General features: G+C 39.4%; 127 protein-coding genes and 2 non-coding genes across 129 annotated transcripts in view, besides 6 other annotated features; 63 read left to right on the top strand and 66 right to left on the bottom strand.

Annotated features, from left to right (window-relative positions):
- BEWA_001450 (hypothetical protein) overlaps nucleotides 1-655 on the top strand; it is a gene marked incomplete at both ends in the record, with an annotated part of 2,439 nt that extends 1,784 nt beyond the window's left edge. The window contains one exon of the mRNA XM_004830347.1: nucleotides 1-655. This exon is cut by the window's left edge and continues 1,784 nt beyond it. Within this exon, the coding sequence (XP_004830404.1) occupies nucleotides 1-655 (655 nt within the window).
- A 110-nt stretch (nucleotides 656-765) lies between these two features.
- BEWA_001440 (DEAD/DEAH box helicase domain-containing protein) lies at nucleotides 766-6,462 on the bottom strand (the record flags this gene model as incomplete). The annotated part of the gene is made up of 1 exon (XM_004830346.1): nucleotides 766-6,462. Exon 1 carries the CDS (start codon nucleotides 6,400-6,402, stop codon nucleotides 766-768), a length of 5,637 nt encoding a protein of 1,878 aa, XP_004830403.1. The 5' UTR covers nucleotides 6,403-6,462.
- A 567-nt stretch (nucleotides 6,463-7,029) lies between these two features.
- On the top strand, nucleotides 7,030-8,117 carry BEWA_001430 (histone-like transcription factor CBF/NF-Y and archaeal histone domain-containing protein; the record flags this gene model as incomplete). Its single annotated transcript, XM_004830345.1, has 5 exons — nucleotides 7,030-7,243; nucleotides 7,282-7,364; nucleotides 7,401-7,514; nucleotides 7,548-7,652; nucleotides 7,686-8,117. The coding sequence occupies exons 1-5, from the start codon at nucleotides 7,180-7,182 to the stop codon at nucleotides 8,115-8,117; spliced, it is 798 nt and encodes a 265-aa protein (XP_004830402.1). The 5' UTR covers nucleotides 7,030-7,179.
- A 26-nt stretch (nucleotides 8,118-8,143) lies between these two features.
- BEWA_001420 (hypothetical protein) lies at nucleotides 8,144-8,865 on the bottom strand. The gene is made up of 4 exons (XM_004830344.1): nucleotides 8,591-8,865; nucleotides 8,466-8,552; nucleotides 8,236-8,431; nucleotides 8,144-8,199 (listed from the first exon to the last, which is right to left on the bottom strand). The coding sequence occupies exons 1-4, from the start codon at nucleotides 8,806-8,808 to the stop codon at nucleotides 8,170-8,172; spliced, it is 531 nt and encodes a 176-aa protein (XP_004830401.1). The 5' UTR covers nucleotides 8,809-8,865; the 3' UTR covers nucleotides 8,144-8,169.
- Nucleotides 8,866-9,303: 438 nt separating this feature from the next.
- BEWA_001410 (protein kinase domain-containing protein) lies at nucleotides 9,304-10,908 on the top strand (the record flags this gene model as incomplete). The annotated part of the gene is made up of 1 exon (XM_004830343.1): nucleotides 9,304-10,908. One exon carries the CDS (start codon nucleotides 9,304-9,306, stop codon nucleotides 10,906-10,908), a length of 1,605 nt encoding a protein of 534 aa, XP_004830400.1.
- An 8-nt stretch (nucleotides 10,909-10,916) lies between these two features.
- Nucleotides 10,917-12,817, bottom strand: BEWA_001400 (hypothetical protein; the record flags this gene model as incomplete). The annotated part of the gene is made up of 4 exons (XM_004830342.1): nucleotides 10,917-12,205; nucleotides 12,238-12,363; nucleotides 12,399-12,528; nucleotides 12,563-12,817. The coding sequence occupies 4 exons, from the start codon at nucleotides 12,815-12,817 to the stop codon at nucleotides 10,917-10,919; spliced, it is 1,800 nt and encodes a 599-aa protein (XP_004830399.1).
- A 758-nt stretch (nucleotides 12,818-13,575) lies between these two features.
- On the top strand, nucleotides 13,576-14,367 carry BEWA_001390 (hypothetical protein). Its single transcript, XM_004830341.1, has 3 exons — nucleotides 13,576-13,717; nucleotides 13,757-14,048; nucleotides 14,083-14,367. Exons 1-2 carry the CDS (start codon nucleotides 13,625-13,627, stop codon nucleotides 13,985-13,987), a joined length of 324 nt encoding a protein of 107 aa, XP_004830398.1. The 5' UTR covers nucleotides 13,576-13,624; the 3' UTR covers nucleotides 13,988-14,048; nucleotides 14,083-14,367.
- A 47-nt stretch (nucleotides 14,368-14,414) lies between these two features.
- On the bottom strand, nucleotides 14,415-16,585 carry BEWA_001380 (pentatricopeptide repeat domain-containing protein; the record flags this gene model as incomplete). The annotated part of the gene is made up of 4 exons (XM_004830340.1): nucleotides 14,415-14,775; nucleotides 14,810-15,159; nucleotides 15,194-16,419; nucleotides 16,489-16,585. 4 exons carry the CDS (start codon nucleotides 16,583-16,585, stop codon nucleotides 14,415-14,417), a joined length of 2,034 nt encoding a protein of 677 aa, XP_004830397.1.
- A 2,215-nt stretch (nucleotides 16,586-18,800) lies between these two features.
- On the bottom strand, nucleotides 18,801-19,220 carry BEWA_001370 (signal peptide-containing protein; the record flags this gene model as incomplete). The annotated part of the gene is made up of 1 exon (XM_004830339.1): nucleotides 18,801-19,220. The coding sequence occupies one exon, from the start codon at nucleotides 19,218-19,220 to the stop codon at nucleotides 18,801-18,803; it is 420 nt and encodes a 139-aa protein (XP_004830396.1).
- An 8,411-nt stretch (nucleotides 19,221-27,631) lies between these two features.
- On the top strand, nucleotides 27,632-28,051 carry BEWA_001360 (signal peptide-containing protein; the record flags this gene model as incomplete). The annotated part of the gene is made up of 1 exon (XM_004830338.1): nucleotides 27,632-28,051. One exon carries the CDS (start codon nucleotides 27,632-27,634, stop codon nucleotides 28,049-28,051), a length of 420 nt encoding a protein of 139 aa, XP_004830395.1.
- A 954-nt stretch (nucleotides 28,052-29,005) lies between these two features.
- Nucleotides 29,006-29,739, bottom strand: BEWA_001350 (iron-dependent superoxide dismutase, putative; the record flags this gene model as incomplete). The annotated part of the gene is made up of 4 exons (XM_004830337.1): nucleotides 29,006-29,136; nucleotides 29,172-29,483; nucleotides 29,597-29,687; nucleotides 29,725-29,739. 4 exons carry the CDS (start codon nucleotides 29,737-29,739, stop codon nucleotides 29,006-29,008), a joined length of 549 nt encoding a protein of 182 aa, XP_004830394.1.
- A 514-nt stretch (nucleotides 29,740-30,253) lies between these two features.
- Nucleotides 30,254-31,233, bottom strand: BEWA_001340 (Fe/Mn superoxide dismutase, putative; the record flags this gene model as incomplete). The annotated part of the gene is made up of 5 exons (XM_004830336.1): nucleotides 30,254-30,378; nucleotides 30,414-30,521; nucleotides 30,577-30,946; nucleotides 30,989-31,125; nucleotides 31,185-31,233. 5 exons carry the CDS (start codon nucleotides 31,231-31,233, stop codon nucleotides 30,254-30,256), a joined length of 789 nt encoding a protein of 262 aa, XP_004830393.1.
- Nucleotides 31,234-31,523: 290 nt separating this feature from the next.
- BEWA_001330 (tRNA modification GTPase, putative) lies at nucleotides 31,524-33,376 on the top strand (the record flags this gene model as incomplete). Its single annotated transcript, XM_004830335.1, has 7 exons — nucleotides 31,524-31,796; nucleotides 31,832-31,961; nucleotides 31,998-32,094; nucleotides 32,128-32,197; nucleotides 32,231-32,296; nucleotides 32,330-33,249; nucleotides 33,283-33,376. The coding sequence occupies 7 exons, from the start codon at nucleotides 31,524-31,526 to the stop codon at nucleotides 33,374-33,376; spliced, it is 1,650 nt and encodes a 549-aa protein (XP_004830392.1).
- Nucleotides 33,377-33,610: 234 nt separating this feature from the next.
- Nucleotides 33,611-33,631: a sequence feature (AT_rich).
- Nucleotides 33,632-33,839: 208 nt separating this feature from the next.
- Nucleotides 33,840-35,769, top strand: BEWA_001320 (signal peptide-containing protein; the record flags this gene model as incomplete). Its single annotated transcript, XM_004830334.1, has 2 exons — nucleotides 33,840-35,715; nucleotides 35,759-35,769. The coding sequence occupies 2 exons, from the start codon at nucleotides 33,840-33,842 to the stop codon at nucleotides 35,767-35,769; spliced, it is 1,887 nt and encodes a 628-aa protein (XP_004830391.1).
- A 138-nt stretch (nucleotides 35,770-35,907) lies between these two features.
- BEWA_001310 (helicase family member protein) lies at nucleotides 35,908-38,541 on the bottom strand (the record flags this gene model as incomplete). The annotated part of the gene is made up of 2 exons (XM_004830333.1): nucleotides 35,908-38,436; nucleotides 38,497-38,541. 2 exons carry the CDS (start codon nucleotides 38,539-38,541, stop codon nucleotides 35,908-35,910), a joined length of 2,574 nt encoding a protein of 857 aa, XP_004830390.1.
- Nucleotides 38,542-38,692: 151 nt separating this feature from the next.
- Nucleotides 38,693-40,517, top strand: BEWA_001300 (26S protease regulatory subunit, putative; the record flags this gene model as incomplete). Its single annotated transcript, XM_004830332.1, has 6 exons — nucleotides 38,693-38,811; nucleotides 38,926-39,116; nucleotides 39,181-39,313; nucleotides 39,347-39,476; nucleotides 39,847-40,393; nucleotides 40,430-40,517. The coding sequence occupies exons 1-6, from the start codon at nucleotides 38,710-38,712 to the stop codon at nucleotides 40,515-40,517; spliced, it is 1,191 nt and encodes a 396-aa protein (XP_004830389.1). The 5' UTR covers nucleotides 38,693-38,709.
- An 82-nt stretch (nucleotides 40,518-40,599) lies between these two features.
- On the top strand, nucleotides 40,600-41,486 carry BEWA_001290 (60S ribosomal protein L7, putative; the record flags this gene model as incomplete). The annotated part of the gene is made up of 5 exons (XM_004830331.1): nucleotides 40,600-40,710; nucleotides 40,753-40,841; nucleotides 40,910-41,024; nucleotides 41,059-41,198; nucleotides 41,231-41,486. 5 exons carry the CDS (start codon nucleotides 40,600-40,602, stop codon nucleotides 41,484-41,486), a joined length of 711 nt encoding a protein of 236 aa, XP_004830388.1.
- A 73-nt stretch (nucleotides 41,487-41,559) lies between these two features.
- Nucleotides 41,560-43,246, bottom strand: BEWA_001280 (adenylosuccinate synthetase, putative; the record flags this gene model as incomplete). Its single annotated transcript, XM_004830330.1, has 5 exons — nucleotides 41,560-41,604; nucleotides 41,639-41,826; nucleotides 41,891-42,832; nucleotides 42,871-42,967; nucleotides 43,166-43,246. The coding sequence occupies 5 exons, from the start codon at nucleotides 43,244-43,246 to the stop codon at nucleotides 41,560-41,562; spliced, it is 1,353 nt and encodes a 450-aa protein (XP_004830387.1).
- A 126-nt stretch (nucleotides 43,247-43,372) lies between these two features.
- On the top strand, nucleotides 43,373-44,469 carry BEWA_001270 (hypothetical protein; the record flags this gene model as incomplete). The annotated part of the gene is made up of 6 exons (XM_004830329.1): nucleotides 43,373-43,424; nucleotides 43,472-43,580; nucleotides 43,650-43,716; nucleotides 43,802-43,993; nucleotides 44,061-44,247; nucleotides 44,360-44,469. The coding sequence occupies 6 exons, from the start codon at nucleotides 43,373-43,375 to the stop codon at nucleotides 44,467-44,469; spliced, it is 717 nt and encodes a 238-aa protein (XP_004830386.1).
- Nucleotides 44,470-44,800: 331 nt separating this feature from the next.
- Nucleotides 44,801-45,180, top strand: BEWA_001260 (hypothetical protein; the record flags this gene model as incomplete). The annotated part of the gene is made up of 2 exons (XM_004830328.1): nucleotides 44,801-44,859; nucleotides 44,985-45,180. The coding sequence occupies 2 exons, from the start codon at nucleotides 44,801-44,803 to the stop codon at nucleotides 45,178-45,180; spliced, it is 255 nt and encodes an 84-aa protein (XP_004830385.1).
- A 319-nt stretch (nucleotides 45,181-45,499) lies between these two features.
- BEWA_001250 (hypothetical protein) lies at nucleotides 45,500-47,965 on the top strand (the record flags this gene model as incomplete). Its single annotated transcript, XM_004830327.1, has 3 exons — nucleotides 45,500-46,574; nucleotides 46,873-47,766; nucleotides 47,799-47,965. 3 exons carry the CDS (start codon nucleotides 45,500-45,502, stop codon nucleotides 47,963-47,965), a joined length of 2,136 nt encoding a protein of 711 aa, XP_004830384.1.
- Nucleotides 47,966-48,375: 410 nt separating this feature from the next.
- BEWA_001240 (hypothetical protein) lies at nucleotides 48,376-48,921 on the top strand (the record flags this gene model as incomplete). Its single annotated transcript, XM_004830326.1, has 1 exon — nucleotides 48,376-48,921. The coding sequence occupies one exon, from the start codon at nucleotides 48,376-48,378 to the stop codon at nucleotides 48,919-48,921; it is 546 nt and encodes a 181-aa protein (XP_004830383.1).
- Nucleotides 48,922-49,341: 420 nt separating this feature from the next.
- Nucleotides 49,342-49,923, top strand: BEWA_001230 (signal peptide-containing protein; the record flags this gene model as incomplete). The annotated part of the gene is made up of 1 exon (XM_004830325.1): nucleotides 49,342-49,923. One exon carries the CDS (start codon nucleotides 49,342-49,344, stop codon nucleotides 49,921-49,923), a length of 582 nt encoding a protein of 193 aa, XP_004830382.1.
- An 889-nt stretch (nucleotides 49,924-50,812) lies between these two features.
- On the top strand, nucleotides 50,813-51,765 carry BEWA_001220 (thioredoxin peroxidase 1, putative). The gene is made up of 3 exons (XM_004830324.1): nucleotides 50,813-50,923; nucleotides 51,163-51,515; nucleotides 51,584-51,765. The coding sequence occupies exons 1-3, from the start codon at nucleotides 50,827-50,829 to the stop codon at nucleotides 51,728-51,730; spliced, it is 597 nt and encodes a 198-aa protein (XP_004830381.1). The 5' UTR covers nucleotides 50,813-50,826; the 3' UTR covers nucleotides 51,731-51,765.
- A 1,184-nt stretch (nucleotides 51,766-52,949) lies between these two features.
- Nucleotides 52,950-54,585, top strand: BEWA_001210 (hypothetical protein; the record flags this gene model as incomplete). Its single annotated transcript, XM_004830323.1, has 7 exons — nucleotides 52,950-53,291; nucleotides 53,328-53,504; nucleotides 53,657-53,734; nucleotides 53,768-53,963; nucleotides 53,999-54,165; nucleotides 54,228-54,453; nucleotides 54,488-54,585. The coding sequence occupies 7 exons, from the start codon at nucleotides 52,950-52,952 to the stop codon at nucleotides 54,583-54,585; spliced, it is 1,284 nt and encodes a 427-aa protein (XP_004830380.1).
- A 378-nt stretch (nucleotides 54,586-54,963) lies between these two features.
- On the top strand, nucleotides 54,964-55,860 carry BEWA_001200 (hypothetical protein; the record flags this gene model as incomplete). The annotated part of the gene is made up of 1 exon (XM_004830322.1): nucleotides 54,964-55,860. One exon carries the CDS (start codon nucleotides 54,964-54,966, stop codon nucleotides 55,858-55,860), a length of 897 nt encoding a protein of 298 aa, XP_004830379.1.
- A 23-nt stretch (nucleotides 55,861-55,883) lies between these two features.
- On the bottom strand, nucleotides 55,884-57,460 carry BEWA_001190 (hypothetical protein; the record flags this gene model as incomplete). The annotated part of the gene is made up of 6 exons (XM_004830321.1): nucleotides 55,884-56,395; nucleotides 56,430-56,920; nucleotides 57,046-57,160; nucleotides 57,195-57,258; nucleotides 57,367-57,404; nucleotides 57,445-57,460. 6 exons carry the CDS (start codon nucleotides 57,458-57,460, stop codon nucleotides 55,884-55,886), a joined length of 1,236 nt encoding a protein of 411 aa, XP_004830378.1.
- Nucleotides 57,461-57,519: 59 nt separating this feature from the next.
- BEWA_001180 (hypothetical protein) lies at nucleotides 57,520-58,461 on the bottom strand (the record flags this gene model as incomplete). Its single annotated transcript, XM_004830320.1, has 6 exons — nucleotides 58,214-58,461; nucleotides 58,150-58,178; nucleotides 58,004-58,110; nucleotides 57,839-57,968; nucleotides 57,622-57,798; nucleotides 57,520-57,582 (listed from the first exon to the last, which is right to left on the bottom strand). The coding sequence occupies exons 2-6, from the start codon at nucleotides 58,153-58,155 to the stop codon at nucleotides 57,520-57,522; spliced, it is 483 nt and encodes a 160-aa protein (XP_004830377.1). The 5' UTR covers nucleotides 58,156-58,178; nucleotides 58,214-58,461.
- A 1,905-nt stretch (nucleotides 58,462-60,366) lies between these two features.
- Nucleotides 60,367-60,840, bottom strand: BEWA_001170 (signal peptide-containing protein; the record flags this gene model as incomplete). The annotated part of the gene is made up of 1 exon (XM_004830319.1): nucleotides 60,367-60,840. The coding sequence occupies one exon, from the start codon at nucleotides 60,838-60,840 to the stop codon at nucleotides 60,367-60,369; it is 474 nt and encodes a 157-aa protein (XP_004830376.1).
- Nucleotides 60,841-61,848: 1,008 nt separating this feature from the next.
- Nucleotides 61,849-62,673, bottom strand: BEWA_001160 (hypothetical protein; the record flags this gene model as incomplete). Its single annotated transcript, XM_004830318.1, has 1 exon — nucleotides 61,849-62,673. The coding sequence occupies one exon, from the start codon at nucleotides 62,671-62,673 to the stop codon at nucleotides 61,849-61,851; it is 825 nt and encodes a 274-aa protein (XP_004830375.1).
- Nucleotides 62,674-62,767: 94 nt separating this feature from the next.
- On the bottom strand, nucleotides 62,768-63,325 carry BEWA_001150 (hypothetical protein; the record flags this gene model as incomplete). Its single annotated transcript, XM_004830317.1, has 1 exon — nucleotides 62,768-63,325. One exon carries the CDS (start codon nucleotides 63,323-63,325, stop codon nucleotides 62,768-62,770), a length of 558 nt encoding a protein of 185 aa, XP_004830374.1.
- Nucleotides 63,326-63,698: 373 nt separating this feature from the next.
- On the top strand, nucleotides 63,699-68,270 carry BEWA_001140 (ABC transporter, ATP-binding protein domain-containing protein; the record flags this gene model as incomplete). The annotated part of the gene is made up of 1 exon (XM_004830316.1): nucleotides 63,699-68,270. The coding sequence occupies one exon, from the start codon at nucleotides 63,699-63,701 to the stop codon at nucleotides 68,268-68,270; it is 4,572 nt and encodes a 1,523-aa protein (XP_004830373.1).
- A 321-nt stretch (nucleotides 68,271-68,591) lies between these two features.
- On the bottom strand, nucleotides 68,592-69,554 carry BEWA_001130 (haloacid dehalogenase-like hydrolase family member protein; the record flags this gene model as incomplete). Its single annotated transcript, XM_004830315.1, has 1 exon — nucleotides 68,592-69,554. The coding sequence occupies one exon, from the start codon at nucleotides 69,552-69,554 to the stop codon at nucleotides 68,592-68,594; it is 963 nt and encodes a 320-aa protein (XP_004830372.1).
- A 347-nt stretch (nucleotides 69,555-69,901) lies between these two features.
- Nucleotides 69,902-72,374, bottom strand: BEWA_001120 (T-cell immunomodulatory protein precursor, putative; the record flags this gene model as incomplete). Its single annotated transcript, XM_004830314.1, has 5 exons — nucleotides 69,902-70,073; nucleotides 70,111-70,251; nucleotides 70,287-70,576; nucleotides 70,637-71,890; nucleotides 72,213-72,374. The coding sequence occupies 5 exons, from the start codon at nucleotides 72,372-72,374 to the stop codon at nucleotides 69,902-69,904; spliced, it is 2,019 nt and encodes a 672-aa protein (XP_004830371.1).
- Nucleotides 72,375-73,942: 1,568 nt separating this feature from the next.
- BEWA_001110 (signal peptide-containing protein) lies at nucleotides 73,943-74,749 on the top strand (the record flags this gene model as incomplete). The annotated part of the gene is made up of 1 exon (XM_004830313.1): nucleotides 73,943-74,749. One exon carries the CDS (start codon nucleotides 73,943-73,945, stop codon nucleotides 74,747-74,749), a length of 807 nt encoding a protein of 268 aa, XP_004830370.1.
- Nucleotides 74,750-75,096: 347 nt separating this feature from the next.
- BEWA_001100 (hypothetical protein) lies at nucleotides 75,097-76,278 on the top strand (the record flags this gene model as incomplete). The annotated part of the gene is made up of 1 exon (XM_004830312.1): nucleotides 75,097-76,278. The coding sequence occupies one exon, from the start codon at nucleotides 75,097-75,099 to the stop codon at nucleotides 76,276-76,278; it is 1,182 nt and encodes a 393-aa protein (XP_004830369.1).
- A 193-nt stretch (nucleotides 76,279-76,471) lies between these two features.
- Nucleotides 76,472-77,986, bottom strand: BEWA_001090 (cysteine protease). Its single transcript, XM_004830311.1, has one exon. The coding sequence runs from the start codon at nucleotides 77,822-77,824 to the stop codon at nucleotides 76,499-76,501; it is 1,326 nt and encodes a 441-aa protein (XP_004830368.1). The 5' UTR covers nucleotides 77,825-77,986; the 3' UTR covers nucleotides 76,472-76,498.
- Nucleotides 77,987-78,735: 749 nt separating this feature from the next.
- BEWA_001080 (hypothetical protein) lies at nucleotides 78,736-79,583 on the bottom strand (the record flags this gene model as incomplete). The annotated part of the gene is made up of 6 exons (XM_004830310.1): nucleotides 78,736-78,783; nucleotides 78,827-78,920; nucleotides 78,956-79,089; nucleotides 79,125-79,211; nucleotides 79,281-79,361; nucleotides 79,461-79,583. The coding sequence occupies 6 exons, from the start codon at nucleotides 79,581-79,583 to the stop codon at nucleotides 78,736-78,738; spliced, it is 567 nt and encodes a 188-aa protein (XP_004830367.1).
- A 114-nt stretch (nucleotides 79,584-79,697) lies between these two features.
- On the top strand, nucleotides 79,698-84,038 carry BEWA_001070 (hypothetical protein; the record flags this gene model as incomplete). The annotated part of the gene is made up of 4 exons (XM_004830309.1): nucleotides 79,698-80,051; nucleotides 83,487-83,608; nucleotides 83,643-83,870; nucleotides 83,931-84,038. The coding sequence occupies exons 1-4, from the start codon at nucleotides 79,775-79,777 to the stop codon at nucleotides 84,036-84,038; spliced, it is 735 nt and encodes a 244-aa protein (XP_004830366.1). The 5' UTR covers nucleotides 79,698-79,774.
- Nucleotides 84,039-84,339: 301 nt separating this feature from the next.
- Nucleotides 84,340-85,038, top strand: BEWA_001060 (hypothetical protein; the record flags this gene model as incomplete). The annotated part of the gene is made up of 6 exons (XM_004830308.1): nucleotides 84,340-84,357; nucleotides 84,393-84,462; nucleotides 84,529-84,656; nucleotides 84,696-84,789; nucleotides 84,847-84,917; nucleotides 84,952-85,038. The coding sequence occupies 6 exons, from the start codon at nucleotides 84,340-84,342 to the stop codon at nucleotides 85,036-85,038; spliced, it is 468 nt and encodes a 155-aa protein (XP_004830365.1).
- Nucleotides 85,039-85,167: 129 nt separating this feature from the next.
- Nucleotides 85,168-85,755, top strand: BEWA_001050 (hypothetical protein; the record flags this gene model as incomplete). The annotated part of the gene is made up of 3 exons (XM_004830307.1): nucleotides 85,168-85,434; nucleotides 85,473-85,538; nucleotides 85,573-85,755. 3 exons carry the CDS (start codon nucleotides 85,168-85,170, stop codon nucleotides 85,753-85,755), a joined length of 516 nt encoding a protein of 171 aa, XP_004830364.1.
- Nucleotides 85,756-85,757: 2 nt separating this feature from the next.
- BEWA_001040 (cell cycle regulator protein, putative) lies at nucleotides 85,758-86,994 on the top strand (the record flags this gene model as incomplete). The annotated part of the gene is made up of 6 exons (XM_004830306.1): nucleotides 85,758-85,838; nucleotides 85,934-86,013; nucleotides 86,053-86,150; nucleotides 86,591-86,724; nucleotides 86,758-86,825; nucleotides 86,860-86,994. The coding sequence occupies 6 exons, from the start codon at nucleotides 85,758-85,760 to the stop codon at nucleotides 86,942-86,944; spliced, it is 546 nt and encodes a 181-aa protein (XP_004830363.1). The 3' UTR covers nucleotides 86,945-86,994.
- Nucleotides 86,995-87,206: 212 nt separating this feature from the next.
- On the bottom strand, nucleotides 87,207-88,448 carry BEWA_001030 (hypothetical protein; the record flags this gene model as incomplete). Its single annotated transcript, XM_004830305.1, has 1 exon — nucleotides 87,207-88,448. The coding sequence occupies one exon, from the start codon at nucleotides 88,446-88,448 to the stop codon at nucleotides 87,207-87,209; it is 1,242 nt and encodes a 413-aa protein (XP_004830362.1).
- A 1,557-nt stretch (nucleotides 88,449-90,005) lies between these two features.
- On the bottom strand, nucleotides 90,006-91,127 carry BEWA_001020 (hypothetical protein; the record flags this gene model as incomplete). Its single annotated transcript, XM_004830304.1, has 1 exon — nucleotides 90,006-91,127. One exon carries the CDS (start codon nucleotides 91,125-91,127, stop codon nucleotides 90,006-90,008), a length of 1,122 nt encoding a protein of 373 aa, XP_004830361.1.
- A 161-nt stretch (nucleotides 91,128-91,288) lies between these two features.
- Nucleotides 91,289-92,257, bottom strand: BEWA_001010 (signal peptide-containing protein; the record flags this gene model as incomplete). The annotated part of the gene is made up of 1 exon (XM_004830303.1): nucleotides 91,289-92,257. One exon carries the CDS (start codon nucleotides 92,255-92,257, stop codon nucleotides 91,289-91,291), a length of 969 nt encoding a protein of 322 aa, XP_004830360.1.
- Nucleotides 92,258-92,380: 123 nt separating this feature from the next.
- BEWA_001000 (hypothetical protein) lies at nucleotides 92,381-93,130 on the bottom strand (the record flags this gene model as incomplete). The annotated part of the gene is made up of 1 exon (XM_004830302.1): nucleotides 92,381-93,130. One exon carries the CDS (start codon nucleotides 93,128-93,130, stop codon nucleotides 92,381-92,383), a length of 750 nt encoding a protein of 249 aa, XP_004830359.1.
- A 122-nt stretch (nucleotides 93,131-93,252) lies between these two features.
- On the bottom strand, nucleotides 93,253-96,687 carry BEWA_000990 (hypothetical protein; the record flags this gene model as incomplete). Its single annotated transcript, XM_004830301.1, has 4 exons — nucleotides 93,253-93,505; nucleotides 93,607-96,054; nucleotides 96,135-96,219; nucleotides 96,387-96,687. The coding sequence occupies 4 exons, from the start codon at nucleotides 96,685-96,687 to the stop codon at nucleotides 93,253-93,255; spliced, it is 3,087 nt and encodes a 1,028-aa protein (XP_004830358.1).
- Nucleotides 96,688-97,102: 415 nt separating this feature from the next.
- BEWA_000980 lies at nucleotides 97,103-97,175 on the bottom strand. The gene has a single exon. It is a non-coding gene; the product is annotated as a tRNA-Arg (tRNA).
- Nucleotides 97,176-97,431: 256 nt separating this feature from the next.
- On the top strand, nucleotides 97,432-97,504 carry BEWA_000970. Its single transcript has one exon. It is a non-coding gene; the product is annotated as a tRNA-Arg (tRNA).
- Nucleotides 97,505-97,825: 321 nt separating this feature from the next.
- On the top strand, nucleotides 97,826-98,288 carry BEWA_000960 (hypothetical protein; the record flags this gene model as incomplete). The annotated part of the gene is made up of 2 exons (XM_004830300.1): nucleotides 97,826-97,931; nucleotides 98,080-98,288. The coding sequence occupies 2 exons, from the start codon at nucleotides 97,826-97,828 to the stop codon at nucleotides 98,286-98,288; spliced, it is 315 nt and encodes a 104-aa protein (XP_004830357.1).
- Nucleotides 98,289-99,478: 1,190 nt separating this feature from the next.
- On the top strand, nucleotides 99,479-101,086 carry BEWA_000950 (phosphatidate cytidylyltransferase, putative; the record flags this gene model as incomplete). The annotated part of the gene is made up of 1 exon (XM_004830299.1): nucleotides 99,479-101,086. The coding sequence occupies one exon, from the start codon at nucleotides 99,479-99,481 to the stop codon at nucleotides 101,084-101,086; it is 1,608 nt and encodes a 535-aa protein (XP_004830356.1).
- Nucleotides 101,087-101,269: 183 nt separating this feature from the next.
- BEWA_000940 (hypothetical protein) lies at nucleotides 101,270-102,203 on the bottom strand (the record flags this gene model as incomplete). The annotated part of the gene is made up of 3 exons (XM_004830298.1): nucleotides 101,270-101,611; nucleotides 101,645-101,726; nucleotides 102,001-102,203. The coding sequence occupies 3 exons, from the start codon at nucleotides 102,201-102,203 to the stop codon at nucleotides 101,270-101,272; spliced, it is 627 nt and encodes a 208-aa protein (XP_004830355.1).
- Nucleotides 102,204-102,582: 379 nt separating this feature from the next.
- BEWA_000930 (hypothetical protein) lies at nucleotides 102,583-104,811 on the bottom strand (the record flags this gene model as incomplete). The annotated part of the gene is made up of 1 exon (XM_004830297.1): nucleotides 102,583-104,811. The coding sequence occupies one exon, from the start codon at nucleotides 104,809-104,811 to the stop codon at nucleotides 102,583-102,585; it is 2,229 nt and encodes a 742-aa protein (XP_004830354.1).
- Nucleotides 104,812-106,299: 1,488 nt separating this feature from the next.
- Nucleotides 106,300-108,253, top strand: BEWA_000920 (ferredoxin, putative; the record flags this gene model as incomplete). Its single annotated transcript, XM_004830296.1, has 3 exons — nucleotides 106,300-106,516; nucleotides 106,622-106,732; nucleotides 108,066-108,253. The coding sequence occupies 3 exons, from the start codon at nucleotides 106,300-106,302 to the stop codon at nucleotides 108,251-108,253; spliced, it is 516 nt and encodes a 171-aa protein (XP_004830353.1).
- A 218-nt stretch (nucleotides 108,254-108,471) lies between these two features.
- On the bottom strand, nucleotides 108,472-109,254 carry BEWA_000910 (signal peptide-containing protein; the record flags this gene model as incomplete). Its single annotated transcript, XM_004830295.1, has 1 exon — nucleotides 108,472-109,254. One exon carries the CDS (start codon nucleotides 109,252-109,254, stop codon nucleotides 108,472-108,474), a length of 783 nt encoding a protein of 260 aa, XP_004830352.1.
- A 318-nt stretch (nucleotides 109,255-109,572) lies between these two features.
- Nucleotides 109,573-110,409, bottom strand: BEWA_000900 (signal peptide-containing protein; the record flags this gene model as incomplete). The annotated part of the gene is made up of 1 exon (XM_004830294.1): nucleotides 109,573-110,409. One exon carries the CDS (start codon nucleotides 110,407-110,409, stop codon nucleotides 109,573-109,575), a length of 837 nt encoding a protein of 278 aa, XP_004830351.1.
- A 143-nt stretch (nucleotides 110,410-110,552) lies between these two features.
- On the bottom strand, nucleotides 110,553-111,344 carry BEWA_000890 (signal peptide-containing protein; the record flags this gene model as incomplete). Its single annotated transcript, XM_004830293.1, has 1 exon — nucleotides 110,553-111,344. One exon carries the CDS (start codon nucleotides 111,342-111,344, stop codon nucleotides 110,553-110,555), a length of 792 nt encoding a protein of 263 aa, XP_004830350.1.
- Nucleotides 111,345-112,137: 793 nt separating this feature from the next.
- Nucleotides 112,138-113,736, bottom strand: BEWA_000880 (hypothetical protein; the record flags this gene model as incomplete). The annotated part of the gene is made up of 3 exons (XM_004830292.1): nucleotides 113,262-113,736; nucleotides 112,846-113,128; nucleotides 112,138-112,739 (listed from the first exon to the last, which is right to left on the bottom strand). Exons 1-3 carry the CDS (start codon nucleotides 113,520-113,522, stop codon nucleotides 112,138-112,140), a joined length of 1,146 nt encoding a protein of 381 aa, XP_004830349.1. The 5' UTR covers nucleotides 113,523-113,736.
- Nucleotides 113,737-113,879: 143 nt separating this feature from the next.
- On the bottom strand, nucleotides 113,880-114,719 carry BEWA_000870 (40S ribosomal protein S15, putative). The gene is made up of 3 exons (XM_004830291.1): nucleotides 114,653-114,719; nucleotides 114,283-114,430; nucleotides 113,880-114,206 (listed from the first exon to the last, which is right to left on the bottom strand). Exons 1-3 carry the CDS (start codon nucleotides 114,653-114,655, stop codon nucleotides 113,911-113,913), a joined length of 447 nt encoding a protein of 148 aa, XP_004830348.1. The 5' UTR covers nucleotides 114,656-114,719; the 3' UTR covers nucleotides 113,880-113,910.
- A 554-nt stretch (nucleotides 114,720-115,273) lies between these two features.
- On the top strand, nucleotides 115,274-116,046 carry BEWA_000860 (uncharacterized protein; the record flags this gene model as incomplete). The annotated part of the gene is made up of 3 exons (XM_004830290.1): nucleotides 115,274-115,379; nucleotides 115,594-115,682; nucleotides 115,717-116,046. 3 exons carry the CDS (start codon nucleotides 115,274-115,276, stop codon nucleotides 116,044-116,046), a joined length of 525 nt encoding a protein of 174 aa, XP_004830347.1.
- Nucleotides 116,047-116,084: 38 nt separating this feature from the next.
- Nucleotides 116,085-117,386, bottom strand: BEWA_000850 (signal peptide-containing protein; the record flags this gene model as incomplete). The annotated part of the gene is made up of 1 exon (XM_004830289.1): nucleotides 116,085-117,386. The coding sequence occupies one exon, from the start codon at nucleotides 117,384-117,386 to the stop codon at nucleotides 116,085-116,087; it is 1,302 nt and encodes a 433-aa protein (XP_004830346.1).
- A 651-nt stretch (nucleotides 117,387-118,037) lies between these two features.
- On the top strand, nucleotides 118,038-118,727 carry BEWA_000840 (hypothetical protein; the record flags this gene model as incomplete). Its single annotated transcript, XM_004830288.1, has 3 exons — nucleotides 118,038-118,185; nucleotides 118,287-118,498; nucleotides 118,534-118,727. The coding sequence occupies 3 exons, from the start codon at nucleotides 118,038-118,040 to the stop codon at nucleotides 118,618-118,620; spliced, it is 447 nt and encodes a 148-aa protein (XP_004830345.1). The 3' UTR covers nucleotides 118,621-118,727.
- A 131-nt stretch (nucleotides 118,728-118,858) lies between these two features.
- BEWA_000830 (uncharacterized protein) lies at nucleotides 118,859-119,469 on the top strand (the record flags this gene model as incomplete). The annotated part of the gene is made up of 1 exon (XM_004830287.1): nucleotides 118,859-119,469. The coding sequence occupies exon 1, from the start codon at nucleotides 118,927-118,929 to the stop codon at nucleotides 119,467-119,469; it is 543 nt and encodes a 180-aa protein (XP_004830344.1). The 5' UTR covers nucleotides 118,859-118,926.
- A 47-nt stretch (nucleotides 119,470-119,516) lies between these two features.
- BEWA_000820 (hypothetical protein) lies at nucleotides 119,517-121,253 on the bottom strand (the record flags this gene model as incomplete). Its single annotated transcript, XM_004830286.1, has 1 exon — nucleotides 119,517-121,253. The coding sequence occupies one exon, from the start codon at nucleotides 121,251-121,253 to the stop codon at nucleotides 119,517-119,519; it is 1,737 nt and encodes a 578-aa protein (XP_004830343.1).
- A 1,101-nt stretch (nucleotides 121,254-122,354) lies between these two features.
- BEWA_000810 (signal peptide-containing protein) lies at nucleotides 122,355-123,216 on the top strand (the record flags this gene model as incomplete). The annotated part of the gene is made up of 2 exons (XM_004830285.1): nucleotides 122,355-122,583; nucleotides 122,618-123,216. 2 exons carry the CDS (start codon nucleotides 122,355-122,357, stop codon nucleotides 123,214-123,216), a joined length of 828 nt encoding a protein of 275 aa, XP_004830342.1.
- Nucleotides 123,217-123,462: 246 nt separating this feature from the next.
- On the top strand, nucleotides 123,463-124,614 carry BEWA_000800 (signal peptide-containing protein; the record flags this gene model as incomplete). The annotated part of the gene is made up of 1 exon (XM_004830284.1): nucleotides 123,463-124,614. One exon carries the CDS (start codon nucleotides 123,463-123,465, stop codon nucleotides 124,612-124,614), a length of 1,152 nt encoding a protein of 383 aa, XP_004830341.1.
- Nucleotides 124,615-125,038: 424 nt separating this feature from the next.
- Nucleotides 125,039-125,611, top strand: BEWA_000790 (hypothetical protein; the record flags this gene model as incomplete). Its single annotated transcript, XM_004830283.1, has 1 exon — nucleotides 125,039-125,611. The coding sequence occupies one exon, from the start codon at nucleotides 125,039-125,041 to the stop codon at nucleotides 125,609-125,611; it is 573 nt and encodes a 190-aa protein (XP_004830340.1).
- Nucleotides 125,612-125,653: 42 nt separating this feature from the next.
- BEWA_000780 (hypothetical protein) lies at nucleotides 125,654-127,547 on the bottom strand (the record flags this gene model as incomplete). The annotated part of the gene is made up of 1 exon (XM_004830282.1): nucleotides 125,654-127,547. The coding sequence occupies exon 1, from the start codon at nucleotides 127,478-127,480 to the stop codon at nucleotides 125,654-125,656; it is 1,827 nt and encodes a 608-aa protein (XP_004830339.1). The 5' UTR covers nucleotides 127,481-127,547.
- Nucleotides 127,548-127,875: 328 nt separating this feature from the next.
- On the bottom strand, nucleotides 127,876-129,009 carry BEWA_000770 (hypothetical protein; the record flags this gene model as incomplete). Its single annotated transcript, XM_004830281.1, has 2 exons — nucleotides 127,876-128,959; nucleotides 128,990-129,009. The coding sequence occupies 2 exons, from the start codon at nucleotides 129,007-129,009 to the stop codon at nucleotides 127,876-127,878; spliced, it is 1,104 nt and encodes a 367-aa protein (XP_004830338.1).
- Nucleotides 129,010-129,255: 246 nt separating this feature from the next.
- Nucleotides 129,256-130,950, bottom strand: BEWA_000760 (hypothetical protein; the record flags this gene model as incomplete). The annotated part of the gene is made up of 1 exon (XM_004830280.1): nucleotides 129,256-130,950. The coding sequence occupies one exon, from the start codon at nucleotides 130,948-130,950 to the stop codon at nucleotides 129,256-129,258; it is 1,695 nt and encodes a 564-aa protein (XP_004830337.1).
- Nucleotides 130,951-131,420: 470 nt separating this feature from the next.
- On the top strand, nucleotides 131,421-132,289 carry BEWA_000750 (uncharacterized protein). The gene has a single exon (XM_004830279.1). The coding sequence runs from the start codon at nucleotides 131,660-131,662 to the stop codon at nucleotides 131,888-131,890; it is 231 nt and encodes a 76-aa protein (XP_004830336.1). The 5' UTR covers nucleotides 131,421-131,659; the 3' UTR covers nucleotides 131,891-132,289.
- Nucleotides 132,290-132,333: 44 nt separating this feature from the next.
- Nucleotides 132,334-133,845, bottom strand: BEWA_000740 (hypothetical protein; the record flags this gene model as incomplete). The annotated part of the gene is made up of 1 exon (XM_004830278.1): nucleotides 132,334-133,845. One exon carries the CDS (start codon nucleotides 133,843-133,845, stop codon nucleotides 132,334-132,336), a length of 1,512 nt encoding a protein of 503 aa, XP_004830335.1.
- Nucleotides 133,846-134,198: 353 nt separating this feature from the next.
- On the bottom strand, nucleotides 134,199-135,088 carry BEWA_000730 (hypothetical protein; the record flags this gene model as incomplete). Its single annotated transcript, XM_004830277.1, has 1 exon — nucleotides 134,199-135,088. Exon 1 carries the CDS (start codon nucleotides 134,766-134,768, stop codon nucleotides 134,199-134,201), a length of 570 nt encoding a protein of 189 aa, XP_004830334.1. The 5' UTR covers nucleotides 134,769-135,088.
- A 2,896-nt stretch (nucleotides 135,089-137,984) lies between these two features.
- BEWA_000720 (DNA replication licensing factor MCM4, putative) lies at nucleotides 137,985-140,279 on the top strand (the record flags this gene model as incomplete). Its single annotated transcript, XM_004830276.1, has 1 exon — nucleotides 137,985-140,279. The coding sequence occupies one exon, from the start codon at nucleotides 137,985-137,987 to the stop codon at nucleotides 140,277-140,279; it is 2,295 nt and encodes a 764-aa protein (XP_004830333.1).
- A 452-nt stretch (nucleotides 140,280-140,731) lies between these two features.
- On the top strand, nucleotides 140,732-141,520 carry BEWA_000710 (hypothetical protein; the record flags this gene model as incomplete). Its single annotated transcript, XM_004830275.1, has 1 exon — nucleotides 140,732-141,520. The coding sequence occupies one exon, from the start codon at nucleotides 140,732-140,734 to the stop codon at nucleotides 141,518-141,520; it is 789 nt and encodes a 262-aa protein (XP_004830332.1).
- A 350-nt stretch (nucleotides 141,521-141,870) lies between these two features.
- Nucleotides 141,871-141,901: a sequence feature (AT_rich).
- Nucleotides 141,902-142,289: 388 nt separating this feature from the next.
- On the top strand, nucleotides 142,290-147,596 carry BEWA_000700 (hypothetical protein; the record flags this gene model as incomplete). The annotated part of the gene is made up of 1 exon (XM_004830274.1): nucleotides 142,290-147,596. One exon carries the CDS (start codon nucleotides 142,290-142,292, stop codon nucleotides 147,594-147,596), a length of 5,307 nt encoding a protein of 1,768 aa, XP_004830331.1.
- Nucleotides 147,597-148,132: 536 nt separating this feature from the next.
- BEWA_000690 (reverse transcriptase domain-containing protein) lies at nucleotides 148,133-152,077 on the bottom strand (the record flags this gene model as incomplete). The annotated part of the gene is made up of 1 exon (XM_004830273.1): nucleotides 148,133-152,077. The coding sequence occupies one exon, from the start codon at nucleotides 152,075-152,077 to the stop codon at nucleotides 148,133-148,135; it is 3,945 nt and encodes a 1,314-aa protein (XP_004830330.1).
- Nucleotides 152,078-153,204: 1,127 nt separating this feature from the next.
- On the top strand, nucleotides 153,205-154,696 carry BEWA_000680 (haloacid dehalogenase-like hydrolase family member protein; the record flags this gene model as incomplete). The annotated part of the gene is made up of 2 exons (XM_004830272.1): nucleotides 153,205-153,619; nucleotides 154,017-154,696. Exons 1-2 carry the CDS (start codon nucleotides 153,457-153,459, stop codon nucleotides 154,694-154,696), a joined length of 843 nt encoding a protein of 280 aa, XP_004830329.1. The 5' UTR covers nucleotides 153,205-153,456.
- Nucleotides 154,697-154,857: 161 nt separating this feature from the next.
- Nucleotides 154,858-155,802, bottom strand: BEWA_000670 (signal peptide-containing protein; the record flags this gene model as incomplete). Its single annotated transcript, XM_004830271.1, has 1 exon — nucleotides 154,858-155,802. One exon carries the CDS (start codon nucleotides 155,800-155,802, stop codon nucleotides 154,858-154,860), a length of 945 nt encoding a protein of 314 aa, XP_004830328.1.
- Nucleotides 155,803-156,326: 524 nt separating this feature from the next.
- On the bottom strand, nucleotides 156,327-159,539 carry BEWA_000660 (hypothetical protein; the record flags this gene model as incomplete). The annotated part of the gene is made up of 2 exons (XM_004830270.1): nucleotides 156,327-157,942; nucleotides 158,180-159,539. 2 exons carry the CDS (start codon nucleotides 159,537-159,539, stop codon nucleotides 156,327-156,329), a joined length of 2,976 nt encoding a protein of 991 aa, XP_004830327.1.
- Nucleotides 159,540-160,470: 931 nt separating this feature from the next.
- BEWA_000650 (hypothetical protein) lies at nucleotides 160,471-160,912 on the bottom strand (the record flags this gene model as incomplete). Its single annotated transcript, XM_004830269.1, has 2 exons — nucleotides 160,471-160,680; nucleotides 160,814-160,912. 2 exons carry the CDS (start codon nucleotides 160,910-160,912, stop codon nucleotides 160,471-160,473), a joined length of 309 nt encoding a protein of 102 aa, XP_004830326.1.
- A 196-nt stretch (nucleotides 160,913-161,108) lies between these two features.
- On the bottom strand, nucleotides 161,109-162,186 carry BEWA_000640 (signal peptide-containing protein). The gene has a single exon (XM_004830268.1). It carries the CDS (start codon nucleotides 162,155-162,157, stop codon nucleotides 161,513-161,515), a length of 645 nt encoding a protein of 214 aa, XP_004830325.1. The 5' UTR covers nucleotides 162,158-162,186; the 3' UTR covers nucleotides 161,109-161,512.
- A 254-nt stretch (nucleotides 162,187-162,440) lies between these two features.
- On the bottom strand, nucleotides 162,441-162,996 carry BEWA_000630 (ubiquitin carboxyl-terminal hydrolase, putative; the record flags this gene model as incomplete). The annotated part of the gene is made up of 2 exons (XM_004830267.1): nucleotides 162,441-162,658; nucleotides 162,729-162,996. The coding sequence occupies 2 exons, from the start codon at nucleotides 162,994-162,996 to the stop codon at nucleotides 162,441-162,443; spliced, it is 486 nt and encodes a 161-aa protein (XP_004830324.1).
- A 265-nt stretch (nucleotides 162,997-163,261) lies between these two features.
- Nucleotides 163,262-163,710, bottom strand: BEWA_000620 (hypothetical protein; the record flags this gene model as incomplete). The annotated part of the gene is made up of 3 exons (XM_004830266.1): nucleotides 163,262-163,291; nucleotides 163,335-163,405; nucleotides 163,449-163,710. 3 exons carry the CDS (start codon nucleotides 163,708-163,710, stop codon nucleotides 163,262-163,264), a joined length of 363 nt encoding a protein of 120 aa, XP_004830323.1.
- Nucleotides 163,711-163,908: 198 nt separating this feature from the next.
- BEWA_000610 (hypothetical protein) lies at nucleotides 163,909-165,038 on the bottom strand (the record flags this gene model as incomplete). The annotated part of the gene is made up of 2 exons (XM_004830265.1): nucleotides 163,909-164,219; nucleotides 164,255-165,038. The coding sequence occupies 2 exons, from the start codon at nucleotides 165,036-165,038 to the stop codon at nucleotides 163,909-163,911; spliced, it is 1,095 nt and encodes a 364-aa protein (XP_004830322.1).
- An 896-nt stretch (nucleotides 165,039-165,934) lies between these two features.
- Nucleotides 165,935-167,426, bottom strand: BEWA_000600 (ubiquitin carboxyl-terminal hydrolase, putative; the record flags this gene model as incomplete). The annotated part of the gene is made up of 5 exons (XM_004830264.1): nucleotides 165,935-166,243; nucleotides 166,307-166,459; nucleotides 166,526-166,662; nucleotides 166,697-167,173; nucleotides 167,315-167,426. The coding sequence occupies 5 exons, from the start codon at nucleotides 167,424-167,426 to the stop codon at nucleotides 165,935-165,937; spliced, it is 1,188 nt and encodes a 395-aa protein (XP_004830321.1).
- A 999-nt stretch (nucleotides 167,427-168,425) lies between these two features.
- BEWA_000590 (papain cysteine protease family protein) lies at nucleotides 168,426-169,844 on the bottom strand (the record flags this gene model as incomplete). The annotated part of the gene is made up of 1 exon (XM_004830263.1): nucleotides 168,426-169,844. One exon carries the CDS (start codon nucleotides 169,842-169,844, stop codon nucleotides 168,426-168,428), a length of 1,419 nt encoding a protein of 472 aa, XP_004830320.1.
- Nucleotides 169,845-170,506: 662 nt separating this feature from the next.
- Nucleotides 170,507-171,478, top strand: BEWA_000580 (signal peptide-containing protein; the record flags this gene model as incomplete). Its single annotated transcript, XM_004830262.1, has 1 exon — nucleotides 170,507-171,478. Exon 1 carries the CDS (start codon nucleotides 170,747-170,749, stop codon nucleotides 171,476-171,478), a length of 732 nt encoding a protein of 243 aa, XP_004830319.1. The 5' UTR covers nucleotides 170,507-170,746.
- A 607-nt stretch (nucleotides 171,479-172,085) lies between these two features.
- On the bottom strand, nucleotides 172,086-173,240 carry BEWA_000570 (hypothetical protein). The gene has a single exon (XM_004830261.1). The coding sequence runs from the start codon at nucleotides 172,932-172,934 to the stop codon at nucleotides 172,110-172,112; it is 825 nt and encodes a 274-aa protein (XP_004830318.1). The 5' UTR covers nucleotides 172,935-173,240; the 3' UTR covers nucleotides 172,086-172,109.
- Nucleotides 173,241-173,499: 259 nt separating this feature from the next.
- On the bottom strand, nucleotides 173,500-175,530 carry BEWA_000560 (signal peptide-containing protein; the record flags this gene model as incomplete). Its single annotated transcript, XM_004830260.1, has 1 exon — nucleotides 173,500-175,530. One exon carries the CDS (start codon nucleotides 175,528-175,530, stop codon nucleotides 173,500-173,502), a length of 2,031 nt encoding a protein of 676 aa, XP_004830317.1.
- Nucleotides 175,531-176,028: 498 nt separating this feature from the next.
- BEWA_000550 (hypothetical protein) lies at nucleotides 176,029-176,383 on the bottom strand (the record flags this gene model as incomplete). Its single annotated transcript, XM_004830259.1, has 2 exons — nucleotides 176,029-176,171; nucleotides 176,203-176,383. 2 exons carry the CDS (start codon nucleotides 176,381-176,383, stop codon nucleotides 176,029-176,031), a joined length of 324 nt encoding a protein of 107 aa, XP_004830316.1.
- Nucleotides 176,384-178,187: 1,804 nt separating this feature from the next.
- Nucleotides 178,188-180,369, top strand: BEWA_000540 (hypothetical protein; the record flags this gene model as incomplete). Its single annotated transcript, XM_004830258.1, has 1 exon — nucleotides 178,188-180,369. The coding sequence occupies one exon, from the start codon at nucleotides 178,188-178,190 to the stop codon at nucleotides 179,562-179,564; it is 1,377 nt and encodes a 458-aa protein (XP_004830315.1). The 3' UTR covers nucleotides 179,565-180,369.
- Nucleotides 180,370-180,842: 473 nt separating this feature from the next.
- BEWA_000530 (hypothetical protein) lies at nucleotides 180,843-181,700 on the top strand (the record flags this gene model as incomplete). Its single annotated transcript, XM_004830257.1, has 1 exon — nucleotides 180,843-181,700. The coding sequence occupies one exon, from the start codon at nucleotides 180,843-180,845 to the stop codon at nucleotides 181,698-181,700; it is 858 nt and encodes a 285-aa protein (XP_004830314.1).
- A 216-nt stretch (nucleotides 181,701-181,916) lies between these two features.
- BEWA_000520 (hypothetical protein) lies at nucleotides 181,917-182,222 on the bottom strand (the record flags this gene model as incomplete). The annotated part of the gene is made up of 1 exon (XM_004830256.1): nucleotides 181,917-182,222. The coding sequence occupies one exon, from the start codon at nucleotides 182,220-182,222 to the stop codon at nucleotides 181,917-181,919; it is 306 nt and encodes a 101-aa protein (XP_004830313.1).
- A 1,481-nt stretch (nucleotides 182,223-183,703) lies between these two features.
- BEWA_000510 (signal peptide-containing protein) lies at nucleotides 183,704-185,318 on the bottom strand (the record flags this gene model as incomplete). Its single annotated transcript, XM_004830255.1, has 2 exons — nucleotides 183,704-184,950; nucleotides 185,087-185,318. 2 exons carry the CDS (start codon nucleotides 185,316-185,318, stop codon nucleotides 183,704-183,706), a joined length of 1,479 nt encoding a protein of 492 aa, XP_004830312.1.
- Nucleotides 185,319-185,956: 638 nt separating this feature from the next.
- Nucleotides 185,957-186,730, bottom strand: BEWA_000500 (signal peptide-containing protein; the record flags this gene model as incomplete). The annotated part of the gene is made up of 1 exon (XM_004830254.1): nucleotides 185,957-186,730. One exon carries the CDS (start codon nucleotides 186,728-186,730, stop codon nucleotides 185,957-185,959), a length of 774 nt encoding a protein of 257 aa, XP_004830311.1.
- Nucleotides 186,731-188,998: 2,268 nt separating this feature from the next.
- Nucleotides 188,999-194,323, top strand: BEWA_000490 (hypothetical protein; the record flags this gene model as incomplete). Its single annotated transcript, XM_004830253.1, has 8 exons — nucleotides 188,999-190,939; nucleotides 191,314-191,543; nucleotides 191,602-191,795; nucleotides 191,830-191,894; nucleotides 193,307-193,689; nucleotides 193,744-193,967; nucleotides 194,027-194,170; nucleotides 194,205-194,323. The coding sequence occupies 8 exons, from the start codon at nucleotides 188,999-189,001 to the stop codon at nucleotides 194,321-194,323; spliced, it is 3,300 nt and encodes a 1,099-aa protein (XP_004830310.1).
- Nucleotides 190,091-190,143: a sequence feature (CT-rich).
- A 230-nt stretch (nucleotides 194,324-194,553) lies between the features above and the next one.
- BEWA_000480 (signal peptide-containing protein) lies at nucleotides 194,554-195,396 on the top strand (the record flags this gene model as incomplete). Its single annotated transcript, XM_004830252.1, has 1 exon — nucleotides 194,554-195,396. The coding sequence occupies one exon, from the start codon at nucleotides 194,554-194,556 to the stop codon at nucleotides 195,394-195,396; it is 843 nt and encodes a 280-aa protein (XP_004830309.1).
- A 591-nt stretch (nucleotides 195,397-195,987) lies between these two features.
- BEWA_000470 (hypothetical protein) lies at nucleotides 195,988-196,260 on the top strand (the record flags this gene model as incomplete). Its single annotated transcript, XM_004830251.1, has 1 exon — nucleotides 195,988-196,260. The coding sequence occupies one exon, from the start codon at nucleotides 195,988-195,990 to the stop codon at nucleotides 196,258-196,260; it is 273 nt and encodes a 90-aa protein (XP_004830308.1).
- A 350-nt stretch (nucleotides 196,261-196,610) lies between these two features.
- BEWA_000460 (hypothetical protein) lies at nucleotides 196,611-197,580 on the top strand (the record flags this gene model as incomplete). Its single annotated transcript, XM_004830250.1, has 3 exons — nucleotides 196,611-196,913; nucleotides 197,111-197,155; nucleotides 197,257-197,580. The coding sequence occupies exons 1-3, from the start codon at nucleotides 196,785-196,787 to the stop codon at nucleotides 197,578-197,580; spliced, it is 498 nt and encodes a 165-aa protein (XP_004830307.1). The 5' UTR covers nucleotides 196,611-196,784.
- Nucleotides 197,581-197,803: 223 nt separating this feature from the next.
- BEWA_000450 (hypothetical protein) lies at nucleotides 197,804-198,466 on the top strand (the record flags this gene model as incomplete). The annotated part of the gene is made up of 1 exon (XM_004830249.1): nucleotides 197,804-198,466. One exon carries the CDS (start codon nucleotides 197,804-197,806, stop codon nucleotides 198,464-198,466), a length of 663 nt encoding a protein of 220 aa, XP_004830306.1.
- Nucleotides 198,467-198,564: 98 nt separating this feature from the next.
- Nucleotides 198,565-199,530, top strand: BEWA_000440 (hypothetical protein; the record flags this gene model as incomplete). The annotated part of the gene is made up of 1 exon (XM_004830248.1): nucleotides 198,565-199,530. The coding sequence occupies one exon, from the start codon at nucleotides 198,565-198,567 to the stop codon at nucleotides 199,528-199,530; it is 966 nt and encodes a 321-aa protein (XP_004830305.1).
- Nucleotides 199,531-199,917: 387 nt separating this feature from the next.
- On the bottom strand, nucleotides 199,918-202,176 carry BEWA_000430 (hypothetical protein; the record flags this gene model as incomplete). The annotated part of the gene is made up of 1 exon (XM_004830247.1): nucleotides 199,918-202,176. The coding sequence occupies one exon, from the start codon at nucleotides 202,174-202,176 to the stop codon at nucleotides 199,918-199,920; it is 2,259 nt and encodes a 752-aa protein (XP_004830304.1).
- Nucleotides 202,177-203,052: 876 nt separating this feature from the next.
- BEWA_000420 (hypothetical protein) lies at nucleotides 203,053-207,389 on the top strand. Its single transcript, XM_004830246.1, has 7 exons — nucleotides 203,053-203,284; nucleotides 203,814-204,061; nucleotides 204,200-204,342; nucleotides 204,476-204,568; nucleotides 204,673-204,857; nucleotides 207,159-207,213; nucleotides 207,249-207,389. Exons 2-7 carry the CDS (start codon nucleotides 203,834-203,836, stop codon nucleotides 207,376-207,378), a joined length of 834 nt encoding a protein of 277 aa, XP_004830303.1. The 5' UTR covers nucleotides 203,053-203,284; nucleotides 203,814-203,833; the 3' UTR covers nucleotides 207,379-207,389.
- A 1,058-nt stretch (nucleotides 207,390-208,447) lies between these two features.
- Nucleotides 208,448-210,025, top strand: BEWA_000410 (hypothetical protein; the record flags this gene model as incomplete). The annotated part of the gene is made up of 1 exon (XM_004830245.1): nucleotides 208,448-210,025. The coding sequence occupies one exon, from the start codon at nucleotides 208,448-208,450 to the stop codon at nucleotides 210,023-210,025; it is 1,578 nt and encodes a 525-aa protein (XP_004830302.1).
- Nucleotides 210,026-210,830: 805 nt separating this feature from the next.
- BEWA_000400 (hypothetical protein) lies at nucleotides 210,831-211,749 on the top strand (the record flags this gene model as incomplete). Its single annotated transcript, XM_004830244.1, has 1 exon — nucleotides 210,831-211,749. The coding sequence occupies exon 1, from the start codon at nucleotides 210,895-210,897 to the stop codon at nucleotides 211,747-211,749; it is 855 nt and encodes a 284-aa protein (XP_004830301.1). The 5' UTR covers nucleotides 210,831-210,894.
- A 97-nt stretch (nucleotides 211,750-211,846) lies between these two features.
- BEWA_000390 (cholinephosphate cytidylyltransferase, putative) lies at nucleotides 211,847-213,718 on the bottom strand (the record flags this gene model as incomplete). Its single annotated transcript, XM_004830243.1, has 3 exons — nucleotides 211,847-212,981; nucleotides 213,015-213,450; nucleotides 213,676-213,718. 3 exons carry the CDS (start codon nucleotides 213,716-213,718, stop codon nucleotides 211,847-211,849), a joined length of 1,614 nt encoding a protein of 537 aa, XP_004830300.1.
- A 1,029-nt stretch (nucleotides 213,719-214,747) lies between these two features.
- BEWA_000380 (hypothetical protein) lies at nucleotides 214,748-218,540 on the bottom strand (the record flags this gene model as incomplete). The annotated part of the gene is made up of 5 exons (XM_004830242.1): nucleotides 214,748-215,272; nucleotides 215,607-215,756; nucleotides 215,798-216,341; nucleotides 217,986-218,293; nucleotides 218,460-218,540. The coding sequence occupies 5 exons, from the start codon at nucleotides 218,538-218,540 to the stop codon at nucleotides 214,748-214,750; spliced, it is 1,608 nt and encodes a 535-aa protein (XP_004830299.1).
- Nucleotides 218,541-218,939: 399 nt separating this feature from the next.
- BEWA_000370 (soluble nsf attachment protein SNAP, putative) lies at nucleotides 218,940-220,387 on the bottom strand (the record flags this gene model as incomplete). Its single annotated transcript, XM_004830241.1, has 4 exons — nucleotides 218,940-219,245; nucleotides 219,322-219,605; nucleotides 220,002-220,124; nucleotides 220,249-220,387. The coding sequence occupies 4 exons, from the start codon at nucleotides 220,385-220,387 to the stop codon at nucleotides 218,940-218,942; spliced, it is 852 nt and encodes a 283-aa protein (XP_004830298.1).
- Nucleotides 220,388-220,849: 462 nt separating this feature from the next.
- BEWA_000360 (CDP-diacylglycerol-inositol 3-phosphatidyltransferase, putative) lies at nucleotides 220,850-222,191 on the bottom strand. Its single transcript, XM_004830240.1, has 7 exons — nucleotides 222,117-222,191; nucleotides 221,835-221,969; nucleotides 221,703-221,801; nucleotides 221,613-221,667; nucleotides 221,499-221,578; nucleotides 221,322-221,464; nucleotides 220,850-221,287 (listed from the first exon to the last, which is right to left on the bottom strand). The coding sequence occupies exons 1-7, from the start codon at nucleotides 222,160-222,162 to the stop codon at nucleotides 221,180-221,182; spliced, it is 666 nt and encodes a 221-aa protein (XP_004830297.1). The 5' UTR covers nucleotides 222,163-222,191; the 3' UTR covers nucleotides 220,850-221,179.
- Nucleotides 222,192-222,643: 452 nt separating this feature from the next.
- Nucleotides 222,644-223,642, top strand: BEWA_000350 (tRNA methyltransferase complex GCD14 subunit containing protein; the record flags this gene model as incomplete). The annotated part of the gene is made up of 3 exons (XM_004830239.1): nucleotides 222,644-223,300; nucleotides 223,334-223,418; nucleotides 223,452-223,642. The coding sequence occupies 3 exons, from the start codon at nucleotides 222,644-222,646 to the stop codon at nucleotides 223,640-223,642; spliced, it is 933 nt and encodes a 310-aa protein (XP_004830296.1).
- Nucleotides 223,643-223,728: 86 nt separating this feature from the next.
- Nucleotides 223,729-225,450, bottom strand: BEWA_000340 (signal peptide-containing protein; the record flags this gene model as incomplete). Its single annotated transcript, XM_004830238.1, has 1 exon — nucleotides 223,729-225,450. The coding sequence occupies one exon, from the start codon at nucleotides 225,448-225,450 to the stop codon at nucleotides 223,729-223,731; it is 1,722 nt and encodes a 573-aa protein (XP_004830295.1).
- A 1,072-nt stretch (nucleotides 225,451-226,522) lies between these two features.
- Nucleotides 226,523-228,203, bottom strand: BEWA_000330 (hypothetical protein; the record flags this gene model as incomplete). The annotated part of the gene is made up of 2 exons (XM_004830237.1): nucleotides 227,142-228,203; nucleotides 226,523-227,107 (listed from the first exon to the last, which is right to left on the bottom strand). The coding sequence occupies exons 1-2, from the start codon at nucleotides 228,096-228,098 to the stop codon at nucleotides 226,523-226,525; spliced, it is 1,542 nt and encodes a 513-aa protein (XP_004830294.1). The 5' UTR covers nucleotides 228,099-228,203.
- Nucleotides 228,204-228,585: 382 nt separating this feature from the next.
- BEWA_000320 (protein kinase domain-containing protein) lies at nucleotides 228,586-229,862 on the bottom strand (the record flags this gene model as incomplete). Its single annotated transcript, XM_004830236.1, has 8 exons — nucleotides 228,586-228,724; nucleotides 228,769-228,822; nucleotides 228,873-228,915; nucleotides 228,950-228,968; nucleotides 229,003-229,127; nucleotides 229,159-229,204; nucleotides 229,237-229,768; nucleotides 229,825-229,862. The coding sequence occupies 8 exons, from the start codon at nucleotides 229,860-229,862 to the stop codon at nucleotides 228,586-228,588; spliced, it is 996 nt and encodes a 331-aa protein (XP_004830293.1).
- Nucleotides 229,863-230,307: 445 nt separating this feature from the next.
- On the top strand, nucleotides 230,308-230,662 carry BEWA_000310 (signal peptide-containing protein; the record flags this gene model as incomplete). The annotated part of the gene is made up of 4 exons (XM_004830235.1): nucleotides 230,308-230,409; nucleotides 230,450-230,468; nucleotides 230,509-230,558; nucleotides 230,600-230,662. 4 exons carry the CDS (start codon nucleotides 230,308-230,310, stop codon nucleotides 230,660-230,662), a joined length of 234 nt encoding a protein of 77 aa, XP_004830292.1.
- An 18-nt stretch (nucleotides 230,663-230,680) lies between these two features.
- On the bottom strand, nucleotides 230,681-231,620 carry BEWA_000300 (ADP-ribosylation factor, putative). The gene is made up of 5 exons (XM_004830234.1): nucleotides 231,317-231,620; nucleotides 231,115-231,282; nucleotides 230,940-231,080; nucleotides 230,837-230,907; nucleotides 230,681-230,802 (listed from the first exon to the last, which is right to left on the bottom strand). Exons 1-5 carry the CDS (start codon nucleotides 231,563-231,565, stop codon nucleotides 230,682-230,684), a joined length of 750 nt encoding a protein of 249 aa, XP_004830291.1. The 5' UTR covers nucleotides 231,566-231,620; the 3' UTR covers nucleotide 230,681.
- A 59-nt stretch (nucleotides 231,621-231,679) lies between these two features.
- Nucleotides 231,680-232,738, top strand: BEWA_000290 (hypothetical protein). Its single transcript, XM_004830233.1, has 7 exons — nucleotides 231,680-231,896; nucleotides 231,932-232,038; nucleotides 232,075-232,136; nucleotides 232,173-232,283; nucleotides 232,329-232,386; nucleotides 232,421-232,555; nucleotides 232,589-232,738. Exons 1-7 carry the CDS (start codon nucleotides 231,848-231,850, stop codon nucleotides 232,676-232,678), a joined length of 612 nt encoding a protein of 203 aa, XP_004830290.1. The 5' UTR covers nucleotides 231,680-231,847; the 3' UTR covers nucleotides 232,679-232,738.
- A 7-nt stretch (nucleotides 232,739-232,745) lies between these two features.
- On the top strand, nucleotides 232,746-233,674 carry BEWA_000280 (signal peptide-containing protein; the record flags this gene model as incomplete). The annotated part of the gene is made up of 5 exons (XM_004830232.1): nucleotides 232,746-232,982; nucleotides 233,022-233,132; nucleotides 233,277-233,365; nucleotides 233,401-233,456; nucleotides 233,496-233,674. The coding sequence occupies 5 exons, from the start codon at nucleotides 232,746-232,748 to the stop codon at nucleotides 233,672-233,674; spliced, it is 672 nt and encodes a 223-aa protein (XP_004830289.1).
- A 54-nt stretch (nucleotides 233,675-233,728) lies between these two features.
- BEWA_000260 (DNA primase small subunit, putative) lies at nucleotides 233,729-235,205 on the top strand (the record flags this gene model as incomplete). The annotated part of the gene is made up of 6 exons (XM_004830231.1): nucleotides 233,729-233,963; nucleotides 234,024-234,071; nucleotides 234,111-234,199; nucleotides 234,232-234,304; nucleotides 234,339-235,097; nucleotides 235,132-235,205. The coding sequence occupies 6 exons, from the start codon at nucleotides 233,729-233,731 to the stop codon at nucleotides 235,203-235,205; spliced, it is 1,278 nt and encodes a 425-aa protein (XP_004830288.1).
- A 373-nt stretch (nucleotides 235,206-235,578) lies between these two features.
- BEWA_000250 (CTP synthase, putative) lies at nucleotides 235,579-237,381 on the top strand (the record flags this gene model as incomplete). The annotated part of the gene is made up of 4 exons (XM_004830230.1): nucleotides 235,579-235,749; nucleotides 235,785-235,949; nucleotides 235,983-236,453; nucleotides 236,488-237,381. The coding sequence occupies 4 exons, from the start codon at nucleotides 235,579-235,581 to the stop codon at nucleotides 237,379-237,381; spliced, it is 1,701 nt and encodes a 566-aa protein (XP_004830287.1).
- Nucleotides 237,382-237,484: 103 nt separating this feature from the next.
- On the top strand, nucleotides 237,485-238,460 carry BEWA_000240 (subunit of proteaseome activator complex, putative). The gene is made up of 7 exons (XM_004830229.1): nucleotides 237,485-237,665; nucleotides 237,704-237,820; nucleotides 237,860-237,946; nucleotides 237,980-238,140; nucleotides 238,175-238,229; nucleotides 238,263-238,361; nucleotides 238,394-238,460. Exons 1-7 carry the CDS (start codon nucleotides 237,504-237,506, stop codon nucleotides 238,451-238,453), a joined length of 741 nt encoding a protein of 246 aa, XP_004830286.1. The 5' UTR covers nucleotides 237,485-237,503; the 3' UTR covers nucleotides 238,454-238,460.
- A 415-nt stretch (nucleotides 238,461-238,875) lies between these two features.
- BEWA_000230 (hypothetical protein) lies at nucleotides 238,876-240,187 on the top strand (the record flags this gene model as incomplete). The annotated part of the gene is made up of 1 exon (XM_004830228.1): nucleotides 238,876-240,187. The coding sequence occupies exon 1, from the start codon at nucleotides 238,907-238,909 to the stop codon at nucleotides 240,185-240,187; it is 1,281 nt and encodes a 426-aa protein (XP_004830285.1). The 5' UTR covers nucleotides 238,876-238,906.
- Nucleotides 239,172-239,304: a sequence feature (CT-rich).
- A 373-nt stretch (nucleotides 240,188-240,560) lies between the features above and the next one.
- Nucleotides 240,561-246,551, bottom strand: BEWA_000220 (hypothetical protein; the record flags this gene model as incomplete). Its single annotated transcript, XM_004830227.1, has 1 exon — nucleotides 240,561-246,551. The coding sequence occupies one exon, from the start codon at nucleotides 246,549-246,551 to the stop codon at nucleotides 240,561-240,563; it is 5,991 nt and encodes a 1,996-aa protein (XP_004830284.1).
- Nucleotides 246,552-247,211: 660 nt separating this feature from the next.
- Nucleotides 247,212-247,704, bottom strand: BEWA_000210 (uncharacterized protein; the record flags this gene model as incomplete). Its single annotated transcript, XM_004830226.1, has 1 exon — nucleotides 247,212-247,704. Exon 1 carries the CDS (start codon nucleotides 247,509-247,511, stop codon nucleotides 247,212-247,214), a length of 300 nt encoding a protein of 99 aa, XP_004830283.1. The 5' UTR covers nucleotides 247,512-247,704.
- A 187-nt stretch (nucleotides 247,705-247,891) lies between these two features.
- On the top strand, nucleotides 247,892-249,223 carry BEWA_000200 (short-chain dehydrogenase/reductase, putative; the record flags this gene model as incomplete). Its single annotated transcript, XM_004830225.1, has 5 exons — nucleotides 247,892-248,237; nucleotides 248,273-248,408; nucleotides 248,445-248,843; nucleotides 248,878-249,039; nucleotides 249,073-249,223. 5 exons carry the CDS (start codon nucleotides 247,892-247,894, stop codon nucleotides 249,221-249,223), a joined length of 1,194 nt encoding a protein of 397 aa, XP_004830282.1.
- A 291-nt stretch (nucleotides 249,224-249,514) lies between these two features.
- On the top strand, nucleotides 249,515-250,258 carry BEWA_000190 (signal peptide-containing protein; the record flags this gene model as incomplete). Its single annotated transcript, XM_004830224.1, has 1 exon — nucleotides 249,515-250,258. The coding sequence occupies one exon, from the start codon at nucleotides 249,515-249,517 to the stop codon at nucleotides 250,256-250,258; it is 744 nt and encodes a 247-aa protein (XP_004830281.1).
- A 158-nt stretch (nucleotides 250,259-250,416) lies between these two features.
- Nucleotides 250,417-250,458: a sequence feature (AT_rich).
- A 115-nt stretch (nucleotides 250,459-250,573) lies between these two features.
- On the bottom strand, nucleotides 250,574-251,688 carry BEWA_000180 (hypothetical protein; the record flags this gene model as incomplete). The annotated part of the gene is made up of 1 exon (XM_004830223.1): nucleotides 250,574-251,688. The coding sequence occupies exon 1, from the start codon at nucleotides 251,396-251,398 to the stop codon at nucleotides 250,574-250,576; it is 825 nt and encodes a 274-aa protein (XP_004830280.1). The 5' UTR covers nucleotides 251,399-251,688.
- Nucleotides 251,689-252,932: 1,244 nt separating this feature from the next.
- Nucleotides 252,933-253,513, top strand: BEWA_000170 (signal peptide-containing protein). The gene has a single exon (XM_004830222.1). The coding sequence runs from the start codon at nucleotides 252,943-252,945 to the stop codon at nucleotides 253,405-253,407; it is 465 nt and encodes a 154-aa protein (XP_004830279.1). The 5' UTR covers nucleotides 252,933-252,942; the 3' UTR covers nucleotides 253,408-253,513.
- Nucleotides 253,514-255,047: 1,534 nt separating this feature from the next.
- On the top strand, nucleotides 255,048-256,496 carry BEWA_000160 (hypothetical protein; the record flags this gene model as incomplete). The annotated part of the gene is made up of 1 exon (XM_004830221.1): nucleotides 255,048-256,496. The coding sequence occupies one exon, from the start codon at nucleotides 255,048-255,050 to the stop codon at nucleotides 256,494-256,496; it is 1,449 nt and encodes a 482-aa protein (XP_004830278.1).
- Nucleotides 256,497-261,346: 4,850 nt separating this feature from the next.
- Nucleotides 261,347-261,715: part of a microsatellite that runs on past the window's edge.

Raw genomic sequence — 261,715 nt, 5'->3', positions numbered from 1 at the left:
TACACGTTTGGTAGACTTGAAACTTTCTCTTGGAAATTTTGAAACCCTATTGGATAGGGTAAATGAGTGGCAGGTTCAAATGCAAAGCGAAATGAGTCACATGGTCAGAGTTTGGGGCGTAGACCAGTTTTCTATCGTAGTAAAGAGAGGAAACGACAAATTTCACCTACCTGGTCACTTTGGTGGTACTTTTGGAAGATTTGATATTCACATTGTAACGTTTAATGTCTATGAATTCAATCGCAACTTCAAGTCAAAAGTATGTAGTATAGACAAATGCAAGCCTGCCAGTGGCAGATGTAAGGGGGTATATTTTGCTCACAAATTGAGCATATTCCAGAGGGCCTTCAATAAATATGCACTACTAACTTGCTACAGTACCTTTGGATGTACATGTACCTCTGCATATTATGATGGCAAATCCCTCCTGTTATGGATTCCACATTTCAAGAGTAAGGATTCATACAAACTCACATCTTATGGAGATTCAGACTACTTGAAAGTGGGTATGTACAATATAAAGAATCTACGAGAAAGTATTAAAAACATATTTAACATTCACGTCTTGACTATCGTATTTGTGATTAGCCAGATATTCTGGATATACCAGTTGTCTCGCATAAATAGGTTACTTTACGAGAGACGAACATCTTAGGATAATCGTGTGTTCGAAATCATGTACAAACAATGTCGGAGACGACAAAACCAATTTTAAAACTATAGATCCTTCCAAGGATGAAATCTTTAACCTATAAATTCATCATTTTACATTATATAAACGTACCCAAAGTACGCAGTTCCACTCTTGAAGAATCGCTTAAACCCATAAATAAAGTTTGAGTGTTCGTTTGCCAAAACAAGATAGTGAATGCTGTCTTCGTCAGAATCTAAAAGATCCACAGAAACAACTAGTTCAAGATCGGACGTATCCTCGATATCGTAAACAAAACACGAATATTTGAGTGATATCACTCTCTTTCTAACAACCCTTTTCTCTCCAAGCTTCAGGGAAAGGAGTTTAAAATTCACTGAATTAGTATCAAATGCCAAATTCAAGTTTCTAGGGTCTAATCCACAAGACAGACACTTGTACAAAAACAAGATGTATTGAACATTTTTAAAGTTGCGATAAGCAGCAAAGATATCGACAAGCGTTTGGATAACGCGAGGTGTTTGGTCTAAAACCGATTTAGTATCATTATTATAGTCAAAAATTGGCATCCCTAGGTTGAATAAACGAGCTTGAAACAACAAGAATGTTTTTGCATGTGGATTTGAAGCTTCGGACTCTTTGATAGGGAAGATTGCACGCTCAGACAACTGCATGTTGTAGATATCTTCATTGTGTCTCACAGGAACCTGACTAAATTCTTTGGCATCTGCAAGTATCCTCATCAAGGTAAAAAAGGAAAGGTTACTTCTCCCCTTTGCCTGAGATGCAGCCCTGGAAAACTCGAAAATTGTTGAACACGAAATATAATAATGAGAAGCAAGAAATCCGCAGAGTGTTGGAACGAAAATGGCTTCATCCATCTGTTGGATATTCTCTTTCCCATAGTCCAAACTAATACACCCTAATTTAACCAACTCATTCACAGTATTTACTACTGCAAAGTTTGATACGTCCTCAATGTTAGGTTCCTTTGAAAAATTTGCAAGCGGATTGAAAATGGTTTCCGCAGATGTAGTTGGTATATTGAGATAATAATGCATGTTAGTTTGCAGTCTCTTGTAAAAGAATGTACGAGAAAGATAGCTTATAGCCCCTTTTTTATTTACAATCGTTCCAGAAGCGACCTCAGAATTTATACAATCCAAAATACGTTCATGGAAAAACGATTCTGTAGGAAACGGTGAGAACATAAATGCCTTGTAAAATCCAACCTTTCTGGTTTCTGTATAAATATACGCAAAACATTCATTATCATAGACACTCCTTCCCGCTCTTCCAACCATTTGCATAATATCAGTCACTGAGTAATCCACATATTTGTTAACTCTTCCGTCATAAAATTCTGTTCCTTTTACAATGACAATTTTTGCTGGTAAATTTACACCCCAAGCAAGTGTTGATGTTGCTACAAGAACCTTTATTACTCCACTTAAAAATAACCGTTCAACTAGTTCTCTGTCAGCCTTTGAAAGGCCGGCATGATGTATTCCAATTCCGTACGCCACAAACGTTCTCAAATACTCATCATCAATATTTGTTAAGTCTTCCTGATAAATATCCGTATCAGAAACACCTGCATTAGCCCATGTCTGAGAGTTTAGCTGGAGTAAACCAACAAAATCTTGTGCTGTCATTCTAGTTTGCCTTCTTGATGATACAAACACCAGAACAGATGCCTGAGGATCATGTCTAGAAATAGCATCAAAAGCGGGTTTGTTCATAGAGTTCATCCTAGGGCAATATGGCTTTATTGGAAATCCATCAATAAAAAGGCTACATTTTACTGGACGTACAGCGGGTGAAAAATTGAAAATTTTTGACGGTTTTACAGATAGCCATTCTGCAACTTGGTCGGAATTTGAAAGTGCCGTAGATAGACAGACCAATCTAGTGTTATCAGACATGTAACTTAGGCGAGTAACAATAGATTCTAACACTGCACCTCTTGATTCGCCTAACAGATGAACCTCATCTATAATTATTAAACCTACACTTCTAACAAATGCCCTCTTTTTCCAGTGTCTTGAAACACCATCCCATTTTTCGGGCGTTGTTATTATTATGTCAGAATTTATAACTTCCGTAGTTTGTGATTTGGAATCACCAGTAAACTCAATTACACGTTTTCCAAATTTAGAATGCCAATCACGGTACCTTTCATAGGCTAAAGCCTTTAAAGGGGCAATATAAACAGCCTTTTTACCGGGACTTGTATCAAAAAGGCGCAGCATAGCCAATTCAGCAACAAGAGTCTTTCCTGATCCAGTAGGAGCACCGACAAGTATGTTGTCATCAGACATAAAACAGTGAGGAAATATTTGTGTTTGAAGCGGGTTAAAGTGTGAAAATTTGTAAATTGGGGCATACTTTCCAAGAACAGAAGTAGGAAGCGGTATGAGGTCCATAATCTCTGTATACCCTTCACTAGATGCTAAGTTTTCGTGTAGACGTAGCTGTTCTTCAAATACCAAACCAAGCCAGTTCTCAGAGAATATACGTACGGTGAGAAAATCATCTACACGATGTACTGGAATATAAAATTCTAGGACTTCCAAAGAAGATTGTGTAAATGATATTGTAGATTGTGAGATTATTCTTGACCTGGAACAAATCCAGACATGAAAAGTTTCTACATTTCCATTCCATCTTTTACTCCATTCAATGGATATAGATAAGGATATAGAAACTTTGGATATCCTGCTTGTAATTGGCTGATTGTACAACTTTATTTTCGGGTAGGGTATGTGACTAATTAGTCTCTTTATGGTACCTGCTTCTCCCTTTGATCTAGCTATATTTGAAATTTCCTCTAGTGTCATCTCTACAAGCTCTTCCAGCGAAAACTTTCCATAAAACCTCCGTGCAGTATTTTCTGAAAGCAAATATCTTTTTTGAGATTCGTCAACGCCAAATTTTGGAGTCTTTCCAAGTTGAATATTTTGCAAATGTGTGAAATGAGCCAGAACATTATTTGGTCTTGTTTTAACGTTCCAACATTTCCTTTCAAACATTAGTATCCAATTATGGATAATATTTCCGATAGGTGGCCCAGAAACGGTTTCACAAGCAGAAATCTCAAAATAAGCTCTCAAGAGTCTTCCTACATTTTGGATTAGAAAATTCAAATCACTCAACAAACTAGGAGTTTTTATATTTGCTCCACTTATATATGCCTGTATCAAGATACAAACTTTGCTCTTTATGTGATCTATTCCACTCTTTGGTCTAAAAATACAACAACTATTCATTAAAGAGGTTAGTTCGTCACATTCCTCATTTCTAAACAAAAGCGTCTCAAATTCTCTACATTGACACAAAACTTCAAGAATGTACTCTTCGTTGATATAATCGGTAGATATGTTATGAGAGCGATCAGCAAGCATTCCATCCTCGTAGTAAAGTAGTGGATTTATAGAAGCTGCAAAATTATGTGTGGTCTCATAATCTACATAATACCTAGCTGCTATCCTTCCCAAATCAGTGGGAACAAATTCTAGGGTTGTTTTACAAAGTCTAAGGAGCCTGGACTTATCCAAATTTTTAACGGCATCCCTGATAATACTTTGCTCAAACTTCAAAATAGAGTTCTCGTCCTCAGACGTAATTCCATAAACTAATGGATTCTTGAACATTCTTACATAAAGATATGTGTATTGGAGCCATAGTATTGCTTCACACTCATTTTTTATGGTTCCAATTGCGATTTCTGCATTTAGTGCATTTTCCAAGTGTCTATGTAACTTAGATTCTATAGGGACTCTCTCCGTTTGCATCTTCATGTAATTGTAGAGATTTTTATGTTCCGTAATTAGAATTCCAAGTCCACTTGTATCAAATTGTGGTCTTCCAGCTCTTCCCATTATCTGTGTCAATTCAAGATTGTTTATATTTCTATCTACACCTGCACCTCCTATGAATGTACCCTTTATTATGACGCAATGGGCCGGAAGATTCACACCCCAAGCAAGTGTTGACGTTGATACCAAAACCTTTATAAATCCAGATTTAAACATTTCTTCGACCAAAGTTCGATCTGATTTAACCAATCCTGCGTGGTGAATCGAAATTGAATATTCAGAAAGATTTCTCAAACTCTGGATCCTCTTGTTCAATTGACCCACATATTTTTTATATAGTCCTTCATCTGGAGAAAATAGGAAAGAATTTGATATTTGTGCCATCTCAATTAGTTTTAGAGCAGTAGATAATGTTTCATTTCTTGAATGAACAAATATTATGCATTGTTTCTCAGATTCTAGCGTTTTAACGACATGATCAAAACATAGATCCAACATTACAGTTTGTACGTCATGTTGTTTTACTCCATAAAACACTTGTTCCAGTGGAACATAACGATATTCTCTTCCAAAATAATATGTATGTTCAGAAGAAACACGCAAAAATAAAGCAATATCTTCCCAATTTGGGAGAGTGGCAGATATTCCAACTACTCTTTTACGCACTTGAGTTGATTCTATAAGTCTGAAGAATCTCGCGACAATAGTTTCAATGACAGGTCCTCTATCATCATTTAGAAGGTGAATTTCGTCAATGATTAAGCAGCTTACTCTTGACATGAATGATTCGTCTGATTGTGTTCCAGTTGAGAATGAATTTCTAGTAACAACATCAAATTTTTCAGGGGTTGTAATCATAATATCAATATCTTCAAGTTCATGTTTGGCTAGTTGTACGTCTCCGGTTACCTCAACAACTGACAACCCGAATTTAGATAGAGATTTGGAGTACTTTTCTGTGATTTCAGATGCAAGAGCCTTCATTGGAACCATGTAAATGACTTTTCCACACTTTTTATTCTCTTCAAAAAATTGTTTATAGTTTTGTAATATACATAAAAGTGCTATATTAGTTTTTCCGCATCCGGTTGGAGCGGAAACCAACAGGTTTTGAGATGTATTGAATGCAGAATTAAATACTCTGGACTGTATCAAATTTAGCCTTTCTATACCCGAAAACGCTTCTTGTACCCACTCTGGGAGAGTGCAAATGTCAATTAACTCCTTATCCTCGGCACAGATAATGTTTTCTGGAGGAGGAACAGTAAGTTTTTCATAGAGTTCATGATCTTCTCTAACCAGATTCAATACCGTTCTTTGTGTAAAGTTGAGTGGATGCGATAGTTTAACGTCAGATTTTAGGTCCAATCCAACCAAGAATAGCAGGTCCTGTGGAGGTATCTTCGGTAGAATGTGTTCAAGTTTACCCTTTTGCCTTTCTAGGTCTTTGCCAGTTTGCCGTAGTAGAATCTTGTCCAGTCGTTCATAATTTGTTGCATCCAGTTTATTTGTTTTGACCTTTTGGACGACCTTTCTAAGCATTACATCCCATTGTTTTACCAAACTTTGACGAAAACTTAGCAGTTTTGAGATAAAGTAGACATGGGCATAACCCAAAGTATCACAGAGAATGGAAGCAGTTCTGTCCACATTGTCATCACCTAGAAGAAGGAGAATCTGACCCACAATTTTGGCAGGCGTTAAATGCTCGTTAGTCTCGCAGATTCTCTGGCAGTTGCGCAGGCACCAAGTGAATGTGCCAACATCATTGCTATCCACAAAGGCCGCTTCAGCATCTTCATGCGAGCTATTTTCAGACTCAATAGACCCTTTTTTAGAGGCTGCGTTCTGTTTTATCTGAAACTTTAGGAGATACCCATCCCATGGAATCCTTAAATCGTAAGCACTGGTTATATAATCCGTGTTACCCATCTATTTACTATAACCAGTATATTAGCCACGACGTTGGTAATTTTACTCTAAACTCGAAATGTGTGGGCGGATTCGTTTACTTGAACCAAAGTGGTGGCAAAAGTCTCAGAGTTTGGACCATATGATACCCTTGTTGATTTATTTGAACACTTACACGTTAAACTATCAAATGTAGAGAATCTAGACATGCAAGTATCCTAAGAGGGACACATTAACATCTCCATGGAGGAGGATTGGAATTTTCAATTTTCTGCAATATGTAGATATTTAGTAATTGTATATTATATAAAACGTTTTTAACTTTTCAGGAAACGCCTATTCCGGGGTGACCTTATTCTTGAGGACTTGCATTGCACCTCAGCGTAAATTCACAGAATTAGCAAAACGTATAGATGGAAAATACTAAAAGTGTTTGGAAAAGGTGAAATGAAATGCAGGAAGAGGGACGAGTAACCCAGACGGGAGTGAGGGACACGAATTACGCCGACACATTTTACCATTTACCAAATTTTTTATGATTTTAATGCTATTTATAAATTTATAAATCATGTGACGTATCTGTAGACCTATCAGCCGCGTTTAAATCCTGACATGTCGTGCCACAGATTTACACAACTACACATCACCACTTTAAACTACCTTTGAGTTTTAATAATTTTGTCACCTGTGCAATGAAACAGTTGTTTACGTCATTTTACCGATAGGTCGCGCTTAATTACATGCTCTTTGTGCGGTTCCGTTCCAAAAGCTCATCTGCACAGAATAACCCTAAGAAGAATGTCTGAAAGCAGCATAAGCGAACCAAGGGACGACATTTATGACTATAAGTCGACCTATATGAGTAAGTTCATGTGGATTCCAGCATAAACGCATACACAGACGATGAGGTTGACCAAAATAGAAACGCCCAGCTACCCGTAGCAAGGGTCAAAAAAATCATGAAGGAAGGTGAGCACAGCGGAGTAAGTTTGCTAACATATACTTGTAAACTCACTTAGATGATATCCGCTGATGCCCCTGTGATACTTGCCAAGGCATGCGAAATGCTTATTAAGGAACTGACCTTACAGTCATGGACATGTACCCTTCTCACAAGGAGATGCACACTCCAGGTTCGTCTCTAACTCCCTCCAATACTTGCCCAGAAACAAGATATAACATCGGCTATATTTAAAAGTAACATATATAACTTCCTCTATGATGTCCTAACTCCAGAGGAACTTCGACCAAAGATGGAATCGCAACTTTTGGTACGTTTACGGGAATTTAAATTGCAAATTTAGGCAACACAACGAACTCAAGGGATCCACATAAACCCTAGGGTAAATTGCCAAAGGAACGGTCGTTTATCTATTCCTCCTGGCATTCAACTAATTCACGAAAGATTACAAAAACGGAGTATAAAGCAGATTCACCCGTATAGACTCCCACAACTCGGACCCGTCGCACCCATTCAGGGATACATGCCTACACAATACGAGGGCCTACCAATTGCTCAAAATCCAACCTACATACCCACCATGAACCCAAACCGACCCATTCCAATGCAACCACCAATGATGATACACAGGAGTCAACCCATTAGGAATCCCGGACAAGTTATTAAAACACACGTCACTCCATACCAAACGCACTATGTCAACACACCGCGGTTCAACGGGTATCACGATGAAAGGTTTGATAACCAATACTTTATACCAAACAATTTCAACTAACTTGTGAATACACTTGTCATATATTTGTACAAGGACATTTACAATTTATCAATTACTCAGAGGATCCATAGTAACCCAGTTCCTATATAACAATGTAAAGAAACTAAAAGAAACATACCACATAGCGCTTCTCAACATTCTTGTGGAGAGTATTTTCATACTCAGGACAGTCAATAAAATACCTTGGTGCACTGAAAATGAATGGAAATCTTCCATAATGTTTCTCGCGCTTTGGACGATACTTGTATGGATCTTCTTGACCGTAATCATGCTCGTTATCAACCAAAGAAGCTGTAAACTTCTGGGAATAGTTCCTAAAGAGAATATATTCGCATCAGAGCACCAAACCTCAGAGTATGGTTATAGAATGGGATAGCATGAGCGTGCAACGATAACCTATCTGGCAGAAGTTGTGATGTATTCCTTCCACGGATTCTGAAGAGGTTAATATCGGGATGAAGCGAGAAACTTACGCAATACTTGGATTTCCCATAAGCTCATGTGCGACAACTGCTACAGTTACTCCAGTAGTCACATAGCTCAGGAAATAGTATACATATTGAGTAGAATCATTAAACCATGCCCTATATGTTCTTCTGAAGAAAAAATCTTGTAGCCTTTTGTCAGTAAAGGAATCTGTTGTGTTCTTGCAGAAGTGACGGAGATGATGCACGTTTTTAAAAACCGCCATCAGGTCCAACTAAAAGATTAATTCAACAGATGTGAAATTTGAGCATTTACAAAGTCTAAATGTCCAATGCATCGTGTGAACTCGTGCTACTCCGTGTGGTGGGAGACCTATAACTCGAGTATAGCGTTTGCCAATCGATATTAAATCAAATCGGCATTTACAGACGAAAAATAATTTGTGAGAAAAAGGTTCACAAGTGAGTCATAAGTAGCGAGTGGATTTTGGCGTTCGTTGGTTTGTCTCGTTTCCGGCGGTTCACCCCTAATCGTTACAATTACCATACCTGTATATCCATTGCAAGTATGTAGCCTTGTAGCTATAATTGCTCCAGATCGTGTGTATGATCCGCCAGCTCCCGGTCATTGACTTTTTTACCCTATACTTTTGACTATTCAGTAAGAGGTTAATTAATTATGTCGCATATTCATACGAACTTTTCATGGGAATCCTGTTTTTCATAGATTTGGAGTAGGCACTCCGCCCTAGTAAGATATAATGAACGCGTTTGCGAGTATATTGGCCAAGAAACTTGCTTCCGGCGGCATATGTGTGACTGAAAATGCTATATACTGGAAGCCTGCAAAAGTCGTACTCTCAGAGTCCAAGGATGAAGGTACACATCGCAATTCTCAGGTCTACACAAATTTGGAGCTCTGTAAACCACCAAATGGACTATTCATCCAAAGGATAACGATAGGAAGAGCGATAAACCAGTACTTTATTCAAAGAAAGATAGCACAAACAAACAATGCCACTATTTGGCTGTGCTACGATATACTAGACAAAAAATGTTTGTGTATGAAAATGTACCATATAACAGCTTGCAAGCGAGAAAGAGCTGTAAGATTTTACAGGGACGATACTCAAGTCATCACATTTTTTGATAAACTCATTGATGAAATTTTGCTCCATTCCTACCTACAGGAATGCAAAGGTGTAGCAAAGATCAAAGAAGTCATTTTTAATGATGACGATGATCTTATATACTTTATAATGTCGTACTACCCCTCACAACTCATGCATTACGATCCACTCTTACAAAGTTACTCTGGTCCATGCTTTGATGATTCAACTCAGGAGCCATGCAGACGTCTTTATAAGGAAAGTTTCGCGAAAAAAATAGTAAAACAACTAGCAGAAACTTTGGAATTTTTTCATTCAAATGGGATTATACACAAAGATATTAAACCTGAAAATATTTTAATGAAATACAAAGATCCTAGCATGTTTGAAACTATACCCATCGATGATGAGGATAGTGACAGTTTAAGTGTATATAGTGATGAAGTCTTCGAGTTTAAACTGTCAACTCAAGAGATTTTGGATTTGCAAAGCAGCCTTGAAGAAGACGTTTCTGATAGTATGGATATCGTGAACTTTAAAGACTACTTACCAGATTCGGAGTTTCCCTATCATCCTAACATTACATCAGATTTTTACTGGTGCGTATGGGAAGATGCCAGATTAGTTGTAGATTTTTCAAGTACAATCTCTGACTTTGTTGCTAATTCAACTTCGTTTGGGATAGGGCGTAACTCTATCTTATATGCAGAGGAAATATTAAAAGAATGTTCACTTTCTCACTTCCCTCTCTATGATTATTTAGTAAAAAATAGTGACAAGATACAGTATAAAGTAAATTCCAGTTTTTTAAAATGTACACAAATTTCAGGATCAAAATTTTCAAATGATACAGAAGAACAAAGTGACCAAGAACAACTCTGTGTAATTACAGACTTTGGGGTTGCATGTCTTGCTGAAGTGGAGGACGAACAACTCGTTATCTTTGATTCCGAGGGAAGCTTGGCGTTCACCAGTCCTGAGAGTCTGAAATATATTGAAGGATCAATACCAGGAAGAGAAAGAGACGTTTTCTCATTAGGAGTCACTCTATACTGTATGATATATGGCAAACTCCCATATTATGGCAATGGCGGAATTCAAATGCTTATGAGCATGCTTGAAACACCCCTTTCATTTCATACATTTAGACAAATATCGCAAGAATTAAAATCGCTAATATCTGGAATGTTACAAATTAATCACAAAAATAGACTCTCACTAAGAGAAGTTCTAGAACATCCATGGATAAATAGTTGACGTATAAACTACTTTTTAAAATCTTTAAATTCCAGATGTGGAGAATGCTCAAAATCTGGTCCTGGTTGTCTAGTTTTCTTTTCAATCTTTCCAACAATAGGCTTTGATAGCATTGTCACCAAAGTTATAACGTTTTTCAAATCCTTGTAACCGGCTGTGGCGGCCATTGCATCCAAAATATATAGACCTACATCCTCAAAAGTACGATTATTTTTATTTGCAGAGTTTAGCCAAATTTGTTTCAAATTCCTCCCAACTTTTTGCGCTAAATCCATTCTTTCTTCTCTACTAATGGATTTTATATCCTCAGGTATTTTGTCTATGCCGTAATACAAGATAGATGTATCAACCGAACGTTTTTCAAGCTCACGTTTTAGGGAATGGCTTAGATAATTTGCTACAGAAAAGAATTCCGTTCTAACTTGTCTATATATGCGCGCTGGAACATTTAGAACTCTCCTTGAAATCAAGTCTCTCAAAACATCCCAAAGAATCATCTCCTCCGGTAATAGCTCCACTTCTTCCCTTACCCTCATGAAAACATTCCTTGCAGACTTTACCGGCATAGTCTTGTGCCCAGATTCAAGGTGCCTTTTAATCAACCCGGACACGTATGGGACGGTAGCTAATATTTTCAATGCAGAAGCTTGTGATTCATGTGTTGATTTAGTGTACAAACTCGCTGCATCCCTCAGTAATTTATCTGATTCGATCTCTTCCTCCAATTTAGATACGAATGAGTGCGCAGCCTTAGAGAAAAATTGATTCTTCAAACAGAATGAAGTTATTAGCTGACGTTCACTTGGATAGCCTGCCATAACTGCTATATTCTTAACAATTTGTAGCGCAAACTTCGGATAGAGTGCAGCTGCCATTAGTACCAATTTTGACTTTGACTCTTTATTCAAATAACGAAATACTTCTTTATGAACCAATTTTGATGGTGACCATGGTGTAGAAATTTTTTTCGATGAATAAAGAAATGGTTCATCAGAATAAGGATAACCTTGGCTATCAAATGATATTCTCTCTGGGTAGGTTTGTTTTAACGGATCATCTGACCCGCAAAAGTCTATTTGGTTGCAGGTCATAGTGGCAGCAGCGGCTATAGCTTTATCTCTCAGCAACTTTGATACGAATTTATTGCGGATTTCCGTAGGTATACCCAACCTTATATACCTCAACAGAAACATTAGTGTGTAACGCAATAATTTATGTCCAAGCAGTGAATAAACTTGGAATTTAATTCTCCTCAAACATAACACATCAGCCCTAATTGACTTTCCGGTCTCAAATTCTGAAAATCATGAATTCACAAAACAAGCTTACCATTTGGCTTCAGTATATTAATACCAAAAAGTCCAGTGATCGCTCCAACTTCTCTAACTAGGATACGAGGAGTGATTTTCATGTAGAATCCTAGCCTTTTGTAAATTTCAACAAATGGCTCACGAGCTAAATTGCATTTTAGATTTGTAAATATGCCTTACCGTAGTTGTGTAATACGTAACGATGAAGTAACTGATTATAAACACCTTCAGGAGTCTGTTCTATGACCTTTGGTCCTTTTTGTTTTTCGAATTCTCTTTCTTCCTGTAACTTCTTGAGGAATTCCTTGCGCTAAAAGTGGTTGTTTAGTATGTATCAAGGGTACCTTTTTCGGAATGTTTGGATTAGATGGCCAAAACCAATCGTAGATTGTTTGTCCTATTGGTCCCAAATCTACTCCATACTTCTCCAATAGATCATTTTTAACCTTTTCTTTAGGTTTGTCTTTCTCTCCAACTTTACGTTTTTTATGTCTTTTAAGAGCTTTCCTTGCTTTCAACTTCGCAACTATTTTCGATCTATTTGCGATTTTCTTCTTGTTACCCCTGGAGTAAGACTGAACTTTCCTAGATGTAACCATGTTAACACCGAGCTTTGATGGTTTATCCCCGGCAAAAATCGGTGATTGGAGAAAGTTTAGGGTTTGGCCCTTCAAGGGCACTGTTAAGTGACTGCAATCTCCATTTTTATGAGTTAACAAAGAGGCATGTATCAAGATTCTCAAGAGAAACAACAAAACAGTCAATGTCATTGGACATTACGGTGGATTCGTCTTTAATATCATAGCTACATTGGTATAACGGCTCAAGTTGCCATAAAATACAAATATAAATACATATTTAAGATTATGTATGCATAATCTCATGTAACATGAAAGTTATTTGGAATGTGTTTTGGTAAGAGGCGAGAGTGACAGCACACCAAAAGAGGCGACCTATGGGTCACACTTCTCGGTACAACGACATTATAATCTTATATCCATCTATGAATATCTGAAGATTCCTAAAAGTGAGGAGAAACCGGAATTATATTGGACGAGAACCAGAGGAGAGCGAAATCGATCACTACCTGCTACTACGGACAATAAATAGATGGAAATGATGTATTACGCAGAAAGGATATCTTATCAATTAGTGAAATCAGTGGCGAATTAGCTGGGACGACTCCTAGCTTGGAGCAGCGAGAGCGCTGAACGGCCAATTCATATGGACAAATCTGAAGAGGATTAAATTAAGCGGAAAATAAACTGGCAGACGCCAAAAGTAGCACAAAACGTGAACTGGTACTCTGCAAGTTCCCCATAGGGTCAGCAAGGAACTACGATTGGCCGGATACCTCGGTATTATAATTGTATTATACGAAAAACATCCTATTTAGCTACACAAGGATGGAAATCGACAGATCTAAAGTCACCAGTCCAAAGGATCTGCAGTACTGGAAGTCGTATGACAATTATACCTTGGATAACCCTCACGTAGGGGTATGTTATCGTAATCACTCATAAATCATCACATTATAGGATCCACGCTCACTTCAAATGACCCAGAGATTGTACTGCTTTATCAGATATACCATGTTCTGCAGGTGTTGCAGAGAGCTTGGTGAAGACGACCCTCGCTGCAAGTACCAGTACTACAGAGCTGAAGTCGCCTGTACACAGGATTTCCTAGATCTTGTTAACCAGCACAGAGAAGCAGGGACATGTGGTATGGACTTGTTGCCAGGTGATAGGATCGTTGGTACGCGTTAGCCATGGCACTCAAGACCAATCACTCGAAATTCAAGTTTGCCAGGCTCGAGTCTTTTGAATGGTAAGATCAGAGGACGACTAATATGCGTCTTTAGGAACATTGTCTCACAGGAAACTCAGGATGAAATCTGTGAAATACTAGGGAATATTATAGAATCAAAAGACTCAAGCAAAGGGCTAATTTTTGGAATCAATGAAACTAACAAAGCTATAGAGAATGGCGATAGTATCTCTGCAATCATACTCTTCAAGGGAAATGTGCCCACAACAATGATACAACACTTTCCGATAATATGTAAAAGAAGGGGGATTTCATACGTTAGCATTCTTAAAAACGTATGTTCCACCTTAAAAATAAAATCTCCAAGTTGTATAGCCATAAAAAACGATTCTAGCAATGTTTTTAATAGGCTACACGCCCTAATATCTAAATGATGCGATTTGTATTCAGTGAATGTTCGTCAACATATGTCTGTAACATATTCTTTTCCCTTGTCTTTTCATCAAATACGAGTTGTCTCTGCAGAGTCACCAAGTTGTTTATCATTAGATGAATTTGTGTAATTTTTTTTCCACTCTCGTACAACTTCCTCATTAGAGCAGGAGTTGGAAACACTTTTGCACAGTACATCTCATTGAGTATTTCAAGAGTCTTTTTCGCAGATTTCGATAAAATTGCCATTTCTAGAGCCATGCACAAAAGACTCTTCCCTGGTTGAATTTCTACTTTGGCTTCAGTCCACAAAGTAAAGAACCTCCCTGGGTCCTTCTGCTTCGATCCGAGCATTCTGTACAATCTGTATTATGGATTTATACACAAACCTTAGTAGGATAAAGTATGTCATATAGTCAGGTTTAGCATTAAATCTTGAAAAATGCCCAAGTACGTCCAATGCATAATCATAGTAGTTTCCATTTTCATAAACCAAAATTATTGCATTAAGCAACCTTGTGGTTACCTTCATATTATTGGAAGACATCGTATGAACGATTTCCCATACTTTGCGAATGCTATTGATCTTCTCATTCTCCGTCATATTATCTCGGCCAATTTGTTTTGCGAATGTCTTTATGAGCAGTATATACATTTCTTCGTCAACTTTAATCCCTAAATTCTTAGCCTCAAAGAATACCTCTTTTGCTTTTCGTATGTTTCCGCATGTTGCACATGCCTAGAATAAATATTTGACAACTGTTATAAATTACCTGTAACAAATAATATATGATCTGTGGAGGGATCTGATATTCTTCTGCTTTCATCTGATTAAAAAGAGAAAAACACTTTTGGAAATAATCTCTTCTATTTGATAAACAGTGGATTAGTTCTCCATACGTATAGCAGGTAGGATATTTTTTAAGCTGTAACATTTCATCATAAAGCGTCAAAGCCTTTTCAGCCTCCCGCGTAGATACACATCCTTTTATCATTATTGTGAACAAAACCTCATCAGGCTCTATCAATCTCCAAGTTCTCATATAGTTATACAATCTCCAAGCGTTTGAAATGTACCCTTTTGAAATTAGTCCATCGATTAGCACAGAAAATATTACCAAGTCTGCTTTAATTCCTTCCTTTTCCATTTTTCTGTAAAGGGAAAATGCACTAGATACATCGCCAGATGACATGTGCGTTTTTATCAGGAGCGTATAGGTTCTTAAATCAGGTGGTAATGCATCAGATCTTAAGCAAAGGAATAAGTATCTGGCAGTTTTTGGATCCTTAGATTTCACACATCCTATTAAAGCATTGTTATATGTCTCCGTAGAAAGGGGTATATTACGTTCCTTTAGCTCGGATAATATATTCAGACAGTCTTTCAATTCCCCATTTGTAGCACGTTCCTTTATAAGAAGATTGAAATATTCAAGCTCAGATAGCCCCTTTTCCAAAAGCGATCGGACACTTTCATTGCGATATTGTGCAAGATGCGAATATCTCCCACTCATTAAATCACCTTTTACATTCCCGTTTTCATCCTTTGTAACATCTGAGACATCCTCAGACGATACATCATTATCAGAGGAATGAATAGTAGCAATATAATTCAGTTGGTATTTTGGCTTTAATGAATTTTTTTTAGTTGTATTATGCGACACATCTTTGGTATTTTCGTGAATACTTGGTTCAGAGCTTCCGTTATCTGATTTACAGTGAGATATAGTATCATCCTGCCCATGACTTCCTAGAGGATCTAAATCTATATCTTGGCGGATCTCATTAGTATCATCGTTTTTTGGAGGTATTTTGAACTCAAATGCGTTGTTTTGGTGGCTTTTGAGTCTAGCTAGTTTGGAAGAATCCCAGGGCTTTGTGTTAGTTTCCCTGTGAGATACCTTTTCGAGCGCACCGAATATGGAAGTTATGAACGGTCTCTGTGATATAGTTTTATTGGTACTATCATCCGATACACTGTCTTTTTCACAACTTTCAGCTAAAAAGAAATTGTGTGTTCATAAACGATAATTGCAAATAATTTTTACACATACGGTCATTTACATACCTGTAATTGTATCATTCTCTCTACTTCCAGATATAATATTCGTGAATGAAGCTGGAACTACTCTAGTTGGACGTTTGCGCAAAGAAGGTATCCTCATTCCTACCATAAAGCTCTAAATCGAGATTTGCCATACCCATTAGCAAAAATTTCGAGGATTGTTATATAAATATGTAAAAATCATCATTTCCCATTCTTTTACTAAATAAAAACGGCCGTCTCCGGGAATAGAGCCCCGAGTGGGACGACTGCGGAAGAATTAATCTGTAAACCCACACAGAATATGTAAATGTGTATTTTAGAGCAATTTAATTCCATTAAAATTAGTGAATAAAAGTATGTGCTATGATAAAGTCACGAATCTCGATTTATTGCACGGTTGGCACTTCGGTTTTAATATGGAAATGTGTATCTTAAAAGAAGTTACTAGTACAATTCTTGTAAATTCGTAAGAGAATGAGGGATTCGTAACAAATGAAACTGGTCTCTCCTATCATATACCGGAGATAAACTGCATTGATGATCCAGTGAGTACTCCTGATAAGGAACGAGCTGAGGAAGAAGAGCCATGGGGAGGTACACATTTCTCTTCCTAATCCTCCACACACTTTTTTTTATTCTTCCTGGATGTAATGAGCCAAATACTCGCCAGCATTAAGAACCTACCTAAGATCTATGGGTCAGTATGGTAGAAATTATGGTCTCTGTGGACCACAGACAATAGTCTGGATTCCTCCGCCTACAAGACAGAATACACTAAGTTCGTGAGTTGTACAGTGTAATCAGGATTCTAATTGCTCATCTTTCGTCGAGTAACGTCTATGGCACATGCTCTCCATCCGAGTCATCCATTGAGAATGTACAATATGGCCAAAAACATTTTAACCGTAAAGCCTTTTTAATGCCGCAAAATATTCATCGTCAGATGTCTCTACCCATCTACGGCCTTTTCTTTCCAGGGTTATGTACTTGATTAAACCTTCGTGTCTTGTATGGAGGATTGCAACTGCGCGGCTACCCCTTGAGTGGAGCTCGGCCATAAAACACGGCTTGCCTGCTCCAAGTGTAAATACTTCCTTCTCTCCATCCACAACCTTGTCTATGAGATTGCCAGGTTTTGCGGCAAAGAAGAGAACCGGTACGCCCTTCTTCTCTTTCCTTGTTACTTTCTGACTATCGGTATCCTTAGAAGATGAAATGTCCAAGGTGAACCTTTTTGCGGGATCACTGGTAACCTTAAATGTGTCTGGGTAACTTCTGACTTGGAATTACAAGTGTTCTGGGGGGTTGCATGCAGGTTCACAGGGCCATAGACTCGTCCCTGAAACATACCATGGAATCTAGGCGCCATCTCTGAGACTATGGATTCATTTAATCTCATTTATCTTGTCATCCCTGACTGATACATGTACTAGTAGTACCTTTTGTCCATTCGCTTTCCGTAATTATACCATATTCGCTACCTACTCGATCCTCCGCTTCTTTCCATCATGGAATCACCTTACCGCATATGGTTCACTGGTCATCCTGGTGCTCCATAGAAGGGAGACTACTGGCTCACCAGTAGGCTTCTGGAGCACTAGTGTACAGAACAACAGGAGTAGGATCATGAGTCAACAAAGGAGCGTCTTAAGGAATGATCATAGATTATTTATCCTTGCAGATCCTACAATCTCTTCAGGAGTCCAAGTAGTATTACATTCCTCTTCTCTGTCATCCGTCCATGAATGAATAATGGGTTATGAATGTCATCAGAATAAGGAGTATAGACATGTAAAGAAGACTACCATTAATTGAGCATGCACACTCCAATGGAATATAAAGAAGATACCGAATTATAGAACTGCAGTATTGATAGATATCCATATAAATTCCTACGGAACATCCACTGTGGACTCCCTAAGACAACAAATTACCTACCCCGCACGTACCGGATTGTTATTAGATCCTACACCCTTGTGGACACTACAGTTTCCTGTAGGTTTGGGGATAATCAGAACAGGCCTTTATAAATAAGATTTTCGACTGTATTTCGACTGACTCCCTAAGAAGAGAGGTTTTGTGCTAATGCTGCCTTTTATCACCATGATGTAAAGAGTGCTCCAGAGGGAAGTATCCATAAGTAGCTATTGAACAGCTTGAGATGAAAATAGGATTATGAGACCCCTGGTAAAGCTCTTCCACAGAAAGCTGATCACACCATTCTCGGGATTCTTTAGCTTCTTATCATAATCATTCTTCTCTACGGATCTCCATCCATAAGCAGTCTGTTCAAAGTACTTATCATCAGCATTTCTAAGAGAAATTAAAAGTACTTATGACTTTCCCTTGGATGACAATGTTGCAGATAGGAACTTTTGATAATCTTCATCTTTCTTCCATAGTTCCTTATCACCATCTACAACAGAGGTTACTTTGGAAGCACCCGTTGGATAATACTCCTTCTTCTCCACTTCATTCCTACTAGCTCTGAGAATATCCACCTTTGTCATATCAGGATGAGCAAGATCTATAGCATCATCACCTTGTCCAGCCGACTGAGTAACAGGAGTCGCTGGTTTAGCAGCTTGTCCTTGTTGAGTAGGTGGAGTACTAATATTCTCCGTAGAGACTTCATTAGAACCTCCTTGTTCTGCTTGATCAGTAACTTCGTCATCTCTAGTACCTCCTCCAAGACACCCTGCACTGCACAATCTTACTAAACATGCTGTCCATAGTATTGCAAGGATCCTCATTCTGCAATACCAATACCAGGAAGAATGAGTAACAATGCATGGGGTAATGAGTTATAGTTCTTCCTTCCATTCTCTTCTTAGGCGGCCTAATTTCCTCTACTGAGTTTCCCAAGTATCTTTGTCACTGGAATAAAATGTGGTCATTCTGTGGAGCCTTCAGTTGTTGATGATGTCTGATAGAGATCCGCACAGAAGACTCTTCCTAGGAATGGTCAGTAGCTAAAGGCTCCTCTTAAGCTTCCTCCTACACTGTAATGAGTGGCTTAGTCAAAGACGGGAATAACACAAATCTACTCTACTTTTCGCATAACAACTGACATCTTGTTCGTCATAGCCAAGGAATCTCACGGTTTATGTACTATTAAAAGGGTTCTATGTACAAATTCACACGGTCTTCCTGGAGCTACTTATGGACTTGTCTAATCGGTAATCTTCCTGGATGACATAATTGTCTACTAGGCTGTCTATCATGTTGGCGGTTTCCACATATATGCTCCCTTCTTGAGGGAGATTCTACATTCAAATTAGACTGTCATATGGTCATTCTGCATACATGGATGGTTTATCCATGGAAACACTGGTACTACTCTCCAGGAGTCCAAGTAGTAGAACATTCTTCCTTACCTTCAGTATTTAAGCTGGTGCTTTCCAAGGTGTCTGCATAATGCTACTATTAGATTATGCTACAGACTCTTCTGGCATGATGCTCTCAGAGATACTAAGAATAACACTACCCCCTACCGGGCATGATAGTCCACCGAAGGTGGAATGGAGGCTCTCCATTAGAGTCCATTAAAGAGTCCCCGAAGGGTACCAGGAATGGTCAGTACACCTCACTCTGTTCGCCTAGGCTCCCATACTCCGTATACTCGCCATACCCCTACGGGGAGAATACTCATTCAGACCCTTCACTGACGGATAATCAATGAGTAGAAAAAGCGGAGTGAAACGACATTATTATGAGTCTCTTTGGAGGACTTGAAAGTTGAGAAATCGGGCTAAAGTGTGTACAGCTAGCTGAATGAATGCGAACTACGGAGTAGTGAGCATAGTGAAATGTCCCGAAGAATGAGGGACTGAGCGACTAACAGGATCTCTTCCTCACTCCGTAGGAGTGTCTCTATTCCTAGACTCCCCTCCGGTCAGCATGCATGCATGTTAGTGTCTCTGAGTAGAGAAGAGGTGGTGACTATACGCAGTATAGGAGCCTGAGTGGTCACATACTCTCACTCTAGTAGTCTCTTATGGAGACTCTCAGTAGTCATTCTGGAGGTTGTCTGCAGAATAGATGATAGTGAGAATCTTTCTTAGTACTGAGTCATTCATGCATGTTAGTGTCTCCTAGTCTCCATAGATAGCATCTCTAGAAGACTCTCATGAAGAGACTTCCCCGACAGGGGAATAATGATGCTCAGGAAGAGTCTACCACCGAAGGTGGAATAGAGAATCTCCCTACCGGGGAAGATGTTCCATAGAGTCTTCTAGAGAGACTAATGAAGATCTACACTCTATCGAGTGAAAACAGTACCCCATGGGTACCACTAGAGACACTAACACTCCTACGGAGTGAGGAAGAGTCTATGGAGTGAGGAAGAGACTACTAGTAGGAAGAGCTCCTGTTAGTCGCTCAGGCTCACTCTGTTCGCCAGGTCGCCATCTGGGGATAATTACCCCCCGATCCACCGAGTGGTAGTTATCCGGGCCAAGTCAAGTAAATGTTGGGTTTTGGAGACTTTTAGCAGTCTCCCGACTATGAGAAATTTCTGATTTTCAAGGCGTTAAATCCCAAAAACCATGTGTTTCTTTTTGCAATTTGTGACTGTGGGGATCGGCATTTTAAAGGCTAAAAAAATGAAAATTCCCAAACTGATTCAAAATTCTTAACAGGTGACAGATAGACAGGACTATTCTTCACTCCGTAGGAGTGTTAGTCTTCTTCGGAGACTCTTTATTCCCCTTCAGGGGAGGTGGTGTAGTAGTCTTCCCACCCCGTAGGGGAGTGTCTCTATTCCCCGTTAGGGGGAGTACTACCATTCTCCTAGGAGTACCTACCCCACATGCATGCAGTATTCCTACCCCGTAGGGAGATTCTCTAGTACTCCTCCGGAGACTCTTGGGGGGTGAGTATCTTCTGCCCTGTTGGGCAGTGTCTCCCTTCTAGGTACCTCATAGAGACTCTTCCTTTCCCGGTAGGGGAGATTCTCTATTCCACCTTCGGGGGAGTAGTCTTCACTAGTGGTGATAACCACTTCGTGGTACCATTCTTATGAGTCTCTTATGCGACCATAGGGAGCATGAATGCTAACCGAAGGGGAGACTATAGACATTCTCCTACCCCTTCGGGGGGTGAGTGTCTCCCTTCTAGGGATCATTCTTCCCACCCCTTCGGGGAAGTCTCTTCATGAGTATCATCATCAGTACCCATTCCTCACTCAGCAGTATCATCATCCATGGCCATGAGTTGACCACCATGTAGTCACAAGTATGGTAAGTAGTGCCTCATCAGTGTTACCGAAGGGAACATAATGCACATGCACTACAGGGTACCTTACACTCCATAGAGAGTCTTAGTACCCATTCTGGTATCCAGTGACTACACATCATTCTGCATAGTACCTCTCTATTCCATAGAGAATTTTCTATCCATGGTCTCCATACTGAGCATCCATACAGAGTAGTATCTAGAGACACTATGATCACCATGCATGGTCAACCTAGTATCCCTGTTAGAGAGTCAGTATCTTCCATGAGATTCTCTATCAGTACTCCTTCGGAGTTAGTACCCCTTCGGTCATGAGTGTCCTCATCCATGGCCTGCATACTATGACTACACATCATTCTGCATAGTACCTCTCTATTCCATAGAGAATTTTCTATCCATGATCTCCATACTGAGCATTCCTCACTCCATGGGGAGTCTATAGACACTATACATGGTACTCACATGCATGGTCAACCTAGTATTCAGTGAGTGCAGGGTCATTGTAACCACGTAGTGGTCAGTGGTATGGTCAACTGAACATGATGGGTGGCACACTATGCATGATCCACCATCTCCATAGTATGACTACACATGCATTAGTGCATGACCCAGTATGTATAATGGGTACTCATTCTGCATTACATGAGTAGTAAACACTCACTTTGTATAGGCATCTTACAGACTCCACAATGGTCCATTGAGTGATGAGTATACTCCATAAGTCTCCATTAGGTACTCATGGTTACCACAGTCACTGGAGTGAACAGATTCCTAGTCTCCATTCCATGAGAATCTTATGGTCACTATGGTCCACAAACATGGAGTTACTCCCTATGGAGTAAGTCTCCACTCCCCGTTAGGGATCATTCTTCACTCGATAGAGTGTAGACTTTTTATTAGTATCTCTGAGAGTATCATGCCCGGTAGGGGGAGTGTCTTCTGCCCTGTCGGGGTACTGACTACCATTCATGCCCCGTTAGGGGATACTCTACATTCTGTACATGATACATGCACTCCAGTGAGTGGACTACTCATACTACCAGATGCCCATACCACATACCATACTGGGAGCTGAATGGTCACCTAGCTCATCTATTACTTCGTTCACATTCTATACATGCTCTACCACTCTCCTACTGTCTCCATGTTAATACTCACCAGTACCATGACTGAATGTTGTACAGTGGTCAGGTAACAGACACCCCTCCAGGCATCACTCACAAAGTAGTCATGCCATGTCACCAATTCCAGACTTGTGAACACCCTGGTAGATGGTCTCTCATCTCCATACTACATAGTCACCTCACCATGCATACTTACAACCCATCCAGTCATAGTACTGACATTAAAAACTACACCCTAGCCTAGGTATAATACAGATATACTCACCCTCACTATGTGGTTACCACACCACTACACCGTAGGTGACATGTTCAATATGGATGACAGTCTGTATGAATGTTCAATATCCCCTGCAAGGGGACTACTCATTATGGTCACCATGCAATATCAGATACCAACACATCCAAAACTCATACAATACATACTTACAAAAGATGTAATGGTATGGTGTATTATCAGTTATGTTACAATAGTAGATACCATGTCACTACTATAATAGTGGGTGTATCAGAAATGTAACATTGTGAACACTAGTAATACGAGTTCCTCATCTTGTGGTCACCAATAGTTATACTACCATACTAATGAATAATTGTAGAATCATGGTACTAACATATTGTTACTATATAGTGAGATGAGATGTATCCATGGTAACGGATATGTAATAGGTTACTAGTCCAGATTAGTGATGTCACACATTTGACAATACGGTGAATGGTACCATATTTCTACATACTAGTTACTCAGTATACACCATACCATTACATCTTTTGTAAGTGTGTATTGTATGAGTTTTGGATATGTGTTGGTATCTGGTATTGCATGGTGACCATAATGAGTAGTCCCCTTGCAGGGGATATTGAACATTCATACAGACTGTCATCCATATTGAACATGTCACCTACGGTGTAGTGGTGTGGTAACCACATAGTGAGGGTGAGTATATCTGTATTATACCTAGGCTAGGGTGTAGTTTTTAATGTCAGTACTATGACTGGATGGGTTGTAAGTATGCATGGTGAGGTGACTATGTAGTATGGAGATGAGAGACCATCTACCAGGGTGTTCACAAGTCTGGAATTGGTGACATGGCATGACTACTTTGTGAGTGATGCCTGGAGGGGTGTCTGTTACCTGACCACTGTACAACATTCAGTCATGGTACTGGTGAGTATTAACATGGAGACAGTAGGAGAGTGGTAGAGCATGTATAGAATGTGAACGAAGTAATAGATGAGCTAGGTGACCATTCAGCTCCCAGTATGGTATGTGGTATGGGCATCTGGTAGTATGAGTAGTCCACTCACTGGAGTGCATGTATCATGTACAGAATGTAGAGTATCCCCTAACGGGGCATGAATGGTAGTCAGTACCCCGACAGGGCAGAAGACACTCCCCCTACCGGGCATGATACTCTCAGAGATACTAATAAAAAGTCTACACTCTATCGAGTGAAGAATGATCCCTAACGGGGAGTGGAGACTTACTCCATAGGGAGTAACTCCATGTTTGTGGACCATAGTGACCATAAGATTCTCATGGAATGGAGACTAGGAATCTGTTCACTCCAGTGACTGTGGTAACCATGAGTACCTAATGGAGACTTATGGAGTATACTCATCACTCAATGGACCATTGTGGAGTCTGTAAGATGCCTATACAAAGTGAGTGTTTACTACTCATGTAATGCAGAATGAGTACCCATTATACATACTGGGTCATGCACTAATGCATGTGTAGTCATACTATGGAGATGGTGGATCATGCATAGTGTGCCACCCATCATGTTCAGTTGACCATACCACTGACCACTACGTGGTTACAATGACCCTGCACTCACTGAATACTAGGTTGACCATGCATGTGAGTACCATGTATAGTGTCTATAGACTCCCCATGGAGTGAGGAATGCTCAGTATGGAGATCATGGATAGAAAATTCTCTATGGAATAGAGAGGTACTATGCAGAATGATGTGTAGTCATAGTATGCAGGCCATGGATGAGGACACTCATGACCGAAGGGGTACTAACTCCGAAGGAGTACTGATAGAGAATCTCATGGAAGATACTGACTCTCTAACAGGGATACTAGGTTGACCATGCATGGTGATCATAGTGTCTCTAGATACTACTCTGTATGGATGCTCAGTATGGAGACCATGGATAGAAAATTCTCTATGGAATAGAGAGGTACTATGCAGAATGATGTGTAGTCACTGGATACCAGAATGGGTACTAAGACTCTCTATGGAGTGTAAGGTACCCTGTAGTGCATGTGCATTATGTTCCCTTCGGTAACACTGATGAGGCACTACTTACCATACTTGTGACTACATGGTGGTCAACTCATGGCCATGGATGATGATACTGCTGAGTGAGGAATGGGTACTGATGATGATACTCATGAAGAGACTTCCCCGAAGGGGTGGGAAGAATGATCCCTAGAAGGGAGACACTCACCCCCCGAAGGGGTAGGAGAATGTCTATAGTCTCCCCTTCGGTTAGCATTCATGCTCCCTATGGTCGCATAAGAGACTCATAAGAATGGTACCACGAAGTGGTTATCACCACTAGTGAAGACTACTCCCCCGAAGGTGGAATAGAGAATCTCCCCTACCGGGAAAGGAAGAGTCTCTATGAGGTACCTAGAAGGGAGACACTGCCCAACAGGGCAGAAGATACTCACCCCCCAAGAGTCTCCGGAGGAGTACTAGAGAATCTCCCTACGGGGTAGGAATACTGCATGCATGTGGGGTAGGTACTCCTAGGAGAATGGTAGTACTCCCCCTAACGGGGAATAGAGACACTCCCCTACGGGGTGGGAAGACTACTACACCACCTCCCCTGAAGGGGAATAAAGAGTCTCCGAAGAAGACTAACACTCCTACGGAGTGAAGAATAGTCCTGTCTATCTGTCACCTGTTAAGAATTTTGAATCAGTTTGGGAATTTTCATTTTTTTAGCCTTTAAAATGCCGATCCCCACAGTCACAAATTGCAAAAAGAAACACATGGTTTTTGGGATTTAACGCCTTGAAAATCAGAAATTTCTCATAGTCGGGAGACTGCTAAAAGTCTCCAAAACCCAACATTTACTTGACTTGGCCCGGATAACTACCACTCGGTGGATCGGGGGGTAATTATCCCCAGATGGCGACCTGGCGAACAGAGTGAGCCTGAGCGACTAACAGGAGCTCTTCCTACTAGTAGTCTCTTCCTCACTCCATAGACTCTTCCTCACTCCGTAGGAGTGTTAGTGTCTCTAGTGGTACCCATGGGGTACTGTTTTCACTCGATAGAGTGTAGATCTTCATTAGTCTCTCTAGAAGACTCTATGGAACATCTTCCCCGGTAGGGAGATTCTCTATTCCACCTTCGGTGGTAGACTCTTCCTGAGCATCATTATTCCCCTGTCGGGGAAGTCTCTTCATGAGAGTCTTCTAGAGATGCTATCTATGGAGACTAGGAGACACTAACATGCATGAATGACTCAGTACTAAGAAAGATTCTCACTATCATCTATTCTGCAGACAACCTCCAGAATGACTACTGAGAGTCTCCATAAGAGACTACTAGAGTGAGAGTATGTGACCACTCAGGCTCCTATACTGCGTATAGTCACCACCTCTTCTCTACTCAGAGACACTAACATGCATGCATGCTGACCGGAGGGGAGTCTAGGAATAGAGACACTCCTACGGAGTGAGGAAGAGATCCTGTTAGTCGCTCAGTCCCTCATTCTTCGGGACATTTCACTATGCTCACTACTCCGTAGTTCGCATTCATTCAGCTAGCTGTACACACTTTAGCCCGATTTCTCAACTTTCAAGTCCTCCAAAGAGACTCATAATAATGTCGTTTCACTCCGCTTTTTCTACTCATTGATTATCCGTCAGTGAAGGGTCTGAATGAGTATTCTCCCCGTAGGGGTATGGCGAGTATACGGAGTATGGGAGCCTAGGCGAACAGAGTGAGGTGTACTGACCATTCCTGGTACCCTTCGGGGACTCTTTAATGGACTCTAATGGAGAGCCTCCATTCCACCTTCGGTGGACTATCATGCCCGGTAGGGGGTAGTGTTATTCTTAGTATCTCTGAGAGCATCATGCCAGAAGAGTCTGTAGCATAATCTAATAGTAGCATTATGCAGACACCTTGGAAAGCACCAGCTTAAATACTGAAGGTAAGGAAGAATGTTCTACTACTTGGACTCCTGGAGAGTAGTACCAGTGTTTCCATGGATAAACCATCCATGTATGCAGAATGACCATATGACAGTCTAATTTGAATGTAGAATCTCCCTCAAGAAGGGAGCATATATGTGGAAACCGCCAACATGATAGACAGCCTAGTAGACAATTATGTCATCCAGGAAGATTACCGATTAGACAAGTCCATAAGTAGCTCCAGGAAGACCGTGTGAATTTGTACATAGAACCCTTTTAATAGTACATAAACCGTGAGATTCCTTGGCTATGACGAACAAGATGTCAGTTGTTATGCGAAAAGTAGAGTAGATTTGTGTTATTCCCGTCTTTGACTAAGCCACTCATTACAGTGTAGGAGGAAGCTTAAGAGGAGCCTTTAGCTACTGACCATTCCTAGGAAGAGTCTTCTGTGCGGATCTCTATCAGACATCATCAACAACTGAAGGCTCCACAGAATGACCACATTTTATTCCAGTGACAAAGATACTTGGGAAACTCAGTAGAGGAAATTAGGCCGCCTAAGAAGAGAATGGAAGGAAGAACTATAACTCATTACCCCATGCATTGTTACTCATTCTTCCTGGTATTGGTATTGCAGAATGAGGATCCTTGCAATACTATGGACAGCATGTTTAGTAAGATTGTGCAGTGCAGGGTGTCTTGGAGGAGGTACTAGAGATGACGAAGTTACTGATCAAGCAGAACAAGGAGGTTCTAATGAAGTCTCTACGGAGAATATTAGTACTCCACCTACTCAACAAGGACAAGCTGCTAAACCAGCGACTCCTGTTACTCAGTCGGCTGGACAAGGTGATGATGCTATAGATCTTGCTCATCCTGATATGACAAAGGTGGATATTCTCAGAGCTAGTAGGAATGAAGTGGAGAAGAAGGAGTATTATCCAACGGGTGCTTCCAAAGTAACCTCTGTTGTAGATGGTGATAAGGAACTATGGAAGAAAGATGAAGATTATCAAAAGTTCCTATCTGCAACATTGTCATCCAAGGGAAAGTCATAAGTACTTTTAATTTCTCTTAGAAATGCTGATGATAAGTACTTTGAACAGACTGCTTATGGATGGAGATCCGTAGAGAAGAATGATTATGATAAGAAGCTAAAGAATCCCGAGAATGGTGTGATCAGCTTTCTGTGGAAGAGCTTTACCAGGGGTCTCATAATCCTATTTTCATCTCAAGCTGTTCAATAGCTACTTATGGATACTTCCCTCTGGAGCACTCTTTACATCATGGTGATAAAAGGCAGCATTAGCACAAAACCTCTCTTCTTAGGGAGTCAGTCGAAATACAGTCGAAAATCTTATTTATAAAGGCCTGTTCTGATTATCCCCCAAACCTACGGAAAATCCGTAGGAGTCAAGAAGGGTGTAGGATCTAATAACAATCCGGTACGTACGGGGTAGGTAATTTGTTGTCTTAGGGAGTCCACAGTGGATGTTCCGTAGGAATTTATATGGATATCTATCAATACTGCAGTTCTATAATTCGGTATCTTCTTTATATTCCATTGGAGTGTGCATGCTCAATTAATGGTAGTCTTCTTTACATGTCTATACTCCTTATTCTGATGACATTCATAACCCATTATTCATTCATGGACGGATGACAGAGAAGAGGAATGTAATACTACTTGGACTCCTGAAGAGATTGTAGGATCTGCAAGGATAAATAATCTATGATCATTCCTTAAGACGCTCCTTTGTTGACTCATGATCCTACTCCTGTTGTTCTGTACACTAGTGCTCCAGAAGCCTACTGGTGAGCCAGTAGTCTCCCTTCTATGGAGCACCAGGATGACCAGTGAACCATATGCGGTAAGGTGATTCCATGATGGAAAGAAGCGGAGGATCGAGTAGGTACTAACAACGACAAGGAAGTATTATAACATAGGTAAGCTGTAAAAAATGTAGAGTATATAATATGTACAAGGTATTTAAAGTATTCGTATGGGTCACTCAAAATGTTTGTTCCCTAGAATTATTAATCAACGTTTCTACACGTTTCCAGTTGACTTTTTTCAGCCACCCGTTGACATAGGCTTTACGGTCATTCCTATAATCTATGTAGTACGCGTGTTCCCAAACATCTGCATCCGCTAAAAAAGTCTAGAGTAAAACAAACCTATAACCAATACCGGGTGTACATTTAATAGTCGAATGGGATTTTCTGCATCTTGCGTAGCAATTAACCTTAGAGGAGGATTTTTAGATTCTTCATAGAGTAACCAAATCCATCCGCTACCAAAGTGTTGTGTAACCATTTTTGTTAGCTCTTGAGTAAAATTTGAATATGATCCAAATGACTCTGTTATCATAGATTCGACAAAATTTGTAAGTTCTCCACCATACGGTGTAAGTCCATTCCAGTAAAAGTCATGATTCCACACTTGAGCTGCCATGTTATACACTTGTCCATTAGAAGTCTTAATTAACTCTAAAAAGTAGTGGATAACAGAAATGACTCATACCATCTAAAGACATTTTAGCTATTGAAACGTCCTTTTTTGAAAGTTCTATATAAGGAGTATTAAAGGGATAGTTTTCTACCGTTAAGTTTCTTGACATAACCTGCATGATGCTTAAGGTAGTGAAAAGAAAGTGTTTCCTCAGAAATTTCCGGGGATAATGACCAAAGATCCTGCACATTGTTAAATTTAAACAAATATATATCTAACGTATGGCAACTCCATTAACTCAAATGGCCCTTCTTGATTAATATCAGCTGCCTTTGGTGCACCAATTTCTGAGACATGTTTTCCACTTTTTATCAGGTAAAACTTTTGGGATACTAATGAGTCGTTAAATCTTAAAATATAAACTTACTACCAGTGATATTAATATAGGCATATAACGTGGGAATCAAAAGTACGACGGATATACATATAGACTTCATTCTTCTTGGATGTAATTTGGAATAGCAAATACCATTTGACAGCTCTCCAACTAAATTATGAATCTTTTGTGTAGAAATTTACAAACCTTGATAATTGATACAATTATATAAATCCAATGACTAGTTTCAATATCGTCAGGGATAGCTGATTAAGATAAAATTAAAAGATAGAAAGATACCTGCAATCATAAGAGCCTTGTTTTTATTATGGAGATTAGAATCAATAACACTCTAAAAGTACGTTAATTTTGCATAATAGACAAACTTGACACAAAAGATTCAGTGTATGAATTTTTAAGAACGCCTTTATGCTACTTTCGTCGTGAATAAGTTCTTGGTCTACAAAGTTTAGTATTACAAACATTTCTTAAACCTGGTAGAGAGGAAAATATATGAAGTCCGTGAAAAATAGTTTCTAGATCAGCAATATTTCCAACTACAAAACGTCGACATGTTTATACAAGGTCTTACATGATCTCAATTTAAGCGTGCTGGAATAAAAAACACTTCCATCAACAGAAACTGCGTCGTTTTGAGTATACCTATTACGTATTACTTGGAATTCTACTAAATCATTTCCTAAAAAAATCATATATGCTTGAATTAGAAAGGGGTTATTTCCGTGACTTCCTACCTATCTTGTAGACAGATTCCAAAAAATACGTAATACTTTGGAGTTTAGATAAACCAATATTCCAGCTACACGGCGGTATTACGGGTATTACGGAGTTTCTGTTGATATCTTCGTTTATTGGATTTACTGGTACGTCGAGTGTGATGACGATTGTAGGATATATAGGATCGGTAAACTTCACCGAAAGAAAGCCACCTCTATATCTTGGGGATTTTAGACTGGGTAAAACATACTTTATAAGTTTGATGGTTATATGTTCGCTTCTAGTCGCAGAATTCAAGGCGTCATAAAGGGAAGTTATATCTACTTCTAAGACAATGACGTTATTAGTCTGACTTTCTAGCACGAATGGGCATTGAAATAGTTCTGTCTGTATTATTATTGTGTGATATAGCAGCTATATGATACATACTGAATCGATTTCCAGATAAGAGTCGATAAGCCCGTTTGTCTTTATTATAATAGAGATTCTATCATGTGTCAACTTTAGATACGGTAGTGAAGTACTAGATAGTTCCTTGCATAACTTATTCAAACATAATAAACACTCTGAATGAGAATTTAATGGTGAAATGGATATATTGAGGGAAGGATAGGGAAAAACATACCAACAAAGTGCTGAAGACCATGAATATTTAGGTTTGCGGAAAATTTCATAACTAAAGCACAAAATATTGCAAGTATAAGAGCGATACACCTGATGGTGGCGTGGAATCCTGGTAATGAAGGGCTGATTGTTTATTTCCCCGGACATCAAGAGAAGTTTCCGCTTATATACGGCATTTGCTATAGTGTAGAAATTTTTAACAGGAGGAAATCTTATTTCTTACAGCAAAAACTTGGACACATTGATGACCAGCATTTCTGTCTCATAAGACTCCGGCACGGTGGCCATAACTGTCATCGCAATGGTGAAAGCAACTCAATAGGCCATACTTATGAAACTTATGTCTACACATTGCGTAGAAAGGTGGTGGATAATAGCACTTGCATTCTTCCTTGCTAGGGTCACATGTTTTAGTCTAAATTCTTCACAAAAATCTCCGTTTCTCACACAATTAAGGAGAACACACGGAAGACATCCCGTTAATGCATTGCAACAAGATCATACAATTTATGGACTTGGTACTTGCATCCCAAAGGGAGGATGTGGAATAGCGGTTGTAAGAATATCCGGTCCGGATAGCTTGAGAGTTTTGAAACTTTTAACAACAAAAGACGTTTGTTTTAAGAATTATAGTACATAAATAAACAGGATATATCGTTGCATCTCAATAAATGGACTCCAAGAGAAGCAAAACTTTGTACATTATATTCTGTTGTGGACAAGAGTACAATTGATAACGCTATAACAATATACTTTCCATCACCAAACTCGTATACAGGTACAAAATAATTACGTTACTTACAAATATTCGCAGGGGACGATGTTGTGGAAATACACACGCATGGAAGTAAAGGTGTAATATCAGAGTTATTTTCAAATTTAATTCACATATCAAAGTCTCACAATTTGAAGTAAGTACATATCATCTGAAAATAACTGTACAGAATAAGACAAGCAGAAAAGGGTGAATTTACTAGAAGAGCCTTTTATTCCGGAAAGCTTGATTTGACACAGGTTAGATTTTAGGTATAGCAACATAATTTATAGGTCGAAGGATTAAGAGACTTAATTGCTTCTGATTCCCATTATAAAAAGAGGGATGCGTTCCTTAAGGTACTTTATTGTTTGCCATTATATCACTCATAGTATTCCGGCTCGCTTGGAACAATTTACAAGGAATGGACAAACACACTTATTGGAATACTTGCTAGATTGGAGGCAAGAATAGATTTTGACGAGGATAGTGCAAATGACCTTAATCTACCTGAATATGAATCCGAATTAATAAAAAAAGAACTGACCATATTACTTGGAAACATAAACAAACGTTTGAATGATAAAAGAGGGGAAATTATAGATAGAGGAATTAAATTAATTTTATTGGGATCGCCTAATGCAGGAAAAAGTAGTTTTATGAATACATTATGTTCTAGAGATGTAAGTATAGTTTCAGATGTCCCAGGAACAACTAGAGACATTATCGAAACAAATTATAACTGTAACGAATTCCAGTTTAAAGTTTTGGATACAGCAGGCATTCGTATAATATCGCAGAGCCTACCTAATGATCATGATTTAATAGAGAAAATTGGAATTAAAAAGACATTGGATAAGCTAAATGAAAGCAATGTTATAATATTTTTCTTTGATCCTTCAAGAGCTGATGAATCGAAGCATGCTCTGAAAATATTTAGAGAACACTTGGATTTCACACCAATTATAATAGTTTGTATCAGTAAGGAGGATTTGATAAGCAGAGAGCAGCTTGAGTTGTGCATAAATGATATTAGAATGGAATTAAAAACTTTATCGTTCAAGTCAAATGTTTGCCTATTACCTGTTTGCAATCTAGAAAGGGAAAGTGTAGAAAAGGTGTTGGATGAAGTCTATTCTACAATTCACAACAGTCTTAAAGATAATAATTCGGTTGATCTTGATATGGATCCAGTTATAAATAATGAAAGGCATAAATCACATCTGAACAGCATAGTTTATTCAATAAATTCTACGCTATCAATGCTCAATAAAGGGGAAGTAAACCTAGAAATAATCTCAGAATATTTGAGGTATGTTCAGAACCTTTTACTTTAAACTTTCAGGGAATGTATAAATCAGCTAGAGTTTATAGTTGGCAAAAGAACAAATGAGGATGTACTAGATTCAATCTTCAAGACATTTTGTATAGGAAAGTAGCTAATATTGATTTATAAAAATACAAATCCAATCTGATAGTGGTTGTATCAAAGAGGAAATGGAAAATGAACTCGAGATCTCTCATGGTCAAGTAATCAGGATTATGAGACAGATGCTAGGTCGAAGAAACGCCACTCTTTAGAAGGCCTGAAGATCCCTCAAAATCTGCGAAGGTAATCTAGAATAACCTACACTTAGGGCAGTGTAATTTAGTTCAGTTTTTGTATCCGCCTCTTTAATAAATTATAAATAATACACCTAATTAAGCAAAATAATAGTTGCCAAACAGCTAAATAGCTGCTTAAATGTGTCAAAACATCGTTTAACCACTTAAGCTAGTAGTACGCTATTTGACTCTTATGTTACATATTTCACATTACTAGCCTATAGATTCTGCATGCAAAATATTATAATTCTGAGCCATTCATTAATTAACTGCTAGATATGTATTAAAAATAGAGAAATGAAGTTTTTAATAGTTTTTATTTTCTTAGGAGCTTCTCTCGCGGAGATAAAGAGATCAATAACACTTGACATTGATAATGTGACAAATTGGGTGTTGAAATCGCCCATGAAAAGAGAAGGCGATATTGTTGGTTTAATTTATAAAGCGTACGGTAATACTATAATAGAAAAAGTAACTGAAAACGGAAATATAATCTGGAAGTCAAGCGAAACTGAAGAGGAAATTAATGAAATTTACCGGTATCAAAACGATGAACATGACCTTTTATCTATTAGAATGGTCTCCTCCCCGCGAGAAAATGTGGAATTATGTTATATTAAGAGGGAAGACAAGTGGATTAGCATAGATATTCGTGAATATTATGTAAAACTTTTATCCTTACAAGTGAAATCACCGATGGAAAAAGTTTTGGATATTGCCAAAGATGATGATGTCGCATTTTCCAAGTATTTTGCTGTGACAGAACCAAAATTTGTGAAATATAAACCAATAAATGGCTATTTTTGTACCATGATTGTTGATGACAACGCAGTAATATGGAGATCTGACATGGGAAACACTCTTGTAAAAGCAAATTTGTTTCCAAACAACAGCGAATTATATTTGGATATCACTATCTCAAACTTTCAGACAGAAACTATGATATATTACACAAGGTTACATGGAAAATGGATAAAAATAGATGAAAAACTCTACAGGAGAATGACAAAGGCTCCGAGTAGATATAGGGAAAAGGAGATTTCAACGTTCCTACTTCCTACTGCGAGAGATAAACTGATAAATTTGGATGTAGTTAGAGATATGTATCAAGGAAAAGCTGACACAAAGTTCATATATGATTTAGCTCTTCCATCCACTGTTTTTTATCCACTTGAAAATACATTTATAACCCAAGTTTCGGACAATGGAACTTGTGTTTGGAAACAAAAAAATAACGAAAGATGTCTTAAGGTTATATCTATATCCATGAGGATTATTCCACATCTGATTTACATTAGGACAAAAAACATTGATGACGATGAAATTAGCTATTTTTATTGTAAAAGAAGGAATGTATGGTACAGCATAGACATTGATACGTTTCGCCAAATACGTCTGAATGAATTAGAAGGATGGCCAAAGTACGTTGTTTTGGATGTATCATCCCTTGATCCATCCAGTGTAATGTTAGCACAGAACCAGGGAAGAGCCAAACCTATCGATCCAAATTTGTATTATCTCATGATTTACGATACAACTCCTCAAATAAATGAACTCAAAGATAGCGATAAAGACAAAGACGATGAAGAGGAAACCGGAGAGCAAGGACCAAAATCTGAAGGAGCTAGGAAAGGCGACAATGATAATGGTGATAAAGAAGACGAAGAAGATGGAGAGGAAGATAAACCTAGTGAAGATAAAGGCAAACAGAGTCATGATAATGATTTAAAATACGAAATGATCAAAACAGGGAATAAAACTGAATTCTACACAAGAGCAAATTACCTTGTAAACAAAATTGTGGATGGAAAAGAAACTATTTGGGAATCTGGAATTGAAAACTCAATTTGCCATTTTCTTGAGTTAATTTCTGATAAACTACTTCATGTTGTGATTGAAGATGCTAATAGTGTAACAAACAAGTACTTTGTCAAGGAGGATAATGGATGGGAAGAGACTTCGGATCCTATAGAGTTTCTGCAAGTTGGATCAAACCACGCGACAGATCTTTTTGAATACCCCAATGGAATTTACGAACCAAAAATAAATACAAAAATGGTTTCCGCATCAAATGAAAATGATACTGAGAACCAACCTAAGTTGAAACAAGATAAAATTTTAGTAAATGACGAGGATGATAGACCAGAAGCAACAAACAATTACGAATATCCAGGTAAATCAATGAATGGTAGTCATTTAGAAGCAGCAAAAACCAGAGGCAATGTAAAATCTAGAGTAAAATATGTAAAAAGGGGAAAAACAAATAGGCAACTGCAATCTGAAAAACCAGGGAAAGAACGGAGCCTTTACCAACGTATTCTAGATAAAATATGGTCGTCCGACTTTAAAATGTTTTGTCTAAATGTTATATACCTTGTACCACTGACGGTTTTGGTTTACTAGTGCGATCATTTTCATTATTAAGAACAAACTCTGATTTTAGCTTCCAGTAGTTTGGTCCTCCTTCAACCTTTACAAGGTTACATATGCGTTTAAGTAGCAATTTAAAGATTGAAGATTGCGATTCGGGAATTATCGGTCCAAAATGTTGAATAACTTCTCCGGTTTGAGCAGATTGATTTTTGCGATGTTTAAAGTAGTCTAAAATATCTTGTGCGATTTCATCTTCCCCTTGCGACGAAAGTGTGAGTTTTCTTTTCATGTTTTTCAAATTGTTGAGAATATGATGAGAATTTTGGCTAAATCTTCCTAAAACTGGAGCTGCAGCCATTCCGCTCTTTCCAGTCCAGGTTGGTATGGAAATATCATATGCCCTGCGTTCATTTAAAGACTTTTTTAACAGCCTAATGGCGTTATCTGCTATCCTTGAAGATGTATCCTCGATTTTTGAAAGTTTTGTGTTTTCAATTTCGTCGTGTTTGATGATGCCTTCGACATTGTGATGCTCAAATATTGATTGAAGAAGCGGATTGTCGGCAGACTCCTTCACATCCTCATAATTTTGAAACATGTCCTTGGAATTATTAAGTTGTCTCAGTTCCAATTCGAACTCTCTGTTTTTGAGCAACCTGTTAACTTTTGATAAATATTTTCTGGAGAGTCCATCTTTAGAAGGAGGCTCTGGTGGAATCTGCAAAAGGTCAGACGAGGGAAGGAACCTAAAATTTACAACCCGTGGATCGGATAAAATGCGCTCTGATAAGTAATACTTGTAAATTTGCCTATGATATATTTTTTCCTCTACTGTATGTGCGGTTATTAGTCTATATATTAGAACATCCTTTGTTTGTCCAATTCGGTAACAACGTTCTCTAGCCTGCGAATCAGTCATTGGATTCCAATCCGGATCATAAATAAGAATTCTGTCAGCAAAAGTAAGATTGAGACCAACCCCCCCGACACGTGTTGTCAAAAGAAGGATAAACTTTTCACCACAATTTTCAAAGTCACTCAATACCTTCTCCCTTTTTTTGAGCGATACCGTACCATCCATGCGACAGATCCTTTCGGCCGTATACCTGCTCTCTAATGCAGCTTGGATTATATTTAGCATTTGTATAGTTTGAGAAAATAGGAGCATCTTGTGTCCTTCTGACTCCCATTTTGACACTATTTCTAGAGTTACAGACAATTTTCCGGATCTCTCCGCCTTTCCAAAATCTTTTGGCCTCTCGGAAAGAACTAGATCCGGGTGATTACATATTTTTCTCAATATGGAAAGTAACATTAAGTATCGATTTTTATATCTCCTATATAGTTCTTCGTTTCGCTGTTTACTGGATAGCTCATCAATTGATAGGGTCCTTAACATCCTAACGTAAATATAATGTTGTGTAGCGGTTAAATTGCAGAGGAGAACATGTTCACTCTTTTTTGGAAGATTTATAGATTTTATAAAGTTTGACTTTACATTTCTTTGTATAAAAGGTACAATTAATGACCTAAGTCTGATAGCACAGTTATATGCGACTGACGAATTTGATTTATCCTGTGACTGTGTAATTGGATCCACAAATTGTTCAATGAATAATGGAAGCGTACCCAAGTGCCCTGGAGCTACAAAATCCAACAGAGACCAGAATTCTACAAGATTATTCTGAATAGGGGATCCACTCATCAATAACCTATGAGGGGTTCCCAGTGTTTTTACAGCAAGCGTTATTGCAGAATCAGGGTTCCTTATTTTTTGTCCCTCATCTAGCACTACATAGGACCAATCGCACATGTTAAAATACTCGATGTTTATTCTGAGGGTGTCGTAACTTGTGATGACTATAGTATGTCTGTCTATCTTCTTATCATTTATCAATCCATGGCTCGTATGAAATACCCTAAACTCAATATCTGGAACCCATCTTGATATTTCTTCCTTCCATTGGTTGATTAGAGTTATAGTACATACTACTAGAATTCGCATGGGTTCTTTTCCATGACTTGAAAAGGTCAAAGCACTGAACAAAGACAAGACCGTAACTGTCTTTCCTAATCCCATATCATCTGCTAAGATACCTCCATGGTTGCGTTTGTGCAGACCAACTAGCCATTTTAAACCCTTTTTCTGATGATCGTACAATTTATTGTACTTGTCCAGAGGGATATAAATATCATCCGCTAATTCAACTGCATCGATATTTGCAATTTTTACTATATTTTCTATGGTTGAAAGATGTGTATTCGCTGATTCATCATCAGAATCATCGTCAGAGAGCTCTAAAACTTCATCACCCACTTGTATCTTTGATTTTCCGAGCAGTTTATACTCTTGGCTGTCACCTATACTCTCTCCAAGTGCAAGCGTCCGGTTAGAGTCCACGATCTTTTGGAGTTTCGAATAAAATTTTTCGTATCTTCTGTCATTCTGGTCAATTTTCCGCTTGAGCTTGTTGAGTATGAGTTGGATACAGTATGATTCTTCGAACTGGCGGCATGTTTTCTGAATGGTTTAAATGTTTATGCATTTAAGTAGTGATAGGCAATGGATATATGGTCTTACCTGTTCGAGAGTCTCCGAGTCAATCTCTCGCACATTTAAGTTCATCTAGCAGTCTTACCACTTTCCATTATAGAGTGGTTTATTACCGTTTGTATTTCTTGTCGTAGATCCACAGATGGTCGTTGGTATGAACGGTAACTGGCTACGCCCGTCTGGCCCGGGCCACACATGAAGTGCGAATTGCAGAAGTTTGCTCAGAACCAATTTTAGAAAATGGCCACCAAAATAGAGTTGCCTAAAACAGTTTTGGAGAACGAGAATTTGTTCTCCAAACTCAAAAATTTGGAAAAACAAATAAAGCTCTCCGATATTCAGGTATTTTCCCTCCCATACACACCCCTTTCTATACATATATCTCCTTTTCTATGCAATAATCACAAATTAATGCTCATATATGAAATTTACGCCTAGTTGTTAATACACATTTAGGAGGACTACATAAAAGAAGAGTACAAGAACCTACAGCTGGAGCTTATTAGAGCTAGAAACGAGATAAAGAGAATACAAAGTGTGCCCCTTCTGATTGGACAATTTTTGGACATTATCGATAAGAATTATGGCATCGTCTCATCCACCGCCGGGTCAAACTATTACGTGCGCATTCTTTCAACAATAAATAGGTTTGTCCAGTGTTTGTTAGTCTATCCCCTTAATACTATGTTCGGTCTTAATGATAATTCCCAGGGAACTCTTGACCCCAAACACGAGTGTAGCACTTCATAGACACAGCCATAGCGTTGTAGATTTGCTGCCTCCAGAGGCAGATTCATCTATTCAAATGTTAACTGTCGCAGAGAAACCAAATGTTACATACTCGGTACGTTTCCCCCTCTGCAATACAATTTCCCAGGATATTGGTGGTATGGACTCACAAAAGCAAGAGATTAGAGAAGCTGTTGAATTACCACTTACATGTCCAGAGCTCTATAAACAAATTGGAATCGATCCACCCGTTGGAGTTTTACTCTATGGACCTCCAGGTGAGTATATGGTCATCAATGTAATGGAGAAACCATCGTACAAATTTCTAAAGGGGAGCGTTACTGGTAGTATAGCTAAATAGGGTGATCACTTTGACACCTTGGTCTTGTTACCTACTCGTTCCTCCACATTATGTCTAGTCTAGACTCTTGGTGGTACATTTGACTCACTGGTCATCTTGGTACTGTACAAGAGGGAGACTACTGGCTCAGCATGGTACCCTTGAATCAGTAGTGTACATAAGAAAAAGAGTAGGATCATGGGTCAACAAGGGAGTGTCTTAAGGATCAGTCACACACTCATGTCTATCCCCTTTAGTTATGTTTCATGCCAAATTGCCCTCCCTTCTTATATACACAAACAATATAGGAACTGGAAAGACTATGCTTGCGAAGGCTGTTGCACATCATACTAATTGTACATTTATCAAATTTGTTGGTTCAGAATTTGTCCAAAAGTATCTGGGAGAGGGCCCTAGAATGGTTCGTGATATTTTTAGATTGGCCCGTGAAAATGCTCCTGCAATATTGTTTATCGACGAAGTTGATGCAATTGCAACAAAAAGATTTGATGCACAAACTGGTGCAGATAGAGAAGTTCAACGTATATTGTTGGAATTATTGAACCAAATGGACGGTTTCACACAAAATGTGGATGTAAAAGTTATCATGGCGACAAACAGACCAGATACTTTGGATCCAGCTCTTTTGCGTCCAGGGAGATTGGATAGGAAAATTGAATTCCCGTTGCCAGATCGGAGGGAAAGGAGACTAATTTTCCAGACAATCACCAGTAAAATGAATGTCGCTGATGATGTAGACTTGGAAGTCATTGTTTCAAGACCGGAGAAGATTTCTTCTGCGGATATTGCTGCGATTTGCCTGGAAGCTGGTCTTCAGGCTATTCGTAATAATAGGTACGTTGCTGTTCACGCGTTATACGACTTTTACAGATATGTTGTTACTACAAAGGACTTTGAACAAGGATGGGATCGACACGTTCGCAAACATGAACTTGACTATCACTTTTACGGGATTTAATGACAGGGTGTATAGCAATTAACCCCTCTAACACTAATTACCTCACAAATTAACATATTTCTCCTTGTACATTTTATATAAAATGAAGGGTCTTGATGGAGAGATCAAGAAGAAGGAGACGATCTTGAAAGGTCACAGAATAGACCTCAAGAGGAGATCCGAGTTGGCAAAGGAAATTAGCAAAATAAAATCGGTAAATAGCACCAATTTATACGCATTTACACCTTTTATTTAGGAAAATAGAGCGAATCGCATTAAAAATCCAATAGTATCGCTAAATAAAATCTTCAAAAAGTCCAAACAGCGCCTTTTGGACATTAAAAGGTATTTTTTACCTTCTTTGCTAAGATTATACATCAAAATTAATCTCAAATCAACTGAAACACCTTTAGGACCAAGTCCCTTGAAAAGAAGGAGAGATTATTCCCGGCAGAAAAGTATGGACTCCTCTTTGTGGTCCGTAACTTCCGCGAAGTTGAGTCAAACGTCTCTAGAGATGCTCTACAAGTTTGTTTCCGTCCTCTTTTGCATACGTATATAGGAGCTTGGCCTGCTAACAATGAATACCGGAAGGTTCTTTAGCAACTCTGTGGAAAACTTGAAGCTTCTGGATAAGGTATTGCCCTTTATCTACTATGGGAAGCCTTCACTTAAACATGTCACCGATATATTACACAAAAGGTGAGAACTCATTCTTCATTATACCTTTCCAGGGGTACCGTCTACGCTCAAGGAAACAAGACTAATCTTATAAGTAGCAACGTAGTTGTTGAAGACAATTTCGGCAAATTTGGTCTTTATAGTATCGGAGAACTCATTGACGCAATTTACAATGGCTCAGAGGGCCATGATGATATGTTGAGAATTTTGGGACCAATAAAACTCTCAAAGTCCGACCGACTGGAACAGTTCGTCTTCCATCCCATTTATCCATATAAAACATTTACACACCTTCATGCAAATATATAGACACTTTGAGAATAATAAAGAGTACGGAAACATCGGCGAAAAAATTAATAGTAAACTACAAAAGGCGACATAATCATGTCCTAACTATTGTCTTTTTTGTATCCTTGCCAACACCAATCTGTGATTAATATTTACATGACACATAAACTTACCCATTGGATCCAAACACCCAAATCATTCTCTATGAATTCAACATAGGCTTTAGCCTCTGCAGGAAGATCTTCAAACTTTGTAATTTCAGACAAGTCGGTTCTCCAACCAGGGAATTCCTTGTAAACTGGCTCGTATTGAGAAAATTGGAATGATGTTGCGGGGAAGGAACCGCGGGGCAAAATAGCTCCTAAATTAAGATGAATCGTGCACCACCATGGAGTAAATTGAATGCATAGATACGTAAAACATACCTGTTTTGGAGTGTTTGTAATCGACGCACACTTTAATGGTATCGAATATGCTCATAATATCCAATTTTGTAAGATTAATCACGTTAAATCCGTTTGTAAGTTGTGCATACCGAACACTAACCAAGTCTAACCATCCACAGCGTCTTTTACGACCGCTTGTAACTCCAACTTCCATACCAGTTGTCTGTAACTTATCATAAACTTCTCCAAACAACTCGGTTGGAAATGGTCCAGACCCTATTCTTGTTTGGTAAGCCTTCAAAACTCCGATTCTGAATACTGGAATAGAAGGTGAGATTCCGAGGCCATTGTAAATACCGCTGGTTGTTGTATTGCTGGACGTAACATACGGATATGTACCCAAAGACAAATCCAGCAATACGCCATTAGCTCCCTCGAAAAATACCTTCTGTCCATTTTCCACGGCCTTAGTTATGAGGAAGCTGGTATCAACAATACAATGTTCGATCTTCTTGAACATCTCTTTGTGTCTGGCCAACTCCTTTTCAGCAAGCTGATCAGGATTATTGGTAGTGCAGCTGTGCATTAAACGGTGAACCAGTTCGCTAAATGTTTCCCAATGGAGCATTTCTCCAATCATGATACCAGTACGAAGGCTCTTTGTCGAGTACGAGGGACCAATTCCCTTTTTGGTTGTACCAATTTCTCCATATTTTTTTGAGAGGTCACTTTCTTGCTTACAATCGATTTCCGCATGTATGTTAAAGATTAAATGGGCCCTTTCTGAGATGTAAAGTCTGTCTAGGAGACTAATTCCATTTTGTGCAAGGATGTCAACTTCCTTGAGTAGATTCTCAATGTTGATGACAACGCCATTACCAAGGACGATTTTGGTATTTTCGTGCATCGAACCACAAGGGAGCAAGTGTAGCTTGTATTGAACCCCGTTAAGTACCACATCATGCCCGGAATTGTGTCCACCTGTTGTCAATGAGTTTGCTCAACACACTTGGACCTACCATTGTATCTGGCCAATACATCGGCTTCTTTGGATAGATCTGATACGACCTTTCCTTTGCCTTCATCTCCCCATTGCATACCAGAAACAAGGAGAACCTAAACGTTTATCGTCAATGGAATCCTAGGGGTCTCAAAACATGAAATAGACATGCATAACGATTCGAAATCAATCACAACTGGACTCAAAATTTGCATTTTTATGGCATTAAAGACGATGGATTGTAGAATCTACGCGAAATACGCCACCAGATACCGTTCACGCGTTACGACAAGTATAAACAAATTTTCCCTTACCTTGTGGGTTGATTTATCGTAAACGTCCTTCTTCACCATTGGAGTGAGGAAAACAAGAGTATAATCTGAACTTTTCGGCATATCGGGTATAGCGCAAATGTCTAACTCCACTACAAGTAGAGTTATCGGCACATTTCGTGGATATGCATTGATAATATACAATAGATATGCCACGCTTCATCCAAAATTGGTGATAATACTCTCATTATGGGCGATAAGAGCGCCAATACCCTTGAAGAAGATTCTAGCTCAGATACGGGTTTGTGTTTACCAAATCTACACATTATGTTCATGTAAAACCTTCAGATCGAATAGTTAGGAATGAGATCAGCTGCTACAGCAGATCCTGCAAAGATCTGCTCAATAGAAACGAACTTTTGCCCTGTACAAAATGTAGAAAGTGCTATCACGCCAAGTAAGTATTGTCTATATGTTCAGCTACACTCTTGTACCTAACGAGACTCTGCTATACAAAGATTTACAGGTGCTGTGATCCACCAATAAGCTATTTAAATGCAGCCAGATATCAGTGGTTTTGTAACCGTTGCAAGGTTCGTCTTATCCTACACTTTTATGATACGTCTGCAATGACAATGTTGCAGTAAAACATACGATAACCTTTAAAATGCTCTACAGATTTGTGCGGGATGTGACGACAATTCTAGCAAACGTGACCATACAATGCTAATTTGCGACGCCTGTGACAGGTCATTTCACATGGAGTGTACAAAGGAAAAGTACTCTGAAGTTCCCAAAGGTGCATGGTTTTGTGATGACTGTTCCATCTGTCAAATATGTGACATTAAACTCACTGAAAGGGAGTCCAATGTAAGTTTTAGTTCATTAAGCAGCACTAGCATCCATGCATAAATACTGGTTTATGATAACGATACAGAATCCTACAAACTACTCTCTTGAGGGAAATAAGTTGTGTACAGTATGCCTCTTCAAAAAGGGTCTAGCGCAAGGATTTACCCTGACCCAAAACGATGGTGAAGACTGTTGTTGTGTCTGCTCAAAATCCACGAGTATGGCCGCAACCGCAGGAGATAGTAGAGTTACCTGTGCAAGGTGTAAACAGGGTAAGTTGTCTGCATCTTGAATCTTCTTAGATAATATTAATGGTATTCTTGCTTCCTTTGGAATATTTCTCTAAGTTCCTCTACCAGTTACATGTTAACAGTCTACATGTAGGAGCCCATACACGATGCTCACAGCGCCAAATCAGGAAACCTGTTTTGCACATTTACGAAATAGCAACTTGGATATGCAGCAACTGCGCCAAAATACACACAAAGACATGACACACTATTTAATCGTATACCCTGAATGGATGCGGGATCAACAATCTCCACTTTATAGACAATCCCTGGTAGTTTAAATTACACATTGAAGCTTGTTTGTTTTCCGTATTCTCTAATTTATAGAAATAATTGCTCTGGTCACCAGTCTGATTATACTCGCGATCGTATATAGACACCTGTATACCAGCAAGAATTCCCAATAACACAATCCCATCGGATAAAGCTTAGATACACTCTAAAATTAAAATAAAAGTGTTCTTGATCCCTTCCCAGTGCCCCCTTTGGATTCCGACTGAGAGGCCCGTCCACAGTATATAAATTGTCTTGTACAATGGGACAAGTTGACGGATTCTCAAACTTTGACAATGTTGGCACTAGCCAGTCCAAAAGGTTTGTCGTTATTGCCTCCATAGTCCTTTTAATCTCACGGATCGTTATTCATGAACTATTTCCCATCTATATCCTATACTTTATACGATACTTCCGTAAATTCATACTCTATATTGCATATTTAGGCGTAGAAGAAAGAGAAACTGGGATACTCCAGATGAATCTGCCACTCTTGGAGAATTAAAGGCCAAGAGCGCCGAGGAAGAACAAAAAAGAAGACAAAAGAGATTATATATCGGAAATCTACCACATGGTAAGCTCAAAAGTTGTATCATAGGATGGAAGTCCATTGTTGTTGCACGATTTAAGGGAATATGCTGATAATCGTAGCTACATGGTAAACGGATGAATTTTGAGTATTCAATACACTTTTTAATGTATTTGTGGAAACAATGTTGCTGCTTGAGGCTTAGTATCGGACAGTCATAGTATCGAGATACATTGCTACAGTTGTCATTAATCGCTCAGGATTATGTTGATAGTTACCCATCTTGTTCTGTGGATAGTCTTTCTGATGGTGTGCTACTTGTGAGGGAGGATTAATGGATGGAGAGAATGCTGTCTAAAATAGCAGTGCTTAATGGAGGATGAGCGAGAATCTGAGAACTAACAACTTGGTCCTCTTAGGATGTAATGCAGAATGGCTCTACCCACTGTTACTATTAACATAAAGGAAAGTCCTGATGATGAACCAGGGCCTATTACATACTATGGAGGTCCTCTCGATGAAAATAAAGTTAAGTTGACTAAGGCCGAGTTTCCTCTTAACTCTGGCCTCTGGAAGTTCACACATGTAGCATCTACTAGGATTCTTTTCACTGTAGAAAAAGTACAGTCTGGAAGTACCAATGTGCCTGATATAACTGATATAAAACCAAAAAATGGTGAGCCCGTAAAGTCCTATTCTGTCTGGTACTGGAAGTATGACCAATCAATGAATAACCCTTTATTCATAGAGATTTACAATAAAGATGATACGTATGATTATCGTGAAACTAAGGGAGGTGGCTCTTGGAATCCACATGATAGTGGTTCTCAATCTACTCGACGGCTAGAAGGTAGATCCCTTGAGCAGAAACTTGACAACCTCAATTGTAAACATTACAAGTTGGTAAATATCGATCTAACTCGTAATAGATACAGAACGGGAAATAAATATTGTTGTGACAAGCATGATACTGGTAAAAAAAGGGTCACAGTTAAGGGAGATAAAATTAGAGTTAGTCTTCCTGGAGCCAAAGAGATTCCCTATTTCAAGCATCATATTGGTGGTGAATCTGAACTAGCCGGGATTAAGTATAACGAGGATGGTCAGTCTAGTGGTAGGAGGAATATAACGTTAAGTGACCATCCATTTCCAATTAAAGGCCCACTCACCGTTTACGTCTTCTACTGTAATGGGAGTGATCCAAAACTGATATACGTCAAAGAAGGAAGCCCTGTTGTTAACAAGTGGTTCAAGAAAGGCAATACTGGTGGTTACACATGGACAGAGACCTTGGAAGGACTCCGAAATACAATGCCAGATAATATTAAAGGTTGTGGTGACGGTAACTTTGACCAACTTGTGAAGGAACTAAAAGACTTTGGATGTGGCTATTCAACATGTCCTCAACAACAACCGCCTCCGCCGCCTCTCCTCTACCTGGCGGTGCTGGTTCTGTTACACCTGGCTCTCTTACTGGATCTACAAACGCTTTGCTGGAGACCCTTGGGTTAGACAGATTTAATGGTTGTCTATGGATTCTCCAGTAGGGAGACTAGAGAGTCTATACTGAGTGGTTGTTCTAATGGAGTAATACCATGGATGGATACTGGAGAATTTTAAAAACCATACGTTACTGAAAGCATTGTATTTGTTTTTGGTGTATTTTTGGATTCTCATTCTACTTTGTTACATTTGAGATACTCGCCCGTTTACCGAAAATTTACCATGTATCCGATTTTAAGCATTAAAAAGGCACAGACTTCATTCATCTGATTATACATGCATTAACACATACATATATTCAGGTATAAGACTTCAAGATGTTGTTGATTTTTTCAACGGGGCCTTAATGACAATGTCGACTTCGATAGATATAAATGGCCCAATGCCTGTGATGAAAACTGAGATATTTAATCAGGAGCAAGGTTATTGCTTTCTTGAGTTTACTACCGCAGAGTATGCGGATTTGTGTTATAAACTAGATGGTATACAGTGTAATGGGTATTCTCTAAAACTTAGGAGACCAATAGATTTTTCATCTTCGATGTCTAGTGAGGATACTAAAATTTTTGTGCAAAATATCCCAGAATCATTCAGTGAGGAGGATATACGAAAGCTTCTAGAAGCACATGGAAAACTTAAAACATGCAACCTTGTTATAGACCCGTTTACACGTTTAAATAAGGGATATGGATTTTTTGAATATGAATCGTCGAGTTCTGCTAAGGAAGCTGTGATACATTTGAACGGACATGTAATACAGAATAATGTGTTGAGTGTAAAGCACGCTGCGTTCTCATCATTTGCTGCTGGTGGTAAACCGGCAGACTGTAGAGCTTCTAGTATTATAACTTCAGTTTCACACTGTGTCTTCTCAAATCCTCTTTTGGGGCTCCAAATGCAAAATGGAAGAAAGAAGGGATCAGAACCATCAAGAGTAGTACAACTTCTTAACGTAGTATATCCGGAAGATATTCTGGATGATAAGAATTATCGAGAAATGCTAAAGGAGATAAAGGAAGAGGCGCAAAAATATGGACCATTGGAGGAAATTTATATACCAAGAATACACAAAAGGGAGGAACCTGCCTCTATTGAAGATGTTAAGACGGAAGGGAATGATAAAGTGGCTGTAAAATCAGAGGAAACATCGGTCAAGACCGATGTAAGACAACAAACTATCGAAGATAGAAACAAAGGTAAGGGAAAACACAGATATTATATTATACAGAGTATCAACTGGGTGTTGGAAAGGTCTTTCTGAAGTATTCTAACGAAACTGCCGGCAGAAAGGCACAGTATATGCTCAATGGACGCATATTTGACAAAAATAGAGTTGTATGTGCCGCGTTCTTTCCATGCGATCTCTATCAACAAGGCAAATATACACTCCTGTGAGCTGTGTGATACATTTTGAGAGGAAGAATTTAATCTTGTTCATAAGGTGAAACGTATTCCTCTCAGATTTAAGGCTTTGAATATCGTATTTTATTCTGTACATGATAGGATACATCTCCTATTCATCTTTAGATTGGATAAATATCGTAGCTGTTATTAGGTCACATAATTTACATAAGACGGTATAAGATGCCAAGAATTCCGAGTACAAAAAAGTACAGACGTGGCAATCTCTGGATCCATTTCTGGTATCTTCACACAAGAATAGAGATAAAGGAAGAGTTTATCTCAAGGGGATTCTTTTTTTACTGGTAATTTCTCTTTATCCCCAAAAGTCTCTAGGAGACCGGTACTCACCAACACTTAGCTCATCAATATACAAAGTCGTAAAGGATAGATTCTGGAGATAAATGAAGATCCTGGCAAATTTACTGAATATAGTAAGGGTATACTTTGGGTATGAAACTCCTATGGAGAAAATACCAGTTGAGGTCGACATCAAGAGAATTGATCCTAACAAGTTTTTGGTAGAAGATCTTCATATGAATGGATTTCATTTCAAAAAGTACAGCATAGGGGAATCAGAAAATCTATGTACGGTGCTAGATGATGGATATGAAGTATGGTATAGCGACCAAACAGACTCCTCAGTTACATCATTCATTGTCAGGGATGACCTGGAGATGATAATATTGTTGACTTCAAAAGATGTCATTTGCATGAGAAAGTCCAATTTTTGCTGGAAAAGGCTCGAAAATGAGGGATTGAACTTTAGGATTAATGCTGAAAGTCTGGCAAAAGTCGTTAACAAAGAAAGACCAAACTTTCGTAGAACCCGTGGGTTCCGCTTGAGTAATTCAAAGTTCATGGATGATGAGATGTCATGCTTTACTAATGGATTCTCCTTCCCTACACTAACATTTTGTCTGTCCATCCTGTACCAGACGCTCTTTTAGGACGTCACACTTTGACCGGAGGAACTGTTCCACATGTTATCACCAAATTGTGAGTACCTGCCGTTCACCTTTCAAGGGTCATCATCTTTACTGGGTTCGGGAATGCCAGGCCTAATAAAGTTGCTAAATTGGCAAATTTAAAGGTTGTAAATATCTGTGTTATGGTAAATATACATATCAATATGGGTACTATACCAAATAAAATTGTGAATATAATGTGGGACACACAGCTTGATAAGACCGAGACATGTCTCCTAGATGGCCCACATGATTTATACAAACAGAAAATCACCAAGTGCATCATTCCAGTACCATGTAGCAACTATTTGATCATATATAAACCTAGATTTACGACTAAATTGATTGATTTGGATCCGGTAATGTCCCTATAGCATTAGTAGAATATTTTAAACCCGCAAGATGTCAGATAATGAAATGATTATCGCTGTTTTATATATCTTGCTTACTATCGCTTCATGCTATCTGGGAGACCCGAAACCCATAGATGTTGACATTAGGAAGATTGACAAATCTCTGTTCAATATGCAGGTTTTGGAGATGAATGGAATTTCTTACACTAGGTATCTTTCAACACCTGGAAACATTGTAATAAAGCTGATGGACGGTGACCAACTTATTTGGGATGGTAAAACCTTAGAAAATGCAGCTTCAATGTTTTCGGTAGATAACTTAAATGCAAATACGGTCGTTATAACAACACACGGTGAGGTTGAAACAATTTATAATAAAACACCAAACGGCTGGGAAAAGGGCATATCAAAAGACGGAGGCTTCAAAGTGGAAGTGCTGAAGCATTCTGTGGATGTACCGGATAATTCTGCGAATTCCATAAAACCGAACAATCAAACATCAAATCAGAATTCGCATCCAACTATACAGGTTCATTCAGAAATTTTAAACAAAATGACTGAAAGTTCTTCGGAAGTGGCCCTAACTGCAATCTCCTACGTGATTGCTATCATAACGATCTACAGTTGGTAGTCCGGAATTTATCACTACTCGGTAATAATTCATATTTTCGTGTGTGCTATTTATTTAAAAATTTCCATTTATACTCACAAATGGTAGACATAAAGGCTAAGTTTGTTCTAGAAATAATTCGTAACTCTCAAAGTCACTAGGCAGATTAGTCACTCGATGAAGATAATAAATGCATGCACACCTGTAACAGCCAAAATTATGGCCAATTGCTCGAGGCAATAGAGAATAAACATGTGACCCTCTTATAGCTGACAAAAGACCGAGACTGTCGGACGTAAAGACAAAAATTGTCTACTCGACCAAATGGTCGGATCAATGGTCATATCCATGAATGGACAATATGAGTAGGTATGGAAATGGGAATTTTGTCGGAGAAAAACAAGAGGATTGAGAGATTAGCAATCGCTTCTGGGAGTTTGGCAGGGGTCCCTAGCTCATCAAAAGTCTGGATTCCTTACACATACAGGACAATGCGAGCACATTCCCATCCTTGTGTATAGCCATACTTTCTGAAACTGTGTGCATGTCTAGGGTCACTACGGGCACAGACCGGGCATGTGCAGCCTACACCCATGAGTAGATTCCACTAGTTCAGCGAGTACATTTAGGTGTCATATGCATTTAACAAAATTTTCAATGCACATGTGGTCGTTTTCCAGCATATATGCCAGAAAATGAGCGGAGTTTGCTGTAACCAGGAATCCATCGATTAGCAAGCTCACCCTATTGATACACCGACAGATTCTGCATTAATTCACAGAAAAACGCGACACACAGGGCAACAAGCCCGGGAGCCTCCGCATATTCGCAGGAATCTCGCCGCCGCACGCTTGTGGTGTATGTGGTGTGGGTGGCGCCTACCAAGTGAGTTATACACTAAAAGGTTTTTGTGAAAAGCTAAAGATGAGTTTGCGCGTTGGTTTACCAGCCCCTTTGTTCAAATGCGAGGCAGTCATGCCAGATGGCTCCTTCAAGGAAATTTCGCTCTCTGACTACCTCGGTAAGTTTCCAGTTCACCTGCAGGTTTGCCACCGGCAGATCGGTAATCAACCAGGAAATGAAGGAATGGGGATTTGATGCGCCACTAGAATGGCAGAGATTTGGCGGAAACCAGAGAAGGGCTAAGGATGGATATTTCGCGAGTGTCGCGTCCTTCCAGATCGCACCCACTCTCTACGTCCCATTAAGCATCACTCCTGGCTGGAAATGACTTTTAGCATCCCATACATCATTCCTTAGGCAAGAAGTACGTCTGTCTCTTCTTCTACCCATTGGACTTTACATTTGTCTGCCCTACTGAGATTGTAGCCTTCAACGACGCCGTTGCTCAGTTTGAAGCCCGCAATGTTCAGATTTTGGGATGCTCTGTCGACTCCAAGTTCGCTCATTTGGCATGGAGAAACACCCCAAGGGACAAGGCCGGAATTGGAAACGTCAAGTTCCCAATTCTCTCCGACATCACCAAGGAGCTCTCCACCCTCTATGACGTACTCATGCCAGAAGCCGGAATCTCACTTAGAGGATTGTTCTTGATCGATAAGAAGGGCGTCCTTCAGCATTCACTTGTCAACAACTTGCCACTCGGAAGAAATGTAAGTTTTGCATGCTAATCCACTAGTCCTGGAATCTGCTACCATACGGCAAACTCATAATAATTCAGGTAAACGAGGTCTTGAGGCTTGTAGATGCTCTCCAAAACTTTGAAACCAAGGGAGAGGTTTGCCCAGCAAACTGGAAATTGGGTGAGAAGAGCATGCCACCCACCACCGAAGGGGTCATTGCCCACCTCACCACGAAACTGGCATAGAATTAGTTTCAAAGTTTGAATTTATAACTGGTTTGTATGCATTTTTCTAGTTAGTGCAATTAGTATGGTTTTGGCGATTATGCAAATCGACTTGGATACCAAGATGTGAAGGATACATCGTCCGGGATTACTGCATGAATAGTCCGTTATAAATCCAATGGAATGAGCTCTTCCTGATACTCGTCTAAGGGAGTATAGGAATGAGCGCGGACTCACTCCTCCGCTTCTTTCCATCATGGAATCACCTTACCGCATCTGACTCACTTGTTATCTTTATACTATGGAGGAGGGAAGAGCTTGATTCAAAATGGCACAATTGAAACAGTGATAGTCAGAGGAGAATGAGTAGGATCACGGGTAACCTTAAATGTGTCTGGGTAACTTCTGAATTGGAATTACAAGTGTTCTGGAGGGTTGCATGCAGGTTCACAGGGCCATAGACTCGTCCCTGAAACATACCATGGGAGTCTAGGCGCCATCTCTGAGACTATGGATTCTTTTAATCTCATTCATCTTGTCATCCCTGACTGATACATGTACTAGTAGTACCTTTTGTCCATTCGCTTTCCGTAATTATACCATATTCGCTACCTACTCGATCCTCCACATTAATGCTAGTCTAGACTCTTGGTAGTACATTAGACTCGATGGTGGTCTCTACGCTGTACAAGAGGGAGGAGCTTAACTCATAATGGTACCCTTGAATCAGGAGTGTGCAGAGGAACAAGAGTAGGATCATGAGTCAACAAAAGAGTGTCTATTTTCCTAAACAAATGATAGACATTCATATTACCCAAAATTATAAACTTTAGGCATAAATAACCTCTAACTTGTACTCCCTCTCCAAAAACGAGAGTTTCTTCAGTTTTGTGGTAGAATCACAAATGTGTACAAGTGGACAGTTACTATCAAATTCTATAATATGGTAAAATTCAGGGAGTAATGACTCACTGTCTTCCACATGTCCAGAATATGGAATAATGGCTTAAAGGAATAGCTCCATGAAGAGCGTGTCTATGGCAGCAAACCTTCCTTGGTAACATCGAGAGCTTTAAACACATTTCTATCATCTTGATAAATGAAAAGACGAATGTGTGCCCTAAATTTTTCATTCCTATCCAAAAGTAGACGGAAGCCAACTCGCCCCCATAGGAGGTTGAATAACTCTTCTCTTTCGGAACTTACTCAGAATCATGGCATAGGTGTTCGTAGTATCGCAATGGAAGATAGCGGTAGTGCCGTTTCCAAGTCTCCAAAGAGAGGACTGGAAGTCTTCCACAAACAAAAGTTTGTATTCTCGCTAATAAACTTGGCGGTGTTTGTAGAAAACTTTAATCTCCAGTTCCTGTTCTCATCAATGAGGGGTCTGGAGGTATCGCTGGGATTCTCGCCGGAGATGCTGTCCAGGTTCACCATGGTGGAGGAACTATCCGCAGTCGCATTCATCCCGGTTTGGGGGCTTTTATGCGATTTATTTGAGATGAAATACATACTTATGCTGGCAATATTCCTCTCTGGTCTGCTGTCAATGGTGCTGAGTACCATCTCAAATTTTGGACTGGTAAGTCTCTTGTATAACATCATCACAAGTCCACAGATGTTGGCAGTGCGTGTAATAAACGGAGCCACAATTGGAAGTGTTACTCCTTCCACTCAGATATATGTGGTCAGGATGATGAATGTTGGCCTTGGAATCGCATTTGGGATCTTATACTCTGTAGCATCTGTAGCTAGGCTAGTGTGTTCACTTATTGTAACTAAATTATCCCCAAAGGTATTCTCTGGGATCTACGGCTGGAGAATATGTGCACGCGCATATGGAATCTCCTGCATCCTTCTATCACCATTACTCGTTAATGCCAAACTTCAATCGGAAGGAATCCAAGGACACTTCTGGAGGAAATACTTCCACTAAATTATCTGTAGACAGTTTGTTATCATACATCTCGGATAATCTCCGTGAATCTTTCTCGACTAAAACATCAAAACTCGTTCTCTTTTTTGGTAAGTTGTTCACTTTTAGACAAATTTCTCTAGTGCTACTTCACCGACGGACCATTCATTTCCCTTTCCTTTCTAACGTTATACTTTCAACACACGGGATTGTCTGATTTTAAGGCAGGATTATTCACTGGTCTAGTAATTATAGGTTCCGCAATTGGTGGCGCTCTTGGAGGCGTTGCTACAGAATACTGCCACAGGAAATCACCAAATTATGGAAGGATACTCTTCGGTAGGAATCTGCTCTTTATTCACACTATTCTCTAGGGATCATTTGCACGGTTTTGAGACTATTTGCAATTTCTATGGTTCTCTTCCTAGTTTTGGATGACTATGGAAAAAGTGCTGAGCCGTTGCTGACAACTTTTCTATTCATAACTGGAACAACACTTTTCACCATTTACTATGTGGATCGCGGAGGTTACAATGCCAGAGTATCAGAGCGCCGCCATTTCAGTTGTAAGTCTACAAGGCATATTATACCACTTTTCTACAGAGTAGATGCATTGCTGGAATTGGGAGTGGTCTGACCTTCTCAACCTTAATGGGAGCTATACCGGAGCGAATTTACGGCTACAGACCGATAAGGATCAACTTGGCGGATGCCCCTGTGGAACATGTAAGAAGGAATGCAATCGCACTGAGAAATGCACTCTTTATTGTCAATGTTGGCACACTCTTGGTCTCCCTTTTTCTCTACGTATTAATATGCTTCTCGTTCGGTAAGTCCACCTTTCGGCAATATCACCGTAACAGGCTCTGACGCAGCGTATATTCGAGAGCGAGTAAAGCTAGAAAGCACTGAAATTAACACGGTTAAAAAGTCTGATGAAAGGAATGAATGTCGAGTCTAGGATCACACCCTCTGCGGCCGATTGGCTGCTAGCCACAGGCAAACATTCCACAAGATGTTCCAGTGGAACTCTTTTGTCTCCTCACATGGTGAGATTTGTTTTAAAAAGCCTACAATTTATGCTTCATGGGGTTAGGTACCTGGAATGTTCATTCACTCAATTGTCTTCTTCACTCTGGTATCTTGTGGAAGAGATTTTCCACAAAGTCCTTCCATCATGAGAATAACATCTGGTACACCATGAATCTCTGAATAGCGTTCTACTGAGCATTCATTGATTGTACCCCGTCCTTCTACATCTACGGTTCCTGAAAAAACTGGAATCGTCTCTAACATACACTAGGAATAAGGTATATAGAGATTCTTTCATCTACCCAGCATGACTACTGAAACTGAAGCCAAAGGTGAAATTGAGAAGAACATCAAGGATGTCACAAAGATACTGGAAGAGATAGTTGAGCTTATAAATAAGCTGTCAGGTGATGAAAGTGGCAAAGAACAAAAAAGGGGGAGAAGGAAAAGGAGTACTAGTCCTAAGGATACCTCTGTAGTATACACTTTCAAAACTCTAGAAAATGTTACAAACACAGTTTCGGCTCTGCTTGTTGTATTGTTTATACACTATATCTGTGGTACTGTAGACTCCGATGGAGTTAAAGTTGTTAATGCTATATCGTATGGATTAAGATCCATGGTTGAGATGGTTATAGAGCAACTTGAAACTGTGAAGCACAAAATAACGGCAGCATACGCAATTAAGGAAGCTGCTAGTATGAGTGCATATTGGGTATCATTTATTGATGAAGAATCAGGAAATGCAATCAAGAAGGCAGCGGAAAAAGTCTTCGGTGAAACGATAGTTAAGACGGTTAGAACTGCTTTAACGGATGTTATTGTCAAATCCGCAGGTGTTACACAAGTAACAGCCGAATATACTATAGAGTCTATCAAAAAAATTATTGAAAGTACCGTGCCTGGTACACAATTCTTTGATACCGTCAGACAAACTGTAGCAATTCTGGATGCCATGTCAAGAACTAGACCATTAGTAAGCCAAGAGTGCAACATATTGCTAAAAGTAATAGACGAAACAGTAGGAAGACTATACAAATCAGCAGAAAACATTATAGTGCTGACAATAATAGTATATGAGTCGAAGACTAAAGGAACTGGAATGAGACTACACTTGCATAGACACTATCATCGCCATTCGCATAGGCATGAACACAAACGGACATACCCTCTAACTTTCAAGTTGCCATTCCTTTCAAGATAATTGTTATATCAAGTATACGATATCTAATGTATTAAACTATCCATGAGCTTTCTCATCTTCTTTGCCTCCTTTTTCCTCTTTTTGTTCAATATCCCAAGCTTGCTCTCTGGAGGCTTCTCTCTCGTATATTTAAACTCCTTTTCGTGAACCTCCCTTTGCGCCTTTTTGAACTCCACGAGGTGTAATCCGTCCACGTTTGGTAATGCAAAATACTGAAGGTGGCCCTTGGAAAGGGATTCGAAAAAACAAATTGCAGCTGCATTCAAATCAGGAGAACCAATTCTAAGTTTTCCCCTCATAATAGCAAAGTTTGAAAGAAATATCATACAATGATCAACCCCTTGGGGTTCCATATCCACGTCCTGCGATTGGCCAGAGCTGGAGCTGGCTTGTCGATTTAAAACTCGCGATACATATTCATTATTCTGAATATGTCTAAAAAGCCTCGAAAATGTATCAATAGGATCACTAATCCCACCCTTGCTGATTTCATTATATATCGTTATACGATTTCCAGTGTCATTGTAAATAATACCTGTTGCATAATAATCGGAAATAGTATTACCTACCTGGAGTATCATAAACCTGAATATACTTGTCAATCTGGTTGCAGTGTGTCTTTTTTGTCGATCCAAACTCTGCAGATATTGTATTCAGTCTCTTGTGACCCTTTACATTTCTATGAGATTTCAAAAGCAACAAGCTATTTATTAAACTAGACTTTCCGACATTTGGATATCCTACAACGCAAACAACAATATTCTGTCGAGAGTCGTCACATCTGGAATAGTTTGAGAGTATGTCGTACAAATTTGTGACTCCAATGAGATGAGATGAGCTCTTTAGAATATACTCTGGAATATCCTGCGTGTTTCCAACATTGAAAAAATTAAAACGTCCATAGTTTGCCAGTCTAGTCTTTACAATGAGAGTAGGATAAAATGCCCTAAAGTACTCGAGCCACTCAAGGCATACGTTTTTTGGAACCAGGTCGGCCTTGTTTAGAAGGAATATAATTTTCTTATCAAGTTGCTTTGCAAGTTCCTCAACTTTTGGCTGTCTATAGCTCTGGGGATCGCGAATATCAAGCACGAAGATAACCACGTTGCTTTTCTCCACCAAGTTGTAGACTTCATACTTGTCCTGGCTCCCTAAGACCGCATGGAGAGCGGAAGGAAAACGTACCCATTTTTAGCCTTTTTATTCTTCTCCACAATCTCCTTGCTCCTCTTCAAGTTCTCAAGGATGTCCTTTTTGAATATGCAGTTTGGAATCTCTGGAATCTTCCTCTTTGGAACAACTGAGACGCTGTTATGGGCACTATGGAAACTTACTGTGTTCACCCTTCTTGGCCAGTTTGCGAATCTTTTTCTTGTGCGCCGATACCATGCGCTGGATCTGTAAAGGTAGTCAGAAATGCTCATGTATCAGAGTTCTTCGCTGGAGCGAGCAATTTAGCCATATTTGGACCAAAATTCAGTGCAAATAGTGAGTGAGGAGACTTACATTGTACTTTCTCGAGAGTTCCTGCCTTTTGGATGTCTCTGTAGCGTTAAATGTCACAAATTCAGACTAGAAACGTACTCTTTAGCTTTACCATTATAAAAATCTTTAAATTAACTCATGAATAGGATGGTAGTAAAATTTAGGCAACTAGGATTATAGTGACGCGGGGATCACGTCACCGGCAAAGTAAATTTTATTGTAGTCGTCAGGTTGTATCTGTAGCTTGTGAGTGTTATGGGTTATGCAAAATCTTACCGATCCGTTGATAAAACACTGCCTAGTCTTGATTTTTATGGTCCTCGGCGTTATTCCCTTGACGTTTAGCAGAATTACATTCCCTCGCTTCTTGGTCCTCTTTTCTGGCGTCCAACACTGAGTTGCCTTGAAGGAATCCCCGAGGAGACTTAGAGATACGTTACTTCCATGGTCAACCTAATGGAATGGATGCAAATGTGCAAGGAATGGACATTACCTCTTGTATGAGCTTCTGCAGAGAGTCAGAGTCCCTCTTTGTGGCGATTCCAGAGCACTCAAAGTCTTCGTTAAGGGCCACCTGAGCTCCAAGCGATTCGAACGCTCTCTTGTGTAGCACCGCGTAACTCCTGTAAAAGTTCTCGTTGCGTTACTAAAGGCATACCCAGGTGAAGATTTCAGAGGAGCTGCAGATAAAATGTCAAAATCGCTGCAAATCTTCAGTCCGCTCCCTGTGAATTGAAAAGCGTCAAACTGTCCCTTCTTGCATTCCTGACGTCCATATATTAAGATGTAGTCTGAGAATCCAACCTCCATGGCCGCTCCAACGTCGCCTTGCCCTGCGACATTCATCATCTACACACAGTCAACGTACCGGTCGTTCCCTTGCAGTTTATCGAGGCATCTACACATATCGTGTCTTATGGATCCATAATTTTCATAGAATACAAATTGTCTGTGAGCACGAGTGCCCAGTTTGTGCACTAATCGCAAATCTTACCCTTGACGATCAACAGGTCGGAATCCTGCACGTCCTTCAGAAAATCACAGCACACATTGAGCGATAAAATGGCGAATATCACAAAGTAAGTGACCATGTATCACGACATCAACGGAAACTGCAAATGTGTAGATCCATTCAGGAAGAGAATGGAGGGGGAATACCACGCCATTCTCCAACCTGAGATTTGGGGGTTTTACAAGACTACAGACTCGTAGACTAGTAGATGGCATCTTAAGAGATCTTTTGGGCCGCAGAAGGATTGAGAATAATCGTGGTTTATTCGTTAGACGAGGTAAACTGGAAACATCTCTTGCATTATTCCTCTGTAGTAGAGACACTTCAGGCCCTATGGACAATATTATGAAGAGCTAGCTACCTGAAGAACATTTACTCGGGAGAATGCCGTAGGAACAACTATAATGGAGTGAGTACTCTTCTCTAAAGGGCCTTGTCTGGTACTATTAAAAGGGGACTTAAGGGCAAACAAAGCATCCTAGCAGATTTCCATCAGATCAAACACGTTTGTTACACAAGTGATTTGAAAACTAGACGAATTTAGTGGACTATTTTCTCCCTTTACTTGCAACATTACTTTATTCTTGCTCTATAAAATGTCATGCATTAGTACGTAAATCTTGGTAATCTGGTGGCAATACACTCTCCCATTGTTTTATTAGCTTTACTCGTTATAAAATATTCACAAACAACTTTGTTACTTTGGAAAAAGAGTGGCAACTGTACTAAGCAAGAGTCAAATATTTTCCAGTGTTCAGGGAATTTGTCATTTTTATTAGATTAATAGAGATTAAAAGTAAATAAAAATGCCATTTTAAATGTACTTTAGTATAGAGAGACTATCGGGATCCACTTTATCTAAAAATCTGCAAATGTCACAGTGTCTCTGTAGTACATATTAAACCCATGTATCCCAGTCCATGAGTTTTATACAAGATTTTGATACAAATACTATCCATATCCATCATTTCCTCGATTATGATGCAACGCATGCAGGTGTAACACAATCGGTCCACGGACATATTGTGTAATAGACCCCATCATAAGACAAAACAAATCGATTGTGACGATATTACAAACATTTTAGTACCCACACTTTAATAGTATAAGAATTGTGAGTGACTGAAACGTTTTTTCGAAGATTATGCAGCCTGTAGTTTCATCTTTCAACGTTTGAAAAACTTGTGCATGCAACTTCCTTTTTGTTGATACATTGACGGAAACTATCAGAGTGGTGCCATGTCTATGATAATGTAGCGGATAAGGTTATTGTCTTGAAAACTCGGCCATATTTTTCAAAGGAATACAAAGTTGAACCAAAAGTTGAGCCATTGCAGGAATCTAAATTTATGCATTCTATTATGAATCAACTAGTTAAAATGTCCCGGGTGTAGGTTATTCTACATTACCCTAGTAGATATTCAGCTTCTTACTCTGCAGATTTTGGGAACCTTTAGACCTACCAGCGATTATGAATCTAAAATATCACACACGTATCCGTGGCGAGTTACAAAGTTATTCCATGGATTTAGGTCAGAGATTGTCATTCTCATGAAAGGCACTGTACAAACACCTTAATTATGCGCAAACTAGAGCAAACCCTATCCATTAAAGCGTCTAAACTTGTGAATTAAAGCTCTGTAAGGACAAAAGTAATACAACTTTCACTGAATTGAGGGGAGTATAAAGATCATAATAAAGCAACTATTCAGGTTTTAAAGAATAATAATTTAATATATAGGGGTTCCTAGTGCATTCCACTTAGGGTTACACGAGAGGCTTTTCTAGCATCAACATTTATACATGTCTAACAAAATCTTCGTAGGTACATTTTGAGCGATTTAAAAGATCATAAAAGCCGATTATGGATATTCTATAGATGTATATAGTCTAAAATATTATTTTACAGGCACAAATGTGATGTAAGTTTTAAGTTGAATATGATACAAGGCTCTCAAGTCTACATGACGAAGTATGCATGTTTTAATGTCCTTTTCAGGGTTATTTATTCAAACATGTTCTAAGTCGCTTATATTATCCGGAAATTTTGACGTTGGAGCTGTGGAATCTACAAGATGCTTCCATCTATTTTCAAATTCTTCTTTATTAAAGGACTTCCATTTGCCCTCTACCTTTTCAAATGCTCCATATCTAACATTCCCATTAGATATACGTAATAATAGTAGCGAAAAGCCGTTTTGTTTGGAGATTGAATATGCCATCACGCACTTGTCGTTTCCTTCAGCCGTCCATATCGTTTCCTGTCCATCCCTAACCTCATCTATACAATTTCCTGTGTTTGGATAATATGACACATCATCATATTCTCCAAAAGCCCCCTTTAAAACGTCGATTCTGTCTCCATACGGAGCAGAGAGGTCCAAAGTAAAACATGACTCTGGAGGTTTTACACTCGTAGTATCGCTTCCATAGCTACATGTAGTGGATAAACAGAAAATGTAGAGTGTATATACCAAAAACATAATGGTATAGACTGGTCAGAGATACCGAGAAGAATCGCTAAATGTATGGGGTCAAGGAATGAATAAAATCTCAAGTTTAAAGGCGGCTTAGCTCATTATTATGGCCTAAATCCTTTTATTTTTTTATCCTTTACCAGGATGTTTGGCTACTCTTTCAGAAAAGCAACGCAGTTCCGAGATGTGCGGGTAGAATGATTGCCACGTCTCTTTGCTTTATTCACTCGGCCACTATCCTACATACTACTACCTTGCGGCAATACCGCAGGATTTTGGATATCGATTCATTGGCATGAAGGCTTGGAGATGTGTACTTCCCAGAACGAGTTACGGGATCACCCTGGTATAGACATGTCAACCCTGAACTTGTAACATAACCTGGAAGTTTGAGGCTATGCCTCAGTGTTATGGAGAATACGGCCTAGTTTTCACGGCCAGAAGAGGAAACGGGTGCGTTTACCGTCGTTAAAACCCATGGAACCACGTCTACCCGTCAGTTGTTAAAGACGTTTTCACCACTTTCCAAGGGTTACATGCGTTATAATTCCACCACATAAACGCTATTTGGACAAGAAAGACAAATCACAAGGATGTCTCCAAATGCGTTGAATAGTGGAACTCTTGTATTTCATTTACATTACCACAGCCGTACAAGATGAACAAACTAAAATCAAGGAACTGCAGGGGATGATCCTTACTGCCTGTAACTCTGTTCTGTTGGATGTACAAATGCTGGCTAGTACTTTCACGTTTATGGAGGCCAAAGCAGGATGTCAAGCATTGAGCAGTGGTGTCTAAACTTAGGAGGTATTAAGAGTCACTGGACCCAAAAAGTCATGCATGCAGATATCATGGGAATCTTAAGAATATATATAGTCCTTTAAACATTGAGATCTCACAGATTTACTATGATAGTGTTGATTTAAAATTTTATGAAAAATGTGAATGACCTGAAGATGGTCCAGGGGAGGTCTGTTTGCCTACCTCCTTTAAATCCATGGTGTATACGGATTATAATGACCCTTTAAACTGCATTAGTAGAGCATTTACAGTTTCGATTGATAAATCGCCCTTGTTGTTGCTGAGAATGTACTCTCTGGAATTTTTGTGATTGAGTATGAATCTTTCAGTAATGTTAGAGAATAGAGACATTAAAAAGCATAAGATGTAATCAAGAGAGAGTGCAATATCGTTAATGATATTGTCAAGCTTAATGATATCATCTCCTATAATCTTTGTTCCGTCTGCCCTCGTCTGAGTGTTGTAGTACTCAATGAGGGAAAATGAACCATTCAAACCCCTTCCAGTAAAGATTCCCCCAATAAAGCCATTTACGGACGCCAATGTCAGGAGGAAGAATGAAGAGTTGGTGAATTCAAATTCGCAGGTCCAAATGTTCCAGACAATAAATGAGGCAATGGAAATAGACGAAAACCCCAAAATATAAAGATTGATATCCCTCGACAACACAAATGAAAGATGAGACTGAGAAGGAGTCTTTTCAGATGGGTCAATAGTTTCATCAAAATTGCTGGCATAATTCACACCTATAAAGTCAAAGAACATGAAAGAAAGTGAGATGACAAGCTTCTCTCTGTTAGACAAATCTATAAGGAACGGTATGAGACAGGGGTGGAAGAACACCCTCAGGACAGTTCCAACAGTCTGTATAACAAGGCGAGGTGAATAATACGGCACAACCACTATGACCTTGCCTAACAGTTGTACCTTTTTTTCGCTTCCGTTACTACTATCGCCAGCATCAGCACTGTTACCACTCTCCTGCCCATTCTTCTTTTCCTCCTTTTCAATCTCTTTGACACGCTCGTCATACATTATGTACAGGTAGGTAACCCATAGTGCAGTGAAAAATGCTATGGTTATCTTTATTGCATAACATAGGATTGCGCACAATCTCATCTGAGGTGTGCTACTGGTGCCTATAATATGCTCCATGATTAGCTGGAACAGTCCCATGGAGATCGACCCAAATGGGTAGCCGGAATATAGAGTTGAGGCTGCAGAGTTTAGGAATAGCTTTGATATCACTAATATGCTTGGAGAGAATTGGCGCCTCGAGAATCCCAGCTACTCCACAAAGAATGATAAAGATCGTTTTAGCAGTTTGTCCGTTCCCAAAATATATGACTGGGACAAATAGAACCAGAATAGGCATGAGCAGCCAGAAGTAAATTACCAAGGCGGTGAAGCTCATCTTAAGGCACATGAGGGATGTTATGGTGGAGATAGAACCAGTGATAATATATGACAAGTAACACTTGTTTGCGATGTTTTCGCAGTGGAAGACACTTTCGAGAAGCAAAGTAACACCAGAGATGGGTGCCATGCAGTAGGCAATGAACATGAAGACATACTTGTGGGTGTCATGTATACCCTTCCTAAAATCCTCATTCTCATCCTCCCCCTTTTCTTTTGCCTTCTTTGATTTGGCTATTGCCATACGGAGTTTCGAAGAGGAGACCCACATTGTGCCCGGGGAAGGACGGCGTTTAGTCACCTTCTCACTGTTCATATGTCTTCTATCTCTTTTTTTCCATCAACCGAGTAATTTTACACATGGGAGCTCCTCGTTGCTAAAACGTAAGGTTTGAGACTGAGCCCGTCAAAACCTCCCCATGAAGAAGATACCAAGAATGAACATCCTTCATTGTTCCTGATATGTTTCGGCTTTAAAACCGCAGATTCTTGGTTTTCCTTGACCGTTTGTAGTTTAAATCTGTCTACTAGACAGTAAAGGCTAGACAGAGCGAGGAGATTACCTTTGACTTCTCTAACCAGAATTATTCTTCCGAGCATGTAGACAAGGTATAGACATTCGTATAAGAGATTATGCTTTGAGAATGATGGTAGATAAAGGGGATAAGATCCCGGAAGTGTATGATCATCACTTTTGGGAGAGTGAGGTGGAGGTGGTAAGGAAAAAGACACTGACACATGATGGGAAGAAGTTTCGCTACTTTGATGACAATGGTGTCTTCAACTTTGTCTTTATGCTATGGATGTTCAAGTGGGTTAAGGAAACGTCAAAGAGGTATCTAGATCCTTATATGCTCCACCCACTTCCACTGGCTGACCAGATTCTCAAATGGCAGCCTATTCTTTCTAAGCATATTAGTGATGGTATCGCAAGTCTGGAGGCATATGAAGCTCTCAGTGAAGATGAGAAGAAGAAAGCCAAGAAGCCTGTGAGATACATTCTGTTCAGGGCTGTAATGTTGACCTACTGGAAGAGACTCCTTGCTATACTAGTTGGTGTGGTAGTGGTTAATGCAATTGGTATGAGTGTAGCTATTTTCCTGCACAAGTTGCTTAGATTTTTATCAGAGGAAGATTTTAAATTTGTGACGTTTTTATCCTTGACTATTTTGATCATTATATTAGAGCAGATAAAGATGATCGGTATGAGTCATCTTGACTACTGTTTGGAGAGAGTTTCTTTTCTTATGGATTCTTGTCTGCGCGTTACTATATTTCAACACGGTTTATGCTACAGAAGGAGTCCATTTGGAAACTTCCAGTCCAAGGAAGGAACTTGCAAGAGCATCATTCATAGTTGCTCTGGAGAGGATGTATGCGCGGATAATCCATTGCTGTGCCCAGCGAGGAGATACAAGAATAGTGATGTTACTCCTAAAATATACGCTTTAACTCTGAACGATCCATTCTACATTCCCTTCTTTGTGGAATTCATTACGGGTATGATTGACTTTTTGACTGCGTTCGTCTACGGCATGATTCTCATGCACAGCCAATTCAATGTAAAGTCTCTGACCATTCTACTGGTCTCCCTTTCCTTTGTTGTATGCATGGTTGTTGTGGAGATTACAAATGGTTTCCTCATGAGGTACTACTTGGGTATCAGGGATCACAAAATTGCAAGGGCCAATGAGGTCATTGTCTCTTCATTGAAGCTGGTTGAGACAATGTCACTGGATGACATCGGTCATAATATGATAACTGAGACTAGAAACGACGAGCTAGTGTTGGTATTCATCCGTTTCTTTTTATCACTCGTCAACAAGGTTTTCATGACATCTATCATGTGTGTGAACATTATCATCTTGGTCACTGACTTTGTCGGACAAGTCGAGGATGCTACCAACGTTGAGAGCATTGATCCTTCGGGACTCTTGGCATCCATCTTTGTTATTATGAAGATCATTGGCCCATTGTATTTGGTGCCTGTGAAATTGAGATTGTTAACATGTGCTTTAAATTCGTTTTTGAGGGTAGAAGCCTTCTTCAGAACTTGTTCTCCAAACTTTTATCTTCCTGATAACAGGTTTACTGGGGATATTCCTCTGCCAGAGGCGCTACCTGATGAGGATAAGACACTGCCAAAGGGCCTAGTTGTGATGTTAAAGAAGGCCTCCTTTGCCTGGGTCAATAGCAGGAAGGATCTCCTAGACAATACTGGTACTACTTGTCTTAGGAACCTTGACTTTGTCCTCAATACTGGTGACCTTGCCATCGTTACCGGTGCTAAAGGTTCTGGAAAGACCAACTTTGTCAAGGCCATTCTTGGTGACATGACTTTGGTAGAAGGATCAATGGCTGTATTGCCTCTCTCTACCAACATGCCAATATTCTATGCCTCTCAGGATGTATGGCTTCAAAAGGGTACCATCAGGGCTAACATTACCTTTGGCCACAGATTTGATGAGGATATCTACAAGACAGTTCTGAAGGCTATTGAACTTGAACATGACATTTCCACTTGGGAAGGAGGTGACATGCGTAAGATCTCTGAACATGGCTACTCCCTCAGTGGAGGTCAGAGAGTCAGAGTTGGACTTGCTCGTGCCATCTACGCTTACCTCATATTCAACAAGGCAAATAGAGAGGACAGTAATGCCAAGTGTTCCTTCCTTGTAGTATTGGATGACTCATTTACTGGTCTAGATCCATTTGTAGCCAAGACAATCTTCAAGAACTTGTTTGAAAAGGGAAGAGGTCTACTCTCTGGTGGTGATGTTGCCACAGTTCTGACAATTTCCAAGCGTATTTTGGAAGCTTGTGTATCATCAGAGTCGCCAGAATCATATCCAGATGCCCCAATATACACATTGAGGAATGAGACTCTTGTGCATGAGAACATGCTCAGATCATTCATGAAAAACAAGACTGAAGATGTTCGATATCCGGTGACTTCAATAGATAAAATGGAACTTCAGTCTGTACCATTTGATGTTCTTAGGAGGTGTAGTTCGGATGACTATACTAGGTTTGGACGCAAAAGGTCTACGGAATTTAGATACTCTGATTCTCCCACAGTTCAACATTTGTATGATAAGAACAAGACTAAAAATTATAAAAGTGACATCATTAGACAATTTAAGGTTTACTTCAGTGCTGCCAGTTGGCCGGTATTTTTGTTCCTCTTCCTTACTTTAATATTTGCAACTTTGGATAACACCAAGTTTATTATTGCTTCAAAGGTTTCGGATTCCGTTGTTGATTACACTAAAAAACACGGTGCTGTGGATACAACATCGTTTTCGGATATCAAAAACTATTCTGTTAAGGCTCTCAGACGGATCGTGATTATCTCGGTATCTGTTATGGTTGGAGCTATCTTGCGTATACTTTCAATGACAAAGGCTTCTGTTAATGTTTCACGCAGGGTTCATGAGTATTGTATCAATTCGGTCTTTGTGAACAGTTCTACGGTTCTAAAGATCAAGAAGTCGTTGGGCAGTGTCATTACTTTTCTCTATATGGATACGTTCTTCATTGACAACCTACTGAGCTACTTCATTCACGATGTTTCTCTCTTGTTAATTGAATCTAGTGTTCATCTTATTACCTTGTTCTTCATGGTACCGTGGTCTACTCCACCTGCCCTCATTCTTTGCTTTATTATTTTCCGGTACATTGTATGTCACTATGTAAAGTCGTGCAGGAATCTTTATTTTTCTCGTTTAGAGACATACGCTCAGATTGATTCTACAATTGAGTCGGCCATATCTGGTGCACAAATTTACCGTAGTTTCAAAAAGGAATGGGAATTGATACACGCAATGACTGAACATGCTGATTACAACATTAGATGCAGCTACGTTAGCAAATCTGCTATGACTTGGAGTTCTATTGCCTCTAGATGTTTGTTCTCATCATTAGCTTTGTTCATTCTTGTCCTCCCTCTTGTTAGATCAAGATTGTTTGATATAGAGGTAAAGATTGGTTATTACAGTATGGCCTATTCCATATTTCTTAATCTAAACACAACATTTATAACATTTCTAAGACTTCATTGCTCCTTGGAATTTTACATGGGTTCGTTTAGAAGGTTCGAGAACTTTGTCCTTCCAAACACCAAGATTAAGTTTGACAAAAGGAGGAACATTCACCAGACCGATGTTATTGTTGACCATTCTGCATCAACTGGAGATGGTAAGCTATCCAGCGATAACATCAAAAGCACCCTTCGTAGAAGACGTCATAACGAGTATGCTGAGAGAAGAGCTGCTAGATGTACTAGTCTCAAGATGCTCTTCTTTAAGCACCAGGTTAATTTGTTTGACGTGTCCAAGTATGCAGTTCCAGGTACTACTAGGATAAAGTTGGATAATGTGAGCGTGCACGTTGTCTCCAGGGATTCCAATGAGAAGCATGCCATTCTCAAGAATGTTACATGCTCAGCTGATACCTCGGACATTATTGGAGTCATTGGTAGAACTGGCGCAGGAAAGTCTACCTTATTGTCAGTACTTCAAAATTTGGCAAGGAATAGAGAAGGTTCTGTATTCTTAGATGGCTGTGATTTGAATGATATGCCAAAGAATGTGACTAGACAGATCATCGGAGTACTTCCTCAACTGCCCTTCGTATTCAGAGGTTGGACTGTTCGCAGATTCATTGACCCTAGAATGCTATTTGAAGATGCTGATATTGAAATGGCCCTGGAAAATTGTGGCTTGCTCAAGTTTGTTGAGAACCTCTCAGGTGGCAAGGGTCTTGATACCATCATTATACCTGACCATTACCATAAGGATCTACCAGATTATCTCAAGAGAGCTTATTATGGACCTACCCTGAAACCTGACGATTCTTCCGCAGACAGTGTCAACGTTGACCATGGTATGGTCCTTTCAAACTCACAGCTACGCACACTTTCAGTAGCAAGACTAGTGCTCTACAGAGAATTCTTCAAGGTTCTCTTGGTTGATGAGCCACCGGAAGATGAACTTGGAGTAACAAAGGAGGGTGTTCACCTTTATGGACTTGCCAAGACACACTTCCAACACTGTACAACATTTATTGCAGCCCACGATGTTGACGTTTTGCGTCTCTGCACTTCAGTTTGGGTCTTCCACAAAGGTTCTCTCATCAAGACCTGCAGGACAGAGGATGTTATAGACAGCGGGTCACTCTCCAAGATTATAGAGGACTGTATCACTACACACGCTTAATGCAGCATGCCGGTTTTTAGACTTTAAAAAGCCACTGTTTTGTCACATTGGCACTAAAATTGAATATAATTGACTCTATGATTTCTTGTACGCAGATGAGAATAATAGTCAGCCTCCCAAAGGGTAACTACTCCATCCATAACATTGCTGAACAGCAGTCCCTTGGGGAATAACTCTACATAGACGGTTGACAACGGGACAAGAGAGGGAACTGGCAAGACGCTGATAGTGACTAGTCTCCTAAATTATTGCGCAGTCCACCTCTTAACTGCCTAAACATGCATGGTAAAACTGCATTAATTAGTCAATATGGTAGAGAACCTATAAATCGTATGTGAGTTTGAGGGCCTTTGCAACTGCTCCTTGGTCACAGGTCTCCTCTAACACCCATTTTGCGTGCTTCTTAACTTCATCTGGTGAGTTGCCAACTGCAAATGAGACATTACAAAACTCCATAGCTTCTGTATCATTATCTCCATCACCAATAAATCCATAGTCTTCTGGTTTTCCTCCAGAATGCTTGATTAAAGTGGAAAATGCAGACCCTTTGGTAATCCCTGGAGGAGACAAAGCAATGCCATCTACTCCAACATATTTCTCAACATAGTCCACACCCCTCTCAAGACCAGGAATATCAAAGGTCCTTGATTGAATGAAAACTTCAGCCACACCAATATCTAGGATCGTGCCAATTACTTCTAGCCTTGGAAATATTACATTCAGTGAGTCAAAAATGTTTTGGAACTCCTGGTCAAGTTCAGCGAGAGAATAAAATGCATCTTTTGTGCAAAAGAGGCATTTATCCTTGAGATTTTCAGCCACCAAACGTTCCGTGATCGCTTCTAAGACTGTATTTGAAAATGGCTTGGAATAAATGAGATTTCCGTCTTTATCGTAAACTATTGAGCCGTCATTGTATACACCAGGGTAACCATTATAACCTGTCTTTGTCTTGAACTCTTCTCCTACAACGTTCATTGCTGATGTAAGAGATCTTCCAGTGCAAAAGAATGGCGTATAACCCTTCTTCCTCACCTCTGCGAAAGCCTCGATGTTCTTCTCAAAACTTTCCTTATTATTAGTGTGTAATGTCCCGTCAATGTCAATTCCAAAGTACTTTGGTGGACTCTCTGGCTTTACAAACTGGGAAATATCTCTGGGAGAGGTGGGCTCCGAGAAAGAGGAATATGTAGAACTATTCCTTCTCAGTCTTCCATCATCGCCATTCCCAGTTGAGGCAAATCTGAGGGCGAGGATAATATACAAGACTGATAAAAGCCTCATTGTGTGGGATTTGCGGCAATAATCCACATTAAATCTGAGATCTATACAGCTTAAATGCATGGGGTGAGAACAAATTAACTACGGGGTTTCTTCCATGTGCAAGACTTATTTTCTATTCCTTACAGTTATACATTGCTCTACAACCTGTATGTTCTAGTAGCTTCTTCCGGGTTTCCTGAAAGACCTTACCTGTGCCTTGCATGAGTAACTGGATAAATGTCCAGCCCGAAAAGTAGTTGACTCACGATAGAGAAAGATTCCAAAATTCAGAGTACCGCTACTCACATAATAAGCACAACCACCAGATAAAAGATTCAGATAACATAACAAGATAGATTAGCATCAAATCAATTAATGATAAACTTTTGTCTAAAACCCTTTGCTTGTTCAGAATCCTCTCGCTTTTCCTTTAGGTCAAAAATGAGAATCATGAGTCCAAACACTACCAGGCATGTTAGAGTTGCGATTAATATGGTATAAATTTTTTTGGATGGACTCAAGCTCAATTTGAGTATCCAACTGTAGTATAACGTTATTATTACATGTAAAAACATACTCGTTCGGCTTGGGCAGTGGAAATGGTATCGTCATTACACTGCAGTTTGGGATGATTGAGATCCACATGTTACTATAGGCTTTACTAGAAGTTGGCATGCCCAGATAGAATTCTTCAACATAATTATTTGTTTCTCCCAATCTATTGCAAATTTATTAGGAGATAAATGCACTTACCCAAAAATATTGAATGGAGGTAATAGAGGTGAATGCGCCGACTGTGAACGCAGTGTAGTGATCTTTGGTGATTTATTTCCATCAAAATCGATAACAGTTATTTTGTATGTCGGACCATGTGCATTAAATCCGGATGAAAATGTATTTTCCAATAGCTTAGATTCATCCAGTACGAAATTCCTAGTCATGACCTTCATAAACAATCCAATCTGTTCATTAACCAGCGAATAAAAACGACAAGTTATCATTCCATTCGCATCATTTAAAAACACAAGCAAATTTATAATACCCTGGATGATATGTATAAGTGAAAAGGGATATAGAATATGAAGTAGATTATAGATACTTACATTCTCAAAAAGGTCTAGCGTCACGGCTCTATCGATTCGTTCCCCTTGATCCCTTGGGACGAATATTTTAATTGGTTGTGAAAATTTTGGTGTATCACCCTCTAGAAACAAGTTCTTGTAAACAAGCACAACATCCGATTCACTAGTTGCTTCGTACAGTGATGAAAAACTCTTTCCTGGGTCATAAAGGTTAACGATCAAATCTGGATATCCATTGTTATTAAAATCTCCAACAGAAACTCTAAACATTCCTACAGAACCCATGGTTTTCGCAATGGAAAGAGAATAGTCATTTGTGAAAACCATGTCCGAATGTATGCACAAATTTGAAGCATGTCTGCACTTGTTAGGTTGCCCATTTTGCCATAACTTGGAACAAAATGGGATTTGACCATTGTATATTACATTAATCTCACATTCAGTATATAATAAGATGTCCTCGGACGGAGAAATTGGAAGATTCTGCGCCTTTTTGCAGTGAGGAATTAAAACATCTAGAGTTCCATCTCCGTTTAAATCATGGAATGAAATTTGTCCATAATTCTTTGGAACAGAAATACTATCCTTATACTTTTTATACACCAGGGTTCCATCTGCATAACTTGTCAAGTAAATGTCCAAAAAAACGGAATTATTTCTCATTACATGAAGCACCAAGTCAGCTCTGCAATCCCCATTCATATCTACAAATGCACTGCTATGTGGATTCACAATTTTCCCATCTATCTGATCAAAGTTAACATATGGAATGTTTTCTAATGTATATGGAATATATCTGCTCTTTGTCCTAAGCCATACAAATATTTGGTCCTGATTTTCGGAATCACTCTGTACCAAAATGTCTACCATTCCATCACCATTTATATCAGCCAGTAGTGGATGTATCGTGGTATAGCCGTAGACATTCGAATTTGTAATTGGAGGCTTTGATGTACTAGTATGCATCTTTGTGATGGGATTTACCGGCGAATTTTGTGCAGACTTTGTTCCATCTACACCAGTTGGAAAGTCTATTTCTTCTCTAGAGTCCCATTGTACCGATAATTGCCCACTTTCTTGATCTTGATATAACCCTAGAAGATAGTAGATACCTTCCTCCTTTTCCATAGTCAACAAAATATCCAACACATTGTCTGCATTGAGATCTGTAGCTACGGAGCCAACACATTTTCCAGTAACTGTTATATTTTGGTGTACGACAGCGTTTTTGTTAACATCGGTATGAACGTATACTGTACTCTTGTATCCCTCCCCCTAAATATTAACGTTGAGTCAAGTATAGTGTACAATATGCATACGAATATTAGCAAATGGAGCCAGAGTTACGCGTGTTCTAGACATATCTCAGCTGTATCACTGGTGGCTTTTACACAGTACAAGTTTTCAGAGTCTAATATCCATATAACCGTCTAAATTACCACTCTATCCCGTCAAATTTCCGCTTAGATAGAAAGCATATCATACCGTTTCTTTGGCAAATTCCGTGGACTATATGGCCTATTATAGTTCAACCCTAGTGGATTCATGTCTAGAGTCGCGCAACTCCGGTTCCCTTTGCGCATCAAGCATAACTTACATTGGCAAAAACGTGTACAGTGATGAAATCGATCCCTCCGTCATCGTCATAATCTCCAAAATCTGAGATAATCCCGCGCGATGTAAACTTTTGAGATAAAAGTTTGTATTCGTAGCACAAACAGCAAGTTTGTAGCAATAGCAGGATGTATGTGTACCACATGGTGGAGATCAAACCGATTTTTTACTCATTTGCCCTTAAATGGACGTATTTATTCCCCAATCTGTACCTTTTCTCTTGATACGCTTTTATTTATAGGCCTTTGGCATAACTTTGAAACGTCTTGGCTTATGCGCCATAAACGAATGGATTTCCCTAAAAGCACATGCCGTAGCTTCACGGCAGCTGAAATTTTCAAAATGAGAAAATTCCACGCAAAACAACGAAAATTCTTTGTATGGCAACAAAAATGAAAAATGTGTTGGCTACCTTGTGGGAAGCGCAGTGTGGTGAGTACTCGTCTCTCAGGGACCAGTTGCCAAGATTCACGGAGGCAATTGTAAGAATTGGTTTTGTATAGCTGGAAGGGAGGGGCTGGCTCCAGGATGAAGCATGTGGATCCGAGGGACGATGTGACTCCAAATGGACAAATTCCATAAAATGTGTAAGTAAGTGAACAGCCAACATACCATGAATTTAGAATGCATATGATGTAAAATAAGGCCATGGCAAATGAAGTACGTTTAGAATCCACTAGGGTTGAACTATCACCGATCATGCAGTCCATAAAAGTAGCTACAATAGGTCAGGACCCGAGGAGTTATAGGAAACAGAACGAACTGTTACGGGGGAGGAAATCTCGGCTGATGGAGCGAGGATAGGAGACTACTCATGGATCTCAGAGTTTTGAATAAGCACACTATCTCTGAATATGGAGGATGACTAATGTACTAACGTTAAAGATAGAAAACCGATTAAAATCTGGATTATGCAAGGGTGATAGGGACAGTTTTTGTGTGAAATAAGAGCATTTACTCTAGATGGTAAAATACAAGGTGGAGGCCAGATAGAAGCTGGAAGGTCCATAGAAAATGTTAGGGAGGTAGCAGTATATTTTTAGAATGGCGATGACGGTGTACCTATCCTACTTGGTATTATCACTACTAATGCTATAACTACCTATTATGCCAAGAGTAAGGAAGGTGGCAAAGATTGGAATCTTACCCTCATCACTCTTACATCTTAACTCAAATATGAGGATCTCTAAAGGAACTAGATGACCTTAACTGTTACAACAACAAAGCGGTTACCATGGATCTATTTCGTTATAAACTCGGAAAATGAGAATATAAGAACTACCAAAATGTTTACTCTACGGGATTAATTAAAGGGTGAACTAGTAATTGGTACAGTGCATTATGGAGAATATATTATATACCATGACACTGAGGGCTAATTAAAGAAAATTTAAGTAAGATGCAAGTCTATAGATGGAGTAATACCTTCACTATATCGCCTTTCAATCACTGTAAGCATGCTGAAATTGTGATGAATTATTCTCTCAATTTTACAATAGCGGACTGTTAACACTGTAGCCGCATTAGTATATGTGAGGATGACAATGTGTTTGTGTAAACTAAAGTATAGAAACGCGCAACGACTAGGGAATTATATTTGCATAAAAAATATGTTGTTATAGCAGCAGATGCACAGGAATTTATAAAATTATTCCCCATATCTAGTTGTCAATCTCTAGTATACCACCGCTATACATTCTACCACAAACAACAATGAATGCACTTCTGAGAGTACCCCTTCTGCTCACTATCTTCTTGTCTACAAAGAGTGCCCTAGGAGACTATGGAAATCTACACTCCGAAACTGAGGAGATTAGGTCAATTATAGTCATTGATAACGATTTCGAGGATGCGGAAGATGTCGAAGAGGACCCACAAAGGATTCCAATCACCCTTGACATAGCTATGGAGGTGCCTGCTATAATTACGGCAACAAACTTTTCTGGCGCATTTTATTATGAGATTGACCAAGACTACCATGAAGATTACAAAATTGGTGATGTAATGGATGACTGGGAAGTGATTTCTGAGGACAACGACCTAATTGTGGAGAGATTTGTATACTTTTGCAGAGAAGATGATGGGAGAAAGGTTGTTAGAATCACTGATTATTGCATAGAGGACAACGGGGAAATTATCTCTAAGGTTAACGAGCTTGTAAAGGAACCAGGATCTCATTATCTACCACTGACGAGATACCATATAGAAATCGACATAATCTCCAATGACCTTCCCAACGAGATTGAACGCATTACAGATCCGTCTGGAGAGACGGTATTCAGGGTAAGGCCACAATCGATCAACACTGCCTACATTGGCTTGGTGAGATATGGCGACCTCCCGGTAGACGAACTGCTGAGAGATTGTATTATTGAGAAGATTGTCATCCTGGATACAAGTGGCATGAATCCAAAGATTTGTGTTTTGTCACTCTTAAGAGAAAATAACTGGATCAGCTCAGAATACTCCTTTATAACAGATGAGAATGGAGGAAGAATAGTTTACGAAGATGATGAATAGGAACTTTATTAGAATGCAGAATACCTGTATAAAACACCAGGAATGATTTTAAAACGTAGTTTACATACTCGTCTATATATTTATATTACCAAAGACGAAGTTTAAAAACATGAATTATTTGAAAATTGAATGATTAAAAATGGGATTAACATGAAAAAAACATTTTTGTTACTCTTACAAATCATTTGGTATTAAGATTATTCTTTGATAACTCTTGGTTGCAGCAGCCTGCATCTAAGACATCTTCTACATAATAGATCTATAAACCCAACCAGACAATTCACATAGCCTATAGCGATTAATATCACGAAATATATTGTATAACGAAATAAACACTACTTGAAACCATGAATACCATCATACTCGGACTGACATTTTTCACTATTTTTTCAAGGTATACCTTAGCGACACGCGGAGGACAATATGACCCGTCTAGGGATGGAGAATATAGTGGCTATAGGTCAACTAATTTATCACAAAATTCTGCTCCAAAAGATCAGTTCGCTGAGCTCCAGACTAAGTTAAAACAGAACGCTATGGACGCAATAAATGCTATTGTGAAGAGAAATAAGCTAATGAAAGAGGTAATAACGCTCAAAAATAATGCATATGGAGCTGAGGCACACCTTAGAACATCCTCAGAAAGGGGACAAGAACAACTGAATACCTTAGAGGGGCAAATTTCCAGATTAATAAAGACTGAAACTTCAAAACTTACCAAGATATACCTTGATTCCAACTCTATGATACTGAAAATAAATAGAGTATTGGTTGGGGAATACAGTGATGATGCCATTCTAGCCAAAGTACAAGAGGCAAAGGAGATGTTGGAGAGGAATAAACCGGCACTTGAGGAACTCGAGAAAGACTATGAGGATAAGGTTATCAAGTTTGAGTGTATCCGAACGGTAGCAGGTAGAATGACTCAGTTTGAATCTTATTATATGGACAATTATAGATTGTTAGGTGGTCCCACTGAAAGTTTTGTAAATCCACAAATAACACAATCCTCTTCAAAGGCGGAAATAATTTTAATTGCTGATACCTTTGGAGCAAAACTTTCGGATATCATGAGTCAAATCATCAAAAACAAAGAAGGAGCGCAATCCTTAATTTACTTGGCAAATGAGATGGTTGAGGAGTCTTCACCCCTTATTTCCCCAATACCAAAGTCTGAAGGAACTCAAGTTATGCATGGAGCATACGATATCATGGAAAATAGAAAAAATACTATGGAAGAAGTTTTACATAGTATCAATGAACTAACAGAATCTGCACAACTGGATGCTGCCGGATCAAATAGCGGAATTGAAAGGTGTATAGTGGCCCTAGCAAATTTTAAAAATGATAAAATTCCCAGTGATTATGTACGAAATATTTGTGAAAACGCTTTTAGGAATGTAAAATTGGCTTTGACCATTATTAAAGATAAGAAAACTTTACTGGAATCAGACTATGAGAGGATGAATAGGTACTTTAGGGATATCAAATTTTTCTCTAACATGATAGATATTCGCATTGGCGTTTGAAATACTAACATCAATGGAATAATATGAAAATGTAGCAAACCATAGCTGTAACGAGTCATTAATGACGAACGCTGGTTTCCACGAGAGGGAAAAGTATATTACGTACCACCTATGACCTCCACCCTGAAACGCACCGAGTCAAAGCTACTTGTTGACTATGAAATTCGCATTAATTTATACGCTAATGTATATTCATACATATATAACTTATAGCAGACGGCTATAGCTTTTTGCTGTGGCACTTCAACGCGGGTGTGAAGCCAAATTCAAGAATGTCGCACTTGTCGGAACCTTCATCAGTACGCTCAAACCTGAAGAAACCGTTCTCTCCCCAGTCTGTTCCCCAGGAGTTTTTGACGATCCAGAAACGCTTGCCAGTTGCCTCATCATGGCCTTCGCCGACCAACAAAACAGCATGGTTGAGCTCTGGAGCACATTCTCCAGTGAATATACCACCCTTGTATGCTGTAAATTCCTTTGAAGCTGCAATAGCTACGATTGTTGGAGAAACAACAAGTGACTTGTTGAGGATATCCAAGCCAGTGTTGGCAAAGAAGCTATGAATAAAGACCTTGTCAGATGATGACACTACGCATTCTTCATTAGCGGCATGGTATGGAAGATCCTTTGAGTGTGAAATACCCTTGGCCTTGATGTATTCCAAAGCCTTGTTGGGGAGACCGCCCTCACAACCATTACTGTTTTCTTCGCAGTTGACCAACTCTTGTTCACTCAAGTCAAGGGCCTGACCTTTTTTGATCAAGTACAAACTTTCAACAGATCCAACAGCGGCAAAAGCCCAGCAGGAACCACAGTTGCCTTGGTCCTTGACAGGGGTGACACCATTAAGCTTTCTCCAATCCAGATCTTCACCATCAACGGAGTCTTCAACACCTAGACCCTTGGCAATTCTGACCTTATCCAAATGTTCTGGAGAAGTGAATTCCTCGGATGCTGATACTTCAAGACTCTTCTTGAGCTCCTCAACGGATAGGGCAGGGAATCTGAGATTGAATTCCTCATCAGTCATATCACTGAATTTGTTGATACCCTTCTCGTAAGACTCTTCGCCAGTCTGGGCCTTTACGGCGTTGTAGTTGTTACGGAAGGCCAAGAAACGAACACGGCGCTCATCGGCATCAGCGTGCTCGCGGGAGTAGAACTTGTTGAATTCGTCGAATTCCATCAAAGCTTCAAGCTCGGAAACATGATCAGCGCTAATGTAGCCGTTGCTGAACAAGTCAGTCAACTCCTCGACATGAGAAGCACGTTCTTTGGGCTCGGTGAGAACAAATTTTTCATCCAAGAATTGAGTGAGATTTTCCTTGAACGCAACAACGGCCCTGTGGCGAGCGACAAAGATGCCAGTAAGGGTAGAAGCCAATACAAGCAAGAGGAATGAAGCGGCGGAGAGAAAGATCACGTTGCGTCTCTTGGCAAAAAAACGACGGAAGAAGGAGGTCTGTTCCTCGGCAACTTCTACGTCATCGTCAATGCGATTGTCCATCAACCTCTCACTGGGATTAGCAGAAATAACGGCCACCATCTTGATCTTTAAAAAACGGGAGTATCAGACGATGCTATATAAATCCTTTATAAGACGTAATGATCTTCTATCGATGTGATAGACAGAAGGTATCTGAAAAATTAAAGAAAATTAGCGTTAAGCTGTGGTCCTGGACCTTTTAGTCTAATTTCAACTGACCGGATTTATGAGGAAGGTCACCACACATGGGCGGAAGAAATGGGTCCGCCCATAAGTAGATCCCAAACGAGAGATTTATGCATTCCTTTGACTTTAAACTTGCAGGAATACCACGTGTGACTTTGGAATGACTGGTGATAAGGTCATTCAAAAGGCCCATGTGTGAATTAAACCCAACAGACACACACACAAGCCCATAGACTATCCTAAGCCATGAAGAGGTCATTTATTCCTGGAAGTGATCCTGTTGTCCCAGTGAGGCGTTCCGAGGGAGCTGGAGCATTTTGTAGAGCGCTCTTCAGTGGCTATTCAATGACCCACTTATTCCTCTAGAGGTTCTTCTGCCCATATTTCTCAATGTCATTGTAATGATATGGTTGAATAAATACGGGAATAACCGTTGTATGGTCTTAGGAACTAATGCTAGAGGTTTTTCTAGTATCCAAAAGAGTGGTGCGGCCGCGGACGAGTTATGGCCTACAAGATCCCTTAGACAGCGTCTAGACGAGATTTTCATCCAAGGCTTTGGTAAAATTCCGTCCAAAGGCATGTAAATGTTACTGCATCAAACGACCATACATTGTCTAGACGTGGTTCCGGGGCTTTGTTATGGTCTTGTCAGTACAAGGCTCCCACCGACTAGCTACAATCCAGATAACGTATACTTTGGCTTCTTCAGGGAGTCTTGTAGTAATGATGACAGTAATGTCTATTTATGAACGCACAAATCCAAACGTTAGCCGATACTGTATTCATTTGTCTAATCTCTTGAGCATCTTTTCTTCACCCTTTAGCAGAATCTGCAAGGTTTGTGAATCATCAGTATGGATGCACAAAGCGAACCTGTCGGATGAACCTGTTTATTCTAGCAAATATCCCAGTCCCTCTATAATGCGATTCAATCTCTTCTTGCTTTACATTTGGTGGCATTGTAGAACTGCATGAAGGTGTATTGATAGAGGGATAAAGTACCTGCAATCCCGGTTTTCAGCCCATGCACGCAAATTTTGGTACGTTGTGGCTCCACAAATGTGTCTGTGAGTGACCATATTGTAGTAAAACGGGAGACCCCCGCACTTTGTCCTCTTGTCTAATTTCAGGAATAGCTGAATAGTGTATGAGGAAAATGAGCAAGACAAACCCTGTAGTGATCCTCATTTGAAACGTAAAACTTGTCAATGTGCACTTTGCAGTCCTTGACCACCTTGTCAATTACAACGTCCATGTCCTACATTTCAATGAGCAATAGAATTCACAGCTATACCATACAAAGCGCATTCATGGGACAGCAACTTACCTTGCAAAAGTCGCAATCCTCGCTGTGGAAGGCCAAGAGGTGAGGATACTTGTGGTTTCTGCCCAGGAATCCCAAGCCATTCTACACATTTGCGTTACTTGGGTGAATGAGCAAGTGGATGGTGGAAGGCCGGCAAATGCTCAAGAACATGACATGTAGAGAAGCAGGTGAGCAACAAACCTCGTTTGGGTACTTGTACTGAAAAGCTAGCGGAGCACGAGAGTATAAGCTGCTGGAATCCCGGACTGTTAGACATTTTACGAAAGCTGCGAGAGAAACAAAAACTATGAACTTTCCATACATGTTCCTATTCTCTCAAGACCCAAAACTCCGAATTTTTTGGCTCTGAGGTCCGTCTTTTGGTCGAGTGTGTAGTGGGCGCCACCACCGAACCAAACGGAGGGAATTTTCCTCGCCACAAGTTGAATTTTCAGCGAAATGACTAATAGAAGATAAATTTGGCCGTTTTGGCGAGATTCAGGACAAAAGTCGAAATGTGTGACATCGTTTGGCCAACCATTGCTATTTTGTCCCTAATTTCCACAAGATGCGCAAATTCCATAAAGATTCCAAAACTTCACACACTAAAAGGAATAGACAATGGGATATATACCACAAATGGGCTAGAATATGTACCAGTGTTCAGGGTCGTTGCTAACAATGGCTCGAATTTGACTTTAAATTTCAAGAATGAACCGAATGTCCTCTTTTTCTTGGATCCGAAGGATGCAATCGATCTCATGACTGAACTATCGCAAAGTTTTCCAAACGGTAAGTTGTATAAGCAGATGAATGGTGAACTGGGTGAATCTAAAAAAGAGCAGGATTTCTCACTGTGCAAGTACGACTGTAAGGAGTACTGAAACAGGTGACCTACCGACGTCCAAGACTAGGGAGTATATCACTGTGGAATGGGCGACCAGCGGGAGCTTAAAGAAGAGTGATAGAGACTCTATTAGCGAAGTGACTAGTACACAACGTATAGGAGCCTGTGTTGATAGCTGTTCATCTCGTTCTGTGGATAGTCTCTCTGACAGTGAGCTACTTGTGAGGAAGGATGAATGGAAAGTGAATACTGAAAAAAGATACTACTATAACATTATTTAAGAGATATAAAGTGGGATACTATAGAGTAACATGAATGCCTCCAAGCATAGATATCAAGTACAAATGCCCACAGAAACATAAGAAAGAAATTAGGGGTAAAAGTGAAAGAAAATGCGGATGTTCTAGGGATGTAACTCAATTTCTTGGAACAATTAGAAGTAAGTACAGTGAATATAAAGAATGTAAACACTATTCATCGGTATTCTCTATTTTAAATCTTAAATATGGTGAACAAGAGCTTAAAGATGAGAGTGAAAAGAAACTTACCACTAAACACTCTGGGATAAAAGAGGTATACAATTACTACAGTAAAACTTATGAAAATGATGAATATATAAAAAAACCGCTTATACTCAGACTCAAAGGACGTGATGGAGAGCACTGGTATGAAAACAAGGGAGATCCTGAAAATACTAAATGGAAGATTATCCCAGGTGGAGATAAAAACTTTTACAGTGGGTATACCCCAACTGAAGAACTTACTGAGAAGCTCATTAAACTCACCTGTGATCTGCGCAATCTCCACCACATAAACATTCGTGCAATACAAGATTATAATTGTGCATGCAATGAGACAAAAGTTACCGCTGTCAGGGAGAACGATGATGGATATGTTGAAGGATATAACAAGTACAGGCATGATTACAGCCAGGGTGATAAGTCAATTAGGTACAGAGATGTTGTTCTTAAATGGAGAGATCATGTAGATGATGAGTATGATGAACATCTTTCACTCAATGTCAATCAACAAACTCCTAATCTTTCTGTCTACTACTGGGACCAAGACCAGAGTCGTAAGAAGCCTCTTATTATTGGAGTAGCCGCTTTGGGTGCTACAGTTCATTACGGAAATGATAGGAGTGTAAGTACCAACGACAGTAACAAGAAATGGACTATGATAGAACCTAAAGACGAAATTGAACTCAAAGACCAAGAACTCGTAAAGGCGCTCCATAAACAAAAGTGTAAACTTTTTAGCCCGGTGATCATAGATGTCACCGAGACGAAGGAGTATAAAAACCCATACTGTGAAAAGGACGTGGGAAATAATTGTACAAATGAAATAACGGTCGAAAATTACGACAGTTCTAAACTTAACCTTAAGAACTACATAGTCAAAGTACACACCTATAACGAGAAAGGAGATAAAACTAAGACTTTTACCGTAACTGGTTTCAAAAATGGTCTCCATATTCAGGGGTTAACTCCTCCAATATGGAACGTTAAAGAGGCGATAGTCTTCCTTAAAAAGTGTGATTATAAGCCTCTTCTAGTCTATGTTGGCAGTAATGGTGAAGATGGAAATAGTAATACTCACAAATGGTACCAGAGAAAGAATAGTGGTAAGTGGGAAGAGGAAACTAAACTAGGAAGTGACCCTCCAGATAAGGTTGATAGTCTCGAGGATATTCTCAAGAGCACTAAGAAGGAACTAGAGCTTAACTGTCCAGAAGACATTAAGGAGTTAGAAGAGAAAGAACAGGCAAGAGAAAAGAAACTAACAGCATCTCCAGCGCTTGTAGTACAACCTCCACCACCGCCTCCTGTTCCTGTACAAAAAGCCCCTCAAGCGGATGACCCTTGTAGCGAAATTGGAATAGCAGACCTTGGTGAAAAACTATCGGAAGCAGTCAGTCATTTTACTAAACTTGGATCTATTGTAGCTGGCATAGCTGGACCTGTTGCCTTCGATGGAGCTATTAAACTGGCTGAGGATATTTTTACTACTGTCGCCCCTGAAGCCAGTAGTGAATGTTTTCAACAAACTCCTAAACCCGTTAAACAAGCACAAACACAACTACATTCCGAAGCAAGACCCGATGAAGTACAAGAACTAGATCCATCTGAAGACCAAGAAGCTGAAGGTCAGGATGAAGATGCTAGAGCTAAAGATGGTAAAGTTGGTGAAAAGGATAGAGATGATAATAAAATCTCCTAAACTTGAAACTCTTGCCTCTGAATCTTCTAATAGTAATGTTCCAGCAGCTGACTTATCTGACCAGGTTCCTGATACAGAGTCTGAGACTAAGATTCTTCTACAAGGAACTTCTGTGGAGGAAATGGCTGAGGACGCTATAGATGGCGAAAGAGGTAGTGATCCTAGGAGTGCTTTAAGACCAGGATCTGGTAGTGGAGATGATCAGAGTAATCTTATTCGACATACCGGTAGAGATAATGAAACTCCTACTGGAGGACCTGGTGCTACTAGTAAAGATGGTAAAGCTAGTGGTGATGAAGCTGAAGCTAAAGGTCATCTTCCTCAACCTGATGGTGAAGCTAGAGTCGATCAACATAGTAGTGGCGATAGTGATGCTCATCTTGGAAATCAACCTGAAAGTGGTAAAGGACTAGGCTCTGATGGTAGTCGAGCTAATAGTGAAGTTTCTAGAGCTCTTGGAGATACTGATTCTGCTAATGATATTTCTGGTGCTAGTGTTACTAGTCAATCTACTGGTAAAGATACTACTGAAGATACCTATTCTGCTCAACCTGTAACTCCTCAACAAAAACATGCTGGTAACTCATCTGACCAGGCTAATCCTACTCAAGATCAACCTCTTACTGATGGAGGTAGTGATAGTGAAGCTATAGTAGACTCTAAAGTTGAAACTGGTCATGCTGGTCCTCAAGGATCTCCTTCTCTTTCTCCTGCTGATACTCAAACTCAAGTTAAAGAAGCTCTTAAACAAGCTCGATCAGCCTCTCTTGGTCCTGGCCCTTCTCAAGGCCCTCTAGACTCTTCTGGCTCTGACAATTATACTAACATTATTAAGACTATCTCTATCAGTGTCTCTTCTGTTCTTGGTACTTCTGCCTTGGCTTGTTTTGCAGGATGGAAACTTTATAATCGCTATAGTGGATATCCTTTGGTACGTAACTTGCTATTAAGAAGTACTTCCATGGATATATACCTCTGATTTAGGCTTGCTTCTTCACTAAAAATTAAATATTGGATACTGGTATAGTAACATAAGATTGACTCTAAAATTCCATAGCTAAGGAACATTTAGCTTCAATATCACCGCTTCACCACTGTGATATCCATATTTGGCCCAGTTTCCACTCTTTTACATTCACCAGATTTACACTCATATTTAGGAAATGCCATTACAAAATTAAGGCTATGTGTATCGGATATGAGAGAATGGTTTGATTCAGTGGACCCTTCTAGGAAACACATCAAGGGTGCAAAATGCAAACTAGTACCATCTTCTCGCCAGGTTAGCACATTACAAATGTAAAACCCTTTTACAGCTTTTAAAGACGTATGACTACATGCATCCGGCAGATGCAAATTTCGTCCCTCTCTTTTACTCAACATCCATTGTTTGTGGTAACAGAGGTGGAGAGTCTAAACCGGACATTCTCGTATTTTTCGATTTTAACGACTTGATATCGCAAATAAACACTCTAAAGTCTCCAATAGAAAGGGAATATGCGCTTAGTAACATAAAGGTAACCTCACTTGTAGACCTTGTACTGGTAAGTAGTTGCCATTTTCACCTCTTGGATGTGATAATACAACAATTCAAAATGCTCTAGGACAATAAATTGGGAAACGTCACTCTGGTTCCAAGTAGAAAAAGCCTCGAATTTTGCAAAAGTGAGAGGTATTCGGATACAAAGTCATCGACATTTCTCGACGATTAATCGTTTGTCTGTCAGTTATCTGGTAGATATCGAGCTGCGCTCACTCTAAATCGCCTAGTATTCACTCTGGGTCACGGGTACCTCCTTAGTCAGACTGGGAGCTTGTCGCTATATACCCTCAGCAGGGCAACTCTATCCACATCTGCTCTCATACATCATAGTTACTACCCTCATAGAGGCGTCCTAAGTCATACACTTTATCGTTTCCGCGAGTAGGAGTGACCTCTGCCTACACACTACAAGTGACGTCGTCGTCCACGCACACCAGTTGGCATTAGAGTCTGCAAAGTGGCAACTTGAGATGACCAGAGCTAGAAAGGTGCGTTTCTTGATCCAAAAACATCTGAATTGCAGAGGTTAAGGACTGCGGAGCCCGCAAACGTGGCGGCGGTCTCAAAGTATCAATTTGACTGCACGGGATTCGGTGAGTGTCTAAATAATCGTACACACGAACATTTTGTCTATTAATCTCTGTAAACAAAACCCATAGACTGCATAAACGACGTTAAATACGAGACTGATGTCGCTATCTTGGACAAGGTCGGCATTCCCAGGCCTCCACAGGCCGTAAAGTTGGATGTCGGAAGGAATATGGACACTGCATCCTTGACAACTGCGGTTTGTTCATCGTTAGTGCCTCTAAATGGCCATTCTTAGGTGCTATCCCAGTACGCTGAACTCTTGCGGAGCTCAATAGAGAATTGCAAGGATGAAAAGTTCCTCAAACGCAAGTCAATGTTTACGAAACTCGGTGAGTTGCTTGTCTTGTCTGTGCCTACTCGTAATTCCCCTCACATTGCATGTGCAGTAAACTCAATGAACGCCAGGGTAAAGTGTTTATTCCGCTGGAAGTACTTTGACAAGAAGATACTGAGGAACGTTGGTTTAAATGTGTTGAATAAAGTCTGTGCAGGTTGAAGTTGTTCCCTATGGAGTCGCTAGCGAACTCAAAAGGGTAGGTCCTTCATTCTCCATACGTCGTGGGATAACAACTGTCTAGAACAAGAAATATCTCGAGGTTTACAATAGTCTTTGGAGGGAGCACTGCGATACAATGACTCGGTACGTTTGAGGGTAGCCAATGCAAAAGTACAGTCTGCTGGGAGAGTGGAACGAGGCCAGTCGCATAATGGATGTTCACAAGGTGGACGAGGCTGATGAAAATTGTGAAGTCTCTGCAATTGTTCAGAAGCTAAACGAGATTGTGGCATCGATAGAAGAGAATTCCTCGGTCCCCAAAGATGCCCAGGAGCCTCAAGAACCAGTCGAGGCAACAAAGGAGCTGCTCCTCAAAACTCTTGCCAGCGCTCCCGCTGGAGACGACGCCAAAGTGAATGAGATCAAGGCTCAAATTGAGAGTTTTCAGGATGAGAAAATCAACAAGTTGCAGTTACATGTGAGTTTTGTCTGATACCCCGTAAGAGCCATTTTCAGGTTAACTCAGCGATTAAAAAGTATGAAGATATCCTAAACACGCTGGCGCTCTACAACAGTCGCCTGGTAGGTCCCCTGGTCCCAATGCAGAACCATTCAGGTCAAGGCTTCCAACTTGATTTCCGAGCAGGTCTTCAAGAGGACAACACCCAAGGACTACATTAAACTCATACAGGTGTGTAGCACGTTTATACCCCTTGCAAGGGGACACATGATGTCTAAAGCACGAGTTTATGCTCTTGTAGGAAATGCCTCTGGAGAACACAACAGGCTCAGTTTATAAAAATGGTTCGAAAGTTTTCACCTGAGGACATTATATCGCAAAACTTGGTAAAATCCTCTGTGCAGAGGAATCTTAAGCTTAATGTACGACTTTTTGTGTTTATGATGGAGAATTTGTGTGTGACCTGCTCCACCTCCGATATCGTCAATAAATTGGCATCCAACACACACTTTTACAGATTGTGAAGCAATATCCCATTTTAAAGGACACTATTGACGCGATTTTTCCAAAAAAGAGCCAAGTTTACACTGCGAAATGGTGAGTTTATCTATAGACGCTGGGTATAAAACGTTACAGCCAAGAGCACATTACTTTGATCATTGTCTGTGGTGAAATTGTCTTTTTCCAGCAGAGGGATGGGCCCTGGATCCCCTCACTTCGACTAATACACAAGTGTAAGTTTGATGCACAGTAGGCAGTCGAACAAGTGGATGGCCGAATGCGCGGCATTGGACGACCGTCAGGGAGTCCAGAGGGCTCCCGAATGTCCGTAGCAAATCAGAGGACTGGTGAACTACTAGCGAAGCTAGGAGGATAAGTCCCGAGAAACGAGGGACCAGTGACCACCAGGGAAGACTAGAATGAGCATGAGCAGTCATCCCTAGACACTGCCACTGATGCTCAATTAGCCATACCGACTCTATTCCCAGTAATGGAGGCCATTGGGGTTCCAGAACATGTTTAAGAATCTCTGAATGGTATAGGACTGCTTCCCTTGCTTTTGAACGTGCAACCTTGGATGGCATGGGCCAGTTTCGCATTCCTTTGGTTCTCTCTTCGAGACTTTTAGCCATCCACATTCATTCTATAAACTCTACTCATCATCGACTTACAGATCCACCATTGCTTCCAAAAATGCAAATCGATAGTGGCGCCATTAAATTCATCTTGAGGGGTTCAAATATTATGTGCCCTGGACTGACATCTCCAGATGGATACATGGACGAAGTGGAGGCAAATACAGTTGTGGTATGTCCTTTAACCATGTTAAATACTCTACAGCAAATCACTGCCAATGGAAGGGTCCATGCATGCGCTATTGGTATAACTGCAATGTCTACTCAGGAAATGTAAGTTTTTTCACCATTCAACATTCCTACCCAGACGAGACAAGAATAGGGACGTTGGAGTCGAGACGCTTCACCATCTAAACGACGGCATATGGCACTATGACGCCAGTAAATTGTAGACAATAACCAAGTAACATAAATCTAGTACAAGTTAAAATGTGTGATACTGCATTGGTATATTTACAATTCAAACAAAGAGTGTATATGTACAGTTTCTATTTTCGGGTATTTTCCCGTATAACATTACAAATTATGGGCCATCAACATTTCATGTCCAAAACCAGATGGATTTCCAGAATCCATAGTGCTGCTAAAACCTTCCTAGAGATTCTCCCCGGTATACTCCATTATTCCTCAATATCCATCCATGGCAGTACTCCATTAGATCTGTCTAATCCAACGGTCAGACTGTTTATAACGTTTATAAAGTTTCCATCCTACAAGATAGACTGTGCCAAAGGTCAAACCAACTCCAGTTGAAACCCCAATTAAAGTCCAAGTAGAATCATCACGAGAGAGCTGAGAAGTTCCAAGAGAATCGGCTTCAAGTTTTTCAGTACTGAATTCAGTAGGAGTTTCTTCAGGTTGATCAGATTCAGAAACTTTAGGCCCAGGACACTTTTGATAGCTGTTATATCCAGAAATCTTGTTTAGTACCTCCACAAGTTGATTATATTTGTCACAGTCTATAATGCTTTCTGGACCTTTATCGGGGAGACCAGGAACTTTTTCCCACTGTTCATCTCCATTACTATCACTATTATCAGGTTTTTTGAACCAACCATTAACTTGCTTTTTTCCAGTACCATTGATATATATCAATTTTGGATAATTCCCTGTGCAGTAGAAAAAATAAAGAGTCAGCGGGCTATCTATGGGAAAGTCATGGTCTTTTAGTTTAATTCTCTTTCTTTGATTACCATTTTCGTAGTACTTTATCTTTGTAAGTCTACTACTTCCATCGTAAATCTCATGTTTGAAGTAAGGGATATGAATTGAGTCGTGACCACCTTCTCCACAGGAAACTTCTTGTTTTGTCACAGTAACCTTAGCCTCATTCTTACTATTATGGTAACCGCAACAGTACTTCTGTCCATTGCGATGATTTTCAGAATGAGTCTCGGTAAGATTTATGGTAACTGCATTGTTATGTTCACAGGTAAGGTCATCAAGTTCCTTCTCAAGAAGTTCACCGGTGAGATGTTGATTAGAAAAGAAAAAACTGATGGTGGGGGAATACCATTTAAGAGTGTCACTACCCCTGGCATAATACTTAATTTTATTCTTAGGTCTGCTACCAGCAGTGGCCCCTATCAGGAGGGCCTTTGTTGGCTTCTGGCCAGTTTTGTCATACCTCCAATAATAGGCAAAAACTGATGTTACTTTGGGAACACCTTTAAGCTCAGAAACATCAACCTTTTTACCATTATCATCTTTGATCTCCTTTACTGTAAAACTTCCTCCAGTAGGAACCGCATAGGTGTATTTGTAGAAATTAGATCCTTGTGGCTCTTCAGATCTTTTGGCTTTAATGCCTCTACCTCTATATGCATGATATTCATCATCAGTTGGTTTCTCTTTAAGATCAATGATTATTCCTAGTGAAGAGGCTGTTGCACCCATCCATTATAGGAGCAGACGTTATGTTACCAGTGTATCAATGCGACCATATGACTGAGTAATCTCCTATCTACTCCTCTTCATTCCATTAATCCTCTCTAACAACTAGCACACCATCAGAGAGAGTGTGTCAGCGGTGCAACAAGAATGTTCATCTCCTAGACTCTTTGTATGTCAAGATAGCAACTAGTGTCTTATACAAATAGGAATATTTGCATAAGAGAGCATAACGGGAATGGAATCCAGGAATGCAGAAATAGATGGGGTTAGGATCGTTTTTAGCCAGAATTGAGACCTCAACATTCACCGGTCTAATCGATCAGTTAGTGTAGATTGACGATCACAATGGTTCACAGGTAGTCTCTGTTTTAGGATGAGCAGGTATAGCATATGGAAGAAGTTGGAAAGATGCCGAAACGCCTACCTTACAAATTGACTCTGTTGTTCGTCTTATTCCTTATATTTAGCATTTAAACCAGTGCTTCTTATGGCGTCTGTATGTTGCTACTCTTAAATCATCCTGTCTATAGTATTATGTGCAGATAGGCAACCGACCACAGTCTCTCCGTTAGGACCTCCAAGGGAATACTGCGTACTGGGTATCCTTAAGGGTGTCTTATATCCTTTCCATAAGATGTACATATGTCCTTATAGTCTCTCTCTACTGTTAATTCCACTACTAGGATAAGTGGCTACACCTATCTGAAGGAACTGCCACAGTCCACCAGGTGAATGAGGGAGCTCTATCTCTACATCATACAATTTACAGAGCTACTAATGGAGTTACTCATAAGCTTATCCTATGCTATCCTTCCACTGAAATAGTCCAACAACTCCTCTATCAGAATTAGTGACTCGATGCCCAGACTATTGCTGATTCTCCTCTTATCCATCAGATTACCGTCTTCATACTTCTTCTCCAACTACCATTATACTAACATTACCATTTACTACATTCTCTATCCTTATAAAACTGTGTTAGTACCTCTATACCAGCCATCCTGACCATACCTCTAGAAGTGTGTAGACACTCCCCGTCCATTTCTACAATATTCCCATGCCTACAACATCCTACTCAATTATTTATACTGACTGAAGATTATGAATGGAAAACCGGTGGATGTAAGAAGAAATTTCCTCTGGTTGAGAAAATAATGGAAGTAAGTGGTGATAATTATCCCGACTTGCGACATCACCTATTCATTCTTCATAGACTACACACTAAACACTTTCAGATAACAATGCTCATTACACATTAAATCAGTACATGGAAATGTAGAAAAATTCTAAAGTTTTTAAACGAGTTGAGGCAAAAGCTGTAAAATGTCAACTAGTAAACATAATGCAACTACTACGCATGTTTGCATACTAATAACATAGCATTTGCTATAATGTAAACTTTCTTCCCTTAAATCGTCATTCCTGTGGTCCTGGAGCGTTTTGGCAAATCCAAAGTCTACAACTCTTCAAGGAACCTAGGCTCGGTGGTTCAAAAGAATATAGTCACGAAAGCTCCTGAGCGAAATGTACAAGACCCGTTCATGAAGTCGCCATGGTAACTTAACTCCACTGGATGCAACTGACAAGTGGTAGTAAAAATACCCAAAAAAGCTCACTTTTGTGGCAACTACTGATTATAGGTCCAGAACTTTGCTTATTCTTCCTCTTCTCCTCCGTAACATTTCCTTGGAAAATGTCACCGACGTCTTCAACTTGTACGTTAATGCGCTTTGGAGCCTCTTTTTCATCTTCCACATGTATTTCTCCGGGAGTATTGCACTCAAATAACTCGGCGATGATCCGCATGTATTCGTCATTTTCTATCCTTTTCCACTTTTTCACTTCGCAACCATCCGTGGGAGAAGAAGAAACATCCATTCTAAAGTATTCACGGCTAAGAAAGTTGGAGTCTTCTGCTACAAGGTCCACTAGAACTGCCTCTCCGTCCTTTTCGTAAACGTTTAGAAACGTGCAAATCTGATCATCATAGGTCGAATTCCAAATGATCTCCCTCCCATCAACCACGTTGTAAACGCTATACTTTACACGTGGATAGTAATTTATCGTTACTAGACCTGTTCCCACAGGGTTAGCCAGGGGCGTTTTGGACCTTTTTCCATTTTCGCATTCCTCTATTACGGATGTGTCCACCTCCCTTTTATCAACTAGACAAATCTTTTCCATTTCAAGGCCCCTGGAAATGTCCAAAGTGACCTCTTCAGGTTCCATGGACAAGATTGTGGCGTAGAATGTCTGAGAATATTCTTCCTCATTCAAGGGCTCCCACTCGTTCTTGACCTTCATAAAGTAGTAGATTTTGTATGCGCCATCTATAGCTTCTTGGTCTCCAATCTGTGTTCCGTGGTCATTCGTGGAGGGCTGTGTTACACTAGGTAAAGTATAAACGGTAATAAAAATTGGCCGTATCTTTTTAGAGTCCAGATCAATCTTGCTGACTAATTCATCAGGGTTCGTCTCCCATATGAGAAAGCTGCCATCTATAACCGCAGTTACTCTGCACTTTGGCCTGGGAGTGTAGGAGTATTTTTGAAAAAACTTGTAATCTATAAACCGAAGGTATAACGACTTTTCATCTACGGGTGCATTTATGTTGAATATGACGGTACGATAATCCTTTGCGGTGGAACCGTACCAGAGTATTATTATATAAATGATGTTCATTTTGCAATCTTAGGTCATCGCCTACCTCGTCATTATAGCCTGGAAATATTCCAAAAGTCAAAACATTAGGGTGAGTTCAAAATCACAGTGTACATAATGGCTCAAAAGTACACAGACTCAGGATGACAGAAATTAGGCCTGGGTATTTATGGATTATACTATCATTTAATGCAGAGAATCGATAACATTGTGAGAAAAATAAATGTAGGCTGTCTGAATCCAGAGGTTTTTGAGCCATCTTCATTCCCATTTTTAGCGTTATACATTTCTGCATTTCCATTATTGGCATTTAATGAAACCTTACCTCTAAACTCTTTCTTGATTAGTTCAATAAAATCTTCCTCTGTGATTGCGCCGTATTTGCCATCCTCTTGAAGCCTATACTCGTACTTCAGAATGTTCACATCTTCTATGCGTAAAACAACGGGCATGCAGGACTGTAAATGGAAAATCTTTACCGAGGTACAAATCTCAGTTCCCTCGTGTTCCCAAATTGGCACTTGACCATGGTACACTTTTATAACATTTACTGCAGGGCTTAAATGGTAGAAATCTACGGGTATTGTGAAGACATCATCTTTATTCTGGTGAGAAGAGGAATTAACTCCTTCAGTTGACCTATAAGTTAGTTCTACAGAAATATCCTTCTCCTGTTTGTGAACAGAGACAAGAGCTTCCATTTTGACCTTTGCGATGTTGCTATCAAGGGCAAGGATATTCAGGGTGTAATCCGATGGATTCTTGAAAATCTCTGAAACATCGTATTGACCATCAACCATTTCCCACTTATCTAGAGCCTTGACAAAGTTAAGGGTGTATGCTCCTGCACGACCAACTACAAGAATCTGAAAAAAATTTGGAGTAACGTATTTTGAGTCGAAATAAAAATCACTAATTGTATCCCCTTCAGAGCTCTGCCATATTATCACACCTTCATCTATCACTCTCATAATAACGTAGTTACTATGCGTAGTGTAGCTTATAGTGTAATATCTTCCATTCTTGACATTCTCATAGATTCCGAATACATTTGGATCAACTGGCCTACCAACGTCTATGGTTTGAATACTTTCGCATAACCCATGGGAGACTATGAAGTATATTAAAACGGTTAATTGTGCCCTTGACATCTTTAGAAGAAAAATTAAAAGCCCTGTAAACTCACAATATTTAACTAAAGGAAGGCTAGCGTATCTCGGAATCGCACGTACACCTGTAAATAATTAACATGTAGTTTAAGATTAAAACTTGGGTCAAATTTCCAAAAAACTGGGAAACCAGTACAACGTGTTTGCATTGGATAAGATAATACAACTATCCACCTCGTTCTGCATGTTTAAATCGATCCACGCTACTTGTTGTTGGATGAAGAAATTTAAAATAGTAAACGATCTTTCTCTGGTCCAATTTAGTTCACTGGATACATCTTGAATTGAAATTCCCCTTTTCACTTTTGAAGCAAAATCTAGTACCTTTATATGGTCTGTGTTCATGTTAATGGATGAAGTAACGACAAATGTCTCGCCACCTATAGAGAGAATTCTCGCAGAAGACTCTCCAAATATTTTTGACATTTCAACTGCACGCTTTATATCTTGTGTATTTATATTGTATTTTACAGAAAGAATAGAGAGAATAGTGTTGATTCTACATAACCCTCCATTTACAAATCTTGTGTTGATGGAAATCTCCAAGATCTTCATCAGAAGCTCTGTATAGAAGGATGAAAGTCCTAATATTTTACTCCAATAACCATTATTACTACACAGAGGATCTACATCCAGAAGGCTACACATTTCCAAAAACTTGAGCCTAAACTCTGGGTCTTGGTTAATGTTTTTCTTGTGTTTCTTTATGAAAGTTTTTAAGGATTCTTGCAAATCATTGCAAACATTTGCCAATGAATCTAGCTTCTCTTCCAGAATTCTTCCAGAAACCTTTTCAATTCGATCCCTATCACGATTTCTGTTGAGAACCCTAGAATAGCCAACTCCTCTTTTCATTTTTATAATCGTGAGATGTAGATGTTTAATCAAGGCTTCATTCAAAAGAGGTTAGTGAAGTTATAAATGTTGGAAATTAGATGGATATACCCTATAGTTTTCCTATGAATAATATAGCAGTGTTACGCTCGTATATTCATGGAAAATCTTTCCCTTAACAACTCTCTCTTCTTTTCCAAATCCCTTTCTAGTTTATCTTTGGCAGCCTTTTTTGGATCATCCACTTTAAAGTGATTATTTTGTGATCTAAAACTGCAAGAAATTGGTAGATTTGCAACAACTCTCTCTAGTGCGATAAAAATTGGTCGTTCTCCCGGTAGAAATGGACTCAACTGTGGCAATCTGATTATCGGATATCCTATATATTCGTGTTTACTGTATATTTGTCTATATATCTAGAATATGCATGAAGAGGCTAAATGATGTTGTTAAGCGAGTGTAGGAGTTCTTTGGATATAATTGTGACTGAAATAAACCTAGGGATTTTATGGTCCATATACATTATCCTGATTAACATTTTATCAATTGTAGTACTTCTTAACAGCAAGTTACGTACCAAAGGGTCTCCTTTATAGCGATTATAAAGTTTCCATCCCGCGAAACAAGCCAAGGCAGAAGTACCGAGAACCCCCGTAGTTACGGAGATGGTAGTCTCAATAATATCTTGATTAGAGTTTGGAGGAGAGAGCGGAAGAGTTACAGGAGGAGAAAGGTCTAAGGCTTTATGAGCAGAAATATGAGCTTCACCTGCTCCACCAAATTTAGCAGCACTAGCACCAGTAAAAGGTTGAGCCTCAGCAGGTGGAGCAGGTTCAGATGAGACATTAGATTGAGGAGTATCCTCAGATTTAGTTTCTTGAGTAACTTCAGTCTGATAATCACCAGCATCTTGACCAGCAAGTTTTTCAGCACGAGTATCTTCACCACCTTCAGCGTGAATATCAGTAGATCCAGGTTTACCAGAAGCAGCTTCTTCAGCTTGATGAGCTTCAGGAAGTACAGATACGTCGATAGGAACTGTAACTTCAGGAGCAGCCTCATATGTTTCAACATCAGAGCCATATCCACGTATGTCTTTCATAGTGTTGTGATATTCCTTAACGAAATTTCCATACATAGTGTGTTTCATAGTGTTACCATGTTCCTCAAATACCATCCTCGAATAAGTTGCTGAGGGAGCATCAGGAATAACTTCAAAAGCAGTAGAGTCTTCAGCTTTAGCTTCAGTAGATGTTGGAAGTGGTGGAGGAGCTTCTTGGTCTTCTGGCCCTGGTACTCCACCACCATTTTCATCGGAATCTGCTCGTGATTGTAGTTGTTTATACTCTTGATGTCCAGAATCTCTACTATCTTTACCAGATCCAAGTTGAGCCACAGAAGTAGGAATAAGATCCTTAACCAGTTCAAGAGCTACGGTTGTACCATACAGTCCAGCTACACTAGCTACAACAGATGTACCTAGTACAGGAGCTATATCATCCCCAAGAGCTTTAAATAGCTCTCCAATAGTGCATTCTTTAGCTTTGAGTGCAGCTATTTCTTTATTTCGTTTTTCCTCTGCTTCTTTTTCCTTTATTGCTTTCTCTTGCTCCTCCAGCTCTCTTTTGATATCTTCTGGACACTTAAGTTCAAGATCACCCCTAATCCTATTCAGAGTTGTTACAAGAAGATTACCATCCTCAAAAGCTTTATCCGGGGGATTAGTTCCTAGTCCATTCTCCACTTTCCACTCAATACCACCCTTATCCCCCTTAGTCCTACTGTACCACTTATGAGTCGCTCCATCCTCATTATTACTGCTAACATAGATCAGAAGAGGAGTTTCGGTAGTATTATCACTAAGATTTTTCTCACACTTGGGAAAGAAAACGATTACCTCTTTAACATCCCATATTGGAGGTTTTTTCTCGTCCAGCCTATCTCCATTTTTGAAACCAGTGATGGTTAACAGCTCTCTAGTATTGTGAATATGTCGGTAAGCAGAATACTCATCCGGTATCTTATACTTATTGTACGGTTCCACATTTATGCGGCCATTACACCTATCGTTTAGGCATTTTCCGTGCTTTATTTTACAATATGAGTTAGGATAGCCTGCTTGCTCAGAGATGTTTATATCTACAGGTTTGTATACTACGCATCTTTGTTGATGGAGCATCTCTGCAGATACAGGTCCTGCTTCCTCTATCATAGTCCACTTACTATTACCTTTTTCGCCGTTATTACTAACAGGAACTGTAGTATCAAAACCTTTAACATATACCTCCATGAATAGAGGTTTTGTATGTTCTGTGTCCTTTTCCCAGTAATGGACGAATAGTTGACGAATTTTGTCACTATCAAGTGGAATTTCCTCATCCTCAACCCCTTCATCTTTCAACTTAAGAAGAGTATTTCCATACTTAATGGAGTTTGCGTTAGTAGTATATTCATGTTTGTACTTGGTATATCCTTCAACATTACTGTTCTCTTTAGTAACTGTAACGCTGTAATTGCTACAGACAGAACAAGAGTGGTAAGTAGCAAGTTTCTCATCCCTGGAAATATCAACGTAGTGAAGATTGTGGAGTTCGCACGTGAGATCATTTAGCTTCTTAGTAAACTTACTTCCACCTTTCCATGGGTAATGAGTAGGAAAGTCATCTTCACTTTGGATCAGTTTCCATCTAGTATTTGGTTTTCCTTTATACCATTCATTTTCATCTTGTTCATTTTTATCTGCATCCGCATTGGAATACCAGTGATTCTCACCGCCTTCATCTTGGATTTTAAGTATAAGAGGTTTCCTTATGATGTCATTATTACTGTCGTATGTTTTGTGATAGTATGTAGATAGCTCTTTTATATTGTGTTTTTTTGCAAGGTTGATGGACCCATCGTTTGCATCAGTGAGATCATGGTTATCGTATGTTAGGCTAAGGATTCTAAATATACCATCCCTTTTATGTTCACATGCTTTGTAATCAGTCTTCTCATCATTGACATATACCTTTCTCAATGATACCCGCAAATCATGCTTGGCACAGGTTCCTTTGTATCTATACCCTTCCCTCTTTTCTTATTCCTAGGTTGGCATTTGTGCTTGATATCTATGCCAGCTTATATGCCTCAAATTAGGTTATAGTACATCCTCCATTAGTCTTCAGACAATCATTCATCCTCCCTCACTGTCTTACAGTATGGACACACTAATGACTCTTATGGACTACATTACTACGCTTTCATACTTCCCTGTTCATATACTACACATTCTTACCTGCTGGAACTCGTGCTACGTAATGATCAATTTTACCTTTTCCTTGACCCATTTTAACACCGTCTGGCTTCTTGGTGACGGGGTATGTAGCATGTACATCTACAATCCTTTCGCACCTCTTCTTGAGTACTCTTCTAAGCGCCAAACGTACCTTTTCCAGAGCCTCAGCCTTTATACGTCTGGGCGTCAGTGTGACCAGGCATTTCCCAAGTCTGATATCCGGTTTAGTCAAGGGCACAATCCTACCCTTGGGAGCCTTGTGATTAACCGGTAGAGGGGGTTTGAAGAATACTGGTGGCATGAGCGGAGCTGCAACTAGAGAAATAGACCGAATTTGTCCTTATACGGACAGAGTCTGCTTCATCGTACGACTGTCCTTATCTATTGCGTTTTCCGACGATATTTATGTCCACAAGAGGCTTTCTTGGTAAAACCTTTTGTTCATGTGTCGCTTAGGGACGCATCTTCCAGGTCCCATCCACAAATGTGCCTCTATTATCGATTTTCCTGGTAAAGCATAAATTTAGAATCACAATAAACGCCTTTTGGATTCACATTTGCAGTATAAAACAAATGGCAGGCGGCGAATGGGTACTTGGGTGTTTGCACCGACTGATGGGCTTAGAAGTATTATGTAGCTACGTTATGGTCAGCTTCTAGACGTAAGATGTAGGGATAACGTAAAAGGGTCCCCCCAAAAGACACTGGAAAAAGAGTAACGACGACGGGACTCGAACCCGCAATCTTCGGTTCCGTAGACCGACGCCATATCCATTAGGCCACGCCGTCTCGGGGCGCCCCTCTAATTTACATTACAAATTCCAATATTTGTCCATATTCTGTTGTTTATTTCTATACTCTCCTTTTAATGGCTCTAAAATACGTAAATTTGTCTACACTTAGTTATATAGGCTCATTTCGTGATATAATAAAATTTTCTCTTGTAACCTTTATACTTAATTTGCTTAAATAATAAACGCAATAAAATAGGAATCTAAAAGCTAAATATTAGAGGATGACCACAAAAATTGCCCCTCTCGGACGAGGCGGTGTGGCCTAATGGATAAGGCGTCGGTCTTCGGAACCGAAGATTGCGGGTTCGAGTCCCGTCGTCGCTATTGGACGAGGAGTGTTCTATTGCGGATTCTGGTTACACTTTCTTGATATATACATTATTTAACGCTATAGTCTAGGCGTGATCCTAAGGGTAACCTTGTATAGAGCAAACTCCAAGCAGAACTGACGATTTATTTGCGACAAGAGTCTTTAATGCGTAACTCGCCACAGGTGTTTTAATGGGTGAATTAGTGTCTATAGTTGTAAAATAGTAGATAAAACGCACTTTACTAGGAGCAAAAGACTCCACTCTTCCGGGTGCTGTTCCTAATGGGTCACAAATCTGCTACATGCTCCGCATTGGAGGCATCGTGTTCATTTAAATGGATGATAGATGGTTTGATACTATTGTAACCTATCGGATTAACGGGAAATTGTATCGAAATAAGGATGCAGGACGACCATGGACGCTTTACAGCTTCACGAGAGGTTTAGTATATACAATTTTATAACGGTAAAAGGGAATGTATGGAATGGGAGCAAATTCCGAATATTTGAGAGTGAGTCTGAGATGGTAAAAAACGTGGTACTGGTGGCTTACAAGAATGTACTCCGAGGACTAGTAAACAAGGACTAGCACGTGCTGATGACAAGGATGAAGCATCTAGTGATGATGAAAACTCATCTGCAGCAAAAGGTGCTGATGATCCTGGTCCTTCTGGACCTCAGGGACCTGGTCAAGGTGGTGAAAGAGGAAAGTATGATAGAGAAGGAGATCAAGAAAGATCTGTTGTTGGTGATGCTGATGATAGTGCTAAATCTGATGAACAAGCTCCCGCTCAATAACCTCGAGGTAAAGAAAATTCTGAAAACTCTGTTTCACCTCCTGAACAAAAGGCTGCTAAAGATGCTATTGTTGATCTATCTTCTCAACAACTTCCTTCCAGCTCATCTAACCTAGATAATACTACTCAAGGTGGAGATGCTCATACTGGAGTTGGTGGAGCAGGATCTGCCAATGGCACTAGTCAACCTGGTAGAGAAGCTACTGGTCAACGATTTGGATATACTCCTGGAGAATCAGAATCCCAACCCCTTTAACAATCCAATTTACACTCCGTTTGCACAAATATCGGTAATCTCCAGTATTTCTTGATGCACAACTGAACCGGCACATCTCATCATTTGGTACCACCCACTACCAGTCCTAATTTTCACATTAACTTGTCAGATCCTCACAAATCTCCCTGGTATAACTTCAAAGGCACTCAATATCCCGCATTTAGCTTCACCCAGCCAGAGCCAGAAATTCCACGCTGAGCGAGGAATTTTCCTCGCTAGACATTCTTCCATGTACCCTTCATATAAATAGGCTCCTAGAGACCTATAGAGGTCTGTAACTCGCATATGGTCTCCATTGACGACGCTATCCTTCCTCATCATCACCAGTTGCTCTCCAGCGCCCTTCCAAGCCGCTATTTTCTACATTGGAGAGTTCCCTATGGTTGCTTCTAAATGCTCAAATTTTGTCAATTAAATGCGCTTACCAAAAGGTCAATTCTGTCCGGTAGGTCGAGTTGGTCTTGCTCCTTTGGAAAGCGATGGGGTTGAGTGAATGGACTGTACTTTGCCATTTTCTACTCTCGTTCTCCTTCCATTCGTATGATTTGCCCGTACGCTCCTGATTAGTATTCACATAAATGTGACGTGAGTGTATAGTGCATGGATTCTGCTCGAAAACGTCTGGTCTAAAGATTCCGCGGCTAAAGACACGAATTCGCAATTACCTTTTGTTATTATGGAGTTCAAGTGGGTATTAATCATCTAGGCTTCGTTTACGCTGAGATACAGTCGGTTATGATTTCGCCAGTGCCTATTATGGCTCATTACTCTCCCTACTAACCGGGCCCCTTTGTTCTTCGCTAGGCTCTTGGTCCAAGGTTGACAACTCTCCATTGACTCTTGCCCCGGGCTTGTTTGCTAGCTAGCATGATACATCTCACTGTAAAGGTACAGGATTCTCATTTGCGTTGGATATGCTAGTTGCTACAAACTTGACTAGGCTCCTTGGGAGTCTTCTGAGACCCCTTGGAAAGTTTTTATCTGGCGACTTTCTGGTACGCCTGGCGTATACTTTTCTGCTATGCTTAGTATTTATATTTGTTGTAGCCCTAGGACACATGTACTGTGCAATCGGAGTACTCGGACTCATAACAATCGCCTACTACGAACTAAATGCTCTCCACGATCGGCTCTTTACCTTCGCCCAAATGTCGGATGATGAAGCCCTGGGGAGTGACTTTAATCCCTCGGCCAGCCCGGAACACAGAAGCACCCGTGCAGTGCTTAGGGAGGCTGTAGAGTTCCGTCTTGACAATGGAAACCTAGTCATAGAAAAGGGAAATTGTGCGAATTCCTTCTCTAGAGTGTCTACGGTCTACGAGAGCACCCCTAGAAGCGTCACAAAAGAGATTCCAAACGTACACATGGACAATTTTGGAGATGTCTGCTACAAGAGAGAACACAGTTCAAATGGCTCTGAATATCTACAAGACAAGTATGATGAAGTTAGAGATGGGAATTTCCACAGAGTAAGTGCTCAGACACACGAAAAGAGTTTTAACGTTTATGAAAAGGATGTCCATGCACCTCACAAGGTGGGCAGGGTAAAAGGGAAGACCATTTACTTCTTCTCAAAGACGCATGATGTGCTATCCTTCATATCTTTGGAGACTTATTTTTTAATTGTAACCTTCCTGGGAATATGTGTACCGTGGGTAATACCCAGGATGATCGACACAAACCAGTTTATTCGTAGTTTATGTAAATTATCGCTAAAGTATCACTACTTGGCCACCTTTATATTTGCGCTCATGGGAATTATAAAGTTTATTCTATCAATTGAAAAGGGAAAGTATAAACAACATTTCTTGAAGCTCGCATTTATTATCATATCTCTTCTTTATGTAGTCTCCCAACCCCTAATGATCATATCGAACATATATTTTGGAATGATTTGGCTTATGCTTCCGCATTGTCTCATTGTATTAAACGATTGTTTTGCTTACCTATTTGGAAGGATATTGGGGAAAAAACCACTCATTGTAATATCTCCAAATAAAACCGTGGAGGGATTTCTTTATTCTTCTTTCTTCACCATCATAGTTGCTATGCTGGTAACCCCTTACATTTTAAAAATCAAGCCCCTATTGTGCAGTGCAAACAAGTTCACATTCGTCCCATTCATGTATCTACGCACAGGATGTAGAGTCCCTTATGCTTATGGAACTTTCACTTTCCCGACTATTAGAGGATACACACTCACTGTGGATAAAATGTACATTCACGTTTTCATATTGAGTCTGTTTGCCTCCTTGTTTGCGCCATTCGGGGGGTTCCTCGCTTCAGGCTTTAAAAGGGCATTAAAGATCAAGGACTTTAGCGATTTCATACCTGGACATGGAGGAATTCTTGATAGATTTGACTGTCACATTCTCATGGGATCATTCACATATCTTTATCTCAAGACATTTGTTAGAAAGACCTACCCAAACGTTGAAGATGTTTTCAAAATGGTAATAAAACTTCAAAGATCCGATCAAGTAGCAGTTTTGGACAAGATTAATGAACTTTTAGAAACATAAGGGTTTTTAATCCACATAATATACGTGCTTCAACTGCATGTACACAATCAAATTCTCTCACACATCAACATTCAATACACTACTGACAAATTAAAGTGGCTAGATTAAAATTTTTCTTGTAGACGTGATATTTATGGCTGCCATGGTTCGAGTAATACCATTGGTCTAGCCTTGTGAATTTTCTTAAACCTTGGCACTTTCCAGGAATCCCTCAAGTACCCTTACAGAAACTCTAGACGAAACATTGTCGATCCCAGAGTAAATTTTTAACAACTTTTTAATAACAGAAGGGTACAATTTGTATATTACATAGTCAGGGTCGAACTCTGGTCCCTCAAAAGTGGTCATAAATATCTCTGACCCTTCCCTAGCATCCAAACGCACGTGTTCTCTGTAAACGTCCTTAAAATGGTCTTTATAAACGTAAGCCAAACCCCAAAGTGCTCTTACATTATCCTGATCGAAGGATAGTGCAAGAGAAAAGTACTTTGCGGACATGAAAATATCATTAATCGACGAATGAATCTGTTTTCAAGTATAAATAGATATCTTCCAAACCTCTGCAATAGTTATGATATTGTATAGTCTCTTTAGCTTGTTAAAAAGACACTCCTCAAAGCAGTAAATGGCGTATTCGTACCTGCACAATTATTACATGTGTTTAAACTGTAAATGTATATTAGATAAGCAATAGTATGAAGTATCCATAAGAATGGTGAGATGACTAGTTGTGTTAAAGGACCCTTGATACATTGTTGATATAATATCTAGAATCCAGACTCTGTTCTACTGCGAACATATAGTACAGACTAGCCAGACATCCGTAACCATTTCCATAGGTTTACTTCATATTACAGTCCCAAATTAAAGAGGAATAACCCAGTAATAAATGACAAGTAGAATACATGGCATACCTGTGTTGTTGCAAATAAACTTCCCCTAGCTCATGCCAAGTTTCAAAGTCGGTGACGTATTCACCAAGGTGTTTATTCAGCATATCAACATATTGCAATACTGTCCCTTGATGCTTGAAAAAGTTCAATATGGACTTTCTTGTTTTTAAATCATGAGTTTGCGTGCTTAATATTGATATACCCTCGATAATGTACTCATTCATATCTAAAGGGCTGCTATATTTCAAGAATTCTATTACCTAGTGGACCTTGTTCCAAAGATAATATACGCCTCATCTTAAGGCGTCTAAATCTACGGCCATCGCCAACGTGTTTTTCCAGTAAATTGAATGCTTTCTAAATTAATGATGCGTGATTGTGTATTTCTTAGAGTATATTTCCAAGTGAGAGGAATATAGTGATGCAGCTAGACGACCACATTTAGGACGTGACCGGTGGAAGCGTGTCGACCGTTTTAATATACTTTATAACAGTTCAAAGCATCAATAGTTTACTGCTTTAAAGAACTGATTTGCCCTTTGGCAAATACTGCATTGCGACTATAGAGACAACGTGATTCTGCCTCATAATAATAAAGAAATCCTATGTTGATGTTCTCATCTCGGCAAGTTTCTCATCAAACTGACTTTCGGTGATAAACCTCCAATCCTCGCCTACCTTAACATGGTAAAAGTATTGAGGGCTATTGTCTACCCTAAGACAGATAGAGAGCATATGTGTATCCCCCTTCTTATATGTGATACATGAAATACAATCAACGTCAAATCCCTTAAGGCGACTCCCAAATGAAAGACAGTGTTTGAAAGGGTAATTTCTGGCCTTCCATATTTGTTTTGCACCGTTCTGAATTGAAATGGCAATGTATCCCGGTTTTGGAAAATAATATCTTGTTGTAACTCCAAGTATCTCAGCTTCAAAGATGCTACATTCATTAGTACTCTCACGAGATGCTAAATCAATAGTAAAGTGGCCAAATATCTGTGAATCCACGTCAAGTGGTGGCAAGCTCATCCAATCACCCGAAAATGGTTCCCATTTATCATTTTTATATACAAAGTATCTCTCACTTAATCCCTTTGAACTATCTGTAGCTAAAAGAACAAGTAGTGGTTTTCCGTCCTTTAAGTAAACCTGGATGTATCCGAACTTGTTCCATTCATCAGCAGTCCAAATATCATTCTTTCCGTCCACTAGTTTTGTGATTGTAACCCCCTTGTTTGGGACAATCATTCTCTTGTGAATATAGTTTTGATAATAGTAGAACGACTTGCAAGACGTATTATTTGCGGTAGAAATATCGAGAATTGATTGGGGAGAATGAGAAAGAGGGGAAATGATAGTGGATGGTTGATAATGCGTTACATCTCCTAATTTGCTATAAAACTCTTCCATGAGAATATACTTCCATGCTCTACCTACTTTCTCAAAGCAGGGGAATGAAAAGGTGTCATCATCCTTTATAAGTATTCTTAATACCGTTAAATCATCTCTGGAATATATTTCACATATAAAACATAATTCACTTCCTCCGTACTTCCAAATCTCTTCACAACCGTCCATAATATTGCCGAATCCATAACCTTTGTTAGGCATAAATAAGCGATTAGAGATACCATTGTAGTCAAAACTTGTCACTTTGAAAGTAAAAGTTCCTTTGAAGGATGAAATGTCTAAGGAGACCTTTGCTGGTGTTAAACTGCTTTCACTCAGCTTGCCGATATTTCGACCACTCATAGGTGCATGATGCCAACCCTTCTTTTCGGAGAAAAAACGAAAATAGCAAAATCCAGGCACAGTACTCAAAAATGCAAAATGATGAAATAGGTCATTATTTTTCTTATACTTTAGGTAATTCGTATAGAACAAACCATCCTGATCCTGTGCCTTGACAATTGCCATTTCCGGTTCATCATTATTCATTAATGTTATGCAAAACACGCACCGCTCACCTTCTTTGCCTTTCCATACAATTTCCTGGGTATGTTTCACAGTTTTAATAGAAGTAGTGTGTTCCATGATGAATATCCGAGATTTAACCCCTCCAATATTTGTTACAAATGAAGTGCAAACGGAATCATCAGGGTTTGCTAAATTTATAGTATCTGCATGTGAAAGGACCGACACAGTTTTAGAAGATGCGTGTCCTGATTTGCCAAATAATAGAGTATGAGGTAGAGGCCTTGTGAGAAGTTGTGGCTGATCTAAAGGTGTAATTGGTTGAGGCATATCAGAATCATTCGCTTTACTTGGGAAAAAAACTGCGGTAGAAGTTTTAGGTTTTGGATACTCTATTTCTAAATGTCCAATTTCTCCCAGCTTCAACTGGCCGGAAAACTCTTTTTCTGTAATCTCTTTCCATGCTCCTCCAATGTATTCATAGTACTTATAATCTACCTTCCCATAGAGATATGTGCAAACACTAAGGATTGTAGCCTGACCCTTACTGAAAGATTCTGCGTATAGGCATCTCTCACCTTCATAGGTAGTCCATACAGGAATTTTATTGTTCACAATATACTCAACTCTGAAACTGCTCTTCACATAATATCCCTTGTACTTGATTTTTCTGATATCTTCTTCATATATCGTCACTAGGTTACCATCTGGACTGGATAAATCGAGAGAAAATGCACCGTTCAATGGAAAAGAGTGTCCATATTTAACTCCAGATTGTCTCTTATAAATCTCATCAAAGAGTTCAACTGGTATACTTTCTCCATCTGCTCTTTTATCCCCTACATATCTGCTATCATCCCTGCAATGGCAGAAACCTAGTAACAGAGCAATGTAAAGTGCAGGAGAAACTCTCATCACATCCTATAGTCCCATGAGAACTAAGCACCTGTTTCTTTGTTTACATCATCTCTAAATTCTTTACCGCTACCGAGAGTCCCAGTTAGATAGACGCTTCAAACGGAGTCATGCAAACCCCATTGAGCTAAGACGAATATAGATATATGACAAGAACGCAGCAATTTATAAATCGCAAAAATACGTGAGATAGCTTCTTCCAACGCTTTTGGCCTATATTTTTTGTCCACCTTCCCAGAGGAGGGAGAATCTACTGTATAATTGATGCGTGTACCTAAAATTTTGTTTTCCGTCTATTGCTTTGTTTTTGAAATTTCCATGTAAACATGACATTATGTTATAGACATCTCACATATGTCTCCCATATCTCTTTATGGTTATATATTTCCAAGGTGTAATTCTTTTCCTTCTTATTGTAATCGCAACGGCACCCTTGCATCAAACGCCATTATGCTCTAGTTTAATGCTTAAACTTCAAAAGTGGACCCATTCCATGTCACACATTAGGAATAGAGTCCAAGGGAAGAACATGTTCCATGTTGTATCTTTCACTTTACGCCGCCCATAATGGCAGAAGCCCACCTGGTTTCGTAATTTTGTTGAATGTGAGAGTGCGTAGAATGTTGAAATATCCGCAGAAACAGAGATAAAACATCTCCCTGTTGTTGCTCCATGAGTACTCCATAGTAAGGAATAGCAATATTCTGGGACATTTCCATTCTGTCAGTTTCTACCAGTTAAATGGTCAATCATCTGTATTCAGTTTTTAGTGATTAATGTGTTCTTCATCCACTCATTTTTCATTCCATGAAAATCCCCAGGGTTGCAATGTTGCCTCATTCATATCCGTAGAATCTTATATCTGTCTGACCCATTGTACACCTTCCTTATAGTCACATGTCCTACTGCTATTGGTCGTCTATCTTCCAGTCTGTGGATGCCAGTTGGACACTAGTTTTATTCTCACACTAGACATACTCTCTAAACATACCTCAGCCCATTCCTTCTGACCATACTCTAGGCTCGCTATGGCGATGTATTCGCAGAGTTCCAGCCCTAAAGTATTTGTTTATGTGCCTCTGGAGAGGTTGAGTCAAGAAAATTTCCTGTGTCTGGTACACATCTTCTTCCCTGTAGATCCATAGATAAAACTCACTGTCATCTATCGGAATATCGGACTTAATCAGCTCTATCGAATGTCTAAGTACATCTTCATACTTTCCTTCATTCTCGGCAAGCCTCAGGTTAGCGCAGAGCGCAATCACCTCATCCATTTCACTCCTGTGTGAATTTCTACGGTCTCGTCAATATGTTCGACCGAATGTATAAACTGAAGCCAAGACCCAATGTGGCTAAATGTTGCGGAATCTGCGGCTCCCCTCCCAGCTACTGCCACTTCCAGTCCAAAACATGGCCCAGTAAGACAACGTGGTCTTTGAGATGAATTTTACGGAGATTTAGAGGAGGAACGAGACTTGTGAAGAGAAAATGAACTCTTTGAGGAAAATTCTCACCTTGGCGGTCATTTTGGCAGGAAAATTCGTCTCTACACTATCGCAACGCCAAGGCCAAAATTTTGGTTTTATTGTTCTCCATTATAGGAACGGAAGAATAGGAGACGAATGGTCGCATAGAGGGAAAGCTTTGAATCGGCTGTTTTACTCGGTCAAACTCGTGCTTCCAGATGGTATCTTTGAGAATTCACGTTTTTATATCTTCTTTAACCATGTAAAGTCTATTTTGTGGACAACTTACCTAACTCCACCGTATTTGTGACTCCATGTTCCATTCACGGCTGACGATGTTGTAGGAGAAAAGGTGATTGAGAGCGGACCGGACGAGTACATTCTAGAAGCTGCCGAAAATCAAGGTCTAGATCTTCCATACAGCTGCAGAGGAGGCAGCTGCTCTACATGTGCAGGTTTGTTGAATGTATGTGAATGAAGCGTAGCGGAATGAATGCGAGCTACGGAATAGTGATGCGAATTTATCTGCATATCATGAGTTGTCTATTCCACAACCGTTTGGCACGGACAATTTGTTGGCTCATTTAGAAACCAAAGAATGTATCAGCGACCATGGATAACACTATGAAACCTTAAGGATGTGAGCTACTTACACATGCATCTTGAAATGGCAAAGAATACTGGAACACTAAACTCTCGAGTAGAGAATGGAGGTGTCTCTTCACCTTATAGCCAATGATGATGCGGTATAGGATGCAGTATAATGTAGTATAAAATGGGTGTGGTATCTCATAATGTAGGATGGTCGTTGTGTCGATAAGATGCAAGGATCGGCTCAAGAAAGCGGCCTTCTTTTTTGCTGGACTGGGACACCTGCAGCCTATGTTACTGGTAGCTACTAACTCTGACTACTTGCTTGAAAGGTTCCTTCTAGAGAAGTGTTGTTCCAGTGAGTATGTCTCAAGGATGATTACTTCACTCATCTTCATAGAGATTGTGGCAACTGTTCCCATGGGTAGTTTTGGAGTGTTATTAGGGTTATATAAATTTATACCTGAGGAGAAGGAGGAAGACTTTAGAGGATACTTGACTTGTGTCATTCAATTTATCATCTTCTTTGGATACACGCAGATACTCAAAGCTTTTGTCAGGGGTGGAGAGAACCTAGCATATACGGTACTAGACGGATGTGAATCGCAATTTGATCTTGAAGGATCCAAGGTTAATGTAGTTTCAAAGGTCATGGCTCCCTTCCTCATTTACTTCAGGAGGTCTAAGCCTACCACTTCTGATAAGATAGTAAGCTAGGAGAATGTCACCTGCTATTACTAAGGCTGATGAACAAGTTGATAACCCATCTACTGTTACTTGTTCCCGTTCCTCTTGTAGTGCTAGGTGCATGGTTAATCCATGAAGGATCTAAAACTTCTGCTAAAGCTCCTCTTTGGAAAGCTCTTGGTGGTATTGCTCTTGCAACAGGAGCTGGAATTCTCGCTGTATTTGGATGGAAACTCTACAAACGTTATTATAGAGACCCTCTTGTACGCCTTATCTAATGATACTAATGAGAGGTCTATGGAGATACTGTCCACTAGGGATCCCTTGGTACGTAACTTTCTATTAAGAAGTACTACCATTGATTAATACTAGGGGATGGAGTATGTCAGAGAGAATCTTACTCCTTCTTAGGCTCCGGTTGGCCGCCCATTCGCTACTCTCATAGTCGCTCAAGCTCTATACAGGCACTTGCATGCTTTTTATTCCATTACAATACAACACACTAAACAGCAACTCTTGTCGAGGGAGAAATAGATAATGACGAACAAAGCTACCTTACTGACGAACAGCAGAAAAAGGGTTATTGTTTGCTTTGTACAGCATATGCTAAAAGTGATTGTACAATTCACACTCATAAGGAGGACCGATTACACAAAGAAGAAGAATCTACAAAAGAGGGGGAACATACTTCGTCTTGATGATAAAAATAGTCTATATTGGCCTTTGGAATGGGCCTCTTTCTAAAAGATATAACAATCTTATCTATTTGTTTGTATATACATTCTAAGGATAATGCTTCAGGATGCAGTCATCTGGAACAGTTCCAATGTATCATGTATACTAACACCTGCTTAGGTACATATGATTTTAATCTTGGAAATTTTAAATGGATACCGTCTTGTTTTAAAGCAATATATCATGTCTTCGCCTCAAGCCTCTTTTTTGATGGAGAATTCCATGGTGAACCCCTGGAAATGATTGGAAGTGGCATATCAGGCTCATCTGTAGAAGATATATAATCTCTGTAGTCTCCAACATCTTGACGTATTTTTTGAGTATTTGCATTATCCTCGACTGGTTCGAATATGGAAGTCGCAAAAAGACCAGGAAGACTCTTTAGTTTACCCTTGTGTTTGGGTTCCCCCTTCTTTTCTAGCTTTGGTAACTCAGATATTTCATCAAGAGTCTTTAGGATAAACATTACACGCTCTAAAGCCCCTGAAATTATCTCCTCTTGAGTCTTTGCCGATGGGAATTCATCTTCTATGTCCTCTGATATTGGTACTCTTGTATTGGAAGATGGAGTTTCTCCCATGGGTTCTTTTATAGTGGAAGTCGATCTATCAGATAGCTCAAGGCTCCTCTTGTAAGCCAGACGAAGATAGTGTTTATAGTTTTCAAGAGTGTTTGTTGCAGATTGTAAAGCTACTCGAGCATTCTTTAGACCTATGTGTGCCCTGAAAACTTCACAATTAAAGAGTCTACGGATATCATCTAACACATCGACACTTTTGTTGTATCTTATTCTAGCGCTATTTAAATCATGGCTAACTTCAGCAGAAACTTTTTGGGTATTACTAGCAGATATTGAGGAACAATTCGCCTCCTTAACAGGCTCTCCGGACTCATCATTATCAGACCATCCGCCATCTGCAGGTTTAAAAGCTAAAAGTAGACAAAATATCCCCGTAAATCTCATCTTATTTGGATGGATGACTATTCGTTCATTCTACGCTAGAATACATCTGGGGTAAAAGAACGGACAATGTTGTATTTAAATGCACAATGCAATGTATGGTGGTATTTTTAGGATTTAAATGATTGTCTTCTGCACCTTTGTTTTTATCACAGCACTACACTATTCTAACAAAAGTGTATCTGCATGCATATTGTGACATCCAGATCTCTCACATAAATGTTGAGCACAACTTTTGAATTTCAGGGATATAATCGTACCAATTATACCTATTATTGAGGTAAATCCGGTATCAACTGTATCTATAAATAACATAAATTCCTACAGAAACAAATTCAAATATTTCTTGTTACTGTGAGAAATAGACCATCCCGAAGTCCCTGAGAATTCATATCTACCTTTAATCTCTGTATTATCCACATATCTTGACAGGATGATAATCCTTGGCCTTCTCACTCCTCCCTCCCAGGTGACTTGTCTGCTCATTAGTCCATCAGTCCTGCTCTCTACAATGCGTCCGTTATACTTGACTACACCAATTGTGAAATGATCTTGCATGTCTTCCTGAACAGTAAATTTCATGGGAATGGTCTCCAAATTTTCTGGTATACCCATAGGAGCTCTTCCATTGGCCACATCCTCATCGTGCTTTTGCCAATTAACCAGAAGTTCGGCATTTATCATTTGGTTGTGGTTGAAATCTAAGATGTCCAAATCCAGATGAACCCTCTGAATTTGCACATAGTGTAAATTAGTTGGAAATCTCAGAAATTCTAAAACATTAACTACTGGCCTGGTAGGACCACCCGCATATTTTGTAAGTACCTTCACATACTTGGTACCGTCTTCTCTAGGCACAACTAGAACGGATCTAGTTATAGAGTTTGGATCTCCAGGGATAATCAGCTCTGGTCCATCGAACACGTTACCGATAGCATGCTGACATCTATTTCCTACCCTTGCAGAATAATAAATACCTCTGGGGAATTCTGTGGATGGGAAGTTCCGAATATAATACCCAGGCTTCGCAGAAATGTCTACATTAAGCAGAATCTTGTTTCCGGTTGGAGTTGCGTTGGTTCCTTGAAAAAGGGGTTGCAGTAGAATGAGCGATAGGATTGTGGTGAGCAGAAGCTGTACTTTCAAAAGTACATTCATTGTTGTTTGTGGTAGAATGTATAGCGGTGGTATACTAGAGATTGACAACCAGATCTCTGGAATAAATTAATAGATATTCGTGTACTTGTGAAGGTGCATGCACCCTTCTGGTAAATCTAAGAGGGTTTGTACATTACATGACCTTATGATATATCATTTTCCTCATGTTCTATTTCTCTGCCATTCTGATACTGCGTCTGCGCGAGAGCTTCTGTCTCCCTATCAAATTGATCCAATCTACTAAAAAACAAATCCCTCGGAATGGAAGTCCATAGGCCATTTATTTTCTCAAAATACAAGGTATCATAGGTAACAGGAGCCTTTATGAAACAATGGAGAAATCGTGGGTCATGGACGTCTCCGTGGATTACAACGTATTCGCACTTATTCTCATCAGATGTCCACAATACTTGATTACCATCCACAACACTCTTGACATGGTATTTATTAAATGGAGTATATATGAATGATGGAGCTCCGAATGGGCAGTAGTCTTGAATATGGCACATATCAGTTCGGCCAGGATCGCTGATATCAAATCTGCGTTCAGTCTGCATTTTCATATACAATCGAAGATACAATTGCTCATCGATAATAACCCATAATCCATTGATAAACTGGTAGTAAACGATTCTGCTTTGACGATTTCTTGAAATATCAGCATATGCCAGTGTATACTTTCCATATTGTTTGTTGACCTTGAAACGGTGGCATATTTCACCCTTTTTTGTTGCCTCCCATATCGTTTGATATCCATCAACAATGCTCCCAATGACAACCCTCAAGTATGGAAAGTAGAGGCTTTGTTTAAAACCGTCTCCATTGTACTTGATCTCTACAATCTTGTTTGGATTAACAGGAGAAGAGATGTCAAGTACCACAATATCTCCACATGTAACAAGAGTAAGAAATATAAAAGATGCCAAAAAGAACATGTTTACGTTTTAAAATTCTGATGTTAAAAGTTTAACAGACTTTTAGGAATAGAAATGTTCTCCAGAATTCGATCTTCTATTTGACCCATCTCAATTATATTTGCCCTTCAGAGCATTCTTTACCTTTTTCTTTAACGATTCGAATGGTTGCAAAAGGCATATGTCACAAGCTTCCTTTTAGAAAACTACAAGTTCTCCAGAGGAAATGGATTTGTTTATACGGAATTCAAAGTTCCCTATAATCCAAAGTCAAACTACAAAAATATAATGCAGTCCACTTATTCTAGACTAGAGATGGATAAATTTAAAGAATGTGGAGACACTGGAATTTGGAGTGTCTACCTGATGTTGCCTTGTAAATTATTCAGTGGGGACCCTCTTCATGTTACTTGCATGCGGTAGTTGGAATACTCTCAAATCTCTACACCCAAGATTAACAATTAGAAACTCATTCACAAACAATGCGGAATTATATGGGAAATTTATATCATACATGCTGGGATGTTCAACTTTCTTCCAGATTTTATTCTCATCTTAATACAATAGCAAGAAACTCCAATTAATGAACTAATGTGTCGCTGTTTCTCCAAGTATATCTAATATTTACAAGAGTAAGTCTGTTTCCTCCCTCCAGTTTGGATCCTCTCTAAAGAAATCCAGTAGTAAACAGGTATTTGAGTGACCTTGTGAATGGAATAAATACAATTCCAAGGTACCCGAAAGTTTATATTCTGGAGTTTAAAGTACCTCCGACAATGTATGCTATTTATATTCAGCTAATCCTTGAGGGTTGTTATGAGTTGGAATAATATGTGGCAGGATATCCAGGAGTAAAAGTTTCAGTAGTATTACCAAGAGTAGGAAGAGCATCTTTAGGTCCAGTATCTCGACTAGGTAGACTAGTAGTACCAGAGTCTAGTTCTTTAGCACTATCACCATGTTTACCAGGAACACTAGGTTCACCATCATCTCCTTTATCACCAGGTGGACTAGGAGGTCCTCCAGCTCCTCTAGGTCCATAGGGACCATTAGCAACTTGTCTTTCAGGTGAGCCTTTTTCATTCTCTTTCTTTTCCTCTTCTCCAGTCTCAGCTTCTTCCTTACGTTCCTCAGTCGCTTTATGTTTTGGTCTTTGTTCTTCAGCATCTTCATCAGTACGTAATAATCGTTCTGATTGTTCCAGACCGGCCGTCTCTTGAGTACATTCTTGCAAGTTATTTCTACCGAGCTTAAGTACTTTTGCAAGATCGGTCCGCTGAGAGCAGGTGAGTTGTTCATTTTCTATCTTATCCTTATTAATACCCTGGAGTTGACTGGAGACATTTTCCCATTGTTTATTGTCATTATTACCAGTACTGGAAGGCTTCTGAAACCAACAAGTAACAGATTTATCCCCTGTAGATTCTACATATATAAGCTCCGGTTCCTTACTCTTATCAGTAAAATGTGTAAATGTCTACCGAGCCATTCATGGGAAAACCAAGGTTATTAGACCATATACGTTTTCTATTCTTTTCATCATTACTAGCATCATCTTTATAAGACGTAATTCCCGCTACTTTTCCGTTGGAAATGGAGTACTTGGTGTACTTAGTTTTTTGCTTACCACCTTCTATCTCAACTTCCTTGACAGAGACCCTCTTCTCATTTTTATGTTCACTGCAACAATCCTGTCCTCCGTCAATATGATTCTGAGAGTTACTCATTGTAAGATTGATGGTGACTGCGTTGTTGCTATAACAGTTAAGTTCGTCCAGAGTTTGCTCAAGTTTATCACCATCTATCTAGATGCTGTTCAATCCACTGATTACCACCACTATTCTTATAATATTTCGTTCCTGATCCACTATATGACACTTCAACTAGGAGAACCTTAGTAGGATTTCCACTCCAGTAATAGGCAGAAACTGAAGTTACCTTTTTATCGTCTGGAAGAGGTATCTCTATATGTTTGCCACTATCATCCCAGATCGCCTTTAGTATAAAGTTTCCTCCATGACTATCATTCTTATTCTCATTTTCGTAGGTGTATTTATAAAAGTTAGATCCTTGGGGTTCTTCAAATCGTTTGACGGTAATTTTCCTACTTCCGGTGGAAGCATCTGTATAAGTTTTTCCATTCCTGTTATTTTCATCTGGCTTATGTTTGAGTTCAATGATTACTCCATCACTCGTCATTGTCACTAGAATTCTCAGAACAAGTCCTCAGACGTGGACAGTAGTCTATTCTTACCTGTCTAATCCCATCCAATGATACTCTCAGTTTCCTTTGGGATATATCCCTTCTCCAGTACTCATCCTCCATGTTCAGAGAGCATGCTCCTTCAAAACTCTGAGATACATGAGTATCTCAATGCGACCAAAGGGAGCACATTCTCTTACCTACTCCCTAGAAAACCATACATTCATCCTCCCTCACAACTGGCTTTGCTACCATAGGGAACATTCTGCAATCCATTCAATATCCTAAAAATGAGACTAGAACAAACCAATGGCACAAACTTGGACCAAATAATAAATCACATAGTATAAAATAGACAGTCAGCAACTTATCTATATCAAGCTTCTACTTGAGTGGAATAAATCTGGAAGAATGTGTGGCTCCAATACCCGGCTTGCCATGTCTTACAGGCTTGTAGGTAATGGAGAATTCACCCAAATAATAACCGATCATTTCGGGCTTAATTTCAACGTTGATGAACTGCTTGCCATTGTAGACGCCAACAATGGAACCAATCATTTCTGGAATAATGATGAGATCCCTCAAGTGGGTCTTGACTGGCTCTGGCTTTTGACCATATGGAAGATCCTTCTTGGCTGCTCTGAGCTTCTTCAACAAGGTCAAGGACTCTCTCTTGACACCTAAATGGAACGTTAGTACAAGGCATTGGATGGTGTATAGAGGAATGAATGGGTAGCTGTAAAGCACAACACTTACCTCTGGCGAACCTCCTTCTCTTCCTGGAAGGCAAGAGCTCGACGAGTTGGTCAATGGGCATTTCCAAGAGCTTCTCGAGCTCAAAGCCGCGGTACTTGAAGGTCCTAAAGGTCCTCTTTTTGGTGATTTGAACGCCTAGATCGTCCGCCTGTAAATTCATGTCTTCCTGCGTACTGTGGGCTGCATAAACGGCCACGTGCTCCGCTTCAACTCTGTCAGGTGACTCTTGAAACAAAAGTCTGCCAATGACAGCTCTGGTCATTTCAGGGGTGCAAAATTAGCGCAGATCTACGCCCATACACCAACTGGTGTGGCCGTACACTGACCGGATGAAAAGTGGCTGTGGCCTTCATTCCCACGGTGGACTTACCATTTTAAAATATCCTTTTGAGCTCGACGTAAATTTTAAAACTTTAAAAGTGGAAAGGAAACGCCTTGACGTCTTTCCCCATCTCACCTCCCCATTGAGCCGCGATGGGCGAAGTGCCAGCGCACTGGGCACAGACAACCGAATGTTGTTGTTGTCGTAAGGGTGATGCTATTCTCTATTGGATCAAACACATCCTTTCGACGGCGGAATGGCAACCGTCCAACTGAAGGCGAAGCCCAAGGGAGGAAAAGTGGACTGAGTCCAGGGAATTTTCCACGAACTGTTCTTCTCGTCTCTAGAGATAACCGACTCCCATACTGGCCTATGGTTGACCATTCGCTATGCTCACATAGTCTCTAGAGACTCCCTACGGTCGTCTGGTCCTCCTTACAGTCGTACTGAGCACTGCTTCACAGCTATACGCCCATTCTGGCCGAATGCGTGCACCAATCTACGGCAGGTCGATGGTTGCGGACCAGGATCCCCAGACGTCGCCTCAGCGTCTCTAGGCCCAGGGTCATTATCGGGTGCTTGATCGACACACTGTCTCAGTTGTCGTTTTGTACTCTCCCTTGTATTTTAGTTTTTTGTCTCTAGATTTTTTTCCTGTACCATACCACAATGTCTGTAACAATGTTTGTCTCGCTTTTCTTCTTTTTGCTCCAAAACGGGTGTATAGCTGTGAAGCCAGATTTGTCCAAAGCTTGCCACGCAAAGTCACGCGAATGTAAGTTGTTCGTCTCTCTTTTGTAAATGAGGATGGTGACCAACGGGAATCTGCGTGTCTCGGGGTTTCGTGCTTTTGTCAATAGACATGCGCAGTTAGGAATCCTCTTCCTGACGGTTGCTCATCCTCTCTCTGTCTTACGCCATCGGCAGCATCATGCTCACTACTCTGTAGTTTACATTATGCTACGCATTACTGACATCGCATTCTGTAGATTCTCTCGACAACGTCCAAGGCTGTTGTTGTTCTGGTACATTTGTAAATAGCACCAACATCACAGTTGGCTTTTGGACCACTTCATCGGTGAGTTGCTTCCAATTCCATCAGCCATCAACAGATCTCCTCGTACCTATTCACTTTGGCTTTGCTCTTCTTGGCGTCCCTAGTCAGCCCGTGCATAAAAAATATGAGAGAGCAATTCCGTAATAGAATGCTCAAAAAATACGTTGGAGGCCCATTCGTGTCACACCTACTCCTCTTCATGATTGCGCTATTCACCTATATACTAGATTTTATGATAATGCTCATCATCATGGGATTCAATGTCGGAGTATTCATATCAATCACCGCCGGATATGCTGCAGGCTACGTACTCTCCTCACCCACCATATGCAAACATAATATGCTCCAAAGCGATATTGAATATGCACACACGGAATGTCACTAGATTGTTAATGTAGTACTGTTCATGTCTCTACATTGTGTTTATATACAAAGTGTAGTTAACAATATTGCAGTAATGACGAGCATGCTCACATTGTCAAACCCATTCTTTTCTTTTTCATCTTCTTGAACGTCTGGTTCTGGATCTACATTAGTATCCTGATCATCATCTACCATATCCTTGTGACGTCGTATGCGTCTAGCTCTTGTTCTCCCAAAGACGTTTGTTTCACCATATTCCTCCTCTTTTACAATACGCTCCATTGTCATTATGATATCATCCATCTCTTCAACTTTCCTTGCAACATCCCGGAGGTAGTCTTCTGGAGTAGTTGACATTTCGTTTTTACATCGTTCTTTCATATCCTCGCTAAAAAACTCACGTCCTTGATTCCAATTTATGGTGTTGATGCAGTTGTTAATGGTATCAATATTCCTACCAACATCCTTTTCCTTGTCTTCAATTAAGCGTACGGCAGGTACACCAATGTCGTCGATCCGGCGTTTATTTTCCATCAGATCCCGGTGTGCATTTTCTACACCTCTTGAGCCTCTCACATATCTTTTAGATTCATCACAAAGTTCTCTCGCCCGTTTCATTCTCTGGTAGACATCTTCCTTGGCGGTGTTTAGGTGAATCATAAACTTTTTCAAGTTTGTCTGAATTTCCGTTAGATTTTCCAAAGTTTTCGAATTTTGCGCCTTAGATGAATCGGACTCAGAGTCTCCATCCTCTGACTCTGGCTTCACTTCATTAATGGGAGGATCTTTTTTATCATCACCCGAGTCCCAAAAAAGTCTTTTTGCGCTTCTAAACAAAAAGTGGAGCTTAATAATCTTTCCCATCCTGGAAATCTCCCCAAATCTAGAATCCCAGACTGCACGTTTCTCATCGATTTCTCTAAGTACTGCGCCATCGTCCTGCAATAGTTGCTCAGCCTCCGCTATCTTTTCCGCAATGACATCCTCAGCTGCTGGATTCATCAAGAGTTCATCAATATCGCTAAGCATTTGAGTGGAACTATTTCCAATTGATGTTAATTTTGGATAAGCATCTCTGAGTGCGTCGTTAATCTCCCTCTCGATCCTCGTCATTTTTGAAACTTCCCGGCGAAACGACTTTGTGGAACCAATAATGAGCTCTTTGATCATAGAGATTAATCTTGTCATCTTCCCAGTCAACTCCCTACCATCATTTGTGATTTTGGAAACCTGATCTATGTTTTCTTCCAACTGTTCCTTGAGTTCAACGAGCTTATCTCTTGTTGAAGATTCTGGATCCACAGCATGTGTCAGTGCCAGCAGACCAATGACCAGCATAACCGGTACCCTTTGATACTCCATCTTCTCCTAATTACCCTCTAGACTCTCTCCCCTCTATAAATCTGCAAAGCTTTAAAAACAGTGATCGTTGACAAGTGTGTTGATAGTAAAATTAATCATGAAGGAACCTTAGGAACAAAATGTCACATTTAGTGCTCCAAACTCTTCATGTCACGTCAATGCACGTGTCATTTTCAGGTGATTGCTGGAGCCGTCAACTCATGACGTCGTATAAAAAATCAAACCATTGATGATAGTCCATGGAGCACATGGTTTAATGACTATTTTTGAGGTGCCATAGAATAAATGGAGGCCAAATGACCCATTATTCTACTCTTTAGAGGTCCGTTATTCTTGCTATGTCACCAAGGAAATTTCTCCATCTCGCTCATTCTTCTAGGTACCTCTCCCTTATAGACCATTCGAGGTACCCCTGTCTCCCACCGGCTTCATCTTTGACAAAGTCGTCTATTCCCGGGCTAATTGTCTTTTAAAGGTCTACTTTGGCTAGTTTAACCGTTTTTATGTCTACTGTACTATTTAAACAAGTTTAATCCGCGGAATCCTGGCCTTTGTTGGAGAATCACGCAGGCTCCTGGTAGCTCCCAATACAAGGTTCCCAAAACAAGTCTAAATTCACAATTTATCGCATATAACACCATTCATCGCATCATGGAGGATGTTGAGCATAGAATAGGCGATTTAAACTGGAAAAACTGCGGAAAGATCGACCAGTTAGAGGCCATTAACGAATTTGGAAGCGATCGTCTCCTAAAGATCGAAATTGAGGCTGCAATCGCAGAAATAATAAAACCTAAAGGTTTGGCCATTTGTTTCCCTGGGTTTTGTATCCCAAAATTCTCTCTAGTTACAACTGCTCACAAATTCTATTTTTTCGCCAATTTATACACAAATCTACAGATGTTTTAAAGGCTCTAGAAGGAGTAGAGACTGATTCTGACGAGGTTCCTATCGAGATCAACCATTTGAAGCTCCTATGCAACTTCGTCACTCCAAAGGCTGACACGTTTGCTCTCGGGAAACTCCCAAATGAGACTCTAGACATTACTGGACAGTTTCTTGGTACACTTTACGTTTCAAGGGACCGCAGAGTGCCGTCCACTAAGGCTGAAGTATGTCATACGTCGACATTTATCTCATTCTTTAGGATACAACGTGGCAAAGTATGCCCAGTTTTAAGGAGTTTAGGAGGGTAACTCCTGTTGGCGCTTCAGCCTCTAGAAATAAGGGGTAATGAATGAATGCGTAAAGCGAGAGCAATGAATGAGCACCGTCGTCGGACGGAATGGACGACTAGTAGACAGGAAGGAAGATAGGCGGAGCAACTGAGGTTTTATATGAGCTTTCCGCATTAGTTTGAAGATATAAGTCCATGCCAATACGATGGATATTTTAAAGAACTGCAAAGGCGACGTTAATCAGGTCCGGTCTGTCGGAGGAAGTGTGCACGAGGGTGCAAACACGTTGTCTCACCTTCTGAAACACCAGAGGTTGTCTAAGACTATGTAACCCCTCAGTTCTGGTGTGTATAGGTTCAAAAATGACAGACGAACGTACAAGGCTCCTCGGGCCTTCAAATGAGGCTGTCAAGCGCAGAGGATATGCGCTCTCATCACTCATATTTACAGTACCACTCATCAACGTCTACATTCTCTACAAACTAGACCCGCAACTGTATCAACTGAGGCTGGTTTCAGTCATATACTCACTATTCTGTGTCTCTATCGCTATCTTGGGTGTCTATGGAGTAATCACCAAAAGTTCACAGGCACTCAAAACTTCAATCGTACTTCTCATTATCGAAAACGCTCTCTCAATCATTGTTGCACTTGTAGTGCTTTACATGTACTATAAAGGAATCAAGGCATTGCGAAATGAAGACATTCTACTCTCGAGTTATCTCAAGAAAATACACAATGCACTTGTTTTCTCACTATCGCTATACGTTATTTCAAGGTGTTTTGTCTTTATACCAGCTGCTCATATAATCGAGCTGGAAGCAAGATGTGAAGCAGCCCAAAAAACTGTCCAGGAACAGGATGAAGAAAAGTTTACTATTGATGTTAAGGATAATGAATTTTGAATATTACACATTAAATAGAGGATTATGCAAATGTAACAAAATAGCCCCTAGGTTGCTTGTCTCAAATTACGTCTATAAACAAGCTCAGATAGTCGGTTTCCAAAAAGGCGTTTCGACCCAAGTAATCGATCTGAAATTCCAATCAAACCACCAACAATCACAAATCCAGCAACGCCGGAACATAGTCCAATTAATCTTGATTTGTTGGAAAGTTTTGTATTATCCTCAAAGTACAAGGCTTCCCGTGGCGCATTATCACTGTCGAATGAGGGTTTCTCTATCGTTTCATCCGAAGGGTTTGGATATTCGTCGCTTCCATACTTTTCACTTTCATCGTCAGAATCTGTGTTGGTCTTAAGTAGATCTTGTTCTACATTCTGGTTGGGATGTCCTGCTGAAGATGATGTATGGGAGTTAGTGATACTGCAAAGTTTTACAATCTCTTCCATCTCCTCTAGGATTTTGATGATTTCAGGATCATTTTTTATATCATTACAATTTTCTGCCCTTCTCCATTTACCGTCAACATTTGCCATTTTAAACCACAAGGTCTTTTTGGATTCATATTTTATGCGTATAAGAAATGGAACCTTTGATCCACCAAAAGTTGTATAAAATACAGTAATATTATCCATGGTATTGATTGGAAAAGATATACTGTCTAGGGTTAGGGATATGTGACCACTTTTTATCCTTCCAATTCGAACATGCATATCTGAACTGCAGTTTGTATAACGAGTGTGTTCCTCTGTTTTTACCTTGAAATAAACGTTACAGTATGGGCAATTATGACTATAAAATTTTGAAATATCGAATATGTGTGCACTATTAAATTTGCAATTTAGTTTGTCAAGTAATCCAAGTAGGTTCCTCCGACTTACGTCATTTATCCTGCTGAATCCATCGAGGTTAAAAATATAATAGTGTGTGTTTTTATTCTTGTTTCTTTTATCTATCAGCTCTACAAGGAGAGGTTTATGGGATCCGTTGCCTCCTGACGGAAAGTAGACGTAGATCTCATTCCACTCTTCCCTGAGAATATCATTGTTGTTGAAGCTGTATATCTCACTCTTCCAACATGAACCGATAACCTTTATCATTTCTTTATTTTTAAAATAATAACGAAATCTTACATAGCCTTGTATGGGAGTGTTTTCCAATTTGTCTACATGCAGTTCCGGAAAGACTTGTCGATATTCGGATGCACCTGTACAAGGGTATACATATGGATGAGCACAGTAATTCTTAGTATCAGTAACATTTAAATCCAAAATTATTATATTCTTAAAGTTTGTGTTAATATTCCCCAATTCTGTGTAGTAATTACTGGGATTATCTGGATCATGTATCCCAGAACTTTTCCAGTTATTGCTCGCAAAACTCCCATACTTCCTACTATAAACAACGTGTTTATTTCCCTTTACTCCAACGAGTAATGGGAAGAGGTTGTCATGGTCGTTTTTCCAGTAAAATACATAGACTGTACTTACATGTCTGGGGAGCCTGGAGCTGGTAGTTAATCCTGTCTGCTCCTCGCTCCTATAGTTTATTTTCCCAAGTAAGTATTTGTTATATAATGTATCTTTATCCTTTTCATGAGTATATCTTTTGTATCCAAACAATTGAGTTTGTAATTTTGGATCGATTTGTGGATTAACATCTTCAGATAGACGCACCAATTTGTTCTTATCGTAGTAACAGTAAATATCATACTCTAAATGTGATACCTCATATGAATCTATTCCAATAGAAATATCCACATTTAAAGAGTATTTCTGGCCCATTGTACCGCATTTTAAGGTTTGATATGATTATACGGTACAAGGTTTAAAATCAAAATCTGCTGTTGAAATTTTATCTAGTTAAAAAGCATGTAACTCTAAATCTATTATTCTCTTACCTTGATATCTGTAAAGTCGTCTTTGCGGCAGTGTTACTCTCAGAAAATCCCCATCTAACAGTATGTATTTGTATCATTTAACCGCGTTTTTATGTAGGTTATTTCTTAGATTTCGGTTAATTTTTTTATTATTGTGGTGGATCATAATGTAGATTCTATATCCAATAAGAGGTTATGTATGTAGAGATATTTATCTGTCTATTACATGCACTGTGTAAGAGTTTAAATGGTAATACTCAGATGCTATCTATTTGTGTATAAACCATATAATTCACCTATTAGTTTTCTATATTAAAAGCTATAATATTTCCTCGGTTGTAGATATAAGCTCGTATAACAGCCGAAAATGTCGCACATATTTTGACATGGAAATAAAGTAAAATAAGTTTTATCTCGTTGCATTCATGTAATATTAACAATTTCCGAGTCATAATAGATATAAAATATGTCTGGATAATCTCTTACCATAATATTGAGGGCAGAAAAGCCACAAAACAAAGGACAAGCGTCCTTTACATTTGGCTAACAATTATGTCACTTTGTGATCTATTTACCATTTTTGATCCATAATTTATCTCTAAATTGTATTTATATACTCTGAATGAGCTGGGTATAGCTGGTTTCCCCTATACATCATTATTCTTAGACAATATCCCCGACTCTTGGACCCTGCTAAACTATAAATTTCTCAGACACTGTGATATAGTATGAGAATACCCTACATATCCATTCATTAAACATTACCATTTATATCTATGGATCATGATGTGATGTTACAAAACCTTCACAAGGCTGTAAAAAGATCTCGCATGCATTTTACCCTTCACCACATGGTTTTAGTCTCCCCAGACATAATTAGACTACCATACACACCACCCTGCTTTATATCCAATTAAAAGAGTTGTGTTGGCCTGCATAGCTCTCGAGCAACCTAAAGGGTCAAAACAAATCACAGGATATAGTGAAACTTGGTCATAATGGCAAGATGGGTGTTTCTGTGATGTCACTGCTTACTCTATTCTTAATTGCACTCATTTTGAAAGCTACAAATGCGCTACCTGAGGCTGAAAAGTTCCTAATTGATTTGGACATTTCTGACATACCGCCAAAGAGAATTGGAGTTGCCAAGTCCAAAAGGGTTCCGGGTGGCATTCACTATATCGTCAAGAATTCTAGCAGGCACAGTCACGTTATAGGTGACGTCAAAGATACAGGTTTGTGTTTTATTCTCTTTCTAAATTCATTTAGGCGAAACAATTCTCCGCGGAGATGAAAGGAACATGAGTAGATATGTATTGGTTGCAAAGAGGGAACGTGGCGCAACATATGTAAGGATCATTAACCGCTACAGAACTGGTGGTAAATATTCGTGTCACCTCAGGGAATTTATAAAGGAGGATGGTGTTTCCTTCTACAGAGAAATCTTCAGGAGTACAGTGGACATTAATCTAATGATGCAAGATAGCGACGACGCTATTCTTGTTAATGTTGTACCGGCGGTGGTTTGGGAGAGTTCCGCAGGAGTGGAAGAACATTGTCTAACGGAGGAGGACAACAATACCGGGGGAGATGGGCTCATCAGAAATTACAATGTGCAAAAGAGAATAGAAGACTATGTGACTATTGGTGTGGTACGTTACGGTGAGTACATTGTGGACGACAGAATTGAGGACTTGCTCTCCAGGAAAGTGACTTGGGAGGGTGGAATAGAACACCCGAAAATCATCGTTACTTCACTCTATAGAGACGGAACAGAACTCTTCATAAAGTATAAAATGTCAGTGAATAAGGCCAGAGGGTTCTATATCCACAATTCAAAGAAGAAACTTATCCACATGTCTGATTAGGTGAATGGAAGGACCAGATGGAGATAATGCTGTTAGCTGGAATAGTCTGTAAAGATGCAGAAAGTCCCATTCTATAGATCAGTTTGAGATGAAGACTCTGCTATATACAGATCAATATTAGCTGCATGCATCTTATTCCAGATCTTCCCTGACAACTCTCACGGCTCAAATTGTAGATCCATGATCCAGTCCAAACATTTATTCACAAATACTACATCATTGCTATATATTCTACCACAAACAACAATGAATGTACTTCTGAGAGTACCCCTTCTGCTCACTATCTTCTTGTCTACAAAGAGTGCCCTAGGAGACTATGGAAATCTACACTCCGAAACTGAGAAGATTAGGTCAATCATAGAGATTGATAACGATTTCGAGGATGCGGAAGATGTCGAAGAGGACCCACAAAGGATTCCAATCACCCTTGACATAGCTATGGAGACACCAGATAGAATCATGACATTAGAACATAGAGAAGAAAGATATGAGAACCTTTACGTTGTTGAACCAGGACACGATGAACATTACAAAATTGGCATTGTAAAGGATGATGGTCAAGTGATTTCTGAGGACAACGACCTAATTGTGGAGAGAATAGTCTACTTTTGCAGAGAAAAGGATGGTACAAAAATCATTAATATAGTCGATTATTATCTAACAACGGATGGAGACACTATTACAGCAACTAGTGATTTTATTAAAAGACCTGATCATGATCTATATGAACCATTTGCCAAGATTCCAGTGGACATTGACATTACCAGAGAGATACCCGAGCAGATCAAGGAGAAGAGACTTTTATCACTTACTGATGGTTCAAGTTATTCAATTAGAAATAGATACAAATATAGTCACAAAATAGGTGCAGTTTATGATGGTGATGAGCTCCTTTTCGAAGATGATGACGAGAATATTGCGAGATATGTATATCTCATTAACGATCAAGACTATGCCAAACTAGTTACCATAATTGATACAAAAAAGGGAAATGATGGGTACGATTTTAAGGAAACTCATAGAGTAATTAAAGTAACAGGAGATCCTAACTACACGCCCTTTGTGAGAAACCCTATAGAAATCGATGTGTTGGCAGACGACTATCATGAAGGCGTAGAAACTACCATATCAGGACAAGGAGACATGATATTTAAACTAGAAAGTGATTTTGCACATTACGCCTACATTGGCGTTGTGAGATACGGTAATTTTATAGTAAATGATGTGGTGAAAAATGGCATGTTCTCGAAAACCGTTATTCTAGACACGAATGGCGCACAACCAAAGATTACGATCAGATACGATATGGAAGATGGAGAAATCGTATTTTCATACTACAGAGTAGTTCAAGGCGAGCAAGGTGATGTGATTTTATATGATGGAGATGAGACTATATGAGTGACAACTAAATCAATTTACAAATAAGATATTTAAATGTAGGTATTTTTAATACATGCTTATGAACTTTTCCTTTCGATATTCTTACCTTGAATTGTTTGTCGCTCATTATTCTGGCGTACAACTGTTCTCATTGCATTGGTACCCTTATGGAGAAATTCAGTATAACCTGTCGCATATACACGCTCGGGATTTACAGCAACCACAAACTAACTAATCACCCTTACTGTTACCATAACTTACGTCTTCCTAATGCTCCCTTTGGTTGGGTTAAAATTCATTAATTCGGCAATAGATTTTGTGATGGGGTCTGCATGCAGAATTGGAATATTTGTTCCAATAAAAAATTACTCATCGAACATATCAAAGGTGAAACCTACACAGTAACAAATATTATTCAAAAAAAATCCGTTACGGATATCCAATGAGGATTTTCAATTTACTATTCACTGTATTCATTCTGCAGTTTTCAGAATGCGGAAATGAATACAGTAATACCAACATCCCAGAAAACCACCTCAGCGGCAGTTTACAGAGTACCTCAGAGATATTTGAAAGCAACCAAGGCTCACCCGGAGAAAATGAAGATACGGGTGGTGCTCAACAACCCCTGTTTCATGAGGTCACAATGGACCTTTCAAGGTTGGATGAGGAGGTATTCGAGATTGAAGAAGATGAGGAAACAGGTGGTGTATCCTCCGGACTCATCATTCCAGGAGAAGAATACTATGTCAACAAGGTGGTTTATGGCACCAACGTACTTTGGGAATCAGATGGCGAATGGAAATGCACGCACGTAGAAGTCCACATAAACACAAGCAAAATACTCGTAATCATAGGATATGAAAATGAGAGAAATTTAGAATACAAGGGAATGCAAAAACATATGGGCGGATTGTGGTATGAAACCGATGACTTTGATGATATCCTAGTGGATATGATGGAAGAACCTGACAACTTGGTTAGCAAAAGTATGCGATTAAGGCGTTGCGGATGATGTATAAAGAGATCCGGTCTAGTGTAATAAAAATTCAACGATTTAAAACAATTTACTAACCAAAAATGTACTCTTTTGTACATTTTCCCTAAAGGGAGAGTCTTCACTCTTTTTAATGCGACAAACTATACTTTTCAAAAGTTGGTTTCTCTCTAAATTTACAAAGTCATCTACATTTAACTTTACTACATTTTTATCCCTTAAATCAGAATGATATATCCCACAGATCTTTGTAGTTGCATCGTTAAAATGCCGCAAAAGTAGCGTTAGTTCATACAAATATTCTTCCCCTTCTTTGTCTTGTACATCACTGACGAGGTGTATACAGTGTTTGTTGTGTCTAATTAGGAGATCCAGTGCAATCGAGAGTAGGGCGTTTGTTGTTAGAGAATCTGTAACACAGGAGACTTGTACAAGCCGCTTTATGAAGGATGATATCAGCTTAACTGGAAGCATGGAGCTCTTTAGTGCTGTATAGAGTACTTGGAGCAAACACTTCCCATAGTCACCATCTAGATATTCAATGTTCAGAAATTTTAATAGCTTGAGGTAAAAATAAGACGCACTTTTTTCTTCACCCGCATGTTCCTCAACATCTACACTCAAAATCATAGCATCATCCAGTCCGTAGTATAAAACGAGTTCCATTAGGGCCCTGAGAGACAAAATTTGCAGATTCAAGCTTGAATGACTCAAGAAATCAATCAAAAGATCCACAAATAAAAGGGGATTTGATGAGAATGGGAATACATGGCTGGGCATCGCCTCCACAAGAGTGACAAGTGCCTCGGAAGAGAGCCCGTGATTGACATGATAGTCGCGAATCACATACATCCATAACTTATTGTACATTCCTTTATAACGCTTAGATAATGCCTTTCCATCTATTGGATCATAGGGACTTTCTTCCTCAGATTCATAGTCAATGCTGGAGTCATCATCCGATTCATCCTCTTGAGCATCAGAGGTATTACCAATGGCTTCTCTGAATTCTAGAGGTATAGGTATGCTAGACAAAAGTTCAACAAACGCATTAATCTGTTCCTTGGTAGACTTTTCGGACAAGAAATTCACCATTGTAAAATACATTGCCTGTGGCAAATATACCAAATAGTCCTTGTACATGTCCAAAAAAACTTCATCAGCATCAACTACAAATAGTCCATGGTAAATACTGGAGAGGATATAGTACTCTAGGAGCGCCATGGATTCACAATTTTTGTCCAACATCTCGTACAGACCCTCCTCTAGACGCATCAAACTTTTGAGCTTTACGTGAACGTAGGCGAGATAATGTGAGTAACCAGACATGATATAGAGTAGACGCAGTAGCTCTGTGGTCGCACAGATGGTAAGCTCCTTTCCTAGGTCTTTAGACGAATTTCCAACATCTTCCATAACCTCGTAGTTTAACATGAAGGAATTTGAGCGACCGCCACAGGGAGTGGACCCAGTTGGAGTGCTTTCGATACTATAAAACGTCTCAATTCCAGAATCTCCACCCAGGCTATTCTCAGTCTCCTGGTTAGAACTACTAGAGTGAAATGATATCAACCCCGAATTAACAGGAGTCCTATCCACTGAACCCTGGGATTCTGTGTATTTCCCGTCATTTTTACTTGATTTACCCTCATATATTCGTTTAAAAAGACCGTATATCTGTCCTGGAGTGTAAAATACCGAATATTTTGCCTTTAAAGGATATAAACTCTCTACAATCTCATCAACTAGCGATTCTATCTCATCCTTATTTTCCAAATTTACTTCATTCTCCATAAAATCTATATTTTCTCCTTCATTCTTTGCAGAAATCAGTGCAAAGGCTCTTTCAAGGAGATGGAGAGCCTTCCTAGCGTCAACGTCACCCATCTAGGAGAAAATATAAGACTAAAGGCCAATTATTAAACATTTAAAATGTAAATGGAAATTATAGACCAAAAAGGTCATGTTAATGGGAATTAAAGTGACCTTGGAAGGATCCCTAGGCTCATCTCCACAAGGAGCTCGGAGACATTTGACTAGTCAATCTCGATTACCGTAGGCAAGTCCACACGCGCTGGAAACGGTTCCTCTTCAACCGGTTTCAGAGGAGCTGACCTTGAGGGTGAACGCGGAAACTTGATGTCCACCTGCATGCCATTTTCAATGGATATATCTTCGTCTCCTGTTTATTCATGTGACAGTGTATGAATTTATAGTATACTGGATGGGCTAATAATGGCCAGGAGTCTTCCAGAATGGATGAAAGGGTCCATGGACAAAAGTTAGATAAATCCATTTTCAGCCCATCTAGCCCTTGTTTCAGCTCTATTCTTTGCCATTTCTTCCTTCTTTCTAAAGAAAAAGAATCGTTCCACTTCTTTCCAGGATCCATCCACTTTATCAAACCACCGGTAGTAAATTCCTTCTCCAACCTTTACCCTGAAAAATAGCAGAGACGTCGTTCCATATGTATAAATTGCACAGGATATACATTTTCCATCTTCACCTTGGTTTGCCGTCCAGAGGATCTGTTGATTGTACCTTACCTCTCTAGCAACATGTCCAGATTTTGGAAAGAAAAAACGTGTATAAAGTCCAAGAATATCTGCATCAAATATCGTGCAATTCTCATTATCTACTGCACATCCAACATCTATGAGACAATTGCAGCTCATAGACACATCAAACTGTAAATCCTTTATCATTGTGATGTAATTGTAGCTGTTACGTTCCCATTCCTCCTTTTTTCTAGCGTAATTTCTACTACGCAAGTTACCGTTGTCAGTAAACATGACAATCACAAGCTCTGGCTTACCATCAATGTTGAGATATGCCTTGATATATTCGAGTGCTTCAGTGGAAGAGAACTCACTTAATATGATTCCATCACTTGCAACTTTATCCACCCTTATATCTTTATGCGGAAGGATTAACCTGATTGAATTCTGCTCACATTCGTAATGGATCGTCTTGTAAAGATCCATCCTTTTCTCAGTAATGTCAATTGTTACTCTTTGGGGCGTTTTCAGCTCTGGATAAACCCATTCATCTCCAGAACTCGCAGTTTGTTCATCAGAGTCATATATAGATTGCATAAGATACATGCCTGTATGGCAGCTCATTGGTTCAGTTTGAACGGATACATCCCTAGATTCTACAGACCGTCTAGTTTGTTCCTTTTCAGGAACTTCTTGTTTACAAGTGTCTGATTCTTCTTTTTTGGATACGCTCTCTAAAGGAAGATCTGTGGGCAGAGGGTTGGTCTTATCTTGCATGGTTAGGGTCTGTTCAGCTGGCTGAACTGGTTCGCCATCTTCACAAAGATTGCCGGAACTTAATCCATTCTCCAATTTATCATCTCCACAACTACACAGTTGTAGTACCAATAGTATGTACACTACTGTTATAATCCTCATCCTTTCAGGTTATTTGCCAGAGTATTGTTTTGGCCTATCCTTTAAAATTTTTTATAGTGTGTAAATATAAACATGGTGATACCACAAATCTCATATAGACCCCATCTTGATATATTGTAACCGTATGAGAAATATTTATACCATATGTTAATGTAATGCACGCTATCCTCTTGCTATTGGAATTTGTACCACCCACAAGTGTTGCATGCAACACGCTTTTTGCAGAGCAACATTCCCGGGAATATTTTAAACAATTGTAGAATGTAGGGCATAACGTGCTGGCCAATGTATACAAAAAGGCACAATAAGCGGTTCATTTTTATCCATTCCAGTTTCTTTGTATTGTTTATGCAACTTACCTATAGTACGATTATGCGATATTCTATCTCCGTCGATAAAAACCCTGACATTTTTATGTTGATTTTTGTCCAGCTTATATAAATCACCAAATTTAGTGACTAAATTACCCCAAACTTCTGTCTTTCTCACATACACCTTGGAAAGTCGATCATCCTTTATCACTGATCCGCTTTTGTCTACAATTACGAATTTTAAGCAAAGTATAGAATCCGATGTATTCTTTTCCTTCTCTTTAGTGACAGTCTCTGCGATGTTATCTTCGTTCAATATATCTTCGTCTTTATGATGCTCGTTATTTACAATTCCAGTCTCTATTTTATCAGTCTGCTTTCTCTTTGTCAATTTAGAGTTTGGTTCATCTACGCCTTTAGTTATTTTGTCCGCATTCTTCCTTGTCTGGTTGACATTAACGCTATGATTCACGAGATTTACCCACCTTGCTTCCACAGATCCTTCATCACAGGTGCAATACTCCTCTTCACTATCGAGTATACGTCTGCGTGATTTTTTTGTGGTTGTTTTTACAACTCTGCTTTTTTGTCTAGTTTGATGAGGGAGATATTCTTCATCGTCATATTCTTCAACATAATCACTATCGTCATCCTTTATACACCTGCTTTTGATATGTTTTCTATCATAACTATATTCTCTTTTATTGTACATGTTCTTACGGGGACGCTCAGCTGGTTCAAGTAGTTTTTTATCAAACAACTCTTCCTTTTCCTTTCTAGACCTTCTACGTTCACGATATTTTTTAGTTCCCAAGTTATAAATAGCAATGTGATGCTTATGGAGTTCATCCATAAGTTCTCTTGTGCTTTTGTCGACATAATTAAATCCAATTTCGTCAGTATAATGAAGTTCTCCGCACTCTATACGCTTCCTATTTTCTGCAAAATAACCCATCAGGAATGTTTGAGGATCTATGGCTGATTTTGTGTCCTTTTTGAGCTCTTTTAAATAATCTGAAATTATCCATAAATTCTTATCCTGGAACAAACTGTGTGTCATTGTTAATAGTTCATTGATATTTTCCCTCACAGTTTTACTGTTACGTGTGTTTTTTGCTACCGTATCCATGATCTCTCGTCCCTGTTCTTCAGTGAGATGTAAAATAGATAGAGTTCCGGTATCCAAACACATTACTCTGCCGACATCTTCAACAATTGGATGTATGGGCTTCTTCTCTTCGCTTTTTAGGCTATTACTGAGCCTAAACTCCCTGTAAACCCTATCATCTATGCACTGTCGCTGTGGAGTGGAAAGCGGATTCTCCAAATGTGAATTATGTCTCTTGTTTATTTTGCGATTGTCACTTGTATGTTGGCCGCTGTTTTTACGTGTACTGCATGTCCCAACTGGATCGCACGTTATTGTATCAGAAGACTCGCAAGTAACGTGTCGCCCTCTTTCTGGATTTTGGTCCTTTAGATCCTCTTTGGTTACCTTTCCAGCGGATAGAGGATTCCTTGCAGATTCAGAAACTGCATTTTGAGAGACATATTCTTCCTCTTCACTGGATACAATGAGGAATGAGGACATATCCTTTACATCCTTTTCAAATATATCCTCCTCTTCCATGTTGCGATATTATAAAGTTACAAACGGTTTATTCCATGAAGAGAATAATATCTGTGGCAACTCCAACGACCTTTTCTGATGGTATACACGCCAATACAGCCACTTCTTGATTATACAACGCTAAATAGTTTCGTATACTCTTGGTATACCTTCTAGGTACCCCTTGTCTATTAATCTTATGAGCCGTTATTCTGAGCCAAATTTCGATTCATAGTCCATAGTTTTGTTATAAAGTTGTAAATTATACAAAATATAGCCAATTCATCTTATTCTTGGCGATTTACTGTCTCAAGGGTACAAAAAAGAGCAAATAGCCTGGATTATCGTTTCTAAAGCCAATTTATCATCAAATAACGGTATTTATGAAAGGAAATATCCCTCTGGAGAAAGAAATTTGGTGTATATGGAAGAAATCAAGTACTGGAAGTGTGCAGGGGCTGATTGGAATCTTGTGGGTCTAAGCCAACTCCACAGTCTTAATCTATTCTTTAGGGTGCACATTTAGTCTGTTTTGGTACGTTTCATACTCTTCGGGGTTGTGGCTTCTCAGTTATATCTGCCTATGACCCAATACAAGAGAAAATTCCTCGGTGCTCTCAAAATTTATTGTGGACACCAAAATCGGATAGATGCGACAAAATGAACAGATCTTACCGTTTAGGAAATAAAAGTAGAAGTAGTCTCTGTAGGTAGAAGCTTTAATCCCAAAATGGCGCTTTGGGGGTACGGATTTAACAAGGAGACGAGGAATCACAGGAATAGACGGTACTATGGCATTTTCTATCTCGCATCCATGTTCACCCTGCCGTACTTCACCTACCACTTTTGTGGAAACACCATCGTAACCAAGTGGTTCCTCAAGAATATCATTCCTGTATACTACCCGCCTGAATCTGACCCTAAGATTATATCAAGGATTTATCACTCAAAGGATGACTGAATGAAGCAAAAATTATCATTAAATGGGCTACATGAGCGCATTAGTGTGACAGTTGTTCATACGACCGGAGGATGTTTCTGAAAGACTGGCAACTATATGCTGTAAAGCGTTGTAAATGACTGATTTGCGAGAAACTAATATCTAGGAAGAATATCTACTGAATCTGAATAAATTATGTATAATTACCTTTGGTAAATGGACTATCATTGTTTTGTAACTTTCACTGTATACTTGAATGCATTGGTGCTAATGGTTATTGTCAATATGTACTGCTTCATCTCCCTCTAAATTTCTACTATTCACCTAACTTTAAACAACCGATGGATAAAGTAATCACAAGTATTCCACTATGAATGTAAAAATTTGATGTCATGTATTTTATCAAGTTATTCTATTTTCTTCTACATATTAAACAAGTAGTCCAGTGTCATATATCCTATGTTTTATAAAATCTTCATTGCTGATAAAAGGTCTTTTCTACTGGCTAGATACGTCCTTATTGAAGGTCCAGCCTTCCGAATTACAAAGCGGAAAAAACCAAGGAGTACCAGGCATAGAATGACAATTCCAACGGCTAGACCTAAAGGGTCATTGTTAGACCGCGTAGACTTCTTATTTATGTTTATAACATTCCCTTGTGAGTCGGATTCCTCTTTAAAAGTGATAGATGTTTTTGGCTCAATCTTCCGTTCTCCATCAACGACCTGTTTTGGAGATTCTGGTAGTTTTCTACTGGATTCCTCGAGCTTATAAATAAGATTTTCATTGGATAACTCACCTTCCTGAAGTTTTTCCCAATTATTCTCGTCAAAGCCGTCCTTCTGTTGAAAGTAGAGAGATTTTGGATTACCACTCTTCCTTTCTAGCTCAACAAGGAGAAGGCTATTCAGACCTGTATTATTGATAGGGTAATATGCGATTACGCTCGTTAGTTTGTCATTTGACGTTATGTTATTTAGTTTGGTAGTTCCATAACAGAGACTCTTGATGGTGAACAGCGAGGTTGTAGTCATGACATGTTTGTGTCCCTGGAAACCAGAACCTTCTGCTAAAGCATTAATAACAGTAAAGAATAGCATATTACCAGCAGGCTTATATAATCTTGCAATCGGATGAGAAACGTCTAGAGTAACATGTGGAGTTGAGGATTCTTCTAGGATTTTCCTGATATTTTCAGGTTTTACAGGTATAGTTTTGGTAAACATATTCTCCGTAACCCAATCATAATCTCCATAATATCTTCTTTTAAAGATGTCATTTTCTTCAACCTCGTATGAAAGGAGTAAGGGGTAGTAATTATACCAGTAAACGGATATGATTTTAACATCTGCTGGAGCGGGGAATATTGTCTCATTACCATTCCTAACATTTCCAAGGCTACTAATTGAAGTATGAGAGTAGATCACATAGTTGTACCGTCCATTTTTAGATCTATCAGGGGTTAATTGAATTTGTTTTTGCTGACAGGAAGGACATATATAGGCATTGCCACTCATACCAGTTTTACAAATATTTACTACGTGTAAGCTATTCTTTTCACAGTTTTGCTTGTCAAGAGCATTTTGGAGATTCGTATTTTCTTCTTGATTCTTTGCCCAAGTATTTCCATCAGTGGTTATGTAATATTCATCTTTATCACCTAGTTGAACAAGGAGAGGCTTCTCTAATCTAGTTCCCCAAAAGAATACGGAAACAGTAGATACTTCGTTTAGAAAACCATCAAAATTTATGGAGTTCCTAGAGTCTGTAATTTTACTTATCTTAAATCCAGAACTCAGAATATGTGTTATCTTGATGTATCCGGTTAGTACAGTCCCGTCCTTTGTCTTTGGACTCCTATCTGTAGTAACAGTTACGTTGGCATAAGCGTTTCTCTGAGTAATGTCAATCTCAATATTATCATTTCCAAAACGTCTTTCTAATTCAATCTCTATTTTACCTTCTCGGCTCATCATCTAAATATATTTTCATTCTAAAGAATATTCACAATCTAAATCTCTCTAAAAATACCCGGTTGGTATATCCCAAGATGGAAAATAAATCTTTATACCTAAATGCAACAAGATAGTCAGACATTAACACATTTTAAACCCCCATGTCTTATTAACTACCACATTTATCAGCATATAAATGAGCTATTCATGAGGAATAACTAACGTAAATTAGATCTTTTATCAGTTTACAGTACGACTAATAGAAATATAATGAGTACAAAATTGCATGCAGAAAATTTAGTGTAGACCTCTATAGCGGTACTTTCCTAGCGTCTTGATCCGGGTGATTAGTAAATATGTTTTCTTGACGTAATTTATTCAGTATTAGACTCATCTGATTCTTCCATCATGTCGTCAACAATATCGTCATATTCAGCCTCTGAGATTTCCTTCCATTCTCCATTGACTCTTTGAAAATACTTTGAGACCTCATATTTATCAATATCAAGCTCTACAACCAAAATAATATGATATTCGTCAGAAAATAAGACAACGGAAACAAAATCAATTCCCGGCCCTGCTATCCATATTGGCGTTCCTTCATCTGTAACTGCCGTAATCTGAAACCTAGGTTTTGCAAAATACTGTCTGTAACTTATACCATCGTCTATCCCATTGAACGTAGAAATCTTATCCATATCTGGGTCTGAAATATCGAGTGCAAATGGAATTGTTGGTTCATCTTCAGAGATATCCTTCGGACAATCCTCACCATCATCTGCAGCTCCGCATGAGTGTATGAACCTGTAAAAAATAGGCAATATGTAAAATCTGTATGGTGCAAATTTGCCTATTGATTGGAAAAAACCTCCAATGAAAAGATTTTTAAAAAAGAGGGTGAAATAAAGTAGGGGTAAGTTAGAGAGAGCAACAAGGATTTTCATGGTAAGTAGTCTGGTCAATACCGATATATAATTTGGCAGAATAGAATGATCTTTTTCTTTAGGAAACAAGAGCTAACGTCATGTAAGAACCCCTATTTAAACTTCAAGCTGAGATAGTCATGCAGACCCCATGCAGGTGGACAATCTAGAAAAAAAGACACACAAAAGGAGTATGAGGTAAAGTATTTTACCACATCTACAGATAAGATACCGTTTAACATTAAAAGGGGTTTAATGTCTTGTACAACACCTAACTGGATAATAATAATAATTCCTGTGAAACCATTCTATGTTCATCCAATACCATATATCCGTAATCATAGAATTTAAACCTAGTTATCCACACTTTGGTAGTTTTATATGAGGCATTGTTTTAAGAGAGCATATGATTATTAAAATATTTTCTGGTGAATTATGTACCATTAATTATTATTCTAGTTCCACATTCTTTGCAGCGTTTGAGTGAAACTAAGCGTCTATGTGAATCTCTCCATCTTGCACACAGGTGCTTTGAAAAGGTGGATGGAACGTGGAATCCTCTTAGTATGGATGAATTTTTAAAGAAGTTTTACAAGATGAGAAGCTCTTAATCCCACTTCAAAGTCTAATACCACTCCTAGACAAAGTTTATCACACTAAAGCGCTTTAATTGTACAATAGAATGACTATGTAAACCCCTCTTCTTCCTCCAAAGGTGTGCTCATTTAGCCTCTATATCTCCTCTAGACTGGGCGTGTCTAATCTCTCACATTCTTCTCTACATTCATTCTTTCGAGCATCTGCTTCCACTGATCTGTGTAAAGACCTCATGTGCAGTTTTAAGTTTGTATCTTGATTACCGGTTATCCTATGAATACCAGATTCTTCCTGTCTATGAATAGGGACTTATTCCAGTAGACCTGCAACTTACATTCTCTAGAGCATTAAGAGTCCTGTTTATTCACCTTAACTGTTAAGCCATGGTGTATATACTAACCATTACCCTTTGACGGTATTAATAGAGTGTCACAGCTTCTCTAGATGGATAACCCGTACCACTGTTTAGTATGCATGTTCTATAGCCAGTCACTCCATTACCTTGTTCATTTTCATGTGAGATTAAAACTACATAATTTGGTGTAAAATATACATTTAGATAGTGGTATGTATGGGCAGAAGTTGTATCTTCCTGTAAAACATCTCAAAGGCTAAGATAGTAGCCCTTAGTGATCCATTTGCCCAGTCCAAATCCTTTTCTTTTCCTCTAGCCAAGATCGACACCAATAGTAAATATGTCCATATTCAATCTGATGATTACATCATTGTCTTATTTATCTCATTTTTGAGTAATATATCGACTAAAACAATATTAGCGGCCAGGGCAGCTCCCTATGGTTACCATCTTCATATCCTCTATTTAGTCGAATACTCAGATACTAGACAACCTATTAGGTAAAAATTATGTGATATGAACTTCAAAAATTGAATTCTGATGCAATCGTAGAAAATTCCTTGAATCCATCCTTCCACTTTTCTTCCCTGTATTCATTCTAGGTACCCCTTCATAATATCGGCTTCCTGTGGGTTTTGATCCACAACTCATCTTCTTGTATCATCCGTACTAATGTAAATACCATACAGATGTAAAATTATGGGTTTTATCCATTCATTCCATATAATGACGGTGATGCCCTAGTGTGTATCTTCCCCATAGGGGAGTTACGACATCATTTCCAATTTTGTTCCTCTTGAAGCTGCAGGGAAGCACAGGACAGATATGTTCCGTATGTATTACTTGTAAATACACCAGGTTTGAGCTTCAAAACGGTACGTTTATCATTGCTGTCTCCATTTCATAATTATTTCGTGTCTAGCCAATAATTTGCTCGTGCCCAACCCAAAACCCACTTTTTAGTCTATATGTTTATGTGTTTGTATATGAACGTTTGCACATTCGAGTTTACAGGTTGAAATGGCAGTTGACGGAACGACACCCATGGGCCGCGATGGCTTCACCCCAAACATCTCAGCGCGTAGAAGGTAAGAATAGTGTCTGATAAGGGACCAGAGTGGAGTTTGATTCTCACAGTGCAAATACTACTGTAAGGGGTACTTGACCCCTAGGGAGTCTATATAAGAAGGGTAGACAAGGGAATAAGGTGACTACATAAGCATAACAATGGGGGAGTGATGGCAATTTGTGTGTTACAGACTTTTGTGACTAACGCTTGGCATGAAAATTCTACATCATTATGGGCCAAGGATGACTATTGAGAAACCTGGAATGTTTCTACATAAACCACTGATGTATTTCCCTAGAGGACTTTTAGGATCATCCGTAGACCATGGAAAGTGGATGATATGTGCAATGATTTCTCGTAAAACATATTGTAAATCAAACAAGCTTGTACTCGGTGACATTTCAAGAGACCTTACCAATTTGCACAAGTAGACAGGGAAATGACCATTTTCCCTCTTGGAAATTCACGCCAGAGGCTAGAATATTGAAAATACCTAGGATGTCTCTCCTATCCACATCATTTTAAACGTATGTTTTCAGATAAGTTTTGAATTTGCCTGCATCGGAATTTTTAAGGATTACGCCTCTTGTATGGATGGGTGCTTCTTACTATTTCATATTTGCCACAAAATGGATGGAGCCTAGTTCTCCACGATAATTTACAAGACGCCTGGATTCTAATTTTACCTTGATATAATCGCAAAAGGGGTGCATTGTAGGGATCTTTTATTTATAAGGGATGAACAATATAAATGATGATCACGCCATCCTTCCTTTCTACCACCGCAGAAACATTGGCCAGGAGTCACTGTCTACCACAAATGGATGGCACAAAGGAGAGCCGTGATGATGAATCTAGATGGCAAACTCTTTGATGTTGAAAAAAATAGGGGCACTATTTAGACAAGAGGGTGAAAAATAAAAAGAAATTTCTCTACTCTGCAAGTATGATGCTATTTGACATGAACAAGGGATTATCTGTCTAAAGTTTATTTGCAATATCAAGCGTATAGCAATAATTCCCACCATAAATTGTGCCTGGGAATCTTACCAACTCTGTACACTCAAAAATCCTCTATTTATTTTTCTTCATAATCATTCCACAATTTAGGTATACGACCGATACTGATTCCGCTATCGCCACTCAATACACTCAATATGGAAAGACTCCAAATGTTATTCGCCGCATTAGGGCTGCTCGTGCCGATATTGGTGATATGGGAAGAGGAATATTTATGCATGACTCGGACATTGCAAGGCTCCCATATCTACTTGATGCTAGAGTAGACAAAGTTTACGAGCTTTTTAGCTCTTTTATCTCTGAATTCAATGTTGAGGATTATTCCGGTTCGATTACTCTTGTTGATGAAGATTATGAAATCCTCGAGTCAAAACTTAGGTTTCCTCTTGCAAAATCATATTATGGACTGAAAATGTTTATGCAGATCGAAAAAAGTTTTAAGAGTGAAGAGGAAAATACCAGTAACAAGTTTAAGAAATTTGAGGTTAACCTATCGCACGTACGTGCCTACAATGAGCTCCTATATAGTTTGCTAGTGAAATACCCAGCAGATTGTATAAGTGAACTTGACAGAATTGTCCAATCATTCTTCCAGGAGATTTTAAATCACTATTTCAAGGGATCTGGTGTTGTTGTTGACAGTTTAAAGCTTGGTTGGATGCCAAGAGTTCGTCTGTTTGGAAAGCCCCAGGTAGATTTGTACTCAAGTCTCGATCCATCAGATATTGATTCACTTGTTTGTTTGAAAGGTACTGTTCTGAGAGCATCGACAGTTTCACCTGAAATTACAATGGCTGCTTTTAAATGCACAGGAACAAAAAAGGTTGGCCTAAATGCCACCGAAAAATGTACACATGAGGTCTACGAATATGTCATTCAGGGAGAGGTAAATGAGCCTCTCCTTTGTCCTCAATGCAAATCTAGAAATAGTTTTACTCTCTGGCATAATATGTGTTGCTTTGCTTCTAAGCAACTGATTAAACTCTTGGAGATATCAGACACTGATTCTCCACAGTCGATTACACTCTATGCTTATGACGATAATATTGATGAGGTTAACCCTGGTGATAAAGTAGAGGTTACTGGAATATACAAGACATCTGCAATAAGAATTAACCAGGGTAGACGTTCGTGTCAATCTGTTTATAGGACATTTATAAATGTTATAAATTTTAAAAAGGAAGTAAGCGCACAAAGAATACAGATCCAGAAACTCAGTGGAACTGGAGGTGATTCAAAGCTTAATTTTTCATCTGAACTCGTTGAAAAAATTTTGGAACTCTCAAAGAGTGAGAATTTGTACTCACTTCTTGTGGACAGTTTTGCTCCATCTATTGAGGGCCGTGATGATGTAAAGAGGGGGCTTTTGTGCCAGCTCTTTGGTGCTAGTCAGGATCCACAGAGCAAAATGCGTTCACAAATCAATATTTTGCTCTGTGGCGATCCATCTACAGCAAAATCCCAACTTCTAAAGTATGTACATATGTTGGTACCTCGCGGTGTTTACACAAGCGGCAAGGGAAGTTCACAAGTCGGTTTGACCGCTTACGTACGCAAGGATCCAGACACTCACGAATATATTTTAGAATCAGGAGCTGTAGTTCTATCTGATAATGGTATTTGCTGTATTGATGAATTTGATAAAATGGATGAATCTGCACGTGCAATTTTGCATGAAGTTATGGAACAGCAAACTGTGACTGTTGCAAAGGCTGGTATTGTTGCTACCTTAAATGCAAGAACTGCAATTCTAGCTTCTGCAAACCCAAAGAATTCACGATACGATAAAAGAAAGGCTGTTGTAGAAAATATTAATCTGCCACCATCTCTATTTAGCAGATTTGATCTCATTTACCTCGTTCTAGACTATGTTGACGCATCTCAGGATAGAGAAATTGCCAAGAAAATCTGCAATACATTTTCTATGGATGATGTAACAGCTCCACCAATTCCACCAGAGTTGCTGGCCAAATACATTTCATTCGCGAGGGCTCATTGCAATCCCTACATTATCAATGAAAGTCGTGAAATTTTAGTTGCAGAGTATCTCAAGATGAGGGACGTACATAGTGGATCATCTGGTGGTGCAGGTGCACGACAGTTGGAAGCTCTGATTAGAATATCACAGGCTCTCGCAAAAATGAGACTTTCAATACGTGTAGAGGCTTCAGACGCTGTAGAAGCCGTAAGGCTTATGAGGACATCGACATTTCAATCGCTCATTGATCCAAGCTCTGGCAAAATTGACTTTGATCAACTTGTAACCGGATACTCCGTACAAGAAACAAAGAGGAGAGGGGAACTCAAGGAACAGATTATCCAGGCTCTGCATGAATCTAGTGCTGGAATTGAGAAACTTTTGGAAAAGCTAAGAACAAAAGACAAGTTTTTGGAAAGGACACTAGTAGATAGTCTGATTACAGAACTCGAACAAGAGGGAAAAATTCACAGGTCCAACCAAGGATATTCTATAAATACAACCTTAGTGTGATTCTAGAGTAACTTCTTTTTATACAATCTTTACACAACCAATCCATATAATTCCGCATTGTTTGTGAATGAGTTTCTAATTGTTAATCTTGGGTGTAGAGATTTGAGAGTATTCCAACTACCGCATGCAAGTAACATGAAGAGGGTCCCCACTGAATAATTTACAAGGCAACATCAGGTAGACACTCCAAATTCCAGTGTCTCCACATTCTTTAAACAACATAGGTCTTTAATACGCAAGAGGAAAGTTCTGACGTGCTCTAAACATTTATTCCCCCAATCAAGGTTCTCTTATAGTCTAGGTCTTGAGCTTTGGAGAATCAAGGATATATTTCTAGAACTTGGTGCTGTCTGTTAAATCATCTATTGTTCCTTGGAGAGACTGTTCCGGGTCTCCCCTTTGGTATGTTTGCCTCAATCTTGATAAAGTGACCAAAACGAAGAAATCTCAAGATGGGTTCTTTTCTAGTCTTATCGCATATTTTTATCCACCTCGTCCACTACATTGGTATGTACACAATTCTCCTAACCACAAAGGTCCCGGGAGAAAACATAATACTCGACATTAGACATCAAGTCCAAACAGAACATTATAACTGCTTCATACAAACTAGGGATGTTATAACCCATGTTTCATTCAGTTTAAACCCATTCTCACGCGCGATAAAGGTGGTAGATGGGGGTCTGACAATTTGGGAGCCTCAGGAAGTTGGAGAGAAATGCTCATCTCTAACATTCCATACGCACTACGATCTCAAAGTCTTGGCATACATTTATATAGTAAACGGCAGGAAAATCAATTACATCCACTACAAATACAAAGGAGGTCTCTGGAGTGTAATTACTATTGGAGAGTATCGCATGATTCTACGTAAAATTCTGGGAAAACGGAGGTTTGACATTAGCAACCCAGATTCCCTTCGCTACTTTACAGTCCAAAGCCATACTGAGGAACAGGCGCCAGCCAAAATGTACATTCCGCTACCAATGTATTCTATTATTGACATTCAAGATACCGGGCAAACCATTTGGAAAGCTGGAGTTGAGGGTGAGAGGGCAACTTTTATAGTAATTCACGGACATGACGGAATGCCAAGGTTTATGCACATGTATATTAGGAAAGATAGCTGCTTTGAAACGCTCTACTTTGAAAAACTCGACACTGGCAGATGGACTAACTTGTACAAGGATGTCTTTTTTAAAAAAATGGCAATATACCGACCATACGACACGAGATTATGACTAGTGTAACATGAATGTGGTAATTTGAAAGTTGTGATAGAAGGATCTTATGATTATGATAATCCTCTCTATGGATGAGGATATACACTTGATATGGCGACGGGATGATGTTTAGGAAAAGAAGAGACCATAATAAATTCATAGGACATACGAATACTCAAATTTAATTAGATTTCATCTCACTAATGCGATAGTTTAGATTAATTAGTTGGAATTTAATAACATATTAAAGGCTGGAAACTCCACAAATAGCCCCAAACAAAACAGGTGATTACAATCAAAATCACCTACTCACTAACTGCATTCATCACTCAAAAATGGTCCGTTGGCCATTAAACCCATACTTTTCCTTTTAAAAATTATTTTAACAATTTAAAATTTCTACAGTCCATAAAATCAAAATTTTATTCTGCATGTAGTTTACTTTCCTCAGTAGCCTTATTTCGGGCTTCCTCGATTCGTACCAAAAACAACCTATCTGATTCCACTCATTCTAGTGTGTATATATATCACTAATTATTCCCGTGGGTGGGTGTAAGCTCTTTGAAAAGCAATGCCCATGAAACTCTCATGGGGTCATCCTAAACTCTAGATATAAAATCTCACTTAAAAATACAACCTGGTCAATTTTACAGATCAATTCTATTGAAAAAAAGCTATATAAACTTTGAAGAATCTTTATTCATGGATTATTTCCCAAATCTGTACTGTAAACAGCTGTCTATAACTCTGATTTCCGCTTCTCTACATTTCATGGTGTCATTTAAAAATGACAAAACACAGTAACCATAAAGACATGCTATGGGAAGGCTTTGATTATGAAAAGGTCTTTGCAATTTTAGGAGAGAAGAATGCGCAACTGAGAGATGTGTACATGGAATATCTTGAATCTACAAATGAAATTTACCGGGACTCTCTATCACCTTTATTGGATTCCATGAAGGAATACAGATCTGGACTACAGTCCTTATCTAATTCTCACAAGAAAAAACATGGAAAGACATCTTTAGAGGCTCTAGTTACTATTATAGATGGCATCATTTCCAAACATGTCAAGACGGTGAGTCCCCTAAAAATTATTCTGGAAGATTCAAAAGAGTTTATAAAAATTCTTTATGAAGAAATTGCAGTAAAAACTCCACATATGTTGCAAAATTATAAAACAAAAATCGATAATTTATCCATTACAGATATAATCCTAAACCTTGCAAGGATCGTGATTCAAATTGAAGAGAGCATTGAAAACATCATTAAAAACGTAAATAGATATGAAAATGATGTTAAAACAACAATAGATGGTATATGTAAGATTATGAAGGAACTAAAGTCCCTGGAAGATGACATCAAAGTCTTTCATGATAGAATTTATAATATTCTGCATGCATCTGAATATGAGAAAGATTATGAGTGTTCCCTGGAGAAGAATGATACAGAATCTAAAGTTGCATTGGAGAAACTATACAGTCTTTTGGATTCTGTCTTGTTGGAGATTGAAGATCTCCTTGAGGAGGGCAGAGCACCCACAGTGAAAAGTCCAAAAGAAGGAGATTCAGTGCGGATTCCAGCGGATAATTTTATTAATTCCATAGGGAATTATTATTCTCTCATTAAAAAAATCAGAGAAGAAGCCAGGAATGAGTATCTCAAGAGCCTAAGTGGAATCAAAACGCTAGATGAATTCCTCAGAGAGGATAGTGAAGCCTATAGAAGATCAGATATGGCTGACTTGTTATACAATGACGTCAGGAACAGCCAAAAACTTTATCAAGGCTTGATATTGTCCATAGAAAAGCTCTTGAAAGACGTAGAGATAAGCATAATGAGAATGTATGAATCAAAAAGGAAAGTTTCCAGCAGTAAATCTGACCCAGAAAAACTACGATATGAAATTTTTAAATGTCAAAAAATGTATAAAGAAACCTTAAAGGAGCTTAAGTCTGCCAATAAAGCCTCCACAAAGTCTGAAATAGATGAACTAAAGGCAAAGACTCAGGAGATTTACAAGGCCCAGGAGAGTTACCGAGACGCTGTAAATCTCCTAAAATATGGTAATTATGATGATAATAGGGCAAATTTTATTGTCTTTAGTTCAGCTGCCACTAATCTCAACTTAGTAGGGAAAGATTACGACAATGTAAAGGCTTCTCTGGATGATAGAACCAAAGAGAGAAAGAGCTATGAAAGGGCCTTAGACAAATTTTATATCTTTTTATTAGACTATATTGCAGTGTTTAATGCGACTATGGCCTCTGTTGACAATGTAATTGCTTTTTTAGAAAAAGCCGCAAGGACCTGGGCAAGAGAATGTATGAGGAGTTTCACAAGGAGCGAACCAGAGAAACAAATGCATGTCGTTGTAACACATGTACATGACTACAAAATGGAACAAAGCATCAGTACAGAGAGTGAGTATCACGAGAATAACGATACTGCAGAGAATGAATGGGAGTTTAACCTCAGATGGGTCAACGGAACTGTGAATGGCGAATTAAGAAGTGAGATATCAAAGGATATCAACACAAAAAACACGTTAGTGGAATCTCTGAGGTATTCTCAAGTTCCAGAGATCTTCAGAAATAATACCAAAGATATTATAGAAAAGACAAGAGTTCTGATGAAACTCGCCACCAGACTAGTCAATACTCAGAGCAGCTATACAGCAAGATCTCAAACCGCGATAAAAATCCTAACCATATTTTTCAGTCTAAAATCTTTATCGTCTCAAGCCGAAGTGGCCTTGAAATTGTTGGAGTCGAATTCTAAGATTCCTAGAGAACTAAAGATTACCATCTTGACAACTAGGAATTTATTAAAGGTAAATCCGTCCTTGAAGATAATTCCGGATATTATAACCAGTGTAACCGCGCTACTAACATCAATGAGCGATCCAAACGGATATATAAATGAGGTCATCGAGGATTTTATGGAAATACAAGAGGCTGTCAGTGTCTTAATGGTCAATGGATATCATATAGATCCTATCTCTAGTTTACCAAAGGGTGAATCCGGGGGTAAAGTAAGGAAGGATGAAGGAAATCCACCAAAAGATCTTATTAAAGCTGACAGAAGAAGAAATAATACACTAAAAGACAAAATTCAGTACGCATGCATCTTCTATCTAAAGACATTAAACGATGGATTTGTGGAATTCATTCCGGTATTTCTGGAATCCATTCAGAAACATCAAGACAGTATGCGCTTCCCTCTATCTTCTACAAGGTTATTACAGACAAGGGATGTTGTAGATGGCCTCTTGATTGCAGTTGAAATTTGTAAGGGGTCATTCGACAAAGCTGGAGCAATTTTAGATCTCGTGATTGAGATACCGCTCTGGAAGATTATTGAAGATTTGGAAGCTATTTTGGTAGGAATAAATACCCGCAATGAGACAATGGATCTATTAATGACAGACATTGTTCCAGAAAACCTTTACAGCAAAACTTGTCAAGTTGATATTGACCCTCCGATGGAAATAATTCCAAAGGAATCTATAATCACTATCCAGGATGAAGTTGAGTCTCCCAGACATACTGATCGTTCAAACATATCAGTTTCATCTCCAAAAGAATGCAAACATTCCGATAACTCCCTAGAATCCATCATAGAGACCCTTAAATCACTAAAGAATATTCCGTCCCTCACTAGCATTGGCGCTGCATGTATGCACATTAAAAGGGCGAACATTATCCTAACATGCCTTGGAGATATGGTAAAGAAGGCTGAAGAAGAGAGAGTGGAGAAAAAGGGCGAATACCAAAAGATATTCGAGAAAATACGTGGCCTCAATGGAGCCGTAATTCAAAAGATCCAGAGCAGATACAAAAGGAACATAGAGAGAGCAATAGAAACATATAGAATAAATAAGGGAAATGGAACGGCGATTGTAAAACTAACGAGAGCTCTGGATGAAACTGAGGAGACGAAGGAAAACGAACTTGTTGAAGCCATACGCAATGGAGGGAGTAAAATCTGGAACGAGATTCTAGAATTCGACTCTGAAGAAGCTGTTCCAGATTCTCCAAAGAATTATAGAGCGGAATCACTTCTTAAAGGGCTTAATGGTATCATAATCAGTGCCATGGCCGACGTATCTCAAGTGGATGTTAATGAAGATGAAGACAAATATGAACATGACAGCGAAGACATTAGCCATTATATTGAGAGTCTGGAAAAGATGAATCAGACAGAGAAAATGTTCCAACTTCAGACGGAGGTTGAACGGACATTTGAATGTCTGACATCGTCATCAATAAGAATCCCACTGAATGCCCTTTTACAGGTTTTTCTGACAGATATTGTAGGGGTTATTGAGAAACTAGATGAAAAACTTGACAATATGGAGTCTGAAATAGACAGGATAGAGAATGCCATGGATATCCTGACGGACAATTTACTTGCGGATAATGAGGAATACAAAAGTGCGAGGGATGATTATAAACGCAAAAAGAAGAACAGTACATCAGGTATACAGGATGCTACTAGAAGATATAGTGGTTTGATAGACAAAGCCAAAAAAGACTGGGATAATGCCAAGAGAGAACTACAGGAGGCCACTCTTTCTGCAGTCACATCTACCGTGGGAAACGCCAAAGTAAAACACTTTTCGGCAAAGAACAAGTATGAAAATGAAGTAAATATGTTGCATACAATAACCTGTAGTTTTGAAAATGAGATGTCGGAGGCTAGACAGGAATACGAAAATGTCATAGAAAAGGCGATTAAACCCCTTAAAGGCACACTTGAGATCATATTATCTAACTTATACAAGGCTTCTAAAGTTCTTTTGGACAATCTCAAGTTCTTAAACTCAGGAAATATAAAGGGAGAAAAAGAAATGCTTTCCCACTCAGAGGAATGGAAACATGGGATTAGATTGGCGATCAGAACATTTATAACAAGATCTATAGAACTAGTCCAATCTCTAAAGGATGAATTGAATTATAAATGCCTGGAGGATGACTCACAATGCGATTCTACTGCGCTCATGGAACATCCACCTATCATAATAGAAATCGATCAAATGAAAAACTACCGGCATCATGGGAGTGACTTTTGGAATTTTAAATATCTGGGAAGTATTTCTGTAAAGTACAGGGCGGGAATGTTCTTTAAAGACCCTCCTAACGGATATGAGACATTTGAACACAGACCTGAACTTGGACTCGATTTTTTCGTCTCTCACATTCAATATCGCGGAGAAAAACAAGATATAGATTTACCAGAAGACTCTTTACACTCTATTTCAGTTTATTACTGGTCTTCTCATGAAGATACCAGACCACTAATGTTGAGAGTGAATACCTCTACTGACTCGATTTATTACGTAAACAACGGAGATAGAAACTGGAAAAATGAGAATGTAAACAAAAACAACATTTTAAAAACTCTGAACATGATGAATCACAAACATAATGGAATATTCACCATTTATCTCGATATGTCCACTCGGTATGGTTACGGTGACAGTACTGCTGTAAATGTTCAAAGGGTAAATTTTACGCGTAAAGATGTTATCTTAGAGGCAAAATACTCACAAAATGAGCTTAAAAACTATTCTGCATATATTCACACTGCAGTTGGATCCTCAAGGTTGACCAACTCTGAATCGGAATCTACGACCCATGAACCGCTAAAAGAAGTCACAGAAGAGATTAATGATGCAAAAAATCCCCCAAAAATCATTCTTGGAAACCTTTGTCATAAGCGTGGAGAGTTTTATGGATTGGAAGGGTTAAGAGAGAAGCAATTTACAAGTTTGACTGTCTACTACAAAAGAGGTGATGTAAAGCTTAAAAGACCGCTACTTCTCATCTTTACCAATCAAAATGATGGAGGAGAATGCAAATACCTCTATTATGAGCATGTTGGCAATTACCAGTGGGTGGAAGTAGAGGATACTAAAAATATGAAGGAGACGCTGGACCGAATCTCCAAATCCTTCAGAATGAGTAAAGCTAGGAGAACCATAATATCCGTTATGTTTTTTATAACACTCACTGGTTTAATTGTTGGAATCACACTTATGGCTTATAAAATTGACTGGATCATTAGCAAGTGGCATAAGTGGACAAGATAAACCAAGATGAAGAATCGCAGTTTTAAAGCAGTAGATTATATTATCATGGTAAGAGAAAATTGTTTGTGCCAGGATTGTGGGTACCAGAGATGTAAAGCATCTTTTAGCTAGCCGAAATCACCCCTACCAATATTCAAACCAATCTTCTGAGTCACTCTAGATTTCACAATGTAACCTGAAATATAATCTTGTGAAACTAATGGTTTAACCAAGAATATGTTTGTCTAATTCTTAATGAAGAGGAATTGTGTCTACAGGGATTCAAGGAAAAATAAACGCAATTGTTTTAGGATTACGGATTGTCCTAATCTCAGAATGTTAATACTCTAAAAAATGACCCATTAATCTAGAGAAGGAGCAAGAAAGAGTTGCATACACAATTGAGAGGATGCTAATCTCACAGAGTCGTGAGTAGCTCTTTCTACCTCATTATACTACTCAATCCTGATGACAACGTCCGCTGAAAATTTATCCGGGGAGCCAATGGATGCTAATTAGCCTGCCCTAGGTGTAGGGGTTGTGTTATATGTGTGTTATTAGTTTCTACCCTTGTAGATCCTACGGATTTTCCGTAGGTTTTGGGGGCCTTCAGACCTTCTAGAAGCAGCGGTTCTTCTACGTTTTATTTTCTTCCTGATCCTTATTACTCGGTCGCGAGAGAATTCGAGTTCGTTTTCCACTTCTTCCTCTTCAAGAGGTTTTTCCTCTTTGTCGAGGTTTCCGAGGAACCTTTCGAAGATGTCTTCCAGCTTTTCTTCTGGTTCTCTTTCTTCAACTCCTCTTCTTCGATCATGAGTTACCGAATCTAAGGTGGTACGTAGTACTCTAGTCTGCATGTAGGCTCTGATTTTTATGGGCACCGCGATTTTCTCTAGGTGCTTTGCGTGGTATTTTGTGACCAGTCCATCCCAAGAGTATACTATTGGAACGGTGCATGCTGGCATATTATGGATGCAGCATAGTTCTTTTGCAAGGACATCGTATTTCCTTTGTTTATAATATTCCGTATCTGAAACCTTAGTTGGACACGTGATTCCGACTTCGACTATAAATATCCTTTTATTTCTCCTGTCGTAGAGTTGGATATCAGGTCTATTGTTCGTTATCCTGGCGTCCGTCTTAACAGCAGTATCGATCCTAAGTTCATTTGTGCCGTCAGTAACTGTCTCCTGCATCACATATCCTTTTATTTTCTTTCTTTTTATTAGGTTGAACATGCGGCACAGGTGGAGAGATACACATTTCAGTACTTCGTTATGTCGCCTAGTGTAATCAAAGGCTAGTTTACGTTCACAGCATGTGGCCAGGTGGTCTACAGTAGCTGTTGCTCCTTTGCAGTGTTTGCATTTGTCATAGTTTCCCATGAAGATGTTTCTGTCTTGGAGAGCGCAGTAGGCTGCTTCGTCTCGGGCTGAAATGTTTCCATGTGTTAGCCAGAGTGCAGATTCCTTCCTATCAATTAGGTTGTCTCCATTCAGTTGTTTAAAGAATATAGGGTGGCATCTCTTTTGTGAAAGTGAGTGGAACAGACTTCTCCTTTGCATCTCATTGATATTGTCATCTCCTATTCGTATTCCCCCATTGTTAACTTTTTCGTATTTGCGTCTGACAAATCCTTCTATGCGTGACATGTGGGTGAGGTCTTCATTTTCAATTTTCATTATCAATGCACGGCGTGTGGATGTCTCACTACCTTTTCTCAAGGTGTCCCAGAATGTTAGCAACATCTTTTCAGATCTAAAGGTTGCTGATGCTAGTCCCCGTCCGCATTGATCTCTTTTAAGGTAGAGTCTTTCAGGGGATGCGTTTAGGTAATGTATCCTATGTTTGACCAATATTTTGCGGATGTCCAAGTCTAATGCCTCAAAATCATCCGGTAAAAGTCTTAGCAATCCAGTGTAGTAGTTCAGGAGGGACAATGCAAACATATTTATCGCCTTGAACATGTTTCTCCCGTTCAGCTTGGTTTTTGCTAATTTTTCAACCCTTGCCAAAATTTCGGCTCGGATTTTTTCCCATGACTCCAACGATGGGATGCTTGATCTGTCTTCCATTATACCCAGGTATTTGTACATTGCAGATCCTTCCAGTAATACTGCAGTGTCTTCGCAGAGAGGCGAGTTTGTAGCTGACTTTTCTCTGTTTATTTCCAATCCTGAGGCTTCGCAGAACATTTTGACTTCGTCCGTCATTTTCTTTAGGATTTCGTCAGTTTCAGCGAATAGTTTAATATCATCCATGAATAGTAGGTGGTTCAAGCCATGTTCCTGTTTTTCTCCAATCTTTCCTTTTACCGTTGGGTAAACTGAGTGTAGGATTTTACTCAGGGGATCCATGCATAGTACAAATAGAAGTGGTGATAACGAGTCTCCTTGGAGGATTCCTCTCGTTACCTTTTTCACCATTATAGGTTCTTTCCCACATCTAACGTCTATTGTCCATCCACTAGTGATATGCTTTATAAAGTTAGTAATCCAATCTGGGATATTCAGGTGATCTAGTACGGCATGTAAATATTTATGGTCTATCGAATCGAATGCCTTTCTAATATCGAGCCATGATGTTTTCAGATTGTTCTTGTGCGCCCTGTTAATTGCAATGTTCAACAGTGCTTGTTCCTTTGCCCCTTGGACTCCTTTAACCGTGGCCAATTGCGCTTCCGACAGCAATCTTCTCTCCTGTACAATTCCAATTAACACCCTGTAGACACATTTTGTTACCAGTTTGTACAAGTTAGACATGCAGGTTATCGGACGGTAGTTGCTTGGCGTTGTTTCGTTGCTCTTCTTGATCAAGTATGTTATTCCCTTTCCAAACCATTGAGGTATTTTATGGGGTTCCATGCATGCTTGTTTTGTTAGTTTATACAAGAAGGGGTGCAAATGTGTTGTTCTCTTAATGAAGAAGTTGTATACTCCATCGACTCCACATGCTTTCCAGTCTGGGAGTCCTTTGATGATCTCATAAAATTCTTCTTCGGAGATGAAGTCTTTCTCTTCCCTTACAACTGTAGGGTTGAGATATAGGTACCTTTCGAACTTTTCTGGATTTATAGTTCTGGCGTCCCACACAGGGGACCAGTGTATCTCCATTTCCACTGGAGACGGGTGATCTCGAGATTGTCCTTGGTTCAATAGATTTCTGAAGAATTTTTTCGTGTTCTTCTCGAAGTTGCTATTGTCCAAGTTGAATTGTATCCTCTCTTCACTCCTATCAATTTTTGTTTGGTATATGAGTATATTATTGTCTAAGGCTACTTTTTCTTCGAGTCGGTGTTGGGGGTTTTCCAGAATCTTCCCTTTGTTTTTCATGTATTGTATAGCCCGACCACGTTCTTCTCTAGACAAGTCGTACAGTTCTTCTCTGTCAATCAGTTCCTTAGTGTACTTGAATCCTGCTATCTTAAATTCCATGTTTTCCTTCCAATTGGAGGGTTCCCATTCCTTGTATGTTACGTGGTGATATGACAGTTGGACTGCTTGCAATATTCTTGTGGCTTCTGAGAAGTCTCTTGGTTGATTTGAGATTTCTAGTAAGTAGGATCCTAACTCGTCCAGGATGTACTGAAATGTTGTTTCCTGGAATCTCTGTGAGTAAATCTTGTAAGTCCTTTCGGCCTCCTCGATTTCATATTGTTCCATTAGGACCAGCTTTCTATTTATATCCTCTTTGATGTTTATTTTCCTACGTAGCTCCTTTAGAGAGTTCTCCGGGAGTTCATCGGCTCGCAGCATGAGCTCTTCATCAGAGGGTAGTTTTAAGTGTAAGTTATTTCTTAATCCTTTCCTAGCCAGATCTTGGAGTTTTTCCAAGTCTATATCATTAGAAAATCTTGCCTTATAGGCTTCGTGGATGTGTTGCCATCCGAACTTTGGGACTTTACCTAGGCTTTGTTGGACCTTGTGCAATACACATGCTGGCCAAATCTTCTCTGGTTCGTCCGTACCATCTAACATTACTTTTAGAGCTATTATTTTATTATTTTCATTTTCTTTCCGCTGCTGTTTAGAAGGTCTTTTGTTCCCCTGTCTATTCTGGGTAGTTGTACAAGTCGCCACCTGTTTGTTTAAATAGTTGTTTTGATTATATTCAGGTCCACATTGCATTTCACCCGGGGCTCGAGTTAACCTATTTTGAGCTGCGTTGTTGCAGGATTCTTCTTCGTCTGTGAAGCAGGATGTTCTATCAGACGATCCTGGTTCTTCTATCGGACTAGAATCTTCTGGTAATTGCGAATTAACCTCTTTAGGTTCTAATACTCTAATTGAATTATCGCTTGGACTTGGCGGAGTTCCTGTTAGCAGGATTTCGACCTCATCAGCTTGATAGTTTGGAGGTGTTAGGTCGATGATTTCCATTTGATCATCTTCCTCTTCACTTATCTCCATTGGCGTCCAGAACGCCTCACTAGAAGCAGATTCTGCTTCTGTAGTTGAGTTTTCACTTGTTACAATTAGCATTTGTGTGTCATCATCACACATCTTTTGATTTAGGCGCGGCGACCTTCTCGGAAGGCTACCTTGACTGAATGGCGAGCCCTTTTGTATCCTTTTTGCGGGACTCATTGTTTAAATTAGCGAATTATGGAATACAGTGGTTTTTAGACGGCCTTCTAGCCGTTCTTGGCTTCCGAGTCCTTATTTGGAGTCAGAATTGAATTATTCGAATATATTTAACCATTTATCTAAGTGTGTAAGCCTAAATTTATCGGAAATGTCTCTAAAGTGGACATTTCCTTTTGTTCGTTCAGAGTCTCTTATTTGGACTTTAAATTTCAGTTTTAAGACATTGAGAGATTGGTATGTTTATATGAAAAGATATATTACTTTATTTAGATTCATAGCAATCACTCAGTTTTTACAAAAGATTGAGACTTGCCAATGGATTATGGTATTTCAGATGCACTTCTGGACTAAATCACGTTCGCCATAAAATCACACCTAATGGCTTCTTTTATGCGCCACTTTTGGCCAGAGAGAATGGCAGCTATACGCAGTATAGGAGCATAGGCAACCAACGGGAGTCTGTGTATCTCCAAAACATACAAGGATGAAAGTTTGTCCCGAGGAAGTATGGAGATCCTCAGAATGGAGTTGTCTGCTCCGGACTTTGGGTCATACTGATATGGCAGGAACAGAGTCTAGAAGGAGCCATTAGGGTGACTAGGACTGTCTAACCGCTCTCACAGCCCATTATTCTCATCCTGACTGCCATGCCATATTACTACATTTATACATGCGGTAATTTTCAAGAGAATCTTGACCTTATCATGGCAAATTCTGGGAGTGCAAACGCAGCTCTGAGGGGAGCGAGCATGCAACGCCTTGGGAGACAGAGACGAAGCAGCGACTACATAAAGGACACCTAAAAGATCCAAGACAGATACAAAGGAGTCGATGCGCAAAAGGGAATGTCTATCGAGGAATTTTCCACGGGTGCCAAAATGAGCTTACCCGCTGCGAATTTCTCCACCTTTTTAACCTTCCAGGCACACTTTGAAATATTCTTTACACTTCAGGCTTTGTGCCCATTTGAATGGCCCTTGATCATCCAGCATGATTCGTCCATGCATAACTGCGTCCCCATAGTCTTTTGGACGGAATCGTTCAATACACACTTGTGGTTCATTTTAGGTATCGTTTGGCAGAACATCCAATTTCACTCGCTTTAATCATCACTTCTCGCCTGTCTAGTGGCGACTTTTGCTTGTCTAAACGACGCAGAATCTGTCTGGGTGACATAGGCTGCTATTCTGTCTAGGGAACGTCAACCGTTGGTATTTCTTGACCTTGGAGTGCAAGTTATTATATTCTTGTCTACAGTACTGACCACGCTTTCTCTGGTACCTGTAGCCTGCAAAATGGAGGCATCTAGTCCCCCGGAGACTCCCATGGAGAAACCTCAATATTTTGGGATTGATATAGATTCTACACTCTTTACGCACAATGAAGAAGCCTTTGAAAAGAATGTTAATGCCTTTGCCAAGGTCAGGAAGATGGGTTACACGCCGTTTCTATGTACAGGTAAGAAGAACGCGAACCATCAGACTGCAGGGTCCATAGCGACCATATGAGCGCAGTGAATGGGAGTCTGTGTGTCTCTAGAGACGAGATCAATGGCATTAGCCATTGGATATCTCATGCAAGGCGTGATCGATGTCAGAGTATACGCAGTATAGGGGCTGGGTGACTGAAAGGAACCACCTACAGGAGAAAGATGTACTGGACGATCATAAAGAGTCTCTAGAAGAAGGATGACTGAGGGAATACGCCATCATCATCCCTAGAGATAGAGACTCCCATACTGGCGTATCGTCGCCCATTCAATGCTCACATAGCTCACATTATACTCACTATTCCGTAGCTCGCATTCATTTCGCTACGCTTCATTCACATACATTCAATTCATCACGTTATTTAGGGAGATCACGTAACTCTGGCCTCGGAGTACTGGGTACAAGCTTTGCAGAAAAGACAGGTTATCAAGGCTACCCAGGTGTATACCAAAATGGAGCAGTTGTCTACGACGAACACGGAAACCTCATTTATTCCAAGCCATTTTCTAGGGAATTTGTAAAAACACTTGCCGAACATTTGGAAGCTGAAAATCTCAAGGACAAATGCATCTTCTACACAGAGACTGCTTCCTACTCACTTGCGGGCATCGATGAGAAGCTTATGGAATTCACTCTAGACAGAAAACTCCCAATTCCAGAAGTTACACCTCTCGATGAACTCATAGAGAAGGAGTATTCTATAATAAAGTACTACTCCTTTGATGTTTCTCACTCTGGCCTCCGTGAAGGCGTGGACTATGTTCAAAAGATAACAAGATCCAACTGGGTATATACACTTAGCCCATCTGGTGTTACAAAAGCTCTTGGAGTATCAAAATTACTGGAGCACTATGGACTCTCTCCAAATGAGTATGGGTTTATAGGTGACGGTGATAATGACACAGAGGCTATGCACTTGTCTAGAGGCTCATTTGCAGTCGCAAACGCAAAGGAACTCGCCAAAAAATGCGCAAAATGGGTACTCACAAAGACGCATGACGAAGGGGGATTCTCAGAAGCTATGGGACTTGTTTACGGTGTGTAATATAATCTTTAATTTTTGTTTTGCATATCCAGTTGCTATTTCTAGTATCTGCAACTTGTGACTAGCTTGTTCACTTGTCTATCTTGCTTCACTCATTCTGTGAAATAATATGTTGCATGCATCATGAATTTTGAGAATGATGTCTATTGGTCTACCTGCTTCTAAGCCAGTGGAGACCTTTCAAGGGCTACTAGAAACTGTTCCAGGATCTTGAGGACTTCGTCTCCATCCTCTTGTTCTCTGGCAACATCGAGAATGAGTTCACTAACGTCAGACTTTATCAATGCACGGGTTTGAAAGTGGCCTAAAAAGTACCCAAGTGCCTTTTCAATCGCCTCGGATGTATTCTTCTTTTCAGTCTTTTCAAGTTCCTTAATCTCCTTGGTGATTCCTTCGACATTTTTAAGAATCTTCTCTAGTCTTTCTCCGAATCTCTTCTTAGGCTCTGGTAGGACTACTTTGTCCACCTTCCTCCTGGCTTCTTCGTACAACTTTCTGGCACCCACTTCAACAGCCTTGGACTTGGCAAGCCACTCGTCAAATTTGCCATCTCGATCTTCCTTGTAGTCACTCTTACCCTCTATGGGCTCAACCTTTGCCCCGATAATCCTTGCTTCCTGTGCCGCTCTACTCTCCTTTCTCTTTTCCCTGTAGAAATCGTCCTTGTAAAAGATAAGTCCAGTCTTCTTACTGACAAATGCACGCCCTTCAATGACGTCCGGATGGAGGTACGGATTTCGCTCCATTTCGTCGACTCCAAATAACTTCTCCAAGGCTTCATCTTCATAGTGTGGATCTAAAAACGGGTTTCTCTTTCCCATTTGTTTCTTTTGGTATCTTCGAAGTGTTTCAGTTCGCTTCGGCTCCTCGGATTCCGGATCTTTATTATCCGCTACAGTTGTAATTCTGGTAACTGGGTATCTGGAATTGTTCGAAGTAGTTGCCAGCTTAGGGCCTTTTACATCTGAAGCTGGTTTTTGGGGAACTGTCTTTTTCTCGATTGTAACCTTTGCCGTTACCTTTTTTGCTGGAGATTTCTCTACTGGAGCTGGACTTGGTGTGGCCATACAAAGGCCTAGTAGAGTTGTGAGTATGATGAGCTTCATGTTTTACTGGAGTGTGGAGTCCCTACAAAGTCTGCATGCAGCTTTACTTTCCTACTCTTCTGTATCACTGGAGTTTTCTATGGACTATTTAATGGGTAGATAGCCTCTATAAATAGTCAATATATGTAAAGTCGTAGAATAAGGCTGTGGATGGATCTGATGAGGGTCGAGTACTGAAAATGCCACGTGTCTCATCCGTCTCCAGAGTGACCTAGAGACATTCTATAGATGAATGTGCATGTCTCATGCATTAAACACTCTTTGGGATTCTATAAAATTGCTACGGGAGTAACAGAAGCCCTCGTTTAGAATGAGAGCGGAGGGAATGTAGAAACTGGGAGTACCCAGGTGTCTATTCCAGAGGAAACCCAGTCGCAAAGCAGCAGCTCAGATGTCCACTAATCCACGAGAAAATTTGGCAATGTCTCTCATCTTGAAATATTCAGATAGTCGCTAAAGTGCCATAAATACTCTGCATGACTAGAAGAAGATGAAAAATTAAACTACTGAAGAATAAGAGACTTCTACCTTCTCCGTTTAAACTCTGGCTTATCTAATAGCACCCTTTTGCTACGTTTGGATACCTTTTCAGAGGCCTTCCGCAACTTTCTTTCTAGCTTTAGACGTCTGACTTTGGATTCTCTAATGCTATCAAGGTCCTTGGAGAGATCTGGATGCAAGAGTTTTTTGGGTTCATCCAACGAGTTTTTAATTGTAATTTGTTTACAATCTGTTACATTTTCGCCAGACTTTTTATTATTTACGTCCCTTCTGTCCTTTTCCACATTATCTTTTGGCGTGGAATCGGTTTTCATTTCAGAATCTCTGCTATGTCTAATGACATCTGCAAATGGAGACTTGAAGTCCTTGTTGAGTTTGATATCCTTTTGACGTTCCTCCTTCCTGGGCTCCTTTTTCTCATCTTTTTTAGAATCCTTAAACGGGACCTTTTCTTCATTTTCCTTCACATTCCTGTCCTTATCCTCCTTTCTTTTGCTCGGGCGTTCTTTGGAACGTGCTCTCTTTACCTTATCAGTACTGCCAGAGGATTTCTTGTCGCTCCTTGAGGACTTTCCGTCCTTTGAAGATTCTGACCGTCTACTCCTTGACTCTAAATCCTTCCTATATTTTTTATCTTTGAGTCTATCCATGTCCCTCTTATCTTCTCCGTAGTGTTTCTCTCTAGAGTCTGGATAGACATCTTTGGAGCTAGAAGAACGATGTTTATCTCTTGAATCATCTCTATATCTGTCCTTGGATTCAGAACGTTTAGAATGTTCGCTGTGCCTATCTTTAATTTTCTTTTTATCCTCAACTTCCGACCGTTTAACCTTTTTCTTGGAGGAGGAGCCTTCGTCTGCGCTCTTTTTCTTTTCCTCCCTTCTCTTGAGAGATTCTTCCTCCTTGCCTTTTTTGTGTGAAAAATCCTCATCCTTTTTCCTCTTTTTGGAGGAATCATCTCTGGTAGTGTGTTTGGAGGGAGACTTGATGTCATTTCTCTTATCCATTGATCTAGCAGGTGAATTGTCTACAGAGACGAATGCCAGATTTTTGTGCATATCAGAATCCATAGTTTTTACAAAAGTTCTCTTGTAATTTCCAGCTAGTGACAAGAGCGATATATTAAACCACGGGAATAGTTTTGCTGCGATTGCGAAATCTCCATTTTTGATCATCTCACCCTGTACCTTTTCAAATTCAATCTCCATGAGAAATTCGTCAGAAAGATCAGCAGATAATCCAGATTTCAACTTGTTTGAGTGATATGGAACGGAGAATAGCTTGCATATCAACTTTACAACATCTTCGTAAATTACACCTTCCCTGTAATATTTACATGCCTTTAATGCGTTATAAATATCAAGTGGCATTGGAACACACTGAAACTTTGATTTGTTCAGAAATGTTGTACATGAAGAAATATCGTCAAACTCCACAATTCCAATGGAAAGTGCAGAACCATTGAAGAAGTTGTAAAGAACTTTGCAGAATTTTACATTTTCTGTGATTTTATTGATGAATGACTGGAACTCCAAGTTGTCCATCGTTGAAGGAATACCATTTACAAGGACGAAAAATTCAATATTACCGATTGGAGAATGTGATTGTTGCTTTGGAGCTCCAACATAGTAGACACGCTCTGTAGAATGCGATTATTATGGAATACAAAAGATGTAAATAGGAAATTAGTGACTATACATAGTATAGAAGCTATGAAGAGTAGTGATAGTTGCATTTCTAGACTATGCGCTTTATATCCTATATCAAAAAAACAAAATATGCTGCATTAGTGATTGGTCTATCCATCCACAGGATGAACGAGTGATCTTTAAATGGCCATTATATTGTACAATTAAAGCGCTTTAGTGTGATAAACTTTGTCTAGGAGTGGTATTAGACTTTGAAGTAGGATTGGAGGACCCTTGAGAAGCTTTAGGAGCATCTTTGGCAGATTGACTAGTAACACCATTCTTCATTCCATTTACTTTGCCATTAAAATCCTTCTCAGTAATATCCTTCCATTCAGTACCATTCTTTTCAAAGAATTTACATACCCTTGAACCATTTTCCACTACCGTCAACTCCAGTACTTTCTTATCGCCGTTTGTATTAATAATAGAGGAAATACAACGATCAGAAACGTTATTGCCTTTCCATATGGATGCTTTACCATCCCTTACCCCAGTAGCGAAATGGCCAGGTTTGGGGAAATATGAATGAGTAGGAATACCCAGTAATTCTACTTCAAAAACAGTACAGTCTTCCGTATCCTTATCAGCAGAGATATCAATGTCAAAGTAGGATTCTCGTTTCGTTTGAATGTTTAACTTGCCAATAGCCTCATAATAGTTCTTACATTCTTCCCATTTATTCTCATTCTTTGCATAACTTTTTCTTAACATGCCAGAAGATCCCTCTACCAATAAAAGAACAAGTTTCGGCTCGTAATCTTGGTTCAAGTACGCATCAACGTGTTTGAATTCCTCTCCAGATGAAGGAGTCCAGATCTCTTCAGTGCCATCCACTAACCTTTTAACAGTAACACCCTTCTTGGGAACTATAAGTCTTATTGCATTACCAGCAAAGTTATAATCGAAGGATTGGTGCTGGGACGTGTTTGGAGTAGAAATGTCTAAAGTAGTAACACCTCGTCCAGCTAATCTAGGAATTGGAGATTCCTCAGCAGAAGTAGCAGGCTTACTAGTGGTGAAAGTCTTAGTGACTTCTTTAGGCTCAGTTGGTTGAGGGGATGGTGCAGAAGGTTGAGATGGACTCCCAAAATTCTCTAGAGCTTCCTCATCTTCCAATTCCTCAGTATACGGTAATACTTTGTCCTTTGGAGCTTTAGAATGTACCTCATAATCCTCATCTTCGTCATCTAGCTCGACATCATATAGAAAACTTTCTCCAAGAATGTCATCAACGGATGAGGAAGAAATTTCGGAAAGTACCAGAGGATCTTCAAGTGTAGCCTGTTGAGATAAATGTGAAGATTGTGCTGTTTCTGGTCCCCGAGAATTGCGTCTCAGTTGACCTTGTCGACCCTTGATATTTGATCTAGTCTCCACGGGTTTCCCGCAAGGTGCTTTATCCCCCTTCCCAGACGACTTTCCTCGAACATTCCCAGCTACATCATCACCAATTTCAGCTGCGCCAATGGCATAGGTTCGCCTAGTTAAATAGAAGACTGTGTAGAGGATGAGCAAGGTAACAATGCACAATGGTAAAAACCGCATCTCATCTAACCACGGGCCTCAAATTTGGCATTTTAAACATTCTAGAGCGTTTATCCTCCTTAGTCCCTCTTCGACAGTGTATATAACCCGGAGAATGGAATATCCATTCCTTCATTCAAGGACCCCATCGGAATGGCCAAAAGGAGCAAGATTCCCGGATATACTCAAAAATGGTAGAGATTAATATCCTTTATGGCATGTGGCAGTGAATGTATGGTTTGGAAGCCCCGAATTTGTAGGTTAACAGTCATCTCCTTCCTTGGTAAACATTACACGTCACTCTTACCCTCAATCACGTTCCGAAGGGTTAATTACTGGATCTTTCAGCTATATAAACGTCACACTTTGGTATTTCCGTGCAGTCTATGTCCTTCAGCCACGTTATGGAGTGGGTTCTGTAAGACTCTTTTTCACGATCCACTCCAAGATCTCAACAAGACCAACTACGGATTAGAAGAGCTGTGAATACGCCTAGTTACCAAGGATCGGCGCTACGACGTCCATCAGTTACAGAAGCTCCAAGAAGATATAACTGCATGACCCAGTTTAACTGGGACCCATCCACTGTTGTACGTTTCAAGTTTCCAAAATGTTCTAGTCCTTTCCGTCATCAAAACTCATACTCCAGGCCAGAACTTCATGAGGACTAGTTTGCTGTTTATCCGTAATTTGTTTAAAAGACATCATTCCTCCTCCCATTTTAATGCAGCATTCCCTTTGGAGATTTGGGCAGTAGTAGTGCCCTTACTCCATTAGAGACTTTCATGTTCGCCTTGTCTATACTTTGCAACTAGTCACCATTTCTATAATATGCGCAAATGACTCATTTGCAACCATAAGAAATGGTAGGTATTCAAGAGTCTACAGCAATCACGCGTAGGAGCTAGAGCACATGGCCAGTTCATCTGCCGGCAAACTAGCCATAAACCTGCTAAGCCCACATTCTGCGCGTGACAAACGTCTCTGCTGTGATGTACACATACAACTCACCTTTCTTCTTGTAAAGAGACGGTTTCGAGTACTTCTTGGTCACCTTTGGCTTGGGTTCAACGTCGTCCCCTTCGAGTATAAATGTGAATCCATCATCTTCATCGTCAATAATCACATTAACTTCGTCAGTTTTGTCTTGTTTTACGTTTTCCTGAATTTAAATGAGTTTATGGTCATTCTTGAATTTAAACTGCACTTCAGTCAAAAATTTAGCATCAGAACACTTTATACACCCGTTTAGTTGGCGTGTAAGTGATCGATTGGCATAAAAGAGCAGAACTTACCGCAACGGGGTCCTCTGAGGGAACTTCTACCGGCAAAATCTCCGCAAACTCGTCAAGTCCCTCGTAAAGGTCAAAACTATCACAACCAGGATCACTCATTGTGATTTTACTCAGTACATGGTGAATGAAATAGCGGATAGTTGAGAAAGTGGGTACAAGGGCGAAAAGGTGTGTTGATCAACCCCGAAGAATATGAGTACACATAATGGTCACGAGAACACCGTCTATGGGTATCTTTATGGATCCAAACAACTTCCCATAGATACAGTCATTGGTAGTATCTACACATGTAATAGAAAAGTGTAACAGGCTTTAAGGTGTATATTATGCGAACATATCCAAATCCTCCGTCTCTGGGATGATCGTATTGTACAAGCCTTGTTTTTGGTAAACTTGAATATATGATTCTGTAATGTAAATGAAGCGAATGAAGTACAGCTGAAGTAGCTACGCGAGTACTAGCGGAGTGAGTTTACCGAGGTGGATAAGCATGAGCTACTATAAGCGAAACGAGTGTATAATATGGCAAGAATGGAGCATCCTAGAGAATAGGCACGATGGTAGGTCTTGAGGCTGCGACTGCTATGCCCCAAAGAATGAGGGACTGCCTCTGGAAGAAAGGTCAAGGAATATTCATGATCCCTTTACATCCCCCAACCTTCACACCTTTGTGACCCTCTAAGAGTAAAAAATCCTCCATTATTCTGTGCTTGAACCAGGAAATATTGAACTGAAATATGATGACCTAGAAGAGATCGACCCAGATGCCTGTCCAGACTTGCGCATAACATCCAGTTTTCTGAAAAATTCCAAAATACCAATAGCATTCCATTTTCCATCTACCTTTTCAAACAGCTTCGGCTTATATTCATCAGGATTTATCACATCTATGCGAAGGAGGGTCGATCGTCCCCTCTCGTATATTTCCGCCAGTAGGTATTGTTCTTGGTCAGAAATAGCCCAAAGCTCCTGGTTACCATCAACCACTGAAGTTATCTGACAATCCACCTTTTCGTAGTAGTTTTTGTACTTTACGCCAGCCTTCCTGTGTATCTCTAAAGATGTTACAGTCTTATCTGGTTTTGAAAGATCCAAAGCGCGGGTAATTGGTTGAGGTCTGGTAGGTTGAGGTACATCACCTTCCCCAGATAAAAAGGAATGTATTTCTTCATGTAGTTCTTCCAGAGGGACACTTGATCCACTAGCTCCTTGTTCTCCGCGAGTATAAGCATCTTGTACTCCATCATCTTCACTACCCTTGAGGCAACACCTCAAACACCGGGGCCAGCCGGCACTGCAGAGTTTAATGGTGGCGAGAATGTGTACTAGAATGATGAGTCTCATATTATGTTTCTTCCGATGAATAATAGTGCGAGAGAAAGTTGTAGGGGTGAATAATGAGAATGAAGGACTGAGGAGTACACTGGCATGCCATGCCTCTTCCTTGTATGGAGCATTCTTCTATACTGTTCAGCTTCTTATCGGCTATAAACAATATCCAATTGCATTAATATGTCCTCCATATTCTCCTATTGTCTTCAATCAGGGTCCATACCAGGGACTCCATTGTCAAAGTCACCTAAACTCTGTGATCTAGTACTCGCTTCGCTATTGCATATATAACTCCCTATGAACATATACAGCTATATATCATACCTGATTGCGCAACAAACTGTGGAAGAACCTGTGTGACAAGTAGGTCTTCCAGCTGGTACCAATTTGAGGAGGGAGGATGAAACACAAAAACCTTGAAACTCCCATCCTTTGGTTTTCCCTCGTGGCAAATGTTACAAACTAGATCATATCTAGCATTTTCGCCCTTTTCCGGAGAGTCTTCATCAACATCTACGGAGAATTGTAGTTAAATCATGAAATGGGAAAACAAGTCGAACGACTAGAAAATAGGCAAACTAACATTCGGAAAGGTCCAAATTCTTCATAGGAAAGGCTACAATTGTTGGATTCTTTTCCTCAAAGTATTCATTCTTGAAGAATCTCTTTACGATTAAAATTAGATATTCTGGAAGCCTCCATATAGAGTATTTTTGTATCTTTCCAGAAACGTAAGATTCAGTGTTTCCATCGTACTTTTTTAAAAGATCAAAAATGGAAACCTGTGGAATGATATTTCTTTCATGGGAGTCCTTGAAAATTGGAGCATCTGGAACTTCGAGCATGAGCATTCTAAATGTTTTTGGTGGAAAAAACTAAATAACTTACCGAAATTGTTTGTGAGTGCTAACCCATTTATCTTCCTCCAATACCTTTATGACTATTTCCCCCCCAAAAGTTTTTGTTACGATTGATTCTATAGAATTATTGTTAATGGGATGTATAAGCACAATGATGTAGAACGGATTTGTATGTCCAGTATGAGGTCAAGGAGTTCTCATTGCAGAGTAAATGAAAGTATTCATAGCTTTACCAGTAGGTAACAAAACAAGCTATTTACATATGAATCTCTACGGTAACCCGTGCCTATATTGTCGTGCTTCCAATAATAGGCGTGAACTGAGATTACCTTATCTATACCAGATCTTGTGATTACGCTAATCTCTTGGTTTTTATCGTCTTTGATCTCCTTTATAACGACTATAGAGTTTCCATCCCGCAAAACGAGCCAAGGCAGAAGTACCAAGAATGCCCATAGGTACTCCTATAGCTATACCAGGATTAGAGCCCGAGTCATTACCAGGTTTAGGGCCTGGAGAAGAGCCTGAGATGGATAGAGCAGCAGGAGTGCGGCCTTGGGTCCAGTCACCAGGAGATCTACAAGTAACAGAAGTTTCAGAAGCAGCTTGATGAGGAGCAGCTCCACCAGGAGTACCTTCACCCGAAGTAGTAATAATAAGAGATTGTTCACCTTCTTCTCCATGACCTAATCTAGAACCACCCATAAATTCGAGAGGAACAGTAGCAGTACCTCCATGTGCTCCAGGTGAGTATTTAGTAGCACCTTCTAGTCCAGATAAGGGAGTGTAACCACCAAATGGACCAGGTGGTGGTGGAAGAAAAGGAGTTCCATCAAGTTGAATAACTTTATCATCATCTTCCTCTTCTTGAGATTGAGTTACAAGTTCATGTTTAGCAGGAATTTATACGTGGAGAATAACCTCTTCCTTGACACTGGGTGGAGGATCAGCAGTTTCAAGTTTTAGAACACTGTCTTCTCCAGCTCCATTTGAAGTAACACCAGAAATAGGAACATCGCCGCTAGCTTGTTCAGGGGCAAGATGATTAGCACTATCAGATTCAGCAGGTTTAACATCACTGGCTTCCTTTTTCTCTCCCGCCGCCTTAGTAACAGATCCAGTAGTACCAGATTCACCCTTTTCCCCGTCCTCTCCCTCATCAAAATAGGCTTCTTTCTCTTCATCCTGTTCGGTTTTGGCATGTAGTTTTATACCTGAAAAGATGGTTTAGCAGGCTTTGGATCCTTACCTTTGAGTATCTTTTCTTCTGCCCACTTGCCATTCTGATCAAAGTTCTTGGACCACCCGTAAATATTCCCACTCCCAGTCTTAATATAAGCTATAAGAGGTTTACTGGTAGCTCCAGGGGGCCCTTTCTCAGACTTTTCAAATAAGACCAATACCTCCTTAACATCCAATATTGTAAGTCCTAATGGAGTGTTACCTTCGGAAGGATCAGTTTTGAAACCTGCGATTGTAAAGTTCTTTCCTCTATAGGTGTGTTTCCAAGCAGTATATTTTTCCAAGTCGATTTCTTCATATTGAGAATCGCGGTAATCATCAACCGTTACATTCTCAGTACAACTCTCATTTCCGCAGTTTTTACCCTCGTAGCATGTATTCTTATACCTTCCAATAGGTTTAGTAATATCTATGACCACTGGATTTAAAAGTTGACACTTTAGCTCGTGAAGCTGTTCCTCTAGCTCATCAGGAGGAAACCTCAAGCCATTTTCCACATCAAGATGTTTAGGTACTATTGATCTCCATTTTCCGTTATTTTGTTCCCCTTTATTACTATAATAAGCTTTCATACCTCTAAACTCTCCTCCAAGAGTTACTTCCATAAGTAGAGGTTTCTTTCTATGCTCTTTATCTTGGTCCCAGTAATATGCAGAAAGATCCCCGGTTATATCATCGAGTGTAAGAGAGCCATCATCTCCATATTCAAGACTAACATTTCCGTATCTAACAAACTTTTTGTCACTGGTGTAAGAATACTTGTACTTTGTATAGCCTTTGACATCCATCATTTTTATCTTTGATAGTATTAACTCTGACATTGGCCGTACCACATGGACAAGAGTATTTTTTTTCAACATCACCGTTCTGATAAATATCTACAGAATGGAGATAAGGACGTATTTGACAGGCTCTGTCATTTAACTTCTTCGTAAGCTGAGAATTTGTCGGATTTTTTACTGGGATTTGAATCTTACAAGTAAAAGTGATGTCATTCCACTCTATGCTACTTTCAGTGATTGTACTTTCATATAGGCGACGCATTCCTCCATAATTGACCCTTAAGAAAAGAGGCTTCTCAATTTTGTCTGGATTGTTCTCATACTTTTCGTGGTAATAAATCGTAGCTTCTTTGGGATTCTTCTTATCAGTTTTGATAAGTTTTCCTCCATAGTTGATTGGACCTATAGGGGCTTCATTTATACCTTTATGAGTGATATAGCCATATTCATAAAGGGTACCTATAAACCCGCGCTCTATAAGCACATCTTCCTTTTCCAGACAAGTTATATTACACTTCTTGGAGATGTCAATCCCCTTGCTCATCCTCCGTCATCAAATATATCTAGACTCATTCCTAAATTTATATACTAAATTGGATGGGTAGGATATCCCAGTACTATACTAGATCCTTAGTAGTCGTTATTACATCATCCAATAGTACTTCCTCACTCAACACCCTCTCCATTCATTCATCCTCCCTCTTACCACTAGCTCACCGTCAGAGAGACTATCCACGGAACAAGATGAACAAGTATCCAGACAGTCGTTAGTAGTAGAGTATGGATGGTATACTGGAGTATAAAGAGTCAATGAGAAAGTCTAAATGTGACCATATGACTATACAGTGCAGAGTAGTCAGCCATCTGCAACAATAATCCAATTTCCCAAAACTTTTACATACAAACTATCCAAACGACATCACATTCAACGTACCTTTGGTATGCTTCTTATGAAGTCTAACGTGAAGCCTGTTAAGTAGCCATGATAACAATGCCACAGGATCTCCCTGGATGCCAATCTTGTACAAGCCAGATGAAGATACTCCAACGGCTTGTAAAAACTCATGAGGAGATACAATCCCCTTGAAGTTGTGCGGATTAAAATTTTTTCTAACCAACTCGACCAAAGTACTCAAAACCGCATCCGGTGGTTGAACACGTTCAACATCCATCAGAAGCAATTTGTTTCTCAATGGAACGATACAACAAAACATCTGAATGGTGGTTACCAGTGGTTATTTGTGAGAGTATATTATTACCACATTGATGGAACAAACCTGTATAATTACATTAAAGAAATCCGTGTTTTTGAGGTTATTTAGGCCAATACATCCAGGAATAAAGTCTGTTCCATCTAAAGCTTTACCGTATAGCACTTCCTTTGAAATCTTTTCCACGTCTGATTTTGTGAATTTCGGTTTTAAAAAGTCCTAAATGTTTATATTCTATGCATTATCCGCATGTAGAGTATACAGATTTTGCAAAGTAGAGCTCACCTTTATATCATTTAATGAGGCATCATCAACCCTGTAATTTTCTGGCAAGCAGTAAACTGTGCAATCCTCAAGGTTCATGAATAAATAGTGACCTTCCTCCAGTGCATGTGTATAGCAATGGGTATTTTTCCCTCTTCCTATTCAATCTCTAGTGTATAAAACGAGGCTTACCTTGAAAATATTTCCCGCAAATCAGACAGGCATAGACGTGCTTATTCGAAAGGCTAATGGAGCAGATTTTTTCAAAATCAAAGTCTAGCAGGTGGCGATTTATTGTACCCAAATATGGACAATTCACAGGTATATCCGCGGTCTGTGAATTTTTTTCTATTTTTTTATCTCCGACTCCGTTATTTTCCGCCTTGTATGTACTAGTAAGAGCTGTTGTTTCTAGGTTATCCCTCAGTACATCCAAATACCGTTTTCCTGGATCCATATCTCCTTCTGATGGATCTGCTGGTACAATCCGAAGAGACACATCTAGAGAGATTGTTTCTGGAGTGACATCTTGTTGTTTTGCACGTATAACTGGAGACTTTGACGTTCCCCTCCTTTGCTTATCACTTCTTCCTTTAGCCGGAAATGTCGAATCAGAACGGTCATTTGGATTTTCCAAGTTCCTCTTGGACGGCCTTAGCGTGGGAGATCCTATGGAATTGTGTATATGCGGTTTTTTAGCGTAAAGAGTAAATTGTATATAATGAACGGTGATAAGACAAATTATCTCAATTTACCAGTTGATGGCCGTTTTGTAGTACACAAATAAATATTTAAGAATGAAAAACAAACCAACTGGCGACTTGGAGAGGAGTCTGGAACTCCTTCGGGTAGTAGGCCCACCATCTGCCGGTTTTGTCGCCCTTTGCGGCGATTTTGCGCGCCCAGACGATGATTTTACCATCACAGTGAAATATTAAAAGTAGAGAGGGCAGTATCATGGCTTTTGGAGCCCACGAAGTTGGGATTCTACTCAGTCGCAATAAAACGTGATGGCCACGGATGTACAATTTCCATAATGCAACCGGTGGTATGGTAATACCACAAGAGTATATCCTTGGAAGTGTCCCGCTAATAGATGGAGAATTGGCTACAAAAGACCGGAAAGAGGCCCAGAAAGACAGGGGTACCTAGAAGGGTGTGTAGAGAGGAATTTTCATCGCCATTGTGGAGAATCTCTGGCAGTAAGAGGGGGTTACTCGGTCTAGTTGAAAGATTACTGAAAAGGGCACTGGTGACTAGATGGCAGAATGTCCTCCATGGGATAACTCGGTGAGCTAGCTGTGAGAGAGGATGAATGAATGGATGAGGAGTAGATAGGAAAACTCTCATGGATCTCAGAGTTTTGAATGAGCATACTATCTATGAATATGGAGGATGAGCAAGGGATTGCCAATCTGCACCTACCGTGAGGAACTTGGCAATCGTTTAACCAATAGGTACACAAGGGAGAGTAGAGAATTGTTGTTGGAAGGACATGCGTACGGATAGTAAGGGAGACAGATTATGGTAAGAGGAATTAACCATCCATAAGAATAACAAAATCAAGACCATCTACAAGCGTCTCAGAATTACTGGAGTGTCTCTGGTATATCAGTGAAGCTCTAGCCTGGAATGTATCTATATAAACCATTTGTGTACTATAAATGGGCAAATGGAGCTATCATTGGTGTTACTGATCATTTTCATGGGTAAAAATTGTAATTGTATAGTATAGCAGTCTAACGTGAATTAAATAAATCTATAACTACTCTTGTGCACAAACTGCAATAAAAGATTTAAATGTTATAATGTAAAGGGTATGGTATTATTAAAATGAAAATAGAGACCAAAATATTTGTGGAGTGGCAAGTACAAATTTTTACTCCATTCATCTTTGTACTTCTCGCTATTCAAGGGTCCATTACGCTTGGTGTCTGGATAATCCGTATGCATTTTCAAAGATGCCCCTTGACCCCTTCGCTATTTCATAATCAATTCTAAAGTAACCATCTTCGCCCCAACCAGGTTTTGTCTTCCAGGCTGGCTGTGCTATCCAGTACTTTTCTTTTGTTTCGGGATCTGTGCCAAATCCCACTACCAATGCTATGAATCTTTGGTTATTTCCCAGGGTTTCCTTGTAGAGACCACCGTCATAATTATCACTAAGACCTTCTGGTGCATAGAAAAGAGTCAAGAATGGTCCATTCTTTTTGAGGTGATCTTCAGCTTTTCCTGCGTCAACCTTTACTATTGATTTTACAATATGTCCACCCCTGCATTTTTCATCTTGACAGCGATCCTTTGTTCCAGTGAATGGATATCTGGTTTCAAAGCAGATTGGCGTTCTAACAAAGTAGTCGATGGCTTTCTTTAAATCTCCCCTATCGAAGTCAGTAACACAATCCAAAGGTTGCTGTGCACTAAAGACTATCCTATGCCTAGTCTTGATTGTATAAAAGGCGTTATACATGGCAGTGGCTGCCAAAACCCACGGTGAATTGCATTTTCTCAGCCTATCAGCATCTATTTTGGTCACATATCCACCTTCTCTCCAATCTATTATAGAGTTGGGGTTTTCGCGATTTAACTCAAAGACAAATGGATTTGGCGTTATGTTCGCATCCTTTGACAGATCAAGACCATCATAGTCAACCTTCTTCATCTCTTGTTCAGTTACTGCCACATCTTCCGCGAGTCTGGTGTGGTATCCTTTCTTGTACTTTTTAGAGGGGTCCCTGTTATGCTTCTCCATCTGGATGACGTCCTTGCGGAAGAGAAAGAGATACTTTCTAAATGTTCCCTCGTCATACCAGTAGATATTATAGCCTTCACAGTACTCCATGAATTTGGCGAGTACCTGTACTTCAAACTTTGGATTGACCTTGTCCTTGATGGGCTCAAGTAATGTGGCCAGTTGGAAGAGCTCAGAGTAGGTGATGTACTTGACCTCCCAGTCTTTTATGCATAACTTTGAGATGCCCTTAGCAAGACATTCGTCTGAACCACCATCCAAAAAATCAGGTTTGACGTTTTTGAGTTCTTCCTTGAGTTTGTTTGTAATATCCATAATGGGCTTCAACTCCTCTTCTCGAATTTTCTTTAAAGCTTGTACCTGTTCATAGAATTCGGTTTGTGTTTTAGGTTGCTTTCGCAGAAGTTCATAGATTATCCTAGCGGAACTGGACCTATTTGAGGAGACCACAATTGGGACCGTTATTACAATAATCAAAAGGATGACAATAGCTGCGCTGATCAAAATGACCTTTTTGGTGCATATTCTATCCCTATCATCACCACCGACAGTTTCTATACTATCCTTTCGATCTAATATTTTCACCATTTTACTAGTTCAAAATTATGTAAAAGTACCAAAGAACAAGTCTCAATTATAGACTGAATACACCGTGCATGCAGTAATGTTAGTATACGAATATGTCTTGGAGACTTTATATTTATGAAAATAAACGAGATCATGAGATGGAGACATAATTTGTAGATTTTAGAGACGCTGAGAAGGTACACTAAACGCTAGAGTTGAATGGTAGATCTAGGAGACAGCCATCTTGCAGATCCATGTGAGATAATGGAATCATTCTAGCGACGGAAGCAAGAGTCTATAATCACAAACTTTGTGATCCATGAGACAAAGATTTTCGAATGGAAACTTGTGAACTCGTCCACGGGGACTACACTAGACATGTGTCCTGAATGGAGCATTTGTAGATCTCTATAGGTTACCACCTAAAGCATCCTTCCACCAATCATTAATATCTCTGAAGGCCATGTTCGTAGGCATAAAGGGGAGACGCAAGTACACGCTTTGATTAAGCCTAGTACCAGTCCATGGATAGACCTCTGAGGGTCTTGAAGATCCACTAAATGTCCTGGTAATTAACCCTACAAGAGAGAAGAATGAATAAAGTGGGCAGAAGAAGAAAAAGGAGAGGAATGATGCCTCACACACTCACCCTACTGACTCCGAGCGCTCCTACTTTCTCTACTATCATTGTTCGGCGACCAACTCTTGCTGAATTCTCTTAATCATCGTTGTATACGTTAAATATAAACATTGTGGCTTCGAATAAGATCTCTAGTTTCACACATTTTCCCGATTGACCTAAAGGCGTTGTAGACAGCCATAGAGAATCGCAAAAGCTCCGCAGAGCGATAATGCATAAGAGAGGATAAAGACACACTATATGCCAGGGTACTGGGTTGATTGGATATTGTAAAGAGGACAAAATGCAGATGCTTTTCACTCTCCTGCTTCTCACATCTCAACTTTCCAGGGCCTTAATAGCTCCAGTTGACTCTGGAAATCCAGAGTCTGTCACTTTGGACATCCTAAGCGAAAGTAATTCGACATTCAAGACCGCAAAGTGTGAACTTGATGATGCTCCTTCGCTAATGTTTGCTCCGGCATTTGGCTACAGGTTGGACAAAATTGTAGCCGGTGATACTCTGGTCTGGGAATGTAAAAACAATGTGCATGTTGCTCTCCTAAATGTGCATCTCAAGGACGGTGTGCCACAGTCAGCGTTCCTACTCCTGGAACCAGAGTCTGGAGAGCACAGTTCAAAGAATTTAGTCTTGAAGGAGGCCACTGGTGGCAGTTATGCAGGAGCCAAATGGGAAGAAGCAAACCAACAGGAATTTGGAGATGCCGTAAGGAAAGTCCGAAAGACTCCACATTCTGTCCAGTCCTTTACTCTGGATATTGGAAAGAATGACAATCGATGGGCGTCGTTGGAACTGCAGAATATGAGGACTCTGGCGTTCATTCCGCATTCTGGATTTCATGCGACAAAAGTCTGTCGTGGTGAGTATTCGTTCTGGGAAGGCAAACCTGGAGAACGATGCATCAGCGCCTTTCTCGTAGACAACAGGGAGCTTCACCTCATCCTAAAGTATAACCAGGAAAAGGAATGGACACTCACATTTACATGCAATAGTGGTACTTGGATCAGCGAGTAGTGAGTAATGGCGGCCATAAGTCCATGAATGGTTACTATGCAGTACAATGAAATTCCCTTCCTCAGCAGATGTAAAGGTCTGCACATGTACAATATCTTGAAAGTGGGTCTTCTGTTCATCCTAACGGTAATTATACAGGTGTATCGGTTAATTGACTAGTATATTCCAGAGGTTGAAATAGAACCCTCATGTCGTGAATTGGTGTTTTTATGCATATATACGTGCATTTGTGGTCTTCAACCATCTATATATAGAGGATATGGTACATGTATCATCACTAGCCAATGGAATGATTTTTACAGGCACGCATCCAATGGTGATTACCAGGGGTCTAGGGTGATATTAGTATATTCTGAAGGGTATTGAAAGGTAAAGTTACAAAGTATTTGTAGAAAATGCCCTTATTCTACTCACTACTCTTCTGGTAGACCTACAAAGGTAGAGATATCCCCTACCAACCCTGTGTTTAAGAACTGCCGAGTGGGCTATGTTATGGACCCGATGGAAGTTTATGATTGGATGGATCCTTTTGGTCCACCTCTCTATATTCGGCATTACAAGTGTATCTTAAGCTGTACAACAAATTACCTACCCCGTACGTACCGGATTGTTATATGTGCGTTATTAATTCCTACACCCTTGTAGACACTACAGTTTCCTGTAGGTTTGGGGAATAATCAGAACAGGCCTTTATAAATAAGATTTTTCGATTGTATTTCGACCTGACCTTGATTTCTTGACCATTTGAGTTTATCCTCTTACTGAGGATTCCAGCGAATCTCCTAGAGAGACTTACTGGTTCTTCAACGATTACTATAAGCGCCATAGTTTTATTACCGCCTTGCTTTTTAAAAGTTATGTTTATCCCCCGTCTACACTGGGTAGTTTTACAAGTCGCCACCTGTTTATATAAGAAGTTTTTTTGATTAAATTCAGGTCCACATTGCAATTCGTCCAGGGTTAACGCTAACCTTACGTCAGCTAGATTATAATAAAGTCTTCTAGTGCCAAGTATGTCATTGTTGAACTCTTTGTCGTCAGTTTGGAATGATGCACGGTAGGTTGTACCAGTTTGTTTAACGATTAGTTTGGGTCCTATTCTTCCATTATCATCATGTTTTTGTTGCTTTTTAAGAGGCAATATGTCTCCCTGTTTACTCTCTGTATGATCGCAAGCTCGTACCCATTTAGAAAAAATTTTTTGATTAGATTCAGGTAGGCATTGCCCTTCAACGAGGGATAACGTAGACCTGTTGTCAGCTACATCACTTGTTGATATTAATGTTGGATTTGTGACACCTTTTATCGTTTCAGCTCGTGAAGTTGAGATTTCACTCGCTGCAGTTTGCATTCCGACGTTGTCGTCCCCTATTGTTTTATTCAGGTGTGATGACTTCCTCTGGAGGTTCCCTCGGCTTAACAACGAGCCTACAGAAGACCTTTCCTCGGAAATCATTGTTTACGTTGCCGAATTTTGGATTTTAATGGTTACTTCTCGACCCTCTGGTCGTTTACGTGTCCTGAGTCCTTCTTTGGAGTCAGAATACAATGTTCCTTTTGGAATTAACCATTTATCGATGCCTGTGCCGTTTAACTTTTTGGAATAACCGTGAAAATGGCCATTGCCTTTATCTCTATCGGAATGGACCTCCAATGCCTATTCATCGTAGTTAAAGAGCCTAAGATGGTGTATTTTAGAGAATATATCTCTAAAATAAGAAATATCTAACAATCGATATTTTTCACCAAAAGATTTCGACTCATCATATCTATAGACTGTTAGTGGCATGAGTGACTTTTAACCTCTCGCGGATGATCGCATAATCTCGCATTCTATCCTCCTTTTAGTTTCCACCGATCATCTTCCAGAGTATGCATAATATATACCAGAAAAACCTTAAAAATTAAAAAGTGACTGCCTATAGTGGCAGATTATACTACATTAAAATGTCTCAGTGTGTAGACTTGATCGAACATAACAATAGGACCTGTTCAGGATTAATCAGTGAATACCTGATACATTAGTTGGAAGCTGCAATTGTAGCTAATTTTTTGTTGAAGTCCTCCTTACTGTTTATAGAATTCCACTTATTGTCATCTCTATAATAGTACTTTGGTTCCGGCTTAGCAGAAGAGTCTAGAAGAAGTATGTACAGGAGAAATGGCTTCTTATCCTTGAGGTAAAGTACAACAAGAGAAACCCTGTCGTTACCTACATTTAAAATTATGTCTTGGCCATGTTTAACAGAGGTTGCAACAGAATTAACCTTTGGGACAAAGAGGATCGATGGAAATACGGAATCTCTCATATCAACTACCTGTACATTATCATACTTCTGTGAACCCAGGTCCAACTCAAAGTTTACAGGGTTTCCAGATGTTCTAAGAGGGGCCAAACTTTTCTTAGGATCCTTACATTCCTTCCATCCACTCTCTTTTGTGTAATATATCTCTTCTTGTCCAGTAGGGTTAACCCTAATCACATGTAAAATGTCAGGATCCTTTCCACTAAGGTATGTTATTGCAAAGGCACAAATTTCAGAAGCGATAGCAGCTCCCCAAATCATATTGTCACCTATTGTAAATCTGTTTATGCAAGTTCCAGTTGGTGGAATGAGTAGCTTTGCTGGTATGCTACCCACAAATGAGTCCAAAACTTGGCATCCTGGATCAGGTGATAATATATCATAACTCTGGTAGTTATTGCCAAGCTCCCTAGTTTTCATACTTTTTACTAGTTTAAAATATGTTTCCTCGTCCAGGGAGTGAAGCATGTCACCTTTTTTTATACGAAAATGCACAGCAGCAGACTTATTATCTGAATTATTTGAAACAACTATGAACATCAGGGAAATACTCGAGCTGTAGCGAGTTACATAAGCAACATTAACCCTTTCACACTTACTCTGGTTAGATTCATAAAGTTGGACATCACCATAAGTAACTCTGGTTGTGTAGAACCCTGGTTTTGGAATAAATAGCACTGTAGACATTCCAAAGAGACTGAGTTTAAGAACGTCACATTCTTCTGTTTTTTCCAGATCCCTGACGTCCAAGACAAATCCATCAACGGAATCCCTAGCTGTGGCAAACCGTTTAAGTTCCTTGTCGTAGGAGATCCTAACATTCTCCCATTTGTTTTTCCCCAATGTCCTTTTTTTATATATTCGTGAATAAGCAACAACTTCAGAACAAGATTCCGCAGTTGCATGAATCATAACAGGTTTTTTATCCTTATCATAGTGTATCTTTAGAAGAGTGCATTCTTTATCTTCGTCTGCCTTCCATACACTGGTAGAACCGCACTTTACCTCCTTTAATCCCCAAAACGGAACGCATAAAAGTGTGTCAACATCATCCATAACGCATTTGAATGTTTTACAGAGCGAGTTATCAGGATTTTCTATATCAATAACTCCTGAAGATCCCTTATCCTGTTTACCTGAATTCTTCTTTTTACTGTTTTTGTTCACTGGTGCAGCTGGTTTTGACGATAACATTCCCTCATACTTTGTTCTAAAATCTTCTATCTTCAGTTCAGTAGAACCGTTATTGCCCTTTTCAAAGAACATGTGGATCAATCTACCGGAACTTTGAATGTATAGATGAGCGAGGAAGGAACAGCCCTGTTTCTGATATGCATAGGCACGCAATAACTTCTCACCGTGACGTGCAGTCCAAAGATTAGCTGAACCAAAGCTTACAGAGAGAATCTTTGTGGCTCCATTAGGATGGTACATATAGTGTGTTATGTCTTGATCCGCTAACTTGTCCACAATTACCTTTTTTGGATCTGCTTTAGCCAAATCAAGGTCAGAGTTATTAGATCCAGCAGAATTATCTTGGACTGTGCCAGATGTATTCGTAGCAACAGGAGTGAGTTGGCCATTCCTGGCAGGTGCCTCTACTTTGTTTGTATGTGGACTTGGTGGACCCGGTATGCCAGGAGTAGTTGTGACAGTCGCTCGACCCTGGGAGCCTGGATCTCCACAACTTCCACAGCTGGATAGTAAAACTACGCAGGTTGTGCATAGAGTTACAAGAAGCCTCATTCTCCTGTGCAAAGGTGGTGATAATGGCCGATGAATGGGAGACGGTGCCAAGAGGACATCTGGGGTGTAACAGGAAGACTCCAGATGGGCATTTAAAACTTTCCCTAATGCATTCTCCATATTAACAATGGCCCGGCACAAGAGTAAATTTCACTATGCGTCAGGTCTTTTGCGTGGTCGCTTTTGTTACAGTTCCTGTCCACAGTAGGTGCCGGAATGTTCTTCCTTATGCCGATGATTCTCTATAGCTGTGTTGGCTATCAAGCGACTATATCCGCTCATAAAGTGTGTTTGTGTAGTAAAAGTTGTGAGTTAGGGGGATAAAAGTCAGAAAGAGTGATCTGGGCATTCATTCCTCCTGTTCGCACGGTGAGTTCACTACTTTACATTCTCGAGGCGACCTCCACTAATGACTTTGTTTTAAAAGTAGAAGGTGTGCTGTGATGAAGTAGCAAAGGGTTTGTACCTGCTCCCTTGACTCGCTGGTCTTTTGCCTATTCACGGAATGCTATGGGTAGTGATAAGAGTTGGAGTAGCATCTTTAGTACCTTGAACACTTCTACCTGCTCCATAAGAATCTATAGCATACTCAATCATCTGAGCTACAGGAGTTCCTTGAAGGAGAATCTTGGTCTCAGACTCTGTGTCAGGAACTTTAAGTTTGATAATTACTAGCATGTTTGGCACAAGCATGAGGAATAGCTACTCTAGGAGTAGCAGCAGAACCAAGACCATCTTTACCAGGATCTATTCTTTCACCAACATCTCCTCTAAGTCCAGCCTGACTAGCACCATGTTTTTTAGATAGATGGAGGAGTGCCAGGGCATTATTAAGTGTGAGTACATTTTCCATAGATTTTAGACTTCAGTACCTCTACATGTTTGCTAGAGTTGCTGTCACCAGTTTTGATTTTATCTTCCATCGTATTATTAGGTACACTCCAAAGTTTAGTCTATTGGGATTCTCTTCCTTTTCCAGCTTAACTTTCTGATCAGCAGACCCTCCACATGCAATAGGCCATAATCAACCAGGTGAATGAGAGTTGTATCTCGAGATGATATGGCTTAAAGGGTTACTATCAGAGTGTTAAAAGTACTATCCCATGACATCTTCCACTGAAATAGTCCAGTACCTCGTTTCTGAAAACTAGTGACTCGATGCCCAGACTATTGCTGATTCTCCTTATCCATCAGAAGCTTCCATAGTCCATATTCTAATCCAACTGTATTAAAATCTTCCTGTACCGCATTATAATCCTCATCCTGGCCATACCGGCCATAGCTCCAAATGTGTGGACACTCCCTGTCTAATTCTTCATTTCACACATCCTATAAACATCCTACTCTATTAATGATACTGACTGAAGATTATGAATGAAAAGTGGCGAGTTTAGGGAGAAAATTCCTCTGGCTGAGAAAATAATGGAGATTAGTGGTGATAATTATCCCGACTTACGACATCATTTTACGTGGACTGCACATTAAACACTTTTGAGTGGAAACACTAACACATTTTTCTATAGTTACTATTGTTGAGGTACTTGAGAATAGTTGCGAAGGATCCACCATCCTTGAGTCTCTTATGAATAGACAAGTCGGCCTCATGGACTAATTCTTCGATCGTATTCATCCGTACTAGATGCACATTGTCTCTCTGTTACCTAACGGTACTCATACTTCTAAAAGTGAAGTGGTATGAAAAAGGAAGTCTCATGAAGTCCTCAATTTTCGCGGTTTTAGACGTTTTTTCCGATCTCACTGACTTTTGCATTGGATGGAATGTAACAAGGTCCTGAAAAGAGTCGTTTGGTGGTCCATTTTGTCGAAGGAATCACTTGCTTTACCCAAGAATGCTCTCTCTGGATTGTCCATATGAGCCTCGTAAAATACCTTCTAGTAGTACATGTTGATGTATTGTGCTGGTGTATCTATGGAGAAGTCCATGGTACAAACCTTGGGCTCTAAACTGTCTTTAGACGAGGCGAAGCATCCGGTCTACTTCCTGGCATGCACTGTAAATGATTCGGAAATGACCAGCGGGGCTCCATATCCTCACTCTCCTTTTTGCTAGACATAAACATATACATCTAGGTAGTCTGAATCAGAAGAGTCAAGAGTAATGTGGATATGAGTTTAGCGAATAGAGGAACCCATTCACCAGTTTATGTGTCTATGGGACCAGCTGAGCTGCCTATACCGCCAGGACGTATTTAGATAGGGATAAACATGAAACGCAGAACACAAATCCACTCACAAATGCTAATTTATAGTTACACTAGCTCAAGTAGAGTTGGCTGGATAAGCCCATTCGCTCGGACTACTCACGATTATAGCATGTAAAACCAGTTTTCAATATTTAAAAATCAAGTAATGCTTAGTATGCAGACGTTTATCCGTAAATAAGGGGAATCCATTAGATTGTTATGCACGACTTCACCTCTTCAAGAAACTGTTTCTGTGGTTCTGGAACAACCTTTCAGTGGATTAAAGGGTTAAAGAGTTTTAAAAATTATATTTTCAGAAATCTGCGAGGTTAACAGCTGTCTTGGGTTTGTTGCAGTTAATGAGGAATGTTAGAATCTCTTCCTTCTTCACCCCCATGTGTGGTCTCTATTATTCCTCTTCCTTTTCAACATTTTTAGGCCTTCAGGGTGAGGATGAGATTATCCTCACTGCTTTATACAATCTTATTTATAAAGCTAGTGAGGCCTGAAAAGAAGGTTACCTTTGACATTTTAAAACCAGACTCAAATAAAACGAAAGTTAATGTTAGTAAATACTCTGGACTAGAGAGCAAGAGGTACACCCCAAAGGATGGATTTCGTATAAACAAGGTCAAGTATGGAGATAAACAGTTATGGAAGTCCCGATTGAGACATAGTGATGGCTGTAAGAGCATAGAAGTCTATTCCAATGAAGAGACAAAACTCTTGGCTTTATATGTCGTAAAAGGAGGAGCTACAGAGGTTAACTGTTTTGAGGATGTGGGTGGAATGTGTAACAGCCTACCTTTTACTACATTTAACAATAAGTTTAATGAGGCAAAGAAGAAAGGTTCTGAAGCTACTTCTGCCGCTTCTACTGAAGATAATGCTCAAACTGCTGATCATACTTCTCCTGAACCTAAGAAATCATCTACAGAAACAGCCAAAGAATCTTCACAGAAAGTAGGTACTCATTCAGCTGAGCAGGTTAATACTACTATTTCTCTAGATCTTTTTAAACCTAACGCATCTGAAATCACAAAAATTGAGTCTGCTCATCGTGGAACAATAACAAAGACATATACTCCAAAGGAAGGTCATCATATATCCTCAGTTGTTTACAATAAAAGTACTGTTTGGAAACCAGCTGAAGGAACCAACGAAAAGTGCGAACTTGCAAAGTCTTACTCATCTAGTGGAGAAATCCTCTATTTAGATATCAAAGATAACAATGGAAACGCTAAGCCAAAGTACTATAAGAAAAATGGAGCAGTATGGAATGGTATTCCCGAACATGTGTTTAATCTGCAACTAAAGACAATGAAAGGAACGTCTGTTGATGAAGACTCTGCACAGAATGATGGGAAGTCCCATTTTGATTTACAGCCCCGTAAAGATAACAGGACAAACTCTGAAAATGATTCCACCGGTAAATCTGAAATTTTAGAGGAAGATACAGAACCTCCGGCTCCATCTAGACCTCTTACAAATTGCGCTTTAGATCTTTCCAAACCTGACGAGGACGAAATAGTTGTGAATGAAAATAAGAATTATGGAGGTGGAGTAACACAAAAGGACTTTTCTCCAAAGGAAGGTTTCAAGATAGACTACATTCTTAATAATGGGACACCAGTTATTAAGCTTTCAGAAGGCGAGGAATTTAGGTCTATACGTTTGTATTCCAAGAGAAGTTCCCATATACTCATGATTACCATGAAGAAACCTGAGGGTGTCAAGCACCAATATTATGAGAAGATAGCTGGAGACTGGTATAAGCTCAAGGATAAAAGTGAGTTTAATGTGAGACTCAATGCAATGAAAGGTTCTTGATAATGATACAACATACTAGCCACTACTCATAAACTCTGTGAATCAGAGCAAACTGTTTAATTGTACACCAGAATGACCATTTAAAGAGTACTCATTCATCCTGCGGATGGATATGCTCACCATTAATGCAGTAAATCTGCCAGTAGGCAGGAATATACACAGTAGTCCAGAGAATATCTGGACTGTTCAAATGTTATTGTTTGTTTCTCATACACTGCTACCACTTTATTTTCAGAAACCTTATAGAGATTAATGCGTGTTCAATCTAACAGAGACAAAGATTACATAATGCAGGAAACAATAATGATTATTTATGGAAACAGACTGCTGTTAAGACGGACGTTAGGATATATGAGAGACTAGTGAATAAAGTACGGACAGAAAATATCTCGGTGGTATATTCTTTGGATATAACATTGTAAATATAAATCAAGAACTTAAAAATATTCAACTCTCTACAATTGAGAGTGACCCTACCAAGTTTATAAAGCGATAAACGATACTCTCCCGGAAACCATAGAGTAAGGCTCTTTATCAGGATTGGAATGTCTAAAGTAACTCTAGAGAGATAAAATTCTGGAAGACATGTCTTGATAGCCACCAGAGAAAAGCAGTTGCAGAAAATGATTTTTAACTACTCTAATGATTTAAATTTGGCTTATAATCGATAAAAGGCATCTGATATCTGTTTATTTGTACCGTATGGAGGCCCTTGGAACAGTGAATATGAAATTGGACTTGGGATGTATAAAATGCCCAACGGAAATTTACCCTTATATTCCCCTTTTAAATGGTAACTTTATGCATAATAATTGTCTGCTCTATATCATCATTTATCAAAATATGAACGAGGCCGTTAGAGTCCGCCAAAAGCACGACTGATGTAGAGTAAATTGTTCACCTATTGTAAGGGTAAATACAGTCATGGGAATCTAAATTCTTTGATATGAGATTATTATCGAACAATATTCAGCGTTAAGACATCAAATGTGTCTTTTTTATCCCAAAATAATGCCATTGGTAGAAACTCATGTTCCGGGTGTTGCATGCAAATTTTAATGGGGCCTTACAACTGAGCAAAACGGTCTTTCAATCAAAATCATCACTACATTCTTCGATCCCAAACTCACGTTCCATATCTATCTATCGACCTAGTGTTTATATCTCCTGATGAAATTATAATCTCTTGACCTAAAATCTATTTGTCCGTACGAATTGTATCCTGGCCTTTGTCCGCAGAGAGTGCTGTAAATCTAAAATACGTCATCATAGTTAGAAATGGATAAGACAGTCGCGAAACTATTGGATTATAGACCAAAGAGCTTGACAGCTGAAATTGGTAAGATTTGCCGAATGAATGCAATTCATGATACGCCCACTAGCACACTTGTAATAATCCCGATTGAGGTTGAAAACATTGTTGGCTTACCGTGCTACAAGAAATACGTTTACACGATTCCGGAGGGGCATAATGAATATTGCCTGGAGACAATCATGTTCAATGGTGTGAAGCAGGAGGGGTTACCGGAAAGCATCACAAACTTTGTTGAGATATCGGTATACTATTGGAAGCACGATTACAAGAACTACCGTCCCTTGCTATTTGAAATTGTAAGGGAAGAAAGTCAGTACTTTGCAAACTACGAAATTGGCAGTAACACATGGGAGCCATTCTCGATAAATGGAAGAGTTAAACTTTACGGAATACTGGCCTACCTGAATGCCTTCTTCAGAGACATTATAGTCCTTAAAATGGACGCACTCGCCGGGAAATATTTTGGAACTAATTTCCAATTTGGAGGTGGAGACAGGTTAATGTTTGTTGACGAGTTTAACTGCAGTTATAAAAGGTTTAGAAGGATGAAACATACGCTTTATACGGGAAGTACGTTTAGGATACTGCACCTCAGAATGAAGGGAATCTACATACCGTTCAAGGAGTCTGTTCTTACCACTGAGTGCATCGAAGCATCCGTCTATTACATGTGCTACGACAAGGCATATAAAGAGCCGCTATTTCTGGAACTTTTATCTCATAACGGACCCAGGTATTACAGGTATGATGGATTCTGCATGGACAGGTTCGAGATCAAGAGTCTGAAGGAATATAAACAGGAACATAGCATAACGAAATAATTTGAACGCATGAGCGGGTGAGTATGTGAATGTAGTGATAGTTATGCGATATTTACAACTGATGCAAGTATAGAGAGAATCTTGGGGAGAGAAATACACTTTATGGTAGACCATACTTAATGTAGTCGTTGCATCTCCTACTGTCATATATGCTCAATTTACGCATTTAGAAACCCACAAAATGTGGCTCTTTAAGGTCTGTAGTTAACATGAACGTCACTCTACCTCGCGATTCTCCGGTTTGTGACTCTGGACCAACATCATCAGCCTTGACCATAAAATCATTTTTGGATGTAAATTTCTTCTAATTTGAGCGTTAAAAAACTCAAAGCTTAGTTCATAGAGTTTACACTCGGACATGTTTGCTGTAGTAGGATCAAGTGATTCGTTAAAGACATCTAAAGTTCTCTCGAACTCTTTATAATCTTCATTCTCAATGCACTGATATATTCTCCATTTCTTTCCTTTCCTCACTAAATAGAGAACAACTGGTTCTTTAATGTCATACATCTCAATATTCATATTTACTCGTACAATTAAACTTTCTTTAACGTCATATAAAGATTTTCATTTTGCAAGACTGGGCTCACCATCTTGTTTATGGTATCCACTGTCTATAGAGGTTCCCTCAACTTGTGCCTTATAGCCAGTATTCTTTGAGCAGACTAAAATTGAACTGACGTGTTCCAGATCTATTGGCAGTGTCTGTTCTTTTCCATCGTAGAGAAATCTCCGTATCTTGTAAAGACGAACATGTGGTTTTTCCAGGGACATAAATGTTAATATAACGTGTATCCGGGAATATAATTGGGATAATTAAAGACTGGTACTATGTCTATATTTTCAACGAGGAAGTAATCCTCCCTTTTACTCAAATCTACAGTGTATGTGTTCATGGAAGCTATCGTCTCCAAGGAAACTTCTGAGGGGTCCATTGTTCCTCCCTTATATTAAATACACGTAAAAAGTCCAAGTGAGTATTATGAGAGTTGAGTTGGCTATGGATTTACAAGCGTGCAGATAGAGCAGAGGGTGCATAGCCAACATGAGCACAAATCTTATGCACGTACAGGGAAACCTTATACTACAATTTAAAGCTAAAATTTTGAATTATAGATACTCCTTTACACTTTTTCTGTGGTACAGTCTCTCCTAATCTAATGGATGCTAACTGGTCCATAAATCTGCATGCACATCGATAGGATAAATAGGGATTTATTGTATTAATTATAACACATGAAAAGGCTGTAAAAATTAAAATTCACGATCCCTATATATTTTAATAAATCTGCGAGTCTCCGGGTGGGTGAACATTTGTGACTCCATTTTCACGTCCATGGAAAGAGCTAAGAACCAAGTAAAAATTAATTTAGTGTCACTTGGACCCAAAATTCCAATTTCACGTGGTATTTCGTAATTTTTTATCCTATAATCCCGAGATTTAGCGGCCATTATGGATCGCAGTATCAGTTTGAAAAGTCGACTATTGGACTAGAAAGCTGATAAAATGAAGATTTAACAAATTAATGATCTATTAATTAACGTTTACTAACGGATATTTCCAGACTTACTCCATTAAAAGTAGCATTAGATCAGCTGCATTATGGCTACAAACTGCAGATCTAATATGAATAAGCAGCTAGCTTTGCGATTTTTTAGATACACCAAAAATTGAGGTTTCTTCATTCTAATTAGTATAGAGTACGACTTTACTCTAGGGAAATTAATGCTGCACTCATCCCTTCATCTGCAAGGTGACGAATTACGGAAGATTCTCTATTCACTTTGATGTACTCGTTAATATTTCACGATCCAGCGGTACTACAACGAGTATATTTAAACGTGTTTCCATCACCTTCCACCACTTATATGTTATAAACTCCAAAGCGTACAATTCAGTATATTCACGTGTCCTTATAAAAATTCATATTTTTGACTTGTAAGCTCCCGTTTATCCCGTAAAGAGATTGTGAAATGTAGAAATTGGTGCTTGAAAAAAGAAACTAATGGTGATACCACTGTTGGTAATAGCCTATGTTTCCATCATACTGTGTATATTGTAGCTGATTTTGCATTGTATATCCCATATTTGCTCCTTCATTCATCCATAAGGATTCGACAGTATTTTCAGCCATTGGCATGAAATTACTTTCTGATCCTTGAAAGGTGTTCGCATCAAACGCAGGTATATTCTCCGGTCCATAAGACCATTGCTGATTGTCTAAATCTAGAAATTCTGTTACATTCTGAGTGCTAGATGTCGGTGGATGTTCTTCAAGTGAATTTGTTGTATTTAGTCCTTCCGCTATGTATTGCCACTGTTGGTAATCTATAGAGTTGGCGAAGGAATGCATAGACGAATCATCCTCTGATATTTCAAAGGATTTGGGATCCGAGTAAGTGTGAGTTGATGTAGATGGTTCCCGACGCTCTTCAGGCCTTGTGAACATGTTTGCTACATTTGCAAATTTACAATCCATCCGTTTTGTTGGTTCAATTGGTTGCGGATGTGTCTGTATTGATTCTATGCTAACAGTCTCTGATGAATCTTCTGGAAACTTCCTCTTTTCTCCAGCTCTTAAATTTTGCTTTTCACCACTGGCGGATGTAGATGCCATACACGAAGATTCTATAATGACGTCATTCAAAGTTGTAGGTGTAGATACGCTACCTATAAGAGTTATATTTAGTCCACTCAAAGGGTTCTCATATATATCCTTTTCGTCGGATGGTTGTGTAAATATCTCTGTCAACTTTCTGCTTTCCATTACAAACCCCTTTTCCTTTTCTTCCGAGGATTTGTACCGCTCCACTGTTTGGTCTCCATCTGCATAAATTGATACAATCACGATTGAGGGCGTTCCCTTCCCTTCCATGATGACTGTTCTTTCAATTAGTCCTTGCACTCTACAGTTGAGGATCTGACTAAAGTTACGCACAACACCAATTGTATATCGAAGCTTCATCTCTGGCCTTATGCTAAATCTTTTTGTCTTTGCCTGGTAATTGTCGATCACCACTATAATGCTTGTGTTTGACTGTGAGAAAATGTCCAACTCTACATGCGTGCGAACAACTGACATAAACTTTGGATTTTTGGGAAAGCTTATAAACTCCTGTATTCTCCTTTCCACGGTATTGCGATACTTGCTCTTGGTAACAACTCTGAGGTATCTTTGACCATTGTCGAGGTGGACAATGAAGAGCATCCTTTCCAAATCCTTTGGATCTCCATCGAGAATCACCTGACCTGAATGAATTGCATGACAAGGATGGGTATTATGAGATTTAACAGACTTAATATAGAGGATATTAGACTCGACAAATGTTTCAAGAAGACAGCAGACGACAAAATGGACATTTATGCAAAAATAACAACTACGTACCTTTATCCAGGATTTTATCAATCCTGTAGGATGTTGAAAGCGACCTTTTGATGTAGTAATAGTTTCCACTGGTTACTTTTATCGACGGACGAGTCAATACACAAAATGGGAGCTCACAGGAGATGTCAAAGTTGATGGGGATTCTATCCTTGTACTTTCCTGCGCATGCACGTTTTAACGAAGCGATAGTGAGGGAGAGAACGAGCGATTGGATGACCAAATATCTCTTCATTTTCTGGAATGATACATTTCAGACACCTTCTTGCACGGACAATAATAAACAATAAATGGGGGCTTCTATTACAATTTGTGCAATACTACATGACCACTGGCGTGGATATAGTGAATTTGACCACAAGGTATAAACATCTTCCTACGATAGACCCATTTTTGGAATACATAAAATAGCAAAATAGATACTGGAACACCAGAGAGTACGGCTGTGCTGTCTTTATAGAAAACTAAAGACGAACAACATGATGCTGATGTTCACATGCACGATAACGCGTAACTTGGTGGTGTTGTTTAGGAATTTACCCCGTAAGAAGATTGTAAAATTTATACTAGACAAGTAGCTGGTTATTGTGCGATTTGGTACATGAACTTGTGGAGCACAATAATGAAGGTGGAATAGTAACATTTACTCTGAATAAATGCAAAATATGGAATGTCGTTCTTTTGCAAGTTTTAGTGCATAAATCAATTCTCCAAGGTATCCTTTGTCTGGAGAAATTGCCTTTTCCTATCCAAATCCCGGCCATTTATGCATGTTTAGGGGAATAGACCCATTTGCGGGGACTGAACTTTCCAATGTACAGCCCGCGTGTCATAAAAAGCCAAGAATCTCCATTTAAAAATGTAAGTCTTGAACTATTCAAGCAAGTCTAAATTTTTTCTTTTATACTCTTGCATTTTGACTTCGCAAGTCTCGATTAAATACTCGTACTTCATTTCTACTTGAGTCCAATCGTTATAGGTCGATACAATTGTGATTATAGGAGAGCCAATATCTCCTTCCCATCTGACCATTCTGCACATTAGTCCTCCAACTCTGTCATCAATTACATAATTTCCGTACCTAATTTCTCCAATAGTTTTATGCAATTCCACTTCAGATTTAATGGAATAGCAAGTTGGAAGGATCTGAGGATGTCCGGGATTTCCTTGATGAATGGAACGTTCTGGAAGTATATCAATCCTGATGTTATCATCCTCCTTTTGTTCCAGAATGTCCAAGATCAGGGGTTCTCTGTTTATGGCCCTGTATACGTCGCTGTTAGGCATTTTCACAAACTCTTCAGCATAAGTCAAATAGCTACAGGCTACTCTATACCTCGTAATTACCCTGACATATCTGAAGCCATTATCCTCGGGCGTGTTTAGGACGTATCTGCTCATGGCCGTAGGATCTCCCGGGGTAATAAGCTTATCACCATCCATGACGCTACCAATAATGTGAGTATGTTTGGAGTTTTTCCTGACCGTGTGATTAATTCCTCCGATAAATTTGCCAGATGGACTAACCTCAATTTTGCATGGTCGTCTTCCAGAAATGTCCAAATCTATCAACATTTTATTTTGGTCCCCTGGTATTGACAAACTTTTCGTGGCCAATAATATCATTAAAAGTGAAAAAACCTTCATTATGCTCTACAAGAACCTTTGGATAAAAATTAGTCACACGCCAAACCCTATACTCTGGACAAAAATTATTCTGCGGGGTAACTCGGGAACTTCCAAAGAGAATAGACAAACCTCAGGAAGAGCTATAGATTTGTTTATGACTTAAATAGGCTAATTAATGACCCATAGATTTATAGTCTTGAGCTTATACATGCGATCAGCGATTTTTGGAGCTCTCTAGAAACATTTGCATGCAGGCAGAATTTGTCCAGAAGAGACGCTAGACTTTTTATATACCCCTTTTATGCTTTACATAGAACTATAACTACTCCAACCATTGGCTTCTTGGTGCATTTGTATTTTACTTACGCCGTTTTTAGGTCACTTGGTTATAGTATCGGTTTGCCCAGAGATTTCAAGAATTTTACCCATAATCTATCCCTTTATACCATGAATATCCCCAAATACTCTCAACAACTGTCTTCTGAGAGAGTATCTACAGCCAAAGAATAACCGGGTTTATGAAGAGATCCTGTGAATAGCCTATTCTTCCACAACGGATAACTTTGGTTAGAGAGCAGAGTTCCTTTGCCTATAAATGTACCATTGATAACCTGTTTGTAGACTCTCTATACACAACAAACACTCGATCTCAATGTACTATTATTTACCCAGGAAGATGAGAAACTATGCGGAGGACCAGGAATAGTGTAGCTGGTCGCCTGTGTACTTGTTGCTCCTCCTAGCAATCAATCTTCCAGGAGTCCCTAGCCTTCCTCTCTGCAGATTGTTCTGTCTCCTATAGGCTCCCTGCGGTCGCAAGTTCTCCTCTATTCTCTCCGCTCATATGGTTACCATTACGACTCAAAACTTGGAAATCGATACAAGCATACTATAGTCACGATACTTCTATGTTAGATCTGCCATCAGCCCATTTTTGCATTCGTTCCATCCGCCACTGCTCACACACTTCGCAGTGTGTCCGCCAGTTCCCTTCTGGCAAACGTGATCCTTGCACCTCGTCTACCCTTGTGGAATGTTCATTACAAATACAGTAGAACAGGTGGAAAATGAGATACGGCGTACTCTTTAATGTCCTGTCGTTTGCAGCGTTGCTCGGCGTGATGGCCATGAAGACCTCTAGCCTTCTCAGGTGTCTCTGTAGATGCAGCAAGGTCCAAACAGATCTGGACGACGTTTCTTAGGGGATCTGAAAAATGGAAGGAGACTTGGCCCGGATAGCAGCAGGGTGGTGGACCGCGCTAGTCCCTGGGCCACTAACGAGGCTGTTTCTGGGCGAAGTTGGACGAGGGATGGACACTTGGCATTCCAATAGCACTGAAATGAGGCCATGTACGGAAAAGTTTGGCCAGGAATCGACACACACGAACTTTGAGGACAATTACGTTCGACCTCTTGGATGGGGGCTCAGCTAAACTTTCCTTTATCTTTTACATTCGCGTATACTCATATTTTGGTTTAGATTAGACGAGATAATCGTATAGGTCCTCTGTAGTCTCGTTACTGGCCATGTGCTTTAGATGTAGACGTCAGTTTGACCAAAATGCCTGGAAAGGTACAAACGAATGCCAGTAAAGGGTCAAAAGTAAAGACTATTGATCTCACACGAGATATAAAGATAGTAAGGACACGCAGCGAATTCGACAAATTCATCGTAAGTCTTTGTAGCTAACCAAGGGGAGGACAGGCGAGACTGCCCTGTCTCTAGCGAAGCGAATGGCCTGCAACCGTCAGGGAAGCATAGGATTGAGGATTAACCATCCAGGAGTGACTTGTGTAGGCAATTAAATGTGTAACATGAACAAGTACTTGAAGGACATTCCAGAGACTCGATAGGATTTAGGGAAATTTCAGCGACTAGTGCCCGGTATATATACAGAATGTCGTTGGAATATCCACAATGGCACGGAGAACGTGCAACTGTGAGACAAGTATAGATCTTACACATCCATGGCAACTCTCTACTTACACCAGTTGAGACAATGGAGTACTACTATGGAAGGATAGGAATGATGGAAACTGTATGAGTGAAGCAAGTCTATGAGATGACAGGAATGGAGTCCATAATGAGTCATTAATGTAACTAACATCCATACTCTACTACTAACGACTGTGTTGATAGCTACTCCTGTTCTTCTGTGGATACTCTCTCTGACGGTGAGCTAGTTGTAAGAGGGAGAATGAATGCATGGTTGTCTAGGGAGTAACTATATGAAAAGCTCTAGAGTATGATTTGAGACGTGAAGTGGAGACTAGAAAGTAACATGAATGCTTACAATAGACATAAAGAGGAAGTGTCCATATGGAGAGGATGGTCGCCACCCTGCTGAACAATGTAAACATGGTTTTGAGGCATATTTGAGAGACTTATACGATAAAGAATCTCCGCATTACAAAGAATGTAAACACTATTTCAAAAGATTTACGACTCGGAATTTAAAGTACGGTGAACAACTTCTTACTGATGAGAGTGGAGAATTTTTACTCACCAGTAAACACGACAGGATACAAGAGGTATCTACTTACTATAGTAAAACTTATGATGGTGATAATTGGGATATAAAGAAGCCTCTTCTACTTAGAATCAAAAACAATAACAAGTATCACTGGTATGAAAACACTGGGGATCCTTCAAATACAAAATGGGAGAATATACCGGATGGAGAAAAACAATTTTACGATAGATATAATCTAAAAGGTAATGCACTTAGAGAGAAACTCAATAAACTTGCTTGTCAACTCCACGATCTCCATTTCGTAGACATTCACGAGATAAAACCCTATGAATGTGCATGTAGAAAATACAAGGACACTGTTTCTGTTGAGAAAGAGGGTAGTGTTCCTGGGTATACCAAATACAAACACAGATACACTATTAAGCCAGACTCCGTTAGGTATAACGGTACTCTTCTCAAGTTTAAATATGAAGGCAACTATGGAGAATTTTCACTTGACAAAAATACTCCTAATCTTACAGTACATTACTGGGATGAAGATAAAGAGCGTAAGATACCTCTACTCATGGAAGTTGCTGTAGGGTTCTTTGGTAACGGTCTAGTACCTCTTGAAAATGATGGGACTGGAAGTAACAATGATAATAGTAACTGGACTATGATCCTTGGTGAAGATGGTGACCCCAAAATCCTTCCTAACGATGAACTTGAGGAAAAACTTAGAAAGCTCACCTGTAAACTTTTCAATCAAGCAGGTATAAATGATCACTATAATGATCTTAGAGAGAAACTAGAGAAACTTAACTGTGAATGCTTGCAAGAATGTACCCGTGATCTAGAACTTAAAGTTGCTAACCAACTACAAGAAACACAAAAACTATCACGTTCTGATGATTCTGAACGTACTGATGAAGAACGATTACAAGAAGAGGAAGAGGAGGAAGAAGATGAAGACGAAGAGATCAGTGATACTGAAGACTCATCTACAGAACGACGTTCCGACGTAACTGAAGTACTAATACCTGCCGCTCTCAAAGCTCCTCCCCCTGAAGAAAGTGCTACTACTACTCCTGTTAGTAAAGAACTCTTGAAAGCAGTTGGCAATACGTTGGTAGAGCTTGGACTATACGGACCAGCTATAGCTAGCGCACTTGTCCCAGTTGGATTAGGTGTAGCTGAAGGTACTCTTAAACTGGTTAATGATCTCGCTAGTGCTGGTGGTAAAGCTGAAGGTACCCCTTCTGATGGAGCTAAATCTTCTACTGGGCCTGATGCTCATTCTGGAGCTTCTCAAGGTCCTGGTTCTAAAGATACCCAAGGCTCTGCTGGTCCATTTGGTGGTTCTAGTTCTTCAGTACTTATATCTGGTTCTACTTATCAATATTTATCTGCTTCTCCTAGACCTATAGGTGGTCATAATCCTCAATCCCTACCTGGTCAATTTGGTGGCTCTCAAGGTCTTGAACTCTTGTCTGGACTAGAAGGTTCCGCCATCACTGTTGATAGTCGAACTAGCACTCTTTCTCCAGAGCTTATAGGTGGTCATACTGCTTCTGGAGAAACCGCTGCTGCTATATCCTCAGGCTCTGGTCCTGGAGCTTATCCTCATGCTCCTCTAGGCCTTTCTCCAGCCCCTTCTGACTCTTTTTGGACTATTGAAAAGATTATCCCTACTGTCTCTTCTGTTCTTGGTACTTCTGCCTTGGCTTGTTTTGCAGGATGGAAACTGTATAACCGCTATAAGGGAGATCCTTGGGTTAGACAGATTTAAGACTCTATGGAGACATTCTACTCTAGATACTAGCTTGGGTACTGACTAGTTGTCTAATGGAGTACTACCATGGATGGATACTTAGGAGGGTGGAGGGTCTGGACTATCATTTCTTGATCCCACTTCCCCTATCAATCGTCTCAATGACTCCTCACAGATACTGAGTACACAACACAGTACACTCTCCTATCTACCAGTATACATCTCCAGACTCACCGTATCATTAAAACGATCTGGAACTTGGATGCTCATATCTAAAAGGGTAGCTTAATACGAGATGATCCCTGCAGTTGCATAACAATCGCTATTCATCCCCTTATAAACTATACTTATTTTACTAAAGTTACACCAATATATAGAGTTCACAACGAGAATCAGCGACACCCGAGACTCTAGATGATATCAATTCTTTGATAGATGCGGTTGTTCATTCCAAAGACTCTGGAGTGAACCGGACAAAACCTGTCAATGATTCCGTAAAAAAAAGTATAACAGTACCTCCTACGGTACTTCAAAGGGATGAAACACCAGAGAGAGAGAAGATTAAGATTTTACCAAAATATATCCGCTTTATGCAAAATAGGGAAAGGTACGTTTTCTATTTTTACTTTGCACGCCAATTTTACATATAATAACATTATGCGTAGCGTCAATGGAATACTCATTAATAACACAACAAAAATACACTACAACCCATTTGTGGAAGATTTCAAGTTCATTCAGTCTTTTAATGAAAAGTCCACCGAACTCAGCCTAGAACTTAATGAGTTCCTTATGCTCATGGACATTTTCGAAAAGGCTGCAGCAAAATGTAATTCTAATCAGATTTCTTACGATTTAGGTAACTTTTAAACCCTTACAACATGTTGTTACAGCGCTTAATGTTGCTCGCGAAAATAGTATTCCAGTGCAGGCTCCTATTCTTAGGGAGGTTCACCGGGTAAGTATACTGACTAGTGAACTAAAAAGGTGACTACGTTACCGTATGAGTTGTTCACTAAGTCATTAACACATGGAGTTTTCCGGGTACACAGTTTTTTCTGCGACCAGTAGTTACAAGAAGTTTGACTGAGTTTATTATATGGACTACCAAGGATTTTAACTTTGAACAATTTTGGAGGATTATGGATTGAACAGTATTGATATCTATATCGACAAAGCAAAACTAACTACAACATGCACAGCTTGCTGCGAAGCCGCACATAGCCACCCAGAATTAGCACTATTCGGAAGGAATGGTTATCCAGGGATTATAAAGTATATAGGGAGAATAATATACCATCAAGCATTCAAAAGTAGTGCAATTATTCCATAATACAAGGAAAACAATACAAAACACAATGGTAGTAGTCATGCAATTGTTTACACATACCCTTTTCCTTTTGACCGTCATACTAGCATCTATTAATGTGAAATGTACACCCTACAAGGTCAAGATGTTGGTACACCTGGACATATCTGGAGAGCTGCCAAGAGGGATAAGGAAAGTTGTATCCGCAGAAGACCCTACTTCTACTTACTATACAGTTAAAACGAGGTGTCAAACTTCTTATATCATTGGGAATGTCAGTGATGATGGTTAGTTGCCCATTACTACATTTATTCCAATTTATGCACAAGTATACTAACTATTGTACAGGGGCGCTCATAGCCTATGGAGACTTTGCTATTACAAGGCGGATCGTGCTTGTTACGTTAAGGAATGATGGTTCAAAATATGTGAGAGTTATTAGCCTATTTAGAGGATCAAATAATATGGCTGTTAGGACTATCGAAGAATATTTAAGGATAGGTGACTCTAGATATATACAGATAATTAGGACTCCAATAGAGCTTGACTTATTGGGGTCTATAAATACAGATATGATTAAAATGGACTGTACAGATCTTACAGAGCAGGAACATCCGCATGATCCAGAAAGCAAAACAAATAAAGAGGATAAAAAACCTGCTTCTATCAAATATACCATAAAAAAACATGCAGTAGACTTTGCCACTATTGGCATAGTTAAATATGGCCAGCACATACTTGAGGGAATGTTAAACGGGTTAATTGAGAGGAGAGTGATATTCAAAAGGGGATTACAGCGTCCTAAGATAACAATTGAATCATGGTATAACAATGGATACTATTTGACAAAAAAGTATGAAGTTGTTAGGGGACAGATTCAATCTCACGGCACTGAAAAACTCTGCATTTACGATACCAGAAACCCATGGGAGTTTAATTTGAGGTCTTTTACGTAGTAAAGTTATCGTGGTGTGCACAATTACCAAGGTTGAAATGGAATAAAAGTGTACCCGGAAAACTCCATACATACCAATGTACCTCATTCATTCATAACATTACAGCACTGGGTCAATAGAAGATCAGAATATGGTCGTCCTCTGGTGCGCCATTTGTGGCCTCAGACGAACCCTAGTGATACGTCACCACTAGCGCTTTTTAGACCTCGTGCCAAGGAAAAAATGCTCCTGCGCAAGCCTAGAAAGACATATGTTGAGAATCTGCAATATATGTTTCACCTCATTGATGGGTTTAAAAGGGTCCTTAAAATTCTTGCAAAAATGCGCCAGAGGGACGAGAAAAAGCTGGTGTTGGCAGAACTTGAAGTTATCCTCTGGGATCAGCGGAGGAATGAGAATATAGATATCACCTACACGTGCCCATTTTGGGAATGTGTCATGGATAACAAAAAGCACAAGTCGACCAAGAAGAAGAAAAATTTTCAAAAGTAGGTTTATTACACAAAGTTTTGACCAGTTGAGCAATTATAACGTTAATTCAGGCCCACTGAGGAAAAGCCCACATTGCCGAGACTAAAGTCCGTGCAGAACGAGACAGTAACTATCGACTCGGTAGAGCCTCCAAATACACAAGACTATAAGAGGATGAGAATTTCACGTAGAATGGGCCGAGGAGGTCGTATATGGATAGATAGAAAGATTTTATATCACAAGGAACAAAAATGCAGGGATAATGTATCAACTCTCTCCACAGACTGTGAGACTGGTAAGTTCACATTTTGCCAAGATAGTCTTGGCGTTTGCATTCTACACGAGATATTATAGAGCTTGTTGTGAATCCGCAATTGGATACAGCCTTTAATGTTACGAAGTTCAACAATTTTGACATTTACAACAATGAAATACCTCTAAACCAGTTTGCATCGTTTGCAAATCCATATGAATCGGGTCACGTTTACAATACAATGGGTGAGTTTACAGCTATAATTTACGCAATACTCAGGTTTGAATGTATATAGCATGCCAGGGTACATTCAGAGGCAGTTGAAGGTGCTAGAAATTTTGGACAATGTAACTGTTAACGAATCATTCAAGGGATCACAAAAGAGTGATAATTCGTGACGATTGTACTCGGTGCATTTTAGCTTAGATTTATCGTCTACATGCTACACTGATGTTTAGCGCAAAGTGATGATTTATAATTTTTTTTGGCATTCCGATAGGGTCCAGACAGGAATGAATATACATTCTCTTCCGCACTACCTACCTTTTACAGGAAAACATACGAGGGAATACCCTGTTAATAAGGCCGAAATATTCCCTACCTTCTTGAGGAGTGATGGCTAGAAAACATGAGGATTCTGGCACTAGTGTGGGCGGTGTGTCTGGTAAGGTTTTGTAGCGCAAGACTCTTTTGTTGGTTTTCTAGTAAAAGTAAAACAGATAAGAAAGTTACTCCCTCACCTGATCATGTTGATGGTACTCCAATTATCCTGGATCTCGTCACTCCAAATGAGACAAAGTTAGATGTGTATACAGAAACAGAATCCGGAGTATCCTTCAAGACCGTTACTCCAAAAAGTGTCTTCCATATATCCTCTGTTGTAGACTCTGGAGCTACTCTATGGGAGGCTTCTGGATATGAAAAGTGTCTTCTTGTAGAATCTTATGCTAAGAATACTACCAAGGTTATCTACTTGGAAACTTCTGATAGTACTGGAACTAAGTCTAAATACTTTGAAAAGGCTGATGAAGCATGGAGTGAGATTGATAAGGAAGTGTTTGTTGAGAAGATAGAGATGATGATAGAAGAATCGGGAAAAGATGGTCTTACCCTTGATATCTCTCATCCTAATAGATTACTATGTAAATCCTTCGACTATTCCTTTGCTGGTAATGCAATAAAACTGGTCGTCTCTAACAAGGGTGTTAGCATCTCTAGGCTCGTGAATGGCACTGAAGAGGTTTATACTCGTTCCTCTGGAGAAACATTCGAGTATGCCAGAGTTTATCTCAACAAGGATGGTACTCCTGAACTTATATTAATCACTCTCAGAACTTTATCTGGAATATCACGAAGAGATTATGTAAAGACTGAGAATGGATGGAGTGTCTGTAATAATAGTGATGCTACGATTAAGAGTTTAAGGGATCCTACAAATTGCGTATCAAGTTTGAGATTGATCTTTCATTAGCTAGTAGCACCGATCAGTGTACTGTTTTTGAAGCAGAGTTACTAGGCATTACTACTAATTCATATTTCCCAAAGCCTGGCTATCATGCAAAGAAAGTAAAGGGTGGTAATAAGGACCTGTGGACTAGTAATGATAGTCTCAATCGTTGTATTTCTTGTCTTATTTACAGGAAAGGTGATAAGGAGTTACTGGAGATTGTTACGGTAGAGAATCTATCAAGGTGGTATAAATTCTTTGAAAAGGCTGGTAATGAATGGAAGGAAGTCACTAGAGATGTATTTTTAAATAAACTAAAGGCAATTATGGCAGGGTCTACTTCCACTGTAACACCTAGTGAAGAGTCTACTCTTCCACCTCAAGCTCCTAAGTAGTGACTCACGGATACTCCCCTATCCTTGGTAGGTACTAGATACACTCCCCTCTATTACTCTTACTGAAGAATCTCTGGTTCTTCAGTTAGCTTTGACATCTGATTCAAATACCCTAAATCCTGCAAGTTCTGACCCATTATTATGCACATCTCTTGAAGATAGTAATTCACATAAAGTGGCACTGCATGAAAGGGATGGTATAACTGCCAGACTATATAGCATGACACCAGAATATATGGTCGAAAAGGTTATATATGATACTTCAACTCTATGGGAATTAAAGGATAAAGGGAAAGCATGCTTCTTTTGTGAGGTTTATGCGAAAGGAAATACTGAGATTTTGAAACTATACATCAACGATGGACATAATTTCTCATCACTCTATCTAGAAAAGAAGGATGACAAATGGAAGTGCATTAAAGAGGCCGACTTTTATGATAAGCTGGCTGGAATATCAACAGACAAACTTCCGACTTGCGCTCCAGCCATTTGAAGTTTAATACAAAGATTATTAGTCGCTAGGACTACAAAATGGGCACAGTTCCACAAAATATACACACTTTTAATACATTAAACTCTTATTCATTGTTATATAAAGCCTAGCAAGCAACAAAAGGGCATCTAGTTCCCTCTGCATGCACGTGTATCCATGGAGTAGTGATGACCGAATTAGAGACTAATGAGGCACCCGAGAGCAAATTAAGCCTAATTTTGAGACAATATAGCCAATTACCATCAAAACATTCACTCTGGAACCCGTTTCGCTAGTTACGCAAAAACGCGATTTGTGCACATGGGTGCACCCATGACTTGTGTCCCTGCTTGCGAATCGTTGAGCATAATGAGCTTCCAAAGGACTAAACTAGTCAATTATGTGACAATTCCTGCACTTTATTGGCAGGAAGAAGACAGACCGAAAGAGGCGTTAGCCAGAGGTAACCCAGACGGGCACAAATAATAACAATGACCACATACAAGTGAGAAAACACTACAAAAGACATAACACCCTACACATTTATGGAAAGTAGACAAAATATCGCAAAATCAGAAATGAAGACTACCAGAGGTATAGAGAGTGACTTTTACGGCTCAGACATACATCGCCAGTTCAACATGCTCGGAGAATACCTTGGAAGGTACGAAAAGGTGAGTATTTATTAACGTTTGATTCCATGAGAAAATCTAGCCCTTATAAGACAGGGGTACCTAGAAGAATAAAGTGGAGGTACACTGACGAATCTCTTACTCCGCACATTTTATTCTTCCTGGTCAACGTCTACTCACAATCTCTCAGATTGCCGGAAGACGAATGCACGTCTCATACATGACACCCCCCTATTTAGGTTATAAACGACGAGCATGCAACAACTCCTTGTAATCCTACGACAGTAAGTTTCGGTATTCTAGTCGTTTGAATCTCCTGGAGCGACAATGGTGCCTATAGACTGGCTATAATCTGCACAATATTCTGTAAACTCATGAAATGTAGGAGCCAGAAGAGTCACCTTTTGCGAGCACAGAGGGGTCATTTAGCGATGAATCTGTGGAATCTTTGATTAATGAAGTCGAAGACTTTATTTCAAAGGAAGAAGATAGTTCGGCAGAAGAACAAGAGGACACCAACACTCTGCTTGAAAAACTTCAGATTGCACAAGATACCATAAAGGAGCTTCAGATGGAGAATGAAAAGGCAAGCGAAGATTATTTCAAAATGGAACAAATTATGAAACAAACCTATTACGAAGATCTCCGGAGGATTAAAGGTGAGCTCGATGAGCAAAAGGTTAGTAGTTTGATTCTAGTTAGATGGTAATAACAAACGGGAGTTTTGTAACCATAAAGAGCCAAGGATCTTGTAGAAAGGGGTCTCCATAATGGCAGGATGTCCTCCATACGGCTAGACGGTGAGCTAGTTGTGAGGGAGGATGAATAAATGGTTGTCTAGGGAGTAGTTAAGAGAATGTGCTCCCTTTGGTCGCATTGAGACTCTTATGGATCTCAGAGTTTTGAAAAAGCATACTCTCTAATCATGGAGGATGAGAAGGAACGGGAAGGTCCTAACATTAGACTTTTCCAAAAGACCAGAGGAAGATGACTGGGAATGTCTATCTACTTGTAGTAACATACCCGGTATAGAGGCTACAAAGGATAAAAACAAGCTGGTGAATAGTTTTACAAAATACCATTATAAACATAATAGTGGAAATACATTTACTCTAATTACTAGTCTAGGTGGTGGACATAATTTAAGAGGACGTGGAGGGAATATCCTGGAGGTAACAGTTTACTATTGGAACAGCGGTGATCATACTCCAATCTTGCTTGGAATTAAAGATAAAACTGGTAAGACTAAATACTATTCCTACACTACAACTAGTTTTAGAGGAACAAAACAGAGTAACTGGTCACCTTCTGGTAATAATGACAATAATTCACTTGAATACCTACTAGATTGGAGAAACTGTAGTTTCCATGCTGCCATCCCCTTTGACATACAGAATCCCGCTGACCCATCTAAGCTTTATACTGATAAAAAAGTACCTCCATGTATGAATAATTATAGAAATATCAGAGAATCTGATTCTCAGTCTCCAAAACTTACTATTCTCGGATATGATGTTAAGGAATACACCGTCCACAATAATGATAAAAATCCTCCTGGCAAGTTTATCGGTACAAAGATCTCCAGAGTAACCTAAATGGAACAGATACTACTGGTATTACTCTCCCAAGCAACTATCCTGTTTCTACAGTTCGAGTATTCTCATACCCAGGTCCTGGCAGTGACATACCTCTCATGCTCCAGTTTCTACCGCAGGATAGCAGAGAGTCAGAATGGTTTGAGAGTACAAACAAAGATGGCACTCAATGGGCACCAGTTACTGGGAATACTGGTGGTTTCTATGTTAGTGATCTGCCTACCGAGAAACTAGATGAGGTAGCATGTTCCATTGGTATAGGTGTTATCGCTGATCTAACTCGTGATAAGCATCCGACTGGAAATTCGTACTGTTGTGGTAAGAAACATGATGGGCAAAAAGTCTCTGTTAGTGTTGGTTCTGGATCAGTTGCATCTAAAATTCCATATTTCAGGCGTCATATTGGTGGTGGAACTACACTTTCTGGTATTAAGTATTATTATAATGGTAATAGGAGGAGTATAACAGGTTCAGAGTTAAGCTTTCCCATATATGGTCCAGTTAGTGTTTATACCTTCTATTGTACAGGGAAGGACCCCAAGCTGATCTGTATAAAATATGAAGACCGTAAGGTTAATAAGTGGTTCAAGCAAAGAAATAGTAACACATGGGAAGAAGTTTTTGGTATTTCAAAGGACCCAGAGAACATTAAAGACTGTAAGGATGACGACTTTAGACAACTTGTGGATGCACTAGGTTGTGGAATCTATTCAACATGTTCTGACTCTTCTGCTCCTACTCCTTCTCTATCCTCATCTCAAAAAGTTACTGGTGCTGCTGGACCTAAAGGTCCTGTAGGACCTGCTGGTAATAATAGTGAAGTTGGTCAAGATGGTGCTAGAGGACCTGAAGGACCTCCTGGTCCAGGAGGAGGTGGTGAAGAAGGTATTCCTGATCTTACTGGACCTGGTGAAGAACCTGCTACTCCTCTTTCTCCTGATCAACCTCAACCTGTTATTGGTCTTCCTATTGCTACTATTCTCACTGGTGTTGGCACATATGGTGGCGCTTTTGCCGGAGCTGGTGGTCTTACTGGATTTGGTTGGTGGATGTTTAAACGCTAGAAACACCCAATACGAACTCCCTTTAGTTGCAAACACCACAATCATTCATGCATTCGCACACGTACATTTAGGAACTCCTTGAGAAGACCCAAAAAAGTGCAAAATTTTGGGAGAATCGCAACAAGAATTTAACTTCCCTTGTGACTACATTTATCCATAGCGTTTCCGAGAACAACAAGGTGAGTGCATGTTTGTATGAAAGACCTCAACTAGCAAAACTCATGGATATTTAGGAAATTTTGGAAGATGAAGAATGTATAGACATTGGCTATGATGGATTATAACTTGTGTTTATAAAGATGAATTGGTCTTTGCTATTTCTCTGAACCATTTTATTCTTTAGGATGTATATTCTCCGTTAAAAATCTACGAGAAGTTTTAATCTTGCTACTGTGTTTTATCCTTGATCTGTTTATCATCCTCTTCTTCGCCTTCCTCTTCCACCTCAGCTTCTGTGGACTGCTTTTGCTCTGGAGTTTTAGCTTCACTAGAATCATCTTCTAGGGTTATTTTCTTTACTGAATCCGGACTGAAGCGAAAGTATAACTCCTCAGATCCTCTGCTAATCTCTGCTGAATCTTTGCCGCTTTCATCACTCCCCTTTGGTCTAGCCCAAGGCGTGGCTTTTCGTTCTTCGATCCTTGGGTCTCTTTCACCCTTTATGTATTCGGCAGACTTTATTGTAACCGTTGAAAACACATCATCACGGATTGGTGAATCCGGGGGTTCAACTCCGGCGGATCCATGACTATTCTCACGGATCATTCTACTTGCTTCAGCATCACTTATTTCGTTAGTCCTAAAGATGACCCATCGTAACGCTCCCTTGAGCATACAATAGACCCTTTCCTCACACTTTATACTCACAAATTGCGCTTCGTCCGTGCAGAACACTTCAAAATGCGTGCATTCGAATTCCCTCATAAACCTCAACGTTTTGATTATTCCAGCATTTGCTTGCACACCCTGAACTGTGAATGGAACGACTTCCGGTTTATGAACTATAATTTTAAACATTCCATAATATCTAGTGGATGTTACAACGTGGTTTCCTGTAATTTCACTACTGTAGCTCTTGTAACGGGTCACATCGAATACAATACCCCTTGATTTTGTTATGGGAATGCTCAACTTTTTTGGCAGAATTTTACCAAATTTAGCAATAGACCCAAGAATTTCGAGGATATTCTCACCTGATAATGGGTTTTCAGAAATATATTCGCTGTATTTGTCGTAGCAGTACTCCTTACCATCATATTTCATGGAGAGCATTTCTTTTTTTCCATTTTTGAGAAAGAGTCTGATTTGGCTCATTCCAGGTGTATAGATATTTTTTATGAGAGTTAATTCAGCACCTGCACCTTCCAAAGTCTCAGGGTCATAAGTGCGTACAATGTATGGACCTATTTTGAGGTATTTTCCAAAGTCAAATTTGAATATTCTAGAGACTCTTACGCATGTTTCTTCCATTGCTTCTGAACACTTTGGGAATAGCTCAACTCCATAGTTTTGTGCATCAAGGATGAGGCGGGAGAGAACAGTTGAACTAAGCCTTGCTCTCTCACTGGCTTTAAATTGAACGAGCGAGTCCTCAATCCGTACGTAGTAAAGGGGATTAACTCCTCTTATAAAATTGATTATTGAGGGCAGACAGTGCCTTCCAACATGTAAGCCATGATCTGCAGTCTGTTCCGTGAATTCTTCGGCGGGGTAATGTACCTCAATTTTGGTATAGTAACTGCACCCATTAACCTGTAAAATTTGGTCACCACACTTTATATGAGATAAAATAAGGAATCCATCCATACTGTGAGTATAAATTTCAAACCCATTTTCAGTTTTTCTCTTCACATGCACGGTCCATGGAATGTCACCCACAGGATTACCATCAATGGAATAGTCAGAAAATGCCGAAATATCCACAACAACGGGGTATCCTGGCACATTGCAAGCTATCCTTGCCAGTTTATCCATGACATTTCTGGAGTTTATTGACTCGTCCCTAACCCACATGTGGGAATGTAGTAGTGTCTCAGGCTCCAGTGATTCCAAGAGAGAAGCATTTATGCGTCTTTTAAATTCTTCAAGATGTCTACTGGCACTATCGCTTTGATGTGAATAGAGTTTTGGTCTCGTGTCAGGATCCAGCGGTCTACGACCCTTACCGCTATCGCTCGGTAGTATACTAACATTACCGTAATCTACATTTGTATCCTTGTAGTCTAAATAACTCGGCTCCTTTCCATCCGATGTTGCTCCCTCCTGAGACGATTTTTCGTATTCAGTTCCATCAATGAATATGCTTGTGGGTTTGAAGAAGAAAAGGTTTCTATTTATTCCTAGTACCAAAAGGAGCGGCAGATTATTCTCCATATCGTGTTTGAAGTAGTAGACCTTGGCATCATTATACGCCTCTGGCAGCCCTTCCTGAACAGCTCCTGCGTATGTAATCTGGTCTCTGGTACCAAAAGATTCAGAGGTTACAGCTCTATGAGTGTAGGACTTGAAGGCGCCACATTCTTCCTTCTTTATGCGGATATGCTGAGACTCGTAGTAGTAGACATCGCTGAGGTTAAGCGCAATGTCAATGCAGAAGCTGGAGACTGTCAGGAGGAAAATTAAAACATGCATGATGTGATGAAGCATTTTGAGAGCATTCGTGAAATACTGGCCCCAAGGCTAGGACCAGACAGGTACTCTGCAGGATGATTCTTTAGTACCAAAACCACCCCTAGGCGAAGATGCTCACTAGATTAGTCCCGTCCCAATGACTTTGGACTAGAAACCCAGACGTTATAGCAACACACAAGAAAAGTCTGAGATTCTCTAAGAGGAATCTCTTCATGCAACCGCATCAACAATGGAAGAATTATGGCAGTACGGACACGCTAGCAAGTGGCAAAAACTGGACGCCTTCACGGGATAAAGTTAGACATACGTACAGAGTGGCAGAGCCTGCACCTACACATCTTCTAGGCTAGCTGTGCTTGTAACAATTTGGAGAGATTTAACTCACCGTTGACTGTAAAGGGTACAAATGGAGCCGAGGTACCTAGAACACTCGCAGATGTCCGTGGACACAATTTTCTCACTATCCGGGGGAAAGACTCATTAATAGTTTTCTATACACAAAAATGTAGATTTAGGCCCACTGGACTCTCCACCGGTACCTTTTGACGCCAGGGGTACTTCCACTCTCACCTCCATCCCATTTCCCTCTACGAATCTGGACCTTTGGCTCACTGCTTCTCCACAGGGACTTTATAGACGTTCCATCATACACATCGACAACCTACGTCGTGTCTGGAGCGGCGAAGCGTCGTTTACTGGGCCTAGACAGCCCAAAGGGCCGTGCACGAGAAAATCAAAAATTTATAAACGCAGAAAAAGACTCAAATGACACGTTTTTTCATTGCTTTACTCGTGAGTACACACACCTGGATGCATAACCCGCACCTCCAGCTGCACCTCGCCTCTCTCCATCCATACACCAATTTCTCCTCTCCGTCCATTTGTCTAGCCATATACGCGTTACTGGGATCCGCAACCGTACTTTAGATCATCAATTGCATACTAAACCTACAGGTTCTCCTGTTCATCCCTAGGCCAGCAAACCACTCAGGGCAAGACGCAGCCTGAGTAGTCCAATAGGACATACACATAACGTAGTAAGTGCAATAGGCACTCAAATAGGTCGATGCGATACGTCGGAAGGAACGAGACGAGACTCGGGTTGAACCAAGAAATGTGATAGGTACGTTCATGTACTTACGCGGACGATTGCGGGTCTGTAAGATGGCAGGAATAAAGTCCAGATCGGGTGATTGTATAGAGGAGGGACCAGCGCAGGGAGCCTCTGGATAAGCCATTGGTATAAGACTGTGGAAAAACTGTAGAAGGAAAATTCCTTGGACTCATTCCACTTTTCTCCTCTAGACGTTTTTCCAGGTACCTCTCCTCTACGTTGGCTCTATGGATATCTAGACACTTTCCTGGCCTCTGTAAAGACTGCATGGTTACTATCAAGTTTATACTCGCCTTGAGCTTCTATTCATTCTATTGACAACTGCCTGTCCGTTACACACCCCAGTGGTTGCGGTGCGTTTGGTGGGTCCACTGCCCATTTTTAAACATCGCAACATCCATAAGCCCTCGTCTACTTTTGTTTCTCTCTTAGTGTTCTCATGATTATCTTGGTGTAGACATTTTTGCATTTTGCGCTTCACCGTCATGTTTGCTTATCCATTCTCCGTTTATCGTAATGTTTAATAACTCGTGTGTAGTTTGAATCGCAAGAGTTGGGATGAATTCGTTAAAATCCTCCAAAGCGGTGGATCCTCTGGACAATCTCTACTTTCGCGAGAAAAACAAGTCTGAAAACAAGGGCGCCTCTGGAAGTGTAGACACCAGTGCATATAAATGCGATGTTCTAACTGAAAACTTGGCATATGAGCTCAGACAGCTAGATGCTAGCCTCGATGAACTCTTTCTCACTCGCTGCGATCTCGACAGCTTTCAAGGGATACACAAGGTATGATTATGATGTTTAACTAGCGGTACGTGAGCAGCTCTCGCATGTTCAGAACATCAATGGGTTTGGAACATGCAGATTTTTGCTCCCTCACGCGCTTTACATACCCATTCAATGCCAAAACTCATAAACGTATAGTTTCGTGTAAGGGTGTCCCGGAGAATTAGCAGTTTTTCCTCGATATTAAAAACGCTTGCACGTCAGTGCGATGCAGTCTCTAACAGCAATCAGAGAGTCAAGCTCTTTACGCTGTATCAGTTTTATAATGAAAGACTCATGAGGTTTGTAGCGTGCATGTATTCTGACCGTGTGGTATCTTCTTAGTGTCTTGTTTTTTCAGTCCCTCCTACTAGGGGTGCCCATTGTACCTACTGATGTAGGATACTTTATCTCACACAATACACATTCATTTAGGCATAAAAACAACTTGAGTGAGTGGTGGTCAAAGAATGAGAGGCACTACCACACCCTATGTTTATCATCATTTGTTTCAAACAACTCAAAATTGTAAATCGCATATTTATACTACATACCACTATCCCGGCTTCCTGCGGAAGTATTTATACGATGCAATGCACATTATATGCACACCTTGTGGAATATGTTTACAGATCGGAAGAAGAGGAACCAATTGACATGTCTGAAGAACAAGTGTACGAAAAGGATGAAATCGTAACAAAGAAGCTCAAGGATACCAAGAATATGATGATCTCGCAGATTAATCAGATGGATGCCGCAGAGATTTCACTCTTGAAGTCCTCTGATTATATCACACAACAACAAGCTTTTCTCAAAGGTTCGTTTGGTGTACATAGTATAAGAATGATTGGATGTGGCACGTTTTGTGTTTTGTATGGATGTTTATGCCAGTTGGTATAATGGAGTACTACTATGGCAACCGTAAGGAGCTTGTTTATTTTCCAGTAGTATTTGCTCTTTATTGGTAGATGATTCTACTCTATAACTCAGTGTTTTGAATTAATGAGGTTTCTCTAGCAATCAGAGAAGGTATCAGCAGATGGAACTATTAGTTACCTAAACATGGACACTTATGATACTACCATGATGACACCTATGAAACCTTGAAGGATGTTAGCTACTTAAACATGCATCTTGAATGGTGAATAATACTGGAACACTAAACTCCCTAGTAGAGAATGGAGGAGTATCTTCAACTTATGGCCAATGATATGGTATATAATGGTGTGAACGACAGGTAAGATCGCAAGATGACAAAGGATGTCAAAGGATCTTCAGAAAGGCGCCATGTTTATGGCAGGTCTGACTCTGTTGCAGTCTCTCCGTGTGGCTTTAACTGGAGCAAAGTTTGCACTTGATAGATTTAAAATTCCTCAGCAGTATGCCAGTTCGTTCATTAACATGGTCCATAATCCTATGGAGTTGGCAACGTTTACTGGAATGGCTATTATGACCAGTCTGTCATTTATACCCAGCCTTAAGAATTATTTCAAGTATTTTGCCATATTTACAAATGTGACACTATCTCTTTCCTTCACTTTACTTCTCATTGCATTCATGTCTGGAGGAGAACAAGGAAATCTCACCTTTTACTATTGGACTATCGTCTTTGGCTCATTTATTTATGGAATGAATGTGGCAGCTGTAATGAATGTTGGAAGTGATAACGCTTCCTTTTTCAATGTAGGAATCCCTCTTTCTGGTATTCAAGTCTGCATTTACTACTATGTCTTCACTAAGTTGGCTGAGAGGTATCAGTGGTCAGACGTTAGTTACTGGATCATATACTGGCAACTTATCATTGCGATATTGATATCAGCTGCCTCCTCCATAGTCTGGATTATTGCCTATAAGGATGGTGGTAAAGGTGGTGGAGGTACTTGCAGTTGTACTGAAGATAACGATAACGGTACTTATTTATCTCCAATTCTCATGGGAATGGTTGGTATGGGTGGCATCTATGCCTTTTATCCTGCTATTGCTCCTTATAAGTTGACTGACGTTAGTACTGGTTATACTATTGACCTCGTTGTATTGTTCGCTAGCGCAGTTCCTGGTATTGTTATTGCAGCTTTATGCCAAGGTCAAAGTGGTCCAGGTCCAGATAAAGATTGGGAAGCTAGTAAAGGTAATACTGGATGGCATGCTGCTTGGATTCTGGCAATTCCGCATATTTCCTCCATGGTCTTATGTTTGTGCACACTTCATTACCCTGATGGTAGAGTGGCAAGTTCTATAAAAAGTAGTGGTTTAAAGGTTGGAGTCATTACTGTGACCTTAAAGTTTTGTGAGGAAGGACTTAAAGCAGTGTCTTACGCCGGGGCTGGTGCACATGGAGGCACTGTTTCATCTTTTAACACGTTTACTTCACAAGGTTTAATGATCATATTGGCCTTTACCGGAGATGGTTATCTAAAGACCTATTCCAAGTATGAGCATGATAGGAGTAAATGGCCTACTAAGGATTATGGGTTCTTTAAGTCCTTAGGATACTGGATAGGGAGTGGAATGAAGGTGGCATGTAAGAGTGTCAAGTCCTCCTTTACCAAGAATGTCAGATGCAAGGTTTTGGGTAAATCAGAAGCTTTACTTATCGTCTATGCAGATCAGGAGTTTTAGTGCATAACCACTAGGGAGCTCTTTGAAGATCACTCATCCTTGGACATTTGCCCATGCATTAAGAGTCTAGTGGAGAATCTGAGGAAGGGACTACTGGACTGAGGACTACTACTGAGGAGACATTCAATGATAAAGAGTTATGCTCATAGTGTTTGTCAGTTGTCTGATAGAGATTCTTGGCCTACTTCACGTTATGGGTTTTGGAGTCCGCCTGTACTCTAGTAGACTCTTAACTAGTGTCTCCAAGAGACTCATTCTACTAGTGGAGCTATGAGGATGACCAAATGGAGTCCCTAAAAGAAGGATGGATGTATGGATGAGGAGTAGCTACTAGCATTGCTGTATGACAAGGGTCTATACTAAATGGCTTATTCCCACTACTTTCTCCCATTAGAGACCCCTCTAGACTACTCTCTTATCAATGTGCCATAATCATAGAATGGATCATTATACACTTGTTCTGAAAAATCTATCATTCAAAATTCATCCAAATATTTAGTTTTAAAGGGTAAATTCAATACTGCCACAGTACTTTTCAATGCAATCAAAAGAAAGTAAGCTTTTCATTCGTATAAAATGATTCCTTTAGCACTATGAAGAGATATGGAATTGTGCGTTGTTGTTACTTTGTTTTCATTTCATCTTGCTCATTCATCGCACTGCGGAGGTTTAGAGCATTTAAGCTGGCAAGACTGGTAAGTTTTAACCTTTCCCACTAAACCGTTCATGAACATTAAACGCAGTCGTTGAGATTCTTGACACTCCCAATAAGACTTATAAGGAAGAAGCGCGCGGTTGACCCCGAATTGTAAATTAAATTTTGGTCTGATTATACGTTATGTGCAAGATATCCATGCACTGGATTAATGGGAAAATTTAGATACGGAATAGTCTGTTAAATTAGACATTAAATACAACTTGGACTATTAATACTATGGCTCATCGCATGTACACAACTACCAGAATGTAAATAGAGGACCCGGATACTTGAAAATGGGTCTAAAAGCACATACTCCAACTATAGTCTTGAATAGACCACAACTCACCACCAATTACAAACTCTTGCCCATGCTGGAAGCCAGTGCCAAGAAAGACAAGACAGAACTGAAACTTTTAAAGACAAACAACTCCATAATTGCAATCTATAAAGAGGCAATCCACAATAAAAGCAAATTTCCCCTTCATATGCCCTTGTCAAGAAGGTGGTCTGCTGAAACCACCGGATCGAAACACACCTGAGCATTTTGTACAGATATCTGAATCCCCAAAAATTCCTCCTTCATCAATACCAACTTGACCTAAAAACGCTAAGGCTTAAAGCATTTGAGGGAAGCTTCTTTCTGGGATCTCCCTGAGACCCCAGGTGTTTGTCTATTTCTTCCTATCTTCTTCCTTGTCCCCTTTTGATCAAAAATTGAACATTTAAATGTAAATTAGCCTGTAAATATACCAATGATTAGTATTTATAACATTCCAGTCATTCCTCTCTAGATGAAATTGTCTATAATGAGGAAGGAGGAAGACACTGCTTTTGGCAAAAGACAACACCGTAAGCATACCTTTTCAGGAAAGCAGCAAGACTTGTATTTTAGTAGTAAAAGTTGTATCATATTTTAACTGTGAATCTGGTATCAGACACAGTATTTTAAGAAACGCAGATTTACCGTATTAATGGTTGAAATATAAAAGTGAAATGGTAATACTCTAGAGAAGAGTGATTTAAAGCCCATAGTACTACTATGGAGCTCTGAGAATGGACAAATCACAGTCCACAGACGAGATCTAACAATGAGTACTAGTACAGAGAATTCGGCAGGGACTGGCAAGGGACCTCCCATTGAAAAATGGGCAATGTTCCTAGTCGGACTGACTCTCTTACAGTCCCTGCGTATAGCATTGACCTCTGCAAGTTTGGCAATGGTAAGATTCAAGATACCAGATAACCGTGTTAGTGAATTCATCAACCTGGTATACAATCCCATGAAGTTGGCGGTATTTACAGGAATGGCTATCATAAACATTATGGCGCTTACACCCCAGTTGAAAGGCTGGTTTAAGAGACATTCCAAGTGGTTCGCCGTATTTACTAACATAACACTATGTCTTTCCTTCATTCTGATTCTCATTGCATTCACTTCAGGAGGCCTACTGGGAAATCTCACTTTCTACTACTGGACTATCGTCTTTGGCTCATTTGTTTATGGAATGAACGAGGCATGTACGATGACGGTGGGAGGTACCCATGGCTCATTTTTCAATGTGGGAGTTCCAATTTGTTCTATTCTGGTCTTCTTTTATCATTTTTCATTCAAATTCATTGCAGAACTTATGAATTGGTCAAATGTTGCCTACTGGACTCTGTTTTGGCAGATTGTTTTGGCTTCATTCATATCACTCGTCTCTGCTGTAGTTTGGATTGTTGCCTATACTCCTGAAGGAACCAGTGATTCTCAAAATGGAGATAATGCTACTCAAGAACCTTTTGCTGATGGTGTTAAAAAGGCTTGGTCACCGATTCTCATGGGTGTAGTTGGGATTGGTGGATTGTACGTCTTTTACCCAGCCATTGCTCCTTACAAGTTGACGGATATTAAAAGTGGATACCATATTGACCTCGCTGCCTTGTTCATTAGTGCGGTTCCTGGTATTTCAGCTAGTATCCTATGTATCAAAAATATTGGTCCAGACAAAAGGTGGGAAGGTGATTTTAGATGGTGGCATTTTACTTGGATTTTTGCTTTACCATACTTTACTGCCATGTCATTCTGCCTCGTTGCACTCCACAATCCTGGTAGTAGAGCAGCAAGTTCTATAAAGACTAGAATGGCGGCAGAAATGATAACCATTACCCTAATCTCTTGCGAGGAAGCCCTGGCGGCTGTTTCCTACGGAGCAGCCGCTAATCAGGTGGGTAAGTACTGTAGCTGCAAATGCGAGTGCGAAGAATGCGGAGGATGTGGACCAGAAGAAGCCGATTGTCAATGCGTATGCAAAGAAACCACCTGTCGGTGCTGCCAAAAAGACAAAGACTGCCGAGAGACATGCACCTGTGGAGACTGCAGCTGTAAATGTTGCAAACCCAAGGATGGAGGGATAATTGGAGCATTCAACTCGTTTTCAACCCAAATTGCCATGATTATCTTTTCATTCGTTGGGGACGGTTATCTCCACACTTATGAAAAGTACGAAGGAAACGAGGATCGCTGGCCTACCAAGCATTATGGAACGCTGAGATCAATGTTGTTCTGGCTAAATAGCGGAGCATACGTGGCATTTAAATCTGCCAAGAATTCCTTCATCACGGATGTCAGAGGTAAATTATTAGACAAACATGAGACCTTTTTTATCGTCTACGCGGATGAATGATTTTAATGGATCCTTTATCGTATATATTTTGTTCTAAAGGTGGCTGATATAGCTGTAGGTTGGAGAGGATTTCACATTACGCCTCAACCTACTTTAGAGTCTTCAAATACACAGTAATGGAGATTATCATTCCATTCACCATTAATGTAGTTGAGTAAATCCTAATTGGATACTATAAATTGTTCCACCCTATTGGTTGGTAGCAATTGTCATTTTAAAAAAATTATCATTCATGGTTATTTAATCGGACATGCATGTACATTTCTCTTTGCTTGGATAGTGATGTATGCTAGTGTTATATCACTGGCATTTTGTGGATTATTATGCTAAAATGTGTTTAGGTGTCCTTGGAAATGAACAATGAAATATACAGAACATGCTTTATGGGATATGTGAGAGATGCGTCCACATACAAAAGATGCTATTATCCTTGACATATGGAGTGAGTGTGCATACATATGCAGAGAGTAAAGTATGAAGGATATTCCTCGATATCTTCCATAAATCTGCTACACATTCCCCTACAACGAGGCATCTTGGTATATAAATTCCCATTTAGTACCTTTTGGAAGTTACCAGTTTTTCAGGGACTTCGTAGTCCCTTGTTCCTCTGGACTTGACCATTGTATCTATTCCGTAGAATACTCCTCACGGACTCCCTACAATCCTCCAACACTTGATATTACTTTCACTCCTATCCTTTGCATTCTATACATCATTTAAATCCATAATACAGACTCCATAACAGTAACAGCCATCCACATACAGTTGGATTATGAGGTCTTACAACAAATAAATACCCCATGAGTATGCAATTCTCCCTAGGAAATTATATGATGAGTTAATGCTTTATTTACCTATGAATCACAATGAAGTTCTCCGATATAGTCTACATACTCTGCATGTGCAGGTGTAACGCAATAGGTTGCATAATGCACTGGTTGTCTGATAGTTTCAAGGATTTGAAGAAAAGGAACCCTTGTCCAGGTGATACACTAGATCTTACACACGGGTGCGGAGCTACTGTATATAAAAAGACAGAAAATGGAGTACTGTACAAAACATTTACTCCAAAGAACGAACAAAGGATTACGGAAGTTACAGACGAAGGAGGCAAAATATGGAAGGCAAATGAATCAGAGACATGCTTACACATTCGATCTTACTATAGAAATCATGAAGAGCTACTTACAATCTGCACACATAGTCCGGAAGGACTCGAGTTTCTGCGTTTTGAAAAGAGGGATAATCTCTGGGTGTCTATAGGGAAGTTAAAATTCATGACCAAACTTGCACAAATGAAGGAGACACATGGCAGTATACATGAAAAGGATTCATTTTATCAGGAACTGTTGAAAGAAGAAAAAAAACTCGGAGTAAAACTAGACATTTTAAACATTAACCCTTATAAAACCAACGTTTTTGATTCTGAGTTTAGGGGAGTACGCAGCATTTCGTGTTCTCCGAAAACTGGTTTTTTTAGGAAAATAATGGAGGGTAAAGATTTTATATGGAAAGCTCAACCGAGAGAGATATGCACGCTTGCATACGTTTACTGTTGGAGCGGATCACCAAGGCTTGTGGCGATTTCCACGAGAATAAATGATAATGTAGTTTACAGACATTTCGAACGGGCTTATTTGGGCTGGTATGAAATAACGGAAGACGCTTTTTGCATGGCATTTGAAATGATGGAAGATAGTTATCGATTTATTCATAGTTGACTGATTTTAAAGCATACACATTGATGTTAGTGCTACGGCTAGCTAATTTTATCATCGCAAATACATGAATGTCTACTTTATAGCATTTAAGTGTTAGTTATCCCCTAATGTAATTTATAAAATCAGAGATAAGCTGTTTGTAGTCTCTCCTCCAAGTGTCCATGACGTAAATCACCTTGTTTATCAATAGATCTAAATTTCTATCAAATTCGTGACCTACATGATGATCCGTGAGTGTTACCTTGTAAATTTCTTCGTAAAGCTTCTTTTGCCAGTTTCTGATGGAGATTTTGACCCTAAATGAACTTGCCGCTGCATATCCCAAATTTAAATCTTCTCTGCACACTCCTCTATCCAAGGATCTCTGAATATATAGTTCATAATTTTTCAAAATCCTCAACATTATATTGGATGTGCTGATTCCTGGTGTTTTTGGGACGTCAATAAGTTTATCAGATTCCTTGAGCCATTTTAAAGTCTCCGCGTCGGCATAATCCTTAAAGTCTTTACTATTAACAACATAGGTGATTCCATGCTCTTCTACAAATTCTCGTGTGACGGTCCATGGACACGGTGCTAAAATTTGGTCAATCCATTTAATGTGTGAAAGTGTAGCTGCTCTATCCTTTAACTTTTGTATGAGTCTCCCCTTGTACGTGATTGAGTTTTCGTCGCTAGATACACCAACGATAAGCTTAGAATTTGGAAATAGTCCTTTTATATATTCAAAGTGTCTTGCATGTCCATAATGCAATAAATCGAATACACCAAAAGTGTAGATGCATACACAAGACCTGGCAAATTCGGTTGCATCATCAATAGATTGCGTAGATTCTACAGGTACTATTGATTCACATGTATGCACTGTGGTTGAGGACTCTAGAGAAGCAGCGATGGGTAATGAGGGTTCATTTGAAGAATCGTCAGAGTCATAATACCATGTATATTCCGGGGAATCTGAGATATCAGAAGCATCATCCATACCAACAAAGGACTTCAACGCCGAGTTGTACCTACTCGACCACTGCGATACGGCACCAAACAAAGCACTCTTTATGTTTTGCAAACGAATTTCGAATCCAGAACCTAGAGGCTCATCTGTGAGTGTACATTTTGTGATTAATTCGCTGAGCTTATCTACAAGCCTGTGGAGCCTTTTTTTAATAGCAATAGATTTTGCTGTAGTTATACCAATGTTCAAATCGGAAGGTTTCATCCCAGTTTCCAGGGATCTAAAAGCTTTGTGAATAAAAATGTATGCAAACCTGTCAATATAGTCTTCATAGTTTTGAAGAATTCTTGCAACACATTCCGTGGTACTAATGCCCTTTGTACGCTGTGTGGCTTTAAACAGTCCTTCATCTTTGAGCCACCGATAGATATCCTGTTCTTCGTCTTCTGACGTGAGCGATTTTTTTTGACAGCTCGTGTAAGGAAGATCATCATGCGCCACATAGTCTATTTTATGTTTTTCCATGTGTTCCCTTGTGATGACCCATGGACAAGGGGCAATGATTTCATCAACCCACTTGATGTGCCTAAGCATCTCGACCCTTTCTGATATGTTATTTACGACCTGACCCTTGAGCTGGACCGTCTCATCGTCATCTGTTACTCCCACCACTAATGTCACATTCTTGAACATCTTCTTGGCCTGTTCCAATTGCCTCATTTGACCCAGATGCAACATGTCGAATACTCCTACATGTTTAATGAATTGTGTATCTATTAAGTCTGCTGTAACACAAGCAAAAGCCATTAGAGAACCTCTAGAATGCACTAGACATGATCAGATTCATTTCTACATATCACAAGTCACTAGAGTATTCCGTAAATACCTCTATGGAGACTCCCTTTGTCACCGTTATGACTCTCGCCAGCGCTCGATACCCCGTAGGGGTTATTCCGCTCGTTCATCAAACATACCATCGGAGTATATCCTGTACGTACGATCATCGACTTCTTCCATCTATTGAAGAACTTGTATATTGTACAATTTGAGTGATGATGGAAGAATTTGTAGGACTTTCAACTACCGCAACTATCCTAGTGGAAAGAAGGGACGTTTTTGCTTATCCACAGATAATCCACATTTCAAAATATCCAAATGAATCAAAATGTTCACTGGGATCACGAGGTACTCCTTTCCCATAAGGCGCGAGCCACTACAGGACCAAGTCACCATGTGGACAACTCACTCTGCATATTGCAGAGGCGAACATGTCTGGTGACGAAAATAAGCGTTTGAACAGACTTTTGATGTTGAAATAAACTTGTATGCCTTGGATACTCCAGAATGTACGTGACTAGGGTCCTAGGACAGTCGCCAATCCCTGGCCACTGGTACAAGCGCTAGTTCTTGACCAGAGCGAAACACCGGTGACAGATTAGACATTTTTGGTGAGAGTAGAAAAGTGCGGGTGAGTCCATGGAATTTTCCACGGGTACACCTAGCGTAAACTTTAGCACTGGTCGAGATGTGACTGTGCCATGCGTTTTCGGGTCACAACATGACTAAGTGTGTTGTAAAGTGACATGTGGAAATCGTACATGAGTCACGGGAGAAGTTCTGCTAATGATCAGACACTTGGAATTGGTGAAAACAGATGCATGTTACCATACGAGCACATGGAATGCTTACGATTTACTACGATTATAAAAAAGTTGATATAGCATTATTGCAGCTTTTACTGCGATAAAATTCGCTAAGACCCCAGGGGTCTCTTTTCTGTCGGCTTTTCGTCCTAAAAATGATGAATGAGAGATTTGTCTATAGGGGATATTCCAAGGGGAAGTATGACTGACTATCATGTTCCATTACTCTTTAGCGTTTCCCTAGTACCAAATGTGGGAAAGAGAATTGCATTGGTGGTGAGTACACATCCATCAGCATTCTTTTCAAAATAGAGATTAATCAGCATTTTAAAGAAAAATTAGAAGCGACGAGGAGTTGTACAGGTTCCCGATTCTTACCATTGGATTGACTTGAACTTTAAATCTACTTTGCCTTCCACTGATTACCATCATAGTACTTATATATCGTGGATTCGCCACTAAAGAAACCTTTTGTATTTATAACGGCAAAGACAGGCTTATCTCCATCCATATACAGTACTGCCAAAGAGCAAGGAGAACCCATTATAGCCCTGGCAGACCATATGTCCTTTCCATCATACTTCACCCTCTTGGCAACAGCTCCGTCCCTAGTCAGGAGTTTAAGAACCTTAACAGCATCTTCATTTGCCTCTTCTACATTGAATATGGAGGTGTAAACCTCTGATTTTAGATCTTGTTGAGAATCAGACTGGTTTAGATTAGCCACATTATCCCTCGAAGTATCCTGAAGGGTTTCTGTAGAGACTTCCTTAGATTCATTTGATTTAGGGGCATTTTTTAGTTCCTTTAGGATTGCTCTTAGACGTTCTTCATCGTTATGTTCCCACTTCTTTTGACTATATTTTCCATGAGACAATCTTACTAAGCATACAGTCCACAATACTGCCAAGATCTTCGTCTTTCCGAGCTACTGCTCTCTCAAGAAACCAAATGATTATTACAAATTACAAGAGGGGTTTCCCCTGCTCTAATTGCCCCGTAGAGGAGGAAGAAGATGATTAAAAGGAAGAATAGACGAGTGAACAGACCAAATTGGACAGAAAGAAGATAATAGACAAATGCGTATATCTTCTTTCCAGTGCAAAAATCTTCGTTTTATCCATCAAAGGTATTACCCAGTACGAGCGGAGAGTTGTTATGAATGGGTAGTATACAAGGATGAATGGTAAACTCTTGTCATACTTCCCGCTTAGAATCCCGTTTAATTAGACATTTACTACATTGATAAAATATACACTTACCATCAAAGCTAATTTTACTTCCATAAAGAGGTCGAGGGGAGTTGATCCAGGTTGTCCAACTAGATCAACATAGATAGCTTCTGTTGCATGCTTCTTTATAAATTCAGGAAATTCTGTATTTTTATCAATTTCTCCTTTTTTTACACATTCCTATAAATGGTTAATGATATTAGGGAAGAGGATAAGCAAACCTCTAAAAAGGTGATGAATCTTTCCCTAATCTTTCTTTGGAGTCTGTAAGTCCGTTTTTCAGCATCAGCATACTTTTCGTGATAAGTTTCCCGAAACACATACTTATGACAGTTCAAAATATCAATTTCGTGCAATCCTTCAAAGTTGGCGTATTCCACCTTTACGGTATCCCAGGTAAGCAATTCGTTTTTATACCTCAAATGCAGGATGTCTAGAAGCTTGTCCATTGATTTAACTTTTTTCTCCTTTGCCTTTTTCTTAAGTTCTTTTTCTTCTCTTTCAATATAGTCCTGGAATATGGAATCTCTGGTCTTTTCATCAGCCCATTCCCACCATTCACGTTTGTTAAAATTTTTTGCGAAATCAACATATGTTGTGTGATACGAAAGCTCTGGCCACTCTGATAGTTCTTTGAATATTATTTCATGCACCATGGCTTTCTTCTTTCTCATTTCTTCTTGTTTTCTGCGATGGATTTGACTCGAAAACTCCGAAAAGAGCTGCTTCTTTTCGCCACGAGTTAGAGTTGAAAACATTGGCCACCTGAATTAGCGTGAATTATATAATGATAATAAATGGAGTTTGAACAATCACTATTAGTCTGAGAGTATTATAATTCTAGCACAGCGAAAAGGATTATTGCTCTACAAATGTTCCACACAACTTCTTATAAAATTGTCAGATATGTATACTAACAAGAGCACCCCTACAATATACCAATGGTAGGGAGACTATACCACAACGTCTCAGATATCATAATCCATATAATGCCTTTATCTCCTTTAGTTTATTTAAAAATACATCTCTAGTGACTTCCTTCCATTCATTACCAGCCTTTTCAAAGAATTTATACCACCTTGATAGATTCTCTACCGTAACAATCTCCAGTAACTCCTTATCACCTTTCCTGTAAATAAGACAAGAAATACAACGATTGAGACTATCATTACTAGTCCACAGGTCCTTATTACCACCCTTTACTTTCTTTGCATGATAGCCAGGCTTTGGGAAATATGAATTAGTAGTAATGCCTAGTAACTCTGCTTCAAAAACAGTACACTGATCGGTACTACTAGCTAATGAAAGATCAATCTCAAACTTGATACGCAATTTGTAGGATCCCTTAAACTCTTAATCGTAGCATCACTATTATTACAGACACTCCATCCATTCTCAGTCTTTACATAATCTCTTCGTGATATTCCAGATAAAGTTCTGAGAGTGATTAATATAAGTTCAGGAGTACCATCCTTGTTGAGATAAACTCTGGCATACTCGAATGTTTCTCCAGAGGAACGAGTATAAACCTCTTCAGTGCCATTCACGAGCCTAGAGATGCTAACACCCTTGTTAGAGACGACCAGTTTTATTGCATTACCAGCAAAGGAATAGTCGAAGGATTTACATAGTAATCTATTAGGATGAGAGATATCAAGAATAGTAGTCTGTCTAGAGTGAGTTAGTTCCCTAGAATCTTCTATCATCAGATATTCTACCTTTCCAGCATTACATCTACGAGTCAAGGACGGCGCATGGTCTTCTTCATAGGCAGTTCCATTGGCCATATCCCATACCAGCCTCTTGCCGCTTGATCCACTTCTCCTTGTCTCCATTTCGGGATAGTCGTCTAGAACCTCTAGAAAGGGCTCAGCAGCGGGAAATTTGGACCTCTTGCAATGGCAGAATCCTAGTAGACAGGTTGCCAGAAGAACGGAAGAGACCTTCATCTTCTCTCCAACGTTCATCCACTATAATACGCCATGAGATACTTGATGAGGATGCAGTGTATTAGCCCCGTAAGATGTGAAGAGTAGAGGAATAATGAGGAGGAATGGACAACTAGTCAGACCCCATTGGAACAACAGAGGGAGGAATGGAATAAACCATCTATTAATGGTTCACTTCTAGAGAATATTCATCTGTACTACTTCTATCAGAGCTAGCTTGAATAGCAGATAAGCAAAGGGCTCATATGTATATGGTATGAGCACCGTAAAATTATAATCCCTTTATAACCATAACGAACTTTTCTACTCACTCACTTTAGAATCTTGCGTTACAACTCCATGCAAAGCATCTAGAAACATTCCTGCTTTAAAACTAACACTTCTGCAGCCAGAATCATAATACTCTCAGATACTCTTCTAGTCCATGATTGCCCCTCTCTTATTCATGTATTTTTATTACCTTTCATCTGCCTCTAGCAGTTTTACAGCAGCTTCCCAGGTTGTTTTCTGAGTAAAATTAAACTTTTCTAGCCATGACATAAAGGCACCCTTGAGATTCTCTTGGACATTTCCGGTCGAACTTCCCTTTTCAGCCAAGAGGTTTTTGACCTGCTCTGGTACTTCCCAGACACTTTCATGAGTTTCAGTATTGTAGTAGAATACCTTGCCATCTGCGGAGGAGTATGGTTTCCAATGTGTCTTTACTTCTATTTCGAGTTCCTGTTCGGTCTTGAGCTCGTCTGGTTTTTCCCATTGCGATTTCTTTGTCTATAATAATCGTATCAATGTCTTAATGAATGAAATTAGGGTTTAAAGGGGAGTGGAACTTGTCAAAAGGACATTTGAAGACATGGAGCCTTATCTACCACCTTAATTGGCAAATATGACAACAAATGTTGTATTTTTAGATAGATAAAGGGATAAATAGGCAAACCTGTTGATTATAATAGTAGCGTCTTCCGTCCTTTGAAAAATGTTCAGTCCAGACGCCACTTTGGTTGTTCATCATGCGCATAATAAAGTAATAATGGACTATTAAGACATTAAAACAAAGTGAGAACACATTAGAGTAAGGAGAGATTAAAATACACTAAGTCAAGTCGACGTGTTCATCCTCGTCATGGGCACCCGAACCTTCCACCGCAGGGGCTGCCTTGTTAAGGTTCTCCTTGATCTGAAAGTTATATTGTTTGTGTGAATAGATTGTATGTGATGAATGTGTAGACGAGGAGAGAGCGAGAGACCATGAAATCTGCAGGATGAATGGTAACTGGGAATAGAACACAGAAGTTGCTCATGTTCTTACATTTTCCACATCATGACCATCCCTGCCTACTGCATATCACTATGTCTTTAGAAATTTTCTAAGAGTCCTGCTCGCTACTGTTTTGAAGACTACACTAGCATTTATCCATCATACCTTGGATAGGATAGAAATCTTCCATGGGTCAAGTTTTGAAATTCCATCATAGTCACGAAGTATCTTGGTAAATTCTGCGACATCTAGAGCTTCGTATGCTTCAATAAGACCATTTAGAAACTTGTCTTCACGCGAGTTTTCAAATTTTGGATCAGTATTAATATACTTTTTGTGAGCAATTCGTGCATCAGTAATATCAACAGCAAGAATATGCAAGAGACCAGCCTTCAGAAATAAGTCTCTTACTCCATACTGTAGTAGAGAATTTCTTGTATTTTTTTTGCCTTCTTCCTCATAAATCTGTATATTTGTTATTCATGCATACGTATAATATGAAAAATCGTCAATAATGATGAAATTTGGCAGTTTTACAAACCTTTATTGCATCAATGTAGGCATTTGATTTTAAGGATGGAAGATCAGGGTGTAGTGACGATAAATCTGCAAACTTTAGCAGGCATTGTGATCCGGAAGTCTTTCCATATTCGTCAAGTTCGAATGATTCAGCTGCCTTTTTGTAAAATTTAATAGCATTTTCAGGGTCCGAGTTCTCTTCAAAGTGTTCAGCTGCCTTTTTGAGAATTCTACCACTTTGAGCAAATCTGCCCTGGGTATTATATATAGTTGTTGCTCGAATAAGAGGGTCCACGTGATCAAGCGCTATAAAATATAAGTTTACGGAAATAAGAGCGATATAGACATGTAAAATGGAATTTACATGCATAGAATGTTTTCCAGGTCAAGGGTAAGGCTGTTGGAGGATGTATCCTCAGGCTTTTCATCACCCTGAATGGTCTCACTGTAGTTATTACCCCTATTAAGCTCATTAATCCTCTCACTGGATAGATGTTTGCCATACACAAGCTCAGCACAGATCATCTGTTCACTAGGGTTCTTGCAATAGCAGTAGGAATATCTATCCTCCATCAAAACCTTTTCTCATTCATACTACCCTTGCCATTGGACCGGTAGATCTCTGCATGGGTACAGAATTTAAAGATCCATCAACGTGGACCAACAAATATCAATTCATTGGTGTAATCGTGTTAAACTTACAGTTCGAGTCAAACTTGAGGAGTGCGTTGGACGCCTCTACCAAATTAGAGGCTGCAAAGAGCATATCCTTGTTCTTTTCTCCGATATTAGCTGCTTCTTGGAAGCATCTCGCGGCATCCTTCCCTGTATATTATGGTTATTGGTGTTTATGTGTAACTATTCCGGAAAAGAAGGGTATAATGCCAACGTTTAATCACCTTTACGAATACTTTGCATCAGTACAAATGTAAATAAACCAAAAACTTACACTGGTGGAGCTGTTTGTATTGATTTCCGGCCTGGTTGTAAAGATCCTGGGCTTCGTCGCTATTGCTTCCAAAGATGAAGGAAAAAAGGGACTTGGCGCTACTGCGAGCCTTTTTTTCCAACTCTTGTGGAGTACTCATTTTATTGTAAATGAACTTGCACGCCGTTGATCCACACATCATGAGATCCTTGGCAACCTCCAGAGTTGAAATGAATTTGATACATAGGATAATAGTACGCAGAATTGATAGGTAGATCTGAATAACCGCCGATATGGCATAGACCAGTGAGTTGGTGGGACTGGGAATACGACTGGATGGACTGCGACGGGGATTTTCCGGGGACAATTTTTTGGGTAATCCTATGACTTGGTCACTAGTAGCACCTTAAAACTCGATTTCTAGGTCAATTTGCGCAATCATGGTGATAAAACGTCTCCGTGAATTGTGGAAAAGGTCACTCTGCAAATGTCTTAGCTGCTACCATAGGAAAGTATTTTGCAGAGATTGACCGGAGAAAAGATACATTAGACTCAAGAACAAATAAAAGGTGTATAACCTAGAAATGGAAATGGCCAGAATTAGACACCGCCAAAAAGATCGGGGATGGAAATGAGTCTTTAAATTTATATGGACATTGTGTAGTAGGATTTTGCAGCGTATGCCGACTTGACCTACTTCTGCAGCAAAAAGACAGAGATCTGACTGCTACTCAGGTAAAGCAGAAATCCCTACTGGTAGACAGACGAGAAATCTCAGGGCCACTACACCTCCATAAAATCTTTCCTTTATCTTCAGATTCCCTTCCAAGATGTTTCCGGCAGTATAAGCACCGCTATTTAAAATTACTCATTGTTTTGTCTGCATTTAAAATTAATTAGGCAATCGATAAGTTTCGGATCTAATTGCCAAAAATGAACTGTAAATGTAGAGCTATTTTCCAGGAGTGGTAGTTTTACTACCAGTTTCCCTGTTGTATAACTCGATTTCATGCTTTAAAATGCGCTGGAGACCAAATAACCCTTGTAACAAGTTTGTCAGCTGAATATGCATGTTATTGAAGTTTTAAACGAACCGTCTTGTAAAACATTAGAGGAAAGGATATGTAAAGCAAGACGGTACCTAGGGTGTATATACCAGAAAGTTTGTCATGAAACGATCGTATATATAAGCTAAGCCAAAATGTTTCGTAGGATATTATACAGGCACCCATAAAATCTGAATTTGAGGTTTAAACTTTTGTTTGACCTACTTCTGTTTTCGTAATATACTCTTAGCAGTAGTATAGCATCTTTTACACTTTTATGATTAATTTTACCAATAAGTGCACAGCTAACCAAGTGTGAGTTAAAAGTATAAAACTTACGCATAGTTGTGAATGCCATGACCAAAAACGTCCAGTACGGTGATTAGGTACATGTCTACACAAGGGATAGCAAGGGCGGTTAAAACTTACGGTGTAGAATGTCTGGATGCTTCCTAAGAACTAACAAGTAGATATAGAGCGTAGAAACGCGATCCAACGAGCTGTCAAACAGACCACCGACGATTGTTTCTGTAGAGTTTGCAATAAACCGTCTAGCCTTACCTTCATGGAAGAGCCTTGCGATATTCCCGTCGAATATATCAAGAGTAGCACTAACAACATAGAGAAACAGGAATCTAAAAGGATTCCTTTCGGCAAAATAAAACGAAGTCAACAGCAAGAGGAAGCGCGTAAATGCTACATATTGTTGTAGAGTGTATATTATAGTAATATTCACCGCCATTGATATTCAATAGAGCAGATATTCACGACAAGAATACGAATAGAGCAAAAATTGTGACAAATAGCGATAAAGACGCAAAAGCCAAAAGAGTTGATACTAACTTACTAAGTTCGGTTTATTTAAAATCCTTGGCGCCTTACGCTCCATCTCTTCTATTTCTAGAATTTAAAGGCTTTGAAGTGAAGATTAAGGGCGAGGACTCCGCCGGCATACCAAGACCCCATCCACATCTCGTTTTCTGTTTGGATTCCACGACTTCTCCAAAATTATGTGTATGATGCATTTGTAAACTTCATTTAGATTCTACTCACAGAGGCTCAGAGTTACGGACTTTGATAAAGTTGCCCTTTCTCTCTAGATAGATTTCTCTGACCATTTGCCTACAAAATTTCTTGCGCTGTATAGAAACTAGAGCTATAGACACACAAAAAAGGTGCGTATGTGGGATAATATAACGCGAAGTCCCTTTGATACCGTGGAAGACTCTCATATTAGCCCTAGGAAGAGAAACGACAGATGTTTTGCAAGGAGTACACCGATTTAATACCCACTTTGAGGAATACTGTCGAATGTTTCTCCTAGAGGGGAGAGAACGTGTTTCCTTCAGTAACGACTTTGTCTAAATGCGATGAAGATCAAACGCGGCGATCTGGTGATCATTTTTGGAGGCCCTAACAAGATATACTTGGCTCAAGTGCCTAAGGATGAGAATGAGATCCAAAATAAACAGCTAGAGGCAAATTTGGGAAACCAGAGGCTCATTCACAATAGGAATGGAATCTTTGATCTTGCAACTTGCATAGGAAAAGAGTATGGACAAAAGATATTCTGGGACCCGGATAAGAAGGGTCACTGGGTGGTAATTCTCAAGCCAACTCCTGAACTAATTACAAAGAGTATCACTCATCATACACAAATTCTTTATCGTGCAGACATATCGCTAATTTTGCTCCTTTTGGATTTATTACCTGGAAAACGAGTTGTAGAATCAGGTACAGGATCCGGTTCTCTGAGTTACAGCCTAGCTACTGCAATCCTTCCGAATGGTCACCTATTCACATTTGACTTTCACAGCAAGCGGAAGGACTACGCAGTTGAATTATTTGAAAAGGCTGGATTATCGCATATAGTTAGTGTAAATGAGAGAGATGCGTATGAGAAATCTGCATTTTTAATTGAAAATAGCCAAGATGGCCACGATTTAAAAGAACAAACAATAGATGCAGTGTTTTTAGACCTTCCATCTCCATGGAAGGCCATCTACAATGTTAACCAGGTCATAAAGGTGAGTTGAATGACCACATTTCAGCATTTTTAGCATTTTGGAAGACTTGTAACATTCACGCCGTGTATTGAGCAGGCCCAGAAGATGGTACAAACACTACATGAACATGATTTCTCCGGTGAGTCTATCTGTTATAAAATACATTTTATAGGGGTGCGAACGTTTGAGATTCTTTGCAAGCCCTGGGGAATTAATCTTGACGCAGATGTTTATGAAATGGAAGAGTACGAGGATGCTGTAACCATTGGTGCAGATAAAGAATTCGTAAACTACCAATTACCCCAATTAAATCATACTGGCTATCTCACAGTTGCTACCGCAAATCGCATTGATGGTTTTTGATAAAATTTCATTACTCTAACGTTATTGTTGTATTTATCTACCTTTTATTCATAATTGTTTTTGCATTTGCAAACTCATTCGTTGGATCATCTAAACCATCCCCAAAAGCTAGAGTATCCGACCCTATTTCCTCGTAAATAGTCATCATTATAGTATGATTCAGGATTGTTTAAAAAATTGTCATCGGCTGGGCATATACCTCCAGATTCCTCGGTTCCAAAATCAAATTCCATGAGTAGTCCCTCTTCATCAAACCCTGCAGACTCTTCAATTGGACTGTATTCCTTCACAACTATATTTCCATCCCCAGAAGTTGGTATGCGATATGTGTTATCTTTTATGTTTTTTATTCCCTCAAGATATTCGTTTTCATCAATTGTTTGCCATTTTCCATCAGTTTTTTTGTAGTAGTCTTCCTCTATAGAAGAGTATATTTTTGTTTCTAGGCGTAGGATTTTAAAGTCATCTCGGGAATATAGATCTAAATGCCTGCAAAGTCTATTATACTTCGTTTCCCATATGATTGTTTCCCCCTCTACTACTTGGCTAAACAACTCGTCTTTCGGTACAAATTGTTTGTATGGAAATCCATCATCCATCTTGTACGTAAGGTAAGCGTTATCTGGTGTAACTTTAGTTATGTCAAGAACTTCATCAAATGAGCTTCCATAAAGTTTGCGCAAATAGACCTTTTCACTTATTTTACTCCATCTTCCATACTCTTTCTCAAAACGTAAAACAGAGGGGTCTTTACCGAGAGTTGTTCGTACAGAGAGCAAATGGAATTCATCACTGGCAGACAAGACTACAGTGAGACATTCTTCACCCTTTTTGGCCTTCCAAATTTCGCTTGCACCATCAACAATGGAGTCTATTTTTAGTTTCCCAAGTACAGTATATTGCGTTTGATTAAATCCACTATAATTATAGGCAATCTTATGTACCTTTTTATCATTTATATTGGAAAAGTCAAGTACGTACGGTTCCTTTGTCAGTTCACAAGTTCTACAGATGCCAGTTTGGAATCTTTCTAGTTCCAATTCGAATTCCTGAGAAGATATACTACTCCACAATATACCGGATTTTTTCTCATAATATTTAAAGTCATCTTCTACGGCATTAATTTCTATAGCTAAAAGTATTTCATCTCCTTTTTTATATAAATTCACACGTCTACATTCAATGTCACTTGGTATATCCCAGACTTTTGCTTCATCGTCTACTACAGAAGATATGGAAACATCGTCCTTTACAATAAACTTCTTATATTCTACTCCTGCGTCTTCTTTTGCACTCAAAGAGAACCTTGAAAGGTCAGTCTTTACAATGTCTAGATCCTCTAGATACTTGGTTTTCGGCCCTTTTGGTTTGTTTAGTACCACTTTAACCCATTTTCCAGTGTAAAGTTCATCTTGCTTCTTGAAAAAATCATTCTCTGATATGGGCCGCCATGAGTTATCTCCCTTCTCAAAGTGCTTATGAGCGGGTAATCCAGACCTTAAGACATGTAAAAATAGCAGTGGATTCTCTGAACCCTTGGATATCAGCCTAGAAAATCGGCATTGATCGTCTGAAGAGGCTGTCCAGAGGCGATGAATCCCATCTGATACAGAACTGAACCCTGCGGATTCAATGGGTCTATACGTGGTATACTTGATATCCTTGAGAAAACCTTCGGTCACATCTACTCCACTTTGATTGCGAGAGTTGATATCAAGGGGAATAGGATCGTCTTTATCTCCAGAGACCGATTTGCAGCCCAGGAATAGGCAAAATAAGAGCAAAATGGACTCCACCAGAGCTCTCATTTGCTTTATATATTACACATTCTAGAAATTTGGTGGAAATTAAAAACTGGAGCCGAAACTTTGAGCTGACGGGCAGTAAGAAACACAAGACATTTAATCCATCATTTCATTAATTTTGTCCTCTGCCAAAAATCCTAAAATGTACGCACCCACCTGATTGTTATGGTTTGTTGAATGGTCATAAAAGACATCTCCGGGATTATTGTATAGACCTGCACCTCCAGGTGTGCGACTCTAGTTTCTTAAATCTGGCCTTCGCCATCCATGAGACCGATAGATATTATAGAAATGAAGATTATCCTGAGATTTACAAGATTTGAGCTGAGAATAACCAGGCTATTGCCATGTGGATGGGCTTATCCATGATAACAAGGAAGAAAAGGTAACAGCAGCTATGGCCGAGTTGTGAGAGATACCGGAGCATAATCGTAAGGTAAATGATGAAAAATAAGTTTTAAGGACGTGTCAGTAGTACAAAAGGTGCTGATTCATGGCATGCAAGGGGAGCTGTGGACAAGTCCAATTTAATACTTTTCTGGATTTAGCTTTCTCTCCAAGAGTTCAAGTAAAACTGTTTCAGATTATAGCTACAGATTCGTTACATTTGTCCATGATAGCTATGAATATAAGAGAGAATACCGCGTCGATCACACGATTTGAATATAAAGTTCTTATATCTACAGTTGAGTTTTTTGGACTATCCAGGTTTTACCATATTTGGCATTATATTGCAAGGTCCGGCATCAGGGATTTCTCACAATAACATTAATGTAACCCTTTGATTTTATTACAAGGTCCCACAATTTTCTGTTATCCTTCCTATGCACCCTTGTAGAGGCGCAATATACCTTATTCATTGTATATCAACCACTTTAGCGATGTCTTTAGTTATATATATATCCTAGGAACACAGATACGTACTCCCTGCAATACCAACATGAATACATAACTGTTATAGATGAGCATACTTGTTACCACGTTTTATGGCCATGCTATTTCTAGCAAGTTGCGAATTGATGCATACACAGATTCTTTGCCTGGTGTACATTCACAAAAATTTTTAAATTCAAAGTTAGATGGTACGGCACTTTTCTGTAATGGCTATAATTTTTGCATACAGACTAACTTGCAACAGTTCTTTGACTAGTTTAGATGTTGTACTCAATATAATATTCGTAACTTTAGAATCTTGTCCAGATGCTAGCTGTCTCAAATATTCAGATGTTATATATACATCTGTTCCAGAGCATTTTTCATAAACTTTGGAGCTTCCATTTACAATTGCATCTATTCTGGATTCAAGCTCATTTGAATCATAAAAATCTCTCAATATTGACAAAAGGAGTGGATCAGGTATCAACTTTACAATTCTAACCAATTTAACACCGAGTGGGTCGATACCTTTCCAGTGCTTATCGGTTATTGGGATTTTTTTAGCATTTCCATCGGCTAAAGCTTTCTTAGTACGTTCCAAAATATCCATTAAAACGCCTTTGTTATTTTTCAAACTCTTTGATAATAACTTGTTTCTACATTGAACAGCATTGCGATTCGGCAATAAACTTGCGATTTTTGACCATTTAGGTCCGAATGCACTGAATAAGAGCTTTAGCTTTAAAAATTCTAACTCATTAAATGGAACATCTTCCAATGATTTCTATATATTTGCTGATAAAGTACTGTATACTAACCTTTGATAGATTTCTCCAGCGTAACCTACATTGTTCCGGAGTTTTTGTGCGAATAGCCCTGGAAATACTCTTCCAAGGGAAGCCTCTGGTTTTAGGTGATACTTCGCTCACTTCAATAAAGTCATTGTCAGCTCCTAATTCACGTAAAACTTCCTGGGAAAGTTTAGCATCTTCTTCTTGAGTCCATTTACTTGTTTGTTTCTTCCGAAGTAAGACGCGCATATACTGATACACTGTTACACCTAAGGATTCCGCATTAGCAACGGCATTTACCATGAGTGTGTCTTTATCCGGGATATCCGATACAAATTTTCGAATAGCAGAAGCTGTTTCATTGTCAACATCTGTAATAAGCTGACCATCACTGGTAGAATTTAAAAATTTGGTACAGCAATCCATGGAAATTTTAAAGTGTGTAACACCTTTACATCCTTCATTCAGATCATCTGTTACAGAGCTCCAAAAAGTACCTAAATTTATGCTATCAGGATCCAAATGTGCAGATTTATCTGCATCTAAAACTCCCTTTAGAACATCCAGGGGTTTGTTCGAGGAATTCTCCATCTTCTTTTTTATAGTTTCATATGAGTCACTGTGTATAAGACTGTGTAATGCTCTTGCGACGCAAGACATGTGATAATTCAGATATATATGGTACAGTTCTTTTGAGGAAAGGGGATTTAGCAGATATTTATACCTTTCTCTTTCAAAGTACGTCATCTTTGGGGGAATAATATCCAGTTCAGAGGTAATTAAATCAATAATCTTAATTTTCACCCTCAAATGTAGGTTTGTGAGTTCTTCTTTTGTCCATAATGGAACCTTCCAATCATATTTATTGCGATAAATAGGCAGATTTGAGTAAAATGAGTGTAACTTTAGGGCATCCACGTTGGACCTTGGACGATTACCGTCCTTGTCAATTAGTTGCGATATTTCTGCGTTTATTTTTGACATTTCAGGAAACAATCACGCCCCTGAAGATAAATTGAGAGTAGACATTTTCTTCAACAATAAATCCATGTTATCTCTTTATAGCGTTAGAATTTTACGAACATTTCTCAGTAGAACCCTAGATAATTGCATCACCAAGTCCACATAGTGTGTGTAGTATAAAATATTCCATAGACATAATTTACGGTAGATTTTTGTGTATAGGATTAAACATATCAAATTTGTTTATAAATTACCATTTGTTTTCTTCCTATACCTTTTACTAAGGTTAAAACGCTATGGCTCGCCACTGGACAATATCATGAACTTAGCAGTACTATGGCTTGTTTTATCGAGATTCTATCACTAGGACACCTGTTTGTGTTTTTAATGTGATTAAAAGTGCTGAACCATTTCAAGAGCAATTTTGCTACCAATGCTATTCTTTCTAATTTAACATTTCTGTAGCATAACAAGTAACATCGCATACAAGAGTTACCCTTTCGATGAATTATCTAAAATAGTGTTTAAAGCCCCTTCTGATTGATACAGACTGAATAAATGTTCCAACTTGCGTCTCTACAACGTTATTTTCCAGGTACACTAAAGTACTACAATCCCAATCTTCGGAATCATTTTGAATAAATCTTCTATTTCATTCCTGTTTTGTGTAAACATATGCATGTAAACGAACATGTTTGGAGTTCCAAGTATATCCATCAGAGTGAGTAATTGATGTGCATCTGAACTGTACAGAGATAATTAATGGTTCGGACTCACGTTCCCTGTGCAACAAACAATGGCTTAAGAAGTAACAACTCCGCACAAATACACCCAAATGCTACATTAGAATGAGGATTCCAACCCTAACTTACACCAGTTATCCACAGACGACTGTACATGTTTAGATGATAGAACATATTCTTACCCCGTATGAGATTGAACCTAACAGTAACTCAGGTGCTCTATACCATCTTGAACAAATGTAAGGAGTTGAAAAATTTCTCGGTTCATCAAAATATTTGCCAGCTCTCACAATTCTCTTTGACGATCCTGTACTCTGTAATATATATATAATTCTTACCAAAATCGCAAATTTTCACTTCCTTTGGGTTATTTTCATTATCAATCTGCAAATATATTTATTTCTCTGAGAGATTACCAAGATGTTGTCTGGTTTCAAATCTCTGTGGACTAATCCTCTTGAGTGCATTTCATTAATTCCTATCGCTACATTCCTTAATACGTAAATCAGGATATCGGAAATGTTTGAAACATTCGTAACATTACTTTTGAACGTGTATCTAACAGTTGTTGAGATATGAGAATTGGTATCTTTTCGAGGACAAGTTTGCGGTTGATTCCCAATATCCTCTTGAAATATTGAATCATCTGGTATTTCAATCACATTTTTGTGGTCCTCTGTGTTCAAATTATGTGCATTGTTTTCGCTTTTTGTCCTAGTTCCTGGGATCTGTTCTTTGTGCCCATCTTCCACAAGTTTATTTTTCTCCAAAGTTGCTTTTTTTGTTCTTATAAAGCACCTCAAATTGTATTGGTAATGTTCAAATAGAGAGTTTTGCATGCAATTTCCAAAGGGATCTATTGTGTAGAAGCTTCCAAAATAACGAACGATATTTTTTGCTCCATTGCATATACCCAAATTGACCAATTCACGGGACCTCTTTTTTCCGCTAAAAGTATTCTCAGAATATTTACATACCAAAATTCATGTATGTGCAATACAAACAACTTTCTTGTGCGTTTTACTGCGAATTTATTGCCCATAGTATCTGTAGCGAGATACACAACTCCAAACGCCCCTTTAGCAATGCGACGGTGGAAGGTCAGATTAGAAGGGGATACTGCCAGCGGAGTGGGTGACATAAACTTCTAAAGATCATACGTGATTTTATAAGTCCTTAGAGTGATGATGTGTGTATCACATGGAAGACAGGCAGTTGTCTCAGCTGGATTCTACAGATGCCACTGGACTGTCTACTAGACACTGTTAATCCTGCAGGATCCAGTTGGAACAACTGCTTATTTTCTTTATATCTATACAAGAACACAGGTCAAACCTTCATATCCGTAACTTTTATTATAGACGGCACCACACATTTAAAACATTCAGTCTAAATATCCGTCAACATATCTTAAACCGACTAATAAAGAGCTGGATTTGGATAATTTTCGGCTGACTCAGACTCACAGGTAGAATGGAATTTTCACCATGAAGGTTCCTTCCGTTTCATTCTGCTTCCCGCTGTTGGCTTTATTGCTCACTGGAGCTACAACAAGCGCGTTTGAGATGAAAAATATCATTGACATAAATGTTTGTTAATCAATGTTCCAATAATTATACAAATATATAGGCGGATAACGAGGTTACAGGTTACTATCTTCATCGTTGCATATTTCATGTCTACTGCAGATTATCCAAACTACTTTGAGGATTTTACAGTAAAAAAATTCCTAGACAGGGTAAGGATCCATTCTGTGTCTACATAAATTATCACTTGCAGAACCAACCACTGCTAACAGAGAACACACTCTTTATCTCTTTTCTAACGGCTAGCAATACATAAAAGGTACCATAGACATACACTATAGAGTAATTAAATCCGATTTTTCACCATTTGTCTCGGGATTAGTGTCCACAAGCAGAAATTCAAGAACCTTTGAGATTCCATCGCCGGTTAGGGCGCTCCCCTGAAGAATAATAAATCTGCAAAACATTGTTATTTGCATCCTATATTCACCTGTTTTCAAGATCCTTTGGCACCTTTAGTGCTTCTTTGAGAGTTTGTACAGTAGCGCCTCCAAAGATATCCTACATGTTATAACTATTTAAGAATTACCAACCTTTTTCGTTATAAAGATGACATATTTTGGGTTAGATTTGCGGTAGCGATGTTCCGATATGAGAGTTATTATCTCTTCTTGGACTGTTCTGTAATGAAAATCACCGACGGAATCGATCACGTATATAATTTTGTCGCAAATCTGAACGTTTATGTTTGGAGAAATGACACGTTACCTGCATATATTCTTGATGTACAGATACAGAATCGTTATATCCTGGCTCATAGAGTTTTATATAGAATTTATCATAATCTTGCAAGTCATCATGACCACAGTCCCTCGCGGACATCATACAGTACTTGCAGATTTCACAATTTTCTTCAACTGTAGAAGATGTAGATGCCTAAAAGGGTGTTTAAGCTTATGAATATTCTTACTATAGTGATAAATTCCGATAATTTAATGCGATATAAGAGGCTACTCTTTCCAGAGTTCCTCGGTCCCAGTATTAGGATATGTTCATAAGGTTTGTTTAAGTTATCTTGAACGTTTGCATAAATATCAGTAGATGTTCGAAATATCGATTTAAAGAACAAAAACAACGATTTTATGGTTACAGTGCATATTTTTCCGGTCCAGAGAATGATATTAAAGGGCAGGGATTTTAAAAGTGGATTAAACTCCATTCATCTTATATTTTAATAGACAATCCCTCCTATCACCCGCTAACTCATGCAAATTGAGGACATACACACGTTAGAAGTCGTGGGCGTACACATCCCAACCGGGTGCTGGGTCTCAGTTTACACATGAATGTTAAAAAGGCTGTATTCACTTCAGAAGTGCAAGAATTTTTAAATACGAAGCCAGTGCAAAATAATGAAATAGTTTGGAATTCAGCGATAGTAAAGAATCCCGGTGCATTGTAAGAACCCCGTTTATTTCGTTGCACTAAGCATTTTGGTACAATGTGTGACTTCATAAAGTTTGACACTAAACTAAAGGATCCGTCACTTGGTAAGTCAATGTGTATGGCCTTAACGCGACCTCAGTTGAAGGATGTGAAGTGCTCTACAAGAACAACTGCAAGGTGGAAGTGAAATACAAGGGTTCTTTACAAGGAGAGATCATGAATTTAACGTTCAGATTGATAGGAAATGTTCGTTTAGGTGTTTATACTAATATTGCATTCCAGGAACATTTGATCAAATTGGAGTTAACTAGCGAAACGGATTTATTCTTTTATTTTATTCACAGGTATATACTGATTATATAGTAAGAATTTGCGCGTAGGATTGACTCTAAATCGTTTGAAGATATCAAAACAGCTCAGAATCTCACGATAGACTTTGTTAACTACTCGGAAACTATCATTAAAATGGTTAATTCCTGCATAGATTCAAGGTATGTCTGTTCGTGAATATTCTTCCATTTACATGCATTATCTAGCTCATTTTCGTGTATACTATACATTAATGGTGATCTCGGAGTACTGAAGTTTTTTCAGGTAAGTGTCATTATTCTTCATATCAATTGTGTAGAACATGGACTATCGTGAGATGGAACTTTTAGAGTGTGCGTTCCGTAGGGAAGACGAATTCAAAACTGCTGAAAACATAACATACCGCTACAATTACACAAAGGAAATTTTAGGTCACTATAAACGTCGTCTCGAGGTAATGAGCATTTGGGATGATAAAAACATATAGGAGTTTTACACATTGGTGAAACGTAAAGATCCACAGATTGTCCAGAATAAACTATTTGGAAGGCCTTGTCCGCATTTCTTGCCCAAATGAGTTTTGGATTTTCTACCTGCAAGAATCACCCTCTGGGGACCACCTGAATTCTACTCCAGTTGCTATAATGAATCGTTTTATCGCAATGCAGCTTCCGCTTATATTAATCTTTATCTACTCGGTATATGGTATAAATATACAAAGGCAATCTGCATTCGTTTACTCGAATTTGCCCAGGTTGACGCTAAAATCCAATGGAAGACTGTGGATGTCCGATGATTCCATGCCAGATGACTTTTTTAGCAATGAAAATCAACATTACTTCAATCAAGATAATGATTTCTCCAGAGACAGACAGAATTTAGTTCGTTTTAATTCTTTTATTTACAAAATGCTTATTCAGAGGGGCTATACCGTAAATCAAGTCACAATTTTGGGAAGAATAGGGCACATTCATGATCCTATTAGTTTTAATAGAGGAAAATGCATTAAACTTTCAGTAGGTACTTCTGAGGTGAGTGTTTTGACTTATGCCAGGTGTTTGTGGATTCCATTCTTTATCAAAAGAATTTGGACTCCATCAGAATATGCGTATATATAACTTTACTATTATATAGTTTCTCATATTGTATGCTATTCGCTACACATTTATTTTTAGCGCATGAAGAACGGGGTCGCTTTCACCGACTGGCACAGGGTTATAGTTTATGGCGATAGGACTGTGGATTACATATCTAACTTTGCAAAGTACGTTTAATAATCTGGATTTCATAAACATCTAGCGTTGGTGAGCGAGTCCTGATTATTGGTAGCTTGCGGTATTTCCAAATGAACTCAGGTTAGAACATATTACATTACCGCAATCATAATAACTTAGATGGAGCGGATAATTCATTCAGAAAGATAGCTGAAGTAGCAGTTAATACATACAACGACGCTCATAAGATCATCTTTTTATCCAAGAAGATGCGAGAATCAAATGGCCAGTTTGAAGAATCATTTAATAACGAGGGGAACTTTGGAATGGGAGGAGAGACTGAAAATTATATCGAATGATTTGACTGCAACGCGACTAGAATTATTCTAAAAATTGTCCCTTAAGCCAAAGATATGGTGTCTACCATAAAGCAGCGTAGCTCAGAGGGAGAGTGGGGGGCTCATAACCCCCAGGCCCGTGGATCGAAACCACGCGCTGCTAGCTTTTTGTTTGCACATTTTAGTATTATTCCTGAAGCTGTTTGGCTATGTATCGATGTAACTAGTACACCTCCTTGCTTTTATATATCTACGATGCCGATTAGTGACGATTCCATTGTAACTGAAGCCAACCTTCGCTTCTATTACAGTAAGTCGCGTTAATTGACTTAATTTAATAAACAATTTATGCTAATATACACTTGTATAGAGCATTTGTGCCCTGTGAAGGAGCTTATTCGATGGGTGTCATACGAAGGTTAGTGTGTAACATGGATTTCCATCTCTATATTCACAGACTCAAATGTTCTCTGCAAACGTGAGATATCTCTAACATATCAACGAGAGACTTCCTCCGATACAAACGAAGTCTACATCAGATGGCAGGTTCGTTATATGCTAAAGACTGATGCTTTTAGACATATGAAGGAGTTGACCAGTTTTACCAAACGCTCTGCGAGAGAGATACTGTTCCTTTCAAGTTTGATATAGGTATGCTTCCTCTAATGGCTTCATAGGAATGCAGGCGCTATATATAATAGAAGAGTTTCGTTAATGCAATTGAGCGGCGGAGACTTTAGAGCTGTTGAAAGGGAACTAGTTTTTGATATAGATATGGATGATTATGACGAATTTAGAACATGTTGTACGGAAAAGAAAATTTGTAGGAAATGTTGGAGATTTATAAGAATAGCAGTGGAACTCATAACAAAGACACTGCAAGTGGACTTTGGATACAAGGATATACTGTGGGTTTACAGTGGTCGTCGTGGCATTCATTGCTGGGTGTGTGACAAAAGGGCACGAGAACTGCCTTCTGATGGTAGAATTGCAATCATTGAGTATCTAAATCTGATCACTGGTGGTGATGGCTACGTCAAAAAGGTTAGCCTCTTCAGCTGTGAACAGCATCCCCTGGTTCAACGATCTTTTGATGTATGTTACAGTAACTTCAAGGATCTACTTGTTGAACAAAACCTCTTGAGTTTGAAGCATTTACCTACAATTTTGGAATACATACCGGAAAAGCAACAGCATGCGCGTAAATTGATACAAGACGCCATTAACGGTGGTTCAAGAGATTCACTATCTCTATTCAACCAACTTTGTGATTCTTTATCGCTACCAAATCCACACGAATATCAATCAAAGAGGGATCCTTCTGTATTCCCTTATTACTTTATCGAAATTGTAATCGCATTCTCTTATCCAAGGCTTGATGTAAACGTCACAAAGGACATTGGGCATTTGCTGAAATCTCCATTCTGTGTCCATGCCAAAACTGGTATTTTTACACTAACAATGTCAAATCCGTGCAGGCAGAATATGTGTCCCCGTAGACCATGAACACATTGACAAATTTTATCCCGAAAATGTTCCGACCGTAGGTTAGTTTTATATGCACATGAATCTACCAAATCTCGGCCATACATGCATTTGCATTTATAGTCCATCATATACATTAACAGAAACTCTCAAGGAATACTATAATAACAACGAAAAGGGTAAGTTTACCATAGGAAGAAGATTCCCGTCTAGGTGATGTGTATCAGTCTCCCATTGGTCCTTACATAACATACTTCCGCGAAGTATTTCTAGGCAGATGTCTCGTAAATTCCAAGTCTGGTCTAAAGAATATATAATGGCGTCACTTTGGCCTAGGAAGGCCGAACTACGCTGCGGCACTATAAATTATTCTACAATGTTTTCATAGTCACCGCCGGAATTTGCATTTTTACAGTTTTAGTATATTTATAATAGTAAACATGAAGTATGTAGTAGTGGTAGGAGGTACCATGAGCGGTATCGGCAAGGGTACCCTCCTCAGTAGTATAGGCGTTGTTCTTCGGTCGAGGAATATATCCTGTACCGCGGTGAAGATCGATCCATACCTTAACCAAGATGCCGGAACAATGTCTCCTGATGAACACGGAGAGGTAAGCCCAAAAAACCAACCTCAACAGCAATTTAGGTCTATGTTCTGGAAGACGGTGGAGAGGCCGACTTGGACCTCGGAAATTACGAAAGATTTTTGAATCTTCGACTTACACGTGACCATAGTATTACATCTGGCAAGGTCTACCGGAGTGTGTTCGACAAGGAACGGCGAGGAGCCTACTTGGGGAAAACTGTCCAGGTATGCCACAAATTCCATAATAACGTCACATAGGTTGTACCTCACGTTGTTGATGAGATTATTGACTGGGTTGAAAATGTATCAACCAAACATGTAGACATTCTAAACTGGAAGGACCCCGAGATTTGTCTACTGGAAATTGGCGGCACTGTAGGAGATATTGAGTCTGAAGTGTACATTGAAACACTCAGACAGCTTCGCCTGAGAGTAGGACCTGAAAATATTTGCGTTTGCCACCTATCCTACATTCCCATTGTTGGACATTCTCAGGAACAAAAGTCAAAGCCAACTCAACACTCTGTAAAGGCGATGCTTGAACGTGGTTTGCAGCCAGACATGATCTTTTGTCGCTGCAAAAATCAGTTAACAAAGGAAACTAGAGAGAAAATCGCCCTATTCACTCAGGTAAAGGCAAAGAATGTTATTAGTGTTCACAACACTACGGATTTGTACAATGTACCTCTTATTCTGAACGAGCAAAACGTTGCAGAATCTATATTAGAGGTGAGAATATTTACAATTTATACATTCCATACAGCATTTAAAATTTACTCCAAAATCCTCCGATCCAATGCCATTCCATTACACTCTTGACCATTGGAAACGCTACTGTAGAAACCCTGAAAATGATGTTGTCACTATCGGAATCGTAGGAAAGTATACCGTTTCTAGTGATTCATACCTATCAATTTTAAATGCCCTAAAGCATTCGACACTTGAGTCAAACTTGAGATTGGAGATCCGTTGGATTGACTACACACTTTTATCCGACTATGGATCCGAGACCTTTGTTAATAACTTCAAGGGAGTTGATGGTGTATTGGTTCCAGGTGGTTTTGGTACGAGAGGATTTGATGGTAAAAGATTGGCAACAAGATATTGTAGAAAAAACAAGATACCCCTATTGGGTATATGTCTTGCACTTCAGTTGGCCATCGTTGATATAGCGATGGAGTTCGAGCCAAATGCATGTCATGGAGAGGAAACGAATGCTCCAGAAGAACATCAGGTCATTATTGCAATGCCAGAGTACATTGGCGAAAACAACAAAGGAGGTACTATGCGCCTAGGAAGTAAGACTACAGTCATAAAGAAGGATACATTGGCCCATAAACTATACGATCACAGTGATACGATTGTAGAACGACACAGACACAGGTACGAAGTAAACACAAAGTACATTGAGAGACTGGAGCAAACGGGTGTTGTTTTCTCAGGAAAGGATGTCACTGGGAATAGAATGAGCATTGCAGAACTTCCGGATCATCCCTTCTTCTTCTGCACACAATTCCACCCGGAATATACATCCACACCCATTAAACCAAGTCCTCCATTTTTGGGTTTTGTTCTTGCTGCAAAAGACATGCTCAAGGCTAGGTTGGATAAATTCTCTGGAAAACTACAATCCGGATCATCATATTCTACAGTGTAGATGCGAAACCATAAAATTTTGTCGCTTTTTATTTACATTTAAACTACTTTTACCTTTTATAGTGTGCATGGATAGGGCTGCAGGAGGAAAGCGAGCAGGCTCTAGTTAATATTATAACAGAGATGGAAAAGAAGTTAAATGGAGTATCCGTGGATAAGATTGAACCCTTAGACACGAGCGTGAAGGAAAATTACTCCTCTTTTAAGGAGGAAATCACGCGCCAAGCAATTACCTCGCTTCGCGAGCGTATTCCGCAAAAGATCTTGTATTTTAATTCAGTAATAGTAAGTATTCCATAACGTTTTGTCAAAAAATACAACAGAGTGAAAATGCCAAGAATGGATACCTGTTCAACTCGAATGATCTGGATAAAGAATCTTACCGACGTATTTCCGGGAAGGATTCTGCGAGCAAGAAGCCAAAGCGGTCATTAGATGAGGTTTGTTCTCGTATCAATCATCCTATAACGTTGCTGCAGGAGAACCAAACTTTGGTCCCGTCTCACAAGCAGATCTTTAACGAACTTGAGAAGATAAAGTTGGAGGCTTCGGAGCTCATAGAAATTGTAAGTTTGCCCCTGAGATAGACTCTCGTTCAGCTGGGCAATATCAAACTTTGGATCCAACTAAATGTGCCAAGGATAGAGGATGGCAACAACTTTGGAGTTGGCATTCAGGAAGAAGTTATTCAGGAGCTAACTCGAGTAGAAGACACCGCATTCAATCTATATGATGCCATTGTAAAGTACTATATGGCCAGGTACCTTTTGGATGATTGATTACACGAGTCTCAGGGCAAAACTCTCCACAAAGGTCCTAAAGTACCCAAACGTTGATGACTACGGCGAGGTTCGTCTTTGCTATTTTCTTTACCAAACTTAGGCCATCCGGGAACTAGACGAAAAGGAGTGGATCCATATCAAAATTACAAAGGTAGACATGCGAAACAACTACAGTATGCTCTATGATTTGCTATGCAAGGTTAGTGCTTCTTCCACCTACTAAATCTGCAGAACTGGGAGAAAATCGTCAAACCAAAAAGCGAAGACGGCCGTTATCGTATGACATTTTAAAGATGCAGAATAAAAATAATCTAATGACAAAGTTATAGTTACATGATACTCTACTGAGGCAATGGGCGCAGCCGTAAACGCCGATGAACATGGCAGTCGCCTTAGATTTCTACACTCGATAAAACCATTACAGATCCAGTTTTGAGCACTTTCTAAGCAATTTGTAGACCCGCGTTTCAAATGTGCTAGGCGCAAGCCGAGAAACTGCCAGTGCATACATTTACGAGGGCCAAACTCCGGGTACCGTGTTTTCTACCACCTACAAATACGTTTGTATGCAAAAACTGCGCTAATTGAGGAATGGTTGAAGGAATATCGCAAAATTGAGCATATGGCCACTATTCGGCAGCGATTTAGATATGCACCTTTGTTGTCACGGTTCTAATCTACGAGCACGTTGTGTTTTACATGTACCACTAATCACTTTCTTAAAAGGAATCCTTTGTTAACGAAATGGGTAAACTAACATCTCCACTTTGTAAATTTAGGCGCCGTAGCAGGGCATTGGTTGCACAAGCAGGGGCTGATGCTGGTGAAATTGTGGTTGACGAATCCGAGGACGAAATCAAGATTGACAACTTTAGGGAGGATTATGGTTTTCCTGTAAAAGAAACTGTGAAAGGATGTGTGCTCAAACAGTCACCGCGCAGGGAAGAACAGAGATCCGAAGTAGAATCTTGTCCATTTGCCAAGGAGTTTCAAGCCCCAACGCATCATCAAGATGAGCAAGAACAGGAGCAAGTTGATGATGAACAACAAGAGCATGGAAATTGGCAGGAAGATGAGGAAGAACCACAGCCACAGGTAGAAGAGGAGGAAGAAGAACAAGACGAGCAACAGGAAGATCAAGATTCAAAGGAATCCCTCTCTACACTCTTGACAAGATTGAGCTCCGAAAGCGTAAACCTTGACAACATAAAGAGCATGTCACTTACCCTGAACAATATTTCATCTGACTTGTCAATGCTCCAGTCATACTGCACAAGCAGAATACAGGACATGATACTAAGCTCAAACCTTGCAGAAAAGTGCATGGACTCTCTGGTACCCTTCTGTGCGCCTTCACAATCCACAGAATTACGACCGGTTGATAAATTGCTAACTTTGGGTAATGGATGCTTCAGCGATAGCAGTGCACCAATGGTTTTAAACAATACAGAATTACAAGTTGTTGATGTCACAAAGGAAGAGGAACTAAAAGACCCTCCTACATTACCATCTGGTATAAAGTTTGTTGATGACCTCAACAAAATGCTGGATTGCTGGTCTGATTACTCGTCACCTGACCGTGTGAACATATTTAAGCTCTTTAACATCTCAGCAATTTTGAGATACTTGGGAGATCCAAGGTGTGTGGAAATAATAAACAACCTTGGGCGTAAAGACCTTCTTTCTCTTCCAGACAGTGATCAGAAGTGGAGCCAGATTCTCAGGGATGCATCTGCTGACAAAAATGTTACTTTACACCCACTACCAGAACTTCCAAACAAGAATGTTGTATCAAACTGTAACGTAAAACTCGTGGATTTACCTGTTATTGATAATAGAGTTGATGAACATGCATTCAAGTTGTATTGGTCTTATACCAATAAGTGGCTCACAAAAATGTTTGGACCCTCATTTCGTCACACCTACAAATTCTTGCAACCCACCAAAAAATGGTACTTGGCTCTAGAAAGGACCTCGCAGGTATTTTTCCTGAGGTTATCTAAAACATTGTGCTGTACACAATAGTCGTATCGCCTTATGCAATGTAATTTAGTATTGATAAAATGTTCTTGAAAAGTTGTACATTGTTATTTAGTAAGGTTTCAGCTAATACCCATAATTCGTATGATAACCCGTAGTGTTTGGTAGTGCAAGTTTGATCTCGTGAGGAGGGTGTCTGAAGTACATAATGGTCAGAACACTTATAACCACTGGTACAAGGTAGATATTCTATGGAATAATCCATTTACAAGTGACCAGAATATACAACTAGATAACATCATACAATCATGTATGTGTACAATTTAGTAATTAAGACATAGCTTATGAGCTGCATTTTGAGTTTGACAGTTTGTCACTTCCAACTAGATTTACAAATAATTAAACAATAAATCAACTTCTATGCTTGCACAGAATAATCATAGATCTTTGGCGTGAAATATTTCATACGCCAGAAACTCATATTCTGATGAGCAATATTTGGCCACTCAGTGCCATCCTTCTCCAGCTGTCCAGATCCAGCAGAACGCGAAGGAATGTGTTTACCAACAACACACTCGGTATCATCAGATCTTGCATAAAAGGAAAATACTTGCCCTTCCCTTGGAGCCCCAAGTACGTTTATACCGTCTGTGATCTTATTAATGCGATACCCGGGAAGAGGCATGAATATTTCAACCAATGACCCATCAACTGTCATATTAATCTGCCTACATGTATCTGGAACATTGCTAACATCCACAGATATTGTTGCACGGTATGGAGCCTTGAACTTAATCAGAGCCAGTTTTCTAACATAATCTTTCTTGGTGATCATAGTCCATCCATAAAGATCCTTTTTAAAGCACACATTTTCAACATCCCATGAAAAATTCTTCATTATAATATCACATAGATAAGGCTTTCCATTCTGGAAGTAAACTGTGGCAAATACCACCCTCTTATCGCATCTTCTTTTCCAAATAATAGAATCACCATCACTTATAGTGTTCAACTGGAACTTGTTACGAGGAGCGTGCAAACATGCCGGGACATCTTGAATGTGACATTCAACAATCTCGCAAGCATGATTCGAGGTTTTAGCAGAAACATCCATATTAAACCCGTAACGGAATGAAAGATACATCAGCGAATCTAACATCGCCGTATATCTCCTTCTGGTCGTCTTCGCCCATGAAGTATGACTTTCTCTCCTGTAATGAAGAATAGAGAATTTTCCACTATCCTTAGGATTCCAAAGCAAAAGATAAAGCAACTTGTTTGTACCACGTTCTACATATACGAATGCGTCTATGCAAGTCATACCATCTTGTGTCTTCCAAATTTCCAAATCAGAGTGCTTAACGCTAGTAATGTATTTGCCAAAACGTGCAGTATGTCTAATGACATGAGTTCCTTGAGCATAACGATCTTCAGTATAAAAATGTCTGTCATCAGTTACAGTATCAATATTCAGTACGGATACCGACGCCTTGATTTTGTTAAACCTCTTTTTCACTTTACCATCCCAAACAGTAGTTGGTTTCCAGCGATTCATATTGATTGACGCATTTGTCTGATACCATTGTGAACCATCACACTCTGGGTCATCGTCTCTTAGGAATTTACGCCTGAAATGGTCAGAACTCAGGCTAGATCCACTGATCTTAACAACATCAAACAACGAAAATACGCCATTCTTCAAGTAAGCTGTGAAAAATATGCATCTCTCATTTCCAGATGGAGTCCAAGCATCAAGTCCATAATCGATTACCTTAGTAGCATGATACCCAGATTTTGGAATGTAAAAGTATGTAGCTATACCATGAATTTCACAACTTATTACTTTGCACTCATCGGTATCAAACGCAACTGTGGCATCCAATGTAAAGGTGGATTTAATATCTGTTTTAACACCCATAGAAATGAACTGTGCATCATAATTACCCTTGCTCACAGATTTCCATATACCTCCCTGTTGTCTGTGGTAGTATATATGCGACCCTGGAACCCCCAGCTCGAAGAATATATCAATGAGAACACACTTTCCATCGGAGTAGTGCGCCATTGCATATTTAAAGGGTTTACCAGGAGTGTGATTCCAGAGGACGGTTTGTCCATCTACAACCTTTTCTACAATAAAATCACCCAAAGGATAGTACAAGCGAGTTGGTACATCATCCATGTCGAAGTTAACAACCTTAAAGTACTCGTTATATTCTGATCCTATATCCAAGGTAGCTCTCACAGTGGAAGAGATATTCACAAAGAGTTTATTTACCAACGGACGGAACTCGTATGTAGAGTTAGAGAACCATTTTCCACTGTTCATAACAAAACATCTAGCACTTGTACCTTTTTCTGAAGCAAGAACAGTTATATAACAATACAAATTCTCTGTTTGATCCGAAAACAAAGTTACATCAGCACAGCATTCATCATCTGAGGAACTGTCCCATATCATCTGATTACCATCCATCACAGTCATAATTCTCAGATTTGAAGAGGGTGAAGGAGTGTATTTGGTATACTTCTTTCCATCGAATGTAAAACTTTCAACTTCAAGGCCAAGCTTCTTGTCATAATTACCAATATCCAAGACTACAGTTGTGTAGGAACGATATGAGGAATTGTAATCTGCGCTTTGTGTAAATTCCCACTCACCACCCTTCTTGGTGTAAATATATAGTACAGTGTTTCCAGAAGCATCAGCTATGAAAAGGGATGCCATTGTTGGTCTTGAATCAAGCATATTCACAGATACCTTCAAACAATGTACTCCCTGAGAAATTGTTTCCCATATTCCAAGGTTTCCTTCAGAAACACTTACCATCTTAATTCCTGACCTAGGGGTGATCATAACCGTAGAGTTTGGTCCATCATCCTTCTTCACATCAAAATCGTATACGGCTGGGGATTTGATATCCAAACCGATCAATCTATATTTCACTGTGTTAAATTGTATGTTTGCTGTTTTCAAATTGGCCAGCTTATTATCGTATACGGTTTTCTCAATCTCAGTCCATACACTATCTTTCTTCTCGTAATGTTTAGCATCACGACCATCTTCGGAATTAATACCCAAATACAACAAATACGGATTACCACCCTGGTAGCGAGTTGAGAGATATACGCATCTTTCATCACCTTTAGCTACCCAAACTGTAGCCTTACCCTCCACAATCTTAGTTGCATGATATCCCGAATGAGGAATAAACAACGACGTTGGAAGATCATCTAGTAAAACACTGGTACTTCTGCACATGATGTTATCTTCCTTCGATGTTATATCAACGGTAAATGTAGCTTTGAATGGGGTCTTTAGCCTCAGATTATTGATATGTTCATCATAAGAGGACTTATCAATTGACAGCCATACATTCAAATCCTTCATGTAGCACTCAACACCAACGGTATCATCAGAACCCCTAACTATAAGATAAACAAGGATATTTTCGTGGTCTAAATTGTGAGCAACAGAAGCAAATATACATTCGCTCTCTGATTCACTCTTCCAGATATCTATGGGTCCATCCCTAATAGATCCCACGGGTTGTTCGGGATTTACAAAAAATAAAGAGGTCAATACATCATCCAATTCACACTTGATAATAGTACAATGTTGTGAAGAAATCTCAGTTATATCCAATGTGACAAATTTAGATGACCTAGGGAGGACCGCCTTCTTCATATCCTTTGATTCAGGTAGCAACTGAAGACAGGACTCTCCATGGGGTGTCCTACCCTTAATAATATTTAACTCTAAGCTTTCACGGTGTTGATCATATGTTGTAGCATTTATAGGTGTCCATCTACCGTTTTTCATACCAAAATATATGTTGTCACCATCGTGATAATTGCTGAGACGTAACCTAGCTAAAAGCGGAAAACGATCCTTATAATCAACAAAAATCATGACACAGCCAACATCGATGGAAGCAGATACCCAGAATGGATGAGAATCATATATTAACGCGTCAACAAAGCGTTGAGATGATGGAACATGCAGAGAACTGTGAAGAACGTCACATTCAAAGTTACAGAAACCACAGGCACCATCACCAAAGTTTTCGTCAACTTTAAGAGAATATGACTCAGGAACATTAGAACCCATGTTAGAAAGCTTCTGATAGAAATCATCGATACCTGATTTCTTCCATGTTCCTCCCTCTTTTACAAAATAGTAGGCAGTCGATCTGTTTTCAATATTAGTAACAGTAAATTTACATAATGCATAAGATCCATGGTTGTAGTGAACCTGGGATTCAACACAACGTTCACCATGAGCATTTGTAGACCAAAGCTTGCATGGACCATCAACCAATGCATTGGTATAGTTTCTTGGACATGGGTAGTACGTTAAACTACGGAATCTCTTAGACGTTGAAACTTCTGACTTGCACTTGGATTCATGAGGAACCAAATTAATATCCAAAGTAAGGGCCTGATTCAGCGCTTTTGCAGCATCTAGCGAGCAGAGGTTCGAAAAGTATGTTTTACTGTCGATATAAGACCACTTATCACCATTTTTGATGATAATAACTGACACAAACTTATGATCAGACTTTCTGACTGTCAAAGAAAGCAAAACATTTTCATTGTCTATAATACGCAGGACAGCAAATGTACACCTATCCCCATCTTTTTCGGCTTGCCATAGAACTTGAGAACCAAAGTGGACGTTTACAGCGTGGTACCCCTTTGTTGGAATCAACAAAACCGCTGAAATACCATCGAAGTCAGTGGAAACTACCTTGCATTGGGTAGTATCTGTCCTCTGATTGATATCCATTCTAAAATTAGCAATACGGTTTGTTTTCACCTTAATGGCCTTTAGCTTATCCCTATATTTACTGTCATTCATTGACCACTTTTTGCCATCGTAGTGAGAGAACAAATCATCAACAATGATAGTTGTTGTTATAAAAAGATGGGCAAATGTGTATGACCTATCAGGAGTGTGCACCAATATATAACGACACTTTTCACCACTCATAGCTCTCCATAAAAGATTTTGATTTCCGTCAACAATCTTCACAGGGTTATAACCTCCTGAGAAGGTAAACATCCTAGTCTTGACATCATCCATATAGAAATCAAATGCCTTAAACCTGGTAGGGTCAGGATCCGCGTTAATACTCAACGTAACGATCTTCGATCCACCACCCTGAGATTGTGGTTTGTCTGTGGTAGCAACGGGAAGCTGAGCTCTTCCTTCTCTCATCTCAGTTAAAACCTGGTCGAAATCTTCCTGGCTGATAACAACCCATCTATTATCCTTCTTTTGATGACGAGAAGTGGAACGTCCGGTATCTTTATTTATTTGTAGCAAGGCCAAAAGAGCAGTATTGGACAAAGAATATAGAATGACCTGCTCACACGACTCTTCGGGCTTTCCCTCCCATAAAGGCACATTAAGCTCAAAGATCTCTGTCAAATTGTTTCCAGGTCTAGGAGTGCATTTCTTGCATGAAGCCTGTCCTTCATTGGAATTCTCCACGGTAAATACATTGGCATCGACATCAGAAATATCCAACTCTATATCTTTAAGACCAGAGAGTTGGGCTCCAAGTTTCATATCCTCAATTGCTTTCTCATAATCATCTTTAGAAATTGTGTTCCATCTACCATCCCTTTTTTGACGACGAGCTACAAGCCTGCCAGAAGCGTCCTCTAGCAAAAAGTATGCCAATTGTGGTTCGTCATCTTCGTCAAAATATATAATCGCCGATTTACAGTGTTTGTCATCGGAATCTGATTTCCAGAGCTCAAAATCACCTTCAATAACCTCAGTAAGTCCATTCGCAGGTTGTCTGGCTGAATAGACTCTCTTGGTAGCTCTTCCCTCATCTTCTTCTGTCATATCAAATAGCTCTGAGTCACTTTCTTCTAAATTCAGAACAATAGGTTTACGAGACCGCTGTTGTGAACGCGCAGCAGGAGCAGGAGCAGGAGCGGGAGCAGGGGTATGAGCAATAGTGTTTTGGCCTTTCTTCTTCAACATATTCAACAAGTCATCTTGATCTTCCGTGTTTACACGTTCCCATTCATCATTATCCTTGTTGAAAAAACGATCAAACGATTTACCATCCACATCTCTATATCTTACCGTCACAGACACCGCTGTCTCCCCATCATAATATACAGTGGCCATGTGAGAAGTTTGGCCACTTTCTGACTCCCATACTAGGAGATCAGCTTCTACGATCTTTGTTACACTTCCATTATTTTTGGGGGTAATCTTTACAACGGGAATATCATCAGATGTTGACCTCTCCTGAGAGAACAAGTTCACAGATGGCTTCGCGATATCAAGTTGAAGTGAATTTGATCCAGAGGAAGTCCCCTTGGGATCCACTGCAACCGACCCAAGTATACCAATAGTGAAAATCAGTATGTTCATTATCTCCATCTTTAGATTTAGCGGTCCATAAAAACCAATAGATGCGCTAATCACGAAAGAGGAGCCTAGAATATACAGGAAGCCTGTAAAGAATAGTTTCACTTATTCATATAGATATACATGGCAAGAAGACGCTTTATAAGAGTAAAATCTCAATTCAAATGATCACAAAGGATAAAGATAATGCGAATTTACCCAAAATGCGAAGAAATACGACTGTATATAGCCGGACCCTATATTGAGCGAATAGGGCGCAAGGAAGAAAATCTTTGAGCTTCAAGAGTCAGCAAAAATGTCTAAATACCTTAGTATTGCTCTTTTGAATATTATTTTCTAGGGTTATTCTGCGGTGACATTAGCTGTGGCCACAAATAGGCAATATGCATACCGACCCGACGTCAGCGCGGATTCCATCTTCTAAGGGCTGCGCTTTTATCAAATACCGTAAAAATTTGGGAATAGAACATTTTAGAATTAAGACACAGGAATTTGTAAATTATGCAAGTGATTTTTCCAAAACTGCGGTCTTTGCTCATCTTACACAGTCATCCACGACCTTCTTACTAATATCCCATGATTTATACGTAATTCACAAGATTCTGGTATATGGTATTGTTTGAATTGTAAAAAAGTAACCTTCTATAAGGTCTTGGCCCGAAATTCTCCATTTCAGCGTACAACCTCTTTGCCCAGAGTCTTTTTTGCCCCGCTCTCTCTCATATTCCACTTGATCTCATGCATGGACCCGTTTTTATTTGCGCTTAAATGTATAAGTAAGGCAAATGTGCGGAGATGCTGAAGAACATTGGAGAGCGCCCCGGTGGAACCCAGCAGGGTCATTGTCCAAGCGAGGTCACCTGGTCCATAGACATTAAATCCCACAGTTACAACTCCAAGGATTACAATGACCACTGGAATTGCAAAATTAGACGTTAACGTAGCATTAAATGGATAGAGTGGCGAGGTCATTACGACTAGTGGCCTTTAAAAATTCTACAGCATCGCTACCATTGTAATGTAATAAAAATTACGTGTGTATAGGTCGGCTGTGTGTATGAGCCCGAGGAATCTCCCAGTGAAGGGAAATGTATCCCTAACTGTAGAAATTCCTACGTTTCCCTGTCCCACATTTTCCAAGAGCCTAGAAAATTGTGAGAAAATTCTCAGGCGGGAAGAGTAGGAAAAACTGAGGCACTTTGTGGAAGTGTGTCTGTGAATACGTGGGCACTGGACGCGCCGTTATTGGACGTACGCCTAGGAAGGCAGTGTTACGACTTGTTAGATTGTCTTTTCATCTATTTTACAGGTACAAGAATAGCACATTCGACCGAATTTGTTAATCTGTCAAAATGGCTCAAAAGATCTTGAATCCGGTCGCTAGTAGAACCTTTACGCACTTGTATGAGCCATTCGTGAGGTCTGTAGCGTGCTTTTTCTTATTCTTGTTATCCATAGTGCTCTCACTGGCAGCCGAATTTTTCAATCTCCCCAAAGTTGCCTCAAAATCTATCCTAGCCAAGTTACTAGGTATTGGACAAGATTCAGGGGCATGTGTTCCCATATATCTCTTCCAATGTCTTCTTATCGCGGCATTATTGCTATTTTACATCAATAACAACCTATCTTGCGGGGCTAGATTGCCTCCAGACGTACTCAGTGGAACGGACCTATCAGGGAAAGTAGCCCTTGTAACTGGTAAGTTTGCGGTATAAATAAGTGAAACAATCCAGGAGGATACTCTGGAATTGGTTTAGAGACTGTGCTGCAGCTTCTAAAATGGAACTGCAAAGTAATTATCGCTGGTCGATCAAAGACAAAGGCAACTAATGCAATTCAATTTTTAAAATCTCAGACAAAGGTCTCGGAGTTAGTTTGTGCTAATGCATTTTATCTTTAATTTAGTGATCATCTGGACTTTGTGGAGATGGATTTGAACAATCTAACATCTATAAAAAATGCAGTAAACTTGATCATTAGCAAATACAAATCTTTGGATCTTTTGATAAACAACGCAGGTTTTGCAAGCATAAAGTTTAGTGTTACGTCACTCAAGCTTGAAGAACACTTTTCTGCAAACTTTTTGGGCCATTTCTATCTTACAAGTCTTCTACTACCCCTCGTAGAAAAGGTTTCTGGTAGAATAATAAATGTATCGAGCATCGCACATCATAGATATGATCCAAATACTGATGATATTTTCAAGACTAAAAGTACAACCGCTCTTCGCGTCCAAAAATTCGCTAGCTATTATGGAAGATCCAAGTTGTATAACATATGGTTTACCCATGCTCTACAAAGAAGGTATTTTTAGATGTTAACAATTTATGTTATGTAGATTGGAAAATTCCAAGAGCAAGGTTGTTACATTTTCGTTGACTCCGGGGGTTGTGTCTACACCTTTGCTATATAGCATAGTAAATGGGAACTATTACTGCATTCCAAGGTTTTTGTTGCCAATATTTTTTAAAGACACAAAATATGGAGCGGTGACTACATTGTAAGTGATTTTTTCTCTAAAATTGACTCGTAGGTATCTTTGCGTAACTCCGCTACCTTTACTGGTACCAGGAGCTTACTATTCTGAGTCTAAATTAGGATTTGTTAGCAAGCATGCCCACGATTTTAAGCGTGAAGAAGAGTTGTACACCTTTGCAGAAGATTTAGTTAAAAAGTTAACATAGTTTTCCATAGACATGTTCGTGCAGCTAATGTGTATGCCTTCGCCTCTCATAAATGAAAAAATAAAAATCTACCTTTATCTAAATTTAAGAAATATTCCGCTAGTTGAAAGGCTCACAGTTTGTCCTGTTTATACCTCTGCAAATCGTCTGTTCCTTCCAAATATATGTTTGTATTTAGAATACGGCACCACATGGTTAAACTATATGGAGGGTACGATAAGTTTTGTTTTATCTTCAAGTGGGAAAATCCATGTTTTTTCTCAGAGCAAAGATTCTTTTTACGTTTGGAAGATGACATGTTTTTCATTAGTCGTATCGTTTTGTTTATTACAACAAACAATTTTTTCCTCCGCTCATGTTGATTCTCCTCATAGAAAGATTCCAATTCACATCAACATTAATCATACTCCCCCAGAGAAGGTTCTAGTTACTCCGTACGGTGTATCTATTGAAGGAATATACATTAACATTACCCCAGAGTTTGAGGACAGATACAAAATTGGAGTGGTAAAGGACGATAACATACTGCTCTCTGATGACAGAGAGAATATTGTAGCTAAACAGATCTTCTCCATTATCCATAATGATGGTTCAAAATTCGTTGAACTTGATATTACGTCTATCACAGATTCAGGAGAAGTAGAAAAGAATATCGAAGAGTATATAAGGCCATCAGGAGGCTTAGCATATATTGCAGTTGTTAGAAACCCAATAGAAGTTGATATAGCTCAGGTAGAATTGAATCAACATGTCCAGGTAGTTGTTTCTGGTGAACAGAAGAAGGTGTTCATAAAGGACGTATTTAAGACAACACTATTCATTGGGATAATAAAATATGAAAGTCTGATACTGGACAATGACACACAAGGAGTGCTTTACAAGTATATTGTGGTGGAAGTAGAGAATGGTCCAACAATTAAAGTAATATCATACTTTAGAAACGGAAGTAGCAAGTTTAGAATATATGTTATTGAAAAAAAACCTGGGCGGATTTCTTCAAGAATAATAAAGAATGAGACAGCAGATGTAATATGATTATAAACTCTGCGAATCACTCTCTGAGGGAACAAATTAACAATAAATGCAGCTATATCTTAGAATGAGATGTATTACATATTCATAAGTTGAATATAAGAAACATGAGTTAACATCCCAAGTCACCTCATTGGAATACGCATCGCAGTGGTGTCACCAAAAATTAGTAAATTAAATTAGATATCTATATTATTAAAATAGTTATAGCATTTAAACTCTTAAATAAATGCATGCACATGTTTTAGCATTTATTCTCTATAACAACAAATTACCTACCCCGTACGTACCGGATTGTTATATGTGCGTTATTAATTCCTACACCCTTGTAGACACTACAGTTTCCTGTAGGTTTGGGGAATAATCAGAACAGGCCTTTATAAATAAGATTTTTCGACTGTATTTCGACCTGACCTTGATTTCTTGACCATTTGAGTTTATCCTCTTACTGAGGATTCCAGTAAATCTCCTAGAGAGACTTACTGGTTCTTCAACGATTACTATAAGCGCCATAGTTTTATTACCGCCTTGCTTTTTAAAAGTTATGTTTATCCCCCGTCTACACTGGGTAGTTTTACAAGTCGCCACCTGTTTATATAAGAAGTTTTTTTGATTAAATTCAGGTCCACATTGCAATTCGTCCAGGGTTAACGCTAACCTTACGTCAGCTAGATTATAATAAAGTCTTCTAGTGCCAAGTATGTCATTGTTGAACTCTTTGTCGTCAGTTTGGAATGATGCACGGTAGGTTGTACCAGTTTGTTTAACGATTAGTTTGGGTCCTATTCTTCCATTATCATCATGTTTTTGTTGCTTTTTAAGAGGCAATATGTCTCCCTGTTTACTCTCTGTATGATCGCAAGCTCGTACCCATTTAGAAAAAATTTTTTGATTAGATTCAGGTAGGCATTGCCCTTCAACGAGGGATAACGTAGACCTGTTGTCAGCTACATCACTTGTTGATATTAATGTTGGATTTGTGACACCTTTTATCGTTTCAGCTCGTGAAGTTGAGATTTCACTCGCTGCAGTTTGCATTCCGACGTTGTCGTCCCCTATTGTTTTATTCAGGTGTGATGACTTCCTCTGGAGGTTCCCTCGGCTTAACAACGAGCCTACAGAAGACCTTTCCTCGGAAATCATTGTTTACGTTGCCGAATTTTGGATTTTAATGGTTACTTCTCGACCCTCTGGTCGTTTACGTGTCCTGAGTCCTTCTTTGGAGTCAGAATACAATGTTCCTTTTGGAATTAACCATTTATCGATGCCTGTGCCGTTTAACTTTTTGGAATAACCGTGAAAATGGCCATTGCCTTTATCTCTATCGGAATGGACCTCCAATGCCTATTCATCGTAGTTAAAGAGCCTAAGATGGTGTATTTTAGAGAATATATCTCTAAAATAAGAAATATCTAACAATCGATATTTTTCACCAAAAGATTTCGACTTCTCTCTATAAATAAATGGCACTGGGAAACAAATGAAATGACCATTTAGGTAACAACAGCTAATACACAAACATTTTAAATACGTAGATAGAGTACTTTATTCTATGTTAAGTGAATTAATTTCCTCATTTTTTGCCATGAAAATCTCCACATGACAACAACAAATTACCTACCCCGTACGTACCGGATTGTTATATGTGCGTGATTAGTTCCTACACCCTTGTAGACACTACAGTTTCCCGTAGGTTTGGGGAATAATCAGAACAGGCCTTTATAAATAAGATTTTTCGATTGTATTTCGACCTGACCTTGATTTCTTGACCATTTGAGTTTATCCTCTTAGTGAGGATTCCAGCAAATCTCCCAAAGATGTCTTCCAGTCTCTCCTATAGACCTCTTTCTTCAACGATTACTCTGAGGGCTACTCTTTATCATCATCTCATGCTTCTTACCAGTGCCTTTTAGAAGACCCTTTGTTTATCCCCCGTCTACACTGGGTAGTTTTACAAGTCGCCACCTGTTTATATAAGAAGAAGTTTTTTTGATTAAATTCAGGTCCACATTGCAATTCGTCCAGGGTTAACGCTAACCTTACGTCAGCTAGATTATAATAAAGTCTTCTAGTGCCAAGTATGTCATTGTTGAACTCTTTGTCGTCAGTTTGGAATGATGCACGGTAGGTTGTACCAGTTTGTTTAACGATTAGTTTGGGTCCTATTCTTCCATTATCATCATGTTTTTGTTGCTTTTTAAGAGGCAATATGTCTCCCTGTTTACTCTCTGTATGATCGCAAGCTCGTACCCATTTAGAAAAGATCTTTTGATTTGATTCAGGTAGGCATTGCCGTTATCTCTATCGGAATGGACTTCCAATGCTTATTTATCGTAGTTAAAGAGCCTAAGATGGTGTATTTTAGAGAATATATCTCTAAAATAAGAAATATCTAACAATCGATATTTTTCACCAAAAGATTTCGACTTCCACATGATAAGGTAGAGCGCTGAAATGGGCTAATATGTGATAGCCTAACTAAATTTCAGGGAAATAAAGACAATTTCCCGTGAAAACAAATTTTTACAGAACAGAAGAATCATCATCTGTACAAAGGAAACTACTTACAAAAATAATGGGCCAAAGAATGAATTTTAGAAATGGAAGATGACCCTTGTCCATAGGGTCATTAAAAGTTATGTAGTATACAGGGATGACATACGTAGAGGACCGATACTAAGTACACAATGAACGCTATTGTTGCTTTGATCTCTGCTGTCAGCGTCTTCGCTGCCTCCGCTGCTTTCGTTGACTTTGGCGCTGCCGACCTTGGCTTCGCTGGCCTCCATGGTGCCGGTGCTCTCGTCAAGGGTGTTCACCATGGCGCCCATGTTGCTCACTTCGTCGCCGGTGGTGAGGTTGTCGATGGTCTCAAGTGCGGTGCTCACTTCTCCTGGGTTGCTCCAGCTGGCAAGGCCGTCAAGGAAGTCTTGGCTTTCTCTCACTGCAAGAAAGGTGGTCTTGTTTTGTTCCATCTTACCTTCACTGATGGTACTGAGGGCTTCTTCCACTTCTTTGGCGGTGTTGCTGTCCCAGTTTCTCACCATGTCTGGTTGGCTAAGCTCGCCAAGGGTGTCTGCAAGCATGCTCCAGCCTTCTTTGGCTTGCCACATCATGCTCTTTTGGCTGACTTGGCTCATGTCTTGGCTTAAGAGTCTTGAAAGATTTAGTTTTTAGTAATGTCATCATTACTCAGTTTGTTTTCAAACGCTTAAATTTCACTGTAATGGTTACAGTTGTGTAATGTGATTATTATCTAATATATACTCGGTAGTTTTGTAAAGTGTCTATGGAGATATTGGAGGACTTTGGGGAGTACTAGGTAGAATGGTCAGTAGGTGATATTCTAGTACGACTGTAAGAGGTAGTGAATGCCCATAGCGAATAGACAACCATGCAGTTCCCGCAGGGGATAGGCTCTCACTAGAGTAGGATTGGTAGTGTCTCTAATGGACTCTTTAGGGGATACTGAGCCTTCTTTATTCCCCAGTAGGGGAGTCTCTGGTCATCCATTCTCAGTGGACTCTAATGGAGAGCCTCCATTCCACCTTCGGTGGTAGTGTCTCGAGAGGTCTCTTCCTGAGTGTTATTCCTTGGTAGTTTTATAGAGGTACTTTTTAGGAGGTTCTTTGGAGATACTAATAGAACAAGAGAGTAATGATAGGATGTAGTGAATCCATACCGCTATCTGGTGAGCTAGTTGTGAGAGAGGATGAATGTATGTATGAGGACTAATGGAGGAACTACTTGATCCAGATGTAGCATTGAGGTACTACTGTTACCTTTACTGGAGAACATGATGAATGGGTGGGAGCGGAGGAGGACTATCGTCATAAGCTCTTTATCCTACTGACCAAGTATCTACCGTAGAACTGGACTCCACTGAATACACCAATGAGTAGTATGATGGGTCACCATTTACACTTGCTGAACTAATAGGACAGTAGACTTTGGTCGTATTGAGATACCTCTACTGGAGTATATAAGGTTAATGCAGTTTCCGAGGTCATGGTTTCCTACTTGTATGTAGTAAGACAGATAGTACGTCCCACTACCACTGCCAAGACCAGGGACTAGAATGCCAAGAACTCCTGGAGATCCCGATCAAGCAGTATGCAAATCCATTAACAAGGCCTTCTCCGGCCGAAACTGCCACTCTACTCTTGAACCTAGTAAAGGTACTGGAGTACTAGACTCTGTTCAAGTACTTGAAGAGAAGACTGACTCTCCTAATGACAAGTCTACTATTGGTGGAGACAATCAGAACACTCAGGTGGGTTTGTGAAAGCTTAACATTTCCTACGCATTTGAGATTATGGTTGAAGAATCATGAACTATGAAGACAATAGGTGTTTATGATGTGACAGTGGACAATGTCCATTTCCATTCCAGGTGTCTCTTGGTGGAACCATTAACCATCCAGCCAGAGAGACCAATGTAGACTACGCTCTCCAGTTCTCAGCCAACCAATACCCAAATTATTCTGTGGCGAAACTCTTGGTGAAATGTCCATGTTTTGAGATGAGTCTGGTGACTAAGGAAGAGTAGATGAGACAATGGGGATGGAATCCATTCCCTGGTACTCACATCCTTGATTTGAGAGATGTAACTGACATATCCTTGATATCGTTAGTCATTGTACCATAATGTGAATAGATTTGTACATTAATCGCACATCCGGTTCTGTATATGCTGTCTGGTGGCACATAGACAAGGCAGTATGGAGGTCCTAAGATTCAATGATGACACATAGACACAGGTGAATGCTCTCCAAACTTCTCAGGAAAGGCAAATGATGGCTAGTCCCGGGGCTGGAAGTGGAGGAGGCAGTGGAACAGCCGAGGAGAAGTCTACCATCCGAAGGTTTGCCATGTTCATGGCTGGATTCTCGCTTCTACAGACTTTGCGTGTTGCCATTACGGCGGGAAGGTTTGCAGTGGTTAGGTTTGGCATTCCTAGTGGACAGATTGGCATTTTCATCAACTCCATTCACCATTCCATGGAGACAGCTGGAGATGTTGGTCTCTTCCTAATGTCGTTGTACGTCCTGTTTAGTGATCGTAACAAGACTGCTGACTACATTGTATCCGTCACTGCCATTTGGGGTCTCTTTATGATGAACTTACTGTTGATAGTGGCATATTCAGTTGGAGGTGAACGTGGATGCTTGACATTTTACTACTGGGTTCTCGTTATTGCTTCCCTAGGATTTGGTTTGGATGAATCTATATCCATTACCATTGGAGTTGCAGATGTTGCATACTTTGGTCTTGGTATGCCCCTCTCTGGTATCATGGCTTGTCTATACCATGCCGTATATCTCTACTTTGCCGAGAAGTTCCAGTGGTCTGACACATACTTTTGGATAGTGATTGGACAAATTGTGATATCAGCATTGGTTTCCGGTATTGCAGCCATTGTATGGACCATTGCATATTGGGATCCAGGGGGTACACAAGCTTCAGGAGAAGCTACCACTAGTCCACCTAGTGGGCCTAGTCAAGGGCCAAAAGGAGGTTTATGGACGAGAGCTGGAAACGCTATATCTAATATGCTAATGTGTCTCTGCGGAATGAGTTGCATCTATGCCTTCTATCCAGCCATAGCACCGTATCAATTTGTGAGTCCAGAGGCTGGTCATTTGATAGATTTAGCCTTGCTATTCACAAGTGCCATTCCTTCTCTCGTCATTGCAGCTGTATGCTCATGGACTACTAAGGGTCCGGACAGACCATGGAAAGGTGAGTATGCATGGTGGCACGCAACATGGCTGTTTATGATTCCCTATGTGATAGCAATGACCTTGTGTATCTTTGCTATCCACTACCCCAATTGGAGAAGCTCAAGGGCAATTTATGGCAACATATGGACTACAGGTGTGATCACAGTTACTCTGAAATGCTGTGAAGAGACTCTAAAGGGTGTAGCCAACAGCGGTGTTGGAATGCAGGCTGAGTGTAAAGATGGAGATGGCCAACTGTCAGCTCTGAATGCTCTTACAGCCCAGTTTACCATGGACATTGTTGCATACATTGGCGGTGGTTATGTCAAGGCTATTACAAAGTACGATAGAGACAACTGGCCAACTAAACACTATGGATTCTGGAGGTCACTAGGATTTTGGTTAGGAAGTGCTCTTTCTGGTGGATTAAAATGTGTCCGTGAATCCTTTACTACGGACATTAGATCAAATCTGATAACTGGGAATGAGGTCTTGTTTATTGTCTATGCTGATGAGTAAATGTCAGAATGTTGTATTTAATGCAGCTTTAATATTTGTCTTTTATTTCAAGAGTTTCAGTCATTTTAAAATTCACTGTAAGGGCCTATTGAGGTCCGGTTGCATCTCAATGTCAAGATGGCAACGTAGTATAGCTCATCCCTGATTCATGTGAGGGACTATAATTTTTAACTTTTAGTAACGATCTGTCTTGCTAGTTGGTCACTTGGTAGGTGTCCATGGAGACTTATTCAGAGTAGTGTTCTCAGTACTACCAGAGGTAGTAATGACCTACCGACGTCGGAGACTAGGTAGTAAAGCGACTATCCGACTGAAGGGAGGATAGAGTCCGAAGGACTGGCGTAAGCCTGAGCGACTATATGAGCGAAGTGAATAGAGGAGTCTTGCGAGTATAAAGAGTATAGGAGCATAGGCGACCTATGGGAGCCTCTGTAATCATTGGTAGATGGAGGAATGGTCTATTATGAGAACTGTTCAGTATGGTAGTCTAAGTAGTCACTAGAGAGATGAGGGAGTTACTGGGTCCCTCCTGGTCTCCATCCTAGGTCAGTTTCCAGGTAGGATTACTAGACGACCATAGGCTTTAGCCGAAGGGAGTCTTGAGTAGTGTCTCTTAGTGAGTAGTGAGTAGAGTGGGTAGTATCTAGTGAGTGTCGCTTGGTCTCCATCTTGAGGGTACCTTTTAGTGGGTCCATGGTAAGTAGTGTTATAGAGTAGACTCTTAGGTGTCTCTTGATGAGTATCTTTCATAGGTACTTTTTTAGAGACTCTTTTAGAGTATTATTCTGAGGTTGGATTTTAGAGGGTGACTTTTTGGTGACTATTTTCTTAGTACTTTTTTAGAGGGTCTTAGAGTAGGTCAGATTTTATGAGGTTCATTTTAGTAGAGACTTTTAGCAAGACCTTTTCAGTAGGTGGTTTAGTAGATCGATTTTATGTGGTCTTTAGTGAGTCATCTTATGGGTGTTTTTTAGTAGTAGATTTTTAGTGTCGATTTTTTGATGAGATTTTTACCAAGACTTTTTTAGAGACTTATTCTAGTATTATTTTTAGGTTAGTCTTAGGATTAGTATCCTGGGGTGGATTCTAGGTACCTTTCAGTAGGTCAGATTTTTATGGGTCATTACTAGGGTCCATCTTGAGTGTCGATTTCTTGCATGCATTTTGTGGGTCATCTTATGGAGACTTTTTAGTAGTGCAATTTATGGGTCAGTTTTTTAGACAAGTTTTTTCATAAGATTTTGTGCATGCATTTTTAGGTTAGTCTTATTATGGTGTCTTTTAGTAGTAGATTTTTAGACAAGTTTTACTAGTATCATTTTTAGGTTAGTCTTAGTATCATTATAGTGAGTAGGTCATTTTCTAGGTACCTTTCTATACTGGATTTTTTGTGGGTGTTTTTGTGGTGTCTTTTTTAGAGACTTATTGGTAGGTCCTTCTCCAGGGTAGATTTCTAGTGGTGTTTTTTTAGGTCCATTTCCTGGGTGACTTTTAGTAGGTGGTTTAGTAGGTCCATTTCCTGGGTGGATTTTTAGACATGTTTTTTCATAAGATTTTTTTAGAGACTCTTTTAGTGAGTCATCTTATGGGTGTCTTATGGAGTGTCAATTCTAGGTACCTTTTAGTAGTGTCAATTCTAGGTCGGATTTTTGTGGTGTTTTTTCTAGTGTCTTTTAGTAGTAGATTTTGTGGGTCAGTTTTTTAGAGTATTCTTGGTACCATTATTTTTAGGTTAGTCTTAGGATTAGTTTCCTGGGGTGTTTTTCTAGGTACCTTTTAGTAGTGGATTTTTTAGGGTGTTTTTTAGTAGTGTTATTTTAAGGGTCATTTTTTAGTGTCGATTTTTATAGTGGATTTTTTATGAGGTTCATTTTAGTAGTAGATTTTGTGCATGCATTTTAGTAGTGCATTTTGTGGGTCGATTTTTATAGTGGATTTTTTATGGTGTTGTTCTAAGGTAGGATTTTTTAGAGACTTATTAGGAGTATCTTTATGAGGTGATTTTTTTACATGCATTTTATGGTGTCTTTTAGTAGTAGATTTTTACATGCATTTTGTGGGTGTTTTGACTAAGACTTTTTAGTAATATTCTAGGTCAGATTTTTATGGGTGTCTTTAGTGAGTAGTTTCTACTGGGGTAACTAAGTAGGTCCTTCTCCAGAGGTCATCCAGAGGGTAGATTTTTTATGGTGTCTTTTAGAGGTTCATTTTAGGGTCCATCTTGAGTGTCGATTTTTTATGAGACTTTTAGCAAGACCTTTTTAGAGGGTGGATTCTAGGTAGGATTTTAGTAGTGGATTTTTTTTACATGCATTTTAGTAGTGTTTTTTTAAGGGTGTTTTTCTAGGTCGATTCCAGGTCGGATTTTTAGACATGTTTTTTCATAAGATTTTGTGCATGCATTTTTCATTAGACTTATTAGGAGTATCTTTCATAGGTACTTTTTAGAGGGTGTTTTGACTAAGATTTTTATGGAGACCTTTTTAGAGACTTATTCTAGTATTATTTTTAGGTTAGTCTTAGTATCATTATAGTGAGTAGGTCATTTTCTAGGTACCTTTCTATACTGGATTTTTGGTGAGTATCTTTCATAGGTGCTTTTATGGAGACTTTTTATGGGTGTCAATTCTAGGTTGGATTTTTGGTAGACTCTTTTAGAGACTTATTGGTAGGTCATATCCAGGGGTGATTTTTGATGGTGTCTTTAGTGAGTAGTTTCTACTGGGGTAACTAAGTAGGTCCATCCAGAGGGTGGATTTTGTGCATGCATTTTTTGTGGGTCATCTTATGGAGACTTTTTAGTAGTGCATTTTTATGGGTCATTACTAGGGTAGTCTTTTAGTGAGTCATCTTATGGGTGTTTCTGCAGGTCAGATTTTTATGGGTCATTACTAGGGTCCATCTTGAGTGTCGATTTCTTGCATGCATTTTGTGGGTCATCTTATGGAGACTTTTTAGTAGTGCAATTTATGGGTCAGTTTTTTAGACAAGTTTTTTCATAAGATTTTGTGCATGCATTTTTAGGTTAGTCTTATTATGGTGTCTTTTAGTAGTAGATTTTTAGACAAGTTTTACTAGTATCATTTTTAGGTTAGTCTTAGTATCATTATAGTGAGTAGGTCATTTTCTAGGTACCTTTCTATACTGGATTTTTTGTGGGTGTTTTTGTGGTGTCTTTTTTAGAGACTTATTGGTAGGTCCTTCTCCAGGGTAGATTTCTAGTGGTGTTTTTTTAGGTCCATTTCCTGGGTGACTTTTAGTAGGTGGTTTAGTAGGTCCATTTCCTGGGTGGATTTTTAGACATGTTTTTTCATAAGATTTTTTTAGAGACTCTTTTAGTGAGTCATCTTATGGGTGTCTTATGGAGTGTCAATTCTAGGTACCTTTTAGTAGTGTCAATTCTAGGTCGGATTTTTGTGGTGTTTTTTCTAGTGTCTTTTAGTAGTAGATTTTGTGGGTCAGTTTTTTAGAGTATTCTTGGTACCATTATTTTTAGGTTAGTCTTAGGATTAGTTTCCTGGGGTGTTTTTCTAGGTACCTTTTAGTAGTGGATTTTTTAGGGTGTTTTTTAGTAGTGTTATTTTAAGGGTCATTTTTTAGTGTCGATTTTTATAGTGGATTTTTTATGAGGTTCATTTTAGTAGTAGATTTTGTGCATGCATTTTAGTAGTGCATTTTGTGGGTCGATTTTTATAGTGGATTTTTTATGGTGTTGTTCTAAGGTAGGATTTTTTAGAGACTTATTAGGAGTATCTTTATGAGGTGATTTTTTTACATGCATTTTATGGTGTCTTTTAGTAGTAGATTTTTACATGCATTTTGTGGGTGTTTTGACTAAGACTTTTTAGTAATATTCTAGGTCAGATTTTTATGGGTGTCTTTAGTGAGTAGTTTCTACTGGGGTAACTAAGTAGGTCCTTCTCCAGAGGTCATCCAGAGGGTAGATTTTTTATGGTGTCTTTTAGAGGTTCATTTTAGGGTCCATCTTGAGTGTCGATTTTTTATGAGACTTTTAGCAAGACCTTTTTAGAGGGTGGATTCTAGGTAGGATTTTAGTAGTGGATTTTTTTTACATGCATTTTAGTAGTGTTTTTTTAAGGGTGTTTTTCTAGGTCGATTCCAGGTCGGATTTTTAGACATGTTTTTTCATAAGATTTTGTGCATGCATTTTTCATTAGACTTATTAGGAGTATCTTTCATAGGTACTTTTTAGAGGGTGTTTTGACTAAGATTTTTATGGAGACCTTTTTAGAGACTTATTCTAGTATTATTTTTAGGTTAGTCTTAGTATCATTATAGTGAGTAGGTCATTTTCTAGGTACCTTTCTATACTGGATTTTTGGTGAGTATCTTTCATAGGTGCTTTTATGGAGACTTTTTATGGGTGTCAATTCTAGGTTGGATTTTTGGTAGACTCTTTTAGAGACTTATTGGTAGGTCATATCCAGGGGTGATTTTTGATGGTGTCTTTAGTGAGTAGTTTCTACTGGGGTAACTAAGTAGGTCCATCCAGAGGGTGGATTTTGTGCATGCATTTTTTGTGGGTCATCTTATGGAGACTTTTTAGTAGTGCATTTTTATGGGTCATTACTAGGGTAGTCTTTTAGTGAGTCATCTTATGGGTGTTTCTGCAGGTCAGATTTTTATGGGTCATTACTAGGGTCCATCTTGAGTGTCGATTTTTTGGTGGTGTTTCTGCAGGTAGATTTTTATGGGTCATTTTATGGAGACTCTTTTAGAGGGTGTTTTTTAGTGTCGATTTTTTGATGAGATTTTTACCAAGACTTTTTTAGACAAGTTTTTTCATAAGATTTTTTGCATGCATTTTTCATTAGACTTAGGATTAAGTTTTAGGATTAAGTTTAGGGTTTTAGGGTTTTAGGGTTTAGGGTTTTAGGGTTTAGGGTTTTAGGGTTTAGGGTTTAGGGTTTAGGGTTTAGGGTTTAGGGTTTAGGGTTTAGGGTTTTAGGGGTTTTAGGGTTTAGGGTTTTAGGGTTTAGGGTTTTAGGGTTTTAGGGTTTTAGGGTTTAGGGTTTAGGGTTTTAGGGTTTTAGGGTTTAGGGTTTAGGGTTTTAGGGTTTTAGGGTTTTAGGGGTTTTTAGGGTTTAGGGTTTTAGGGTTTTAGGGTTTTAGGGTTTTAGGGTTTAGGGTTTAGGGTTTTAGGGTTTAGGGTTTTAGGGTTTAGGTTTTAGGGTTTTAGGGTTTAGGGTTTTAGGGTT

The sequence above is a fragment of the Theileria equi genome, chromosome 3 (assembly GCF_000342415.1).
Source record: "Theileria equi strain WA chromosome 3, complete sequence".
Lineage (NCBI taxonomy): Eukaryota > Apicomplexa > Aconoidasida > Piroplasmida > Theileriidae > Theileria > Theileria equi.
Note: the sequence above shows the minus strand (reverse complement) of the source record. Positions and strands in the feature narration are given on the sequence as shown.

Excerpts from the sequence above, each read along its gene's own strand:
- BEWA_001420 (XM_004830344.1), bottom strand. The coding sequence starts at position 8,808 with ATGGCGGTTTTTAAAAACGTGCATCATCTCCGTCACTTCTGCAAGAAC. Across the intron at positions 8,553-8,590 it reads ATGGGAAATCCAAGTATTGC|AATCCGTGGAAGGAATACAT; the intron begins GTAAGTTTCTCG and ends TAACCTCTTCAG. Across the intron at positions 8,432-8,465 it reads TTCTATAACCATACTCTGAG|GAACTATTCCCAGAAGTTTA; the intron begins GTTTGGTGCTCT and ends TATTCTCTTTAG.
- BEWA_001390 (XM_004830341.1), top strand. The coding sequence starts at position 13,625 with ATGGAAATCGACAGATCTAAAGTCACCAGTCCAAAGGATCTGCAGTAC. Across the intron at positions 13,718-13,756 it reads TGGATAACCCTCACGTAGGG|GATCCACGCTCACTTCAAAT; the intron begins GTATGTTATCGT and ends ATCACATTATAG.
- BEWA_001220 (XM_004830324.1), top strand. The coding sequence starts at position 50,827 with ATGAGTTTGCGCGTTGGTTTACCAGCCCCTTTGTTCAAATGCGAGGCA. Across the intron at positions 50,924-51,162 it reads TTCGCTCTCTGACTACCTCG|GCAAGAAGTACGTCTGTCTC; the intron begins GTAAGTTTCCAG and ends ATCATTCCTTAG. Across the intron at positions 51,516-51,583 it reads ACTTGCCACTCGGAAGAAAT|GTAAACGAGGTCTTGAGGCT; the intron begins GTAAGTTTTGCA and ends ATAATAATTCAG.
- BEWA_001090 (XM_004830311.1), bottom strand. The coding sequence starts at position 77,824 with ATGGTGGCCGTTATTTCTGCTAATCCCAGTGAGAGGTTGATGGACAAT.
- BEWA_000870 (XM_004830291.1), bottom strand. Across the intron at positions 114,207-114,282 it reads GAGAAGGAGGTTCGCCAGAG|GTGTCAAGAGAGAGTCCTTG; the intron begins GTAAGTGTTGTG and ends CGTTCCATTTAG.
- BEWA_000750 (XM_004830279.1), top strand. The coding sequence starts at position 131,660 with ATGGCGCTTTGGGGGTACGGATTTAACAAGGAGACGAGGAATCACAGG.
- BEWA_000640 (XM_004830268.1), bottom strand. The coding sequence starts at position 162,157 with ATGAGACTCATCATTCTAGTACACATTCTCGCCACCATTAAACTCTGC.
- BEWA_000570 (XM_004830261.1), bottom strand. The coding sequence starts at position 172,934 with ATGATTTCCGAGGAAAGGTCTTCTGTAGGCTCGTTGTTAAGCCGAGGG.
- BEWA_000420 (XM_004830246.1), top strand. The coding sequence starts at position 203,834 with ATGAATTCGTTAAAATCCTCCAAAGCGGTGGATCCTCTGGACAATCTC. Across the intron at positions 204,062-204,199 it reads GCTTTCAAGGGATACACAAG|TTTCGTGTAAGGGTGTCCCG; the intron begins GTATGATTATGA and ends ATAAACGTATAG. Across the intron at positions 204,858-207,158 it reads ACAACAAGCTTTTCTCAAAG|TTTTAAAGGGTAAATTCAAT; the intron begins GTTCGTTTGGTG and ends CCAAATATTTAG.
- BEWA_000360 (XM_004830240.1), bottom strand. The coding sequence starts at position 222,162 with ATGGAGCGTAAGGCGCCAAGGATTTTAAATAAACCGAACTTAGTAA. Across the intron at positions 221,970-222,116 it reads AAATAAACCGAACTTAGTAA|CATTTACGCGCTTCCTCTTG; the intron begins GTTAGTATCAAC and ends AACAATATGTAG. Across the intron at positions 221,465-221,498 it reads AGTATATTACGAAAACAGAA|ATTTTATGGGTGCCTGTATA; the intron begins GTAGGTCAAACA and ends CCTCAAATTCAG.
- BEWA_000300 (XM_004830234.1), bottom strand. The coding sequence starts at position 231,565 with ATGGAGTTTAATCCACTTTTAAAATCCCTGCCCTTTAATATCATTCTC. Across the intron at positions 231,283-231,316 it reads TATCGGAATTTATCACTATA|GCATCTACATCTTCTACAGT; the intron begins GTAAGAATATTC and ends ACACCCTTTTAG. Across the intron at positions 230,908-230,939 it reads TCATCTTTATAACGAAAAAG|GATATCTTTGGAGGCGCTAC; the intron begins GTTGGTAATTCT and ends TATAACATGTAG.
- BEWA_000290 (XM_004830233.1), top strand. The coding sequence starts at position 231,848 with ATGTGTGACTTCATAAAGTTTGACACTAAACTAAAGGATCCGTCACTT. Across the intron at positions 232,137-232,172 it reads TTCTTTTATTTTATTCACAG|GATTGACTCTAAATCGTTTG; the intron begins GTATATACTGAT and ends ATTTGCGCGTAG. Across the intron at positions 232,284-232,328 it reads AATTCCTGCATAGATTCAAG|CTCATTTTCGTGTATACTAT; the intron begins GTATGTCTGTTC and ends TGCATTATCTAG.
- BEWA_000240 (XM_004830229.1), top strand. The coding sequence starts at position 237,504 with ATGGAAAAGAAGTTAAATGGAGTATCCGTGGATAAGATTGAACCCTTA. Across the intron at positions 237,666-237,703 it reads TGTATTTTAATTCAGTAATA|AGTGAAAATGCCAAGAATGG; the intron begins GTAAGTATTCCA and ends AAAATACAACAG. Across the intron at positions 237,821-237,859 it reads CAAAGCGGTCATTAGATGAG|GAGAACCAAACTTTGGTCCC; the intron begins GTTTGTTCTCGT and ends ACGTTGCTGCAG.
- BEWA_000170 (XM_004830222.1), top strand. The coding sequence starts at position 252,943 with ATGAACGCTATTGTTGCTTTGATCTCTGCTGTCAGCGTCTTCGCTGCC.